At 35.1% G+C, this 239,236-nt stretch overlaps 3 protein-coding genes and 1 pseudogene across 11 annotated transcripts; 2 read left to right on the top strand and 2 right to left on the bottom strand.

The window, feature by feature from the left end:
• Window positions 1–36,506: 36,506 nt before the first annotated feature.
• LOC149796171 (uncharacterized) lies at window positions 36,507–81,733 on the bottom strand. Of its 7 annotated transcripts, none has more exons than XM_089966115.1 (11): window positions 81,455–81,731; window positions 74,294–74,510; window positions 71,626–71,776; window positions 69,971–70,041; window positions 66,615–66,754; window positions 55,371–55,447; window positions 52,945–53,041; window positions 48,231–48,351; window positions 45,204–45,271; window positions 43,090–43,219; window positions 36,507–37,854 (listed from the first exon to the last, which is right to left on the bottom strand). In XM_089966115.1, exons 3-11 carry the CDS (start codon window positions 71,684–71,686, stop codon window positions 37,768–37,770), a joined length of 852 nt encoding a protein of 283 aa, XP_089822241.1. In that variant the 5' UTR covers window positions 71,687–71,776; window positions 74,294–74,510; window positions 81,455–81,731; the 3' UTR covers window positions 36,507–37,767. The 7 variants fall into 7 exon arrangements, with proteins under 7 accessions (XP_089822241.1, XP_089822244.1, XP_089822242.1 ...); XM_089966118.1 differs by having other exon boundaries at window positions 70,004–70,041; window positions 81,455–81,730; XM_089966116.1 differs by lacking the exon at window positions 81,455–81,731 and adding an exon at window positions 76,712–78,342.
• Window positions 81,734–109,544: 27,811 nt separating this feature from the next.
• On the bottom strand, window positions 109,545–194,380 carry LOC149796170 (ankyrin repeat and BTB/POZ domain-containing protein 1-like). The gene is made up of 12 exons (XM_089966110.1): window positions 194,239–194,380; window positions 190,183–190,245; window positions 175,826–175,881; window positions 168,386–168,530; window positions 166,761–166,920; window positions 159,380–159,425; window positions 145,214–145,330; window positions 142,239–142,360; window positions 128,321–128,413; window positions 125,879–126,040; window positions 117,892–118,092; window positions 109,545–116,456 (listed from the first exon to the last, which is right to left on the bottom strand). Exons 1-12 carry the CDS (start codon window positions 194,292–194,294, stop codon window positions 116,250–116,252), a joined length of 1,428 nt encoding a protein of 475 aa, XP_089822236.1. The 5' UTR covers window positions 194,295–194,380; the 3' UTR covers window positions 109,545–116,249.
• A 3,781-nt stretch (window positions 194,381–198,161) lies between these two features.
• On the top strand, window positions 198,162–236,630 carry LOC149796168 (uncharacterized). 3 transcript variants are annotated; one of them, XM_089966109.1, is made up of 11 exons: window positions 198,162–198,294; window positions 207,444–207,675; window positions 209,779–209,922; window positions 212,304–212,419; window positions 216,380–216,520; window positions 217,159–217,291; window positions 219,496–219,676; window positions 221,839–221,924; window positions 225,674–225,771; window positions 232,136–232,231; window positions 234,489–236,630. In XM_089966109.1, the coding sequence occupies exons 1-11, from the start codon at window positions 198,235–198,237 to the stop codon at window positions 234,594–234,596; spliced, it is 1,395 nt and encodes a 464-aa protein (XP_089822235.1). In that variant the 5' UTR covers window positions 198,162–198,234; the 3' UTR covers window positions 234,597–236,630. The 3 variants fall into 3 exon arrangements, with proteins under 3 accessions (XP_089822235.1, XP_089822234.1, XP_089822233.1); XM_089966108.1 differs by lacking the exons at window positions 198,162–198,294; window positions 234,489–236,630 and adding exons at window positions 203,900–204,342; window positions 232,968–233,117; XM_089966107.1 differs by lacking the exon at window positions 198,162–198,294 and adding an exon at window positions 203,903–204,342.
• Window positions 198,288–200,594, top strand: LOC149796169 (uncharacterized; annotated as a pseudogene).
• Window positions 236,631–239,236: the final 2,606 nt, after the last annotated feature.

Genomic DNA, 239,236 nt, shown 5'->3' with positions numbered 1-239,236 from the left:
TGTCTAACAGTATCAACACATATATTGGGGTTTGATTTATCGGACTACATTGTCGTAGCCTCGATGAAAGAGGCGGGCGTACTTATGTAAGTACTTCTGATGCTCCGATTGAGGGGTCGAAATTTTCTCATACCATTGAGTTTGATTGTACCCCCTTCAGTAGTAGGCGATGGGGGTTCTTAGCACATTTCCATATGATTCCATCAAACTGCTCTTGTTCTCGCTTTTTAACCCTTCTATCTCGATTTTTTTAATGACCTTCTTGTGTTAATCCACATTGTTTTTAAAAAAATAGAACCAGATTACTAAAATAACACCATCAATAACGACATTATTTTTTTTACAGCATTACAATTTAATTTTATTGCTGAATTTCATACAGATTATAGCGCGATAAACCCGCTTTTCTCCTACTACTAAACAAACTGAAAACTTGTCTACACATGTGATTTATAATGACCTAATGCGAGTGTGTTTACACCATCAATACAAAATATTTTATAATCAAAATTAGTCAATCCTTGCTTATAAATTTTATCTGTTTTGATTTGATGACGATATGATCTTATTGTTGTCATCTCAGCAATATGATTTTTTTCTTCACCAAATAACACATGACGGAATAATTCAGGAGTAAAAAATTTCTTTTAACAACAGCTTTTTTAACACCTTTTGCTTTCATCATGCTTTTCTTAGTGTTTAAAGACAACACTGAAAACATCTTGTTACGTACTCCAACAAATTCGATAATCGGTTCAAAACAGAATTCGTCTTTCATCATGAAATCCAGTATTTTTTGCAACATCTGAAAAACAAAATTCCTCTTTGTTTTCATAAATATCCTGAAAGACATCATCATTAGCACAATCAGCTCCATCAATCTCATACGAAAGAGAATCAGTGTCCGTGAACAACAATTTTGTATTTGGCCCTAATTTGTTACAAATCTTTAGTGAAAATCATACATCAACCACTTTGAGATTTCTAATACAGATGCACCAACATATATAGGCTTGTCGAGAACTAAATTTGTCTTTATTTTTTTTTAACCATATCAAGATTTTTACTGATAGATATTTTTCCAGCGAACTTTACTGAGGCAACTAATTTATTATGTCGTTTTATATTATTAACTATTTCAATATCAACTCTGTTACGAATATTTTTCATTGTGTTTTCAAATAATGAATTGTTCATCAGCTTGAAAAAGTCTTTTTCAAAATCTGTTTTTGATACAGTCCGCATATCAGTATTAAATTTAATATAATCAGCCATCCAATGCGAATGTTTTAGTTTTAAGATTCGATGAATTTGTATGATAATCAAACCATTATCAAATGCTTATTTGAGCAAACTCTGTCATGACAAATATCATTTCTTTTACTCATCAAATTCGGTACTAATTTTTCTACTGAACACGGTTTTCCTCGGCGATGTGATAACTGTTCTTTTGATAATAAGGAATCAGGTATTATAATTTTTTTCAGCCATGAAAGGATAGTCATTATGTAAATCATGTAACGATTCAGGATATTCTGCGTCAACTTCAACAAAACAAGTAAAATCTGCGCTGGAAAGATCTACAGTTACATCTTTTGTAATTGTGAGAAAATTACTCACAGATTCCCATGCAATACAACCAGTTGGCATTCGTTCTGAAATTGCCCATTCATAGAGATTGTTTTAATCGAAATACAAAATATACTTAGTCGACTTAGTGGAATCGTAATCAGGTAGATATTTATTATTAGCCCAAGCATGTTTTTTTTTGTCACGACGCTAATTTCACCTCTTATTCCTTTCTCGATAAAACAGTACATGTCAGCATCAGTTATCAGTTCCAATTCTGCTTTAGTAAGCTTAAATAATGCATCACAAGCTAAACATGGGGATGAGAAATACCAGAAAGGATCTAATTTATATATGGTTATACTTGTTTTGCGAAAACTCTGAAATACATCATCGAGCAATAATACGTCCTCACTCAAATATAAATATAGATAATCACCAATAATCCTACAATTGAATATTTTCCAGACACTATTAGAGTGATTACATTCCTCATCGGTTATATTTTCAATCGACAGTGATGAGTAAAATTTATCATGGCTTGGTTGTGATGTTTAATTAAGACGCTCGAAGCTATCTAGATACTCATATGGGAAGATGCCTTTCTGTTTCATAAATTCTGCTTGCTCACCAGTATGTCCTGTCATCAATAACTGACGCGCTCTCTCAAATTATATCGAACACGGAAAGAAAGCCAAATAAAATCTGGACTGACGATGGCGCAGAGGTTTTTTAATACAAATTCTGAATATTTTCTGAAACAAAATAACATTAAAAAAATAAGTTAACGGAAACGAAGGAAAAAGTATTGTTGTTGAAAGATTTAACCGCACATTGTGAGAAGGTATTAAAAAATATTTGACAATAAAATATATCAGCAGATATATTAACCATCTTCCGTGAATTATATCTGATTAAACAGCACGAAACACAGGACAATACAAATGTCGCCGACAGACGCAATTAAAAATCCGCTGCTGACAAATGAAAATATGCACTGAAGACATAAGTTTAAGAACGGTGACAAGATTAGAATTTGACTAACAAAAAATATTTGAAAAAGGATTTACCAAAAACTGGACCGAAGAAGCATTTGTAAGTGATAAAGTTCTGGCGACAATTCTCGTTACTTACTTGCTGAAAGATCTCGCAGGAGAATCGGTAATTGGTTGATTTTGTGAACAGGAATTACCGAAAACAGATCAAGATGTTTTCGTTATCGAACGAGTTATTAGAGGACGTGTCAATAAAAGTCTTATCAAGTGGCGTGGATACGGCGACAAAATTAAATAGTTGGGTACCAACGTCAAGTATTGAACATTTCACAAAATAATGTTCTTATGAATTGCCTCGTATTTGAGTAAGACTGACTTACATTTTACAGGTTTGGCATTAATATATTAAAGATCTTGACAAATATAAAATCAAATTTTATACTTTTTTGGCCGACCCCAACGTTCTAGGCACGCATCCTTGGTGTTCATGAAACGTTTTATCAGTTGCCAGAATAACTGGTTCCTACAACTGTAAAATTGCATTTTGTAATTTATTTTTTTTGGCAATGTAATTATTAACATCATATCTGCCACTTATTGATATCAACGACAGTGTTTTTTGTATCGCTGTAATCGGCCATTATAAAATCTCCCACTGAAACATAATCGACGTCGTCGTCAGTTTGTTAGCAAAGTCGAATGAAAATGTTCTGTTGTATCTGATATAACAGAAGCAGGTTTTTTCTCAATAATATCACCATTGTCAAGTGAATAAATACTAGAAAGTCTTTCAGTCGGGTTTATATTATAATTTACTTTTGTCTAATAGTTTTAAATAACATGGAAGAGACAAGGTATCATGAAAAAGCAACAATTGTTAATTTCAACGAGCTTGAGATAGCATTACGAAAACGTTTTCTTGGAGACTCCAAACAAGATAATGTTTCAGTTTATTTAGTTTCGGTAAACAGCGGAACTTACAATGTTCTTCTTACCGCGGCAGAAATAAAAAAACAAAACAATTGCAAGATGAAATTGTTTACTTTTGATGTTTACGATAAAGCCACATTAATGTTGTGGTGCTACAATTGCATTTCACAAGAAGAATTAATAAAAATATTGAGGAAGATTGCTGTAAAAGAATAAGATTATGTCGAAGTTTGATTATGATGTTGCTAAATTTGTAACGCCATCAGCAACTGTTTCAACAGTTGCCGAATTGATTTTGAAATTTCGAGAAGCAGATTTGATTAAAGGAATTTTTTTTCTTCTAATGTTTCCAAATTTAATGAAAACACAGATTTAACTTAACTGAAGTTATTATAACCCGTATTTCTTCATCTGCTGTTTTCTCTTTTGATGTTACCAAGTCCAAATTTTCTAAACGATTGTCCGTTTTAATGCTATTGATGCGGTTGATCACTAAACCTTTCGGAATAGGACCGTTGAATGCTTCAAACAAGAAACGATGTGAAAGATAATAAATTTTATTTGTTTTTATACCGCGAACCACCGCACCGAAATATCCGGTATTTTGCAAAATATCAATAACGTTTCTTATTTTTCGATTTCTAAAAATTCCACTATCATTCGCATCGTACAAATCAAATATTGGATTTGGTTGAAATTCATTTTGTAAAGATAAATTTACAATATTATCGTCATTAACTGCACCGTTGACTCGGTAAATACTCATTCCATCTGGAACGTCACCGCAAAACAAAGTATAAACCAAATCATTCCGAAATATTTCAAAACGTTCATCGCCTTCCGATTTTACTCTAATCTTATAACCAGATGGTGTTAATTTACCAAACGGTAGTTTTGTTTTCAAATTTATTACTGATTTCAGCATATTATTGAACTTTGGGTGTACATGATAATGTTCCAGCTCATTTACGCTTGCAATCATCAATTTTTTGCCATTATTTTATTATGCATTTTATATCTCTAATTGTACATATTTTGACGTTGTATTTAAACATTGTTAAACATAATAAAATATAATGTTAAAGTCGAAGGGTACTGCTAAAAAGAGGTTGATAGGAGCCACACAAAAATTGCTACTGCCTTTTTTGGATTTGATAGCAGCTATCAATTTGATAAAACCAACATGATCTTCCCAACTTTACCGCAACAAATTTGTTTCATCTGCTGAAGCCAACAATAAAACGCGAACTTAATTTGCACAAAGGTTTCAAGATTTTAGTTAAATATCATGTAATATTTTCAAAGTTGCACGTTACTGAGGAAGCGACTGAGGAAGAAATTGCTGATCCTTTGATTGGTATAAAATCCAAGCGCATTTTAACCAGGACAAATCTTTCTTTGCTCGCCGACGAAATAAATCAGAAAATAAATAATACAAGAATATACCTCATCAGGATCAGGTTGGAAATTTGAAATGAGTTCTGAAATTCTCTTTCACATAATGCAAAATAACATATTACGCGGAAGTTTTTACGCTGACCAGCCACAAGAAAATCAAAAACAATAAATCTTGTTTTAACGTCAAAATTTCTGACAATATATGTTTCCAGTGGTCCATTCTTTCAGCGATGTTTCCTGCACAAAAAATGCCGATCGTGTTGAAGACTATGTTGATCATGTGCATAATTTAAATTTCACTGGTATTGACTTTCCCGTTGCACAAAATCAAATACCAAAATTTGAGAAGCAAAATTCTATTTCCGTAAACGTATTTGGTATTGACGAGCGCGATCAAATATATCCGGGGTATAGTTCCGAAAAAGCCTCACAGTCAACAATAAATTTATTGTTTTACAAAAACCATTATTGTTGGATCAAAAACTTTAAAGGCCTTGTTGGAAAGCAGTATATCGAACACAAATAACAAAATATATTTGTTATCGTTGTTTGCATGGTTGTTACAAAGACACCGAACTAACAAAACATCTGCAATACTGCTCGGAAGTTCAACAAATAACAATGCCTGGTGGAAAAAATACTACAATTTATAAATTACAAACACAAGATGAAAGTTCCATTTGTTATTTACGCCGATTTCGAATGCTTGCTAAGCACGTACTTGGTGTAGAAAACTATCCTGACAAATCAAGTACAAGAAAAACTCAAAATCATATTCCATGTGGAGTTGCATGTAAATTTGTTTATTGTACTGATACAAGTTTATCCAAACCAATAAAACCTCATATAGGCAAAGATCATGCTGTTTGGCTACTAAAACACTAATCATCGAAGCTAGCATTATTTTTAATCTGTTAAAAGCAACCAAACCAATGAGAAAGTTAACAGTGCAACAGGAAATTGAATTTGAACCAGCAGAGCGCTGCCATATTTGTGAATTGCCATTGTTGGAAGATCGTGTGCGAGATCATTGCCATTTGACAGGACAATATTGTGGACCAGCTCCTGACGAATGTAATTTAGATTTTCATGCTCCAAAATGTATACCGTTGTTCTTCACAGTTTCTGTGGGTATGATAGCCACATTGTCGTAGAAGATTTATGTGATCTAGAAGTTAAAGCGCGATTTAAACATTACAACACAATCAAATGTATTCCAAGTAATTTTGAAAAATATGTCTGTTACTTTAGGTAAGTTGAGGTTTAGTGACAGCCTGCAGTTTATGCTGGCGTCGCTTGATGAGCTTGTCCGCGGTTGTAGTGAGTTTAATAACTTTTTTGATTGTTTCGGCGATAAAGCAAGTTTATTATAAATTTTTAAAAAAAAGAATATTTCCGTACGAGTACCTGGATGATTGGGATAAGTTCGACGAAACACAATTACCTGGCAAAGACAAGTTTTATTCTGCGCTAAAAATGAAAATATATCAGATGACGTAAACGATTACGCGCAAGATATTTGGAATAAATTTTCGTCTCAAACTTTTGATGAGTATCATGCTATGTACATGAAAACAAATGTTTTATTACTTGCAGATATATTTAAAAGTTTTCTAAAAGTTAATCATAACAATCACGGATTAGATCCTTGTTGGTATTATTCTGCACCTGGGTTATCTTGGGATTCTCTGTTGAAGTTTAGTAAAGTTGGAGTTGTTGACCGACGTGAACATGTTTAATTTTGCTGCGCGAGGAATCCGTGGTGGTAATAGCGTTATTACACACAAATTATATGCTTCCGCAAACAACAAGTACATGTCGAATTAATATTTAAAAAATTGCCGTTAAGTTTTATAATTTACCTTGAGCAAATAATTTTTATGGTAATGCAATGTCTGAGCCAATGCCCTATGGAGGATTTCGATGGATCTCTCCGGAACAATTTTTAAAGAAAACAGAAAAAGATGACGTTAGTTATTTTGTTGAAGTTGTTCTTGATTATCCTATTGAGTTATATGATTTACACAACGACTATCCATTTTTTGAGTGGAATCAAAGATTATCGATTATAGTACGTTATCTGAAGAACAACAAGATATCGCCGGCGATAGAATAAACTCAATGGTAAGTAAGCTCGTTCCGAATTTTCTTGTCAAACGAAATTATGTTTTACATTATAAAAATGTAAAACAGGCAGTATATGCTGGACTTATTTTAGGAAAAGTTCATCGTGTATTAAAATTTAATCAATTGCCGTGGATGCGCGGTTATATTGACTCTAACACTACCAAACGAGCAGTCGCAACAACTGATTGAAGTTGATAAATAATTCAGTATTTGGTAAGACAATGGAAAATATTCAAAAGCGCGTTAACATTGAAATTGTTAATGATATTAACCGAAGAAATAAACTTGTTTTGGACGACAATTTTGTCAGTATGAAATTTTTTAATGAAAATCTTGTTGAAGTACAGCGAAGAAAAACAAATTGGAAGTTGAATAAAACGATTTACGTTGGAGCTTCAGTTTTGAATTTGTCCAAGTGGCTCATGTATGATTTTCACTATAATTTATAACGGTCAAATGGCCAGGAAACGGATTTTCCCAAAGTAAATTATTATTTACTGACACTGATTCGTTAGTTTATGAAATTTTGACAGAAGGTGTTTATCAAGGAATATTTAATAATCGGCAACTGTTTGATTTGTCAGACTATCCTCGCGATAGCGGATTTAAGGACAATTCAGGCAAAAAAGTTATTGATAAGTTTAATGGCGAATCGAACTTTTTTTCCGATAGCGGAGTTTATTGGGTTGCGTTCGAAAATGTATGCGGTTCGATTAGATAATACTAAAGTAACAAAAAAGCAAAAGGAATACCGAAAGGATTGGGGAAAAAAAATTAAATAAATTTTGTTGATTACAAATATGCACTCGGAAACGGAGTCTCTCGCGGTAATGTTAGTTTTGTTAAAACTATGGCGATTAGAACAAATCATCACAAATTTGAGACTGGCGGTATTGTTAAACGCGGATTGAGTAACCTGAATAGTGAATAGGGACGATTCAGCAACAATGGGAATTAGCATTACAGACCCCCCCCCCGGGACTGTTTAGCGACTATGTGAATTTAACATTAACCACCCTGGGACTGTTTAGCGACTATGTAAATTTAACATGGACGAAAAATCGTGGGACTGTTTAGCGACAAAGGAAATTAACATGGGAAATAGATTTTGGACTGTTGAGCGACAAGGGGAATTGAATATGGGAATATGGGACTGTATAGCGTCAAAGGAATTTAAACAAGGTGGGACTGTATAGCGTCAAGGGAAATTTAACATGGGATTTTAATTGTTTTTAAAATAAAAAAAAGGGGTAGGCAATTGAAAGTCAATCTCTTTTCGAGACCTATGAGTGGCCCTGAAAAGGGCCTTTGGGTTTCGTCTTCTTCTTTTAATTTCTTCTATTTCTCCACCAGCTTCTTATTTTCTGTCCTACACTCTTTCTCTTCTTTTCTTTCTTTTCTTCCTTCTTTTTCTCTTCTTTCTGCTTCTCCTCCTCTTCTTTCTTCCTCTTCTCATTTTCTTCTTCCTTTTCAATTTTCTCGTTCCATACTCTCATCCTTATCCTTTCCTCTTCATCCTCCTTCTCCTCCTTTATTTCTTTCATCAGAGCACTGATCATTTCCTTTACTTTTCTTAAATTGTTTATCTCCATCTTCACACGATGGGGACTATAAGAATAGTGATCCTCGTTTATGTTAACCAACATTTGCTCCATCATATTCAAATTGTCCAGGACGTCTTGCAATGTTTTCAGTTTATCAAGTTCGTTTGAAGCCATCATTTTTATTTTTTGTAGAATGGTTTGAACGACGAATACTGTGGGTACTTATAGTGAAAGCGCGGACGTGATGGAAAACATCCCCTAAAACAAAATTGATCTTACCTAGATCATAACCAAACAACGCGCGGACGTGAAGGAAAACATCCCTACTTTTTTCTCATTTCATATGTTCTATTATCCACATACGTGAACCAGCAATAAACAAACCCCAAATCTACTATTTACACACGCAAATCATTAAAACTAAATTCATAATCTACTATCCACACAAACGTACGTGAGCGCTTACAAAACCCCATAATCTACCATTCACACAAACCTACTTGATCACTTACAAACACTAATACATACACTCGCAATTAGAAAAAAGAGTCAGTGTTTATATTCACACTACTCTACAAACACACATTGGCAAATAGATTACTATATCGTTTCTAGAGATTGGGGTAGCCCTGAAAAGGGCTGTTTGTTTTTTTGAACTCCATGACACCTGGTTAATGATGGCACCTTCCAGGCCTGGCACCACACACACACATCTTCTTCCCCAGTCTCTTTTCACTCTTTTTGGGGGAAGAGCAGAGGCGGGATAAGTGGCTTCAGAATCCCAATTTTCTGTCTCTGGGATTCTGAAATTTCCTCTCTCCTCTTCTTTGTTTCTTCTCTCCTCCTCTTCTTTTGTTTCTTCTCTCCTCCTCTTTCATCCTTCCCTCTTCTACGATGGCCTCTGCAGCCAGCTCATTCACTATACGCCTGGCATATTCCAGGTGTACATGAAGCTAGTCTGGTGTTCATTCTGGTGGTTTTGATCAATCAACAAGGGTAGCTAGACTGCCGAACGATTTTTAATTTATACTGAAAGCGCGGATGTGACGGAAAACATCCCCCTAAAACAAAATTGATCTTACCTAGATCATAACCAAACAACGCGCGGACCTAAAAGAAACACTCACTCACTTTTTAATACTGCCCATCACTATCCTAAAAAATTTTATTAAACAAATAATATACTATTCACATACGCAAAGCAATCCAATCAAACCCCAAATCTACTCTCCCCACACCTCAAACAGCAAAAAACATGATCTTAATCTACTATCCACACAAACGTACGTGAGTACTTACAAACACACAATCATATACACAAACACATACACTCACACTATAAAAAAGAGTCAGTGTTTATATTCACACTACTCTACATACACACATTGGCAAATCGATTGTTATTTCTTTTCTAGAGTATTGGGTAGCCCTGAAAAGGGCTGTTTTTTTGTTTGCTATGGCAATCTTTTAGTTTCTAAGAATGCGACGTCCTCTGAGGATAGACTTTCTGACGATAGGTCTGCTTCTTCGGAAAGAGAAGAAGAACTCTTTGGTGTCGATACGACAATCGACAAAGCCTCTGTCAGGTTCAGGTTGCTGCTGCTGCTGCTGCTGCTGCTGCTGCTGTTGTTGTTGCTGTTGCTGTTGTCTCTGAAGTCTGTACTTCTCTGTCCATTCTTCTTTCTCCCTGTTCACTTCTTCTCTGAAGAGCTCTTCTATCAGGTCTTCAGTGACTTTTAACATTCTCACATTCTCTCTCTCTTCTGGCTTCGGTATCAGACTGTGTCTGACCCTATGCAAATTCACGTAGGCTTCGTTTAGCTTAGCTAGTTTGGAGCACATCTTCATAGGAGGATGAGTCGACAATGGATGGTTAGACTGGAAACTACCCCGGTTCTTAAAGTCAAAGCGCGGACGTGAAGGAAAACATCCCTCTACGGTTTTCGAGCCGGAACGATCAATGAGTGTCATGAGAGAGATAGAGAGAAGTCAAAGAGCATGAATCAACATTCTTATAGCCAAACAAAAGACAAAGGCATTTTTTTTCAAAACACAACATTTTTTTATTCAAAATCACTTAACACTAACAAACAACTCTAACATTTTTAACAATAATCCAACAATATAACATCAAACATTTTTTTCAAATCACAAACATTTTTTTTCAATTTACACATTATTTTGGACAGGGCTGACAACGTTGTGAATGAAATTGTGATTTCCACTGTTGGAAGTCATTAGGCCATTGATGGACACTACGTTTCCTAGCTTGAGACAAAAGATAAGCATAATGGCCACAAAACCATCGATCTACTTTCACATCGTTTCTAGAAGAAGAACGAGGATCAAAATGAGTCACTAAATGTTCTAAGGAATAACCCAGGCTGCGATGATGCAGAAAATACACACAATATTGTCCACACACCAAGGAATCTGTGCCTTGTTATTTCACATTATTGAATCGGGTGGTCTGAGCATTTCTTCTCATAAAGTCAATGATATCGTCTTCCAAAGGGGGCAATCCGTACGAATCGAAATATTCCACACATCCTTCTTGAGGAAAGTAAACGGCTACCCAGTGGGTTCCTGGGAGATGACTGTCGTCCGTGTTGATCACATAAGCTAGATGGTCTTGAGGTTTGCGATGAGGGAGTTCATCTTTAGCACAGACGACAGGATTCCAAGAAGCCGTATACGAACTGTGGTTCAAAAGGTAATAAAGTTCCCAGGTATCCATTTTTTTGTGGTTTTTTTCTTCTTCACAGGTAATAATAAGTCATCAATTCGATCCTGACTTTTTGCTTGAAAATGTCTGACAAATAACCGTTTCTTCGTTTCGTCTCCTCACTCTGATTCAGGAGAGCTTCGATACGATGGATCTCTTGAGTGGTTAATGGTGGAGAAGAATGTTCACGCAAGTCTTTATACCACTGGTGCAACACGTCTTTGTTCGAGATGAGACTCCAAGCTTCGTCCAGATACTCGTCCAATTTTTCTTCTTGACTCAACATCAGGCATTTATCGTGTTGAATTTAACTGGGATGATCGTTTTGACATCCATAGCAATCTTTCTTGATCAATTCCGTCATTTTTTCGACCAAGTGTTTGGCAAAACAGGAGACTAAATGGGCTTCTTGTTCTGGCCATCTTGACTTCATCATGATCACTTCTTCGTCTTTGTCTTGGGATTCTTCCACGGTCTCCTCACATTCCATGCCCAAAGTTTCTCCACTAGGTAAAGAGGGATAACAGTCTTCCATGGCTTCTAATAATCTAGAATGACTTCTCTCAAACTGTTGATTTCTATCGTATTGTAGAATTCTGCATACAGGATGACGTTCAACGTTGGATCAGCAGGGTCTCGGTTTGCAAACTGAATTTCCACACGAATCTGGTCGGATTTTATAGGGTGGAAATGTCCCTCGTCGCTGCCTTGGTCTGGAGTGAAATCAAAACCCCACAAAGCATAGCCTCCTGCATAATCCTCGTACGTAATGCCATGACTGGTGTTGGTTCCTAACTGTCCCGTGGCTTCGTACAGGACAAGTACGATCTCAAGTAATTGTTCTTGGTAAAGTTAGGCTCAAAGGGTCGGGTACACAAGGTCTTGCCGTCGCGACTGACTTCGATCTTGGACACGCCAAAGTGTCGAAACTCAAAAGGATTTTCGTTGTGAAGTCCATTGAAAGCTGAATTCCTGACGATGCCAACGATCAAACGTTTGGGTAACTGTCCTTGGAACAGATGATCTTCGATCATGGATCGCTCTCCAACAGGAATGGTGAACGTTTTCACTTCTACGCGTCGTATCGGATACTTGGCGGTCGTTCTGCTCAATGTCTGACTGACGTCGTTTCCCACTTTAGGTAACACTTCCACACGACGCACGTAAAGTCGGGCTTCTTGAATGAAAGTTTTGTAAACGGTATCACCAGCAACCATCAAATGGAAAGTGGCACTGCTACGATTCAGTCTCAGACGGATATCCACTCCGTTCAGCAAATACTTTTCTTGTAACCACATGTCCAAATGCAAACGATCCATCAGTTCTAAACTTCGCCCTTGCAGAATTTTATTTCTACGCGTGTTAAACCCCACATTGTGAGCTTCGTCATCTGTTGTGAGGACTGTGTCGTTAAACGTGCCTGCCGTGTCAGGTTTCCATACCACGCAAGCATCCAGATGAGTATTCTTGGCTTCTTTTCCGTACGTCAAGAGATTTTCCAGGTAGGCACGATAAGGGTAAGTATCCATGCTGCTGCTGACCAGTTTCTTATTCAAGTACAAGTCCACTTCACTGAACAAGGAATGCATGAAATTGTTGACAGGAGCTACTCTATCATTGGCTCCAGGATTGGTGTTGTCCGTTTTGATCACCTTGACTTTCAAGTACAGGTAACTGCTATTCAGATCGATGTAATCTTCGGGCTGACCTTTGATGTCAAACTCGATGGGAGCAGAATCCGTCAAAGAGGAGACCGGGTGAAATTCCACCCATTGGGATTCTTGCATGGTCATCATGGTGGGCGGCATGGCAAACAGATCCAGTTCCGACTTGGAACAAGCGCAAGACTCTCGGTGCATCATTTTTTTTTGTTCTTTCTCAATAATCTAAAACGTCTAAGTCTCGAACGGTTCTTCTTTTCTTTGTCTTTCTAGCTTTAGACGTGTGAAGTCTGGTGAAAGGGTGTTTTCTTCGTCGTCTCTTTCTGCCTTGTCCTTGCTGAATGCCTGACTCGGTAGCGTGCAGGGCATTTATAGGTGTTTCTCGTCGGCCCAAAAGGTCTTTATCCGTTTTCAGCAAGACATTTTTGCCTGCCGTCATGAAAGCTTCTTTGGGGTTTTGTTTGTCGATGATGACATTTTGGAGAAATTCTTTGCCTTGTGTCAGTGCCGCATCTTTCAAGGCATGCAATCCGCGTATCACCATCGGTTTCAACACCGGAGCCACCGAACGAAAAGCCGATTTTAACATATCTCCTAAACCGTGTCCTCGCTGTCGAGCAACCCCTCGGTACACTGGATACATGACTTACGAGTCGTGAGAGAACCGTTTTCGAAAATGGAGTTTCACCGTGACTTTTCCTTTGGTGAATGAAATATTTTGTCCCAGATCTCCTTTTATAGCAATGATGACCGTGTCCAAATACGACTTGCTGACAGGCAAATAATGAGGATGCACAAATTCGCGGTGAACGTGGTAAGTGTTTCCACCTTCCTCGTCAGCGCTCGTGGCAGAATCCACTTTGAAAGGAATGACACGCAGTAACGGCACAGAGGTGTGTCCCACCACGTTATACTCCACCACATCGGAGTACACAAACATCAAATTCAGTCCTTGGTTCAGTTCTACCGGGGCACGAAATAACTTGCTTAAAGACTCGTTGTCGTAAATGATTGGTAATTCGTTTTTCTTGAGCATGGTCATTCTCAGGTCCATGTCTCCGCCCAACATGTCAAACAATTCAGGACAAAATAAAATGGCCAGGATTTTACTCCCGTCAAATTTCATCATGAAGCGACGAGCTGCTTTGTGGTACTCCTTGGTGACACTTTTTTTGACACTTTCCAAAGCTTTCAGAAACACGACATTAAATCTGGAGGTAATGGTGCTGACCAAATGTTGACCACTAAGATAGTAGCCTGGGGAAATCAACAAGTGGTAGGACCACTTTTGAGTTTTGTCATCATAGGTTTTGTGATCATATTTGACATGGGTATTCAAGTACTTTTGCATTGACTCGTCATGAACTTCCACCGTAAAAAAATTTTGATTGGGAAGAACTTTGAGGACTTGGGTCGGGTGAATGATTTCCACTAAAGCCACTTCCCAATGGGCTTCGTGATCTAATGGGATGGCCTGAGGTAATTTGGCCGTGTAACAGCACAACGTGTTCTTGGGAAACACCTCCATGGAACTGTCACTGGGTAAGGTTAAGTACAATTGGTTTTGGTGACTCATAATTCCAGAGTTCTGTGACTGTCCGAGGGGTTACTGGACGTCAGAGGCGTGTCTCCGCCCAAAATAGGGTTGCTGTTGTTGTTGGAATGGTGACTGGCACTGACACTGGACACTAGGTTCCCGTGGTTCCCGTTCGAGGTGAATTTCAGGGAGGGATTAGGAAGCAGGTAACCGATGCAACTGCTCAATAAAATGGTTCACAATTGTTTGTCTCCTTGTTGCAAACTCAAATTGGCGATGGCTGCCCCGATGACACAATACACCACGAAGATTTGGCAGAAAAAGACGATTTGCGTTTTAGGCACACGTTCTCCGCACCACACCCACAAGGGTTGTTTTTGTAAATCTTGCAGAGAAGAACTAGGTGAAGGAGTGGCCGACGTAGCTGCGTCTGTGTGAAAGGGCATGATGGTCACTTCTTTTTATAGTCGATGACTTGCGAAGCGTCGATCCAAGAATCAAAACTGGGTGGATATCCTTTCCAACGTACTTTGACTTCTTTGACACGTCGTTTGCCCACTTTACGGGTTCTGCGTTCGAGAATGCTTTCGATGTCGTACACGTCGTCTTCTTTTTTGGTGACACGTTGTAACTCGGGCAAATAAAACGTTCCTTTGAGCACTTCTCCGTTCATGTCTTCCAATTTATAGACGGTAGGATGACGGCCTTGCACTCGTCCAGTGACACGAAACAATTCGGTCGTCCAGTTAGGTAAGTAACCTTTGTCGAAAGTGCGTTTGGTTTTGCCAATGCGCACCCAATCTCCTACGGTCAACTCTCCACTTTTCTTGGGGACAGCCCTCGTCGGGGACGTACCAAACAGGCGCTCAAACACCAGCACTTCGTTGTCGGGAGTCACTTCTTGCGGGGCACGTCCAATGCTTTGATGGTAAGATTGGTTGTACGCTTGTACCAGGTGCGGTAAGATGTCGATGTACTTCAGAGTGTGGTGATGCGTAAAATATTTCCACATGCGTTCTTTCAAAGTGCGTTGAAAACGTTCCACGATGCTGGCTTTGGTTTCGGGATTCTCGGTGGTAAAAAAATGAATGTCACGTTTCTTTAATTCTTTTTGGAAAGCTTGGTTCAGAAATTCGGTTCCTTTTGTCCGTTTGCCATCGAAGAGGGTGACGACCGCTTTGTTTCAACACTCGTTGCAGGGCTCGCACTAACTCGTTGCTGGATTTGGAAGTCAAGGGTACGACCCAGGCAAATTTGGAAAAGACGTCGATGACACAAAACAAATATTTGTAGCCACGATTGTAGCTGGCCAAATGAGAGACATCGGCTAAATCGGCTTGCCATTGATGATCGATGCCTTCCACTCGGGTGCGACTTCTGGAAAACTTGCGTCGAATGGGTTTATGTAAAGTGTAGGTAGCTTGTTCTTGTAACCATCGTTGCACTTGAGGTAAACGGAGACTTTTCAGTCGAGTTTTGGCAGCACGATACAATTTTTGAACTCCTGCGTAACCTGCAAGATGGGAGGGATCGTAGTAAATGCTGGCTAAGACTTTTTCCATTTTTGTGTTTGTTTGTGTGTTAATAAGTCACACACTCTTCGGTGATGCTACTTTGGGTGGGTCGAAAGGGTGGTTTAGAAACGGATTTCCGTGTCCGATGGGCTACGGGAGTAGAAGTCGAAGGTAGTGGTGGTGGAGGTGGCAATGGAATGGCTTTGGTCTTCTTTTCTTTTATCACTTTTGGTTTCCCTTATTTCTTTTTCACTTCTGTCGAAGGAGGAGTGGACATCTTCTTTTTAATCCAAGCTTTCATTTCTTCTCGTTGGGGTGTGGGGGACGGGGTCAACAAGGATGCTGCAATCTTACTTGAAATGGGAGCTGCTGACGGTGTTTGAAACACTTCTCGCATCTCTTCTTTCTCAGGTCTTCGTGGGGTAGCATCTCTGGTGACCCCTGGGGATGGTAGTAGTGGTGGTGGTGGTGGTGGTGGTAGTGATGATGGTGCTGAACTTTTCATCAAGGTCTTAAAATCTTTCAGAGTGGGTAGAGCTGTTTCGTCTAAAGCTTTCTGGTGAAAGAGTTGCAGTCGTTGCAAGAGTTGACCGTACTTTTGCGATTTTTCTGTTTCGGACAAATCTTGGCGATCCATCAAGGACTGCAATTCGTGTTGTAACTGGGACATCTCGCTCAAATTGGGATTGGGAGGTAAATGCGGGGTGCGTTGTTCTTGCCAACGATGGTATTCCATCCATCGTTTGTAAGGCACTAAAGCTAGTTTTCGTCCTTCCATGGGGTTGTCAGGGGTCTTGGGACTTCAGAGGGCCTTTTTATCTTGCTCCTACCAGTCCTCCCAACATGGTTCCCAAGACTCCTTTCAGTAAGGGGCCTAACAAGAGGGGTAAAATGCCTCCACGTTGGACCAACATCTTCTTCTTTTGACGAATGGGAATTTTCTTTTGAACCATTTGGCGAAGAACGTGACGATGTTTGCCTAAGCATTGTTTCTGGTGTTTGGACAAAGGGATCGTGCCTTTCAAGACGTTCAAACAGCATTCGCACACGGTATCGATGACCTCTTTGGAGGCTGATTGAATGAGTTTTTTTTCGTAGGGGTGGAGAAGCTTTGGACAGGACAGATAACAAGTCCCCATGTTTGACTAAACGAGGAGGCAGTCCTTTTCTTTTCTTTCCTTGGGGCTGTTTAGAAGAGGAATGTTTTTTGGAGGGTGACATCTTTGAGTCTTCAGCACCAAAAACACTGATACCCCGACTTGGTCACAGGCCTTTTTTATATTGGAACGCGTCGCCACTGATTGTCTTTACGTCGTATCAACTTCAGGTCAGGCATGACACGTCGTGCAGGGGTACGCAACGGACTAAATCGAGCCAGTTCTTGCTTGGACAAATCCAGTAAACTTTGTAACATGCCCGATCTTTCTTGGACTTTGATTTTGGGAGAAGGTACTTTGTGAGCAGCAGCCACTGCTACTAAATTGGAGGGTCCTGCCACTGGGGAAGTTCTTGGGGTCATCAACGGAGAAGTTCTTGGTGTGATCAACGTCTCCAAGTACTCCTCAGTTCTTGGTGTCATCAACGGAGAAGTGGATGAACGTGAGGCTGCCGGAGACGCAGTCACCGCCGTGGCAGGTCGTGGTTTGCGAGTGTAAGGTTGCGTCCTGGCCGAAGTGCCTCTCTTGCGACTAGTTTTCTTCTGTGGGCTTTTCTTTTTCTGGGGACTTTTTCTCTGTTTCTTTTTCTGGGGGCTTCTTTTCTTTTTCCGGGGTGGTGTCTGGTAAGAGGAGGGTCCCGCCACTGGAGAAGTTCTCCTTGGGGACCTGGTCTTTTTCTTCTTCTTGGAGCTTCGTTTGACTTTTTTCTTGGGGAGAAGTTTGGGGGCATTAGGATCCCATCTTAAGAGAGAGCGAATGATGACCCCTCCTAGAGTACCGCTCCCTCCACGTTTCAAAATGATTTGTTTTTTGGTTTGAGTGTCGATGCGGGGATCGGCCAGTTGGGTCAAAGCGACTTTGTTTCGATCAAAAAAGCGTTTGGTTTGATGAGGAATCTGAATGATTCCTTGGAGTAATTGACGTGCCGTCACCGTGAACCATCGTAAGACTTCTTTGAGACTAGCTTCTAAGACACGAGCTCGTATTTGTGGATTTTTTTCTCGACTGATGTCATACAAGGCACGAATCAATTTGACGGGAAGATGCGACTGAAGGGACGTCATGTTCAAAACGTGTGTGAGACAGACGAAAAGGGTCTGAGGTTTTTATAGATTTTTTTTGTGGAGTGAAATTAAGTCGAGGACGGAGACGTGTACTGGACAGGCCCTCCGTCTTGGCACCAGTGGTGAAACAAGTGGGTACGAAATCACAAATCATCGGGGGTCGTAGGTTTCAAATCGACGAGTAAATAGGCGTGTGGCGTTTGACTGGCATCGTCGTACGCCTGAGTCAGCCAAGGCGTTCCTAACTGTTTAGCTAAGACTTGCACTTGCGATTTATCTCGAGGGCTTTTAAACAAGACCACGTAATGCGCATTGAGACTGATGGTGCGATGGGCTTTACTTTGTTGAAACAAATTTTGGGTGATGTAAACGACACTGGCATTACGGTGATGCCCTTTTCTCCTGAACCACAGTTTAATTTCTTCTTCGTCTTCTCCTAACATGTCGTCGAAAATGACCAAATGGGTTTGACGGGAGTCAGAGACGATGCCGTCGTCTTCTTTAGGAATGCCTTCCACAAACACGATGGAATCGCCTTGACTTTCTCGCAAGAGGCTGTACGCCGATTGACACTCTTTGTAACACCACACGATCCGCTGAGGTGGTCAATCGATCAAATGATGTTTATGTTCGATCAAACGTTTGACGAATTCGGTTTTGCCTGAACCGCTAGGTCCAGCAATGAGCATGTTAAAGGGATGGCGAAGATACAAAGCCTCCCAACTGGCATGATCTAAGTGTTCGTCGATGACTTTGACAGTGGAGAAAGAGGGAGCTGAGACAGCAGATGTAGCCATAGTGTCAGGAATGTCACTTGTGACACGAAAACAAACAAGACCAGAGTTTATATACTTTTTTTCAGAACACGTTTATTGAATGTTTTAAACATGAATACGAAAGACAAAAATACATAAAAGCCAAAGGCTTAAGTACAACGATAAAAGGCACATGAAAATCATTAACGTGGAATAAAAACAAGTGTCTGTACAACATGTTTGGGTAAAGTTCTGACCAGTTCTATAGGGGGTAAGGTCACACAAGTGTCCTCCCGAAAGGGTCTTTCAGGCCTGTCCACGAGAGTCCTGTCCTGGGTGACGGGTTCTTCTGGTACTGTCACTAACACAGGATGAAAAGTAACTTTTTTCTTTGGACGCTGAAAGGAAGGATCACAACTCTCGAGCATACTGGGCCACTTCTTGGGTCCAAGCCTCAAAATCCCATTTTTTCCCAGGCACGGACATCTGTCCAATGGGGGTGTAAGTCACAAGCTACACACACATCGTCATACACGTCTTGGGTAGCTAAAAGTTGACGAATCTTTTTTTCCCGTAGAGGTCGAGAAGTATCCAGATGAAAACGTAAGGCTTTGAGCAAAAGGAGTCTCTCGTGAACATTTAAGGGCACCACTTTCCTGTTGAATGGGGTGGTAAATACTGTTCGTAAAGAGTCCACAAGGAATCGGCTGGTAAACGAAATCCCAGAAAACAAGTCACTAAGACACACACACCACTTGTCGACCCAAATTGAATGGATACAGTTCTTGTAATAATCGATGGTAATGATCCACGGTTTGAATATGGTCATTGAGTTCCTTCCACGGAATCTGTTCAATTACATGTGATAAAAGTCGTGGCACGGCAGCCTGTTTTTATAGTCTCTTTGTTTCGGAAACAATACACGTACTTTCTAGCCAGAGATCTTCGTTTTCCAGTGGGGAATTTAAATGTTGCATACTGTAACCGAAACGTCAGAGTTCGTTTAGAAGTTTCCTCTTCCGCTAAGTAGATTCCACGTAAAATATGTCGGTAATCCTTTACCTTGTCTTCTTCAATGCGTTGCACTAAGTGAATCTCGAAGTAACCAAAATAACCAACACGTGGATCATCGGAGACCTGGAAGTATTGAACAAGGTCTGACCACTGAAACAATTTCTGACGAATCAGTTCTCTTATACCATTCAGGTACCAGTGGTTAAACATCTGGTGACGTAACGGATGCAATTGTTCTTTACGTTTGACTTGTATTTTGACCAGCTCTCAGTAAATGCATTCTCTCAACTCCACAGGCAAAGCACGAATGTTCTCTTGTAAAGTATCCATGAATAGGTCAGTCCGTACAATTCACAATCTTCTCCTAGAGCAAAAGTAATCCACATAGTGAGTAATTTCTGACCGCTGCCATTCAGGGTAACGTCCAAGAATGTCACTGAACTCTTTTGATGTAAACGTTCTAGAGTAATACAATAGGTCGAATGCACACTTGACCCAAAGAAATCTAACACACTGGTTGACTTTTTTCACTTTCCTCTTGTGAATTTCTCGGCACAAACGTTCTACAGTGACCCATTGAGATTTCACTCTGGCAAACCCCTGCCAAACTTCCTTGTAAATCTTCTCTTGCAGTTCTTTAGGTAATGATTCAATATCGTTTTTGAAATGAAGTTTAAATACTGGTCTCGGTGATGTCCAACATTTGACTCCTAACCAAACTGGTTTCTTCTTCGTCAACGACATGATAAGTTACTTTAATGTCTCGGTCCCACTAAGGGTAAGTAATGACAATTCGGTGACCATCGAGCATGTTCTATGTAGGCCGAATCTTGCGGTTCCCAGTGGTGAAGTGACACACCGCAACTGAAGCACTTGACTTTATCTCCTTCGCCCAAGTAGAAAAATCCGGCTCTGGCTAATTCTTCGGGGGTCGGTCCTCCCAGATACTTAGGCCATTTTCCTTTGAACGATTGAAGACGATTTTCAAAGTCGCAGTATTCCGACAAAGGCACAGGAAACGAATATTCGTCTTTCACAGGTTCGTTTCGATGAGGGTTGGGTGACATGGACAGGAGTTTGCTCAGAGCTGGATGACATCCGTAGGGGGGTAGACGTGAAGGTGAACATCCCCCTTTAAAAAGAAACCCAGTAAAATGTCCAAGAGGACGAGCGGCATCGCTTTCGCATCCCTTAGGTTTGGCACGCACAGCATCACTTTCCATGATAGGAGTAGTGAGAACAAAGTTCGCATGATGCTTTACGGCATCGCTAAGGTCACAGCGTACAGCATCATTCCCATCGCAAGGCTCACAATCGCACTCGTCTGCAAACTCCGTTACGCAATTACAATGGTAACCACATGGACAATCGCAGTTTCCTTCCGGACATTTTCCGTCGCAATGCCTGGGTCTTATCCATCCAATATTAGTCACACTAGAGGAAGATACAACTTTTTTACAATCCCCAAACTGGAACGATGTCTCTTTCAAAGTATTCATCTTGTTCGCTTGGTCTTGGTAGTCACAATGAACTATCGATCTTGCCTAGAGTTCCTTTTTATATACAGACCAATACCGACGTGTCCATACGGTAAAGTGAAATGATTGGGAAGTCGCACTCGCTTCTGGTACACGATTTGATAGACTTTTTCCAAGGGTCGACTGACGATGTGGTGAGTGGGTAAACGTACAATCTTGTTCGGTTGATAGGTGGTCACTTCAAAGTGTTCATCCTCTCCGGATTGCAAGGCTTCTTTCAATACCCCAAAGTTGACCACACGACTGGTACGATAATTCAGAGTCAATCCTTTCACTTTGCACGTCGTGTGCACTTCTCCTTGTGGGTCCCGGTATTCGTAGCCGTAATTTTTGGGACCGCCACTGACGAAACTTAGAATCTTGTCGTCGGGATGCTCGTCTGTCCAGGCTCCTAGACGGTCTCCTTCGATGTCAGGGTGCTGTTGACTCGGGTGATGGATGTAAATGCAACTGTCCGTGTCAAAGTACAGGACGCGTTCACCTAACAGTTCTAAAGCTTCGTACAATTTTAAGCGAGCATGAGCTGTCACGTAAGCCGCAATGATGACATTTCCAAAGGGGTCGTCTTGTACAAAGTCCAGATCTTCTTTGTAATTGACCAAGATCAAATCCTCGTGAACGACGTCCACGTGTTTTATGAGTTGGGTTTAGTCGTTAATCATCTGAAAGTAGCGGGAAGGTTCGGTCAAATATTCCGTCTTGGGTAAAAACGGACGTTGTGCCATTTTTCCCCACAAGCAATTTAACATCACTTTGGCAAACGATCGCCTGCCTTCGTTTTTCTCGATGTGATCTAAAGTGATGCCTTCTTGTTCATAGTATTTCTCTTTGAATGTCTTTTCGTCTTCGGGAGTGTGACACCAGGAAGGATAACCGCTGGCTTCTTGCTTCAGTTTCAAAAAGGCATCAACGTAGTCGGCGAAAATGCCTTTCTGACTGGGGTCACCCTTGTGGTATTGTTCTGTCTTGGGAAAGTGACAAATTTCGTACACTTCTAACAGTTGGTATCCAATGTCCAGAGCTTTGAACAATTCTACGCTGATCCAGGTTCCCGTCAAAGCTCGTTCTTCCTGGGTGTGCTGACAAGGTTGGTCTTGGTTGCACGTTTCGGCACAAGTACGGCACAAAGGAAACATCAGTTTGTCTTGGCAATGGTGAGGTAAGACGGGATGGTACAAGTCCGTGGGAGGCAAAACTTTACACTTGATCAAGCCTTCGTATTGTCGAATGTTTTTCAGGTCGATGTGTTTCGTGAACAATTGTGGGTGCGCTGTAGGAAAGCGACAATATTTGCACACGTAGGGATACAGCGAACACACGTCCAAGTATTTGATTTCTTCTCCTTTCTCTTCGTCGGCTTGGTACAGCAAACAGGTGGCATTGGTCCTTCCTCCGTACAAACTATCCCTTGGGTTCAGGGGGTCCATGAACTGGTAACTTTCCACGAGGCGTTTAAATTCGGGATCGGTTTTCAAACGGTGATCGTATTCGTGTTCCCACATTTCCACCACTTGGTATCCTTGCTGTTCTAACTTTAGACGTCGCTGACAAGTGGCCTGGTACAAGTCTTCCATGGTTCGTTGTAAAAACTGATTTTTAGTGCCACGGTCAGGGTAACAGACGGGACATCCGTGAAATAAGCAACCGTTAAACTCGTACACGATCTTGGGGTTTTCTAAGTCTCAGCCATCGACCGAATGCGTTCCGATGGTCTTTTCGCCCCCTTCGTTGCGGGCATGCTGAATCCATTTGTCTTCCTTGTCGCACAAGTAATGTAACCAACAATATATCTTCAGCTGGTTCTTGATGTCCATTTATCCGTAAGAAAACTTCATTAACTCCAAGATTGTCAAATATCATATGTGAATGTTCTTGATTATTTGTCCGGTCATTATTTTGCAGCGCAATAAAAATATGTCGTGGTGAAGAAACACCCTTTTGTGATGCTATATGCCATGTAAATAAACCATTAACATTACTTTGAATAGCATCTGTGATTACTGTTAACCATGATAGCAATGATTTACCGCCTTGATCCATAAAAGAGAGTAATTTTTGTTCCTCAGTAATTGATGGTGTCATTACTGGCATCCACAATGAAAGTTTTGTTATATTTACTTTACCAGCATCAGCAACACCAGCACCTCGCCAGATTGCATCATTATCATCACCTTTTCTTACGAGTACAATTGTGTGTTTAGCTCCAAAGATTACCTTTCTAACATTTCTGCAAAATCCAAAGATGTGAGATAATGGAATTGCACACGAAAAATTTCTATTATCTCCCGACAACGCTGCTCGGCGTGTTGCAAACCCTAAGTTGTAAGTCGCATTAACACTTTTTATAATATCAAAAGCAGCACCTGGTCTGTCTGCGTGTTCAAAATCAACTGGTTGTGAATCAGATGCAGTATCTCGAGGTGTCCGTATTTTGGTATACTGAACATGATCAGCGTTGTTGGTAATATCCTTGGCAAACATCATTGTTGGACCGGCTGATCTTGTAAAGTCGTCAGAATATCTCGCTAGACCAATTATTGTTGTAACAACATCAACATCCTTCTGAATTGATTCAATATTTTTTCCATCAATCATGTATGTGGCGCTATCAAACAACGCCATAATCCCGTTGTTGACAAAACCAACACGCAAATTATCAGCATATGGCGTATTAGCTACAACATTCGTTACAAGTATACCTTCTACTTCAATAAACGCCTCAGCGGGCAAGAAATATCTACTTGTATCATGAACCTGTAATTCGATTCTTCCCCGCTGATTTGGTTGTCTTGCGTCATAAGAATAAAACTGATAATCACGTATAGATTCATACTTAAGGACAGGTGCCTCCATATCAAATGCTGGGTCTGATTCGCGCTTGAACATTTTTATTATAATTACCATTTTTCAAATGATGATCATCGTCGACGAAGACTGCTTCCTGCTATTAAATTTGCTGTTATATTTTTTTCTGCTTCTTCAGATATCGCCGCTAGTTTTTGATTTGCAGCCTGATTTATTATTTTACTTACGTCTGCGGGCATCACCTCAGTACTTGCCAGTTTCACCGGTGGTTGTTGTTTTCGTCGCAATAATCGTGCTAGTCTTTCTTTGATCGCCGAGAACGCCTTACCAGCAACATTGACAATTGCACTAGGAGCTTTATCACGAACAATATCGATAGCTTTCATCGATAATTGTTTTGCAACAGGTACTGCTTTTGGAGCTATCCTTGTAAATAATCCCTGAATAACATCACCAAGTCCATCTCCGTAAGTAGCTCTGTAGATTGATAATCGTGAGTTTACCGCTCTGACCTGCATGGGTTTACGATGATTATCATGTATGATCATCTTATTTTTATTTACCATTTATCTAACAACTAGTCATCAGCAAGTTCATCGATAAGTTCTCGGTAAACGCCGATATCCATGACACCACCTTGAAATAATCGCCGACAAATATCAGATGCTTCATTAATTATTTCTGGTGAATTATTTCCGGCACGTTTTCCTCCTATGAGAACCTCTAACCGTGACACATCATTAATGATATTATCAGGACAAATACAATTATTTCCCAGACCACTGCCAGTAGCTCCTTCGTCTGATTTCTTAGATGGTGTTGTTCTAAATAGCTTTTTAAATTTTGACAGCGATGAAGAAGATTGTTGTTGTTCTATTTGTTGCAGAGGTGGAGGAAGTTGATACTGTGAGAGTTGTTCTTGTTCTAGTTGTTTCAGTCTCTCTCTAAGTTTTTTTATTTCTTTATTAAGATTTTTATATTCTGGACCTCTAGCTTGTTTTTTGTTGTAATATACGCGATATATATATTTAATACAATTATCATCATTTACTTTTTCATGACGGGGTTTTAAAATATCAGATTTATTAAACATACTATTTAATATTTTTTCGGGTAATTCTTCTCTTTTAGTATTTCTAATTTCTTCAACAACTCCTTCTTTGAATTTTGCAATCAATTCTACGTTTTTTTCTACTAGTTCGGGTTCAGGTGCATGCTCTTTTTGCACGTCGGCGACTTCAGTACAAAGTTTTCCAATTTCTTCAAGTATTTCCTCACCAACAGGTGGAGGTTGAGCCGCAGCTATTTCCATGGCTATGCCAGGTGGAAGATCTCGTAAAATCTTCTTTGTTTGTTTAGTTCTTCTTGCTATTTTTTCGGTTTGTTCTGCTGTTTGTTTTGATTCCGGAAGAAGATCCTCTTTGATGACTGTTGTAACTTTCTCAGTAGCTGCAGTGATGGGCTTAAACAGTTTTTTAGTGTCCTCTTCGTACTCAACTCGTGCTTCTTGCCGCGCTTGTAGATTTTTTCTAAATGAATCTCGCACGGGAAGAAATTTTTTAATTGCTTCTAATCGTTCTCGTGCTATTCTTGCAGTATGAGATTCTGGATGTACCATTATTTTTAACATAACAATTTTTTAATTAATATAGCAGCAGAGAGGGCGCCTACCAACGTTGGTCGTCCAGTAATTAAACAAAAAAATAAATAAATACGTAGAGTACTTTATTTTTCAGCTACCTTTTAAAGCTGGGGTTTTATTGATGTGGTTGGTTTCAACAAAAAATAAAATCATCTCAAGGAAACGTTTATTTGTGAAAATCTGGACCTTTCTACGAGATTTTATTTTTGTTTGTTTTATTTGTTTGTCGGAATTATATGGTCTGTTCGCCCTCTCTGCTGCTAGGGAAGTCTGTAGCTTCCGTAAGCGGGGGATCATTTTGCAACTTACGGTTTACTGCAACTTCCTCGTGGCGGGAAATCATCAACTCTCTTTAGTGACTGATGGAGGGCATTTCCTGGTGAAGGGAAGTCGCTAAAACTAGTTTGCAAGTCATATCTTCTCGAAGCAAAGAAAGTGCAGTCTTCTCGCACAGGTAGAGCTGCATTCAGATCGACATTTAATTCATCAGACGCGAGTTCCCTCACTGATTATGCATTGGTCAACGGCTAAGTGTGCGTATGTAATTCCGGTACTTTCACCAACAATGAATAGAAGCCGCAGAATGAATAAATAATTGTTCTAATTATTCTAATGAGTATAATTGACAAAAAAATTAAATAAATACTAATATAATATAGTAATATAATATTAGTAGCAACAAGCAAGATAACCACTTAATTACTCTACCGGAGATAGCTTGACAGATATCTCCCTTGAACAATAACGAAAAGTTATCTCTTGTTTATGTTTCTTAGAGAAAGCAGATCTGGTAATATTTTATGCGACAGATAACACTCGTAGACAAACCTGTGACTGAAATAATGTTTATTTCCCTTAGTATTTATCATGAGCTAACCAATAATTAGTGACATTACCAACTGCTTTTTTCTTTAGTCAACAGTGCCCGATTACACCATCATGGGATGTTTCATAATTCTTAATGTTAGGATGTCTAACAAATTCTTTTGTTCCATTTATATATAATATTATTTGTTTAAATGATTATTTGTCTAAATAATTATTTGGAAAATCGAGCTAGATAATCTTCTGCATTTCTTATAACTTTGTCATTATTATCAGTATTAATTTTTTTAATCATATCTTTTCAGTTCTCTGTATTATTACCACCACAATGCACACACAACTGTGTTTTTCCTCAACCCCAAAACCACATTTCAAACATGGTTTTGGTCCTAAACTCCCTCTCTGTACACTTTGTAAATGATATCTGCAGAATTTGTTTACACAAGCTTTGTCACAAGGAGTTATAGTGCCTATCATAAGCCATTTGCATTTATTCTATTTGAATCATTATATATATATATATATATATATATATATATATATATATATATATATATATATATATATATATAGGAGTTATAGTGCCTATCATAAGCCATTTGCATTTATTCTGTTTGAATCATTATATATATATATATATATATATATATATATATATATATATATATATATATATATATATATATATATGTATATATGTGTGTGTGTGTGTGTGTGTGTGTGTGTTTTAATTATAATATGAACGAGATACTATCCACAATTAAAATTAAGCCTTCTAAAGATAAATTTAATCTTGAATATCCCCCGACTTACCAATGTGAGCTCTGGTTGATCCAACGAATAAAACTTTACTATTCATGACGCCAAGAAAGAATTTAACAAAAATGGTGCATCTCATGTGTGGTCGCCGTTCAAAATCATACACAACACCACTGATGGTGTCGATGCTACAATGAACGACCAATAAGCGGCAATGATTATTAATTATCTCAGCAATCGAAGATATTTTTTCAGAGTAAAGTTTATTGTATTAGCAGAAACAAACAATAATACTTCGATTATCAGTGACAAACATGACCCTGTCCTTCATGATGAAAATATTGCCGACTGCAATCGTCCTGGGCTTCGCCAATGTCGCAAATTGCGACTTTTTTTCCTTATTGGCGACAAAAATATCCCATCTGGCGATTTTTTTGGCGACAGACTTTTTGGTTATTTAATTTGTACATACAATCATAGATTTGGACTGGATAAATTAAAAGGGAGAACGAAAGGAAGCCACAAACTTGACTAAGCAATGCATTGGAATCAATCTGTTATACAAACAATCCTTTGTTCGTATTGACAACCCCATCTTTACAGTGCATTGTTACATCATAATCTGCTTATGCTGACATCTGGACTGAGTACTGTATGCTGTGATACAGTCAATCATGCTACCGAACTATACCTACAACTGACCGACTTCTGAAGACGCGAATAGAACAGATACAATTAACTGAATGTCTAAATCTTCTTCTGTTGTTTTTTTTTTTTTTTTTTTTTTTTACATATACCAGTACAGTAGTTTTGCTGAACCTTCATAGAAAACTGATAACCTTTGAAGTACCGACTACTGTGTATAAATACAAAGGAAATGGAAAAATCTCAATCACAATTATGTCTGTTGCCAGTGCAGCATTTTACTCATTGATCTTTTCCTTTTGCCATCAATCCGTGTTACGGCTGCTGACACTTAAACTCCGAAACGAGAAATAGCACACAAAAAAAACAACAACCAGTTTTGCATAATTAATAATAATTATTTATTTTTCAAAATACAAGAGTGAAAGAATCTCTAAATTGGGTGTGAATTTATGCTTATATATACGGTCCAATATTGCCAGGTGTTGACTCGTGTAAGTTTCATTCGTGGGAATGGAGATCCTATTTTGTTTGTCGAGAAAATTTATACAGCATTCAGCGATCATTCTTGGGATTTAGGAAGCAATTCACTGCAAGCTTTGTGAAGCTAGCCATAAGGGGGGGGGGGACTGCTGATAGACTACTGGTGTCACCTGTCAGTGCTGTGGACTGTGAACGTGGATTCAGTAAGATGAACCTCACAAAAACTGACATCAGAAATAAACTCTGCATCTCATCTCTCGAGAATTTCATGAGAATCAGCATGTACAGATGTGAAAAATTAGACTTTGAAACTGCATTCAACAAGTGGGCAGCCCTAAAATTGTGACGGATCTTCATGTAACACTTTGTAAGATTTTGTTAATGCTTGTTGTAATTAAAGAATTAACTAACCCATCTTTTGTAATTTTCATTGCCTGTTACATTAATAGACTGAATTAACACTTGGAAAAATGTACACTACTTGTTCTGGCGACACTTTTTGAAAATTGGCGACAAAATATTGAGGTTGGCGATTTTTTTGGCGACAGCTTTTTAAAAACTAGGACCATCCCTGGCCGTATTAAGAAAATATTCCAAACCAGGAATGTTGACTGGTATTGACAAACCATATTATGAAAGAACGTATCCTCTAACCGCAGTTATTTATGGAAATTATCTGATAAATGATAAACCCAGTGTTAATAATCTAACACCGATGAAATTTTCAAAACTAAACTGTGTAGCCAAACGAGTAACAGAACATTTCACAAACACGATATGTGAAAATTGTTTAACGGATAAAAGACAAAATAATAAACGAGTGGGGAGAAATAGTTAAAGATACCAGAGCATCTGTCAAAGACATCGCTGAGCTAGGAAAGAAATCAAAATTCCCGATAACAGTAAGAATGATAACCGGAGAGATTTTATATGAATCAAAATATAAATCAAAAGGAGCTTCGAGATATATTTGATTTTATTAACGAAATAAGTAAGAATGATCCTGTACCAGTATGGCTGTTTCAAAGTTTAGATAATGGAAATTATGATCAGTATGTACAGCCTAATGGAGATATTTATCATACAGAATCTCTGCATGAAGAAATGAAGAATCTTGCATTGAAATATACCCATGACGATGCTGAACAATTATTGAGTAATTGTTTTACCATTCTGTCAGTTGCTGTTCATTTTGCTAGAGAGAAAAATTCGTGGAAACCAACACGATTGGATTTTCTTGAAATACAACACAGTTTTGTCAAATACGGACAATGTGTATTATATAATACTAAATACGATTATAGGGATATTATTTCAGCTGATATGGTTGCATGTTATCCAGAAAGTTTTCTTGGTATGAGAGAGTGTTCTAAATATTTTGAGCAAACTGGACATACAATACACGAGATGACCAGAGTATCGATAAACAGACCATTACCAGATTTTGATTTGACTGGATTCGCTTCTATCGAGTCATTTAAGTTTGCTGAAAATCTTCATCCAATTTGTTATGACTGGTTTGGCAAAAATGTGGGTACCAACAGTACTATTCTGGTATATGCTTGATGTAAAAATACTATTATTGTCAACAGTAAGTGAAGCAATTATATCGTATCATACGCATAAAGAAGTTTGGTTACCACAACAAAAGAAATATTCTGATGACGAAAATCCTGATATAACTGATTTTGAGAATAAAATCGCCAAAGATCTTGGCAGAAAAATAATCGGTAAATTCACCCAAGGAGGATCATACGATTATAAATGACATTGTACAAGATTGATTATAGACAATGCTGAGTTAGATTTTATAATTCCTGATACAACGAAGAAGAAATACATTTATAAGTCCTGAAATAGCTTTCTTGCCAAATGGAACCAAATTAGGTACAATTGTGAGTAATACTGATGGTGAGTCACCGCAATTTACTCATTTAAGATCTTCAATGTTCGCGTACGTTTCGATAGATCTATTATCGATGATAAATATGGTTTCCAAGTTCGCTTGGCAGAAAAATAATCGGTAAATTCACTCAAGGAGGATCATATAATCATAAACAACAATGCACAAGACTGACTATAGATGATGCTGAACTCGATTTTCTAATTGCTGATACAACGAATAGAAACACATTTATAAGTTGAAGTAATGTTAATATATCAGACGGAACTAAATTAGGTACAACTGTCAGTTCTATTGATGGTGAGTCACCACAATATACTCATTTAAGATCTTCAATGGTCGCGTACATTTCGATAAATCTATTATTGATGATAGAGTTTCTGAGTTTGCTGTCAGGGTCCCTGCGGATTCATTTTAATCAATAAAAAATACAGGATTGCTAGAACTACTACATATCAGCACTTATGCATCATGGGGTGAATGGAGAATAAAACAAGAAAATATACTTAATTATTCAGAATCCGCCGACGTTGAAATTAAGGATATTTATTATAAAAAAGATCAAGTATCAAAACTGTCATCTGCACCATCTATATATGATCCTGTAGCTAGACATAAAACAGTTTATCTTAATAGGCCTGGAAGTTGTGAAATAGTTCTATTAACACCTACACACAGACTTGAAAGAGAAATGAAAGAAAGAAATATTAAATCCTGCACTTATCATAAATTATTTTGATGGAAGAGAGATAAATGGACTTTTTAACGAATTACAGAGAAATATATTCCAAGGATTATTGTTTGGGATGAAATATGCATATTTCATTAGAAACATTAAAAATATTTCTTGATGACAGAGCGCTTGATCCAGAATTAAGAGAGTCCAAGAAATTAATCAGACTACAACCGAGTAAAATTCAATGTGAAATAATGCGTGAAATAATTTCAGAAACTCCTATTAACAAATCTATTCCATTATTTTATAATAATCGGTTGATTAATTACTGGCTCCTAATACTAGTTTACCTTTCATTGCAGATCTTAAAAACGAATTAGCTAATGATTCTATAAAAGATTTATTTTTTATACACTTTAATGAGTGAATAAACTTCAGGTCTGCAATGTTTTTGTTGCAGATCTATACTTTCATGAGCTACATCACGAACATTACATGCTTGATCAATAGCATTTATTGGACCCTCTCCTGGTCTTGGTTGATCTCACCCATCAAGTCGAGGTCCAGGACCAAATTAATTATATCCAGGAAGATGTTTTTCTCCTTGGTATTTAGCCCATGGAGTTCCTGGTAAATTTCCTAATGAAGTAGCAAGATCACCACCAATTTTATTTTTAGAAATAAATATATATTTGTACCACATTTCGCACATTTAACTGTAAGTGCATGCTTTATATTTTTTGTTATTATTGTTCTTAATCCACTTGTGGGGGTGGATGCTCTACATCGAACACAATATAGATCCATATTGGTTATTATATTTGTATAACATGAATGTCATTGATTTCTCAGTGGGAAGAAAACAAGAGCCAGTCAAACATATTTCAGCATTACCAAATTCTTTCAGAATGATAATAATAGGTCCATCCAGACCGGGTAAAACACAATTACTGCTTAATTTCATAACGAGATGGCTCAAGTGGGACAAGTTGTATTTAGTAGCTCCATCAGTTGATGATCAGAGATGTTTTGAGGTACTTAAGATTTTAATGAAAATGCAAACTTGTTAAATGTGATGTGATGTGATGTGATTTTGGATTTTTAACATAGCTTTAAAAAATGTTCAGTCATATCGCTATGATGTCTGCAATGTGACAGTTTATAGTGATGTCTAGCACTGGAGCATCATGTCACAGACATGTAGCATCATGTCCCACCCGGTCACATTATCCTGACACCAGGCCGACCGGTCCTAACACTAACCTCTTAATGTTGAGCACCAAGCGAGGCAGCTGTTAGTACCATTTTTGTAAGTCTTTGGTATAACTCGGTCTGGGATCGAATCCATGACCTCCCGCATCCTAAACTTGTTAAATGAAGATGGTTATGACATTATTAATTTTATCACCGGATATTCATGAAGCTCCATTTGTAGATGACTGATGGATTTATTAATAATTTAGTATTATATGACGACGTAATGCTAGACAATCAAATCCAGCAAGAATATTTTCTCGAGGCAGACATAAAAATATTGATGTGATTTATGTTACTCAGCAATATACACGAATACCTAAAGTGATCAGAGATAACTGCAATATTTTAGTTGTGTTTAATGGAGTCGATACACATACTCTGTGAAATATTCATCAGACTTGGTGTAGTGGGGATATGGACATGATTAGGTTCAAAAACTTGTTTTCAAAAGCACAATCTGCTCCACACAAATTTATAACAATAAATTTACATGATCTTCAATCAAGATATCGTATAGGTCTTGATAAAATATTTGGTTGAGAGATTGATTTAATTACTCACACATTTATAGCAGCAGAGGAAGTGTGACTTCAATGAAACGTTTGGTGGGTAAACAAAACACACATACATATTTAGAAGAACACAAATGACAAAGCTAAAGTAACAAAATAAACTAACCCAATTAGAGAAACTCTCTGTAAGTTAGAGGATTCAGTTTGGCATTTTTACGCTTATATTTTTCTTTCTTTTTGTATGAGGTTTTTTTTATTTTTTAAAATGATGTTTCATTAAAAGGTCTGTTCACCTCCTCTGCTGCTGCTCTTGATGTAAATGCTACTCTCAGCAGAACTTCTTGACTTCAGTAGGGATTCACTCTGGATACATAAAAGGTCTTGTTTGAGTGCATCTTGAACCTTTTGAGAGTGGTGCTTATTGATACAGTTAAGCAATTCGGCTGTATTCCCACCATGGTCGCCCATACATAGAGCAAGGGGCATTGCCTCCTCCCCATTTCACCTGTAATCCTGTTTTGGCCTACATCCGTTAAGCTTAAAAGCTGACCCCTGCATGTTTGACCCCCTCTGAAAAAGTTAATTCTGCGGAAGCCCCTGATTCAGCAACACCAGTCTCTGGCCGCAGTCCCATGTTTGTCCTAACTGGTGAACAGGCCTATGGGTCCCCCATGCAAACACTGTAAGCAGGAACCTCAAAAAAACCGTAAAGACCCATTAAAAAAAAACTCTCTTTAATCTGTCTTTCTAAAGACAAAGCAGACAGAAGGAACAGGACACAGAGGCTAGAGACCTTATTCATTCCCACGAAGGTGGCAGGAGTATGTAAGAATTTACACACTCTGCAGCCAAGTCTTCATCTTCCCCATTAAATGCCAGGCTGGGACTTTTATTTGAGGCTTGGTCAGATCTAATGGATGATGCATAGCTCCTTTCCAGATTAAAATAGGTTACTAGCTCTGCTTCCGGGACCAGCTACTTCTATCAAGGAGCCCATATTGGTTTGGACAGACCAAAATCCTCACCGTAAAAGTGCAAACCCTTCAAAAAAAGGTGCAGTGGACAAGGTAAGTAAGATTCAAAAATTGAGATTTTGTTCATTGGTCTTTCTGGTTTCAAACAATATGGGAAGGTTTTGACTTGAGGAGGATCTTTATTTGTTAAGTTTCTTGAGGAGGAACCCTTCAAAATGGTGACATCTGCTTCAGTCAGGAACATATACCTTGTGAAGATTGTTTTTGCTTTGGTTTGTTGGTTTCAATGGTACTTTTTCACATTATTGGCTATATAATGCTGAGGAAATGGGACCTACATGTCTTTCCCAAGGACATGCCAAGGCAGCTGGCTTGGGCTAGTTTTTGTTCTTATTGGTTTAATGCCATTTTCTGCACATCAAAAGCCATACATGGCAGCAAGTATATTTGCTGGAGGAAGAACCTGGGAGATCCTACAGAAACACTGACCTACTGGAAGCTACTAGCAAGTTTTCTCACACAACTAAGTTGACTGAGTCATAGACTCAAACCCACACAAATATAGGTAAAGGCAAGTGACTTAGGCCTGGGTGGGTACTGAACCTATCTTTGCAGTGAGATTGGCCTGGATATGCCAAATGTGAGACGATGTTTACTCTGGGATTTTTAAGTTTAAATGAAGACAAAAAAAGCAATCAGCCATCTTCTGCCACATTTGGATGTCTGAAGCCTTACTTTGATTGGTTTAGGTATGTCATCTAGAACTCTAGTTATTGCACAAAAGCTAACTTGGACAGACAGATCCATTAGCAGATTAGCAGTTACATGACCCATGTTACAGTTTCCAAAACTTGATACACTCTGCAAAATTATATTCTAATTTCAACTATATTTCCAACAGAATCACATTCTCCTTACTGCACTTGAAATGAATGTTTATTCCATAGTGTCTTTTTGATAATTTCAATTAAAAGAATTCATATTTTCCCACATCATAATTTCAACAGAAACTCATGTGCAGTCCTTCAACTGCTCAAATCACATGTACATCATACTGAATTGACCCAGCTGACAAATCCAGTCCATCATAAGTTGTTGTTGTTGTTGTTGTAGGGTTTAACACCATTTTCCAGCCCAAGATAGGCTATACATGGTAGCCAGTATAAATGGTGAAGGAAAAACCCGGGAAATCGCCAGAAAAAACAATTGACCCACAAGAAGCTACTGGCAAGCTTTCTCACATATCCTCATTCGCCGATCCTGAACTCAAACCTACACAGACAGAGGTGAGATGGCAGTGATCTGTAACAGTGAGCACTTTAGATGACTTGGCCACTTGGGGCCCCCTCCATCATAAACAGAAGTGAGTTGGATCTACAGAAAACCCCAAAAATCCATCCATTCCAGACCAACTGGAAACATTTCAATGCAAATTATTTACAATACGACTCTAAATTTCAATTTTATATAGACCAAAAAGAGAATTATTTTTAGACTAATGAGCACATACCCATGTTCAAAGGTTGCTGCATGGTGCTATGTGCACATTAATATTGTCACCATTTACCGATTATTCTACGGTTGTATATTTATGTTGGGATACAGCATAAATTCTATTACTTTGTTTCTTGTAGTGTGTTCTTTTTATTATTAAGCTTTAGGTAGAAAAACAAAATGAGTGTATAATAAAAAGGTTACAACATTTGCATGGGGGAAAATATGAAATAATTTTTTCTGAGTAATACTGCACTCCCAATATTATGCAATATTGCTCAGAAAAACTTTTCACATTTTCACATACAAATGCAGCAACCTATAATTATATTTATAATTGCACCCTAAAATCCACCCTCCTCTCTGTAAAAACTAATGGAAGTCTATTTTTGTCCTTATCTATCAAACACTATTAACAGTAAAAACGAATGAAGTATACATTAATATAGAAAATGATGCATTAAACCCAAATGCAGACATTTCTCCATAAATTTGGTAATATTTGCATATTGTTTTCAAAATCTGTGTGCAAAAAGAGCACCCAGATCACTGTACAGAAGTCTTCTCATTCAAGTATACCCTATATTCTTAAATTCATGAATGGGCAAAGGGTCTAATCTTTTCCACAAAAAGAGAGAATCTGTATAATAGTCAAAGCATGGCAAATATAAAGGAAGCCAATATTTATATAGCGTAACTCATTCTGATCAGTGAGTACAAATACTGGATTATAACCTGGATGGATACTTATACGACTGAACTCATGAAATTAAACACATACTACCAGTAATATTCTGGTACCAAATATCCTGCAGTTTATTTCCAAACAGATCATTATTTTAGAGGAGATTCCCCCCCCCCCAACGCCCCAACAAATATATCCTTGTCTTACATAAAGTTAGGATTAAAGAAGAAAATCTAGAGAGTTCCTAAATTTTTGGCCTAGTCAGAAGTTATGAGCAGGTTACATGTAAGTACCTGAAGTGAGAAAATATATAAAGAGTTATGGAAAAGGCATTTTTTATTAAATAAGATGTAAAGAAAAGAACATGTCCAATTAAAGTATTTGTGTAACATAAGTTTTGATAATATTTTTCCATGCTTAAACAATGAATGCTAAAACAATATCACAATTTAAAAAGGCGATTATCTGATCCTAATTTACTACAGGTCTGTTCAATTTAAACATACATGGCACCCAGGGATGACAGTTTTGAAACAATATATCTCTAAGATTACTCAAAGAGTCTGTATGAAAACAATACAAAAGTTTGAAATTGCATCTACTGATGGCAACTCATGTTAAAAAAGCTTTCCCAGGGTCCCAAGTATTTTTATTAGAACTGCCAAGGGAAGAGAAAGAGGCCCACAGATCTGAACTGGGAAACGAAAATGGGACTTTACACTTTGGGAAGGGGCCCATAATGGTACCAAAAGCATTAATTCCATTATTCTCTCTTGACATATCCTGTTACGAGATATTCCTTGTTAACACCTACCAATATTGGGGTCTCTGCCATTTCATGGTAAGAGATATTCACACCAATATTTGGGTCTCTACCATTTCATGGTAAGAGATATACTTATGAGCAACTACCAATATTGGGAACTCTGTCATTACTTGACACATGCTTCCTATCTTCTGTTCTATTTTATCTTCTGTTTATAGTACTACTGCTTAGAAAGAAACAAATAAATGAGAATGATTCATGAAATTCATTAAAATTTAAATACAACAATAAAGTTTATTTCACATTTGTAATAACAAGAATTAGCTTCAAAATAACTGCACTACGCTGTAAGCCACTTCTGTTCTTCTGGATGAGGAATGTGAAAATATTATATTAATCAATGGTTTCTAACTCTGTGTAGCGTTAACAACATTATAGATTATAAAATGAAAATCAGTAGAATCATGTCTTTATCTCTCTGGTGAAAATTCCTCTACTTAAGCACCTGATCAGTTACATGCCTGATTATTTTTCTAATCTGATTGGGAGGTTTCATAACATTCTCTTTAAGCACTGTAAGAAGATTTAACTTAATCAATGCCTTGACACAATAAATTTTCTTTTCCAACTGGACCTATGATCTTTTTCCTGTTCTGTACTCCACCCAGAGGGCAGCTTTCATCCAATACCTGGCCTCAAACTCTGCTACAAGAGTGCAATATTATGTTCTGTACACAACAGTCCAGGACACACATGACAGGCCAGACTGAATTCAGCTGTAAAAATCAGTAGCCATGTTCCCAGGTGTAAAAATCAGTAGCCATGTTCCCAGCTGTATAAAAACTCTAGTGGCTTGCCTTCCTTGTACAATGTGTAATTAGAAGCAAATGCTTCAGCAACCTGCATAGAGACAAAAACTACCATGAATTACTAAATGAGTAAGAGAAAAAACTACATTGTTGTGTGTCATGTTCCAGATATGCTAACTCAATAGTTACAAAATAATCATGACGTGTTCATTTTGTGGAGAATATGCAGTGTTAAAATCCTAGCAAAATTTGATCAAGCAGTGTAAATTATTAGTTTTATGTGAATTATATTGCTATAAACATTTTGAAATCAATAAAAACAAATTACAATTATTTCTTGGCCATATCATCAACTAGAGCTATTAGTAGTGGGGCCATCAACTTGTGGTGATGCTCACTATATGCCATTTTGATTTACATTCTTTCATTTTAATGCCATTTATTATTAAGAAATAATATTCAATTTGTTTTTTATACTCCTTCCTGGTGTCATGTGCTGTGATTTGCATGCAGCTCCCATACATGTGTGAGTGTGCATCTCATCAGAGACAATTATGCATAAATAATAACTACTTGAAATCTTAGAAGTATAATTTGCCCAAGAACAGCCTTAATTTACAAGTATCCTATGTGAAAAATTACATTCAATTTATGCTAATTCTTTGTCATAACCTCAGGAACGCATCAATTATGTATATCAAGCATCACCTGTACAGCTATAGTGATGGGGCCATCAATTAGTATTATTAGTGAGGGGTTATCAAGTACAACTATTAGTGATGGGGTCATCATGTACAATTATTAGTTATGGATCATCATTTAGAGCTATTAGTGATGGGGTCATCGACTATGAGCTTAGAAATGCCTTTAACAAAAGAATGTGCAACCAGAGGCCATAAGCTTCTAATGCTAATGTGTGAAGTGTGAGAAATTAAACTCATTAACGGATTCAGTAGTCTAAAGGTATTGGTAAAACTGTCTGGAAACCAATAATTTTGGAGACTGCAATGCTGCAGAAACCAAAGTCTGGAGAACAACCAGAGGGATTATTTCCAGTAAATGACATCATTGAATACTTAAAATTCAAGGTCTATTCAATATAAAACCACATACAAAATGTGGTTTAAATCCAACAGACTTTCAAATTCACCTGCAGGGGTGGGGGTGGGTGCCCATTTTATGATCAAAGAAACACATTTTACTCCCAAAAATTGGTTTCTTTCATAAATGGGTTACCTGATCATAATAAATCAGGAGAACTGGCAAGAGATGGAGAGACTTGCATCCCCTTAGCCTGGAGAATGAACAACCTCTATCCCACTAATGTAAATGAATCAGCTTCAAATATCATTGAACTATTGGTTAGAGTTAGCATACTGTAATGCATTACCACATCTTGTGTGGGAATTTCTACCACACCAACCCATCCAATGCAGCATCAGACGTGCTGCCATATCACTTTGAAGCAGCTGAATTATTTGGAAAAGTAGTCTCTTCTGCTGCTGATATAGGTCATACCATGTCAAAATGAGCCCTTTTAGAGGCCTCCTATGCTGTTCATATAGGTCCTATAGGTCAAACTGAGCCATTTGGGATGAAAGGCCTCTTGTGCTGTTCATATAGGTCCTACCAGGTCAAACTGAGCCATTTGGGATGAAAGGCCTCTTCTGTTGCTGATATTGGTCCTACCAGGTCAAACTGAGCAATTTGAGATGTGAGGCCTCCTGTGCTGTTCATATAGGTCCTACAGGTCAAACTGAGCCCTTTGGGATGAAAGCCTCTTCTGCTGCTGATATTGGTACAACCAGGTCAAACTAAGTCCTTTGGGATGAAAGGACTCTTAGCTCAAGGCCAGAGGAAGTTGTCTCTGCCAATCTATCCCAGGACAATGAGCTTGAGCTGAGGTATTAGCCATTTACTCAGTTCAGAAGAGGTTGTTGTTGTTGTTATGGTTTTTAACATCATTTTTCAGCACACGATAGGTTATGTATGGCGGCCAGTATTAATGGTGGAGGAAGAAGCGGTAAAACCCCAGGAAAAACCACCGACCCACGAGAAGCTACTGGCAAGCTGTCTCACAAACCAACATTGGCTGAATCCTAGACTCGAACCCACACAGAGGTGAGATGGGAGTAATCCACAACAGAGAGTGCTTTAGACCACTCTGCCACTCGGGGCCCCATTTACAAATGGTTGTTGTTGTTGTTCTAGGGTTTAACGCCATTTTTCAGCACAAGATAGGCTATACATGGCAGCCAGTATAACTGGTGGAGGAAGAACCCTTGAAAACCCAGGGAAGAACCACCGACCCATGAGAAGCTATTCACAAAAGGTACTACTTCAAATCCACTCTAGTGTTCATTAGATACCCATAAGGCAAGGGCTGATGATGAATGAGGTTTTGCAACAGTGGCCAATTCCCTACGAAAGAGCCAATCCATCTTAGCATGTTATTAAGACAAATCAATGTCCCCTGATGGACAAGGATAATCAAGATTTTACTGGATTACAACTGGAGTTGTCTGATCACCAGATACATATACTTTTATATCAATATTTTAAGAAGAATGAATCTAGCTGTCAGGTAAACAGATGTGACATAAAGATCCTAAATAAACTGCTCCTATTTTTGAAGGTAAAATGTAGAAATGCAACAGTGATTCAGGGAAGGATGAGCTACAGATGAAGTGAGCAAAGCCCAGAATAATTAAATTTTTAAACTCCTGCTTGACAGAGTTTGATTTAGTGGCAAGAAGGAGCATTTTATTCTTTGCACATGCCACAAACACCATATCGACATTTAAGTACTTTGAAATGTCTGACATCCATTATGTAATACCACCAAATATTGGGATAAAGCACAAGTAGAGAGCTCAATTCCAAAATAAACTTAAATGTTGAAACATTATAACTGGTGTGGTCATTGCATATCTGACACTCTGACAGACCCATGTAGGTGCAGAAACATCATCTTCAGTGCCAAGAAAAACTTAAGACAAATATAAACAATGGTACCATCTAGTCTCTGATAAATGCACAGATGAACTCTAAAGACAATTGCAAGCCCCCCAAAAAAGTACTGACAGCAGCTAAAACAGCAACAAGTTAACACTGTATTCCACTGTCCAATCAATATTTTTAAAGACAGAAACTTTTTGTGTTTTATTGTAAATGTTGCAATTTTGTGAGCTTGTAATTGTATCTGTGGATTTCTGACAATGCTAGGTCTACATAAAATTTTATTTCGTGAAAATGTATTAAATGCTTCAAAGAAAACATTCAATTTCTTTTATTCAAGTTTAAATTTTCATTCATTTTCTATGAGCTTATACAAGTATATAATCATTCTATTTGATTACCCTAATCAGCAAGTGTAAATTAGACACACCTCCAGGTATTGTTTAAATCTGCCATTTTCTTCCAACAAACTGTTGTGATAATAAATTAGTTTTCATAAATATTTTTAAAAATTGCAACAATTCTTCAATATTTCAATCGATAATGGGGAAAATTAATCAAGGATGCTTTGTAATCCTAACAGTCGATATCCAGATTGTCTAAATGGGTGAGTTAGATTTATTCCTTTCCTGAAAGTTAGATGAAACATGGATAAAGGATTGTGTTTGCCACGTGATCAGCTGAACAAGGACACAACTGATGGCAACTACCCTGAGTTCTGTACACAAACGTTAATAGAAAATAATGTCCCATTAATAATATGAAGAAATAAAAATAAGAAATTAGAAATTGAAACTAAATAAGTTCAAATGAATGTATTGTAAAATTGGTCAAAAAACAAAGATCTTTGGAATTTATTGTGTGTAAGTTTTCTTGTCTAGGAAGCATTGCACCCCAGACAACATTATTACAAAGTTTAAAAATCTACTGTTTAATATTGGTTGTCCCAAAAGAAATGCTTCATCATCTTGATCTTTTAGACACTGGGTGACTCCTTATTTTCAGTCATTGGGCTGGGTCAGGAATCAAAACTAATTATTAATAAAGAAATACTAAAACAGTGATTTCAGATATTTATCTTCCGATATAATAAGCATATATTTTAAATGTTTGCTGCAATATACATCAATGATCAAATTCCATCTCACAAAAAGATTAATATGTACATCAGTATACTTCTAAATAGTAACTGCTTACGATTGTGTAAAATATTTTTAAATCATTTACTTCAAAGGCAGCATAAAAGAATGTCCATTAAAACTTAATAAGATAATACTGTATACTAAAGGCATTAATGTTTGCTGGAGTGAATTTCCTTTTACATCAATACGTTATTAACTGATTCGGCCCAGATCCCGTCTGTAGGCGTGATGAGGCTGTACCCTATTTCCGAGCTCTGCAGTATCAAGGTCATTTAAGATACACCAACGTGGGTGGTATTACAAAAAAGCAGACTGTTAAAGCTCTACAATGATACCAAATAATCGGGAAGTTCTAGTTGCACTACAAAATACAGAGGGAAAAACCTAGTTTTTTGGACCTGGATTTTTTTCACCCAAAATTCGCTCGTGGTCAGAATGCGATTTTGTGTCTGGATTTTAGACCTTTTGGCCTCAGCTCTAAGGCAGACCAGTCTGAACTGCACACAGACAGGTGATCCTTTGCAAAAACTAGGATAATGTGGGCATTTGGAATAAAGAGCAGTCTCCATACGAAAATGATGGGTCCATTAGGCAAAAAAAAAAATTCCAACTTTTACCCTTCTGTTCATGCGCAAGCAAAATAACCAATGGAAAATGATGTTTCTAATAAAACTAGGCATTAGTTTCATGAAATCCGATGTATTACGATGTATTCAGAAATAGCTCCCCAAATGTCTTTCCTATGCACATTTCAGGCGAAAACGACAAAAACCTCTGGGGCCGAATGAGCTAAGCAGCTTTAAAATTGATTTTCATAATTTACTGAAGTGTGACAATTGTCTACTGCGGTATAATTTATGCAACTTAGCAATTTCATATTTTGAAAAGTAATAAAAATCTTTTATAACAAACATATCACTGAAATCGAAACATACTTCTCTGCCAAATAATGAATGTTTGTTTGGAGGTTAACAAGACATTGTGTCATGTGATTCAATAGGCAGAGCAATATATCATCTTGGGTAAGGTCAATTATACAATGTAACTTAAGGTTAGCATGCAAGGTCCCCTTTGGGACCTCAAAGACATTTTCTGAGTCTCAAAATCCTCAGAAAATATTTTAAGAGGTTGGCAGGTATGTTTTATGGCCAAGTGAGCTATAAATCTTCTGTCTCATTAAACATGATAATCTCCCTTAAAAATATAATACATTTTATCGTACATACTGGTTGAGACATACTGGTTCCTGATATATGAGGTGTAATTATGACATTTGGCAGAGACCACAAAGGACTGTCCGCAGGCAAGGGTTCAGTATTGAACACATCCAGTATAGCACCACCAATCCAGTTTTTCCTAAAAGACAAATGTAATACAAATGTAATGTAATACAACTAAAAGAAATGTAATGGAGTGATACTCATTCTGAACATAGGATTTATCAGTGATCTCAGCCTCATACTGGAAATTTCTTATGTAGAGGAAGGGAAGCAATGAAGAAAATGATTCTGACAAAATTGGCAATTTCTGACATTTGTGAGACATCTTCTTCAAGCTGATACTTTATATACAATATTTTTACAGTTATGAGACACCATCTTCAGGGAAGATACATTATATATATATATATATATATATATATATATATATATATATACACTAACATACAGGTTAGAGAATTTTTAATTCTTACTCTATGGAGATTTGAACCCAGGTCCAAAGGTAAAAGACACCCATCGCCTTGCCTGCACACACCAGTCCATACGCCATCACAGCTAAGCACACATCGCCAAAACTGTGATGCAACTGAGTCGGTGTTATATGCACTAGTGTGTAGCAGACACACTTGCATGATGACCTAGTTAATTAGTTACTAATTACTTTATTACTTACTTACCAATCAATTACTAGGTCATTATTATTTGTATTAATTCTGCCTACTATTATTAAGCATTCTCCTATAGAATCCAGGGATATCACTCTTTCCATTCTGTCTGGTGTGTGTATAATCAGAAACCACTGTACATGAAGATATTTTGTGGATACTGTTGTCTGCAAACATATCTTGTCATTCAAACTTCATTTTATTATGAAACATTTCAGGACTGAAGTTCTAACAAATCTGGATAGATCATAACACTGAAAAAAAATAATACATATTATGTTTAAGTGAAAAAAAACAAAACATCTCCATAACTTAATCCTGGTCATTACTTAATCTTTAATTCGTGAAACTTGTAAGCTGCCAGTTCTAAAATAAAATGTTTACCAAGATTTTACAATGATGTAGTGATTTACCAATTGTTGTGTTCCCAAAGCAACAATGTACTAACCTGAATGAATTTAATATATGTATGTCTACCTTCATCAGTAAAGTATGCACCTTGCCTACTGTTTCTTTGTACCCCACCCTTACCAATTTCAAAAATCAAAAGCATCAAGATATGTTGTTGTTGTAGGGTTTAACGCCATTTTTCAGCACACGATAGGCTGTACATGGTGGCCAGTATTATTGGTGGAGGAAGAACCCGGGAAAACTCCGGAAAGAACCACCGACCCACGAGAAGCTACTGGCAAGCTTTCTCACATACCCACATTGACTGAATCTTAGACTCGAACCACCGCAGACAGAGGTGAGATGGCAGTGATCCATAACTGAGAGCGCTTTAGACCACTCTGCCACTCAGGGCCCCCCCATCAAGATATGAAATATGCACAAAATTTATCATTTTATTTATCAATTAATTATATTTAACCTGATCTCCCCTAACATTGTTAATCTTGTTTGTGTTTCAAACCAAACAAACACTGTAAAAGTAAACAACCAGACAGACTGCACACTGTCCTAGTTTCTAGAACAGTCAATTTTCAGGAAAAACTGTCTTCATCCAATATCTGCAACATCTAGTTTTAACATTTCTAAAAGGAGAGGAACAAAACAGAAAAGTGTAACTCTTAAGGGATTCACCCCCAAAGTTACAGAAATTTAAGGAATTATTCATCTGTTGTCTCAACAAAAACAGACTGCTCTCTCTCTCTCTCTCTCTCTCTCTCTCTCTCTCTCTCTCTCTATGTTATAAGTGAGGCCATTGTTATGATCTGTTATGACCAAAGAAGACTGAATCATCATAGTGCATTAAAATCCTACAATTTAATCTCACATTACAACTGGCCACAGTCAAACCAATTTTTACAAGAAATTAAGTGGTATAAATTATATACTAGTAATAATAAGACCATGTCCATACCCACATCATAACAGGGGCCAGCTGTATGATGAAGAGCTTAATATACAGGGAACACTTGATTTCCCAACACCTGTAATTTATATATGACATACCTGACAGCATTAACCAGACTAGCATCATCAATCACAGTCCCCCTTCCAATATTTATAAATATACTTCTCTGAAATAAAACAGATAAGACATTCATGAAAAAGTGAATAAAGCAATGTTGATGATGTGTATAAATATAAAAAATGAATAAAGCAATGCTGATGTGTATAGATATAAAAAGTGAATAAAGCAATGTTGATGATGTGTATAGATATAAAAAGTGAATAAAGCAATGTTGATGATGTGTATAGATATAAAAAGTGAATAAAGCAGTGTTGATGTGTATAGATATAAAAACAATTCCAAATGTATGAATCTTCTTAAGCAGCAAATCAATGAGACTAGAGTGAAATATGTATCACAGTTATTGTTTGTTCGCAAACCATACTGTTTGAATTAAACTGACCTTAGAATGTAGCTGGAACTCAAGTAAGAAATTTTTCAAAGTGGACCTGAATCAAAACATAAATCATCATAAGCTTTTGATAACAGGAGTCCCTTGATGAGACTGGTGCTCTACTGGCTGAAAAGATTTTCCAGTAATCCAAGATAAAACTATCTTTTCTTTTTAACTGATCAGTGTTCTAATATTTTTGAGTGATATGATTTTCAAAATGGCTGCCATGATGGCCATGTTGGATGTCAGATGGGCACCGTTTTATTTTAAGATCAACTTGACATCATAAGAAGTCTTTTTTTTTAAGAAGCCATATTCATATGACCATCCATTCAGGAGGAAAATTTATAAAAGTTTTCAAGTTGGCCACTGTGGCAGCCACATTGGACAAATAGTCAACATGCCATTCCAAAAGCTCTTCTGGTCTATTATGATTACAGCTAAAAAGAATGGGATGAGGTCATTTTGCTTACATGTACATTTGTTTGCCCATCTATTCATTCAGCCGTTAACATTATAGCATACATCCTGTAACATATTTGTACATACAGACTTGAAACATAGGGATATTTTTGGGATGGGTCTGTAAAATGTTCACAATGGTTTTCTAATTCTGGTATGGCCTCAAGGAGTGGAGCTTGGAGGTAAGGTTGCTTTTTGTTGTTTGTTTTTTAAAATCTCAAAAATACTTTCTTAGGTACGTAGCTTTAGAATTTAAAGTTGTTATGTATCATTATCAATGCCAGATATATAATATGAAACATATTTAATTACATCCTTGGGTCATGCTGCATGGGTAAAGGAACAGTGCCTCCGCATCCTCATTTGGTAACTCTTGAGATCACCATCCTTGTATAAATTATTATTTTGATGAGATGAAATCAGGCAAACATCCTATACAGACTCTTGATCATGCCTCTGGGATAGTGGATTTGCTTCTTGGTCATCACTTGGAAACTGCTGAGTTTCTCACCCCATGAACTATTTACAAGTTTGATTGACACCAGAAGATAAAATCAAATATACATTCAATTCAGACCATAAGTCATGCCCCTGGAGTAGTGTATTTGTTCTCTGATATTGCTTGAGAAACTCTTTAGAGCCCCATCCTAGAACCACATGTAAGTTTGAGGACATGAGATGAAATCAATCACACATCCAATATACACCATTAGTCATGCCACATGGGGGTAGTCAAATTGCCCCTAGGTCATCACTTGGAAATTGTTGAGATCCCCACACTATAACCATTTAGACTGTTGAAGGACATGAGAAAATGAAATAAAATATGCATTCATCACAGATCCCAAGTCATGTTTCTGGCATATGGGACTTGTCCATGTGTTGTAACTGTGAAGATTTCTTTTCTAGCCTATAAACATGAACACACTGAATATGAAGCGACCAAAGTAATATTGGTTATGTGTATAGATATATTCACTTTTTATATCTATACACATCATCAACATTGCTGGCCTTACTTAAAGTTGCATGGCTTGTAAGTTTGAAAATCAGCATGCCACTGACCTAATTCTAGTTATAAAATCTATTGAGACTTTCATGCCTAACTGAGACAAAATCAAATCAAGAAGAATAAACTAATTAAAAAATAACCTTATTCTTATGGCCACCATAGATAAAAAAATAACCTTATTCTTATGGATACCATAGATAAAAATAACCTTATTCTTATGGACACCATAGATAAAAAATAAACCTTATTTTTACGGCCACCATAGATAAAAAATAACCTTATTCTTATGGACACCACAGATAAAAAAATAACCTTATTCTTATGGACACCATAGATAAAAGTTAATCTTCTGTGTTCATCTAGCACAAATCAGCTTTCAATTTGGCACAAGTTTTTTTTATTGCATGGACTCTTGTGTTGAGCATTAGGTTAAACCAAACTCAAGAACAATTTATGTCAAGGAGAACATGTATATTTAACTGACAGCTTTTCACTTGATTAGCTGATGTGTAATATATTTACCAATATTGTCACTACTGACTGATTACGTAGATCTGTACTGTATTTATCCAGGACAAAACAGATCGTTTTTTTCTTTACTCAGGTATCTAACAAATTTCATTTCTTCATATTAAATGGTCCTTTACTTAAAAAGAAAAACATATTCTGCATGAACAAATATGTGCAATGCAAGTATCTTTTGAAAGGTAAAAAGAGGGTCCTAAAACTCTTGTAAGTACCATTTTATATAAAAACACATCCTCTCTAAAATGTCCACTTTGCAGATTTTTCCAACATATAGTCACCTGAGCATTCTGTATTATCCTAAAATCAAACCATTGTGTAATGGTCATTCTGTATTATCCTAAAATCAAACCATTGTGTAATGGTCATTCTGTATTATCCTAAAATCAAACCATTATGTAATGGTCATTCTGTATTATCCTAAAATCAAACCATTGTGTAATGGTCATTCTGTATTATCCTAAAATCAAACCATTGTGTAATGGTCAGAAGCTTCTTTAACTTAATTGATTCTGTAAGATTATACAGCTGACATTTAAACAATACTACAACTCTGAATTTAGTATTTTACAGTGGAAGATGGTAACAATTAGTGCTGATGGAATACAACAATGCAAACAGGTAAAAAGATACCTTCTCTTGGCACCTGGACAGTGTGTCCCCTGATAGAAGGTTCTGTGTATCCTTTGTACTGGGTAGAACATTACAAATGTAATCACATGACTGTAATAACTCAGGTAGTTCTTCTTCAGATCTGGAAGTGGCAATAGAGCAACGCAAATTTTGAATATCCATACCACAGTTTACAATTCCAGATTAATTTGTCTGCATGGGTAAAATGAATTTTTCAACATATGGATCACCATTCGAAAAGCATATTCATTTGTGAGAGATTTTACAATAGGAATACCATGCTTCCAGCATGTATAAAATAAATGCTGTTTGTTTTTACCCTACTGCTTCAGTGGTATCCTGTTGGTCTATTGATTCATCCACCCATATCCTCTGTCCATCCTGGGGTGTTGGTCTATTGATTCACCCACCCATATTCCTCTGTCCCTCCTGGGGTGTTGGTCTATTGATTCACCCACCCATATCCCTCTGTCCATTGCAGGCTGTTAATCCATCGATTCATCCACCACTTCTTCACTAGCCAAGGTTGTGATATGTTAACCTTATCTACACCTTGGCAGATTGAGCAGATATTTTTGTTCTTAGGGTCTTTAAATTTCATTGGATATTGATTCATCAACCCTTATCTCCCTGTCCATCATAGGTGTTGGTCTATCAATTCATCCATCCATATCCCCTTGTCCATCCTAGGCTAGCCCAATACCACTATGATTCTCCAATGCAGTCAAGATTTCCAGTAAAACAGTGTACATATATGCAGTCATGTTTAACAGCACTGCAGCACAAAAGTAAATACAGTCAAATCCAGTTTTCTCGATTATGTTGGGGGTGTGAAAAAGTTGTCAACATAATTAGGTTCTGAGATACCAGGGTCTAATCGACAAATGTACTGCAGAACAATGATTATGCATCTCTAGAACCAAAAATGAGGAGCATTGTTTCCAAAACCAAATGCCATTTCTAAAGCACAAGAAAAATAATAATTCAGTCATGCCAGGTTGCAGGAAAAAAAATTGATGGTCTTTTAAATGTGATTATGTAACAAATCACACATTTTTACAACACTTAAGTTATTGTTACAATGTCAGTGGTTTAAGTCTTTTTTATCTCCTGTGAATAGCCGCATCCCTTTGGTAGCCTCAGCAAGGCAACAGTTTTCTCACACTGACCAAAATCTATGCCAGTTTAAGTACATGTACACGTAGGACTGTGCTTCTTTTAAAAATATTTTCTTTTGATTGTGCAGACTTTAACTAGCAGCAAAATGTAACTGACCAAAAATGTGCGTGAAAATTGATTGCTTTTGTTGATCATCAGAGGTTCCTTTACACCGATAAAATCTGCCTTTGTACCAAAAAAAAAAAGACGAGGCTGTCAGTATTCAAGTAATGACAAACTCTAAAAAGTGTTTCAAGTCAACTGTCTCAATATCAAATTCTGTAAGAAACTGACTTACTCTATTCATACAGTTGTAGTCCCATATCCCTCCTGACTTTTATCAGTGACTGTTGGCAACGGCACAGCATCAGAAGGAGAGTCGACATATCACTTTGATAGATTACAAGACTTTGACATTCGATTCAAGATGAAACAATACAAATGAAAGCAGTCCTCTGTTTCATATATGTTACTCTTATCAATCACTTACTGTTTTCATTCCATTTACATTGAAGAATCTGTAATCATGGCACAGCAATGGACAACTTCAAAGTTCATGTTCTGGTGACTTCTGGAATTCTAGATCCACATATTTTACCAAAAAAAGAACTGCATTTCATCTTAGGGAGAATTATCAGTATTAATGATATGTTCCCAATGATGTTAAACACTTTCAGAAATCAGAAAGCTGTAATTTGATCGGTAAATGAAAAGAAAAACAGAACATGACCTCATATCAGTGCCTACCAGTTCCACTTATCAGAAGCTGTTACAGTGTGACCCCGCTATAGCGCGCTCCGTTATGAAACGAATTCAGACATAACACGGTCATGGCGTGGCTCCCAAAATTTCATATACATGTGTTTTTCTTGTGCACAAAAAAATTCTTTCTTAAAAAGTACAAAGAAAAAAAGTTTATCATTTTGGAGAAGAGATCATGTATGAATAATACAAGACAATCGTGGCTTGGCTCCTGAAATTTTATATGTATTTTTCCCATAAATGAAAAAGTATTTTTTTCTTCTTAAAAGTACGAGGAAAGAAATGCATACAAAGTTTATTCTGGGATTGCGTAGGTCTTCGCCAATGCTGCAAACTTGGATTGTTTTTCCTTATTGGCTGCAAAACATACCATGTGGCTTTTTTTATTTATTGGTGACATTGTTGGCTGTTTAAACTTGAATATACAACCATTGGTTTGGAGTGGAAAAATTCAGAGGGCCCATGAAAGGAAGCCACAAACTAGATATAAAATGCGCTGAAATTTATCTATTGTTACATAAACAAATTCTTCTTTGTCCATATTGACAAACCATCTAAACAGTGCATTGTTATATCATAATCCGCTTATCTTGACATCTAGTATGAGCACTGCATGTTGTGAGATATCTACCTTTTTGCTGCTGACATTTCTTGTAACAGAGATCAACCAGACGAGGCATTATCTCGTAATCTATCTTTCATCGGATTTACAGCCGCTCACTAGTAGTTAATATATTTACAAAGACTGACATTTGTATGTGGATGGTATGTAAAATTCCTCTTCTTTTCACTCAGAATTAAATCCTTCAGAACGCTCTCAGTTTCTGTAATAATCCCTGTCATCAGAACACCTGCGTCTCTATTGTCTGTTGAACCTTTGTTAATTTTCAGATGCATGCATGGAAGGCAGCATCACGCTGCTACCACAAATGTAAAAAATAATAATACATACTCCTTTTTTAAAATGTACCCAGATAAAACAGTTTGCTGAAATTTCAAAGGAAACACATTACCTTTGAAGCACCGACTGTTACGAAAACATACTCAGCAAATGGAAAAAATCTCAATCATGCAATACAATTATTTGATGTTGCCACCACAATAAGAAATGGCATTTGTCTGGTTCTCCAAAGCTGTCCTTCAGCGATGACTTCAATAGCGCATGCACACTTCATCAAAGAAAGCCAGCTACAATCTTTCAATAACAGCAAAGAACTTTTCTTCAAAGGAAGGCAGTACCAAACTTAAATAAAAGTGATGGAATCTGACATATTTTTGCCTTTTCCAACATGACTGGAACACGTTAACTGTGCTGTGAAAGTTTCCTTTTTGCAGGGAAAAAGTTTATGTTTACGAACGCTACCAATGGTGGCTTAAAATGCAAACTAACTTTTACCAACTTGGAACATACTGAAAAATAAATGTGCTTCATCATTCATTACTTGATTGTGCTATGTTTTTCCACTGAATTCAGACCAATATGACCTGTTACAAAATTAATGAATATTTTAAAGCTGTATGTGTGCATATTTTCGATGGAATCACTTGTATTGTGGATTCAATGTATATGATGAGGTTCGTGGGTGAGTACACGGTGTTGATGCTCTATTCACGCTATACATTAGACATTTATAGATAAACAGGATTCACATATATGTACCAATTCATGGTTCTTTAAATAAACTATTATATATGTCTTCTCCATTTTCACTACAGGTGTATTTCTCATTTAATATTCATCAATTTAAGATGGTAACTGTGCCGATGAAGCACGTATTTTACCACTCGCATTTATTACTTACACCCCCCACAATTTATTTTCAGTACATTTTCTTCAGCTAACTGACCTGGTTGCTTATAACACGGTTTGATCTATAATGTGGTCGGGTTCTATGGCTCCCAACTACTGTGTTATAGCGGGGTCACACTGTACTTATTTCAATCAGATTGAATTAACTTCAATTAGTTAAAGCTTATCAATAATCCCAATGAAACTTGACCAATTGCAAACTTATAATTACTTAGTTTTCATACTACCATTTGCCTGAATTCTCACTGACTGAACAGACACCTGAAAATTTTCATACCAAACTGACTAGCTTATAAGATGAGTCAAACTGCAATTGGCACAGACCCAGATCTGCCTTTACAACATGTGCTGGCAGATCTGATTCTGTGTAGTTTGTTAGGATTAATCAGTAGAATAAATAATACAGCCTTAATCTACAGGCACATTATTATACGGCTGGTCAGGATCTTAGTTTTTTGCAATTTGACTCGACTTGAGTACATATGATATGTATTAGGTACAAATTCATTTTGTTGAAATTTTTCATTTAATTGTCCAAGTTCAACAAAATGGAAAATGTTCAGCTGAGATTCAGTATTGCTTTTTCAGTGCATGCAGATTTTCATAATAAATATTTCACAAATGTCAAGTTGGCCAAGCATTAGCTAATAAGTCAATAATGTAGAAACTATCTGACAAATTAAATCTTGTAAATATGTTTGTATACATTTATACCAGTAGATGAGTTACTTATATTTCTTGCCATTGAAATGATTTTGCTGTATCTATCACTCTTACTAAAGTTATCTATTGAATGAGATCATTACCATCATTATGCTAAAATTGACAAACTAGGCAAATAAATCTTTGGTTGGTTGGTTGGTTGGTTGGTATATAAATGTACACAACCTGATTAGATTTTTGTGCCATTTAAATGAATCCTATATATTAAAAAGTCTACAATTTCTGGTATTTGTTTATCATGCAAAAAAAAGTTTTACATACTTATAAGTGTCAACAGCTGAACACATTTTTTCACCAATCGGTCTGGTTTTGGTAAGGCCCCAAACTGACATCCCAAATGTCTTACAAGTCCTGGCAACTAAAACAGAAACAAGAAGATACATTTCAAGAACCTTAAACATTTTATATGACTCATGATATTTCTACTTAAAAGTGGGTTTTACTTCCACATTCCATCCAACTAATGTACACTGCTAATTTTACTGTACAAACTAAAAAGGGGGCCCCAAGTGTTGTTGTTGTTGTTGTTGTTGTTGTAGGGTTTAATGCCATTTTTCAGCACATGATAGGCCATACATGGCGGCCAGTATTAATGGTGGAGGAAGAACCCAGGAAAACCCCAGAAAGAACAACCGACCCACAAGAAGCTACTGGCAAGCTTTCTTGCTTACCCACGTTGGCCAAACCTGAGACTCAAACCCACGCAGACAGAGGTGAGATGGCAGTGATCCATAACAGTGAGTGCTTTAGACCACTCTGCCACTCAGAAGATAGTGACAGAGACAAAGACAGGCCCTTTTACTGCCCTTCAGGTAGGGCTGGTTTCAGTGGCAGCAAAGAGTAATCCCATTACTTATTTGATCATATAACATATTTCATGGAAAAACATGTCCATACTGTTAGCATTCTACTCTTCCCTTATAAATTCCAGTTCACCAATTGCAATTTGAGAAGGAAAAAAACAGAAATGAAAACTTTTGAAATCATCATTTTCACTTTGCAACTTGTACCAAAGGCCCATTTTTATAAAAGAGTGTGTCTTAGAATTAGAAGTGAACTTAACATCCCCCTCATCTGCGTAAGAAATTTCTCACTGAAGCATGCATACTGTACTTAATATTTTTAATATACCTTTATAACTTTCGTACAATCAATTCATACAAATCCATTTAATAGCTACATTGTGTGCTAAAAATATTATTTGGACATTATTCATAATACATATCTAAATAAAATGTCAAAATGCATGGTAACTGCAGCATCTAAAAATGTATTATCATATACCTGGTATACTTGCTTGTAAGTCAAGTTCAACTGCAAACTGCACAGACCCAGATCTGCCATCACAGAATGTGCTGGTAGATCTGGGACTATGCAATGTGCATGGAGTAATCAATAAAACCAACATTTCCCTAATCTGCCAGTGCATCATGCAAAGCAGATTAGGGTCAATGCTGTTTACAGTTGAACTTGACTTATATGGGAGTAAATATGATATTGCAACTGGTATGAAAAATGGCCAATGAAACTTCTTTTAGTATGGACTTCAATAATTTCATGCAGTTCTTCCTTCAGTTTTCACTGACAGTATGCATTCAATTCATTCTTCAATTTACTGCCATAGCATACATACCAACCACCCAAGTGGTATAAGGGCAATTATTGCTACTATAAGTGTAAAATTTGGGTGTAAAAAGTGTAACCTATATAATACATGCCAGAATTACAGCATTAATTAAAGATACATTTATTCTGCTACTAACCTGGTTCTGAAGCTAGTCAAAATTCTTGTCACAAAGGACAAAATCCATATGGATTAGAACCAGAATACAAACACAAAATATATTTAAAATTAATTATATTCAGCACTCACTTTAATTAGTCTACTGCATGATCATGAACAGATATTCCACAGTAATCAAGGTCAGATGCTCAGAGTGCTGTATTACATTACTCTCATATTCTTCTTTTAAAGTTTGTAAAGCAGTGTTGATTTGTCACTTTTTCTGATCTCACTTGTTTTGAAGTTTGATGAGATCCATCTGCTCTAACATTTTCCATCGTATAACATAAACAACTCACACCATAAAGCCATTTTGCTTAACATGTGGCACCATTTTCTTTAAAAGCATAGACGGATCTGTTAACTCACTGGCTTATCAACATAATGAATCTGTTAGGCAAAGATCAAATTTGAAGATACCTGTCTGCTTTCTTGGAAATGGGTATTAGTTGCTATAAATAGCAAATAAGGAAAGCACTCTTCTGCTATTCTTATGCAGCAGTCATCTTTTTAGGAATCTACTCAAAATTATAGGAGTATACTTAAAGATGTGAAAACAAAAATCACAGAACTTTTTTAATTGCTTTATTTTTATTTTTGTTATAGCAAAAAAGCGTAATACATATACAGATGAGTGTAAAGTGGAATTTGGTGAGAAAAAGCATAATGATTATGCCAAAAGCTTAATGGCTGGCATGTATGCTGTAAAGGGAATGTGGAAGTAAAATAATATTAATAGTCAAATATATTTTTTGAATCCTTATCAAAGCAGGAACATTTATTTTTGAAACATGATCACTATTCAAAAATGTTAACAAGGTTTAAACTAATGGATCTTTGTGCATTGAAGAAAGAAATAATTCAAATCTGTTTGAAAAATTTACATATGGTGCAGTGTGCTTACTTTCCTTTCCAATCTCTCCAACACCCAGAATTCCTATCCTGAGTTGCGACAATGGTCTGCACATCTTGAACTCTGCACTAAAATGTGAAATTAAAACTTAAAGATCCACTGCTATCTTAAAACAATAACATAAAAATGTGTGTGTGTCTGTGTGTGTCCATAAGAAACAAATGCCCCTGCTAATGTGATGCAGCTGATGGGTAAGTCAAACAGAAGCCATAAGTGTGTAAAATTTTGCTGATAAAAGGAGAAATTCAAATATTAACTAGTTGTTATTGTTGTTGTAGGGTTTAACACCACTTTTCAGCACATGATAGGCCATACATGGCAGCCAGTATTAATAGTGGAGGAAGAACTCAGGAAAACCCCAGAAAGAACCATCGACCCATGAGAAGCTACTGGCAAGCTTTCTCACATACCCACATTAGCCGCATCCGAGACTCAAACCCACGCAGACAGAGGTGAGATGGCAGTGATCCGTAACAGAGATCACTTTAGACCACACAGCCAAATGGGGCCCCCAAATATCAACTAGATCTTCCCAATATGAAACCTGACACGAAAATCTGATTCAATTCTTGAAGTCTTTCCGAAGATGCTGGGTGGAAATTCATGGGCAAAGTTCCAAGTCAAGCAATAATGATAATTCTGTAAAATTTCACCAGAAACCAGTGAAAATCAAAGCCTTGTGCCAAATTTTGTTTCACTGCATATTCTTCGAAAGTTATTATTAAAGCAGAAATTCAAGTGCAAAGTTTTAGATAAAAAAAAGACCAAAAATCAATAATATTCTGCCAGAAAACAGTTCAAATCAACCTGACCTAGGCCATCTTAATTTAACCCCTATATCACATTTTGTTTCAATCTATTAAGTCTTTCAAAAATGTACTGAGTAAAAACTGAAGAGCAATGTTTAAATCAAACAGAATCTGTAACTCTCTACAACTTTTAGAAAACAATGAAAATCAAATCGGACCCCAGTCTTATTATAATTCAAAACCTCATAGCAAACCTGCTTTCAATTTCTTAAGTCCTTGAAAATAAACGAGCAGAAAATTCATTCTAATGCAACAGTCTCCTTTTTGAAAATGTTCTTGAATTTATATGGGATATTAAAGAGATGATAATAACAATGGGGAAACAACTTTTCAATGCTTTATTTTTATGTACAAATAAGCATTATCCATATGCAGACAAGCATAAGATAATTAAGTGAATAAAAAGTGTAATGATGAAATTTGTAATAGTTGGCATGCATGTGGAATGGTAAAATCAACAGAAAAGGATTTCCATTACAGCATATTCAGAAGAAACCTAAGGTTGCAGGCGAATTCAAGATGGTACTGTAAGGGAATTTACTGCCTGTGTTTGGATGGACAGAAGCAGATCTAGACCCATCCATAGATCCAGAGCCATAGAGAAAACATGCAGCACAGCTCCAGAAAAGTCAGGCAACTTGGAGCACCATCTAACATGATGGAGTACAACAATAACCCAAACAGAGTGGACATTGTACACCAGCTGAGGGCACAATATAGCATATACCAAACTGCAACAACAAAAAAATGGTAGTTGTACATTTTTGGTTTTTGTTTAATATCACCATCTAAATTGATAGATTTGTATTAATGAGATAACTGGAACAACAAGACAAATGGAGCAATAACTCTGGCAAAACTGCTTATCAGAGACTACCAGAAAAATGATACAGTAGTGCTAGTTACAGATAGAGGAGGGCACCATCTTAATAACTGTGAAATATTATGTGCATCAAGTGTAATGTTCCTATGAATGTTATTAATATGTGCATGAAGTGTAATGTTCCTATGAATGTTATTAATATGTGCATGAAGTGTAATGTTTATATGAATGTTATTAATATGTGCATGAAGTGTAATGTTTATATGAATGTTATTAATATGTGCATGAAGTGTAATGTTTATATGAATGTTATTAATATGTGCATGAAGTGTAATGTTCCTATGAATGTTATTAATATGTGCATGAAGTGTAATGTTTATATGAATGTTATTAATATGTGCATGAAGTGTAATGTTAAATGAATGTTATTAATATGTGCATGAAGTGTAATGTTTATATGTTACTAATATGTGCATGAAGTGTAATGTTTATATGAAAGTTATTAATAGGTGCATGAAGTGTAATGTTTATATGAATGTTACTAATATGTGCATGAAGTGTAATGTTTATATGAAAGTTATTAATATGTGCATGAAGTGTAATGTTTTTATGAATGTTATTAATATGTGCATGAAGTGTAATGTTCCTATGAATGTTATTAATATGTGCATGAAGTGTAATGTTTATATGAATGTTACTAATATGTGCATTAAGTGTAATGTTTATATGAATGTTACTAATATGTGCATGAAGTGTAATGTTTATATGAATGTTATTAATATGTGCATGAAGTGTAATGTTCCTATGAATGTTATTAATATGTGCATGAAGTGTAATGTTTATATGAAAGTTATTAATATGTGCATTAAGTGTAATGTTTATATGAATGTTACTAATATGTGCATGAAGTGTAATGTTCCTATGAATGTTATTAATATGTGCATGAAGTGTAATGTTTATATGAATGTTATTAATATGTGCATGAAGTGTAATGTTCCTATGAATGTTATTAATATGTGCATCAAGTGTAATGTTTATATGAAAGTTATTAATATGTGCATTAAGTGTAATGTTTATATGAATGTTACTAATATGTGCATGAAGTGTAATGTTCCTATGAATGTTATTAATATGTGCATCAAGTGTAATGTTTTTATGAATGTTATTAATATGTGCATGAAGTGTAATGTTCCTATGAATGTTATTAATATGTGCATGAAGCGTAATGTTCCTATGAATGTTATTAATATGTGCATCAAGTGTAATGTTTATATGAAAGTTATTAATATGTGCATGAAGTGTAATGTTCCTATGAATGTTACTAATATGTGCATGAAGTGTAATGTTTATATGAATGTTACTAATATGTGCATGAAGTGTAATGTTTATATGAATGTTATTAATATGTGCATGAAGTGTAATGTTTATATGAATGTTATTAATATGTGCATGAAGTGTAATGTTTATATGAATGTTATTAATATGTGCATGAAGTGTAATGTTCCTATGAATTTTATTAATATGTGCATGAAGTGTAATGTTCCTATGAATGTTATTAATATGTGCATGAAGTGTAATGTTCCTATGAATGTTATTAATATGTGCATCAAGTGTAATGTTCATATGAATGTTATTAATATGTGCATCAAGTGTAATGTTCTTATGAATGTTATTAATATGTGCATGAAGTGTAATGTTCCTATGAATGTTATTAATATGTGCATGAAGTGTAATGTTCCTATGAATGTTATTAATATGTGCATCAAGTGTAATGTTCCTATGAATGTTATTAATATGTGCATGAAGTGTAATGTTTATATGAATGTTACTAATATGTGCATGAAGTGTAATGTTCATATGAATGTAACTAACATGTGCATAAAGTGTAATGTTCATATATATGTTGATGGCTTTAAACAATATCATGTTGATCTCTTCAAAGAATCAGTAAAACAAATGCTGGTGTTTGGGAAAATTATAATGTTCACTTGGTCAGCACTTACTGTAATAAGACCAGAAACAAATAAAAGCATGTATTTACATGATTCCAAGCTGTTTAAAGTATTTTGTTAGTTTTTAAATGTTCAAGAGATAATTCTAAAGAAGAAAGGTAAGTAAAGTTTAAGCAAAATATACCTATCACAGATGCTTGTAATTTTCCCCTGAGGCTCAAGTTTACAAGATGACAAATGTAATTTCTGTGTACATAAAAATGTACCTGTATGAATTCAAAAAATTTCTGGGATAATTAATGACAAGAGAAGCATCTGTTACTCATTCTTCCTTTTACCGTAATGCACAATTGTTTAAAAATTCCCATATGGTGCATACAATTTCTACAATTATGTACATAATTGTATTTCAGGTATCAGTAAGTCAAGCACTGTCAGTGAATCTCTGGGACACAGGTAATGATAAGGCTTCAGCAACTGTGTTGACGGGACTACCTAACAGCTTGGCTCATGGGTTAATTACTTAATTCTAAAGTTCCTCCCTTTCAAACAATTGGAGATAAAGTTAGGTCAGAAGCACCTTGTACCAAGCTTGAATATGTCAAACATTATGCCATATTTCAATTGTTACAAGTCTATGCTCTTAAAATAAGTAACAGAAAAGAGTGAAGACAACAAGCTATGTAAAATTTAACAAATAATTTATTTCACTAGAATACAAAGTAAAAAATGGGAAAAAAAAGAACTTACGGTATTGCGAATTAAATCCAAAAATTAAAGACACAAGTCCTATTAATAAAAAGTCCTGAATAAAACTCAGTTTAAGTGCCAAAGAGATCCAAAATTGAAGGCGATGATGTGTCTGTTATGGTCAAACTGGACACAACACAATACAAATGAATGTGCTAGATGTTAAAGCACAAAATCTTCACAGTCACAAGATAATACAGTTCTCTGCTTGACCTCAGGTCACATTAGCATTTTCTAAAAACAAGCATTACCTAATGGAAAACAACCTTCCACAATGGTCTAATGAGCCTTGTTCACTTACAACACAATAACCTATAAAATTCATGTGGGAATCTCCAGAACCCTGACCCTGATCAACATATTTACCACTTCTTGTTTACCTGAATAACAATTTGGTTAATAACTCATACACATTGAGTATAATGAAGATATTTTTAGTTGTTTACATAAATGAAATACTCCTATTAAATTGTCTTTTTCCTTGATGTGTCAATATTATATTCCTGTAACAACAAACTCCACTTTAATAATCTCTGATTTTTGTTTAAATCTTGCCAATGAAAGTACGGGGGTTGTGATCACTAAACACAATAACCAAAAAAATAGCTGAACTAATGTAAACTTCAAAGTTTTGAAATACCAAAATCAAAGCCAAACATTCCATCTCAATTATGGAATAATTTCTTTGGTGCTTATTTAATTTCTTAGAAAATTAGCACACTTGATGATCAACACCATTTTTATCTTCTTGAATCAATACTGTTAAACCCCAACATCACTTGCATCAACAAATAGTTTAAATGATCGACTAAAATTTTGAGCTGCAGGAACTGGCACACTCATACGGCCTTTAACTGATCGAAATCCTCCTGACATTTTTCAGACCAATGAAATTTTGTTTTCTTGCTCAATAAATTTGTCAGGGGTTCAGCAATTATGGAAAAATTGGAACAAAATTTCTGATAGTATCCTGCCATACCCGAAAATTGCATCAGTTGCTTTTTACTAACAGCAACAGGGAATTCATAGATAGCCTTGATCTTAGCATCTAAAGTTTTAACTTGTCCAAGTCCCACAATACGTCCTAGAAATGTTACACAAGCATGGCAAAACTCACTTTTGGATAAATTAATTGTCAAACTTGCATCAGCGAGTCTGTCAAAGAATTTCCGAATTGTCACTAAATGTTCTGTCCAGGTGTTGTTGTAAATAATGACATCATTGATGTAAGCATCACAATTATCTAGACCAGATGTAATCATGTTCATTAAGCGTTGAAAAGTACTTGGTGAAACTTTCATCCCAAACAGCATCACTTTATATTGATAAAGTCCATCTGGAGTCACGATTGCTGAAATTTAAAGTTTGCTCATTCTGTCAGTGGAATTTGCAAAAATTCTTGCAGAAGGTCAAATTTGGTGACATACTTTGCATTTCCAATTTTATCAATGCAGTCATCAATTCTTGGTAATGGAAATGAATCTGTTTTAGTCACACTGTTCACCTTTCTATAATCAGTGCACATGCGGAAAGTATTATCTGGTTTCGGAACAAGTATACATGGTGAACTCAAGTCACTTTTACTTGGCATAATGAAATCATTCTCCAGCAAATACAGAATTTCTTTTTTCAATCATTCCTGTTTGAGAGGGTTCTTCCTGTACAGGTGATGTTTCACAAGTGTGGAACTTACAATCTCAATGTCATGGTAGATTTTGTTTGTTCTTGTAGAAGCATCTGGAAATAAGTGCTCATATTCAACAATAACTATTTAAGTTCATTCCTTTCTTGTTGCTGCAAATGTGAAAGTTTCTGGTCCAGATTATTCATAATTTCTGAATTCCGAAGATTTGTTACTCCAAAATTAATAGTCTGATTGCATTCATTCGCATAAATCCTCATGGAGTGGGACAGGTACAACTAAATTAATTGCATAATTATCCTAGCTATCTTTCTCAACATACTCCTTTAACATATTTACATACCAGGAGTACTATTATAATTGAACTCATTCATTTTCTTCCTAAGTTTTTAAGGGCCATAATACCTAATCTGAAGAAAATTTTGAAGAATGTGCAATAGAGACAGAACTCTATTAGCAGACTCAGAAGTTCTCTCCATTGAAGTTCTGTCGAACAATAATTTCACTCCTGACTTGAATTGCTAAATGCCAAATTCAAGCATAATTGGCTGTGAAATTCCAGACATGAAATTTGACCCTTGATCAGATTGGACAGATTTGGGAAGGCCAAATTAGTAAAACAAACTTTATCAAAATTTTTACTAATGTTTTAGTTTTAATATTCCTCAAAGGAATTACCTCTGGGAATCTTGCTGATGCACACATTATAGAAAGTACTGGTTACCTGACTTGGTCTTAGGTAAGGGACCAACACAATCTACCATTATTCTACTAACTGGTTCGTGAAATGCAGGAATAGGTTGCAGATGATCCTTAGGTATCTTCTGATTGGGTTTTCCTACCATTTGACAAGTATGACAAGATCTGCAGTATTTACAAACATCACTTTTAATTTCTGGCCAATAGAAGTAATTCAAGATAATGTGATAAGTCTTTATTAATCCCTAAATAACCAGGCAAAGGAGTTTCATGAGCCAGACTAAGAATTTTCTGTCTCAATGATTTTGGAACTACAATGTGATTGTTAACTGACCACTTGTCACCAGCAGACACCTTGAGATGTCTCCATTGTCTCATAAGATTGTCGTTTGTCACCCTGATTAGAATAAAGAGAATGAGTAGTTAAAAGAGGATCACTGTGATCAATACCCTTTGACTGATCCAAACAAGGAGTGAAAGTGACCTCATCAAAAGCCTGACAAATACATGTGTCGGCTAAGGAATACTTTCCTGATCAACATCATTCTCAAGAGCTTTCTTTGCCATAGCTTTAGTAACTGCACAAGCTGGGTATAAATCAGGGAATTCTTTTTCAATAGGATCAACTTTCTTATCCAAACAATGCTGTCAGTTACAACTGGATTGACCACAACCGTATCCAGCTAGGTCACTGCCCAGTAATAAATGAATGCCCTCATTGGGTAAAGAATATACTGTTCCACCTGTCACTGTAAAACAAATCAATCAGGTCAAGCAGAAATTAACTCAATTTTGGGCAAGGTCAAGTCCAGCAAACAATATTACATTACAAAAACATGAAATGCAATAAAAAAATTTTTTTAAACTAACAGACAAACAATTAAATTAAATATGCATAACAAAAAATGGAGTCATAAGTTTCTCCAAATTGAATAAAACCCACAACTATATGTTCTTTATGAAAACTTCTGTAATAGATGCTTCAGGTCTGACAAGATGGTCAATTGTGCTTCTCTGGTAGCCAAGACTATGCTGAACATAAGAGGTTGATTGTTGGATTTGAAATACCAGAGTAATCTGTCATTTATCATTCATTCTATGCTTTTGAAAATACAACTTATTAATGATATTGGCAATAGCTGGAAGGGTCAGTTTGGTCTTTTCCAGGTCTGACACCCGGTAACAGTGATTCTAGCCATGACTGCAAAAGTCATTAACTTCCTAAATATTGTTCAAAATATTTAAAAGTGGAGTTAGATCCGTGTCAAGTAAATGTTTAGAAGTGGATTTAGATCTGTGTCAAGTAAATGTTTAGAAGTAGATTTAGATCTGTGTCAAGTAAATGTTTTAGAAGTGGATTTAGAGCTGTGTCAAGTAAATGTTTCAGAAATTGATAGTGGATATTATATGTTCCTGTTTAAGTGTCAAGGGGCTTGATCAAGATAGTCTTGCAACTTTCTGAGAGTGTAAGGCTTACTGTAACCTTCAGCAAAGTCAAAATTAAAAGAAACCTTTCCAGTGTTTGAAACAGAAAAGTTTTCAGAATAACTGTCTTGTTTTGGTTTATGTATTTGAGATTTCTTGTAAGGTTGTGACAATGTCATCAGATTTTCCAATTACTTCTTCAATTTAATCTTTGTCCAAGCCATTAAGGTCTGAGAATATTACTTTTTAAATATTGGAAAATGGACAGTGGCACAGATTATCACCAACTTCCCATGAGAAGTAAATGAGATGGATTGCAGAGAGTCAAATCTCAAGATGAATAGAATTCTTTCATAGAATGTTGGCAGGTATATGACTTCTTAATAAAAAGGCAAAGATTGTGCTCTAAAACAAGGTCTCCTATCTTTTTCCCTCTTGCTGAAATCTTTACAGCCCAAAAGTGTATGGTGGCCATTAAAGTTGCCAAGCAAAACAACAGGTGCCAGTAACGGTTCAATAAGATTGACTGATTTGAGATCTCGGAAGGAGATATATTAAACAAAGTGAAACGCTTTTATGTAACAACATACAAATGGCTACATCCACAGAGTAGTACTGATATTACTTTTGCTGCAAGAAGTTGTATTCTTTGTGACAATGGGAACTAATTTTTTGTTGTTCTTTCTAATGGCACTTTTAATATTTTATTGGTTCTATCAGGCAGAAGAAATGGGAGCTAAGTGACTTTCTCAAAGACACACCAAGGCAGCCAAACCATGCTGGCCTAACATGCATCAAAGTCATGATCCTTGGATTACAGGTCCAAGGACTCTCTATAAGATGGGCACTCCTCCAGTAACCTTATCAGTACCTTCTTGAAAAGCTGCTGTATATGGTGAAGTTCTTAAAATTAACTCTATCATTTTCCTTTAAAACGTCTCCTGAAAGCATTCAGCTACTGGATCATGTTCTTTGGGAAGAAGACTAATTTCATCAATATTTGCCACTAAAACTCAGCTATTCCATCAATTTAAGGCATCAGCAATATTTATGAATGTGGTGGACAGGTTTATTTATGAATGCAGGAGATACTTATGAATGTGGTGGACAGGTTTATTTATGAATACAGGAGATGTTTATGAATGTGGCAGACAGACATATTTATGAGTTTTGTTAACAGACATATCTATGACTTTGGTGGGCAGATGTATTTATGAGAGTGCTGGAAGCATGGGATTTCTTGAATGCTTCTCTAGTATAATATCAGGGTATACTCCAGAATCCATACTCACAAGACTTCTAAACTTATTAAGCAGTTTGATAGGCTCAATGAGTTTAATTCTTTCTTTACAACTATGTTTCTTTGATCACAATGGCGACCTTTTAAAATCATGGAGGCCAGTAAAACTGAATTCCTTAAAAGAGCCCTTGAAGCTTGATGTGTCTAGTTTTTAATCAGACTGGGACCTTCCCAGGCCAAAGTATTGTGTTGCACCAGAACAGCAACCATCCACCACTTCTCTACCCAACAGGATCCTGTCCTCTAAGAACATGGAATGCAACCTATGCAAATGAGTTTTCCCCACTCAGCTGCCTCTTTCAACATGCAACAAAAACCACTCACTGGCGGGGGGGGGGAGAGGGAGGGGGGCACGCAGGGATGAAGGCAATCAATGGAACAAAACTGTTGCTTGTTCACCAAACCAGGCAATGTTGTTTGTATATCATTGAAGTAAGGGACTTTCTTGCTCGCATACTACTGCAAGACACTCACCTTCTCTAGATTGGATGACCTGTACGTTATGGAAGAGGAAGATGAAAAGGAAAGGGGGAGGAGTGGATAAACAAAATCTGGAGCCCTCCAAAACAAAACAACTGACTGCGGTAGCAAATTGAAGGAGAGGTATTCATCTTTGTCTTACAAGTCTACCAAAGAATTAACCGCACAAGTTTGGTTTGAAGTTGGGCAATGTCAGCTCTGAAACTGCTAATATGCAGCAAAATGGACAGATTGAGTCAATAGATTTCTGTAGGTCTCTACACACCATGGAATGTCCAGCCAGTATGCTGCATTACTTGCTTAAGTGGCAGACAACCCATCGTTAAAGGTTTGACTGGAAAAACAGCTACAGTGACTAGTTGGCAGCTGGTGCAGAGGCAATAAGCAAGATGGAAAGATATATGTATGGATCACCCATGTCTGAAGAATATCTCAATAGCTGCCTAAATCACGGAGAACACTCTCCCATTTTTATGAAACACTAATGAAGATTTGCAAAGGATGTAGGAATATAAATTCTCACAAGGCCCATAACAGCATTGGTGCTTCATTGTTCTTTACCAATGATCATTTAAGCTTGTTAGCAAACCTGTGAACCAAATGCCTTCTGGACACATTGCACATATACTGCAGACAGAAGATAATGAACACATCATGCAAGGGAGACATGTATCATGCATGTCCTCATTGACTTTAATCTGTCAAAGTTCAACTAAAAAGACTATAACAACAAAAATATCAGAAAACAACAACCCAAAAGTGTTCACATATTACAGTAACAATACTTGCCACTTCAACAATAAAGTGAAAACTGCAGGCAGAGTGCACGAATAAACAACCAACAATAAGCACCAATAATACTGTTGGAACACAAGGTCAGAATAAAATGAATTCACAACTGCATAACATTCACACAGATATTAATAAAAAGAAGAAAATACATATAGCAGATACATTAACAAACATAACGACTTTCTAGATGGATGGGTCTGGAATAACAAAGATATCCTTGGATTTCTAGATGCCAAGCAGTATACAATGTATATCAAAACTTGTGAGAGCTTGAACTGTTAAACATCCAGCTAATGCATACTCGCCTGGCAGCAGCAAGGGAAGATAGATAACGATCAGAATTCATTCCTTTGTCTGTCTAGTATATGGACAAGGCAGATGGAATTTGTCTTTCCAGTAGAACTGGATTTGAAAAAGTAATGGAGTTTAATTCTTAATGTTATTGTGACTCAGGAATGTATTAGAGCAATAATGAAAGGCTGTAGAAAAATAGATACTGGTTCCAATATGTAGAAGGAATGGGCATTCAATTACTTATTAAGGAATCCCTTAAATGATCATACTTAGCCCAGTTTCTTTTCTGCTGTTCCTGGAACACTTCCAATATGTGTCTCTCTCTGGCTATGATGTAGCCGAGTACATACTCTGCCATCAAGCGATTAAAAGCTCCACCAGTCCTTGTCAGCTGAAAGCTTGGAACAGCCTAAAAAGGAAATGTTTATTTTAGATCAGAAATAACTAAAGATAGCAAGCACGATCATTAAGATAAGTTTTATGCTTTACACACCCAGTAATCAAACACTGAATGAGCATAAGACAAATGGACAGACAGGCAGGATAAATCATAATACATCAACACTCCCTCATTGAGTTTTCCATGAATGAGTACTTCTTTTGTTTGCTTCCCTTGCTGTCATTGCTAAAATGTGTCAATTAGTAGAATAAACCACTGATTATGTTTGATAACACCCTTTAAATCTGATACGATGCGAAAGATGTAATTAACTTGACAATGTAGAACTGGACTACTTTTAAATGATCCAAACAATACACAACAATTCTGCATATCAAATATCAAAACAGTCAGCACTTAATTAGGTTATCACAGGAATGCTAGTTGACATAGCTGTGACCACTGATGGACACTGTACAAATTGGAATGTATCACAATTCTTAATGATTACACTGAAACCAAAGTATAAAAAAAAACAGAAATAAAACATGAAAATTTCACTTGATAAAACTTTTTTAATTAGTGTTTATATCTTAAAGTGCTGACACTAGCAGGCATTACTGACATTTTCATGTGTCAGACATTTTCATGTGTCAAAGTTACATCCAATAATGCTATTTACATGTATTGAGAATATTTACTTGTAAAAAAACAAAATTAACAAAAGATATGACTTACTATTAAAAGTTGCACAATTCATGACGAGTCAGATTTTTCTGCACTAACTGCTGTTTTTGACAATAAAATGAGTGACACATTAAAGTTTCATTTACCAGTTTTGAATACAATTTCCTTCACGTTTAGCAAATAGGGGCTTATATCTTTTGGCAATTTTTAGGGAAAAAAATGGAATCCACACTTGACCCTGCATTATAAGTGGGTTCCCAAGTTATCCAGGCACAAGCTATTAATGGAGAGGTGTTTACATGTTAAATACACAAAAATGGCTTTTGCGTTTCATTCTGCATTGGCAGAAAGAACAAGTTAGATAAGGCATAGGAATTTATCGAGGCCATCCAGTCGAGACATATTCATAAGATATATCAAACAAGTTCTTTTTCTTAACTCAGAACAAAACACAAATGTGGTTTTGTATTTATTACATTCCTGCTCTTGTATGCTTTCTAAATACTTTTAGCTTTACCGTCTGAATGCCATTCAAAACAATTTGGGATTTATAAAAGTTTGATTCAAAGCATCTAATCATATCTATGCACAGACATAAAAAAAAATCCTAAGTAGATCGCATCTGGTAGTGTGATATGGAACTGTATCAAATGCCAGATCAAGCATGTAATAAACTGAGGATATCAATGCTTGCACCAGATCAAGCATGTAATAAACTGAGGATATCAATGCTTGCACTTGTGCATTAATATTGTTAATCTTAACAGATCTGAACTGAACTTAAATTCTGAAAACTTCACCTAGTTGGTTTAATTTTGTAGTTTAATAATCTAAGACATAATTTTTTATGTTCATTTCTGAATAATTTAGATTTTTTTTATAAAATAAAACATTTTAACCCAGAGGGTTTTTTACCATACGGAATGTGATATTTAACCTGCTAAATGATACATATTAAGGAAAGTTTTTTTTACAATATTGTTCTGAATGTATTCTGCAAAATGAATCATTACTTCAATTGTTATTAAATTTCCTATAAGTGCTGGGTTTTTTTTGACCAAATTTTACATCATCCTACATCAAATTATCTTTTTACAACAGTACCAAACAGTACAAGTATTCTTACAGAATAATTCTAGTCTTGGCCGGGTTTAATGTGTGAGATATTGTGATGTCATCTGTACTTAAACATTTGAATTTCACACGCTGTGTGACCAAAGGTATTTTTCATATTTAAAACTAATTTTTATCAATTATTTATAGACGATTTATATACTCAGTTATTTATCATGAAGAATAATGGTTGTAAAGTCTTCTGTGTGCAATGTTCACTACATCACTCAAGAAGGACTTTGAAGTAGAACCCTCTGGACTGCACTCTTCCTTTGTTTTCCAGCAAAGGCTTGCACACTGTATGTCATAAATAATACATATAAATCAAGAGACATGATATGCTAGGCTGAAGAAATAATTAATGGTTCATGGTCAATGTTTCATGAACAAGAGTCAAGTAATCATTCTTTATATGCATGTATAACATGCTGTTCAAAGTTATGTAATTATTCCCATCTTTATAACATCGTGTACAAGTCAAGAAATCATTCCCTTATATGTATGCATCCAAAGTAATCATTCCCAAATGTTTATGTACCAGTATGACATGGTGTCTCAATTATTCATTCCCATATGTGTTTGTATAAAATGGTGTCCAAAGTAATCATTCCTAAATAGGTATTTAAAACATGGTGTCCAAAGTAATCAATCCCATATATAACATGGTGTCCAAAGTAATCATTCCCATGTGTATGTATAACATTGTATCCAAAGTAATCATTCCCATGTATATGTATAACATGGTGTCCAAAGTAATCATTCCCATGTGTATGTATAACATGGTGTCCAAAGTAATCATTCCCATGTGTATGTATAACATGGTGTCCAAAAGTAATCATTCTCATATGTGTATGTAAAACATGGTGTCCAAAGTAATCATTCCCATATGTGTATGTAAAACATGGTGTCCAAAGTAATCATTCCCATATGTGTATGTAAAACATGGTGTCCAATGTAATCATTCCCATATGTGTATGTAAAACATGGCATCCAAAGTAATCATTCCCATGTATATGTATAACATGGTGTCCAAAGTAATCATTCCCATGTGTATGTATAACATGGTGTCCAAAGTAATCATTCCCATGTGTATGTATACAATGGTGTCCAAAAGTAATCATTCCCATATGTGTATGTAAAACATGGTGTCCAAAGTAATCATTCCCATATGTATATGTAAAACATGGTGTCCAAAGTAATCATTCCCATATGTGTATGTAAAACATGGTGTCCAAAGTAATCATTCCCATATGTGTATGTAAAACATGGTATCCAAAGTAATCATTCCCATGTATATGTATAACATGGTGTCCAAAAGTTATCATTCCCATGTGTATATATAACATGGTGTCCAAATCTGAATACTGAACATAAACATTATAAACATTCAGACTTCAAAAATATGAATGCAACAGCATGTCAAGTATAGGATATAATGTATCTCACCTGTCCAACAAGATAATACAACTGTGCACTGACCTTGCTTGGATCTAGATGTTTCTGCATTGCATCTATCCCTGAAGAGAGAAAGAAGCTCAATGGGTTCAATAAAGTCTAACCTGGGCTATGCAGAGCTCTCAGTACAATTTTGGAAATCCAAGTCTATGACTCCAAGCATGCTGAAACTTGGGGTCCATAGCAGAAAACTGGAGATACCTCTGTGGGGGGCGGGGGGTGAAGAGAGAGAGAGAGAGAGAAAATAGGCTAATTGAAATGTTTTCATGTGTCTTTTAATAGGGTACTGGTAAATGTAAGGCAGAAACATAGGAATAAGAAAACAAAACAGCCAGCAAGTGATTTCTGTTGACTGCATGGTCAGAAAAAGCAGAAGTGAAGGTTTCTGGAAACAGTAGTCCCAAAAGAATTGTTTTTCCTATCTCTAAAGCAAACAAGCACATTGCAAATGAATTCATCACTCTCAACTTTATAATGCCAAATAAAAGTCTCTGACCACTTTTTAACCATTACTTTCATGAGTGTGCTAGTTGGTTAGGAACAATCTGATGTTTCATTTTCAACATGACTTTCTTTGCTGTTGGGATCAGTCATTAACCACTTTACACTATCATCATGCAGTAGACTTAATATCCTGGGACTACATTCATCTTTACTTAAAGGCAAATGACAGAAACATGGCTTAAAAAAATCAGTCAAAGTTTGTCAATCTAACACCCTCCAGTTACTACATCAAGTCATTCCCATGCCACTCCTGTGGCGGCAGACTTGCAGACATCACAAAGAACAAGAACACTATTATTCACAGTCTGAACTACACTAAAACTTTTAATTTTGAACACACATTATTTGAACTGGTCCAAACCTCACTCACAATGGAACAAAGGACAGTCCATTGATTTCTGCCTCTACCACCCTCCTCCTAGTCAAAAAAATAAGTTGACTGAACCTCTCATTTTGAAGCAGTTTCCTAAGCTCCTGGAGTATTGAAATTTGATAGGTGGCAACCTGATTATTCTCTGAAATTTCAATTTTTAATTCAACTGTCCAGAAAATCCGTACACATCAAAACTCCTTGATTCAATTCACATTTTCGTCAGTCAGTTAGCCAATCCACCAGTCTTCATTGGTGTCCCATGAACTTGCCTCAGATCACCTCTGCATCATATGCCATGTCACTGTACAAGTCCCTAACCCTCCATTTCTGTTTGCCATTAAGAGAAACCTCCATAGGATAAAAAGAACCTGACTAATGCATGACATCAAAGCAAATCTAAGATTGTTAGTTTTATAATTTCACTGCATCTTTGTTTCTGTAATTTTCTTGTTGTATATGTTTTAATATGTTTTAATGTGTTTTCTAATACTGTAAAGTGCTTAAAGCTTCTCAAGATTAAGTGCTATAGTAAGTTTTTCCTAGCAATAAGCAAACAAGTACACTGCAAATGAATTCATCACTCTCAACTTTATAATGCCAAATAAAAGTCTCTGACCACTTTTTAACCGTTACTTTCATGAGTGTGCCAGTTTGTTAGGAACAATCTGATGTTTCATTTTCAACATGACTTTCTTTACACTATCATCATACAGTAGACTTAATTATTATCATTATTACTATTATTGTCATCACTCCTTTTCAGCATCACTTTCTTTACTGCAGATATCAGTCCTTAACCACTTTACACTGTCACCTCTCTTTTTCAACATCGCTTTCTTTACTGGAAGGATCAGTCCTTAACCACTTTACATCATCACTACATGCTTCCTCTTTTGAAATCAATTTATCTGGATTGTTTGCTGCAAGGACATGTTCGTTGTATAATTGAGTTTTAATAAAAAATAAATTACATTTGCATAATCAATTTAAAGGAGCCAATATACTTCACTCCTCTGTGCTTTTGTTTTATACTGGATAACCAAACATTTTCAAACTAGCCAAAGCAATGCTTACAAATTTTTTAAATTTGTCTATCTGGATATTTTTAGCAGATGACTGCATAAGATAAAATACTCTGCTGGGTGATTATACATGGCGGTATGCGTCAGATAATTACTTTTCATGGCAATCTGATATAAACAATAATGAGTATCAAAGTGTTAACATTTATTTGCTTGCCTTGTACCAAACCCACTTCAAATTACCTGGTCATGGCTTTGCCTGCAAAAAGATGCTTATCCATAAATTCTGTAAAAAAGACAAGCGCATCCGTTGGATGATCTAGAATTGAAAACTCAAAGTCCAGGAAATGAAGGCCTGGATAGATGGAAGGAGATATGGACAAGAACAGTACTAAATGCCACTTTTACATTTTGTGATGAGGCATATATACTAGACTGTCTGGAATATATGCCAATTTAATCCGCTGGGCAAAATGTGTACCTCTGTGAAGCACCAACATCAGACAATTTATGTAAATGATTGCTGAGTATCACATTAGACAAGTTAGGAAAGTGGTGGCAAAGTACCACATTAGACAGGTTAAGAAAGTGATGGCAGGGTACCACATTAGAAATGTTATGTAAGTGATGGCCAAGTACCACATTAGACACGTTGTGTTAAGCGATGGCCAAGTACCACATTAGACACGTTGTGTTAAGCAATGGCCAAGTACCACATTAGACTCGTTGTGTTAAGCGATGACCAAGTACCACATCTGACTAGTCATGTAAATGATGGCAAAGTACCACATTAGACAGGTTAAGAAAGTGATGGCAAAGTACCACATTAGACACTTTATGCAAGTGATGGCAGGGTACCACATTAGAAACATTATGTAAGTGATGGCCAAGTACCACATTAGACACGGTGTATTAAGTGATGACCAAATACCACATCTGACTAGTCATGTAAGTGACATTAGAAAGTTATGCTAGTGATGGCAGGGTACCATGTTAGACAAGTTATGTAAGTGATAGCAGAGTACCACCGTGGACAAATTATGTAAGTGATGGCCAAGTACCACATTAGACAGTTATATAGGTGGTTGTCAAGATCCACATTAAACAAGTTATGTAAGTGCTACATTAAGCAGTTGTGTAAGTGATCACCAGTACTACATTAGACAGTTGTGTAAGTGATCACCAGTACTACATTAGACAGTTGTGTAAGTGATCACCAGTACTACATTAGACAGTTGTGTAAGTGATCACCAGTACTACATTAGACAGTTGTGTAAGTGATCACCAGTACATTAGACAGTTGTGTAAGTGATGGTCAAGAGGTACATTGGACAAGTTATGTAAGCAAATGCCAAGTACTACATTAAACAAGCTATGTAGGCGATGGCAGAGTACCATGTTAGACAAGTTATGTAAGTGATGCCCAAGTACCGCATCAGGCACTTATGTAAGTGATTGCCAAGATCCAAATCAGACAAGTTATGTAAATGATGGCATGTACCAGCATTAAATAAGTTGTGTAAATGATGGCATGTACCAGCATTAAACAAGTTATGTAAATGATGGCATGTACCAGCATTAAAGAAGTTGTGTAAATGATGGCATGTACCAGCATTAAATAAGTTGTGTAAATGATGGCAAGTACCAGCATTAAATAAGTTGTGTAAATGATGGCATGTACCAGCATTAAACAAGTTGTGTAAATGATGGCATGTACCAGCATTAAACAAGTTATGTAAATGATGGCATGTACCAGCATTAAATAAGTTATGTAAATGATGGCATGTACCAGCATTAAACAAGTTATGTAAATGATGGCATGTACCAGCATTAAACAAGTTATGTAAATGATGGCATGTACCAGCATTAAACAAGTTATGTAAATGATGGCATGTACCAGCATTAAACAAGTTGTGTAAATGATGGCATGTACCAGCATTAAACAAGTTGTGTACCAGCATTAAACAAGTTATGTAAATGACGGCATGTACCAGCATTAAACAAGTTGTGTAAATGATGGCATGTACCAGCATTAAACAAGTTATGTAAATGATGGCATGTACCAGCATTAAACAAGTTATGTAAATGATGGTATGTACCAGCATTAAAGAAGTTGTTGTAAATGATGGCATGTACCAGCATTAAATAAGTTATGTAAATAATGGCATGTACCTGCATTAAACAAGTTATGTAAATGATGGCATGTACCAGCATTAAACAAGTTATGTAAATGATGGCATGTAACAGAATTAAACAAGTTATGTAAATGATGGCATGTACCAGCATTAAACAAGATATGTAAATGATGTGAAGCATCAAAATGATGCATGTTTTAATTATCCAAGTTTATGCCTGTTCTGTGTCCTAAGTATCATATTTTCAAGAGTGATAATCAATATGATATAAGCACTGTACCTGCCCATGTACTTTGTGCCCAGATCAGCCTCTTGTTAGTGTACATAATGTCTGCAATAACTGGAACATCTGCCAGCAAAATCTTAGCATTCTCTTCCAACTTCCGCTTATTGACCGTTTCATATTCACCTGTGGAAAACAGTTATTCCTTTTGCTTCACTCCAACAGCATAAAATCTTTACAAAGGGAAATGATTTTTTGGATTCCTTTCTTTTGGCTGTAACATGAAAGACATTTTTAAAAGGTAGAACAGCTGAACCAAAGACAAGTATGACAAGCCTATACTTACATTTTTTTAAAATACATTCCTTTCGATTTAGACATGTGGACCAAGCAATCTGAATAAAGAACTATTATATGTTGAAAAGAAGAAAGAAAAAAAAACAATTAAAAAACTTACAAGTTCTTGGTATGTTATCTTTTACATACATACATATGTATATTTGTACTGGAAGGTTCATTTGCAATGATTAAATAGTTTAAGTCCTAGGGTCTTAAAAAACAAGAAAAATGCACAAAAAATCCCACAAGCACTCTATAATTCCAAATATTAATTTATTTCCCTAAAATATAAAGTCAAACAAAGCAAAAGAATTAAAAATAACTCACAGTATGATATGAATTCCTTGAATTTCCTAAATAGCAAGTGAGTTACTTGGTTTTTTAATGTAGCTTTAACAATTTATCAGTCATACTGCTACAATGTCTGCAGTGCAACAATTATAGTGATGTCTAACACTGGGGCATCATGCCACAGACATGTAGCATCATGTCCCACACAGTCACATTATCCTGACACCAGGCCAACCAGTTATAACACTAACCTCTAAATGCTGAGTGCCAAGCAAGGAAACTGCTAAGATCATCTTTATAAGTCTTTGGTATGACTCAAAATTGTGACCTCCCACATTTGAGGCAGACACTCTAACCACTTAAGACACTGAAGCAGTCAAATTTCCTATATATACAATCAAGTTCACAATAATCCAGAAACACTCCAAAAGTGTTCTGATAAGTTCTAATGTGCTTATGTGCTAGCACTACAGAAGAGTCACTGTTCTATTCAAGGTAAATCTGATAAAGTTGAATGTCACAAATGTCCTTGAATGTTTCACAGTAATCCAATGAAATTAATATGGTAACTATCCAAGTCCATGAATATTTCACAATAATCCAGCAAGATACTGTCTGTCTAGAATAAATGATTCAGTTCTTCAAATTTCAACGTTCTTGGTATAAATAAATCAATTCCTTTGATGACTCTCACAAGACTGATAACTGCAGAATGAGAATGATGCATATCTAATTCCTTTATATAATCACTATATATGCAGGAGATAAACAACTTGAAATCAATGGAATATAATTCCAGGTATTTTTAAATTATTCAATAATGTGAAGTACTTTACCAGCCAACACCTGACATTTTATTATAATTTAACCAATCACCAGCTAGGGCAGTCTGACCTTTCTACAGTACAAATGTACTCCCTTGATCATGTGATGCTGATCTGACCTGCATCCAACTCGTTCATGGCCTACTTATATAAATATATATATAACATTGATGTGAACTTGGCAATTCGACCTTGATTTATGAATGAAAATAGAACATACATGTACACGTCTTATAGTACTGTACAGGCCAGTCACAGAATGAAAGAATGAAAAAATGTTATTAACAAATGACTTAAATAAAAACTATAATATAAAAAAAATATGTGGTGGAAATCTGTAACAATATACTAAATCACATGTATTTTGTTTTTAATGAGCTATTACAGTATATATATATATATATATATATATATATATATATATATATATATATATATATACTATTTTATTGTGAAAACTGCTGCAAGTCAACAAAATATAATTGGGCATATGAAATGTGTTCCTAAATGTATTAAATCAACATCTTTTTAACATAGTGGCATGCTAAAGACTGAGTGTTTAAACAATATAATTTTTTTTTTAAATCGGGCTGCTTCCAGCAAAGGCTCAAGATTTAACAGGACAATATAATTTGATATCTGGTGCATCCAAGTAATATTTTACAAATCGAAATCTCTCATAAAACATTACTTTGTTCATAAAGCTTGTATTAAAAACTTTATATGTAGGCTTGTAATTAAATATAATCAAGGGGTCCCCGAGTGGCCTAGTGGTCTAAAGCACTCTCCATTACGGATCACTGCCATCTCACCTCTGTCTGCGTGGGTTTGAGTTTCGGATTCGGCCAATGTGGGTGTGTGAGATAGCTTGCCAGTTGCTTCTCGTGGGTCGGTGGTTCTTTCCGGGTTCTTCCCCCACCATTAATACTGGCCGCCATGTATAACCTATCGTGTGCTGAAAAATGGTGTTAAACCTACAACAACAACAACAAATATAATCAAATGTATAAAAAAAACTTACATGTAAATTCTCAAGCTTCAAGATGTAACCAGGAGCTGAAAAAGCCCCTTATTAAGGTCTACACAGTCTGCAAACTTCCTGTACTTCATGTGAGGCCAGATGAATGAATTGATCTAAATTGATTTGGAAACTGCATTTAATTTATGCTGATGAGGAACACACTGTTGTGCAATTGAAAGAAATCATTGTGAATAAAATGCGTTTTTGCAACATAAGTCTATTTTTGATACTTTATGTGAGATTGAGCATCACTGTTTAGGGTTACCACTCTTGATATGCTTTATGTAAGATTGGGACATCACTGATTATGGGTCCCACTCTTGATGTGCTTTATGTAAGATTGGGACATCACTGATTATGGGCACCACTCTTGATATGCTTTATGTAAGATTGGGACATCACTGATTATGGGTCCCACTCTTGGTATGCTTTATGTAAGATTGGGACATCACTGATTATGGGTCCCACTCTTGGTATGCTTTATGTAAGATTGGGACATCACTGATTATGGGTCCCACTCTTGGTGTGCTTTATGTAAGATTGGGACATCACTGATTATGGGTCCCACTCTTGGTGTGCTTTATGTAAGATTGGGACATCACTGATTATGGGTCCCACTCTTGATGTGCTTTATGTAAGATTGGGACATCACTGATTATGGGTCCCACTCTTGATGTGCTTTATGTAAGATTGGGACATCACTGATTATGGGTCCCACTCTTGGTATGCTTTATGTAAGATTGGGACATCACTGATTATGGGTCCCACTCTTGATATGCTTTATGTAAGATTGGGACATCACTGATTATGGGTCCCACTCTTGGTATGCTTTATGTAAGATTGGGACATCACTGATTATGGGTCCCACTCTTGGTATGCTTTATGTAAGATTGGGACATCACTAATTATGGGTCCCACTCTTGGTATGCTTTATGTAAGACTGGGACAGCACTGATTATGGGTCCTACTCTTGGTATGCTTTATGTAAGATTGGGACATCACTGATTACGGGTACCACCCTTGGTATGCTTTATGTAAGATTAGGACATCACTGATTATGGGCACCACTCTTGGTATGCTTTATGTGAGACTGGGACATCACTGATTACGGGTCCCACTCTTGGTATGCTTTATGTGAGATTGGGACATCACTGATTAGGGACACTGCTCTTGATACAAGTTATGTGAGATTGAAACACCCTTGATTAAAGGTACCACTCTTGATAGCTTTATGTGAGATAGGAACATCCCTGATTAAGGGTATTGTTCTTGATATGCTTAGTAAGCAGCATGATCTCTAAATTAGTTCACAGGTCCTTCTTGCTCTACAAGTTTATGTTGTATATTGAACAAATAATTAAGCAGCCTGAGGTTTTTTCTTTCATAAACATTGCATGTGCTTGGTGAGCGGATAAGTAAAAACAAAACTGTCTCAATTATTTCACCATCTTAAATTTTTCTTCTGTTTTATGACCAAACTTCTATGCAAAAATTATTTTTCTATAAACTTCACCAAGCTATGGTGAACTTTTGTAAGAAAAAATAAACTTCATGTATCTTTTCTGATTCAACACAAGTTTTAAAGTTCAGTACTGTGTGTGTGTGTGTTAATAAAATAAATGATGTTTTTGAACAATTCTACCAAACATGTAGTTTGGACCACATAAAACACAATCTTTTAAAGCCAAGGTATTTTATTCAGTGAGGAAGTCTCATGCAGTTTTTTGTATGTGAATTAATTATTTATAAGTGAATTAATAAAAGGTAAGCAGAGTCTGATTACTGCCAACTGAAAACTCACAAGATCCTTCCTCAACCCATTTCTGACTTCCGTGTAACAATGCATTTACACAATCATATAAGTGGGGATAAATTCATTTAGATAAATGTATCAGGAAAAAGACTGCTAAAAAGTTGTGTTATCACAGATAATAATAGTGACAAAATGGTTGGATAAATAAATAAATGGAATTATGGTAAGGTATAATAGATGTGGCTATCTACTGAGTTTAATGTCAGCAGGTAGAGAATTCAGTCTATGATGCTGCTGGGGAAGAAAGAATATTGATAGTACTTTGCACAAGTCTAATATGCAAAAGTCAAGATGAAACATTTCATGAAACTTACGAAATGATCAGGTAAGATATATGAACAGCTGCATACATCAGATGATGGTAATCACTTCAGCTCTGTTGTATGTTACAATTGTCATTAATTGTTAATGTCAAAATTTAAAGCATCATGCAGTGACATCATTTGCAAAAACATGGGGTGCTTTAGAAATCAGGATGTCAGGATGCAATTTAACGCCACTGGTGGTCTGCATAGGCCATCAATTAAAATATTGACATACTAACATGGTAAAGGTGATGTGCAAAAAAAGTTATATAGATACTAGCATTTTATTAAGTTTATATGTCCTTATACGGTAATTACATGAACTGTCACATGTTTAACATTGCTGTAAACAGCACCAAAGTATGTGGACAAAAAGATACTGATGGTTGAAGATAATAATTACTTATTTCACATACTAAATGCTAAGTGTTACAGGGTACATAAATAAACAATATGGGACAGCACTATTGTAGTATTCATACACCCTTCCATCTGTTTGTACCCCCCTCTGATTAAAAACAAAAGGCATAAATTATATAATAAATGAATGCTGGCTGATTCAGACCGTGGCTGATTCTACCCATATTACTAACTTATTCAGCCCAAATTACACACTGATTCTGACCATGTGAAATATCAAAAGAAAAAAAACAACAATGGAACATACATACCAGGTTTATTTTAAAAGTTATTAATGTTTTTGCATGCTTAATAAGAGAATGTAAAAGGCTGATATTCAGCTTATAAATTTTTATCATAGTTATTTGCAACTTTATAGCTGAAATCATAATAAAATAGATACAAGTTATCACATTTAGTTAATTATTTTTCAATAAAGAAAATATAAAGATAACTAACTCTTCCTAAATCAGGCCAGTAACACAACTATCAAACAGTAAAGCATATAAATTCACCAAATTATTTATTGATTTCTCATGCAAACTGTGCTTTCTTCATGTTGTACTTACAAACAAATATTAACAATTTATTGATGAGTAAAATGATAGTACAACATACTTAGCTGTTATCATTAAATTTGTATCTACTGTTATCATTGAACTGTTGTCTTTTTTCATAAAATCTTGAACCAGTAAACCAACTTATTTTATTTTAGCCTTTGAAACATTCGAAAATATGCAATTTAAAGCACATATTAAATCAATTAAATATTGATTTCTGATTGTATATGGCAGTTTTTACTGAAATGGACTGTTCTAGAAAACAGAAATGGACCAGTCTATCTGCTTGTTTAAATTGAAAGCTACCGTTCAGTTTGAAAGGCCAATAAGTTGATAGTGGTAAAGACCCCATGGCAACTTAGGTTAGAAATTACAAATTGATAAATAAAAAGACTGTTCTGTGCATTTTTTAAATCCCATGTTTTTCATGTTTAAAATCAGTAGGGGGTACAAACAAATGGGAATGTGTTTGAATACTATTGATAATTTCGACATACACGCTACAACTGATTTGATACCCAGTTCCAGTAGGGGGAAAAACATGGTTTACCCAGGTCTTATCCTTCATCTTGCATTGTAAGTGTTGAATTTAAACATCACAGAATTGCTCAAAATGAATCTTGGAAAATCTCTGGAATACATTCCAACATGTTAATATTGTTAGTTTTAAAACAAAAATTGCAAGCTTGAAGGATTTTCTTTTCTATCAAAGAGAAAGGTCTAAAAGGTTAAAAACTGAGTCAATCACCTACTCGAATGAGTCAGATAATGTTGTTTGATTGGCTGAATGTCATGGATGATGTTATGTCGAAATTATCAATAGTATAATTTTTTGCCATCAGTCTCTGAGTACCATAACCCAACATAGTCCTACAATGTAAGACATAGCACATATTGGTTTTCTTTTAGTCCTGACACCCAAAACATAAATATCAGCATCAAGGCCTTATATGTAGGACTAAACATAGTCCTACATGTAAGACCTCAACGCTGATATTTATGTTGAAGACATGAAGGTCTTATAGCCTAATTAATGGCGCTGTGTAGCATCTTTCAATGTCGACTAACATCGTTACAAAAGTCAAATTGTCAGGAATATTTCACACAAATGACAACTAAAATAACGACGCTTTTCTCCAAAGTCATAATGTTTTAGTCAGACTTTACTTACTCTCTTGTCTTTTCTCTAATAAACTCATATTCTCACAAAAGAAATGAACCTGTTTTGCAAGTTTTGTTAGCCTACATTTCTGTTGGCTGCAAAGTGATGAAAGCCGGGAATGCCGAAATCGGGTTAAACTGAAAGATTATTCTATAACAAAATGAATAAAAATATGCCTATTGGAACTGTAAGCAATGGTTCGTTTCGTTCAAGAAATTCAAATGTATGTCAACGGAACGTGAAAATGCGTTCATCTGCTAGTATCATATTTTCATTCCGCCACAGTAAGTATATTAATTACACATAAATTAGTGGAAGAGTGTTGATATGGGCTGCCAAGTGTGCGAGATGTTCCTGAAACTTTGATTACTCATTCCGATGTCAACGTCATCGGAACACGCTATACAAGTCCGTTATTTGGATAGTGAGACATAGCACTAAAACAAAAACAACATGTGCTATGTCTTGCATTCTGATTTCAAAATTCACGTGATTCCAATTCACCTTTACTATCTAGAGCAACATCGATGACTTCGACTTTTGGCAGCAGGATCCTCACAGCAGCTGCAATCCCTTTGACAGTACTGGCAACAAACACTTGTGTCATTCTCTCTGTTGTCAGTATAATGCATGCGTGTACTACTTTCGGCCTTCTTACATTGCTTTTTCACAGTGTTATTGGTAAGATATGAGACTTCGAATTTAATACAGTTCTAACAACTCTGCCTCCTCATTAGCGAGTACTGTGAAACACCCAATCAGATTGCTGGTAGTCTGGCTCCCTGACCTCCGTTAGCCTTCCTCATAACGAAGAGTAATGCTGAGGAGAGAGGTCAGGGAACAAGACTAGAATGCTGGGCACCATAGGTCTCACTGGACAGTTTATCTGGTGAATGTTCATCCGACAATGAACTATCGCAGAAAAATGAGAATAATTTACACTGAAGATACAAATTAAAACAAACTAATGATTTTTGTAGAAAGCATGCATATGAGATTTTGACTGCGGCAATGAGGTTAATCCCTTAAACAACTGGTGGTTTTTACACTGAACCACAGGAGTCTGACGTTTTATGAATAAAATACGGCGAAATCTCTGACAACGTGAAATCACCTTATCGATAATATGAATAAAGTCCTCTTGCGATTCTGAAGCAACAAAAGACGCGTGAGAAAAGTCGAATCGAGCAGAGGGTAGTGGTCTATGGAGGCACTACTTGTGTTCATTTATAGTACCGATAAGGTAATTTCATGTTGTCAGACATTTCGCCGTACTTTATTGATAAAAAGTCAGACTCCAGTGACTGAACCAACACTGCCACCAACCCCTTTTTAACATTTATTTTTGACAGCCAAAAACTATTTTGAATATTTTCCTTTGACAAGGCGGCTAACAGAATCAGTATGTGCTTATGCATGAGTAAAGTTTGAAAATATTTAAATAAGTGCAAAAAAGAACTAGAACGATCAACATATTGACAAATCAAACCTTTCTAAGTCTTAATTTTATATCAACTGTAAATATTTTCCAGTTTGTAAGCATATAACGTCTCTGCGCCACCTTTGTGCATTTAGTTTTTCTAGTACTCGCCATACGTACAGATAAAATACAGACTCACGAGGAACTTCTGCAGTTGTTTTAAACTAGCAGCAGAGAGGGTGAACAGACCACTTAAGGGAGTGGTCACCCTTGTGTTTGGACCCAAAAAAATAGTGACCCTTCATAGAGGTCAATACCACGTCTACGATTATTGTTTGTCCCAAACAGAATTGTAGACGCACCCCCCCCCCCCGCTGCTATCCATGTTGTAAAAGAAATTTTAAGTTTGATGAATATTTTTCTTTTCATCTGAATCATGGGAATCTTCATCTGTTTCATCTTCATCTGTTTCATCTTTATTTGTTCTATGTTTCAAGTAATATTCAAGTTCTGATGGTGGTTTTTCTATTTTTGGATTTATGTTCTTTCTGTGTTTATAATATATCATCAAACTTCTGTATCGATCTCCACCGCAATTTTTGCAAATCTGATATAATCCTCTAACGCCGTTGTTACATCCAACACAACTTCGTGGACCAGCATGAGGATTTTTCTTTATAAGATAATTATGTTTCTTGCAATATTCTCCACGGCATTTTTTATCACATTTGTTAGTGGTTCCTTGACGCAGCCACGCACAGTTGTTCATTATATGAACGATATCTTTTTAATTAAATTTACCCAAATATTTTATCAAGACCCACACGATATCTTGTTCTTGGATCATGTAAATTTATTGTTATAAATCCATGCGGAGTAGCTTGCGCTCGTGAGAAGAAATTTTTGAATTTAATTATATCCATGTCACCACCACACCAAGTTTGATGAATATTTCTAAGTGTGTGTGTGTGTCCACGCCATTAAACACAACTAAAATGTTGCAGTTGTCTCTGATCACCTTCGGAATTTGTGTATATCGTTGAGTAACATAGATCACGTCTGTATTTTTATGTCTACCTCGGGAAAATATTCTGACTGGATTTGATTGTTTATCTAGCATCACATCGTCGTATACAACTAAATTATTAATAAATCCGTCTATGGAATCTACGGATGGTGCTTCATCAATATCGGTTATAAACTCTATAACATCATTATCTTCATCCAGTAATCGCGCGTTTTCATTGAAATCTTTAAGTACATCATAACATCGTTGATCATCAGCGGATGGTGCTACTAAATACAATTTATCCCATTTCAACCATCTCATTATCAGATTAAGTAATAATTGCGTCTTACCCGATCCAGATGGTCCTATGATAATCATTCTGATGGAATTCGGTAGCGCAGGATGGTGTTTAACTGGCTCTCGTTTTCTTGTCGCTGAGAAATCAATTATATCCATATATATATATTATGTCATGAATTTATATTGCTTACGTTGTAAAGTTAAAACTCCAACTACTGATTTAGCTACGGTTACAACAAAAAATAAAAAAATAGCGTATGGTGGAAAATGTTCTGTATGCGGTAGAAAGAAATTTTCGTTTTTACCTAATAAGCGGGGTGGTGATATTGCTAATTTGATGTCAAAGTTTCCAGGTGTTCCATGGGCTAAATACAGCGGAGAAAAACATCTACCGGGATATAATTATTGCGGTCCTGGTACTAGACTTGATATCAGGCTCGATAATCAAGATCAACCAAAACCAGGCGAGGAACCAATAAACGCTATTGATCGAGCTTGTCATGCTCATGATGTAGCTTATAAAAGTCAAAATCTACAGGATAGACACATTGCAGATGTGAAATTAATTCATGCATTAAATTCTATAAAAAATAAAAATATTAGAGAATCATTAGCTAATTGGTTAGTAAGATCCTCGATGAAAGGTAAATTAGCGCTTGGGGCTGGTAATTAATAATGGAATCGATTTATTATTCACCAAGAGGATACTGGAGAGGCAAAGCAGCAATTGGTAAACTTGCTGATGCAGCAGCGGTTAAACATTCTACTGCTAAAACGTGGTTATCCAAACAAGCAATATGGCAAATTTATCTACCACCACCGAAACGAATTCAGTACGCGTATTTCGATGTCAGTGTTCCTAATGAAGTTCATCAAGCTGATATTCTGTTTTTACCGCATGATACTGTGCGTAGAAAAACATACAAATACGCGTTAACTGTAATTGATGTTGCAAGTAGATACAAAGAAGCAGAGCCGCTATCAGCGAAAACATTATCTGAAGTAGCCGATGCCTTTGAACGAATTTATCAACGAGGACTCGGACCACAAGGTGGTCTGCGATGGCCACAGCTACTACAGGTTGATCCTGGTAAGGAATTTCTTGGTCCAGTATCATCGTTGATGAAACAACATAATACCAAAATACGACGAGGTCATACTGCAATTCACCGTGATCAAGCAATTGTTGAGCGATTTAATCGAACACTTGCTGAGCGGTTATTTGGATATCAATACGCGAGGGAATTTATTCAGGATAAAAGATCTCGCGAGTGGGTTGCAAGATTACCAAGCGTGATAGCTGCATTAAATAATGAGATTACACGAACAACCAACATGAAACCCATTAATGCAATTACAAAAAAAAATATACCAACACAACGAAAAGATGTTGAAAAACAAAAAATATTGGGTGATGTTACAGTTAGATATTTATATGAGCCTGGTGAACTTGAAGGCGGTAAAGCGAGAGCGACTGATCCTATTTGGAGTGTTACCACACACAAAATATCCACCGTGACAAGATCCTCAGGTAGACCTGCAATTTACAGATTAGATTCGACTGCTCCTCAACGTGGATTTGTACGTGAACAACTACAAATAATTCCCGCGGATACACAACTACCACCAAAATCACTTCAGTGATTTCGATCACTTAACTAGCACCCAAGGCGCTGGCGCCTCTACGTCGATTACACTCCAGACAGGTCAGCATGGTATTCTCTCGTGTATGACCGCGACTATTATCTTTTCTATCTACGGTAAATTGTCTTGAATCATTACTCGAATACCGCCATAACATTATACAATTGCAACTTGTGCAATGATTATTCTGCTGCTGTTTTAACTCAATAATAAATTCAACATCAAGATCAAAGTCGCGTTTATTTTTTTTATCAGATTGTTTATATCCGATTAATTTTTTTCTTATTATATCATCATCGATGATGTTAAATTTATCAACGATTTCAGGAATTATAATTCTACGTAATTGAGATATCTTTCTGACCCTCGATACCGCTAAATAGACTAAATCTGACCACTCGATACGATCGTCCACAATCCAGACTCGTGTGTCAGAAATAGTTAATCCCTGAGACGAGTGGATCGTCATAGCGTTTCCCAATACCCATGGAGATTTGTCAGCGCGCAATGCATCTTCGACCACACTGATATCAACGGCGACAATATCATTTAATACGAGATTCTGTTTTTCAGTCTGCCCTGGAATATCAACATTAATATTTTGTTTTCGTGTATCTGATGGTCTATAACACAACGGTACGGGTAATTCTGAATATTTTTCTTTATGTAGTTGAAATAACTGCTGTTGTAAATCGTCTCTGATTATTTTCTGCTTGCTACGATCAAATCGTTGGGTCTCCATAAATTTAAAAAATCACCCACTGAGGTCTCTGAGATTACTCCGCGTAATATTTCACACTGAATTTTGTTTGATTGTAATCTGATTAATTTTTTAAACTCCTTCAAATTTGCATCGAGAGCTCTATGATCATCATCTATTTCTTTATAATAATCAACGAAATTTTTTAACCAATCATGTGGAGATGGTCCAACAAAAGGCGGCGGTTGACCATGATCGCCACACATTATTATAGCGGTATTTTTCGTCAACAACCAATCAAGAAACGTTTTTAATGTATCTAATGAGACCGTGCATATCTCATCCCAAATAATTATTTTAGGTATATATTTTTCTCCCATCCGTTCAGGAGTCCATGTATCCCCACGCCACCGAAAGAAACTATGATACGTACACGATTGTACTTGCCGCTGTTTCATCTCACGTGCAAGTATATGTGTGGGTGTCAGCACGATAATATCTGAATTTCTAAAAACATTAATCGCTCGAGTCGTTTTGCCGCATCCACCAGGTCCATTGAGATATACTGTCTTATATCTAGTTATTGGATCACTCAACGATGGTGCTTTCGACATTTCTGATATTTTATTACCCTTACTATAAAAATCTCTCATTGGAACATCTGCTGATTCTGCATAATTGTGTAATAGTTCTTTTTTTATTCTCCACGAACCCCATCGTTCATCATTACTTGTAAATTTCATAACAGGTTCTAAATATTTACTTGAAATATAAAACGAGTCTGTTGCGACTCTGACTTCGGTCTCAGGAAATCTATTAATCATCGATAATAAATTTATAGAAACATAAGCCAACATGGAAGATCTTAGATGAGTATACTGTGGGGAAACGTCATTTATGTAACTAAAGATCGTACCTAATTTTGTTCCGTCGGATAAATAAACACTTTCTCGATTTACAAATATATTTCTCGCTGTTGTGTCAGCGATTATAAAATCGTACTCGGCATCATCTAGAATTAATCGTGCGTGATGTCTTTTATAATCATATGCACCACCTTGAGTAAATTTACCTATAATTTTTCTACCGAGATCTTTTGCGGTTTTGAGTTTATTAGGAATATCATCCTTAAACTCGCTAATAACTTCAGAATCCGACATGGGCAACCAAACTTCGGTCTGTGCATGATATGATATAATCGCCTCACTGACCACCAACGATGTCAGTATCATACAATCTAGCATATATCGTAACAAAACTATAGGTGCCCAATGTTTTTCACAAAAATGTCTACCAAACCAAACATAACAAATCTTGTGAAGATTTTCGTTAAACTCGAATGATTCAATACAGGCGAATCCAGTCAGATCAAATTCAGGTAATGGTCCATTAATTGCCACTCGCGTCATCTCGTTTGTTGGGTGACCAAATCTTTCAAAGTATACAGAACAATCTCCGTATCCCAGAAAACTTCCTGGATAACATGCAACCATATCAACCGAAATAACATCATTGTAATTGTATTTGGTATTCCATAATCCGCCATGTCCGTATTCGACGCAACTTGCGCGTACGTACTCGAGTAAATCAAATCGTGTTGGTTTCCATGAATTTCATTCTCTAGCGAAATGAGCCGCAACAGATGGAACGGTAAAACAATTAGTTAGTAATTTTTCAGTATTTTCCGCGTGCTTGCACTCTAAAAACATCTCCGCGAGATTTTTCATCTCGTCATGGAGGGATTCTGTTCGATATATTTCACCGTTTGGTCTGACAAACTGATCAAATTCACCTTCCTCATTACTTTTAAATAACCATACCGATACAGGATCGTTTTTACTTATTTAGTTAATAAAATCAAATATACTCGTATCTGGTGGGTAAAATCTAACAGTTCGATCACGTGGAAATATTGTTACTGCGTTAGTCCATGCGTGCGCGTTATGATCGATACTATTTATTGGAGCTCCTTTCGATTTATATTTAGATTCGTACAGAATTTCTCCCGTTATTGTCGCTACGGTTATTGGAAATTTTAATAGTTTTCCTAACTCAGCAACATCTTTTATTGTAGCACCGGTATCCTTAACTGAATCAGCCCATGAGTTTATTTTTTCACGTCTTAAATCAGTTAATCCGTTTCCACGCATCGCGTTTGTAAAGTGTTTTATTACTCGTTCGGCTACACAATTTAACCTTGAAAATTTCATCGGCGCTAGTTTATCAACATTGGGTTTTTTATTTATCTCATAGATTCCATAAATAACCGCTGTTACAGGATACGCTCGCTCATAATACGGTTTGTCAATACCCGTCAGTAGACCCGGTCTGGAATTTTTACTTAATATGACAGTTTTATTATTGCCAAGGACAGGATCATATTTGTCACGGATAATCCAACTACCTGTTTCTGTTAATACAATAAATTTTACTCTGAAGAAATATTTTTGATTGCCCTCGTATTCAGCGATGTAGTTGATGATAGTTGCCGCTCGCTTGTCGTTCATTGTGGCGTCCTTGACAGCTTCCTTGACTCCGTCAAGGCGTATAGTCTTGAACGTTGACCATGTATGAGATGCACCATCCGTGTGAAATTCCTTCTTGGCGGCGTGAATTTTCGAGATCAAACTTTTATTTTTCGGATCAACCAAATCTCGCACTGGCAAGTCTGGAGATAATCTGTCGAGGTTGAATTTATATTTAACAGGCCTAGTTTGGGATAATCTCTCAAATTCGTTCATATAATTAAAACAAATATTTAAAATAAAAAATATTATATATACAATGTCTCAATGCAGATGGTTGATGATCGGCTCAATAAATCGATGCACCAAATCCTGCAGAAAGGAATTTTGTTGGATGCACTCACAAAACATACGACGAGGAAGTCTAGGACCAATACCATGTCTGCGGTGTGGTATTGGAGTGCGAGGAAAAACAGAATTATGTGAAAAGTGCGGTGGAAAACGGTTCAGAGAACTTAAAAGATATTATGACAAAAAAAATAATAGCGGTGAAAACGCTATAAAATCCGTGGAGGATTATATATCAAGATTTCAGACAAACAATGATTTAAACAAATAATATTATTATAATGGAGCAAAATAAATTTGTCCCACATCCTGTCATAACAAACTATGAATCAAATATTAATGGTATCATCAGAAATCGTAGGTTGAAGAGACCAGTTGGTAATGTTACTAATGCTGGTTATCTAATGTTTACTGTTAGGAAGAAACATTATTATTGTCATCGTTTCATCTACGAATGTTTCTTTGGAGTGATCAAAGATGGTCTTGTTATTGATCATATTGACGGGGATCCTCAAAATAACTCCATATCCAATTTACAAGCTGTCACGCAAAGCGAGAACTCTGCACGTGGTAATACTGGAAGATGTAAGACAGTTTCTAGAAGGGCGGTAAATTCTACAAACACAGAAACTGGTGAAGAAATAATATTTCGTTCGATGCATTCAGCTGCTAAATATTTTGATATTGACTCGCGTGTGGTAAAATACGTCGCAGAAAATATAACCAGATCTACTTTCTCGAAAAAATATAAACAGAAAATTACCTTTCAGTATTGTTAACGAGATAAACTATCAAAACCATTTATTATTTGAGGGGACCCAGTACTGTCTGATTGTATACTACTGAATTTTTGATTATATAAAAGGGAGATTACTTTGTAATATATAGTTTTCTTCGTAGATTTTTGATTTTTTATGATCGTAATTAGTCAGTTTAACTAATTACGTCGTAATTAATTACTCGTAGAAGTATTATTTATGGTTTTTAAATATTTCCCATCATACAACATTACGAGAAATCATGATAATGTTATTGATCCGCAGGGAAGCTGTAATACAGGTACAGAACAGAAACCGTTGTTATGGTATAAATCGATCTGCAGGTGTGTTCATACCGCTTAGGACCGCTGTTATTATTGATTCGCAGTCTGCTTAGGAAAAACGCTGTTTTATATTCAGAAACTGTTGTTATAATACAGAAACTGTTGTTATAAATACAGAAACTGTTATTATTCAGAAACCGCTGTTTTAGTGTAAATATTGGTTCCTTAGCTATATATTAACTTCCGAAACATATGTTCGTAACAAGGTTCGATAGCTCAATCAGTATGGTATTGGACTGTGACGCTCGCGGTCCAGGATCGAATCCCCATGGCTGACAATTTGTCGGTGGTGCGCATAATTGTGATTTTTATAATAATGGGGGAACCGTAAAACCCCCCGCTCAGCAAAATTCAACCATCATATTGACTGGTGGTTGATACATATTTTCGTATCACCCACTGGATTAATTATTGTGGGTGGGATTTTGCTGAGCGTATATGTTTGTACTGTCCTTAGTTAAGTTATATGTTATGTGTATATCCTCTAAACTTGGTAGATTGCGGTGGCAAGCTACGAGTTTAATGAGGATTGTGCCGTCCTCCTTCTTGGGCCTTCTAGACCGTTGTTTGGCGGGTTAGGGGCTCTCGTAGAGGGAATATTTGCCTAATGAACTTGGTAGATTGCGGTGGCAAGCTACGAGTTCTTGGTTGTGCTGTCCTTGAAACATCCCGACGAACTCGCTAAAGACTCGATAGGGGTTCTAGGGATAATTTTTTTTATTTTAAAGATTTATATATTATATAATGAACCATGAAAATATCAATGATGTAATTGTTGCTATTAAAAAATTGAAAAAAGATGGAATTAATGTATCTGATGAACTAAATCCTTAAAAAATAGTTTCTGATTTTGAGATTTTACAAGAACGTAAAAACCAGGGAACACACACACTATCATCTGAATACAAGCTCATGAAGCGGATTCAGGCGGCAATGTTTCAGTCGCTAGCTACCGTAGAAGATGATCATGTGAAGGAGTTCGTTCCTCTCTCTGCCGCCGTAGAAAGAATTAAATCGCTATTATCCCACGAGTACGAGGCAAAGAAAACGATTAGTACTCGTATAAGACAATTAAGAAAAATTATGTTAGATCGTGAAACGATCTAGAGTAACTTCGTTACTGATGAAACGATCCAGAGTAACTTCGTTACTGATGAAACGATCCAAAGTAACCCCGTTACTGGTGATAATGAAAATGAAAGTTTTGGTAACTGGGGTCCCTGTCAACGCTGACCACGTGTGGGCTAGAAAAATAAAATAAAAACATATTTCTGAATAAAAACATATTTCTGAATAATTTTTTTTGCAAGGTTGATTAATTTGTACCAAACACACAATCTGATTAATTTGTGCCAGTAATAATAATTTTTTTTTTTTTTTTTTTTTTTTTTTAAGTTGATCGAATTTGAGTCTGAAATCCTCGTGTTCTTGTTTAGTGTATAAAAAACACGTGCTGGTATTAAGATTTCACATACAGATTTATCACAAGTTCTTCTCCACGTATGTCACTTAAGCGATTAAGGTGGTCTGTGAGCTTAAAATTTATTCGTGTTAACATATTATTGTGACACCGTAGATACACAGGATTAGTTGGTTCTTGCACGATTAAACTTCCAGGGGAAACTTGTGGTGTGAACGTGTATAGGATGTATCCTTGTTGAGCCTGATTTGATCTTCCGAGATCTATTTGATAGCTGCCATCGATTACGTCACAAACCAGATTGACCGCGACCGTCGACGTTATATTAACGATTCCCGGAGATACGTGTCTTCCGCCACCATGTGGATCATTATCATATCTAAGAACAGTTGGAGGTGGAATTAATTTTCTCCATGCATCATGTATTTTAGGAAAATATTCATCAATGACATCACTGACAGATTTTCTTAACTCAACTACACTATACCCGGGAAATTTATAATTTGGTACATCGGCTTCTGTTAATTTATATCTTTCTAACCATTCATCTGCACCAAACAGTTTAAATGATTCTAAACTAACCATCGCTTGAATTATTCGGTTATTAAAATATTCCATATCTGATATAAGCTGATTTAATATTTCCACACGCGTGATGATTTTTTCACGTGATGACGCTGATATGTCAAAAATATGTTCGTTAAAATATTGATTTAGTTGATCTAGTTGTTTTTTACATTCTTGATTGATTTCCTGAAAATATCTGACAATCTCACTTCGAAAAACACCTGAAGTACTTATTTCCTCGGGATTATTTCTAAAAGTCCATGCCTCATCATGACTGTAAATTAAAAAACTGCTAAACATTGATTTATTTTTTATAATACGTAGTTTTTCCCGGTATGATGGATTAATTTCATGATATGATTGCCTATCCGTGACATAATCAGACTTTTTCGGTTCTGGTGGTATCGGTGTTATCGGTGGTGATATTTCAGGCCAGCCTAGCACGGATCTTATCGTGGAGTGATAAATATCAACGGCATAATCGGGAGAATGTATTTCAACCGTCGAGGACAGGGTCGGTTCATGAACATTAATTGATATTTTTGCTTCTTTTCCCGTTATTGATTTTATTCTACGTTGAAATTCCTCATTGATCTCTTCAATCTCGTAACTGCCAGTTGGTATTCCAACAACAACCCAGTCAGGTGTTCCATCGGGTTTATTTTTACTAGCAAATATAAGCGAATTATTTGTTGGTGTACCATTAAATGATTTTGATCTGATATTTGGCCAGCTGTAATATACCCGTAATTGCGCTAGTGCTATTTCTTTTACTGGAATTGCAGTAGGAAAATTAACACTAAATTCAGGATTAGACGATCTTACCGAGATCATCGTTATCTTTGGCGGAGTTGTATTGGTCACGATCTGCTGGAGTAATTCTGTCATTATTAATACTTGTATCTTTAATACCGATACCTTCGTCATATATTTTGGTCATCATTGAAAATTCGAAATCAGATATAATTCCATCACTGAGACTCGCTGATAACAATGAGGATAATTTCGAGTATGCTACCGTCGCTGTGTGTAATTTTATTTTGTAATCGGATAATTTTTCGTTCGTGCAAGTACATATTTTTTTTGCGATGATATTAAGCACACCTGCAATAGTTGTTGCTGCTGAAATACAAATAGTTACAGCTGCTGGTGCCATCATTGTCAACGCTGATAATATGACACCAGTTTCAGCAACAACAGCGGATACTGAATAAACAATCACGTCAACGATAACTAATCGTCGTCGATATTTTTTTACTTTTACTGTATATTGATCGACTTGATCTTTTAGCGCCGCCTGCCATTCACGCGCTTGATTGTACCTGTATTGTGCACCGTCCATATATATTTTTATGCAGTAACCAATTGAGGTGTTTCAGCTACAAATTCCAAACACCACCAGTAAGATGTTGCGGTTAATTTCTTATCAGCGGCTTCCAGAATAAATATTTCTTCGGTTCCGTTATTTAATATAACAGATACAACCCCGGAAAACCTGTCGGTGGAATGACGCCATGGAAACGTTGTAAATATTTCAAATTTTGCAGCACTGAACACGGACAACCTGTACACGCCAGTGACTGTTGCGGTATATTTGATAGTATTATTTTGTTTGGACCATGTTGCAAATCCCGATGATACCGTGCATACGATGTTTGTGATATGCCCGGGAGTTATTCCAGCTGGAATTTTAATCAGATTGGTTTTGTTGACAATCTCAGGAATTCCCGCTACGATGTCTTGCTGTGTTCGTTTGATCGTGTCTAGGTTAGTTTTGATATCAACGAGTTTTATATCAATGGCGTGCGGAGTGCCGAAGAATTTATCTATAGCTTCGTCGGTTTTTTGAAAATTTCTTCGAAATCTTGTAAACGCGCCCACGTGAACATCATACTCGGCTCGCAGCGTGGATAGTTTTCCATCCACGTTGTCGACGTATTTTTTTGTTGCTGCGTCTTCGTCAGATGTTGGATCTCTTAAAACTACTATTTTATTTCCGTTCATGCTGAGTTCACCCGTCATTGTGTCACCGGTGTTTTTCACACGATTAGCAACGCTTCTTGCAATTTCATTTCTAATTGTTGCAAACGATATACTTGAATCTCTGATTTTGCCGCTGTCAGTAAACACGGGAATATTATCCGTAACTGCACCGAGTACTCGCCGAACTATATCATTCCATTTGATATTGCTGGTTTTTCGTTTACCATATCGATCTTGAAAAATAACAACCTCATCTGGGTCAACTCCAGCCAGGTTCATGATATCAGCGAGGTCATCTTTAGTAACATACTTTGACAGATCAACATCGCCGGGTTTTTTCTTAACGCGTGAAGATCTTCTTCCGTAGATGTCAACCATTATAATAAGACCTGTTGTTTAAAACGCTTTACGCGCAACGAATCGGTTACTTGTGTAATCATGCACAACTTTATGTGGTGGTTTGGATGATTTTGATATAGCGTCGAGTACATTAATTACTTCACGGCCGCATATTGGCGGATCTGTCATTGTTTGTGTGGGTAGCGTTGAATACCAAACTTTGGAACCAGAGGTTCCTGCGTGAAGTGGTGCAACATACTTGATAAATTCAACGGGTGGAGCTAACCCGTACGAATCAAAATAAACGATTCCACGTGGATCAACCGCGTATGATACCCAATGAGTACCGGGTCCTGAATTCGAGTCTAGATTAATAATACCTGTTTCGAGTTTGTTTGGTTGTTTCGGTAATTGATCTCGTATAAAAACACCTCTAAAGGCTTTTATTTTTAATTTTTTAGCAGCATCAAGTAAATCAAAATTTGATGCTGGAACGTCTAATGAAGTGATCCTGGAAGCCTTAGACCTCTCCCCCAACGAGATCCTGGCAATCTTAAGCCGCGTCCCTTTTTTTTGTATCCATTTCCAGTTGCTTTCTTTAGTGCCATTCCAGCAGCTGTTCCAACAGCACCTAACGCGGCTGCTTTTGCTACGGCTGGAGCAGCTGCAGCTATTAATGCCGGAATGGCCGCGAGAAGTGAAAATATACCACCTATTTTAACCATGTCTCTGATGAGAGAAATGGAATTGAACTCCGGTTTTTGATTCTAGGGCTTTATTGAAATGTTTAATCTGATTACTTGTCAGCGATAATTTGTTTGGGCCACCACTAATCTGATCTCGTTTTAGTGATATTTTAGTTCCGCATTTGTTGGCGGTTTTTGATTGAAGCTTTTTTACCTGACCGGGAGTCAGAGTAACATTAACATGACTATACGACATTTTTATATAAATAATATTTTTCTGAATAATTAAAGATTTTCCACTGGTGCATCAACGACTCTCATTCGACCACTACCACCTTCAAGTAACATGGCTTTATCGCTAAGTATGACCGCGATTGCTCTGTAGAAAGCACCACCACCTGGTAACATGAGCTCGAAAGTGTATATCAACGACAGATTGCTTGGATAAATCAAGATGCTCCAGCGAAAAATAATAAATCGGATATAGACCTGTAAAATCTAGTTGTGATATTTGCAAGCCGGTATCTATATTTTGATCACGTCCCATAAATGACATCAAACGATGATATGCACGCGCTACATGATTTTGATTAAAATTTAACAATATATCCTCAGCCGGTTCTTGATGTCCATTTATCCGCAAGGAAACTTCATTAACTCCAAGGTTATCAAATATCATATGTGAACGTTCTTGATTATTTATCCGGTCAATATTTTGCAGCGCAATAAAAATATGTCGTGGTGCAGAAACACCCTGTTGTGATGCTATATGCCATGTAAATAAACCATTAATATTGCTTTGAGCAGCATCTGTGGTTACTGTTAACCATGATAGCAATGATTTACCGCCTTGATCCATAAAAGATAGTAATTTTTGTTCTTCAGTAATAGATGGTGTCATTACTGGCATCCACAATGAGATTTTTGATATATTTACTTTACCCTCAGCAACATTATTACCTCGCCAGATTGCATCATTATCATTAACCTTTCTTACGAGCACAGTTGTGTGTTTAGCTCCAAAGATTACCTTTCTAACATTCTGCAAAATCCAAAGATGTGAGATAATGGAATTGCACACGAAAAATTTCTATTATCTCCTGACAGCGCTGCTCGGCGTGTTGCAAATCCCAGGTTGTAAGTCGCACTAACACTTTTTATAATATCAAAAGCAGCACCCGGTCTGTCTTCGTGTTCAAAATCATCTGGTTGTGGATTAGATGCAGTATTTTGTGGTGTCTGTAACTTAATATATTGAACATGATCAGCGTTGTCAGTAATATCCTTGGCAAACATCATTGTTGGACCGGCTGATCTTGTAAAGTCGTCAGAATATCTCGCCAGACCAATTATTGTTGTAGCAACATCAACATCCTTCTGAATCGATTCAATATTTTTTCCATCAATCATGTATGTGGCGCTATCAAACAGTGCCATAATTCCGTTGTTGACAAAACCAACACGCAAATTAAGATCATATGGCGTATTAGCTACAACATTCGTTACAAGTCTACCTTCTACTTCAATAAACGCTTCAGCGGGCAAGAAATATCTACTTGTATCATGAACCTGTAATTCGATTCTCCCCCGCAGATTTGGTTGTATTGCGTCATAGGAATAAAATTGATAATCACGTACAGATTCATACTTAAGGACAGGTGCCTCCATATCAAATGCTGGGTCTGATTCGCGCTTGAACATTTTTATTATAATTACCATTTTTCCAAATGGTGATCATCGTCGACGAAGACCGCTTCCTGCTATTAAATTTGCTGTTATATTTTTTTCTGCTTCTTCAGATAATTCCGCTAGTTTTTGATTTGCAGCTTGATTTATTATTTTGCTGACATCTGCAGGCATCACCTCAGTACTTGCCAGTTTCACCGGTGGTTGTTGTTTTCGTCGCAATAATCGTGCTAGTCTTTCTTTGATCGCCGAGAACGCCTTACCAGCAACATTGACAATAGCACCAGGAGCTTTATCACGAACAATATCAATGGCCTTCATCGATAATTGTTTTTCAACAGGTGCTACTTTTGGAGCTATCCTTGTAAATAATCCCTGAATAACATCACCAAGTCCATCTCCATAAGTAGCTCTATAGATTGGTAATCGTGAGTTTACCGCTCTGACCTGTACAGGTTTGCGATGATTATTATGTATTATCATCTTATTTTTATTTACCATTTATCTAACAACTAGTCATCAACAAGTTCATCAATAAGTTCTCGGTAAACGCCGATATCCATGATGCCGCCGCGAAATAATCGCCGACAAATATCAGCTGCTTCATTAATTATTTCTGGTGAATTATTTCCGGCACGTTTTCCTCCTATGAGAACTTCTAACCGTGACACGTCATTGATAATATTATCAGGACAAACAAAATTGTTTTCTTCCGATGTAGTCAGAAAACCACTTCCAACAGCGCTCGGAGGATCATCATCATCCCTTTCTGCCAACATCTGTTCTCTTTTTTCTGTTGTTTTCTTAAATAGTCTTAAGGGTGATCTTTCTGCTGATTTTTTAAGTAGCTCTTCAGCCTTTTTAAGTTCCGACTTCAACATTTGCTGCGGCGAAGAAGATTGCTGTTGTTCTATTTGTTGCAGAGGTGGAGGAAGCTGATACTGGAGGAATTCTTCTTGTTCCAGTTGTTTCAGTCTCTCCATATAAAGTTTTACTTCTCTATCAAGACTTTTGAATTCTGGACCTCTAGCTTGTTTTTTGTTGTAATATATGCGATATATCCATTTAATGAAATTATCATTATCTGTTTTTTCATGAAGAGGTTTTAAAATATTAGATTTATCAGATATATTATTTACTATCATCTCAGGTAATTTTACTCTTTCAGTATTTCTAATAATATCAACAACTCCTTCGTTAAATCTTGCAATTAATTTTAAGTTTTCTCCTGCTGATTTGGATTCAGATGCAAGTTTTTTTCTCACATCGGCGACTTCAGTACGAAGTTTTCCAGTACCTTCAAGTATTTCCTCACCAACAGGTGGAGGCTGAGCCGCAGCTATTTCCCTGGCTATGCCAGGTGAAAGGTCTCGTAAAATCCTCTTTGCCTGTTTAGTTCTTCTTGCTATTTTTTCAGTCTGCGCTGCAGTTTGTTTTGATACCGGAAGAAGATCTTCTTTGATGACAGTTGTAACTTTCTCAGTAGCTGCAGTGACGGGCTTAAATAGTTTTTTAGTTTCTTCTTCGTACTCCACTTGTGCTTCTTGCTGCGCTTGCAGATTTTTTCTGAATGAGTCTCTGACAGGAAGAAATTTTTTAATTGCTTCTAATCGTTCTCGAGCTATTCTTGCAGTATGAGATTCCGAATGTACCATTTTATTATAACATAATTATTTAATTAATATCAGCAGAAGGAGTGTAAATTTAATTAAAAAGATATCGTTCATATAATGAACAACTGTGCGTGGCTGCGTCAAGGAACCACTAACAAATGTGATAAAAAATGCCGTGGAGAATATTGCAAGAAACATAATTATCTTATAAAGAAAAATCCTCATGCTGGTCCACGAAGTTGTGTTGGATGTAACAACGGCGTTAGAGGATTATATCAGATTTGCAAAAATTGCGGTGGAGATCGATACAGAAGTTTGATGATATATTATAAACACAGAAAGAACATAAATCCAAAAATAGAAAAACCACCATCAGAACTTGAATATTACTTGAAACATAGAACAAATAAAGATGAAACAGATGAAGATGAAACAGATGAAGATTCCCATGATTCAGATGAAAAGAAAAATATTCATCAAACTTAAAATTTCTTTTACAACATGGATAGCAGCGGGGGGGGGGAGGGGGCGTCTACAATTCTGTTTGGGACAAACAATAATCGTAGACGTGGTATTGACCTCTATGAAGGGTCACTATTTTTTTGGGTCCAAACACAAGGGTGACCACTCCCTTAAGTGGTCTGTTCACCCTCTCTGCTGCTAAACTACATCAAATACTTTACAAATAATGATAATATTCCATTGTTTTCACAAACTGATTTCTTGAATATTTAACATAATTCATCACAATGTTGGGTGTAAATAATATCTAAAGAAACGAACGAAGACATTTTATTGTCAGTTTAAACTGTCTGTGTTGTCTTTGCCTATCTTCGCGCGTTGTCCATGACCCAATCTGCATGTTATCAATGCCTTAACAAACTCAAATTCTGGTATTTATCGACTATTTTAATGTCGTTTTCCTTTCTCTCTAGGCGGCTGCATCAAAGAACGTGGACAAAATGAAGGAGGCTTTTCAGCGTGAGCTAATGTTCAAAGTGAAATGACAAATTCCAGAAGAGCCAACGTCTTATTTGCCAGACGTTGATCCAGTCGCGGCAGAGGTGATGGTCAATTACATTGACAACATAACTGGAATCCCCCTGACGACAAGCGGTGATGGAGACTGCCTCTTCAATGCAGTCTCTGTCCTGCTTTGTGGTAACAAAACCACGTTAGGGAAAAAACTAATGTGCCACACGTGTATGAAACTTGTTACTAACTGGGAACAATACATGTGTAGACAATTACAGCGCAACCTAATAGTGAGATGGCTCTGGTGGGACAAACTTTATTTAGTGGCACCATCCGTGGATGATCAACGATGCTATAATGTCCTTAAGTAACTCGATGAAAATGCAAAAGGTTTTCGAGGACAACAACGACGGTAACGGTGATGTAATTAAATTTATCATTGTCATCGATAATGTACCATCAGCCGATGATCTTGACGGTAGTATTAATCTAGCGGTATACGAGTATGTTATTCTCAACAACAACAGAAAATCTAGCCAGAATATTCTCACGAAATAGATGTAAAAAACACGGACGTCATATACGTCATGCATCAATACGTTCAGATCCCTAAAGTGGCCAGTGATAACTGCAGTCTTTTGGCTGTCTTTAATGGCATTGATACACATGCTCTGCGAAATATTTATCAGACTTGGTGTCCCGGTGACATGGACGTGGGATAGGTTTAAACAATTTTTTTGCTAATGCTCAGAAAAACCGGTATGAATTTGTTACAGTAAATTTACACGATCCAAGAACACGATATCGCATTGGTCTTGATAAAATCTTTGGTTGAGCAACCTGTCAGCGCTACCTTTTTTTCTTTTTACCCCAGTGAGAAGGTTCGGTTTAAACGTCATCCCCCCCCCACACACACACAATTTTTTGGGACATTTTTTGCAAGCACTTTCACAGTCCCATAGCGAATGGTCTGCACCCCACCCAAGGTCTCGAATATTTCGCATGTTCAGCCTCCCTCGCTTCAGCCTACCCTCTCCCGCCTTGTATGGACAACTTTGTTATGAACCTTTTTTTTGGACCGAACATTTTGGTCTGTTCAGCTCCCTGGCTCGTACTCAGACACGTCCATGGATGCTATTGCACTGGATTGTTGCTCCAGCTACCTTATTTCGACCAAATATTTTGGTCTGTTCAACCCCCACCCCACCGCTTCTACTGTGCCTTTAACAATAAAACTGCTTATTCGTTACGACAGAATACTAAAAACATCAAGGATGATGTCATTAACTCGGCCCATGACTGTCAATTATCAGATAATGACTTCACATGACGATGTGAATAGCAGAAATATTTGATAATTCCACCCTTGATCAATCAAGTTAGCCAGTTTATTATAGGCATTATAAATGGCTTACATTAACATTTAACAAACAATAATTAGGACGAATTAAAGTTATTTAAATTGTCGGCGATTGCATAAAATGAAACGAAACAAATTGCTGAATAAAATCAGCAGCGGAAAATACAACTTGATGTAAATAAAAAAATAATTATCAGGCCTATAAACATATAGACTGAAGATGTGTGTGATATAATAGAAAATCCAAATATACTTGTGTATATTTAAATACATTTTGGAGTATTTGGATAGTATTTTATGTATTTAGTAGCATTTAGAGATATTTTGGGAGGTCTTTGGAAGTAAAGGGGCAATATTGTGGTATATTTGGCAGTATTTGGGTAAATCGTGCCGCTAGATTCGGTGCAAGTGAAATATTATAAGACAACAATGGAACAGATGTACCTGGTTAATTTTAATAGTTATTAACGCTCTCGCAAACATAGCAAGAGAATGTAAAAGCCTGATATTCAGCTCTTAATTTTAGTTCTTCGTAAATGTCTAGCCGGAATCAAAACAAAATATAATAATTATTTATTTCAGACTGCAGGCCTGGCCCTAGGGCAAGGGTAACTGTTACTCGGTATGCACCTATTCTTGGAATCTCAACATATTTTGCTACCCGTTTTGTGTCCACGCACCTAATCATTATATTGTTTCGGACATTAAATGTACCCCACCCCCACCCACCCACACCCGATTCTTAGAAGCTCAGTTGTTAAACTTCCGTCATTTATACGGTTACATTTGTATCGAGGCTTTTAATGAATATGGTCAAATCACGTGGATGATACGAGTATTTATACTTGATAATTCAGTTTTGGTCTGTTTTTCTCTTTTGGTATTTATGTATTTAGCGGTGGATGACCCGCTTTAGCTACGTACCATGGGGCTGATAGAGATAGTAGTTTTTGTTGGTGTCATTTCTGCTGCGTTACTCTTGAGCTGTTTGTTGTGGTTGCATCTGGAAGCTTTGAATTCGGGTCTTCCCTTCATTGGCCGTATCCCTGTTCCTTACATGGACGGGCACATTTAGGGTCATGCGAGTCAAGGATTTAAACTGTTTTAATCCATTCATCCAATTGTTCGAGTCATACTTTTGAGGGTCCAACTTGAATAGTGTGCACTTTTGCAGCTATCTTTCGAAGTATTGGGTACTGAGGTTATTAATTTAGATTCTACTTTATTTAAATTTATCTTATTTATTTTGTTTTTTCATACCTTCCGTGTAACTTCGGCATACATGTCTGTTCTAATATTCACATTTTCCCTCCTCCTTTGGTATACTTTTTGGTGAGGTGAGGGTTTCTCTGATAGAGACTATACACCATCCTCCTTTAAGTTTTGGTGCCACTCTTAATTGAACATTTGGTTTGGGTTTACCACTTGTTATGTATATTTGCTTTAATTTATATTTGACTTAACGTATTTGTTTGTAAGTTTTAAAATGGTTTTATTTTTAATTTCATTTACATGTTAAAGTAATGTAAGTTTGTTTGCTAGGAATTTGATATTTTCCAGAAATTAGTTTGACCTGACTGTTTAGTCGTAAACACCGAACTTTTAATCTTTTGATGACCTAGTTCCTGACCTTGATTGAGAATCAAGTAAACTACTTTTTTTTTTAAAATCCATTCTTAATGTGTGAATAATATTAGTGAAATAGAGGATGACTGGGACTACGTGCCTTTAGACGTAAACACTTCTACGCTGTTCTCGAAAATTCTGGAGAGTTGACCCTAATCCGGGAATCTTTTTTGCGTCTCAAGTTACTGTATAACCTTTGTTGATAGAAATTAGTCATTCGGGCTTCTAAACACCGGGGCGTAAAGGTGTTCCTTTTATTGTGACAGTTTGGAGTTATATTTTAATTTTTATTCAAATTAATGGGATTCTCAAAGATTATTTCTTTTTCCTGGAAATATTTGAGTGCTCATACAGAATTGTTAGACACAGACAATTCTTTAAATTTTGTTCGGAAATTCAAACACTGGAATGTTGTTTGTGAATCAACAAAGAACTGCAGACACATCCGTAATATAAAGGCTACAGTATAAGTCATCGCCTTCCATTTTGGATTTTTCGTCGGGACTCGAACTCAAATTTCATTAGACATTTAATTACTAGAACTTCTAAAATTTAATTCGTGGATTATTCTTGGATTATTTTTGGATTTGATTCTTATTTTGTTATTTTTACAGTGTTTTTTTCCTCCAGGGAAATAACTTATTTGTTATATTTTTAAAGCTTGTTGTTCTCACTCCTTTTGTTACTGTTTATTAGATCTTAAACACGTAACACACAATACAAATGTTTCATGGAAATGGTGCCATTTAGATATACATAACTGTCTGACTCAAAATCGATCCTTTTCATTTGGATTTCTTGGTCATAGGTGTGAAGCCTATTGGTGGTAAATTATGGATGGTGTTTACTGATGGTTTCCTCCCCATTTACTCTCTTCCTTGAAATAGTTCTTCATAAGAAATCCAATCTCTGATGCATCCTTATTTTGGAAAGATAGGGTAGTAAATTTCTTTGCCCTAACATTCGAATTGGGCTTTAAGAGAACTGAGCCAATGTGTATGGGTGGAGTTGATATTACAGAGGGGATCCTATTTATCTTCCTTTTTTCCATTTTAACCTTGTTTATTTTAGATTCCCAAACTCCAACGTTCAGTAGGACCTGGTATATGTTATAAGATTTTCAGATTTAGCTGGTTATACTGTACTAAAAATGGTCGTTGGATTAATTATTTATTGCTGGGTCTAGAGTTGACCCTAACCTGTCAATTAATTGGATTGAAAGCGAGTGTGAGGATTCTGCCCTGCAAGTTAAACATTTTCAGTCACTTTCAGCACTGGGTTCTTTTTAACATATAAGGAACTAGATTATATGCAATGATTTAATTTAGTTTAATGCTATTATGATACCCAGCACCTGTTTCTATATTTGGCTGAAATTCATACAATGCACTAGACTCCAATTTAGAAGACAAAAAATCACAAAAACAAATCCAACTTTGGCGTCAAAACTTTGCGACAAAGCAGAAAAAAAGGAATGTACGGATAAGGAATTAAAAACTTTTGCTTACCTTTGTTAGGGGAATTGTTTTAGTATTATTAATTTGTTCCTAGGATAAAGATATATTTGCTAAAGTCACGCGAAACAGTACATAAATCTCAAAACTGTAGCATATCCGTTATTGATCAAGTAACCCTAAACTGCCTGTCCAGAATGATACAATCAATTCAGAGCAGAAATTGACCTGATCATTCACATACAGAAACCAGATCAGCGACGTCATTGTCATCTTTTAACACGAAAGACGAACAACCAACCCCCCCCCAACCCCCCCAACAAACTTAGTTCCAACGCTTTTCTAAAGATATATTTCTAGGTCATTTCCAGGATTAAATTAGTTCGTCTACCCATGGTGCTGCATCAATATCAATTATAAAATGAATAATGTCATCGTCATTTTAATTTAACAATTTTGCATTTTCATTAAAATCTTTAAGTACATCGTAACATCTATTATCATCAACTGACGGAGCTACTAAATACAACTTATCCCACTTTAACCATCTCATTATCAATTAAGTAATACTTGCGTTTTACCGGATCCAGATGGACCTACCATTATCATTCTGACAGAATTCGGTAATGCTGAAATGTTTTACTGGCTCTTGTTTTCGTGTCGCTGAGAAATCAATGACATCCATGTTGTAGAAATATAATAAATAATATGGGTCTATATTGTGTTCGATGTGGAGCATCCACCCCCACAAGTGGATTAACAACAATAATAACACAAAATAAAAAGCGTGCACTTACTGCTAAATGTGTAAAATGTGGTACAAATAAATATAACTTTATTTCTAATAATAAAATTGGTGGTGATATCGCTACTTTAGGAAAATTACCAGGAACTCCATGGCCAAATACACAGGAGAAAAACATCTTCCTGGATTAATTATTGTGGCCCTCCCGACTTGATATCCGACTTGATAAACAAGATCAACCAAGACCTGGGGAGTATCCTATAAATGATATTGATCGAGCATATCACGCTCATGATGTAGCTTATAAAAGTAAAGATCTGCAACAACGACATATTGCAGATGTGAAGTTCATTCATGCATTAAATTCTATAATAAAAAAAAAATCTAAGCATTAGCTAATTGGTTGGTAAGATCTGCAATGATAGGTAAATTATTATTCGGAGCCGGTAATTAATCAACCGATTATTATAAAATAATGAAATCGATTTATTATAGCCCAAGAGGATAATGGAGGGGTAGAGCAGCGATTAGTAAACTCACTGATGCAGCAAATGGTACACGTTCCAATGCTACAAAATGGTTAGCACGACAGGCAATATGGCAAATTTTATTTACCACCACCTAAATAATTAAATATGCACATTTTGATGCCAGCATTCCTAATGACGTTCATCAAGCAGATATTTTATTTTTACCACATGATACTATTAAAATTGGAAGACGTCAATAACGTACATATAAATACGCGTTAACTGTCGTTGACGTTGCAAGTATATATAAGGAAGCAGAACCATTATCAACAGCGACTGAAGTTTCTTCTGCTTTTGAATGAATTTATCAACGAGGACCCTTACGACTGGTGCACGTGACTGGTGAAACTTCCGTTTCCATATATGTAATTATGGAAGTTTCACCACCAACGATAGAAGTATGATAATCATTTTTGTCGATAAATATCACAAAAAATTATAAACCTCAATAAATCAAGAGGAAGATAATTTACTTTCATGATGTTGCAAGAATTCTTCAATTGTTGGAGGGTTTTCTTTTCCTCTTCTAGCGTAATAATCAACCAATGATCTGTATCTACTTCCTTCACAATCTGTGCAAAGTTGAAACTTTCCACGCACTCCTTTCTTACACTTTATGCATGGTTTTGGTCCTGTATAAAAAAATTCTTTCTTAATTGCACTGTATGTGGTCCACAAAAAGCGTTATAACAATTTTTACCAAATAATTCTGTTGATCCTTGTAAGAACCATCTGCATTTATTTGTAGCGAAAATTGGTGTTGGCATGTTATATATTTTCACTATTTTTTAATTGAAAATATATATTTAAATTTCAGTTAGAGGTTAGATATAATAATAATGAACCGAAATTAAAAAAAGATCCTATTACACAACAAAATGATCAAACATGCGATATTATTTGCGAAATCATCCCAGCTGATTGTCCGTTGAACGATGGTACAGTTGATTATATCTGTACCAAATCTTCAAATACAAAATCAGAAATTGATAATGATTTCTTTCTTGATAATCTCGGGCCGAGTAAAGAAGACGTGAATAAAGTTTTGAAAACACACCTGATGATGAATTACACGATGTTGCTAAGTTTGGTTGGTTTCATTTGCGTTAGTATTCTTCACGTTATGTTGATTCACTCAATAATGCTGTTTATTTCAACAGCAAACAAGAAGCAATGAATATCTTCACCGAATATGGACATTTACTGCAAGGAATAATAATTCAGCATTTTAAAAAATTCTACTTTTTTACTTCTGATTATTTTAATTCTATTTCTAATAATTTTGATGGCCAATCATCTGTTACTGAAATTATTCCAACGGATAGAAAAAGATATCATGTGTTTAACGTTGATACAAGATACAAATAGGAAAAGTTGATTTATTCTTACAAGGAAATAGAGATAAAACCGAGCGATGAGAAAAAAACGTATATGAAGTTTCTGAACATTTCTCACAATTATGTGATTGTCCCGCCAATAAACTATTTGTTTGAAACGAATAAAGGATATCACGTTTTATGTAAATCAACGCCTGTATCATTCGAAAGACACAAAGAAATGTCAAACAAAGCCGCTGATGAAAAAAATCCTGCATGGCAGATTGATAATGAGGCCGGGATTTACAGCATAAAGCTTTCAGGTACAAGATCATACAAATCCGGCGAAACAAGTCTATGTAAGGCCCTTATTTCACATAGCGATACATTTCTTGCTTCTGAATAATTTGTTTGTCCGACGCCGATTCAGGAAAGACATATAAAAATTAATACAAAATAAAACAGAATATAATCAAATTGTTAATTGTGATAAAATTCCACAAGATGACATTAATATAATTTCTTGTTCATTAACAGGTCAGCCTGATCAATTAATGAATATAATTTCGTCCAGCGAAAACAGACTTACTGTATCAAGACGGCCAGTGCATTATTGTAATATTTGTGAGCGTCGAATGGATATAATGGTTTTTATGATCGATAAATGTGATAACTGCCTTATTAATGTTTATTCAGATTGGTATGTTGTAATGTGCCCTAGAAGATCTGGTAAACGAGTAACAGTATCTCGTGACATTGATGAGGAAATTTCTAAACGGAGAGTCAAATAATGCAACGATATCACAAGTCGCTGATAATCTGCCAGAACATCAAAAGGATCCAGATTTCATAAAATATCCAGTGAGATCTAATTATCTCTTACGAGATTAGCCGTTAAATTTTCTAGAAAAAGTTGATAGTTATTTATTTACTGCAGCGCCTGCACGTGAAAATGGCCCAGGATGTCGAGTGATACATGAAGAAGATTATATCGATCTGGAATGGGGGCTGCATGGAAATCTGTACCAAAATAAAAATCTGCGCTGATCATCAGTTATAGAAAAACATTCACCGAAAAATAAAATCAGATTAGGATAGTGAGTCTTACTGGCGATATCACTAGCGATATAACATTCAAACAAGATGATAAACGAAAAGTTGTAGTTTAGTGGGAATCATCACACCTCGTAAGAGGAATCCCCGACGTGTTGATTGTTGATGAGTGGCATGGAATTCGGAGGCAACAAATTTCATCGGTAAAATTTAGTAATGAAAAGTGGAATAAATTTGCAGGATTAGTTGCAACGTGTAAAAGATTGATAGTCATTGATACCGATGCGGATAATGATGATTTGAGATTATTTCGTGATGAAATTAAAAGATCAACAATGAAATTTGTCATCAATAATTATAAACCCGATCATGATAAAAAAAATTCATTGTAGAAAATTCCCACATATGTATAAATACCTAAAGTCATCAGAGATAACTGTAATATTTTAGTTGTGTTTAATGGAGCTGATACACATACTCTACGAAATATTCATCAGACTTGGTGCAGTGGGGACATGGACATGATTAAGTTCAAAAACTTCTTTTCAAAAGCATAATCTACTCCACACGGATTTATAACAATAAATGTACACGACCCCAGAACAAAATATCGTGTAGGTCTTGATAAAAATATTTGGTTGATATAATAATGATTTAATTATAGCAGCAGAGAGGGTGTGACCTCAGTGAAACGTGGGTAAACGAAAACACGCATACAAATTTAGAAAAACACTAACAAAAAAAATAAAGTAACAAAATAAACCCAATTAGAGAAACTCTCGGTAAAGATAGAGGCTTTGGTTTAGCGTTAGTGACCTTATATTTTTAATTTTTTTCGATGAGGTATTATTTTTTCAGAAACGACGTTTCAGCAACAGGTCTGTTCACCCTCTCTGCTGCTGTTTTGTTTATAAGGGATTTGCCCATTGGCATGTTATAGTATGTTTGTGTGTATTTACGTATAGTACGTGTATTAGCACTCCTAGCCACTTGTGTGATTTCATCCTGTTCTTTTACATTCTACCGTTTTTGTTGGACAGCAGGTGTTGGACTTTGGCTACTATACACAGTGCTGTGGATAGTACATGCAGGGTGTTGGATGGTATAGTGTGGGGTGTTGAACAGTACATGAAATAAGTATTGATAATTACACATGGCATGCTTGATAGTAGATAATAGGGTGCTGGAGAGTAAATACATAATTGCTGAATAAGATATCACAAAGTGTTGGATAGAGGTTAACTAGGTTGTTCTCAGTGTGCCATCTCCATGTTCAATTCCACTTGTGCCCCAGAGTGCCATATTTTGCCTCAGACTGTCAACCCACATTCCCATCAAATGTACCTAAGATGATACACTGTTAAAAACAAACAGATTCAGCTTGCAAAAACTTATGAATCAAGATGACAGCTTAATGTTAAATTCTCATTTATGCTCTAATAATGTTTACCCTGCCTAACATGTTAGTCCCATTGGCTCTCAAGCGCATTTTTCAATGTTAAATATCCCTTATACCCACTATCATTTTCCAATGTTAAATTATCCTTATGCCCATTAATCCATATGATGTTAAATTCCCCTTGCCCCTATAATTTTTTAAAATCTGAGACCATTTGGCTCTCAAGTGCCACACTCTGCTACTGATATACACAGTTTTGTATGACCCAGTAGCCTAGAGTGAGCTGAACACACTGTCATCAAGGTCACTGATGTGTAAAATACAGGTCACATTGCTTTGCTTTTGATAGAACAATACACTTGTCAAGAGGCATCCATAGCCAATTTTGTAAAACACTGCAGCATACATTACACAGTACATAAGATCCTTATCTGAGCATAACTTTACCAAAGTCTGACAGAGAGACAGATAGAACAATGGAAATATGTATGGATAGGACTGATAGACATAACAGTACATGCTCCTTCCAAAAATGAGACAGGTAAAAAATGTAGATTGTTGCATCAAAAGAGATAACTTTATATCATCACTCTGTTGAATTTTCACAATTCTCTTGATGTGGAGAACAAAATGTAGTATGTACACCAACTGACTGTATAAGGCACTGGACATTTGATGCATTTTTTTAAAACTCATTAATTACTAATTCATGAGAATTCAATTCATTCTCTTTCTCTATATCTCTCAAAGCTTGCAATAATAAGGTTAAAAAATTATTTTAAAATTTGAAGGACCTACAGAAGTAATTTTAAAATGTTAATAAGCAAGTAGTGAAAGAACAAACATAACAGGAATTATTCTGTTTATCCAGACTTACGTTTATTTATAATTCAACATTAGAAGTTATAGAGTTAAAAGGCAACAGCATAGCATTAAGATGAGATACTGGCTATCAACACACAAACTGCAGAACAATCCTCCATGCAATCTGTTGCATCTAAACTCATAATAAACAACAGAAACATAGTTACACTCAAAAAATACTTCTTGTATAGTGCATAAAACAGAGCAATATTTGTTACATATTCAAACATATTAAGGTTCAAGAAAAAAAAATGCCCAAGTCATGAAAATTGGCCCAGCCTATTAACTTTACAATAATGTTTTGAAATATCACAACAACTTATATGTGCATGCACTACCCAATCCCAGGCATATTTCCTGTACTGCACACACTAAGTTGTCTGCATATATAACATGAAATGCAGAGAGTTTTGAACGTTATGAAATAATCGGGAAACTAGTCAAAAACTGTAATTGGCATTGATTAGCCAAGAAAGAAGTACAAATTGGTCACCTACATAACTAAGAGTGGCTATTATGGGATAGTGTCAGTCTTAAAGATGTTGAAGCATAAGGCAGATTAAATGTTTGATTTCATCAAAAACACATAATATAAAATGAAATATAATTCTGATTATGAGAAGAAATGGGACATGGGTATAAATTAGTGACTGTGGATATACATTTGCTTTCTCCAACATTGTGTATTAAGCACAAGCATGGCAGACAGGGATGATACTGTGTTTACTGTGTCAACCAGGTCAGTCTGGATGGAATGTGCTACTCAGCAGACATTACGTTCATAAATTAATAAGCACTAACATAACATAAATGATATTTAAAAATTACTCTGATCCTGGGGTTAAACACCTTATGTGGACAGTGTCATTGCTTATAACATCATCTAGGAAGCAGTCTGAACACTGTTCCATACACACATCACATTCGAATTAATGTAGAAATTGCCAATTTACAAACATAACAAGTTTACTCATTAGAAAATGAGTAACAAAACAGTATAATGATGGTAGTTAGCTCTTGATACTTCTTGGGCATTCTATATTCATGCATGCAGTATTTTTCCAACAATCCAAAGGCTGCTGAAACTAAGATCTCTAACTGGCTGGGGTTTAGTATTAAGCAAAAACCTGGCATAAATACACAAAAATGTCAAATCTCAGACAAAAGCTTTACTTGAAATTCTAGGAACAAATATATCTGAAGCTACAGTAAATTCACTACCATATATACTTGTTCATAAGTCATTATAAGCAAGTTCCAACTGCAAACAACACAGACCCTGATTTGCCATCATATGTGTCAGCAGATCAGGGTGTATGAAGTTTCATCTATTGATCACACCTAACAAACTACACAGACCCAGATTTGTCAATACATTATACTACAGCAGATCTATGCAGTTAGACATGACTTAAAAGTCCCTTAACAACCACAAAGTCATTTTTCTTACAAAACGTTGTTATATTTGATAAAATACATTGATTGATCAGTAGAATAAATGTTAAATTTGTCTGATAACTTACAGTACATGACAAAATTGCAATACGTTCTTGTCCCAACATTTATAGAGAACACAAAACTACTTTAAAAAAATAATTTGGGGTGTTTCAAGACTTATAGTGTCCCAAGATATACAGTGATTATGGTGTATGGTAAAAGATTTTTTGAAAAATCACAAAAATAGACACCTATCACAAAAAATGAGTTCACAGTATGCAAAACTGCAATAAATTGTAAGATTTGGCTACTTTTCTCCTTGTACATATTAATGATTTGTAAGAATTCAGTCTGGATGGCAAATCTAACCATAATGATTTAAAGAACTACCGCCCAGTTTTTAATCTCCCATTCATTTCAAAAATCTTAGAAAAGGTTGTTCTATCCCAGCTTGTATCTCATCTAAATTCAAACAGTCTTTTTAGCAATGTACAATCTGCATATCACCCTTGCCACAGTACTGAAACTACTCTTCTAAAAGTAGTGAATGACATTCTCTCTGCGTTGGATAGTGGAAAGATTACAGTTCTCACCCTCCTTGATTTTTCTGCAGCATTTGACACAATAGACCATGATATATTACTTCACCGTCTCCAGCATGTATTTGGCATTCATGATACAGCCTTACTGTGGTTCAAGTCCTACTTGGTCAACAGGACACAAATTGTATCTGCAAATGGAATACACTCCAGCCCAGTTGATCTATGTTGTGGTGTTCCATAGGGGTCTGTTCTTGGACCTGTTCTCTTCATTCTGTACACTCAGTCGCTCTCAAGTGTCATAGATCATCATCCAGTGTCTCACCAATTGTACTCTAATGACACCCAAATATACAAATCTAGCCACCCAACTGAAGTTGATGCTACCATCCAAGGTGTAGAGAGGTGCATTTCTGATGTGAAATCATGGATGACTTGTAACAAGCTGCAGATGAATGATGATAAAACTGAGGCCATTCTGATCACAACACAAAGACTTTCTCATTCACATCCTTTACCTCAAAACAATAAATATAAGCAACACCAACATTAAATTCACACAATCAGTACAAAACCTAGGTGTTACTCTGGACAGTACTCTCACATTGCACCAACATGTCATGAACATATGCAAGGCTGCATATCTTGAGCTGAGATGCATCAGCTCAATTCGCAAATATCTTTCAGTTGATGCCACTAAAACACTTGTGTGTTCATTAGTACTTTCAAGACTGGACTATTGTAACTCAATTCTGTCTGGTTCATCTCAATATCTACTCCAGAAACTTCAAAAAGTTCAGAACACAGCTGCTCGGATCATACTCAGAGTATCACGATCAGAGCACACCTCCCCGCTGCTCTGTACCCTACACTGGCTATCCATTCGATCCAGAATCAAACACAAAATTTGTTCTCTGTGCTATATTTCACTGTCGGACTCTAGTCCAACATACCTATCTGACCTCACCCATGTCTACACACCAGCAAGATACTTACGCTCCTCTTCTGACAATCGTATACTCATTATTCCCACTATGAAAACAAAGTCATATGGACAGTGTTCTTTTGTATATCAGAGCCCAGCAACGTGGAATGAATTGCCCACTTAACTTAGACACAAAGATCACATTCAAGAGGGCTCTCAAAACTCACTTATTTCGACTGCAAGAACAAACTTAAAGACCTAATAATGTTTCCTACCTGAAATATTCTCAGCATGTTTTTTATTTTTTTAATGTTTTTCTAATTTCATGTTTTTGTAATAATATTATTATGTTTTTTTATCTTATAGGTGTTGTCTAATGTTGTAAAGCGCTTAGAGCTTCCAAAGATTAGGCGCTATACAAAGTCCTCATTATTATTATTATTATACTGTTAATAAATCTTAAGCCTATTATTTAAATTTGTCTATTTTGTTAACTCAAAGAACCACTTACTCATAAACCCCATGAAAGGGTTTATAATTTTAAGAGGGTCAGGGTTGAAAATTCTCTAAAACTTAATTTGCCAAGCCAGTCAGTAAATAATGTTTTTTATCCACAATAAAGATCATACTCAACCAGCAATTATAAAAATATAAAAGATGAAAATTTGTTTTCTGTTATTGTATTCTGTGACTCATGTAACACCAATTTTAAATAATTACAAACTGAAACCTGCCTCCTCTCCCTCTGGTAAGCATTTATTTAGACTGATGGTAAAGTGCTTGAATGAGTTTGATTAAATCAAATGAAAAAGAAACTTTGAAATGAAAATATGGACCTTCAATGAAGAAAGTTGGCAATAGATTCAATGGAACATCTTTTTCGCTATAAATAAACTCAGGTCATGTAGTCCTGAATCAGCACTCACTTGATCATGTGAATGGATGGAAAATTGTTTTGACCACCAGAAATTCACTACCTATTTTGAGTTGTTCAAGTCAATTTTCAACCCCTGATGGCTTATAGTTAAATAGCAAGAAAATTAAAAACCTAATTACCTGAGCTGGTCAACTTATGTCTATGAAATCATTTAGAAAATCTCTTCCATCTGCTGCAGAAAAGAGATAATTTTTTAGACAAATCTTTCACAAAAATACAGGCCATTCTCAATCCAAAAATTAAAGCATATTTTCCAACATTTGATCCGAAAATTCCTAATTCATATATATTGCTTGTGAACTTATCAAAACTCAAAAGATCATGCAAAATAAATGGTGTATAGAAAATTAACATTTTCAAGATGAAACTTAGATAAACTCTCGCTTTTCACCTCGAGTCTTGGACCCAACTTTCAATGACTTATAAAAATCTATTGTTAGTCAGCTAATTGAATTTTCTAGAATTACATATGAACATCTGAACTCACTGCTTTGTATTTTAATCTGGAGTTTGGAACAGAACTAATTATTTCAGTGTATTTCTGCAAAGTAATCAGAGATACTTGTATACAAAAATACTTGTATACAAAGCAACACCAATTTATCAAGTTTTATTAATGAATCTTCACAAATGTTTGTGGACATCTGAACCTGGATCATAAATGGTCCAAATACAGCACTCCCTCACTATCTTCATTACATGATGGTTCCTATTATAATGCAAATGTGGTAATGGATCACATTTCATTACATGGCAGTAAAATTATATACATCATGAACTTCATTATAAGATGATCTCACTATAAGGTGGTATACTCTATAGCTCCCATGGATAACATAATAATGAGGGAGTACTTATCATGGACTTCATTACAAGGTCATCTCACTATAAGGCCAGATCCTGACAGCATTATAATGAGTAATGCATGTTATTTCTGCTGTCAGTTTAATCTATTTTACACACATGCTAATCTATATATACATGACATCCAGTGTATTTGATGGAGTAAGATTCCAGGAAAACTCTGAGAAGAACCACCAACCCACAGGAAGCTACTGACAAGTGTTCTTACATATCCACGTTGGATGAGCCCAGATTCAAACCTCAATGGACAGAGGTGAGATGTGTGTGTGCCTTAGAGGTACAGGTATGTGCCTTAGATCACTCAGCCACCCAGGGCTCTGCATGCTTAATGTAAGTTCATAAAATTTCTTTGCTGATATTTGAAAGAATATGGAGGATTTAATATTGTTGAAAGAAACAAAATTGTATGTGCTGTACTGTTTTCATTTGACTTTCATAGCTATAAGTGACACTTATCTGAGTGACAAGTCTGGCTGAGGTAATTTATAAATGTAAAAACTGCTGAAATAGCAAAAATGTAAAATATTATCTGCATTTGAACACATAAAAGAACAACTTGCAGATAAAAATGTTGAATTTCCAAAGAGTTTTGTGTGACTTCAATTGCAGGCTAAAATCAGAATGTGATACAAGGCCAGGGCCCACATATCACAATGAAAGCACTGATGTAAAATGTTTGACTCTGACATGAAGGCCAAATGATTAAGTCAACAAATTGCCAAATGAATTGTCTACAATTAGTTATCCAAAGTATGGAGAAAATCCATCAAGGAGTTTAGGAAATATAAGGAAATTAAAACAAAAATTTTAACCAAAACCTTAATGAAAAAAATTTTCTCTGACTGTGACCTTGATCTCAATGCATGAATGCCCATGTATTTGTTCAGGACCAACTAGACATCATAAAAAGCTTTCTGATGAAAACCTCATGTAAATATGTCTTTCCATTCAACAAACTGCTCCGGTGGCTTAGCGGTTACAGTGTCCACCTTGGATGAAGGAACTTGTGGGTTCGATCCCAGCTGAGTCATACCAAAGACTTACAAAAATGGTACTGACAGCTGCCTTGCTTGGCACTCAGCATTAAAAGGTTAGTGTTAGGACTGGTCGGCCTGGTGTCAGGATAATGTCAGTGGGTGGGACATCATGCTACATGTCTGCGGCATGATGTCCCAGTGCTAGACATCACTATAAACTGCCACACTGCAGACATCATAGCGATATGACTGAAATATTGTTAAAGCAACATTAAAAATCCAAATCACAGACACACACACTTTCCATTCAGGAGGAGTAGTGATAACAAGATTTACAAGAGGCTGCCATGTCAGCCATAAATGAATGCACACTGCCACAAATTTCATTCAGGATGAACTAGACTGCATTAGAAGTCTTTTAGAGAAAATCACATTTTGATATGACAAGGAGGAGTACCAATAACAGGATTTTCAAGATGGCCACACTGGATGTCTGAGAGGTACCATTTTCATTCAGGGTCAACATCTGAGGATGAAAGTGTAAGCATTAGCAGTAATCTTTTGAGTAGTTTGGAAGTAGCAATAACAAACTTATGCTTAAAATGTAAGACAGCTGGATGACGGATGGACAGATGGATTGACAACAGGCAACATGCTATCCCAAAAGCTCCTTTGGACTTTCTATTATCATTTGAGGTAAAAACATTATTAAATAAAAACTCTTCCTGTCTGTCTTGTCAATGGCCCTATGGTATAAGCTGCCTCCATCAAAATTTTTTAGGATGCTAGAATAAAATCTTCATACAAAATCTTACCACTGATGCCACTTTCCCAACACCAGTACCAAAATGGGTTTTAGGTAGGCAAGACAAAATTGTGCATCTGTTGATTTTGAAACATCTTGCTGCCCCATGTATTTGCTGCATAAAATTAAAAATCTACACAACTTTAATAAACTGAACAATAGTTCTGAACTTCTACATTTCAATCTTGAACACTTCAATAAGATTCGATCTTCAACCTTCCAAACCTAACTCCTCTAGTATCTTGTCTATTAATCGTAATTTTTCATTTGCCTCCTCCATTTCACTATAGGTCTGTACAAAGTTTGTCAGATGAAATCGAACACTATCTATGATATCAATGGTATCTGTTTCCTGTCTATCTTTTACTTCAGCTGCATCTTCTTTCACAATCTCATGAAATTCCTCCTGCACTATAACCTGTACAAAGTATAAAAAAAATCAAAAAAATTTACTGTCACTTTATTGTAATTCAAAATATGATGTTTGCATTTTCAAAGTATCTTTGAAAATATAGAGATGTCCAACTGATAGTTTACATTTTGTTCTTACATGGAAAATTAAAAAACAAACAATGAAGGCAAATGCATCATTTGAAATCAACTATCTTTTTTCTGTAACTCTCTACATACAAGTGTGTTTAAGCAAATTCGATAGAGAGATTTTAAAGAAGTCAAAAGCATGCAAAAGATGATGGCCAGTTCAGCTTTATCTTCATGAGCTTAGCTACATACATTTCTAGAAGCCTGTAGAACATTTTACTGGGCAAGTAAAATAAGTTTCCTTTAATACAGATTTTTCAATACTATATCATGTAAGAAAAGTGTCTTAATTGTACTTTACTGTAATGAAATTGTCATGTATATACTAAGAAATTTTCAAATTTTTCCAGCTTTTCAAAGACCTCTATTAATGGTCTTATGTTACGTGTTTAGGCTCTAATAAACAGTAAAAAAAGAAAGAGTGAAAACAACAAGTTTTGAAAAATTTAACAAATAATTTATTTCAATGGAAAATCACTGTAAAAATGAAAAAATAAGAACTTATAGTTTAAAGAAACAAAATCCAGAAATAATTAAAGAATAATCCACGAATTAAATTTTATAAGTCCTAGTAAGGAAATGTTTTAATGAATTCAAGTTCAAGTCCTGATGAAAAGTCCAAAATGGAAGGCAACAACGTATACTATTGCTAGTATAGTGATGTTATGTCTACAGTTCTTTGTTATTTAACAAACAATATTCCGGCGTTTGAATTTCCGAATAAAATTTCAAGAAATGACATTGTCCAAGAATTCTGTATGAGCACTCAAATATTTCCAGGAAAAAGAATTAATCTTTTAGAATCGAAATAACTTGAATAAAAATTAAAATGTAACTCCAAACTGGTCACAACAAAATGAACACCTTGACATCAAGTCTTTTTAAGCCCAAACTGACTAAATTATCTATAAACATTGGTATTAAACATGACTACTGCGCAATTCCGGTAAAACCAGAATTCAAAATAAAGGCTGTTTACATCTAAAGTCACATATTCCCAGTATAACCTTGAAAAAAATCAATCATTTTACTCTAAGAATAAGATAGAAATAGAAAGTTGTTTACTTGACTCACTGGTTTGTGAATCAAGGTCAGGAATTAGGTCAGCTTTAGGTGTTTACAACAAAAACATTCAGATCAAACTAATTTCTGGAAAATGTCAAATTCCAGTAAACAAAATTACATTATTTTAGCATGCAATGAAATAAAAAAAAATTAAAACTTACAAAGAGACAACTAAATTTAATCAAATATAAATTAAATCAAATATATATAACTTTGGAATCAACTTAAATCTATTAGAAATAATATACCTCCTCTAAATCATTAGCAATGAACTCAGCACACTGATCCTCTAAGCGTGGTAAATTGAACAGTCGAGCAGTTCTAAGGATTTGTACAACATTGCTGCAGTCTAGGAACTGGCTGATACAGTTAGCACAAAGTCGTTTTAACCCTGGCAGCAAATACATGTCTGCAGCACACAGGACATCATATACAACTTCTTTTGATAGCTGCAATGTACATGAATACACAATCAGGATTACCTTTATAAAACTTGATTACAGTATTTCATTTCCTAAGTACATGCAGGTAGTGTGCTTATAATCAAGACAAGACATATTAGTATATCCAGCATACACAAATGAATCATAATAAGCACAAATATATAAATATACAAAAATTATTTTATCTTTACATGTATCACATTGGTATCCTTTGTACATTAAACACTAACAACTGATTTTTTTTTAAATTTAAAAACTGCAGAAAAGAACATGCATACTTTCAGTGATAGATAGCTTTAAGATAGTGAAATCTTGCCAAGTAGACACACTTTTTTAAGTTTAACTATATATTTCATCTCTATAGAAGAGACACATGACAAAAAAGGGCATATGCCCATTGAAGACAATATTCATAAGACTATTCTCAATTTGTCTATATATTTCACATATATACAGTAGATACCAAATCCACAAAGGACACATGTCCACTAAGGATAATATTTACAAACTGATTTTAAGTGTTATATATTTTGCCTGTATAAAATCAACACCTGCCCAAAATAGGCTTGTGTCTATTAAGAACAATCTGTATAAACCATTTTAAGAATACACGTTTCACTTCAATAAAAAGGACACTTGTTCATAAAGGACAACATCTACAAATCCATTTTCTTCACCTGCCCAAAATGGGTTTGTATCATTTAAGGACAATCTGTAGAGACCGTTTTAAGGGTACATGCATGTTTCACCTCTATAAAAAGGACACCTGTTCACAAAAAACACCATTTACAAATCCATTTTCTTCAGTTTACATATATATTTCAACTCTATAAAATATAACCTGCCCTATATTTCAACTCCATAAAATTGAACCTGCCCATAAAAGACACTTGTCCATTAAGAACAATATTTACAAAGCAATATGTTTAAGTTCACCTCTATATAAAGGACACTTACCCATTAACATCAGTATTGACAAACCAATTGTCTTAAGTTTACCTATACAAACCATGCCTGCTCATTAAGGACACAATTTTACAGAAATATGAGTGTCTTTTATGGAGATGTTGTACTGTATACTTGCACACATCTAACATTTAGATACCTGAAATATTCACTATTCTATAATACATGTACTTCAAAAATGTTTCCCAATTACAGTAATATACCTTAGTAATCAAATCAAGTGTACACTGAGTATTGACATCAGTGTTGTATCACACAAATATACCCTAGTAATCAAATCAGGTGTTTACTGAAGTACTTATATCAGTGTCCTACCATAAAAATCTTGTGCCAACATTTTTATTCACAAATGCATGCTCAAGCTGTGAATGTGGTAACTCCATTATGATCACAGCCATGAAACAGAAAGTGAAAAAAAGAGTGTTGATAGATGTCTTTACAAAATAAAGTTGCAGCATTTTGAAGTTTTTGTTTGACTTCTTATGCATTCATATATATTCTGCCTACTTGTAGATGTTTTCAGACAGTCATATGTAAATACAGTGTGACCCCGCTATAATGTGAGTTCAGATATAACGTGGTCGTGGCATGACTCCCGAAATTGTATATATTCATTCGCACATGAAAAGGTATTTTTTGTTTAAAGGACGTGAAATAGTGTATAAAAAATGTATTACCATTTTGGGGAAGAGATTGCATATGAATTTGAATATAATACAATTGTGGCATGGTTCCTGAAATTTGAAATACATGTACGTGTATTTTTCTCATACCTGGAAAATATATTTTTTTAAAGTACAAGAAATAGTGTGTAAAATGTTTATTATCATTTTGGGGAAGAGTTCGTGTATGAATTTAAATATAATACAATTGTGGTGTGGCTTCTGAAATTTAACAATTTCACTAGGTTCTTGAAGTGTCATACCAAAATAAACATTATCAAAAATGTTACTTATTACCGATCCATGAGTAAAGGCAGTAAGTCATCTTTGTGATTGTCTTCAAGTAATTCTGTATAGAGTCATTGCTCAAACAATAGCCAACATGTGTTCTTCTCTAACTGCATACACAACCAAGCAGCACACAATGCGGTGGTTAATAAAAGATTCACACAATTTTATGAACATAAAAAAACAAAAGCCGCTAACATGTTTGTTGGGCTTTGCGATGTTATTAAATGCAATCAGTTGACCAGTAAATAATGGTATGAAATTGTATATGCGTTCAGCTTACATTTTTTTTTTATATAAAAGTGACTTGCGACCATTGTAGGCCTCCTGCACTTAGTTCTTGGGTTTTACAAGTGTATGGTGTTTGCTTATGAACTCGTTATTAATTTCCTATTTTTTATAAAAATATTTTACCGCTATGCCAAGTGTTTTCTGCACTTTGCACAATGATTAGTATAGTAGTTTTCACATGTTTCTTTCGATATTCACAAAATCTGAAGTAAAAGTTATATGCATGCTGAAAGCAAGTGTTGATTGTTAATTATTCTTGCTGTAGTTGTTCAAACAAATAGGCGTATAAGCGTTAATTATTGGAAATTTACAATGGATAAATGTACACAGAAACACATATGAGAAAATTTTTGCGGTATGAAATTTGTACAGACACTGTTCATAGACCCTGGAACGTAATGAGCCATACATGTGCTTCGTCTTTGTTGTTGTTATTGTTGTGGGGTTTAAAGCCATTTTTCAGCACACGACAGGCTATTCATGGCAGCCAGAATTCATGGTGGAGGAAGAACACGGGAAATGCCCGGAAAGAACCACCAACCCACGAGAAGCTACTGGCAAGCTTTCTCACATACCAACATTGGCCGACACGAAGACTTGACCCCACGCAGACAGAGGTGAGATGGCAGTGATCTGTAATGGAGAGCGCTTTAGACCACTCGGCCAATCGGGGTCCTGCTTCATCTTTCTTAACCTAATTCTGCTGTTAATTTTTCCCAATGATTTCAGACACATAATGATCTGTGACAAAATTATTAAATAGTTTAAATATGTATGCAATTTTTGCAATGGAATAACATGTATTATGGATTAACTGCAAGCCCCAAAGTGACGATATCAGATGGCAAGTAAACAGTGCCAATACTCTGTTCATGCTATATACAGTGTGACCCAGCTATAGCGCGCTCTGTCATAACACAAATTCTGACATAACACGGTCGTCGCGTGGCTCCCGAAATTTCAAATACATGTATTTTTCTTGTGCACAAAAAAATCTTTCTTAAAAAGGACAACAAAAATGTAAAAAGTTTGTTATCATTTTGGGGAAGAGATTGTGTATGAATAATACAAGATGGTCATGGATTGGCTCCTGAAATTTTATATGTATTTTTCTCGTACACAAAAAAGTATTTTTTTCTTCTTAAAAGTACGAGAGAAAAATACGCATAAAAAGTTTATTCTGGGATCGCGTAGGTCTTCACCAATGTCAAAAACTTAGATTGTTTTTCCTTATTGGCTGCAAAACATACTATGGGGCTCTTTTTTATTTATTGGCGACATTGTTGGCTGTTTCTTTTATATACAACCATTGGTTTGGAGTGCAGAAATTCAGAGGCCCCATGAAAGGAAGCCACAAACTGGATATAAACTGCACTGAAATTTATATACTGTTACATAAACAAATTCTTTGTCCATATTGACAAACCATCTAAACAGTGCACTGTTATATCATAATCCACTTATCTTGACATCTAGCATGAGTTCTGTATGTTGTGAAATATCCGCTTTTTTGTTGTTGACATTTCTGGTAACGGAGATCATCCAGATGAGGCATTGTCTCGGAATTTATCTTTCATCGGATTTTTGGCCGCTTGCTAGTAATTAATATATTTACAAAGACTGACATTTGTATGTGAATGGTAAGTAAATATTCCTCTTCTTTTCACTCAGAATTAAATCCTTCAGAATTCTCTCATTTTCTGTAATAATCCCTGTCATCAGAACACGTGTGTCTCTATTGTCCGTTGACCCTTTGTTAATTTTCTGATGCATGCATGGAAGGCTACATCACGCTGCTACCACAAATGTATTATAAAAAAAAATACATCTTACTTATTGGTTTATTCAATAGGCTTGGAGGGACAGTAACTAGAATAGTCCAAACGATGGCCAATTTCTTTTGAAAAATGTACGCAGATAAAATAGTTTGCTGAAATTTCAAAGGAAACAGATTACCTCTGAAGCACCGACTGTTATGAAAACGTACTCAGCAAATGGAAAAAATACCAGTCTCAATCATGTAATACAATTATTTGATGTTGCCGCCACAATAAGAAATGGGCATTTGTTTGGTTCTCCAAAGCTGTCCTTTAGTGGTGACTTAAATAGCACATGCATGCTTCATCAAAGAAAGCACCCTTCATCAAAGAAAGCCTACCACAATCTTTCAATAACAGCAAAGAACTTTCCTTCAAAGGAAGTCAGTACCTGACTCAAATAAAAGTGATGGAATCTGATGGATTTTTTCATTTTCCAACATGACTGGAACACGTTAACTGTGCTGTGAAAGTTTCCTTTTTGTATTGAAAAAGTTTATGCTTACAAATGCTACCAACAGCTGGTTAAAATGCAAACTAACTTTTACCGACTTGGAACGTACTGAAAAGTAAATGTGCTTCATCATTCATTACGTGATTGTGCTAAGTTTTTCCATTGAATTCAGACCAAAATTACTGGATATTTCAAAGCTGTGTGTGTGCATATTTTCAATGGAATCACTTGTATTGTGGATTCAATGTATATGATGAGGTTTGCAGGTGAGTACACAGTGTTGATACTCTATTCATGCTATACATTAGACATTTATATACAAAGACACAGTGACCCCATTCAAGAGTGCTCTTAAAACTCGCTTATTTCGACTGCAAGAACAAACTTAAAGACCTAATAATGTTTCCTACCTTAAATATTTTCAGCATGTTCTTTATGTTTTCTAATTTCAGGGTGTTTGTGTTTGTAATCGTATCATTATATATGTTTTGTATGTTATAGGTGTTGTCCAATGTTGTAAAGCGCTTAGAGCTTCTAAAGATTAGGCGCTATACAAAGTCCACATTATTACTATTATTATTATTATTATTATTATTTATATATCAAAAGGATTCATGTATATGTACCAATTCATGGTCCTCTAAATAAAGTAAACTATTATATGTGTCTTCTCTGTTTTCACTACAGGTGTATTTCTCATTTAATATGCATCAATTTAAGAAGGTAACTGTGCCGATGAAGCATGTATTTTACCGCCCGCATTTATTACCTACACCCCCCACAATTTTTTGGGGGGTACATTTTCTTCAGCTAACTGATCTGGTTGCTTATAACATGGTTCGGTCTATAACACCATCGGGTTCTATGGTTCCCAACTATCGTGTTATAGCGGGGTCTCACTGTATTAAACACTGAATTCAGACACAATGATCTGACACAAAATTGCTGAATATTTCATATCTGTGTGCAATTTTTCAATAGAATTACGTTCATTATGGATGAACTGCATGCCATGATGGCAAGATAGTAAACGTTGTTGATACCCTATTTATGATATACATTAGACATGAATACACATATATGAACCGCTCCTGTGGCCTTGTGGTTAGAGCGTCTGTTTCGGATGCTGGGGGTCGTGGGTTCAATTCCCGGCCGAGTCATATCAGAGACTTACAAAAATGGTACTAACAGCTGCCTTGCTTGGTGTTTAGCATTAAGAGGTTAGTGTTAGGACTGGTCGGCCTGGTGTCAGGATAATGTGACTGGGTGGGACATCATGCTACATGTCTGTGGCATGACACCTCAGTGCTAGACATCACTATAAACTGCCACACTGTAGACATCATAGCAATATGACTGAAAAATTGTTAAAGCTATGTTAAAAATCCAAATCACACCCACACACCCACATATATGTACCAATGAGTTGTTCTCTTAAATAATGAAAATACTGTCAAAACCCCTCATTAATGTGACCCCACTATTAACGCGATCCAATTTTTTTGACCCCAAATATCGCATTATAGTAGGGTTCCACTGTATATCTATTTGTGACATTATGGCAGATAAGATTATACACTCTATCAAAATACTACACAACCATTCTTTTGATATGACACTGTTTCGTCATACAGAAGGAAAAGAATCCCTATCAAATTCTGTTAAAAATTAATTGATACATTTCCACTCATGTTCAGGGAGAATGGTTATTTCATCCAGATCATCTGTACAATATACAAAATTATCATCCCAACAGGAACTGTCTGATTTGTCATGGATGATATTCAAAATTATTTCCTTCAATATCATTGACATTTTTGGAAAACTCATACCAATTCTTCCACATTCTCTATTTATACGACATATTTTCTGTTTAAACTCCTTCATGTCATTTTTCCACACCTATAATTTACCGATCAATTCACATGAAATTTAAGTTATGACATTATGCAAAATCAACAGCTTTGCTCATCACACTTCCATGTTTAAAAATTGTTAACTTGAACAATTCTCATTGGCAACTTTGAAAGGAGTGTTGTGACTCCTATGAGGAAAATGATATGTACTAGAGAGTGATTTTGAATTTAGAAGACAATTACCACCTTATTTTAATATTCAATTTTCAGCTTTATACAGCAGTGAAGAATACAGACCAAATATACTTACAATGAATATTATTGTGAAACCTTACAGAATGTGCTGAAACCAAGAACATGGTTAAAGACCTTATCTGGATTAAAAGCACTTGTGAAACTGAGAATGAACATCAAGGATCAAACTCATGTTTTTTGCCTTGCAGCGAAAAAAAATGGTCTGAAGTTGATTCTGTGTTGAACAATTGAACCATTCTTATATGTCCTTTGAACCATTTCCACTAACTTTGTAACATGGAGCAAAAATGCTGGATTTACTGAAGATGTATCATTCTATTCACTAAGGTGTAAAATGTGGTGTACATCTTAGCTAACCCATCATTTCTTAATGTTGAAAAATAGATACAACAAACATATTTAAATTTAGTGTTTAACTACTGCATTTAGATAGATATTTTTTTATCTTGTATCTCTCAATCTACAGCAATTCAAAGCAAGAGTAAACTGGAACTAAGCTGTTTTCATTCTGACTTTAAAATAGAACTTAAGCTGTGTCAATAAATTTTGTTTAAAAAACACAAAATGACTCTTATTTCTGTAACAAAGGAAGGCTTGGCTTACCATCAGAAAAAACATGGGATGGGTTTATCATTTAGCATGAGAATTATGACAAATATATGGGCAATTACAAATTAGGACAATATATGAATTATTACAAATTGGAGGAGTACCTATTTACCCAATTCAGCTAATTATTTTAGAACATGACGACATGTCAGTTTGGTTTAGTTTGGTGTTTTACAGCACATCAACCTAAGTTGGCTATTTAGTGCTAAGGCAATTCAAGCAAAGTACTTTGCCCACATATGCAACATGGCAGATATCATTGGCTGATACAGTCATAGCACCTGAATCTGTACCCTGTCAGTAAATATGTCTGGCTAATCACTAAACTACTATGGCTCCCGTCTCCATTGATTGCCTCTTACATGTTTGGATGGCTCATTGGGCTTTTTCTACACCTCTGAGTCCACAGGGGGATGCTATCAATGGAGTAACTAGAGGAATTACATGGGAGTAAAACCAATAGCCTTTAATTTTTAACTTATCCCAGAAGATCTCACATAATGATGTGGTCTCATATTCTGTTGCTCTTCAGGAAATCAAACTGTTGGATGTAACAGTGATTTTATTTGTAAGCATCCTGAAATATAACCTTACCTCACAGCTGTCTTGATAAATGTAGTACATGACCCTAGTGAAAATATCGGCACTTATATCATGTATAAAGACAACAGGAAGGTCGCCCTCAGAGGCTGTATATTCTCCAAAGTGATCAATCTGGAGGGCCTTGAAATAATCACTTCTGCCACAGAAAAATACCTGCAACAAATGAAATAGCCTTGCATTGACTCCTTCTTCTTAAGTACACTTATTCCCTAGGCTTTGAAAAATGTTCAAATTACCTTGTTCTAAGATTAGACAAATCAAAGGTCTGAGGTTACTGACATTTTAGACAGTTGAAGTGATACTAATTTACATAAGATTAGATAGAAAAACATAACTAAAGAGATATTACAATTCATGGTCCTTTCCATTTTGCTACCATACACGTAACTAAAGAGATATTACAATTCATGGTCCTTTCCATTTTGCTACCATGAACATAACTAAATAGATATTACAATTCATGGTCCTTTTCATTTTACTACCATGAACATAAAGAGATATTACAATTCATGGTCCTTTCCATTTTACTACCATAAACGTAACTAAAGAGATATTACAATTCATGGTCCTTTCCATTTTACTACCATAAACATAACTAAAGAGATATTACAATTCATGGTCCATAAACATAACTACAGAGATATTACAATTCATGGTCCTTTCCATTTTATTACCATAAACATAACTAAAGAGATATTACAATTCATGGTCCATAAACATAACTACAGAGATATTACAATTCATGGTCCTTTCCATTTTACTACCTTAAACATAACTAAAGAGATATTACAATTCATGGTCCTTTCCATTTTACTACCATAAACATAACTAAAGAGATATTACAATTCATGGTCCATAAACATAAATAAAGAGATATTACAATTCATGGTCCATAAACATAACTAAAGAGATATTACAATTCATGGTCCATAAACATAACTAAAGAGATATTACAATTTATGGTCCTTTCCATTTTATTACCATAAACATATCATGCTAAATGAGCTTTATCATGTTTTATACAGTTACTTTTCTTTATATTTCATAAAAGAATTTATATAAATTTTTGAAACACTATTTGAGGAATTATTGGTCTACTGTTGTGTCTTCCTTTTGTTATCTTTTTTCTACTATTTGTGTCAAATACTACAATCAGTGGAATATCCAAGGGAGATAACTATCAAGTAGGATCCTTTCCCTAAATCTGAGTTGCTTCCCTAACCCTGACAGTTTGAAAAAAAATTGACATGAATGGAAACTGGATCAATAATTTGTTGGTTTTTTTTGCAAGAGCATAAAGATTGTTACTGTTATTAGTAACAAAACACTCTTTCAGTACCAGAGAATGGACACTATGCCAAAGACATGGTTGTACTGAAACCCATCCATGCCAAAGACTGATTTTCTGCAGTTCCCATGGAAGAACATTACTCCATCCTTTCACCACCCCACTGGATGGCTTTTCAAGCACAGAGTCCTATTTTTCCAATCCAATAACATATACTACCATATATACTCGTGTATAAGCCCATTCACATATAAGCCGACCCCCAAACTGAACAGGTATAAACAATAAAACGTGCATGACCCGCATATAAGCTGACCTACAATTCCGTGACATCTCAAGATGCACAAGATAAGTTCTAAATGCATTTATTTAGGCAAAGTTATATTTAAAAAATTACATGTATACTAAAAACTGTAAAGTTTAGACATTGGCCTGTGGATAAGCCAACCCCCCCCCCCTCTTCCAGGCCTTTATTTTTTCCTAAATTATTCAGCTTATATGTGAGTATATACCGTACCTATTATGGATGACTTCCTAATTCAGTCAATGTAGTCCTTTTATTGTTGGAATTACACAGATTACTTCACAGTTTTATTCACAAATATGCATCTTTACAATGTCAGTCAAAAATTATTAAATAAGAAATATCTAAATTTAAAATGCTGCTCAAAAATATCTGAAAATGGATTCAATAAGGAAACTTGTTAAGTTTGAATGTTCTAAACCACAGCACTATGATCAAAGATTATGCAGGAAAACACCCGTCCACTACATCAGAAACACAACAACATTACTGTAAAATTTAATTATTTTTAATGTTATATATTTATAATAAAAACTAAATATAAAAGTTTATCAAACTATCAAACTAGAATGAAAGGACCCTGCTTCTGTAAAATTATTTTCACACAATCCTCAATGCTGAGTCATGGTTTTCATGTTTGAGATGCAAAACATCAAATTTTGTCATTTTTCTCGAGTTATAAGAACCAATGCTCTTTTTTCTTAAATAGCATGATAGTGAACTAGCACTTGCACATTGTCATGTCTGTTTAATGTTTTCTGTTGTTCAGGACCATGACACTAGAAATGGGGCAAAACTAAAACTGCTTGTATGCATCGTGTACATGAACATCTCAATTTACCTTGTGGCAGAGAAACCTGTGTCCTTCCACAGAAAAGCAAATATCTGCATAGATTGGTAAAAATTCTGGCTCAAAGGGCAATTCTCCTAAAGGCTGAAAGAAGGCAGAAAAGTATATGTATATGTATATGTATGTCAGCACAATCTTGACTATTGTTACGTGTTTAGGCTCTTTCAAACAGTAACAAGAAAAGAGTGAAGACAACAAGCTTTGTAAAATTTAACAAATATATTATTTCTCTAAAAAAAACAAGGAAAAATGAGAAAATGAACTTACGGTTTTATGAATCAAATCCAAAAATAATCCAAGAAATAAAAAATAGAAGTCCTAGTAATAAAAAATCCTAATGAAACTGAGTTGAATCCAGATGAAATCCAAAATGGAAGGTGATGACACATGCTGTAGTCGGTGTCATACTGATAAGTCAACAGTTCTTTGTTGAATCACAGCAAATAATATTCCAGTTTTTTTAATTCTGTGTTAATTTCAATAAATGTCTTTGTCCAAGAATTAATTTAGAGCACTAGTATTTCCAGGGAAAACAAACTTGAAATCCAAATAAACTGAAGAAAACAAAATAATTAGCTTCAAAACTGGTCACAACATAAAACACTTTAACTTCTCCAGTGTTAAGGCAAGAATAGCTATTATTTCTCAAAACATCAGTAATAAATCTAACTACAACGCAAAACAGATGCCCAGATGTGGGTCAGTCCTCTGGAAAAACCTGAGTTTGTAACAATTGCTACATGTTATTTGTCATGTACTCCAAGTATGGCCTTGATTTTACTTTATGAATCTTACTCTGAGAAGGAATTTTAAAAAAAATAAGTTGTTTACTACAACTCTCACTAATTTCTGAATCAAGGTCAGGAACTAGGTCAGCTAAGATACAATGTCTTTATAAAGTTTTTCATGTCAAACATAAAAAAAATCAGAACTGAACTCTATTCCAGTAAATAAAGTTACATTAAAATAGCATGTAAAGGAATAAAAAAGTTTAAAACTTACAAACAAACAATTAAATTAAATGAAATATAAAATAAATCAAATATATGTAACACTTCCCCATAATGAAAAAGAAAGATTTATATAATAAGCTTTCTTTTTCCATAGATTAATTATATAAGTTTTTTTAACACAAATAACATAAGAAGAACTCTTATGAATTATTCAAAGTGTACATGAAGTAATATTTCTATACATGGGAAAGTGCATCTGCTATTAAGTTATCTTTTCCCTTGATGTGCCTGATGTCAATATTATATTCCTGTAACAACAAACTCCACCTCAGCAGACACTGATTTTTATTTTTCATCTTGCCAATGAAAGTAAGGGGGTTGTGATCACTAAACACAATAATCAAAGGAGCTGAACTAATGTAAATTTCAAAATGTTGTAATGCCAATATCAAAGCCAAACATTCCTTCTCAATTGATTTCTTTGGTGCTTATTTAATTTTTTAGAAAAATAACACAATGGATGATCAACACCATTTTCGTCTTCTTGAATCAATACAACTCACAAGATCACTTGCATCAACTGACAGTTTAAATGATTGGCTGAAATTTGGAGCTGTAAGAACTGGTGTGCTTTTAAGTATGGCTTTTAACTTACCAAACGCCTCCTGACATTTTTCAATCCAATGAAACTTGGTTTTTTGCTCAATAAATTTGTCAGGGGTTCAGCAATTTTAGAAAAATTGGAACAAAATTCCCGATAGCATCCAGCCATACCTAAAAATCGCATCAGATGCTTTTTACTAACAGGCACAGGGAATTCAGAGATAGCCTTGACCTTAGCATCTATAGGTTTAACTTCTCCATGTCCCACGATATGTCCTAGAAATGATACACTAGCATGGCAGAACTCACTTTTGGATAAATTAATTGCCAAACTTGCATCAGTGAGTCTGTCAAAGAATTTCCGAATCGTTGCTAAATGTTCTTTCCAGGTGTCATTGTAGATGATGACATCATCGATGTAAACATCACAATTATCTAGACCAGAGGTTATCATATTCATTAAATGTTGAAAAGTACAACTTTATTTGGCGAACCTTTTATCCCAAACGGCATCACTTTATATTGATAAAGTCCTTCTGGAGTCACGAATGCTGAAATTTGCTCTTTCCGTCAGTGGAATTTGCCAAAATCCTTTCAGAAGGTCAAATCTGGTGACACACCTGGCATTTCCAATCTTATCAATGCAGTCATCAATTCTTGATAATGGAAATGAATTTGTTTTATTCACCTTGTTCACCATCCTATAAACAGTGCAGATATGGAAAGTTTTATCTGGTTTTGGAACAAGTATACATGGTTAACTCTAGTCACTTTTACTGGGCTCTATGAAATAATTCTCCAGCAAATATTGAATTTCTTTTTCAAGTATTCCTGTTTGAGAGGTTTCATCCTGTTTTGGTGTTGTTTCACAGGTGAGGAATTTACAATTTCAACGTCATGGAAAATTTTGTTTGTTCTTGTAGGAACATCTGGAAATAAGTGCTCATATTCAAATAACTGTTTAAGTTCATTCCTTTCTTTCTGTTGCAAATGTGAAAGTTTCTGGTCCAGATTATCCATAATTTATGAATTCCGAAGATTTGTCGCTCCAAAATCAGTAGAGTCCAATTGATTCTTTCACTTAAATCATCACTGACTGAGACAGGTACAACTAAATTGATTGCATGTTTAGCCTGGCTATCTCTTTCAATTATACTGGTACTCCCTTAAATTATTTACACCTCAGGAGTACTATTATTATAATTTAACTCATTCTGAAGAAAATTTTGAAGAGAGACAGAACTCTATTACTAGACTCAAAAGTTCTCTCCATTGTAGTTCTGTCAAACCATAATTTCACTTTTGACTTGAACTGCTGAATGCCAAATTCAAGCATAACTGGCTGGAAAATTTCAGACCTAAAATTTTACCCTTGATCAGACTGGACAGATTTGGGAAGGCCAATTTGAGTAAAAAAATTTATTAAAGCTTTTACTATTGTTTAAGATTTAATATTCCTCAAATGAATTGCCTCTGGAAGTCTTGTTGATGCACACATTATGGTCAACAAGTATTGGTTACCTGACTTGGTCTTAGGTAAGGGACCAACACAATCTACCATTATTCTGCTAAATGGTTCGTCAAATGCAGGAATAGGTTGCAGATGAGCCTTAGGTATCTTCTGATTGGGTTTTCCTACCATTTGACAAGTATGACAAGATCTGCAGTGTTTACAAACATCACTTTTAATTTTTGGCCAACAGAAATGAGTCAAGATCTTGTGATATATGAAATTTGTTTTTCTGCAGTTTCCTCACAATTATAAATCTTTCACAATGAATAAAGAGATAAAAATGTTTGATCTTCCCCACCCAAGATTTCGGTTCCTGTCATAAAATATGATTAAAGGAGCAAAGTATAATTGTAAACGACCTAATTAAACGATTAGCCTCATTAATATAAACAAATACACAGTGCATTTCATAACCAAAGAATTTCATTAAACAGTAAAAACTGAAGATCTTTTCTGACTGACTGTGCTAATTTATGCAATATTTATTATAAGATGTATCCATGTTTTAGTTTGGTGTTTTACTGTACTGATGTCCAAGGCCACACCATTGTAGCACCAGGCTTATTTGATGGTAGGATTCAGACCACATCCTTTCAGTTGCAGGTTTGGCAGCACAGTAACTAACAAGCCACTGTTATCCCTGCTTCTATTAGACACCTCTCACAACATGCTGGAGACTGCACTTGGCCTATTCTAAATTCACCATCCCATACAATATTGTTATAAATGTTTTCATAAAATCAAACTATTTACTTTTTGGGAGGGATTTATTGTGATTTACTGATATGTACCATTCACTTGTTGCATGTGTACATATAAAGCACAGTAAGCAGTTATTGTCACGTCAATTGTTTACACTGTTTGAATGCTGTGAATTACTTATACATGTAACAGCAAATTCTTGTACAAATGAGTATTTAAAGACTGTTCAGTATGATGTTTTGCCAAAGAATGTTCTGTATGACTGACAATTGATCTTGATTTTGGGTTATGTTTGATGTCATACATGTACTTTACAATGTTCACCATCTTTGTTTTGTAGTCAGTTTGTGGGGGCCCTGAGTGGCCGAGTGGTCTAAAGCGTTCACCGTTTTTACGTGAAATATGTTCTGCTTAACAATGAAAAAATACACTTGCCATCTCCTGCAAATCTGACACATCTGCATTGTGCATGTTCAAATTTTCCTGCTCCACCAACCTACCTCATTTGAAGCCCAGTGTTTAATGTTAATTAGCTTATACAAGGATTTTAGTGCTTGGTCATATATTTGTAATTAAAGTGGAATAATATAATTTGCATTCAATATTTGTCTTGAATCACGATGTTTTTATAGGCTACTGCATTTGTATGGGAAAATATAAACAAGTTTTTTTGGATGTAAATACTGCACGACCTTGGGAGTGCAGTATATTCATCTGACAAAATGAGTTCATATTTTCCCAAACAAATGCAGTAACCGTTTAATTATATGCTAATTTCTTTTAATAATGCTTAATTATATTAACAAAATACACAACAAGAAACAAAATAACTGAATGTATGCCATATTCCAAACTAAATACACTACTATACCTAGCTTGATACATATGTCCTTATCTTTTTAATAACCACTGGCACGAAGTTGACTTTATGACAAGTCTTAAATGTCTTTGTACTTTCCGAGAGAACTACCATGATGTTAGCAATCTACCAATAGCCTCTGCCACACAATTAATAACTGAAATCTACACTACAAATGTAGTCAAGTTTCATTACCATGTAAATAGTAATGAAATTATAGTACATACTATTGTGATTCACAGTATTCTAGAAATGTCACTGTTATAAAAGCAATACATTTTCTTTTTCTTATATTTTTGATAGTAGTGAAGTGTATAAATTTGCATAAGTACAATATCCAAGTGACAAAGTAAGCACCAAACCACAGACAAGTTGGAAACTTGCACCATATCTTTTTGGTGAGTGAGCTTTGGCTTCTGTGACACTCTTATTGTAAAGTTTGCATAATCTCATTCGAAGGTGGGCACAAATGAACAAACAGGGCAAAACTTTAATTACAAGAGTCACAATAGATTTTAGATTTTTATAGCTATCACTAAGTTCATTAACACTGTAAATATTTCTTGCTAAATAAGTATAAATATATTTTGAGATAATTTGGCAACTATTCATTTCCAATTGATGCAAACTTGGTCTTAACTTGAAAATTAGACATCATGTCTCCTTATACTATGTCTGATAACACAAGTTCTGGAATTTTTTTTTTACAATATCATCTTAGTATAACAAGGTCTAAAAACTTATTTTGGTAAATAACTTGTGGTGTGTGAAAACAAAAAGGGTCAGAAGACACATATGGTCATGAAGAATGAAGTTGTATCAAGGCATGTCATATCCTTAGTAAGTTCTACTTCAGTAAAAAAAAAAGCTGTACCCCTGAGGAAAAATTTGTGGTCAGTTCTTTTTATCTGACTTAATTCAATATACTGTATAATACACAGATGACAACATCTGGCATTAGCAAGGTTTGTTGGTTCCAAAGTATGTGATCATCATCATAGGTACAAATCATTAAATCCAGTTAAAGTCACACCAACACCATGTGTGTGTGTGTGTGTGTGTGTGTGTGTGTGTTTCAAATGAACTGGTAAATAACACAGATAAATATGGGCCTTAAGATTCCTATACACTCATTGTGACAGCAATTATGATGAATTAATTACAAAGGAAAAATAGCCCTACTTTAACACATGTTTATACTGAGACAAATAAGACTAGAAACATACAAACTAGTTTATGATATAGGCCCAGCTCATTTTTACATAACTCTATAAATACTCTTTCAGATTAAAACATTTTGAGACCCATGAGTCAAAATGTGTGTGTGTGTGTGTGTGTGTGACTTGGAGTTTTTGCACAGCTTTAACAAGTTTAGTCGTCCTCTCACTAAGATGTCTGCAGCGTGGCAGTTTATAGTTTATAAAACATCAGGCGATGAGCCCAAGTGTGTGGATCTAACACCCACTGGTTACTCCATCAAGTCGTTCCTACGTAACTTTCGCAGAGGTGGAATTGCTGTCATCACAAAAAATTCCATGATCAAATGTCTTAACCACAACACAACATTCAATTTTGACCACACATCGTTTGAACTAGTCCAAACCACACTCACACTGGAGCAAAGGTCAGTCCATTTTATCTGCCTATACCGCCCTCTTCCTAGCAGAAAAAACAAGCTGGCTGAATCTCTCTTTTTGGAGCAGTTTCTGAATCTCCTGGACTATGGAAATTCGATAGGTGGCAACCTGATTATTCTAGGAGACTTCAACTTTCACTTTGACTGTCCCGGAAACCCAAACACATCAAAACTCATAGATTCCATTAATATTTTCAACCTCAAACAGTCAGTTAACCAACACACCCATAAACATGGTCACATTTTAGACTGGATTCTTCATAGACCTGATGATAACATTCTATGGTCCTCTCTGGTATCCCATGACCTTGCATCAGATCACCTCTGCATTATATGCCATCTTGATGTATCAGTCCCTAACCCTCCACCTTTATCTGCTACTAACAGAAACTTCTGTATGATAAATATGAACCAAACTAATGAACGACATCCAAGCAAACCTAACAACTTGCTTACTTCCTACAGCAGAACAACTCGATAACTGCCTGCGTTCATTGCTCAACAAACATTCCCCAGCTACCAAGTGCAGAGTATCAATTCAAAAGTGTTCTCCATGGCATAGCAGTGTTAGGGACCAGCTTCACACTGCTAAAAGAGACTGCCATAAAGCTGAAAGGCTTTGGCTTTCCACCAGACTCACTATTTATAAGCAAATCAATGAAGCCGCTATAAAGAATGTCACAAATATAGTCCATGCAGCAAAATCAGCCCACTACAATACTAAGATCATGGAAAGTTCCAGCTGCAAAGAGCTCTTCGAGATCACTAATAAGCTAATGTCAGGGAACAAATCTTCCAACTACCTTCTCTCCAGTCGACCTTCCGGACATGTTTGCAAATTTCTTCCGTGACAAAGTACAAACCATTAGAGATAAGCTTGACACCATAATTTCAATTGACTCGTCATCACCATACAGTTGGGATACAGAACTTGAGCGGCAACCATTAGCAGCATTTGAACCTGTCTCTATGGATTTCGAATGTACAATCCTGATGAAGAGTGCACCAAAGTCATGTGAACTTGATCCAATTCTAACATTACTGCTGCGTGAGTGCTTAGATCCAGAATTGCCTTCACTAACTGATTAATACTGGCCGCCATGTATAGCCTATCGTATGCTGAAAAATGCTGTTAAACCCAACAACAACAACAACACTAACTGATGTTATTAATACGTCTCTCTTATCCAGGGAATTCCCGTCATTTTTCAAAACTGCCATTGTAAAGCCTCTGCTGAAGAAACCAACACTAGACCATAATGATTTAAAGAACTACCGCCCAGTTTCTAATCTCCCATTCATATAAAAAATCTTAGAAAAGGTTGTTTTTTCCCAGCTTGTATCTCATCTGAATTCAAACAGTCTTTTTAGCAATGTACAATCTGCATATTGCCCTTGCCACAGTACTGAAACTACTCTTCTAAAAGTAGTTAATGACATTCTCTCTGCGTTGGATAGTGGAAAGATTACAGTCCTCACCCTCCTTGATTTGTCTGCAGCATTTGACACAATAGACCATGATATATTACTTCACCATCTCCAGCATGTATTTGGCATTCATGATACAGCCTTACTGTGGTTCAAGTCCTACTTGGTCAACAGGACACAAATTGTATCTGCAAATGGAATACACTCCAGTTGATCTATGTTGTGGTGTTCCACAGGGGTCTGTTCTTGGACCTGTTCTCTTCATTCTATACACTCAGTCGCTCTCAAGTGTCATAGATCATCATCCAGTGTCTCACCAATTGTACTCTAATGACGCCCAAATATACAAATCTAGCCACTCAACTGAAGTTGATGCTACAATCCAAGGTGTAGAGAGGTGCATTTCTGATGTGAAATCATAGACAACATGTAACAAGCTGCAGACGAATGATGATAAAACTGAGGCCATTCTGATCACAACACAAAGACTTTCTCATTCACATCCTTTACCTCAGACAATAAATATCAGCAACACCAACATTAAATTCACACAATCAACAAAAACCTAGGTGTTACTCTGGACAATACTCTCACATTGCACCAACATGTCATGAACATATGCAAGGCTGCATATTTTGAGCTGAGACGCATCAGCTCAATTCACAAATATCTTTCAGTTGATGCCACTAAAACACTTGTGTGTTCATTAGTACTTTCAAGACTGGACTATTGTAACTCAGTTCTGTCTGGTTCATCTCAATATCTACTCCAGAAACTTCAAAGAGTTCAAAACACAGCTGCTCAGATCATACTTAGAGTACCACGATCAGAGCACACCTCCCCGCTGCTCTGTACCCTACACTGGCTATCCATTCAATCCAGAATCAAACACAAAATTTGTTCTCTGTGCTACGTTTCACTGTTGGACTCTAGTCCAACATACCTATCTGACCTCACCCATGTGTACACACCAGCAAGATACTTACGCTCCTCTTCTGACAATCGTATACTTAATATTCCCACTATGAAAATAAAGTCATATGGACAGTGTTCTTTTGCATACCAGGGCCCAGCAACATGGAATGAATTGCCCACTGAACTTAGACACAAAGACACAGTGATCCCATTCAAGAGTGCTCTCAAAACTCACTTATTTCGACCGCAAGAACAAACTTAAAGACCTAATAATGTTTCCTACCTTAAATATTCTCAGTATGTTTTTTTATGTTTTCTAATATTATGGTGTTTGTTTTTGTAATCATATTATATGTTTTTTATCTTATAAGTGTTGTCTAATGTTGTAAAGCGCTTAGAGCTTGTAAAAATTAGGCACTATACAAAGTCCTCATTATTATTATTATTATAGTGATGTCTAGTAAAGGGGCATCATGCTGCAGAGATGTAACATCACATCCAACCCAGTCACATTTATCCTGATACCAGGCCCACCAGTCATAACACTAACCTTTTAATGCTGAGTGCCAAGCAAGGCAGCTGCTAGTACAATTTCTGTAAGTCTTTGTTATGACTCTGCTGAGGTTTTAACCCACGACCTCCCACATCCATGGTGGACACTCTAACCACTTAGGCCAATACAGTGGTCCAGTCCAAACAATAATATAAATTTTTACTATAAAGTCGCTAAACTGTGAAATTCCATAACAGTACATGTTACAGATGTGTGCGTTTATAATCAATTAAAAATATTTATTAAAATATGTATTTGGAAAGACAATTTCAACAAATGCAATACTTGTCAAAATATTCATTATTATTTGGAAATGTGAATACAGCAATCCTAAAGTATCTATCTACATGATGGTGAACATAGTTTATACATGCCTTTAATGAGTATATTTAGTGAATAGAAATATATATCTATAATATTTTATTCAATCTACTGAGCCATTTTAAAGATATGGCCAATTTATATCAAACTGTTGCAAAAGAAATCTGAAGACTGCAAAATTTGCCATGATGGACATAGTTGCGATGTGACTCAATCACATTTGGTCTATTTGCATTTAAATTCATGCAACTTTTGTCAACAATTGACTGCTTTTCATTATGGCAAGATAACTGCAAATGATTTGTTACATAAATAAAAGGGGTCCCGAGTGGTCTAAAGCGCTCACCATTCCGGATAACTGCTATCTCACCTCTGTCTGCGTGGGTTCAAGGCTCAGACTCAGCTAACGTGGGTATGTGAGAAAGCTTTCTCACATACCCACATTGGCCAAACCTGAAACTTGAACCCATGAAGACAGAGGTGAGATGGCAGTGATCCGTAATGGTGAATGTTTAGACCACTCGGCCACTCAGGGCCCCTTGAAGAGCTTGGTAACATGTCAGCATTCTGTGCATCAATAAAGTCATCGATTGTGAAAAATAAATTCCAGAAATTACCCTTAAAAATGTGCTGAAACCACAACTTCAGTCAAAACCAAATTTTCTAAACATTTTACTTGTAATAAAATCTGTTTGTCACAAGCAGTTTGTTGTTCTTTCAAGGAATTTCACAAGTTTCATGTCTACTCTCTATCACATTTGTTTAAATTTTCAGTTTTCAAGAAAGGGTCATTTAAATTTTGGTATTTTTCACTAACATTTCAAAAAACTTGCTTGTCAGAATGCATTTTGCTAAATTTGGTTACATTCTTGTTAGGAGATTCTGAAAAGTGATTTGAAGGATTGTCCACTTTTAGTAACAAAAGCCATATTTCATATCAGATCATCATTCATAAAAGTTAAAGAGTGTTTATGCATAGATGCTTTCTGTCAAATTTTGTCAAATTCAGTCCAATGGTCTTCAAGTAGAAACCAGTAAACCATATGTCTACATTTTGTAACTGAGGCTATATCTGATGGTGAATTGTTATCATTTGTATAAGTTTGAAATGTCTTCATGCCAATACATTGTTTTTAAATTGGTGAAATTCTGTTTACCAAATCTGGAAAGTTATTTTAATATTTTTTTCATAACAGCAACCATATTTGAGGGCAAATTGGCATAATTTAAAAAAATCTAAATGGTCTTCATGCCTGGATGATTTCCATCAAATTGAGTCAAATTCCAATCAGTTTTGGAGAAGTAGTCATTTAATACTTTTTCTGCTTTTAGTATATGATAGTCATATGTGTTGAACAATCTGCATCATTTATATAAATTTAAAACGTCTTCACACCAGACTGCTTTCTATAACATTTGGTGAAATGTATCCTGCAGTGTTTGACATAAAGTTATTTAAAGGCTGTTATATCGGTACTAATGCCAGTCATATCTGACGGCAAATTGGTACATTCAAAAGTTTGAAAGCATGTCATGCCAAAACACTTTCTGTTAAATTTAGCCAAATTGTGTCCAGTGGGTTTTGAAAGAAGTCTTTTATAGTGGTTTTTCTAGTTTTAGCAGTGTCATCCAGTTTTGAAATTGGATTGGCATTATCTGTACGAACTTAAAAGTTATTTTTTGTTGTCACACTTTTTAACCAATTTGGTCAAATTCTGCTCAAGAGTTTTTGAGAAGTCATTTCAAGGTTTTTATATTTTTTAGTAATGGCAGCCATATTCAACAGTGGATCAGCATGCTGTTTACCAAGTTTGGTTGAAATAAGTCCAGCAGTTTTTGAGAAGTTAAAAATGTTGATTGATGATGGTTCAAAATAGCAAATGATGGTTGATACATGATGAACGACCATCACATTAAAAAAAAAAGAGTTTTATGCCCACTCCATGTTTAATAGTCATCTATGTAGACGCAAGTAGAGGCTTCTTGGTCTCAATCACCTTGATTTCAGGTCAAGGTATGTGGTCTTTAACAAAAGTCACTCAATTTTTTCTTATTTGGTTAACCTCAACTGTGACCTTTGACCATGAGATACCCAAATCTATACATTTCTTTATTGCTCTAAAGAATTTAACCATCCACAAAGATTGATCAAGAAACTTATTCTAGAACAAAAGCAACTGTGCAAAGCCCATTTTTCTTCCCATCACAATGACCATGACCGGTGACCCAAAAGTTAATAGGTCTCTTTCATACCGTAAGTGCAAACCATCCACAAACTTGGGTCTCGACCTAAAGTTACTAAGTAAAAGTTGTGTTTCTAGTGGCCTAGACCTTTGATAGGTAGGTAGGTGTGTGTGTGTGTGTGTGTGTGTGTGTGTGTGTGTAACAAGAAACACATAAATAACTATCAGAAAATAAAAAAGATATCATTTAAATATAGCACATGGACTCACTTTCTTTGATGAACAGCTACAACTACTCTTACATAACAAACAAAGTCAGATGGGGTCAACAAAAGTATACAGTGATAAAATTTAGCTGTGATCATTGTGACAGTGCTGTAGAACTGCTAGGCAGATATAGAAAGTAACCAAATTTTATGTATCTATATCAAAGGCAGTGTAAAAGTGCAAAAAAGGAGAAGAAACTAAGTCATGACCTTGACCTTAAGGGTAAAACCTTCTATATCATTAAACAGCAAAATGTAACTGCACCATAGTTAATCCCATAACCTCCCTTTTAAAATACAAAGCAGAAAGAAAAGCAATGATAAAATACATACCTTGAAGACAAGACCCCTGATGTGGAATGTAACACATCTTCATGTGACAATATACAAGATTGTATTCACTTATCTTACACAGCTCAAAATTTATAGACCACAATGAAGAATGCAAGTGAAACCTGAAAAACTTGCATGTAACCTTGATTTGGAAGATAGGATCCCCAATGTGGTACATAAATTTGCTGACTGGAATGTTAGGTGTGACAGCAAACTTAAAATATATTAATGCCCTGACACTGACCTAAAAATATAATCCCCTGTGTGTGACACATCTCCTAATGATGATAAAAAGGTATACTAAGTCCATCTGTTAATCTCAAACAGCTCCAACATTATAAACCAGAATGGAATGTTTGGTGTAAAACTTAAAATTTTGAGGTGTGACCTTGATCCTGACATACTTTATAGTGTTGATGTATAACTACACCAAGTTTCATCTGTTAATTTCAAATGGTTTGAAAGTTATAGAGTAGAATGTAAACTGTGAGGGAAAACTTAATTTAGAGCCATACCCTTTCCCTGAAAAAACAGACCTCTAATGTCATTCAGGACACACCTTCAAATGATAATAAAAATACATATTTGATCCTTTAATCTCAAATGACTTGAAAGTTAAAGATCAGAAAAAAAACGAGAAAAACTTAAAATATTTGAGCCATGCCCTTGAACTTAGAGATAGGACCCCTAATATTTAATGCAACACACCTTCTAATGATAATGAATGAATCAACAATGTTTTATTCCTTAATCACAAATGACTTGTGTGTGTGTGTGTGTGATTTGGATTTTTAATGTAACTTTAACAAGTTTTCAGTCATATCGCTACGATGTCTGCAGTGTGGCAGTTTATAGTGATGTCTAGCACTGGGGCATCATGCCGCAGACAAGTAGCATTATGTCCCACCCAGTCACATTATCCTGACACCAGGCCGACCAGTCCTAACATTAACCCCTTAATGCTGAGTCTTTGGTATGACTTGGCCGGGGATCAAACCCATGTCCTCTCGCATCTGAGGCAGACGCTCTAAACAGTAGTCCATCATAGCAGTCACAAATGACTTGAAAGTTATTGAGGTGAAAGGAAAAAGTGAGGCAAATATAAACAATGAGCCATGACTTTGAACTGATGACAGGACCCCCCAATGAGGTAATTAACACACCTTCCAAGATATTAGAGTATGCCAAGTTTCCTTAATTACAGACTGGAAAGGAAAGTGTGATGGAAAAATTTAAATTCTCAAACATGACCTTGACATTAAAGATACGCCCCCAATGAAGTAAGCAATATACCTTCTGATGATTTATCTGTCATCATGGCAAGCTTCATACCTTAATCTCAAATGATTTTATAGAAGCAAAAACAAACATGTGACAGATGGACAGAAATGTGTATACTGTGTCCCCTACTTTCAGAAAAAAGTCAGGAGGCAATTAACTAATGACAATTAACTTTAGGATTATTTTCTGAATAATGTTTCAAAACATTTAGGCTCCACCCATTTCAAAAAAATAATTAGTACCATTACAACTTTTAACAATTAGCCTACTTTTATAAATATGCATGTTGAAAAGGCAGCATCTATATGTAATTTATAGTCAAAAATATCATAAATGATAATGAAAATGTGTGGAAAAACATACCATTGCACACAACTCCCTAGGAAGTGCTAGGTCAGCTAGATATCTAAATGCTAGCTGAAGTTCATGCATATTAATGTCCTCTAATACCAGTTTTGTGACACTGACACCAGGCTTCGTTGATTCTGAAATACAGTTTGATAAAATTAAAACAGACTGAGACAGCAAAACATAAGAAAAAAAAACCAGACCAACAAAAAAGGAGAGAAACAGAAACTAACATAAGCTATTCACATGCACTAACATGGAATCAGTGACATTACATCCAGATGATTAAAATGTACAAGTATGGATTTGATTTCATAAGTTCCCTCTCAAAACTCTCATTTAAGACTTAGAGGAAGGAAGAGCTTTATTCTTCAAATAGTGGAATGTATCTCCTTGACATATTATTGAGACTAAGTCTGATTAGTACTTCAAATTTCAAAAAAATACTACTGGTAGGTTAGGTAAAAATATACTTAATTATTATGTAAAATATCTTCATTTAAATCTGTGTACATGTACTTGATAAAAAGATTTTTAAAAAACCTAGGAAGGTCAAGTAGACATGAGGTCATTCACTTGGCTGACATCTGCCAAGAAAGCCAAATGCATGAGCAGCTGGACAAGAAAGCTGGGTCAAAAGGATGCTCCCTGTATAAATACATTTTGGTTGAATGCATATGTGATGAAGACTTTTGTGTATCTTCATTCATATTTGATGGCACATCAGCATCAGTTGTCCAACACTCAAAGAACTTGATAACCGGATGCTTTATGTAAAAAATTGATCACCAGCTTTCAGATAAAGTTTAATCTATTTCTTTTTTTGTAATTGCTTCTATATTTGAAGGCAGACTGATATACTTGTAAAACATGAGGATCAAGTGAGCCTGATATTGCTTACAGTTGTAGCTAACATGTCAGCTTGTGAAATGCATATTGAAAATATAGAGCTAAAAGAAAAGCATCCAGCACATTATTTGTACATTGCTAATTAATGCTGGTATCATCTTTTCTAAATCAAATATATGTAACCACCTTCTTTACCAAGTCTGCCCTTATGTCCCTGGGCCCTACTCCTGGAGTTATAACTTTGGAAACCATTAGGAACCCCATATTTCTATTTTTTTTTGTAATGATGACCATATCTAATGGCAGATCAGTATCATTTGATAAACTAAAATGCACATTACATTGTGGAAAACTTGTAGGTTTTGCAAGGTGAATTCACTTCCACAAGTTAAAAAAAAAAAGAGAAACAAAAGGCCCTTGTGGTGCTGAAATCACTCATGAGGCTAACATCTGCTTAACTACCAAAGGTTCGGCTCTGTAGTTTCACACTTTGCATAAGGTTAGATTTTAAAGAAAAATAATTTCCCAAGCTTTCCTCATGGATTACCATGATTATTAAAAACAAACCTTGTATATTTCAGGTATTGTAAAATATAATTATCTTTACAGTAAATTGTAGGAAAAAAAGAGCTGCTAATAATTAATTCATTGCAAATTCAGAAGCTGGTATTATCTTTTCTGGCAAAATTTATTTGCTCTATTTTAATAACTTTTAAAGTTAGGGTACTTTAGACTTCAGTCTTATTTTTTATTAACATAGGAGCTGCCATTTTATCAGCTGACTGCTTTAGATGGTTTCTATAATGACCACCTGTAAAGAAATTTCAGCAGCAGTACATAGCATAAAGTTCTGACAACATTCTCACCAAGGTTCGTGTCGCCAGTCCAAACAACTTCACCTACATCAATCCCTATCACAGAAGTATAAAATAACTAAAGTGCTGCCAAAAGAAATCTCTTGGCCAAGAGTCTGGCTTAGCAGGAAACTTTATGTAGAAGCATCTTCCAATGATAATGACAGCATGTATAATGAAAACAAATGTTTTAAGGCTTCTCTGTTTTAGGCATTGTCATCCATATTTGATGGTACCTCAGCATCACTGATTTAGTATGGAAAGGTCTCAATGCCAGGATGTTTTGTCAAAGATGGTCACATTCTGTGCTGAGATATTTTGAGATAAATTTGTTTATAAGTTTTTCTGTTTTCAGGAGTGGTGGCCATATTTGATAACAGATCAAATTCATTTGTATAAATTTTAAAGTCTTTCATCTATGAGGCTTTCTGTCAAATTTGGTTAAGTTCTGTCAGCATTATTATTAGAAGACATTATTGAAGGTTTTTCTATTTTCATTAACAACTAACCTTGTATTAATGGTGGATTGGCATCATTGTTGTAAACTTAAATGCCCTTCATACCAGAATGTTTTATGTCAATAAATTTAGGCAAACTCTCTTCAGTAGATTTTGAGAAGCCATTGAAAGGATTTTCTATTTTAGCAATGGTGGTCATATTTGATGGCAAATCAGCATAATCTGCTTAAACTTGTAGGGATCATTCTGCCAGAATCCTTTCTGTCAAAACTGGTCATATTCTACTAAGCCATTTCTGAAAAACTGCTTAAAGTTTGTTGGGTTTTTCTTAACAATGGCAGCAATATTTGATTGTGAATTTGCATTAATGACAGGTGTGGAAGTTCATCAAACCAGGATTCTTTCTGTCAAATTTGGTGAATATCTATTTAGCAGTTTTTGTGAAAAAGCATATTAAAGGTTCCTATATTTTTTACTAATGGATGACGTATCTGATGCCAGACTGGCAACAATTGTACAAATTTTTAAGCCCTCTATATCAATATGCTTTCTGTCAAATTTGGTCAAATTATGCAGTAATACAGTGCAGCTTTTGTAAAGAAGTCATATATAGATTTATCCATTTTTGGTAATGGTGGGCACATTTGATGGCAGAATTGCACCAATTTGTACAAAACCTGAAATACTTATTACCAGGATGCTGTCTGAAAAGTTCAGCTGAAACTGGTTTACGATTTTTTTTTACAACTCTGAAAATCGCAATGGCTAACAGATACAAATGGAAAAAAGGCCATACCATATTGCTCAAGATTTTTGGGGTATATCTTACCAAAAGACTCTAGCTTCTTGAGTTTTTCTGTTACATCAGTGATCAGCTTGTCTAATTTACATTTTCTGGCAAGATATAAGCAGTCATCCACATAGTCTAAATGTACTTCTAGCTGACCTGGAACAGAAGATAAAAGATAAATGTGCTTCTAGCTGACCTAGAATGGAAGACATTTAAAAGGTAAATGTGTTTCTAGCTGAACTGGAATGGAAGACATTTAAAAGATAAATGTGCTTCTAGCTAATATAGAATGGAAGAGATTTAAAAGATAAATGTGCTTCTAGATGACCTAGAATGGAAGACATTTAAAAGATAAATGTGCTTCTAGCTGACTTGGAATGGAAGATATTTAAATGATAAATGTACTTCTAGCTAACTTAGAATGGAAGACATTTAAAAGGTAAATGTGTTTCTAGCTGAACTGGAATGGAAGACATTTAAAAGATAAATGTGCTTCTAGCTAATATAGAATGGAAGAGATTTAAAAGATAAATGTGCTTCTAGATGACCTAGAATGGAAGACATTTAAAAGATAAATGTGCTTCTAGCTGACTTGGAATGGAAGATATTTAAATGATAAATGTGCTTCTAGCTAACCTAGAATGGAAGACATTTAAAAGTTAAATGTGCTTTAGGTGGCGCTCTACAGTTTCCTATTTTGCATAGGGTTAGGTTTTTAAAGAAAAAGAACTTCCCTGGCTTTCCTCACTGGTTATACTGGCTATTTAAAAAAGACCATGTATATCATTCTAGGTCAGCTGGAAGCAAATTTATCTTTTAAATGTCTTCCATTCCAAGTAAGGGGCCACTCACCTGTTATTATGTACTTTTGAGAGATTGACGTATGTAAGGTGAAGTTGCAGCATTTAAAACATGCACAATGGAGAGAATGTTGGCATACCTCTATGCTACATTAATGTAATGTGGATGGTATTTCTTTGGATATTGTACTTTTGGAAATTGTACATAATTTAAACACACTGCTAACTAAAATGACTGCTCCCTTGTGCTAAAAATATCAGCCTGAATTAGTCTAAAGTACACTATCCATAGCAGCTATTAAAATAGGGAAAATACCAGCTTCTGAAAGTGCAATGAATTAATTACCAAATACATACTATGTAAAAAAAAAAATTGTCAGCTCTTTTTTTTAACAATTTACCTCAGAAGTTCAGGAAGTGAAAATGACCAAGTGGAGCTAGCACTTTTTTGAAAGGTTCACATCTGGAGTAAGGCCAAGCTGTATACTCTATAACCTATATTACACCCATCAATCATACACCAAAATAAAGGGAACTAAAGGTTCTTTGTATTATACCTAAGACTGGTGAGTGCCCCCTTTAAAAGATAACTGTGCTTCTAGCTGACTTGCAATGATAGACATTTAAAAGATAAATGTGCTTCTAGCTGACATGGAATGGAAGACATTTAAAAGATAAATGTGCTTCTAGCTGACCTAGAATGGAAGACATTTGGTGGCGCTCACCAGATAATATGTACTTTTGAGAGAGTGACATATGTAAGGTGAAGTAGTTCACATTTAAAACATGCACAGTGGAGAGAATGTTTGCATACCTCTATGTTACATTAATGTAATGTGGATGATATTTCTTTTGGATATTGTACTTTTGGAAATTTTACATGATTTAAGCACACTGCTAACTAAAATGACTGCTCCCTTGTGTTAAAAAATCAGTCTGAATTAGTCTAAAGTACACTATACATAGCAGCTATTAAAATAGGGAAAATGAATTTTGCCAGACTAGACAATACCAGCTTCTGAAAGTGCAATGATTGAATTACCAAATATATAAAATGTAAAAAAAGTTATCGGCTCTTTTTTATACAATTGACCTCTGAAGTTCAGGAAGTGAAAACGACCAAGTAAAGCTAGCACTTTTTTGAAAGGTGCACATTTGAAGTAAGGCCAAGCTGTATACTCTATAACCCATAGTACACCCATCAATCATACAACAAAATAAAGGGAATTAAAGGTTCTTTGCATTATACCTAAGATATACAAGGTCTTTTTTAAATAGCTAGTATAACCAGTGAGGAAAGCCAGGGACATTCTTTTTCTTTAAAATCCTAACCCTATGCAAAATGTGAAACTGTATAGCACCACCTTAAAGAAAATAAAAAAATGTTTGCAATTATTTTTTTTATTTTCAAATAATTATGTATGATGTTCTGAATAAAATGGTACATTCATATTGATGTTAAGCATGAAAATAAGCTAATTATGATCATTTTTCTCTTGCTTACATAATTTGCCATGAGGTATGTTTGTGTGAGTAGTGACCTTAATTATGGGGAAATTAGAAGACTTAGAATATAGGAATAGAGTCAACTTAAATTTAAAACTGTTGCAATAAGTGACAGAAATATATGGTGAAAATGTTTCTTTTCATTTATTTGCAATGAAATAAAAAAATAAATGAAGAGAAAGTGAATTCGCTTCTTCCATATTAAACAATAGGCAAATATTTTACACTTTGACCTTTGACCTTTATGAAGCTCATGAGTTACCTCCCTTTTCTAATTGTAAAATTCATTGTTAATATCTCAGAAATAATTCTGGCTAGTTTCATGTTCCTGTCATTCAGCATAACATTGGTTGCTATGTTTACAAAATGTAATGTGCATTCTTAAAATAGCTCACTTTTATCATGGGGGGGGGTAGGCTGGACTTGTTAGAGACTGACACTCATAAATACTGTTCTGTGTGGAAAAAGGCAGGAGAATTATTCATAAGGATTGTTTTGATGCTTGCGACTTAAATGTTTCAGCCATATAAACATAATTAAATCATAAAAAATAATACCTACATCTTCTTTATGGTGGCGCTCACCAGATAATATGTACTTTTGAGAGAGTGACATATGTAAGGTGAAGTAGTTCACATTTAAAACATGCACAGTGGAGAGAATGTTTGCATACCTCTATGTTACATTAATGTAATGTGATGATATTTCTTTTGGATATTGTACTTTTGGAAATTTTACATGATTTAAGCACACTGCTAACTAAAATGACTGCTCCCTTGTGTTAAAAAATCAGTCTGAATTAGTCTAAAGTACACTATACATAGCAGCTATTAAAATAGGGAAAATGAATTTTGCCAGACTAGACAATACCAGCTTCTGAAAGTGCAATGAATGAATTACCAAATATATAAAATGTAAAAAAAAAGTTATCGGCTCTTTTTTATACAATTGACCTCTGAAGTTCAGGAAGTGAAAATGTCCAAGTAGAGCTAGCACTTTTTTGAAAGGTGCACATTTGAAGTAAGGCCAAGCTGTATACTCTATAACCCATAGTACACCCATCAATCATACACCAAAATAAAGGGAATTAAAGGTTCTTTGCATTATACCTAAGATATACAAGGTCTTTTTTAAATAGCTAGTATAACCAGTGAGGAAAGCCGGGGACATTCTTTTTCTTTAAAATCCTAACCCTATGCAAAATGCGAAACTGTATAGCGCCACCTTTAAAAGATAAATGTGCTTCTAGCTGACCTAGAATGGAAGACATTTAAAAGATAAATGTGCTTCTAGCTTACATGGAATCGAAGACATTTAAAAGATAAATGTGCTTCTAGCTGACCTAGAATGGAAGACATTCAAAAGATAAATGTGCTTCTAGCTGATTTGGAATGGAAGACATTTAAAAGATAAATATGCTTCTAGCTGATCTAGAATGGAAGACATTTAAAAGACAAATGTGCTTCTAGCTGACCTAGAATGGAAGACATTTAAAAGACAAATGTGCTTCTAGCTGATCTAGAATGGAAGACATCTAAAAGATTAATGTGCTTCTAGCTGATCTAGAATGGAAGACATTTAAAGATAAATGTGCTTCTAGCTGATCTAGACTGGAAGACATTTAAAAGATAACTGTGCTTCTAGCTGACTTGCAATGATAGACATTTAAAAGATAAATGTGCTTCTAGCTGACATGGAATGGAAGACATTTAAAAGATAAATGTGCTTCTAGCTGACCTAGAATGGAAGACATTTAAAAGATAAATGTGCTTCTAGCTGACCTAGAATGGAAGACATTTAAAAGATAACTGTGCTTCTAGCTGACTTGCAATGGAAGACATTTAAAAGATAAATATGCTTCTAGCTGACTTGCAATGGAAGACATTTAAAAGACAAATGTGCTTCTAGCTGACCTAGAATGGAAGACAATTAAAAGACAAATGTGCTTCTAGCTGATCTAGAATGGAAGACATTTAAAAGATAAATGTGCTTCTAGCTAACCTAGAATGGAAGACATTTGGTGGCGCTCTACAGTTTTGTATTTTGCATAGGGTTAGGATTTTAAAGAAAAAGAATTTCCCTGGCTTTCCTCACTGGTTATACTGGCTATTTAAAAAAGACCTTGTATATCTTAGGTATAATTCAAAGAACCTTTAATTCCCTTTATTTTGGTGTATGATTGATGGGTGTACTATGGGGTATAGAGTATACAGCTTGGTCTTACTTCAGATGTGCACCTTTCAAAAAAGTGCTAGCTCTACTGGGTCATTTTCACTTCCTGAACTTCAGAGGTAAATTGTATAAAAAAGAGCCAATAATTTTTTTTACATTTTATATATTTGGTAATTCAATCATTGCACTTTCAGAAGCTGGTATTGTCTAGTCTGGCAAAATTCATTTTCCCTATTTTAATAGCTGCTATGTATAGTGTACTTTAAACTAATTCAGGCTGATCTTTTAACACAAGGGAGCAGTCATTTTAGTTAGCAGTGTGCTTAAATCATGTAAAATTTCCAAAAGTGCAATATCCAAAAGAAATATCATCCACATTACATTAATGTAGCATAAAGGTATGCCAACATTCTCTCCCTTGTGCATGTTTTAAATGTGAACTACTTCACCTTACATATGTCACTCTCTCAAAAGTACATATTAACTGGTGAGTGCCCCCTTTAAAAGATAAATGTGCTTCTAGCTGACATGGAATGGAAGACATTTAAAAGACAAATGTGCTTCTAGCTGACTTGCAATGGAAGACATTTAAAAGACAAATGTGCTTCTAGCTGACATGGAATGGAAGACATTTAAAAGATAAATGTGCTTCTAGATGACCTAGAATGGAAGACATTCAAAAGATAAATGTGCTTCTAGCTGATTTGGAATGGAAGACATTTAAAAGATAAATATGCTTCTAGCTGATCTAGAATGGAAGACATTTAAAAGACAAATGTGCTTCTAGCTGACCTAGAATGGAAGACATTTAAAAGACAAATGTGCTTCTAGCTGATCTAGAATGGAAGACATCTAAAAGATAAATGTGCTTCTAGCTTACATGGAATGGAAGACATTTAAAAGATAAATGTGCTTCTAGCTGACCTAGAATGGAAGACATTTAAAAGATAAATGTGCTTCTAGCTGACTTGCAATGGAAGACATTTAAAAGATAAATGTGCTTCTAGCTGACTTGGAATGGAAGACATTTAAAAGATAAATGCCTAGAATTTTTAACTAAAAATAATGCCAAGAGAATGCAATATTGACTGGGCAAAAACAGAAAAATAAATTTGTTGACGATGATGAGATTCAAATGTCAAAAATAGGATAAAAACAAGTCTGTCATGCTACACAGAAGCAATATATATATATATAGAGAGAGAGAGAGAGATAAACAATGTGCTTTTGCAACAGGATACTGCAAACTGGAAAATATTTATATTTCTTTTTTGGGACACATGGATTCTTATTGCATGTAATGGCAACCTACTTTTAAGCTGATGACTCAGCTGAGAAGACTTGCATCATGTCATAATAAATAGGTCACCTATTACATGCTTTAATTTGTACAAAATTTATTATAGAAAAAATGACATTCAATTTGCACCACTGTGCTTGTTTTTATGCCATCACTGGTGCCATGTGCTATGACTCATGTGCAGCTCACATATGTGCATGCACACACATTTCAATCCTCACTGAGAGAAAACTGTTAATTATGCCATAACCTCAGGAATACATCTATGGTGTAAATCAAGCATGAAATGTAACTGACAATTTAATGGAGTGATGTTTCTTCTTTGAATACATCTTCTCAGAATTCCTGTGGAATGTTTAATTTAGAAGGAAAAACTTATTTTTAAATTACGTGGAAAAGCTTTTGCCATTATTTCTATGATATGTTGAACTTAAACTGACTACTGGAGATGTACCCAATATAGTATTTCTGACATTCCTAAACTCAGCTTATTACACATAGTAGGCCAATCCAATCCAGGACTTAGGAGATTTAATTATTGACAGTAATGAAAAGTGTAGTATTAACCACATATAGATCAACTTTCAAGCTGGTAAATTAATAATGAAAGAAACTGTTACATAAGACAATATCAACTTACTAGTAACAAGAGAGGAAAGAGTGGAGTGGTGTCAGAAATTGTATCTCAACTGATTGCCAAAATGAAAACAGTGTTGATAAGAGAACTGGAGAAGGAAATAAAAGATAGTATGACAGATTGGCAAAACAGAATGTAGACACTAGTGTTTAAAAAGGAACAAATGAATGGAAAATTTTAAAATATAAAGATATAAAGAATATAAATTTGAGAGACAAACTCAAAACAACAGCACATGGGTTGGTTTGCTGGTTGTTTTTTTATGGCAAAGCAACACAGGTAGGTTATTTAGTGCTGAGGCAAGTGGAGTAGAATGCCTTGCCCAAGAAGCTACCATGGTAGCTAATCCAGGCTGGTCCCATGGCAGGATTTCTGTTTTAAATCTGGCATGCTAACCGCTGAGCCAACAAGACTACCCAGCAGTACACATGGAAATGAAAGACTGCATAAAAAGCAAATCCAAACAAACAATACTTAAGAAAAACAATGTGAAAATATCTAACATACCCAAGACAAAAAATGAAAATTTCAAAATTAAAATTCCTCGCTTAGTTAATAAAGCTATGGGTAATAAAATGGTTTAGGGAGACACACATGCTATCCATAGAATTCCTAGACTCAGAGGAGTACCAAAGCCAGTAATAATATAAGTTGGAAATTCTAAGGCCAAAACAACCTTTGTAAAGTAAAAAAGAAAACTGAAAGTAAAAACTTTTATTTAAAAGAATATAATCAATGTAAACATATGTCTCATCAACAGGCTCTCTAAGCACTCCAAAACAGAATCTGTCTGGTAAATTAATTGCAGAGACTATCCCATAACAAAAGCAAGGAGAAGCCTTAGATTTGACCTTTTTGATGACATTGATGCAGTGATTGATTTCAAATTATAAATCTCTTAATTTTGGTTAAAAGGTCTTGTATAGTATTTTTTTCCACTTATCAAAAACAAATGTTCACTTGACCATGATATGTGTAATTCCATATCTTTGTGATGGTTGTGCTGAGCTTTGCACATATCTCTCTTACACTTTGTGCAAATAATTTTTCATAACTATTATAAACATTATGGTATTTCTAAAGGAGCAAAATAAATATTTTAAATAGTTGCTGGTTTGAAATAGAATGCATCTTGGTATGTGTGTAGCAATAGTTTATTAGCCAACAATTAATTGTTTGTTTTCTTCTCATTTTTCTTTGCCTCCATTTCTCATTCACCCAGTTAAGCAAAATACTTGAGTTTTTTGTTCTGAAACTGTTACTTTTCTTGCACCTCCTTATTTATGGGGAAATGTACATGTAGATCATAAAATTGCATAGAAGTGCTTTAACAGCTACTCTTTGTTCAGGCCATGGTTTCCATTAATCCATACCTTGTCTTGGCAATTTAACCTGTAACTGGAAAATATCATTAGCACAAACAAGTATACCCAGTCATGGTGATTTAACCTGTAACTGGAAAATATGAGTAGTAACTCACCTGTAGCTGAGGTGGCGCTATACAGTTTCGCATTTTGCATAGGGTTAGGAATTTAAAGAAAAAGAATGTCCCCGGCTTTCCTCACTGGTTATACTGGCTATTTAAAAAAGACCTTGTATATCTTAGGTATAATGCAAAGAACCTTTAATTCCCTTTATTTTGGTGTATGATTGATGGGTGTACTATGGGTTATAGAGTATACAGCTTGGCCTTACTTCAAATGTGCACCTTTCAAAAAAGTGCTAACTCTACTTGGTCATTTTCACTTCCTGAACTTCAGAGGTCAATTGTATAAAAAAGAGCCGATAACTTTTTTTACATTTTATATATTTGGTAATTCATTCATTGCACTTTCAGAAGCTGGTATTGTCTAGTCTGGCAAAATTCATTTTCCCTATTTTAATAGCTGCTATGTATAGTGTACTTTAGACTAATTCAGACTGATTTTTTAACACAAGGGAGCAGTCATTTTAGTTAGCAGTGTGCTTAAATCATGTAAAATTTCCAAAAGTACAATATCCAAAAGAAATATCATCCACATTACATTAATGTAGCATAGAGGTATGCAAACGTTCTCTCCACTGTGCATGTTTTAAATGCGAACTACTTCACCTTACATACGTCACTCTCTCAAAAGTACATATTATCTGGTGAGCGCCACCTGAGTAATATGAACAGTATTACACAGTATTTGACTGCCTTACTCAGCTGCACTTATGTTTGATATTTATATAGGCAAGGCTGCTCAAGTGCCAGGAGCACCTTACACCTACAAGGATTAACTAATTATTACAGTAAGTTATTCATGCATTGGATGCTGCTGGTTAAGTGTAGCTGAGAAATGTTTAACATATAATGTACAGTAACAATAGTTAACATCAAAGGTTATATGCTGTCTCTAGCAGACAGCAATGGCAGTGTTAGTGATTGTAATGATAATTAATAAATATTGTTATTGTTGTTATGAAGATAAAAGAATAATAAAAACAGGCACCAACTACACTCTGCTTGAAACTGGTCAATATAAAATTGAAAATGTTATTTTCTTTCTTCTTTTTTTCTCTCACTAGTAGATAAGCAGACCTCTATTACAGCCTTTTAATGCACAAAAAATATCCTTAAATAATCTCACAGTCTTTAATATCTGTATGTGTACATGTATGCATTAGTATTAGCACAAATAATCTACCAACCTTTAATATGTGATTGATTTAAGGTGCACTCAAATAATTCTGACATCTCACACAACTGTGGTGAAATTATAGTTAAAATATTAATTTATGAATAGTCACATTAAAATTTTATCAGCAAATGTATGGGGTCCAGTTTTAAAAGAAGATATCTTCCATGGGTTTAAATAAGACGATGCATCCATTATACGTTTATGAGAAACACACATAGAACTAATCTGATTGAGAAATACTGCAAGGCAGAATGGAGTTTTTGGTGTGTTTTAGTCATAAATCTAGTAGTAGTCCAGGTGTTGCCATTCTCTTTAAAAATAATTTTGAATTTTCTTTCCAAAGAATTAAATATGATGGTGATGGCAGATACATTGTATTAGATTGTATAGTGATTCATGGAAACAGAATAATCTTGTTGAATTTACGTGGTCATAACGATAATAATTCAGACTTCTTTAATAACCTAAGATATTTGCTAGTTTTTGTTAATTGATCTATTATCATTTATGCTGACCAGAATGTAATTCAGGACACGGAACTCAATACATACAATATTATTAATTATAGAAATCTCAAGGCCCAAACAGCAGTTCAGGATATCAAGAATAAACTAGATTTACTAGATCCATAGAGAATAGTTAACCCTAATGCTAGATTATTTACCTGAAGACAGCAAAGTACTATAAACAAGGCAGATTAGATTATTTCCTGATTTTTGAGGACATGTTTTCATAAATCACAGATTCGTCTATTGTTCCGGGGTAAAAAGAAAACACTCTGCTGTAAATTTATCATTATTTACACCTCCCAGAGGCCATGGTTATCAGAAATTTGATGCAAATCTTCTGTTACAAAAGAAATACACTAATACAGTTAAAAGATGTATTGTAAATACTGCTTAAGACTATCATAATGAGGGTGATACTAATGACTCACTACAGGTAAAGATGTATTTAATGATCAGCACTTTTTGAACTAGAACTGATGCAAATTAATATTCACTGGCAAAGGCAAAACAAGAAACACAATACACCAAAGTAATTTTAAGATCAAAAGTAATATAGTATAAATTTGGTGAAAGGAATTCAGTATATATTCTGAACCTGAAAACTGAAACTACACAAACAAAATAGTGAAGGAATTAATCAGTGATGATGGAAGAGGTTTACAGATCAAAATGAAATACTAAATCAATAAAAAGTTTTTTAATCAAAAACTTTATAAAAGCAAAACTAATAGTAACCTACAAATGAAAACTTCTTCATGAAAGAAAAGCTTACAGGTGCTGAGATAAACTCAGCTGACCTTTCCTGGGTGTGTTTTAGCATCAAAAAGCATTAGACAATTGAATTTTGTTCTTTTCAAAAGATTTGGGTGGATTATGCTGGATATGAAAACAAAACTGTCCAAATTTCAGTCCAAGGGAATTATCACATTCATTCCAAATGAAGATAAACAATGAAGATTAATAAATAACTGGAGACAAATGACATTGCTTAATGAGGGCTATAAAATAGAATCAGCTTCAATAGCAAATAAGCTTAAGAAGGTATTTCCTTCTATTATAATGATAATCAGAGAGATTTTATGAAAGGAAGATTTACTGGTGAAAACACTAGAATTTTATATGATTGTATGAACTACCTCTACACAACAGATCAGTCTAGTGTTCTCTTAAACTAATTTTGAAAAAGCATTTGACTGCAAAAGGGAATTGTTCTTAAATCTTTTAACTTTGGTGATTCTGTTGGTCAGTGGTTCACAGTATTTTGCAACAAGTCCAAAGGCAGTGTCATTAACAATAGTCACCTGTCTCAGTTCTTTCATTTAGAGAAAGAGTGCTATCAAGGAGATTCATCAGCCCCATACCTATTTATTGCAGGAAAAGAACTTCTCTCCACTGAGTTAATGAATAAAAGAAATATTACTGGTATCTTTTATAATGAAAGAGAACTTAAACCGGGTCAATACTCCATGGTCTTTTAGGTCTACCATTAAAACACTGAAGGCATTTGCATTGTAATGTATTAAAATAAAAAATTATTTGGATAGGTAGGATTACATTTTCAGAAGAAGAAAAAATGCTCAGACACTGAAATCATCTGGTCTACTTCTTCCTTTTAAGTTTTAGGAATGAAGTTATCTCTAAACCTGAGCAATATGGAAGAGTTAACTATGTAAAGTAATTAAAAGAATTTCTAAAAAATGCTGGGTCATTGGACAAGGAGAAATCTGTACCGAATCTGAAAAATAACTTTGACCAAATCACTGATTCTGTCAAAATTTGATTAAATCTATTCTCAGTATTGTCTTAACCTCCATCATATAAAGAAAATGAATATTTTTTAAACTTTACTTGGAGCAGTAAAACTGATGGGGTTAAAAGAAATGTAATTATTACCACAGCTACAAATAGTAGGGGACCCTGGGTGGCTGAGTTGTATAATATGCTTGCCTCTGCCAATCATTGCCAGTTCACATGGGTTTGAGTATTGGGCTCAGCCAATGTGGGTATGTGAGAAAGCTTGCCAGTAGCTTCCATGGGTCATTGGTTTTTACTGAGGTTTTCCCAGGTTCTTCTTCCACCAGTTACATAGGCTGTCAAGTATAGCTTACCATGTGCTAAAAAATGCCATTAAACCCCCCAAAAATAATAACAACAACAACATGTTATATGTGGCAGTCATCTTGGTGACAGTAATGTGCTGAAAATGGCATTAAATTCATATCAATAACAAGAGTAAATGATGCCCTAGGCATAGTTCATGTTATTATTTTATTCAATACTTTAAGCTCGCTTAAATTAAACTCCTTACTGCAAATGAAGAAGGACTTAGCAAAATATGCTTACAAAACAACTTCTAGGAAAATTTTGAGGCATCCCAATTAAAATTGGGGCAGACAAAATTAACAGATTAGTAAATATATTAGTACTAAATTTTCGTAGAATGTTTTCCTTGCCTTAGCAAGATGGAAAAGGGCACCCTCATCAGTGTAAAAATATGTGTCTCAGGATATCCCAAATTTTGCTCATATTACTAACTTTCAAATTCCTATACAAAATGGTGGTCAAATAGAACAACATGTTGGAAATCTTTCTGATAATCAATGATCATTTTTAAATTTGAAGCATTAAAACAAAGGACTCGAACTAATAATTTCATTCAATATTTTTCGATTATTTCAAAATTCACTGATCAGTAGAACAGACAAATTTATTTATACATGTAATAACAATGGAAAAACTCTTATGAATGTAAATTCATACAACAAGAGGCAGGATCAAGTCAATTAAGGTGCCAAATAAATGATCAAACCTGGACAAAATCTCAAATTTTAGCATAAAAGTGCACCAAAGATACAAACTTATTGCCTTTCAGTTTGAATTCATGCAGAGAATTATTGTAACAAATCAAGTTTTGAAAAAAATTAAATTTCACTGATGACAATACCTGTACTTTTTTTAAACAGGAATTTGAAAATATTAATCACAGTGACTATATTTGATGACTGTCCAACTAATGAAGAGTTTGGGAAATCCTTCATTTTATGAATTAATATTGATATACCAAATATTGTGATTTCAAAAAGAGACATTTCCTTTGTAAATTACAAATTTGGTGATCTAATTAATTTTTTTCATTTCGATTGCAAAATATCTCAATTATAAGTCTTACTGTGCTTTTTTTTTTACACGTTTTAAAGGTATAGTATTAAAATATAAAAAACAAAAAGTATTTTAGCGAAGTTGTATAATGTACACATTTCAGAAAAAAGGCTCATTCGAACTTCAACAGCCTGCAGAATACTACAGACAAACACTGTATGCTACTGATTCCTGTATTTTTATGTACTATTTTCCTGTCTGTGTAACATCCTGTTTTTGCTGATAAGTGTCAACACACAAGCATGTTTTTCTTTGTGAATAACACAGAATGTGTAAACTAGGAGTCCGAACTTTCCAATAACTCATAAAAAAAGATTTCAGGCATCACTGAATGGAATGTGTAAAATTCTGATATTTGAAAAGTCAATAAAAATATATGCATATCATTAATATGCATTTAATATTCTACGTCTGCAATAGAACCCTTCCTACATTTGATTCAACCACTGACATCATCAGATAAAAATTTACTTTATAAGATCAGCCTTTCTTTTAAAATTAGGAAATTGTTTAAAGCAAAACTAATCAGCTAACTTGACTGAACTGCTCTTTAAACTTTATAATTACCAATTAAATATTCCATTGCACTAACTTTACTACAAAATTAGCATACTTTTTCAGAACTATAACAACAACAATGAAAACAAGAAAAATGATGACCACCAATACAACAAGAACTACTATAACCAGTAGAAGTACTGCTGATTCTGCGTATTCTAGTACTAAAGAAAACAAAATAATGCACTGTGTAATAAATAAACAAATATTTAACTTGAGACTTCAAAGATGCAAAATGTTTCCTCTTAACACATGGCTAAACAAAATAATCACATTTAATTGCTATACACATCAGTACCTGCCTCATTAAATACATTTTCTTTTACAGACAACACTTAAGGACACACGGTACTAATGGTATGGAAAAATGGGAACCAGCCTGGAAATGGGTGAACCTAAGATAGAGTATATATGGGTTTGGCTGACCAGGATTGGTTAATAATGTAAGTTATGTTTTAGGAAAAAGAGTCTTTTGAGAGCTTATCCTAGTTGTAAGTGAACAAAAATAGAGAGACATTGTTTTACTGATGGAATTTCAGTCCTTTAACAGTCTTGAGTTTGGAACACTCATTACTAAAATTAGCACCTGACCCTTTGGTGCGGGATTGAAAGCACATGTTTCAAATACATGCAGGTCCAGAAAATGCCGCGGCTCATATCCTTTCCTCTACACAGAAGCTGACATCCAGGTTTCATCTATACTGATAAATATAGGTTTGATCATGAGCAATCAAAAATTTTAAGTTATTGAATTTTTAATATCATGGTGTTTACATAGGTTTACTATGGGAACTGAATTAGTACCTTGAGTCTTTAAGAGATTCCAGAATAAAAGGCTTTATGACAGTGTAATTATTTGAGAAGAAAATATGTTTTAAAAAAAGGATCAACAGAATTTTACCTGTGTATAGGTATTGAAGTATTGCTCTGAAAGCCCATGGTAAAATCTGAAATGAAAATTACATATACTCGAATGAATTTACATAGAGCTAGGTTTAGATCTTTATGAATAAAAACTTAAAGTTCTGATCTTATATTGAAAACTTTCATTACATTTTGCATTCCATCTTCACAACAACAATGTCAGAAAGTTGTTTGAATTTTCAGGTACTAAATGTAGGTCACCTACATTTTGTATGGTCATGTGCTGCATTTCAAAATTCATCCACATATGAAGTTTGACCACTGCACAAACAGACTCCCAGAAACTGATTTTAAAATAATATGTCTGTAATGAAATATTAAAATGGCACAGTGACTTATAATAGTATGGTAGTACACCTCAGGATATAAAAACAAGAAGTCCAAGAAGCTAACCTTGATAAAGTGCATATTCATTCCGGTCAATAACATCAACACTGTGTGCTAATTCTGCATAGGTGAGGTCACAAGATTATAAACCAATGACTATTATTCTTAATGAACTGATAAAGTGTGCTGGTAGTAAATTTGTTTCCAACAGATATGTTAACAACACAAAATTTTGCAATGATGTAATCTCTTTTGAGAAAAAGCATTCCCTCTTTTAAAGCAAATGCAAGAAAACCAGAAATTACATAAATTTAAGAAGTTTAAGAATTTGCCACGTGGTCAAAGTTTTGCTACTTAAGGTTTTCAGGACAAATTTTAAAGGATGACATAAATATTCTTCAAAATTGCAACAATCACTGATAAAAGTAAATAAAGGAAGCCTTTACTACGTTAGGATGCACAAAATGTCTGCTTTTAAAACAAGAGGTTTTCTTAAACTGGGATTTAATAACTGTAGTCTGTTTTTCTGTAAAATTTTTATACTATCTTAATGCAAATGTTCTGGTACTTCACTGATTCTCCAGCTGTATATGCAAGTCTTTAATCTATGGTCCTATGAAAATAAAATCTTTTCTGGCAGTTCACTAACTACATGCCCAAGTGGGCTGGAGAGCTGGCTGTCATCTGCCTAAAAGTCAAAAACACAAGAGCAGATAGTCAAGAAAAGAAGGATGCTTTCTTAAAAATTGTCTTCAAATGCTTTAATAAAATTACTGTTTTGAGATTCCTCTGTATTTTTGTATTTTCATCCATATTGGTGGCATATCAGCATCATTTATCAAATAATGAATGACGTTTATGCAAGGGTACTTTCTGTCCAGGTTGGCTTAATTCTGTTGTGCTGCTTTTTGAGATAAAGTTGTTTAAATGTTTTTCTACTTTTAATGGTAATATTTAATAGATGACTGTCATATCTGTGAGAATTTGAAAGCCCTTCCTAACACAGGGGTTTCTATAAAACTTTGTTGAGTGGTGTTTAACAATGAGCTAGTTCAAGATTTTTCTATTTTTAGCAGCAGTGGCCATATTTAATAGTTGGTTAGCATTATTTTAACAGACTTAAGAGCTTTCATGGCAGGATGATTTCTGTCAAATGTAATCTTCTCAATCCTGCAAGTGTTTTGCCACATTTGGTTCGTTGTAAAGATTTTTCTATTTTTATTAACAGCTGATGACATTAACTGCATAAATTTGAAAGAACACCAGGATGGCTTGTGTCAGATTCTATATTTAGCAATGGTGGCCATTTTTTAAAATTTGGTCAGATTCTATTAAGCAATATTTAGTAAAGCCATGTGGAGGATCAGCATTGTTTATATAAGTACATGATGCTAGAATGCTGGTGAATTTAGTTCAATTTTGTCTGAGAAAAGATTTTTCTGTTTTATGTAATGGTTGGCACATTGGATTATGGATCATCATTGTTTGTATAAATCTTAAAATCTTTTATGCCAGGACATGTCTGACTGCAACCACTTAGAGGTCATGTTCTGGTGACCTTTGTTATTACCATAATCACTAATTTTGTCAGCCTATCAAATGAAGTCTTATATCTTCAGGTTTTGGGGACTGAGCAGTGTGGCTGACAGCATCAATGTGTGCCAAATGAATTGATTCACATTTAGATTTTTGAAAGCTGCAATTCCATGGGCTAATTCAAAGGTCACCAGAACATGATCCCTAAGCAGTTGCTGTCAGATCTTCATGTAGGGCTGTGGAGACCTGATTTTAATTAGACTGATCTTTATCAAGAACAGTAGTTCCCAATCCCCCAAGTCATGACCCAAATTAGGATCTGGAGGACACTCAGAAGGGTTGCCAGAATCTTGTTTGAGTGTGGCAAAACTGATCAAAATGTGGAAAGGGGGTCAAGAGGCTCAGAAAATATATTTTTTAGGGTTGCAGCCAAATAAAGTTGGGAACCATTGATCTAAAACATGATATGATAAATATTTCTTGCTGCTTCATGTTCACTGATCTAACTAATGGTAGGTATGGTGGTTTTACATGTTCACTGATCTAACTAATGGTAGGTATGGTGGTTTCACATGTTCACTGATCTAACTAATGGTAAGTATGGTGGTTTTACATGTTCATTGATCTAACTAATGGTAAGTATGGTGGTTTTACATGTTCACTGATCTAACTAATGGTAAGTATGGTGGTTTCACATATTCACTGATCTAACTAATGGTAGGTATGGTGGTTTTACATGTTCACTGATCTAACTAATGGTAAGTATGGTGGTTTCACATGTTCACTGATCTAACTAATGGTAGGTATGGTAGTTTTACATGTTCACTGATCTAACTAATGGTAGGTATGGTGGTTTTACATGTTCACTGATCTAACTAATGGTAAGTATGGTGGTTTCACATGTTCACTGATCTAACTAATGGTAGGTATGGTGGTTTTACATGTTCACTGATCTAACTAATGGTAAGTATGGTGGTTTTACATGTTCGCTGATCTAACTAATGGTAGGTATGGTGGTTTTACATGTTCACTGATCTAACTAATGGTAAGTATGGTGGTTTCACATGTTCACTGATCTAACTAATGGTAGGTATGGTGGTTTTATATGTTCACTGATCTAACTAATGGTAAGTATGGTGGTTTCACATGTTCACTGGTCTAACTAATGGTAGGTATGATGGTTTCATGTATTTTTCATGGAGTATCAATTTTCATTTACTTCATGGTTGCTTAGAACAACAAAATTAAAGATCCTATGAAAAATTAACCTTAAATTTAAACACCCAATAAAAATTTAACCACAAATTTAAAGACCCAATTAAAATTAACCATGTGATGCATAAATTAATACCCATATTCTCAATGATATATATTTCTAGTGATCAACAAAGTTCATTTAGTTGAACTAATCACTCAGGCCATGACAAGGTCACTGTTTGTGAACTGTAATGATTGTCACTAAGCTTTTTTAAGTCTAGCCTGTAACTCTTTAGTAGTAATAACAGTCCTGATTAATGATTCATGCTTTACCATCATATGTACAGGCTGCTGATTGTACCACTGTTGAAAATTTTTCAAAATTCAGCACATAATCTTGCAAATGTCCAGTACTCTTTTTCTTCTATGGTGGCACAGTATATAGTTTATTTCTTTGAATCACTTTTGATACCAAATTTTCTGTCGTATCTCATGCAATATCTCCCTTGTAAGTGAGAAGGAAAAATGTCTTCTCCTATGTGGAAAGTTTTAAAGGTGCAATTTAAAGCAGGTCTTGACTTTACAGATGTAGAATTACTACTTGATACTGTTTGCCCATTCAAGACAGTCTCATAATGACATCTACATGATCAAGCTTCAGACCTTCATCATAAACAATTAATATTTAATGTCAAAATCAGCAGATATCTATAGAAGCAAACTTGCAGCTGTAAAGATCTCCACTTTAGCAGTCTCAGTTATATCGTATGTGAGACTGCACGTTAACAACCTCCATTCCTCTACTGTTTCAAACTCCATTCACAAAACCCTTGAAGAGTTTTTATATTTTATTTTAAGCATATGCTCTACCACCATGTCTGACATGGCTATGGTAAATGTCAGTAACTCCATATGTCTAACATTGCTGAGGTAATTGTCAGCAACTCTATATGTCTCGCATAATTATGGTAAATGTCAGTAATTCAATATGTCTTATATAACTATGGTAATTGTAGGAAACTCCATATGTCTAACATGGCTTTGGCTATTGTCAGTAACTCCACAAGTCCAACAATGCTATGGTTATTGTTAGAAACTTCAAATGTCTAACATTACTGGTAATTGTTGGCAACTCCATATGCCTAACATGGCTTTGGTAGTTGTCAGTAACTTCATATGTCCAACATTGCTATGGTAATTACTAGTAACTCCATATGTCTAACATGGCTATGGTAACTGTCAGTATGTCTAGCCTAATTGTCAGGGACTGATGTAGCATAATATATAAATCTCAAGAAGAAAAATAAACTGCCATCTGTAGCAATGTATTTTGCTTCATTTGGTATTTCCACAGTTTCTACTTCCTGTAAAATCCCTCCAATATTTTCCATTTGATTATTGTCCACAATTTCATAATGATTGTGTTTAATTTTCATTCTGATTAGCAAAAAACTTAAAATTTACAGTCATGTGTGATGTGTGATTTGCAGATCACATTCCTTTATTCTGTGTTCTACACTAATAGTATGCATTTTACTTTTTTACTGTTGCATACTGAGTTTTACCAGCAATACATCAGAATATATGTGCTGCAGTCACAATCATGGCTCTTTGCTTTGATGTCAGTCTGGTTGTTCAAGAAGTTTGTTCTTTCTATACATTCATATGCACTGAATTCTGTCTTGAATTGATCTGTACAAATGTTTGTCTTAGATTCATTGGCATCAGTTTCTGCCACTAAATCAATTACATAAGTTTTTTTCTTCAGATTCCTTTGCACAAGTATTTAAAACAGATTCTTTTGTACAAGTACTTGACACAGATTCATTTGCACAAGTACTTTACACAGATTCATTTGCACAAGTACTTGACACAGATTCATTTGCACAAGTACTTTACATAGATTCATTTGCACAAGTACTTGAAACAGATTCATTTGCACAAGTACTTTACACATATTCATTTGCACAAGTATCTGAAACAGATTCATTTAAACCGATTTCTGCTTCAGATTCACTGCACAGTTTCTTGCCACAGATTCAATTACAGAAGCTTTTCAGTGCAGCTGCTTGTTATTTAAGGACACAGAGTAATCTTGTCCAATTCATTTGGATTTCCTTTCTCTTTAATTAATGTACAGGATCTACCCTAATCCCTGTGAATCATTTCCCTAGACCTTCAGCAGCACTGCACTTCCACAACTACCTTCTTCCAGTTCCTCTTCCTTAGCATCTTACATCATGTATAAACCTACATCACAACCAAGATGGCCCAAATATTTTCGAAAGTGCCAATTTAAATCATTTGGCCTGAACACACCTACAAATATTAAAATAATTTTTCATTATGTCTACCACATTTTCCCCAATATGTTTTCTGGATTATCTCAATTTACTGATTTACCCGTAGGAAACGGAATTATTTCATGCATTGGATTCTGATGTAATGGATGGGAGCTGCATGTTGTTTTCCTATGCATAGGTCTTATTTTTGGTTGGTTCTTTAGCTACCTTTATAAGCATAGGCCTTATCTTTGGAAAGTTCTTTAACTGCCCTCATGTGCAAAGGCCTTATTTTTGGATAATTTTTTAGGTGTCCTCATATGCACAGGCCTTTTCTTTGGATAGTTCTTTAAGTGCCCTTATGTGCATAGGCCTTATTTTTTGATAGTTCTTTAGGTGCCCTCATATGCAAAGGCCTTATTTTCAGATAGTTCTTTAAATGTCCTCATGTACATAGGCCTTATTTTTGGATAGTTCTTTAGGTGCTCTCGAATGCATAGGCCTTATCTTTAGATAGTTCTCTAGGTGCCCTCATATGTATAGGCCTGATCTTTGGATAGTTCCTTAAGTGCCCTTGTGTGCATATGTCTTATATTTGGATAGTTCTTTAAGTGCTCTCATATGCACAGGCCTTATCTTTGGATAGTTCCTTAAGTGCCCTCATGTGAGAATGCTATCTATTAAATTTGGTCAAATTCTGTTCAGCATTTTTAAGAAGACGCTAATTAAAGATTTTTGTTACTTTCAATAACGATAAACATATCTGATGGCAGACTGGCATCATTTCTAAAAATTTCAAAGGCTTTCAAGGGGTAATACTCTCTTAAAATTTTGACAAATTTCATCCATCTTTTAGAAGAAATTGTTTAAAGGTTTTCCTATTTCTGTAATTCAAATTGTGTTTTGTCAATTTTACCAAGTCATTTAAAAGTTTTATTTTTTTAGTAATGACAGTCATATTTGTTGGCAGATCAGCATCTTCTGTACAAAACTGAAAGGCCTTATAAAAGGGTGCTCTCTATCAAATTGGTAAAATTATACTTCAAATAAGTACTTAAAAAGTTTTTCTAATTTTGTAACAGCAGCCATATTTGAAGAAACACTGACACATATTCTAACATTTGAAGGGCTTTTTATGCCAGAAACCTTCCTATTAAATATGGTCAAATTTTGTCTGGCAATTTTTTACAAACAATTTTTCAAATATATTCCTACTTCTAGTAATGGCAGTCATATTTAATGGGAGATTGGCATACATTTATATAAATCTGAAAGTCCTTCAAGTCAGCGTGCTCTCTGCCAAATTAAGAAACTGGTCCAGTGGATTTTAAGAAGTTTAAAAACATTTGTTGATGGCTGACAGACAGGGCATGATGAACAAAACATGCTGGACCCTGGAGCAAAAAAAAGCAAAAAAAAAACCAACAACAAAAACACCTTAATGTTCTTACAGCTTAGATGCCCCTGTTAATATGGAAGAAATTCAAACTTTCATCAAAAAGGTGAAATTCAACTTGACTTAGGTCTTCTTTATATTAAATTTGCTATTAAATTTTAATTTTAATTAGTGAATTCTTTGAAAAGTTATCAAGTAGAAAAAATAGTCATGATGCAAGATTAAAAGTGTTAAGTCACAGACTGACCAAAAATTGTGAAAACTGAATTGGATCCAGTTGTCTTCACATTAACCTTATGTTAGACTTTGTTTCAATGTACAAAATCCTTAAAAATGTTAGTGAGCTGAAATGAAACTTGTAACATATGGGACATACGAGGCACACATTATGGAAGGACATATGGGATGTACATTATGGAAGGACATATGAGACATAAATGGCATACATTATGGAAGGGCATATGAAACATACATGGCATATATTATGGAAGGACATATGGGACATATAAGACATATAAATTATGGAAGGACATATGAGACATATATGGCATACATTATGGAAGGGCATGGGTAATTCTACATGACTTGCACAGAACACACTAGGGGCTTAAAAATCTTACTGATGGATTTTTCACTGTTATCTCCATCCCGCCCTTCCAGTGGGTGTGGAAAAGTTTAGCAAAGTAGGAGCATCTAGCACTTAGTATACATCTATGTGCTGGAAATTTTTCCCCTCCAATGCTGAAAATGACATCCTCATACATTCCACCCTCTAGCAACCTAGAGAAAAGATAGCAAAATTGTTTACACTCACCACTGAAATTTTACTGTAACTGAATAGCAAATGACAGGGTACAAAATGTTCCTACATATAATCCAGCTGATTCAAGTGGCTTGAGGTGGGTGTGGAGCCATTTCAAATTAAGGAATTGCAGTCTTGTATTGAGGTTGTGAGGAGGTTAATGGTAGTTTTACTGTTACATACTGAATTTTAACAGCAATACAGAGTAAAGTCATTACATACTGAATTTTAACAGCAATACAGAGTAAAGTCATTACATACTGAATTTTAACAGCAATATGGAGTAAAGTCATTACATACTGAATTTTAACAGCAATATGGAGTAAAGTCATTACATACTGAATTTTAACAGCAATATGGAGTAAAGTCATTACATACTGAATTTTAACAGCAATATGGAGTAAAGTCATTACATACTGAATTTTAACAGCAATATGGAGTAAAGTCATTACATACTGAATTTTAACAGCAATATGGAGTAAAGTCATTACATACTGACTTTTACCAGCAATACATTATAGTAAAGTATTACAGAGTTTTACTAGCAGTACATCAGAGGAAAGTCACAATTTATATCCTTCTCTCTTAAAATACAGAACTGTTTTTCCCATATTAACTCATTTTCAAAAATGTTTGGAGAGAAATAGCACCATTAAAAGTACATCATACTCCCAACTCATGTTTAATAGTCCTCTATCTTGGCAATAGTAAAGTATGGTTGACTCAAAACATTACTGACCAGTCATTATAATTACCTTAACCAAAAGTCATGAAATGCAGTCTAGAACTAAACTTACTTACTGAAGAGAAACCATTATTTTCTTTTTAGACTTACCATGGCACTGACATCTGACCTCTATTCAAAAAGTGTATTGTATCATGTATTTCTATTCACTTAAGTTTGAGGATCTGTAGGTAAGAGGTTTAATGGGACAACCTCTGAAACCATTAAGCCATAAGGCTGAATCCAAACCAATGTAACGTGTTTCTTCCCCACACAAGATTCATGGTTCTCATAGATCTGTTGTCAACACTGGTAGTAGCCAAATTTACAGCTTGAAAAAGAATTTGAATTCTCTGGATACATAATCAAGATACAGTAAAACCTGTCATGAATGACCAAAACCATGAGATACCACCTGTCATAGAGATCAGATTTTGAATGCACATATGTATTGATTATTAAGTGTTATGACCTATCATGAGAGACCACCTGTCTTGAGATACCATGATATTTTGGCAGAATGGGTAGTCTTTCAAGACAGTTCTACTATACAATGAAAATATGAGGCGAAGTGGACATGAAGAGTATTTACTTCATGACTTCCTGTATCTTTTTCTTGTTAATATAAATGTTGTCTGCAAATGAGATATATGCTGTGACTAATGGTGGGTATCAAATTATTTCATCGCTCATGTATTTAAAAAACAAAGTGTTCAAACCTGCGAAGGAATTCTTCATAATAGTCTCTGCGAAGAACCCTTGATGTAACTGCATGATAAGAACGAAGTATATTGCGAATCCTGTCATCAAGAGCCCCATACAAACACCTTTCTCCATCAAACGTGTTGGCCTCACACCTGGCTCCTGCAAATATAGAAACACAGTTGCTATAAAGACCTGGTATGATGAAGATATCACTACTTAACATTTAATGGGACTGACACTCTACTGGGGGAAAATAAAAGTTTCCAAGAATTCATGATAAGACCAATCTTCCTTTTAACTATTGAGTGTTGAAGCCATGTCTAATTTTCTTCAACAATAACAAGATTTTCAAATTAGCTACTGTGGTACACATACTGGAATCTGCTTTTCGTTTAGGTTGAAGTAGACATCATTAGACGTGTTTGGATAAAAACTTCAGGTCATAATGCTCATCCATTCAAGGGAGCAGTGACAACAATATTTTTAAGACAGTCATTGTGGCAACCATATTGGCTGTACGACTTGCAGCATTTACATTTAGGACTTGGTGAAAATCCCATGTCATAATGATCATCTGTTCAAGAGAGTAGTGAAAACAACATTTTTAAGACAGTATTCATAGCACTTACATTGGCTGTATGATTAGCACCATTTTCATTTAGGACCAACTAGGTATAATGAGAAGTCTATTAGTGAAAAGCCCATGTTGATAAAGCCATGCATTTAAAAAAGAAATAAAGATAATATTTTTAAGACATGACTTTCTTTTTAGGAATAGTACAATAAAAATATTTTCAAGATGGCTACTGTGAAGGCCATATTGGATGTCAGATCAGTACCATTTTCATTTAAGACCAAGTGGACATCAATAGAAGTCTTCCAGTAAAAACCTCATCTCAGCATGACATTCTATTCAAGCAGAGATGTGATAACAAGATTTTTAAGATGGCTGTAATGGTGGCCATATTGGATGTCAGATTGGCACCATTTTATTTAGGACAAAGAAGACATGGTAAAAAGTCTCTGAGTGAAAACCCCGTACTGATATGACCATCCATTTAGGAGTATCAATTGCAAGATTTTCAACATGGCTACCATAGCAGACCTGCTTAACATCAAATTGGCACCATTTTCACTTAGACCCAACAAGACATCATAAGATTTTTAGTAAAATACTTATGTTGATATGACCATCCATTCAAGAGAACAAGATTTCCAAGATGGCCACTGTGACATCTGCACTGAATGTCAATGCAGCACCATTTGTATTTAGGACTAACTAAACCATGGGACGAATGTGTAGAGTTTTATAGTAATCCTCCAAATAGCTTACAAAGAGTAGCAACGACAAACTTGTGCTAACGGACAGACAAAAGATGAGCAATGGACAATAGCCAACAGACCATCACATAAGCTCTTCTGGTCTATGACCAATAGAACTAAAAAAAATCATCATTGGCATCATCATCATCATCATCTTTTAACATAAATGGAACATAGTGTAATTACTGTAAAGAAGAGGACCCTACCATTTTCCAAATACCATATTTTCATATTATTTTTATAGCTGATGAAAATTAAAATTTCAAGTTGGTACTTAAACTAAGAAATGTTTTATATGTACTCGTTCACTAGTGATATTATAGTCAACCATCTAGTTATAAAACCAATTAGATAACCCTAATTATCACATGGAATACTTAAGGTGTTGTCAATAGGCAGCAATGAAAACAACTGATATGAGCCCCAATATGTGATCAAGCTGTTCTCTAAAAAAAAAGCAATCTGTGTGCTTATTATATAGCCAGCAACAAAGGAAAAACAACCTTTCTTTTGAGACAGTAGGTGGAATAATTAACACAATGATAACTGTAAAATTAATGGTCACCAATGTTACATTGAGCCCACAAGTTATTTGAGGCTTCTTTTATGCTGCCAGAAAGTGCATAAAGGGAGACAAAGTAATTATACACATCAATGTTTATTCCCATTAAAGTAGATTAACTAGTGATGCCTGTTATTGTCTTTGTTTTCCCTTCTCCATTAACCTAAACTGGGCTTACATTTATTTGTGAGAAAGCAGCATACATCTCTGACACATTAGTTTCACAAGCTCTTACTGTCTCAGTTGTACTAATCGCAATATTTCCAATTAATAAGACCGCTCTGGTGGCCTGGCAGTTAGAGTGTCCGCCTTGGATGCAGGAGGTCATGGGTTCGATCCCTGGCCGAGTCATACCAAAGACTTACAAAAATGGTACTAACAGCTGCCTCACTTGGCACTCAGCATTAAAAGGTTAGTGTTAGGACTGGTCTACCTGGTGTCAGGATAATGTGACTGGGTGGGACATGATGCTACATGTCTGTGACATGATGCTCCAGTGCTAGACATCACTATAAACTGTCACACTGCAGACATAGCGATATGACTGAAAAATTGTTAAAAGTTATGTTAAAAATCCAAATCACACACACACACACACACTCCACTTAATAACCTGATTTTGCATTTGCAAGGTTCAGTTTTAACAATAATCTACCGGTAAGCACAAATGATGATATTCCATAATTAAATTCATGAATGTGTCTAAGTGATTGTTGCCATTATATGCTTATGACAATTAACACCATAAATGGAGTTTTTGTGTTAAGGTCACTGGAAACATTTATGATGACAAATATGGATCATCTTTCAGATTTTCTGAGGTATAATAATATGAATGTGTGTATATTATTTTGGTTTCTGTTGTCAATCTTTGCTTATTAAACAATATTGACAAGTTTATTGCGATACTTATCAACAGCAGCAGATGTACATGATGACCATACTGTCCTAATTTTACCAACAAAAACAAATATAGATATGAAACTAGAATTCTTTGTTGATACAAGAAAACTGAAACATGATCAAGTGTTCTTTTTTGGAAGCAGTTATTACAATAAAGATAATAATTTTCTAGATACAATATTTGGGAAAACTAATGATTTTCATTAGTACACAAATAATCCTGACAGAGAAAAAGTAATTATATTTTAGTGTTGGGATATTTAGTTCAGTGACAGTATCTGATTATTGCCCTTTCTGAGATTGCAAAAACTCTTGCAGGCTCCTGAAAATCTTAGCATGTGCTATCACATTAGCAGTGAAACCTGTCTATAGAGGACGCTCATAAAAATGTCATCCTTTATTGGCAGCTGTCCTTTACATAGTAGTTTAATATATATATATGAATGGAACAAAAAGGCTTCATAATCATTTTTCTTTAACTTAGTTGACTTCTACAAAATCAATGCTTACTGCCAAGATCAAAATAATAATCCATATCACATCACTTTTGACTTAGGTGTATCATAGAGCTGTGAACTCTCGGGGAGATGGATGCAAATGACTTGGCTGTGACTTCTATCTCTTATTAAGTAATGAAAAGATAAATGCATGAACCATTTTCAAAATTGCAATAACAGTCTGTGAAAGAAAATAATAAGATGAAAATAAGTATAAAAGACCATGGGAAATCTTTAGCAATTTAGGACCTTCTATAAACTGGCTACTCAATCTTTTGGTTGCAGAAAACTCTTGCAATGTCAACAACTGTATCATTCTGAAAAGATTTGCCCAACAGCACAACCTTTTCTTTGCATATTTGATAGGTGGAGTCTGTGATCTTCAAACTGTCCAAATTTTATGAATTTATAAATACTTAATCCATTTTTATTGTATCAGGCTACTCTTTTCCCATATTCACCTATATAATGACTCTTAATTGTGGGATAGATATTTAACAAATAACAGTGCAAGAAAAAGCACATCAACCTATAAATTTACAAGTGAATTGGATTGCTTTCACCCTTAGTTATGTAAAAAAAAAAATTTAAAGTTAAATCCCCCAACATTTTACAGTCATTGTTCCTAAGAATAGGTGTCCTTTGTATGAAGGTATCTACTAGGGCTGATTTCACTTAATTTTTTTACCATCACTTTACCATTAGAAATGGAAATCACATAGTACCAACCACTCTGGTGGCCTAGTGGTTAGAGTGTCTGCCTAGGATGGGGGAGGTCATGGGTTCAATACCCGACTAAGTCATACCAAGGACTTACAAAAATGGTACCAACAGCTGTCTCGATTGGTGCTCAGCATTAAGAATTAGTGTTAAGACTGGTCGGCCTGGTGTCAGGATAATGTGACTGTGTGGGACATCATGCTACATGTCTTCAGCATGATGCCCCAGTGCTAGACATCACTCTGAACTGCCATACTGCAGACATTGTAGCGATATGACTGATTTTTTTAAAATTTACATTAAAAAATCCAAATCACACACACTCACACAAAGTACAGTATATACTCACTAATACGTCAATAGGTTTATTTTACTGAATATTCAATTCATGTGAAGTAGGGGCCATCTTAAAAGCGGGACATACAAATAAATTTGATAAATTTAGGTGTCACATTGGAAACTCTAGATGTTTGTAGTACACAAAAATACTGCCACTATTCCCATTGAGAAATGCAAATCTTTGCTTTCCTACATGTCAACCCTTTGATCAAGCTGCAAGTCTGATATGTACTCAGTGCCAAGTAACAGAGGTGGTTATTTGAACTGTCTGTGGTCTTGTCACACAGCTGACACGTTCAGTAGCAGTTTTTAATAGATTTGCAGATTGTATGATCAAAGTGTTAATTACAAAGCCTGAGATCAGTCTCTACATAAGTACCCATATACAACAGAGAATGCCAAGGAGTCAAACCATATTTATGATGACTAGACAATGATTTACAATGGCTAGATGATGAAGGAAGATTTCAGAACTTTATCAGACAATGAGGATGAATTCTTGGACTTTGTACCAGATGATATTAGATAGGGACATTTATAGGATACTGTGAATCACAAAAATGTAGACTTAACTTTCATTGTTTATTGGTAAGATGTGTGGAATTAACAAATTACTGGGTATTATGAATCAAATCATTCTGAAATAATTTTATACCAGTATTGACAGAGATCTCGGAAACGCTTAATTACATGCATTTGGACACAATTTTTTTATCTAGGACATAGAAAATCACCCATGCAGAAGTACTCCACACACACTTTTTGTTGCAAACAGGAAAGTTTCGCGGCACAGTAAATCTGTTTTCATCACTAAAAAAAATGAATAATTTTATTTAAGTTTGTTGCTGACTTCCTTTGATCAAAGGTCGTTGGCTTGCTTTGATGAAGGTGCATGTGTTATTGAAGGTGCCGCTAAAGGCTCTCTATGAAGGACCAAACATATATCCATTTGTTATTGCTGCAGCAACATCAAATAATTGTAGAACACTGAAACAGTTTTTTTTTATTTGCTTAGAATATATCGGTGCTTCAAAGGTAATCAGTTTTCTCTGAAGTTGTAGGAAAACTATTTTGTTTCTGTTACATTTTTTTTTTAAATTGCTGTCCGCTGGTTGACTGTAGTCATTTCCTGTTCTCGCATTCAGATGTGGTCAAATGTAGCTAGTCAGTTGCATGGCTATTTTGGTTATATTACAGCATACAGTACCAAGGCAAGACACCAGCGTAAGCAGATTATGATATAACAATGCACTGTTGGGGTGGTTTGTCAATATGAAACAAGGATTTGTTTATGAAACAATAGATTCCAGTGCATTTTTATATCCAAGTTCATGGGGACCTGTCATGGTGCTGTGGAATTTCTTCACTCAAAAGCCAAGACTGTATATACAGTTTTTATCAGCCAAAAATGTTGCCACCAAAAATATCTCCAGATGGTATATTTTGTCACTAATAAGGAAAACATTGCATTTTGTGACATTGGCGAAGTCCAGCACGATCCCTGTTATTGTGTTTGTTTCTGATTGTAGCCATATAAATACTGCATGCAACCTCAAAATCAAAGCATGTCAAGACTTGGACAAAATGCCGTGTGCAAATCTGGATAAGTATTTTGGGGTTAAACAGAAAACTGATGAAGATTTTAATGAGATTCAGAACTCTGCTAAAGTTGCTAGAACTGATAGTTCAGATTGGACAGTAGCCAAGTGTAAGAAAGTGTGTGATGCCTGGCTTAGTGTTTGGAATAAAAACTTTCCTTGGATTTAAAAAATTCATTCTGACTGACAAACAAGAGCTAAATGCCAGTGGTGTAAAGAATGTGGAAAATTAAACTCAATGGCAACTACTGGTTCTTCTAATCTGCAAATTATACATTTTCTAGGTGGTCAAAAAATCATTGAACTGCACACTAACAGAAGCCTGTACAACTCTACTTCAAGGGTACACAGATTTCCAGACTTTGCAGTCCTAGTTGTGATTGTATTGGTGTCACCAGTGACATCCATGGCATGCAAGAGAGGCTTCAGTGTGCAGAACAAAATCAAGACTAAGGGAAAGTCCAGAATAAAACATGAGACCTTAACACAAATGAGGTGAGTCAAAGAAGAGGGACCTAGTGTGGAGGATTACAATTCAAAGCCAAGCATCAGAAAATTTTGTGAAATGTGACAGAGACAAAAAGGAACTATATTGTAGTTAAAGAATATGATATTTGTACATGATATCAATTTTAATACATAGTTTTTTTATAGAATAATAAATAAAACTGACAAAGTTTTGTGTCTGTTTATTCCTGGCATTTTAATGGACAATTAGCCACTTCAACATGCTTCTGGGAGGGGACTGCAACTTTTGCTGGTGGGACTCCTATTTTTACCAAGTTAGGAGTCCTGGACTCCTAGTTTTAAAATCCTAGTGAGACCTTTGATTGCTTTCATGGATTTATATTAAATCAATTTAAAATGTCAAGCATTATGGATCATAATGGATTTAATTAAAACAAATTATCTGTTGTTAAAATGATCTGTTAAATATTCCACTGAATAACATTTTTGTATTTTACACTCATTTTGTCATTTGTCTATCTTTCTATGTATCTATCTATCCAGTTTGACTTGTTTATTTTTTTCAAAGTGCAACTCTGACTCACTGACAAGTCACTCCTTCAGATGGATCTGACTTGCAAAACACACCTGACTTAAAGGAGGGTCAAAGGAAACTGGCATTTTGTAGCCATCAAACAGGAGGGGGTTAACTTGTGACTTACATATGGTAATACCAGCTCCATTTTTCCAAATGACTGGAAGTTTAAATGAAAAATCTTCTGTAAGATCATTTGAATCAATTCTTTATTTTGTTATTCATCTGAACAAAAGTGGTGCAAAACAAAAGAAGTTCAGATTAACTAGTAATTTACCACACTCCTCTCTTTCTGACTACTAGACTCTATTACCTCTCAAAATTTAGTTTATTTTATCCCATCCCTTCTTGATGTACTTTATTGAACAGCACGATAACTGTAAATTCTTTTGGTGCTTTTGGATTCCTAGGGTATATTGATATTTTCATTGATAAACACACAAAAAATGTACACTCGAAGTTTTCATTACCTTTCTCAAGTAGATAGGTAACAATGTTTTCATGTCCACAAAGGCAGGCATAATATCTGAAACAGAGAGAATTATATGCTACAGTTACATGCACCTCAGTTACACAACGATAAAAAATACAACTTTTTCATAAGCTCTTGATTGGCAGTTGTCAACCTAGATACAATACAGGGGTTAAAATGTAAGGTGTCTTCCACAGTCTATATACAGCTATTTAGGTTGAATACACAATACACCCTCACTATAAAGCCCTTCATTATAACACGGTTCCTGTTATAAGATATGTATAGTCATGATCCTGTTGTGCTAGTATGCAGTAGAATTATATGTATAATGTATTCATTTATAAGGTGACCTCACAATAAGGCAGCGTCAGGGCCTTCCATTAGATTTCAATTTGAAGTGGTGGGGGATTTGGGGACCTTCCCCAATGGGGATACTGTTTTTTTTTTTAAGTAGCTTAGTGTAAAGTAAAAGTATCCAGCTAAATCATCCAGCTCCTGGCTGATAAGGAAAGCCCTACAGTATATTCCATGACTCCCATGGACAGTGTTACAATAAGGAAGTTACTGTATCATGAACTTCACTGCTAGGTGGTCTCACCATAAGGCAGTTTATTCCATGTCTCCCATGGAGTACATTATAATGAAGGAGTACTGGAGCATTTACTTCATTATGCATTTGCTTCATTATCAGATGATCTCATTATTGGGCCTTATAGCCCATGACTCACATGGACCATGTTACAAGGATAATAATAATCAAAATTCAGACTCCTTTGAATAAAATGACAATCCATTAAAAATTAAAATCTCTGTATCACTGTGATTTTGTACCTTCTCATTATTTCAGAGGCCCCATAATATATAACAGCAATTCATAACTCATGACTTTGTACCTTCTCAATATGTCAGAGGCCCCTTAAACACCTGTGCAACTATAAGGATAATCACATCAGATTAATAATGGTTAGCATCTTTATTTTAAGATTTTATGCAAAAATGAAGATAAGACAGTCAGCACAGGACGTTGTAGGTTACACGTGTACAGCTCTCCTTCATTATTGCATCCTTCATTAAAACGTGATCCCTGATATGCTTCTCCCTCAATAACATACACAAAACAGGGTCTGAAACCAATGACCACTACAAAAGCAAGAGTGCAAGTTATCAAGGTACAAATTAAGAACCAATTTTTCTTCCAGTAAAATAAGTTTCTTCAGTAATATTTACTTGACCATAACACCTTAGGAGAACTACTCGTATCTTGCTAAAACCTTTTAACCAAATGGCTAAAAGTTATCTGCCCACCTAGGTGGCAGTTAGGATGATCTCCACTAGACATAATGATTGGTGCCAAATCCATGAATACTTCAGTTATTACTGGAGCAGAAGGCATGCTCTCTATATGACTGTATCTGCAAGGAGGTCGGAAGGGTGTATGAGTATTATGATCAGTTAAGTATTAGAGAAGAAACATACATGTATTTTACTACATAAAAAATCTTCTTCAAATATGTTACCCAATCATAATACCCATAATACCTTAGGAAAATAGATAAGAAGTGGAGGGAAATACATTCCCTTACTCAAGTGAGCCCATCTCCAGTCACCTTTGGTATGTAAGACAGTTTCAGGATAGCCAAACTCCATATCTTCGGAGCAGCTTTGAAATGGAAACATGTTCCCGCCAGCAAATCCAGTTGAAGTCATGAAGACTAGCTTATGAAGTTGTCAAATGATTCAAGTAGGTAACATGATGCATCATGGCTATAGGTCCCACCAGGTTGAAATGTAGCTTTTTGGGGGTATAACTAATTTTAATCATGCAATACTTACCTGTCACTATTTCTTATCTAATCTATTTTCATCCTGAAAATGTACTGTCTGTTTGATGTGAATACATCCTCCCACAGAGTGAAGAAAAGTTAGTATGACCTTTGACCTTTTGCACCACTCTATCGCATGGTCATGTGCAGAAGGTAGATGTACCTTTGTGTCATCATTTTCACACACAAAACAATTATGCAAGACATCAGAGTGTGGTGGAAGGAGGGTATTTGGCAATATTGACAGGTAAGTGTTGCATAATTAAAATTAGCTTTATCCACCCCACCCCACCCAAAAATACATTTTAATACAGCAATTACTTATTCTGTCACAATTAGTTGAATTTGTCAGTGAGGTGGGTAGGCTGGTGTCAAACTGATCCAAGACAGAGAAATGAAATGCACTCATTATAGAGAGATAGGTCTGGCTATAGAAGGTTCACATAGGTGTCAACCTTTGAGATGAAAACATGTATACCAGACCAATAAAAACTTTACAAAGACCAAAAAATCCTTACACAAAAAAATGTATTCATTTATTATATAAGATCAACAGTTTTAAAACAACAAATGCTATACACAATAATTCTTCATTCATTCATATTCATTCTTTTTTTACTTATAACACTATCATCTTCCTGCTTTGGCTAAGCAAAGAAGCTTTTGATGGATGCTCCCTTCTTCATTTCAAAATTTCTTTCATGCAGTTTTGTCCTGAAGTGTTCCTCCAGATCACAGATGCTCAACACCACCACTTTAATGTCTTTACTACATATTTTACAAAAGCATGTGAAGATCCTAACTTGGATACATCTACAATGCCAGAGAAGACTTTAATCCAATCGGCCTGAAACTTTCCACTACCTCGGTCAGTGTCTTCAACCTTTCATTTCTTTGAGTTAGGCTCGGCCATTTGATGGATGGAATATATCAACTTGATGAAAGAAATTTTAAAAAATAATTAAAATTTGACATGTGATAGAGGAAGATCTCCCGATTACAAATATGTTACGAATTTATATTTTCCCCCATAAACCCCAAGATTATACACCAGGAGCTATCCAAAAATTGAAATCTAGAAATAAAAAATTGACAAAGTAGCAGTCTGGAAGTTTATACCTCGTAAGCTGTTGATCGTTTCTATTAATATTGCATATCTGGTGTTTGAAAAGTTATGAATTTGCTACATGGTGTGCCGATTTTGGTCACAAACTTGATATAAATTGGCAGTTACATATTTTTGAGTCACTCAGTATCTGTACTATGTCCATCATTATGGCAATGCATCTTCCTCTTTGCATTACCTATCTGACAAACTTAACTTAAAACAATAACAGCACGATAAAATGCCCATGCTAAAATCAGTAGAGTATTTATTTTTAATTAGTATATTGTTAATAATTTTAATAAATCGACTTTATCTCCACACAGAAAAGTCAGACAAATTATGGTTACACCAAACATTATTGCCACACTATGTAAAGTATGAAACTGATGCAAACTTTATGCATTTGATAGTAATAAGTATAAATAATAAAATAATAATGTATAAAACAAGAAAACATACTTACTAAACAGGTAGTTAGTCAATATTAGAAATCCGAGTGAGCGTCTAATCTCCAAGCGATAAGCGACAAGATCTTCACACACTGGAGTTGAACCATGAATGAAACTCATTTCATTATCAAAGGAAAAGCACAGTTTTGAGTATGACTTGATTGGTTGTTTCAAGCCACCATAGCCTCCATGAATTCTCATGCTAAAAAAAACTATGCCAAGAGTCCTGGATGCACATAAGATGATAAAAAATTAATTTAAATTTTAAAAAATTTACGAAAAAACGTACAAAATGGTTGTACGGCCGTACACTGACGAAAAAGAAAAAACGTAAAAATTACGGGTAAACCGTACAAGTTGACACCTATGGGTTCATGTCTCTGGGAGTAGCACGCTGTTCTGTAACAATGGGACCCAGAGAAAAAATGCCTGCACTTGGTTGTACTAATCAACTGAAGAAGAAGTAGAAAAAGTTAGCATGGGAGTGCCAAAAGGCTGCTTTCATGACATCCTCCAGGGAGGAATAATTAAATTAGGCCCATGATATAGCAACAACTCAAACCTCATGGGCTTTAAGCTTCATAAAGGCAAGGCCTCAACTGGTGAGGGAGGCAGGCTCTTTTGATTGTCATTACAATCCACCAGGAGATAGTGGCAGCCGAATGTCTATGGAGCCCTTAATAGGAAGAAAGAAATGTTTCTTATGCTTTCTGTTTGCTTTGGAGGCATTAAGACAGAAGCAAAGAGCATGTATGGGACACAAGAATCTATCTTGATCATCCCCTGCACAGATTTTACTGGGACTGGGAATCTCGATGGGTAAAGGGGCTACCAAAGGTAACTGATTTTTGTGAGAAAACCTAGCTGGCAGAGAAGGAAAAAGGAGTCATAATTCCCATTAAACCAGACACAACCAGAGTCAATGGAAAAGGCATGAATCTTGCTTCATCATCTCACAGACAGAAACAGCGTTTTGAGTGCGAGATCCAGAAAGGAAGTTTCACTCAATGGATCATAAATAGCTTTGGTTAATGACTACAGAACACAAAAAAAAGATTGTATCTGGGCATAAGAGAGTGGGAGACAGGTCTCTGAAGCTCAAAATACTTTATAATATCAGCAAAATGTAGACCTGAACCAATGTCTGTGCCCTGAGAGAATTTAAGAGTGTTGGAGATGGCAGCTTAATAGCCTTTCATAGTGGATACTGAATATATTTTGGTCTCAAAGAGGAACAAAAGGAAATCAGCAATGAAAGTTACTGAAGGATAGATAAGATCAAAATGTTTCCTATTGTACCAGTCACAGAAGATGAGTCTCACCCTTCATGAACCATGCATGGATCTGCATGTGTCCTATATGCAAGCACTTTGGTTGAGGCTCACCCTTCATGAACCATGCATGGATCAGGCATATGTCCTATATGCAAGCAACACAATACCATCTTATGCCTGCAATTTGTTCTATATAAGGGATATTACACTCCAATGAGAGGTTTTGATGTATGTGTGTGTGTGTGTGATTTGGATTTTTAATGTAGCTTTAACAATTTTGCAGCCATATCGCTACAATGTCTGCAGTGTGGCAGTTTATAGTGATGTCTAGCACTGGGGCATCATGCTGCAGACAAGTAGCATCATGTCCCACCCAGTCACATAATCCTAAGTCTTTGGTGTGACTTGGCAAGGGATTGAACCCATGACCTCCTGCTTCCAAGGTGGCTGCTCTAACCACTAGGGGTTTTGATGTAGTTCAAAGATTCATGTATGGCTGTAATTTCTATAATAAAGATGGTGGTGTTTATCCAATAACCAGCATGAGATGGCGCTCTGGGCTGTTGTAATGGCAGCTGATATTAAAAGTTCAATAACTTAAAGTTTCTGAGTACTCATGATCAAGCTTATACTTATCATTATAGACACCTCCTTAATGACAGCTTCTGTGTAAAGAAAACCATATGAGCTGTGGCATCTTATGGATCTACATGCGTCTGATGATGTGATTTCAATACAGCACCAAAGATTCAGGTGCTGATTTCAGTATTCAGTCTTTCAAACTTAAGTCTGTAAAGGGATTAAAATTCTATCAGTAAAACAATGTATCTGTCTGGGGCTTTTTCAGTTACAACTAGGAAAAGCTCTCTAAAGATTAATTTTCTTAAAATCTTACTTTCAATATATAAACCTATATATGCTCAATGTTATCTTCACCTATTAATAGACTGGTTCACATTAGTACTGTACCAGGTGTCGTTAAGGCACACCCAAACAGCTGCATCAATATCAACTCTGTTCAGCATCTTTACATTATTTTCACAAGTGGAATTTTACATTATTATTGAAATCCTGGGCAGATTCCCACTTGGATTACTCCATAATGTGACTGCCATCTGCAACAGAATGAAAGTGATGCAAATATTGATTTGTTCTGAATAAATAGCAGTCTTGCAGCGCTTTCCTCAACCTATGTTAGAACTAGATTAAAAATGAACACAGGCTGATTTATTTCAGAAACCAGTTACTGTAGCTCATTTCTTTTTAAAATTCAATGACTATGGGCAGCCGTCGCCGCCAAAATTACATTAATCAAATGATCTAGTATGAAATCAAATGATTTAACCTAGCAAATGAAATGATCAATCCAGATTCCAAATGATGTGGTGTCATATGAAATGATTTAACGAACAAAACCGAATGATGCATTTAGATTTCAAATGACTTGGTATTAAATGAAATGATGTAGAGTGAAATGAAATGATTTAACCCATCAAACGGAATGATGAATTCAGATTCCAAATGATGTTGTGTGATATGAAATGATGTAGCATGAAATGAAATGATTGAACCCCAAAAATGAAATAATGAATTCAGATTTCAAATGATGTGGCGTTAAATGAAATGATCTGGCATTAAATAAAATGATTTAAAGAACAAAACGGAATGATTATATCTGCTTCCAAATGATGTGCTATTAAATAAAATGATGTAGTCTAAAATGAAATGATTTAACTCAACAAATGAAATCATGATTTTAAATTCCAAATGATCTGGTATTAAATAAAATGATTTAAAGAACAAAACGGATTGATGAAATCTGCTTCCAAATGACATATTATTAAATGAAATTACGTAGTATGAAATGAAATGATTTAACTCAACAAATAAAATGATGAATTCAGATTCCAAATGATGTGATATTAAATTAAATGATTTAAAGAACAAAACGGATTGATGAAATCTGCTTCCAAATGACATAGTATTAAACGAAATTATGTAGTCTAGAATTAAATGATTTAACCCAAAATATGAAATGATGTATTCAGATTCCAAATGATCTGGCATTAGTTGAAATGGTCTGAAGAACAGAATGGAATGATCAGCTCATATTCCAAATGATGTGGTATTAAATGAAATGTATGGAATGTAAACGGTCTGATCAAAGTGTACATCAACTAGCGTAAATCCAAACAAACACGGGGGGGGGGGGGGGCGCCATTAGCCAGACTTACAATCGACAGGCATATTTACAGAATTCGTCTGAGATTTTAGCAGACGACATTTAACAGCTAAGATTAGTGTTTCTTCTCATTTGATGTAAACAAGAACTATGTTTTCCAATCAGGATAAATTGAATATCCACATTAATGAATATCTGTGTATTTTATTTTAGAATCTGCCTTGTACTGCACGAATTTTCAATGCTTCATCTTAGCTAGAATTATCATCATCTTATTTGATCAATAGTAATTACAGTCAAACCCGGTTATCTTGATTACGTCGGGGGTGTAAAAAAATCGTCGACATAACCGGGTCCCGAGATATCCGGGTTCATAAAAACTGGTAATTTTAAAAATGTCCTTGAGCATTACTCCTGTCTCTTGCTGGTGTTTACTGGAATCCCCTCCCACTGCATGTTACAATAAAATAAACAAAACGCTTAATTGATAATAAAATGAAATGAACTAACCTGGTGTTGTTATCATTTATTCCTTTTTTATCATCATAAGTAATTTATTAAAGAAAAAATATATCTATGAACTCCATATATCACATGTAGCGTATGCATCCATTACTGTAGTGTGCATCACTTATGTCAGATAACACACGACGCATTTTTATAATTGATGTGAATATTGAAAAACAAATCATGTTTGGTTGTACTCAGAGGTTTGAATATGTTATCAGATTGAAAAATGGATCAAAGAAAATCACAAACGAGAGAGTGAGAGAGAAACATCCACCGATTGCTTTCAGGCACCCGCCATTCACGCATAACGCGGTGTTAGGTGCAAAATAACCAAGATTGTATTATATCCAGGTTAATATATGACAGTATCTCGCAGATAAAGATCAATAAATGTTTTTGAAAATACATGTACATGTACATGTACATTGACTGTGAGTGCAAATGAGGAAAAGCGATCCTATAAACCAACTCTGCTAGACGCCATCATGTATGCCCGTGCAGCTTGGAACAGTGTATCGCCGAAAACCATTCAAAACTGCTGGTTCCATTGTATTTTTCCGGAAATTTCTGATGAAGAATTTCACCAGCAGTGTTTAATTGCACAAGAAATTAAAGAGCCTCAATCAGAAATAGGTCTTGAAGCGATGGCTGATGAGATTGCGGACTCCATAGGCATTGCTCGGGATGAATTTTCTAATTATGTTCACGTGGATGATGATGCCAATGCCTATGGTGAACTTACTGATGAGGAAATAATCCAATCGGTGACAACGAAGCAGATACAATCATGCAAGCAAGATGATGATGATGATGATGATGATCAGCCTATCACTATCTCAAGCTACAGTGAAATGGCTGAAAGCATTAAAAAAATGAAATTGTTTGTGGCAAGTGTCGACGGTGCCGAGCATATGTATGAAAACGTAAGTGCTTTTGAATCGTTCGTTACAGATCAGCACCGGAGTAAACAAAAGCAGACTGATATTACTTCATATTTCCTACAAATCGATCGCTTTTGCTGACTATTTCTTGTACAATTTCTGTGAGATTGACGTTAAAAAGTTGCATTTCGTCGAATTAAGCGGGTCCACGTTACTTCGGACCGAAACTTATGCCCGACATAACCGGGTTATCGACTTAACAGAGGTCGAGATAAGCGGGTAAAAAATAGCATAACAAAGAAGAATTTTTTCGGGACCGGACCAAAACGCTCGACATAAGCGGGTTGTCGAGATAACCGAGGTCGAGATAAGTGGGTTTGACTGTACCATGTTTAACGAACTAATGTAGCATACGCACTAAACCAACAATTTGTTGCCCGCCACTTTTTATATGAAAGCTTTTTCATTCACACACACACACACACACACACACACACATGGGGGGGGGGAACTGACCATAACCGGTTATAGACATTATTTAGATTGTATCCATTTCAAATGCCTGTGACGAAAGGAATGCTCTGATGGTTCTTCTTTAAAATCTATAGGTAGACAGTTCCAAATGATTGGACCCAAACTAATTTTATGCAATTCCATTTCGGGCTTGGAAAGAAGAAAGTTATAATTTTGCATAGAGCGATGTATCGATAGACCAGAAACTGTATTGACATTATTTGTCCTTTTACTAAACATATCTTTTATATAGTTTGGCGTCGAATCATTAGAAACTAAGTCTTCATACTTTGAACAAATTTCTTTTAGTAAAATTTCCACCTATGATGTTGTCACTCATATTTATACGTAACATTAATTTCATGTCATACGCTATCATTATTCTCATCGCGTTCTAAGTCATACTTGCTGTACATACCTTACACATTGATTGGAATGCATCTATCGCTCTTCTTTTCATAATATATTTTCTCAGTGCGCGCCTGCACATGTGATACTGCTGACATATATACATATTTTATGGAATAAAATCTATGAGAAAAGTTATAGATCCCTACTGGTGTTATTCTTCAATAACAAAACATTACAATCACCATCAGTATTTAGCACCACTTAGACCAATAACTGGATGGCGTCTCCAGTCATGTCAGAAAAATGCGGAGAAGTGCTTGAGGGTGTGTACAGCACCACAATAAAATAAATATCAAGAGAATAAATTAAAGACACCAGCAACACAAATATCATGTTCAGCAATAATAATAATAATAATAAGAAGAAGAAGAAGAAGAAGAAGAAGAAGAAAAATTTACTTGACATAATAAATCTGTTGACTGTGCACAAAGTTAGCTTTTCTTAAACTTTACGGTTTCGCTTGTTTCTGTTACTTAGTTTAACACCATATAGTTGTAACACTTCATATAGACCCAAACTTAAAGTAGCAAGAGATGCTAATTGTTGATACACGTTCCATGTTGATTTGCGTGATCTTTTTGAAGATGTGGACAGTTTGTCTTTCTAAGGGCTCATCACATACCACTTTACCAATATAGAAGTCCTTGTAGTGTTGAAACATATATCGAAAGAAAGATAGCAATGGAATCAATTTCTTTTCTTCTTTCTGAATTATCCCAGTGTCATGTCTCTATGATTCTTGTACAATATTTTGTTTTCACAATTTTTCAAGGAACTTTACAAAACCATATATTACCATGAAGGTTCCATCTTCATTTTTATTAAAAATGTAGACGCACCAGAAATAATATGCAGATGGAAACTGGAATGGAATTATGAAACTACCTGACATTAATAATTCATTCAAGCTAGATATTCTTATAAAATACAAAGTTATTATTTTGGTACTAGGTTATATATATATATATATATATATATATATATATATATATATATATATATTGGAAGATAAAAGACTAAAAGTTTGGCTTATGAAAAAGATAAAATGTGGGCAGAAATAGAAACTACAAAAGAATAACTATTTAATTATTATGCAAATTGATAAAACTTGTTGCACGAATGTTGCATGCACAAGGTTCGTGTAAATTTTAATCATAAACGTTTATAAACTTCCATGTTAATATCATTTCAAAAACTTTAATTTAATTTAATTTTTATTTTTATTTTAAATTATTTATTTTAATTTAATATTTTAATATTTTAATGGCCATAGTTTCTTCAGTGTTACTTCTAATGTACATATAGCTATATATTATTACTGTTTACTGGTAATACATTTAAAATATAGCCAAAAAACAATGTCATGCCTAAAGTACATCCTCCTTTATAGTGACCAATATATAAGAAATAAAGCAACATATACACTGAGTTTCTTGATATGTGGAAGCCTGTAAAACTGACAGGATTATACAATTTTGGAGACAACGCTGCTATTGGTTGATCTTAAAATTAGTCAGGTCTGAAAAGTTATAAACTACCATGACAATAAATAAATAAATAAATAAATAAATAAATAAATAAATAAATAAATCTATTTATTCCTCTTCCTATTAGTATTATAAGAAGAAGAAGAAAAGCAAGAACAAGAAGAAAATGAATTATCTAAACTGATATAATGGTATGGTGATGACAACAATGATGATAGTGATGCTAATGGTAATGATGATGCTGGAGGTTGCTTATTTTTTGCTTGAACATTATTTTTAACCCGATTGTATGTATTTGTGATCATCTAAAAAAAAACTCTTCTGCTAAAACACTTTTGAGAACCAATGAAAATTGGACTTAAATATTTCATGATGAGGTACAGTGCTTTTGTGGAATTGGTTTTATATGTGTGTAAATGACACAATTACACAAACGTATAAATTATTTTTTCTCACTTCCACAGATTATCACATCATCAGCTAAGTGTGATTTACCCTAGCTACCTTATGTTTTCTCATCTCGGAATACACAAGGATGATAATGTCCTACTTTAGTTCTAAGTTTGAATCTCTTCTGACTAAAATGGACTATTTTAGTAATAAACTAATATCGCTTATTCATTTTATCTGATATTAAGTGGCATGACAAGGAGATCAAACCTTTGGGGGAGTGGTGCTCCACTGAGCTATTGGGCTTGACTTATATTTGGAAGCATACGATTAAGAAACCTTGATTTTAGGAATATGATGTCAGGAGAAGGAAGTATATAATATAAACTTGCATGCACTAGTGTTGTAAAGGAGGGTGGGGGTACGGACGGAGTGTTTGCTCCGGGCGCTAGTGGCACTGGGGCACCAAAACCATGGATGGGTGCCAGAGGTGTTGTGGCGCAAAAAAACCCTAAGGCTATCATCGTCGTCCCGACGCCATTTACCTTTAGTATGCCACTGCTTGCATGCAAAGTTAGAATGTATTTATACTTTAAAACAAACATTGCTCTTGTGGCAATGACAATTTATTACTTTTGACATGACATATAATTATTATTATTATTATTGTTATTATTATTATTGTTATTATTATCATTGATATTTTGTTCTTGTTGGCACTGCCAATGACATCAAAGTAGAAAAGTGTTAAAATATGCTTCGCTTCTGTAAAACAAGAGTTCGAAACTCGCGGCGGCATCCCAATTCTTTAGTAAATACCTTTTTTTGCATTTTTATGTTCAAAATTTCTTTCAAATTCGCTCATCCCAATTTTACTTTTTTAATTTTTATCTTGAAAATGTATTGCCTTTTTATATTGATACCCACATTTATCTTTCTTTGTGTCAAGCTGTCTAACAAGAGGTCACAATATTTTAAACACCTTTTTTGTATTTTTAAATTCAAACTTTTTTAAAAAAGTTTGCTCATCCTATCATTTTTATTTTTGTTTGTTTACTTTTTGAGAATTTTTTTTATGTTGAAACAGGCAAGTGAGCTAGGTACAAATAAATACCAAAATAGCCACTACTTAAATCGATGAATATCAGGTAAAATCTAGCATGGGTCCAGCAGTCAGCAGAAAGCAGAAAGTACAAGCTTTGACCGTTCTATGGCAGAGAGAGAGAGAGAGAGAGAGAGAGAGAGAACACGTCTTTACCCTAAGGGCTATGTGGTATCACTTACAAATCGCTGATGCTGTTGTTTTTTTAAAATAAAATTCTGATAGAATCCATGGCCTTTCCTTGTTATTTTCATACATCATTTGCTAAATTTGGGGTTTATTCAAACATGATCTGTGCTTCTTCTTTGCCATAAAACACTCCAAAGGAGGTAACTGTTTATTGTTCACGTATTATTCTTTCAAAATATATGACTAAGTCCCTCCACCCCCAAATTTTCAATACGTTTGGAAAGGAGAGTGGGGTGTTTGAAGTACGTTAAGAGTCGTGAATAAGGGATTCTAAGAAAAATTATATTCGATATCAAAGAGGAAATATAAAAGAAGAAAGAAAAAAACCCACTAATATGTCGCTGCAAACTGGATTCAATGGTGGAAAAAGAAGAATTGATAACATACAGACCTTGGACGAATAATGCGTATGCAAGTAGGGCCGGTAATGTAAAATATACCAAAAGTGACGGGAAACACATTTTTGGCTTAGTGTGTAAGGTCATTAAACATAGTAATTAATATTGATCAAATAAAATCAAGATTTAATCTCTTTAGTTGATAGATCTCGCTTTGTTGAAACCTAAGAAACTCGCGCAGTACAGGGCAGAACTTGAAGAAAAAAATACATGCACATTCATTAATGTGGATAAAATCACTTTATGCTGATTGGAAAATATGGTTTTTGTTTATAAAATATGAAAAGAAACACCTTTGCTTTGCTGTCCAACTGTTGTCTGCAAAAATCTCAGCCGAATGCTGTAAATACGCCCGTCGATTATGTTTCGGCGCGCTGACATCATACGCCATAGATAACAGCGCCCCCCGGTGTTTGTTTGGATTTACGCTAGTTGATTTACACTTTGATCAGACCGTTTACATTCCATACATTTCATTTAATACCACATCATTTGGAATATGAGCTGATCATTCCATTCTGTTCTTCAGACCATTTCAACTAATGCCAGATCGTGTGAAATCTGAATACATCATTTCATTTTTTGGGTTAAATCATTTAATTCTAGACTACATAATTTCATTTAATACTACGTCATTTGGAAGCTGATTTCATGAATCTGTTTTGTCCTTTAAATCATTTTATTTAATACCAGATCATTTGGAATTTAAAATCATGATTTCATTTGTTGAGTTAAATCATTTCATTTTAGACTACCTCATTTTATTTAATAGCACGTCATTTGGAAGCAGATATAATCATTCCGTTTTGTTCTTTAAATCATTTTATTTAATACCAGATCATTGCATTTAACGCCACATCATTTGAAATCTGAATTCATTATTTCATTTTTGGGGTTCAATCATTTCATTTAATGCTACATCATTTCATATCACACAACATCATTTGGAATCTGAATTCATCATTCCGTTTGATGGGTTAAATCATTTCATTTCACTCTACATCATTTCATTTAATACCAAGTCATTTGAAATCTAAAGGCATCATTCGGTTTTGTTCGTTAAATCATTTCATATGACACCACATCATTTGGAATCTGGATTGATCATTTCATTTGCAAGGTTAAATCATTTGATTTCATACTAGATCATTTGATTAATGTAATTTTGGCAGCGACGGCTGCCCATAAATGACTTATAAACCTGTCAAACGCTAACATATAAATTCATTTTCTTTTTCCCATTAATGTAAGTATTTGATAAGTTTAAAAACTTGTCTCCATTTTTCCACCAGTTTGTGTGAAGCCACATTAGCAAAATGTGACATTCTGAACCAAACGTGGACTGCCATCAAAGAACCTTAAACTAATAATAATTGAAAATGGGAAATATCCTCAAGCCATCACAACCCTCTTTTAACAAAGTTTTGAAATCAGACTCAGCTGATTCGGTAACTATTTTAAAGAGCTGCATGGGTTACAAAATGTAAATTAAAATTAAAATCATGTTTATGCAATCATGTGGCTCAGATTTTCTGACCATATTATACAGGGTTAGGGAAAGCATGATATTACCAAAAGATGCATAGAAGACTTGTAAATGACAGCCATAATTATTCTGACATATCTACAACTTACAAAGGTGTACTATCCCATGCATCTCTGACATTAAGCTCCACTTCCTTTTGTTCAACCAGATACCTGTAATAGAAAAAAAGCACATTTAACAGTAAATTAAGGTTTACAATATTTAATACAGTGAAATGTTGATTGGCAAACACATAAAATAAACCTTTAGCAAATGTACATAGTGCATTGTTATTTTTTTTTTTACATCTTTCACTCTGTTTAATGAGTGTTTCATATTTGCAAGGGCTGCTGAAGTATAATGTTTATTTTCAACCAAAGTATCAAAACTTTTAAGTTTCATTTTTGAGCTGAAATGCACAAATGTAGACTTGGTGCTACTAAACACAATGATGATTACACTGCATAAAGTCAGTCTCAATCCTGATGGACAAATGTCTTTAAAAAAGAACATTGTACAACTCATCCATTTTCATGGAGACCTGGCCCATATTCTTTAAACTTTTTGAGCAAACAGATTAAACTCATAATCCCCAAAACTTTGATGCAGCTTTAATTAAAATAAAGCTAAAATTATGGAACTTTCAGATTTTTCTCAACTTGGGTTATCCTACTCAACTGCAGAAAGCTTGTTCAGGCTCAAAACAATCCCCTTACCCTGAAAGTCCATGCTGACCCAGTATCATTCCATGCAAGGTCCATACCAGGACAGCAAAGAATGAAATAACCCTATTTGTGTACATCCTGACACTACTGAAAACTTCAAGCACTGCCGCACAGATTGAAGGATTGCATAACATTTTCAGGCAAATCCAATGAAAGCTGCACAAGTTGCTCTTATAAAGGTTGTGCTGATGTCAACTGGGACTTATAGCTAGTTGTGTGACTGAGTCTCCTAGGTCCAGAGTTTGTTGTTGTAGAGTCAAGTCTCATGGATAAAACTTAAGAAGGTTGACTGTGCATGCCAATCAGTGGCCTTGACAATATCTTTGACGGAGATATCAAGGTCAAGGTTAAGAACCACTGAACTAAGGCATAGTTAAACCAGGTCTGTTGCTATGTACCTGAAGGAACATTTATGTACTGTCTGGATTTTAATTTTGTACTTGCAATTGATTGATATTACTCTTATCTCTTAATTCTTTTCATTTAGAACCAACTAGACCATGAGATGAATGTGTGTTTCAAGGCAATCCTACAGGTAGTTTCAGAGGAGTAGTAATAACTACTCTTTTACTAACAGAAAGCTATTGGGTGATGGATAGTCAATAGACAATGGATCATCCCATAAGCTCTTCTGGTCTATGATCAGCATTGCTAAATCCTCATACTATGCATCATGAAGTGAGTCAAAAAGAGCCATAATTTTGATAACAAATCAAATAGAGTACAAATATTTGTAAATATGTGCATCTTCTGATGACAACCATGATGTGTACAAAGCTTCACAGCAAGTCATAACAAATGCAAGACAAAACTGCTGGAATAGCTGCATTAATGAAATTATGTCGTATCCTTGATTCAATTACAAGAAGAAAAAAGCAATAACTAACAAAATTTGCACAAGCAAAGTGATTTGTCAATATGCATATTTTCAAGTGATGACTATAATATTTAGCAAGTTTCATGGCAATCCATCAAAAACTGTGAGACTTGTTGCACTAATTGTGTTATCATTGTGTTATCATGGTATTTAGCTATAGGACAAAAGGGCAATAACTGTAACAAATATTGCAGGAGCTAAGTGATCTGTCAATATGTACATCTTCAAGTGATGGCTATAATATTTACAAAATCTCATGACAATCCATGAAAAATTGTGGGGACTTGTTGCACTAAAGTACCAACCTGTTCATTTTTGGGGGAAAGGTCTGAGATTTTCTTTTAGGGCATTTTCTTTTACCTCAAGATAATTTATCCTAATACGACTGTCATACACACTAAATTTATGCTACAAGCTGAAAAGGCCAACAACTCAAACAAAATTGTAGAGGCATAGTGATCTCTGGATATGTACATGTCTAGGTGATGACCATACTATTTACTGAGTTTATCATATTCCATCAAAACCTGAGGAACTGCTACAAAACATATACTAATACATATATACTGGTACTTAAACAAGTTGTTCCAAGTGACTTGCTGATATGATCATCTTCAGATGATGACCATAATATTTATCAAAATTTCATGGTAATCCATCAAAATCTAGGGGAATAATTGTATTCATGAGTGCCCAAGGGAGAATAGACAGATACATGCATTAACATATACCACAACCTCTAGATCTGAGGTCACTTATATAAAAGAAATGTACTATACATAATAAATTTAAATCTGGCTGGAATTGTTAAACACTTGGATAATGGATTCATATAAAACTGAGAATTTATACAATTATGACACATATGTGGAACATATGATTAAACATAACATTTTTAGTGGCAAAGTTTGTCTGGTTTCATCAGTGGTAGGGAGACTATTGAGAGTTCTTGATTGAAAGATGGAAAAAATACTCAGCAAGAATTGTGCGTACAATTTATGCAGATTTTATGAAGGCTTTCAATAAAGTTTCTCAAAAACATTAACTTAGTAAAACTTAAGTCATATTGTATTAAGGACCAAACCTGTACCTGGATCCAAAACTTGATTAGTGACAAAAAATGAGTTTATATTAATGATAATTACTCAACAAGGAGAAATGTTATTAATGGTATCCACAAAGATCAGTACTGGGTCCAATACTTTTTGTAATCTTTATTAATGATTTGCCTAATTTGTGTTGCTTCTGAGGCATTGTTATTTGCTGGCAAAACAAACATTTAGAGACATTCAATCTCAAGATGATGTGGATATAATCCTACATGAACTGGACAATCTGTTTGATTAGAATGCATAGCAGCTCCTACTTTTCCATTCTGAGAAATGCAAATGTCTTAAGTTATGCAACAAACAAAAAGGTATGTGACAACCCTCATTATTTATCAGCAAGTACAACAGTTGTTTGATATTTAGAAGTAGTAGAGATGGAAGACAGTGGTATGAACATTGACAAGCATTTAGCACTGACACATCTAAAGGATAAAACTTATGAAGAGCAACTATGGATTATGAAATTACCAACTCTAAAATACAGCAGGATGCATAGAGATATGATAGAGACTTTAAAGACTTTGCCTCAAATTTATGATCAGAAAGCATCAGTCAAGCTGATAATGTTAACCCAAATACAACTACTTGTGGACACAAACTAAAAGTTCAGAAGGAACATTGCCATGTTGGCATATCAAAACATTATTTCACCAACCGAGTAGCAGATATATGGAACATTTACCAGAAAATGTTGGTAGCACCAATCAAGTGAAAACATTTGAAACATTAGACTAATGCTGGAAAGACCATCCAATGAAAGAAGAATTTAGTGATGAGTATACTATCCCTTTCTGGTTTATAGAATAGTCTATTTCATTAAGACCTATGTCATCTGCATCCAATTTTTGCAATGTCTAGTTATAATATTTCTAAAACAAATTGAACATAGAAATAGGAGGAACTCTTGTATGAATCTGTTGAAAATGATGTAAATCCAAATTTTACGAAATCATTGAGATTTTCAAAGACAGTAAACTACATCAACTCTGTTTTTTGATTGAAAACGAGACCGGCCAACAGAACGCGTTGATAAAGAAGATATTCCCTTTTGAGTGGAAACGCCTACACGCTGAAAGTGTTCTGGACCCTCTGAAGACAATCAGTTTAGAACTAATAAAATCAATGAATTAAAGTTTATATTACATCCTTGATGCTTTCTGTTTTTTTAAATCGGTAGAGGGTACAAGCAAACGGGATGGTGTGAGAATACCAGAATTCCACAATAAGATGCCCACTCCATTATATTTATCAGGGTGGCGTCTTACATTATAGTAATAACAATGAACCAGTTAGACACATTAAGAGAAGAAAGTAGACCTGCAATGCAAGACGTCTACCCTGATATTTCTGAAGCTTGGGTCGACCCTAACAAAAATATCAGCCCTGACGTCTTTAGGACTATTAAGGAAGCAAAGTTCAACCTTTTAGTTCCAGTGAAGTTTCCTTGAAACTTACTTTACTTTTGCCAAGTCACCAGATCTACAACTAAGAAATAGCTGTTTCAAGTCCATGTTTCTTGCAAATTTATACAATTTAATATAAACAGTAATTCATGCAATAATGGTAAACAAAATGACTTCAAACACTCTTGTTTACGTTTTCGGGGCCGCTTATATCAGCAATACTCCCGATCGCCTAAGCATTTGAGAAATACACATATATTGAAATCCTTAACTATTTACACAAATATAAGATGTCTAAATTACACCGTTTTTTTTAAAAAATAAATTATATAAAATATTCATTTGTTGATATTATCTCTTTCATGCGATATATAACATGCTCACGTAACTGGTCAGTGTGGATCATTACTGCATGGTAGGTAGATTTCGAGTTAAAGACACAAGAGATTTTATTTAATGTCTGTGGTCTGAGTAAAATACATAAAGCACTAGCTCTGTACTTTTTTGGGGGGGGGGGCACCAGACAGATACCCCCACCCCCAACTTAGCCAAAGCTTATAAAAGGTTTATGTGCGTCTGTTACCCCCAAAGGTGTGTTGTTTGTGTTGTATTTAAAACGTTTTTATAAAAGCTTCTGGTTTAGAAATTTGGAATGGGGTATTTCTAAGTTTCCCTAGTGGTTTATAGGGTTGATCATCCGAGAATGATTTCTATTATCCTCTAGGAATCTCTTCCCTAGTAAATTTGTCGACCTTGCTAGGGTCACCTACGTCCCATGTTTGCAAAATGTTTTGAGTGCTATTTTTGTTTCCATGTTGGGACAGCAAAGTATGCCAAATCTAACCCAGTTGTCTTATCTTCTCCCGTGTTTATGTTTACACCGGGAGTGTTCATTTAATTTTGAAATTTTGCGAGGAGTGTTCTTTACATGTATAAATTTGAAACCTTATTAGTTTATATGTGTGTATTAAATTTATCACTCTCTCATATAAAATTAAGATTCAACCGTGCTCGAGGTGGGGTTTATACTTTCTTTATTTTTTTGTATGTCTCCCATCTCGAACAGGTCTATCTTGTATTTGAAAATTTATGCCAAATAGCCAGAATAAATCAATATGAAAATTGTCTTCCCTTTCGGGGTGGTTTGTACAGTATAGATCTGTACTATTGTTAGTAATGAAAAATGAAAGGTAGGAAAGGGTAATATTTAAAACTGTAATATTGTATAAAAGTCCAAGCCATAAGGGTTCCTTTTCCAGACTCTTTTATGGGCCTGTTCACTTCGCGTAGCGCCATGTGACATAGCCCCATAACGTCCTTATCTGTACTTTCCCTTATGGTGGAATTTATCACTTTTTGTCTATTATTATAACTTGACCGCATGCTTTCATTGTTGTAACTATAAAGTTTGTTATTTTGTAAAGTGTGTTTTTGTTAAAGTATACCATCTCGATATAGTGTATTTTGTTGTTTGTATGTATCGTTTTTTGTATTTCTGTTATTACTTTTTCTCTATTATCTATTGTTTGTGTGCATTGCAGCAGTGTATGTTTTTTATTAAAGGGGCCTTTTTTACACAGCGGACATTTGGGCAGTACTCTGACCATATGCCGTCTCGCTGCCGCCTCTCCCGTCAACCACGCATCATGCATGTATTTGAAGCAGAGGCCTTGAAATTTTAGGGAGCCTAGTTTCGACCAGTGCCCCCATGCTCTTTTCCAATTAACATACATATGTTCTCTTTCTATTTTACATGGTATTTTTCCTGTTATTTCTTCTCTTATCCAAGTATAAGTAAGTTTCTCGTCAATTTCCCATAGCTCTTTTCTATCTCTATATTTAAATAATAGATCTTTAATACTTTTAAATTTCCTAGGGCTTTCGAGCAATTTTGTAAGATAATTGTTTTTATAAATTTCAATCCTATTCCTTAATATAAAACCAAACCAGTAAATATATATTCCCTCCCATGGTAATTTGGGGTCTGCATTTATTCTTTTAAACCTATTTAAGATGATTGTTATTTTTAAAACAGCTTTTGTAGTTGTTGGAATATTTGTAATAAGTTGTAATTTTGCAAAGATCGATATATTAATGAAGAGGGAAAATATAACATTACCAATCGCTGGAGGGGCATGTGTTAATTGTTATGTTTATTTAATTTTCATTGTTTGTTATTTATTTTTATAATTTTTTAAAAACAATTTTATTATATGCTATTGTACTATAACATTGTATGTTGGACATAACCTTGTCCATAATCAAGTTGAGTTTCTACTTGACCTGAATTATTGTTTTCATTTTATTATGTTAACAACTAATTCATAGCTAAAATATTCTCTAATGGATGGGTTTATTATCAGGGACATTATTAACAGAAGTAAATATGTTTATTTGGGTCTGGGTCTAGGTTTTTGGGGTTCCCTACAATTTACCTGGTGTACCTGACATTGTCCAGGATATATATATATATATATATATATATATATATATATATATATATATATATATATATATATATATATGTTTTAGTCACATGGTGTTAATTATAGATAACATTTTTGGGTAAACATTAAGAACTTTTTAGAAGGTTCTTTTTTTCTTAGGTAATTTTTATATATATAGAAAATGTTAATTGTGACCTGAGATCACTTAGAAGACCATATAATCTTGTTACTGGAAAAAAATATTCATTCGTGTTTAGAGATCTGGCGGAATCAATTTGTATTATTGTTGTGTTCAGTAATCATTTGGGCTGGAATTTGATTTTATCTGAAAATACAGAGTGCTCGTTATTTTTAAAAAATATTCTTGGACAGAAACATTTACTCGGATTTATGTGAATTCAGACCTGGAATTATCTTACTGTGTTTAAACAAAACTAAAAAAAAAAAAAGACGTTTGGCACATCAGCATTATACATGTCATCAAAGAGACATCAACACTTCAGCGTTGTACTTAGTTTGGATTTCGATTAAAGTTTATTCAGAACTTTAAATTTTTAAGACTTATGTCTGTAATTCAAGGATTATTTTCCGATTTAATTCGCAATACCCTAAGTTCTTTTTTTCAATTTTCATTTTGTATACTAGGGAAATAAATTGTTTAACTTTATAATTCTTGTTGCATTTCAGTCTTTCATGTTACTTATTTAAAGAACATAAACTCATAACATAATAATGTCGGTTAGATAAACCTGAATTCTGAGTTGGTAAGCTAAGGGTTTTGAGGTGCATTTCTTAAGCGAAGTCTTGTGTTTTAGTAAGGGCTTAGTAAGTAGGACAGGCATTCAACATTTTTGCGTTGGGACTGTAGTTTATAGTCTCTGAGAGGCACGTAACCAGGGGTGTAAGGCCGGTTCTGCTTTTTCATTGTTGTTGAGTTTAATTATAGTGGCATGTGCACAATTGTGCATGTGCCACTTTTTTTTCTGACTGCACCGCAGCCTGTTAGTTGTTCCTGGGAAAGGGCATGATGCCACCTCCCCCAGGCTTTTATGGGTTCAAGGAACCCTGATAGTTTGGCCTCAATCTGTGGGTCCATAAAGGTCCCTTACAGTTGAATGGTTGGCTGTCATTAGTGGGAGGGAGAGCTCGGGAATGGTCCTGGTTGCTTTTCACATCGCTGGTTTCTTGTTGCATTTGCCTGGGTTTTTTAATGGGTTTTTTTGTTTGTTTTTTTTTTAATTGTTTTTTATATAGAGGTTGTTAGTACAAATCATGCATGAAGAGAGATTTTCAAGGTTATTATGGTATTACTAGTCGAGGTGTTTAGTGTGTGCTTCCTATGTTATGTTATTTATAAATTTTTAGATATTGCCTCGTTAAGTTATTTATTTAATAATGTTTTAGAGACTGAATGTTATTTATACTTTATTTAGCGGTTCTGCTAAAGGGAAAAAAGAGAAGCGAACTTTAAAGCAGAAGGAAATAGCTTCCACGACTGGAATAAGAGTAAATTACTGGAATAACAGTGGACGACTAAGTAAACGGCTGGACCCAGATAGAGAAGCCACTCAAGGCAGCAACGAAGCAAGAAGCCAGAGGGAATGAATCGACACAACCGAAAACTGTGTTGCATCTGGAGAGTAACCCGCAGCCAGTTACAGGTTACGCAGACATGCCGGACAATTAAAGTTCGAAACGCTCACCCGATTTCATGATGATCTGCCGTATCACTGTAAACGGAGCTGCTAATTGCATTTATAGAATTTGTGTTCATTTATTTTTCTGGTTGAGGTGTATCATACAATTGGCCTTGTACAGTTAAAAAAAAAATTAATTAAATTGTTATGTTCTGTATATGGGGGCGCTATCTTCACTAGCCACGGTTCCGATATGATAACCCTATCTACACATTTGCGGATTGAACAAATCTAAAAGTGCTTTGTCCTAGCGACATCTATTGGAACTCATGAGTTGCTTCCCTTAGTAGGTAATGCCAACTAACCAATAGCGTGATGCACTGTACATCGGTTGAATACTGTGGAGGCAACTGACCTGAAAAGGATATTTTGCAAGTTTAACATCAAAAGTATGACTGCATACCAGAGGGAAGCCATTACATGTCTATTTGAGTGAAAGGTATTTGTGCAAACACGGAAGGGCATTGGAAAATTGCTTGTTTATCAGTCCATTCAAGCCATGTGCTCCCCATTTCTCGAATTGAACAAATTAATTTTGATTGGATGAGGTGGCTCGCCGCTGAATCCAATGAAATTCACAAACCCGAATTACAGCAATACCTGCTCAATACGCCAGGGCCTAGATGGGGCTATCATATCTAAACCTTGGCTAGCGACAATGACGGGGGTTCTTGTTGTTTTATTCTATATCTCTGCTCAGATCTCAAATTTATTCCAGCCGTTAATTTGATAGTTTAATATTCGCTCGATACGGACTGTAATACCGTGGTCGATCATCTTCTATACATCAATAACCACCATTTGAAGGTAATAAGCCACCTACTAACTATCTCTAGAGTTCTGTCTTTCCTTAAGAAATATACATTTTATTACATTTTGAAGATCTTTCTTCTAGTGCCTCGGCGCATAAAGACTTTGTGCAGGGGAGTGTTTTGGGTCCCATACGCTTCCTGGTGTTCATCAATGATCTACCTGCAAGCGTCAAATCCAACACAAGACTTTTTGCAGATGACTGTATAGTCTACCGGGAAATAAATGTCTCCAAGGACTGTGAGATCCTTCAAGAAGACCTGAACCAACTGGCCCTCTGGGAAAGAACTTGGGGTATGTTGTTCCATCCAGAAAAATGCAGCATCCTAAGAGTTTACAGGAAAAAATCACCAATCTTGTCCGAATATACTCTTAAGGGGCACAAGTTAGCCAATGAGCAGGCAACAAAATATCTCGGGGTGGAATTGTCTAGAGACCTCTCTTGGAAAAGGCACATAGACAAGATAGTGAAAAAAGGGAACAGTAACCTTGGTTTCCTGCGCCGCAACCTCCAAATCAACAATGAAGAAGTAAAAAGTGCGGCATATTTCACTCTGGTTCGACCAGGTCTTGAGTATTGCTCAACTGTGTGGAACCCACATAGTAAAGATCTAACAAATAAGATAAAGATGGTTCAGAGGAGAGCGGCTAGGTTTACCACAAATAAATATTGTAACACTAGCAGTGTCAATGCAATGCTCAACCATCTCCAGTGGGAATCACTCGAATCCAGGTGAACCAAGGCCCAGCTAACCATGATGTACAAGATTGCGAACAACCTAGTGGACATACCAGCAGACAAATACCTGACCCTGGCATATAGCCAAACTAGGGCAAACCACAGGAAAAAGTTCCAATTAAAGTCAGCATCATCAAATTGTTTCAAGTTCAGCTTCTTCCCATGTACAATAGGGACTTGGAACAAATTACCATCAATAATTGCAGAAGCTCCTGACTTGGTATCTCACAAGCAGGAGCTTTCCAAAATCACATTCTAATAAACTAGTCAGCTACAAGTAAGACCTAGTGATTCTCAGGGCTATGCCAGTTGAGGTTCCATATCTCATTGCCATTACGGTAGCCGGATTGGTCTGAGTATGAAGGGACGAAAACGTACACTGACACACTTTTACTTATTTCTGCCTTTCCTATCATTACTCTTCTGACTGTCCTATCACTTCCATCTTTACTTTATCTTTGACCACGTACCACCCGTTGATTAATAGTCAAGTGTGACTGTGTCAACGTATTTATAGATAGATAGATAGAATGTATGTAATTTTTGTCTGCAGACATACTGTTCTCTTTTTATTCTTTAATATCAATGGCAAAATATAATGTTTTATGGGTTGTTTAAACTTTTACCAGAATTTATGTGTATTTGAAATGGTAATACTGATTATTATTGAAAACAATCTCGTTACCAAATGTAACTTTCAAAATAATTGTCAGAAATAAAATTCTTTGAAAGTTACAACACACTTTACTTCTGTATTTAAAGTCAAGCATGTATCTACAAAAGGAGTTTGGTATTAACTGAAAATGTTGGATTCTTACTAATTTTAAGCATATTTTGGCTAGCTTTTGGTCATTCTATATTTATTTGTTTGCATCGTACTTTGAATGACAGTTTTACGACTCTGTGGTCTTAAACTAAGTAACAGAAAGAAGAAAACCAACAAGTTTTGTAAAAATAACAAATAATTTTATTCTCAAATATATAAAATGAAAATTTAAGAAAAAATACAATATTGTGAATTAAATTCCAAATTATAGTAGAAGTTCTAACACGGGACTGACATTAAAATAGAAATGAATGCTTCTGATTATCAGAACCTTAAAATATAAAACAAGGTGACCAGGATGTTGGCTATTTACCCATCTAATTCGTAAACAAGTTAACCTCAATAAAATACAAAATTGGTACAAAAGGCCATGTCTTGAACTTAAATTCAAGTAAACATCATGCTAAAAATTACGTAGACAATATAATTATCCAAAGAAAAACCAATATCCTGAGCTCAAAACCAAGTAAACAGATTTTTTAAAAAAGAGGAAATAGTCAGTTAGGCCCAAACAGACACCCTCAATTATGGACAAGGTCAAGCAAAATATAAAATAAATATGCATAACAACAATTGGTACGGCTTTAATACATTTTATAAATCTTGAATGTATAACTTCACGTGTAATATATATATATATATATATATATATATATATATATATATATATATATATATATATATATATATATATGTGTGTGTGTGTGTGTGTGTGATGGTATATGTACTAGTGCATTTTGCCTTTCCTAACAGTTTCAAGCCTGATAACCTCTCGCACCCCAGCGATGCAACCATCTTGTATTGCAGCGAGTGTCACCTCCCTAAGGGAGGCCAGAATGCTCTCTTTCGATATGAGAGTTGTCCCGTCAATAAATTGGGATGTCAAGAAGGAGAACTACTATAACAAGTAGTGGTGAAGAACATTTATCATAAATGGTAGTTAAAGAATTTTTATCACAATAATTGGTTGAAAAGAAAGTTATCGTAAGAACTGGATTAACTATTTTTATGATAATAAAAAATAAAACTCAAGGCAGATATGTGTGTCCTATGGTGCCAGACGAGGAGGATGTAATCACTAAGGGAGAAGAGTAGCAGAAAATAAATGGCCCTTTTCAGAGCAAGCCATATATCCTGAAATGAGAGATACTAATCTTATTTGCAAAAAAAAAATTGTTTTATGAGTTTGTGTATGAATGTGTTTGTATATGTTATTGTTGTTGACAACTAAAATGTATACCCCCGTCTAAACCTACTCACATCTGTGTGTATGTGTGTTTGTGTAAGGGTATAGTAGTGTGTCTACAAACACTTAAAAGTTATGATGGTATGTTTGTGTGTCTATTTCACCCCCTTCTTTTATATCCTATCCTTTTTGTTGGATGGCAGAGGTGTGTGTTTGGATATTAATCAAATGCTGGATTGTATATGTGTTGTGTTGGGATAGCAAAAAAAAAGGGGGCTGCTGGATTGTTGTTGTTGTTGTTGGGTTTAACGCATTTTTCAGCACACGATAGGCTATACATTGCGGCCAGTATTAATGGTGGAGGAAGAACTTGGAAAGAACCACCGACACACGAGAAGCCACTGGCAAGCTTTCTCACATACCCACATTGGCCGAATCCGAGACTCGAACCCACGCAGACAGAGGTGAGATGGCAGTGATCCGTAACAGAGAATGCTTTAAACCACTCTGGGCCCCCGTGCTGGATTGTAGGGTGGGATGTGTTTGGATAGAATATAGAATATGCAATGGGTTGGATTATATAGGTGTCTGTTGGATTGTAGGTATAAATTTTTAACATTATCATGTGCCCATATAACTTTTGACCTCATAAGCTCTTTTGTCCTCAAGTCGCATCTCCATGTAAGTCCAAGTAGGCTACTTTAACATAGGATTTCCCATTAACCCCATACAAGCATATTCATGCATACCCATGTTCTAATGTTAATTCTCGTACGTCCCTCATTACACACACGCACACCCTCTACTCCTAACCAACTGATAAACTGAAGGAAATGGTACGCCCACTGATAGCCAATATTTTATTTTTCATCCTGACTGTCCTTGTCACAAGGTGCAATTAATTTTTATTCTCCATAAAGCAAGTTTAGCACCCATATTGGTTCATTTTCTTCTGACACAGCGATGTATACACGTAGTCTGGTTCAGCACCTAGGTATCGCTGATAATTTTTTAAAAAAATGTTATATAAAAAATGATAGATTAAAAAGAAAATATGGAAGGAAAGTGGGATGATGGTTAAAAGATGGGCTAATGCAAAGAGGTGAAAGAGCAACATTCAATCATCTGAGTAGATGCCCTCCTTATGCAATCAGAAATATTATCCATAATAATATCAAACTTTAAGAAATTATCACCGCACTGTAAATATTTTTTTTAAAGCCTTGAATACAACAAAACGAATGCCTCTTTTGCCTAATTTTATTTCCTTTTTTCTTCCCTTCATCTGTCTGCACTTAAAATCCTCATGCTGCCGTTTTCAATTTGCTTGAGTTTATACTCGGCGTAGTCTACTTCCCTGAATATTATACTCCTAGACCAGCAAAAAAGGTGGAGAACAACTTGCTGGTCTAATTATACTCCCTGGGTTGCACTTCACTTACGAAGTCAGGAGTGTGGGTCATGTGATAGTGTAAAACGGTCTATAAACGGGATAAACAAGATCAGTCAAATATACCGAAGACAACTGGGTCATCCTTCGAAATTTTATACACATTAGAAGCATGTGTTGCTGTATGAATATTGGGAGAATTTAAACTGGAACTAAACATCAATGTGCTAATTATTGTTTTACCCCAGAAATCGACTCCGTTATATAAATTTACAGTATGTGGTAAATTTGATTTCTTTTAATTCACATTAGGGTGCATTCATTAATTGAATAAAAGCTACCTTAATTATAATTAACTGTTGACATCTTTTTTTCATGAATGTGCGAGTTGGGGTCAAAATGTCTTGGGAATTTTCTTGGGGTCGAAATGTCTCGCTCCCGAAGCAGGGAAGCAGACTAGCGACGATACTAGACCAGCAAGTTGTTCTCCACCTTTTTATTTTTTGTTTGACTGGCCGCCAGTCAAAAAAAAAAAAAAAAAAAAAGGTGGAGTCTGGAGAACAACTTGCTGGTCTACGACGATACGAGCTCCTGTGTCTTTAACCTTTCCAGTAAATTCCCAGACAGATCTGATGGAAATGGCCGAACAATGTGCCGATTGCAGTCTAGTCTGCACTTTCGGAACAATATCGTCTATTTAACATTCAAGTCAAATAATATTTCACTTTTATGTTTGTTGGTTGCATCCATAACATGGAAATTGCCGAAGACATCCCGATTGCTCAACCGCAATCAAGTCACATGATTTAAAGATGTCGGATGTTCAGCATGGGAACACATCCTCCAGTTTTAGAACAATTTTCAGCAAATACACTTATCATCTTGGAGTTATTGGTTGTATTTTAGTTATAGGGTCATTTAGTTGTATAACATGGCTAAAGAGAAACAGAAGAAAGCGAGAAGTCGTCCTTTTTACTCGTTATCCCGTTCTTGGAGTGACAAAAACAAGATTGATACCTGAACTTGGCTCAGTTGGTGCATCAGTTGCACAAACATATATGGTTGGTATTTCAGTAACATCGACATAGTAATTACTGCTACAGCTACTTCTGTATCAGTAAGAGGAATTGTGAAGGGCAGTGTTGAAGTAAGGTTCATTTTTAATGGATGTGTAATTTTTTTTACTATAAATCGGCGCAGTCATCAAATTAAGCTTTTTATAAGCTAGAAATTTCAAAAGAAAAAACATTCCAGACACCCTCCCTAACCGAGAATTAAATGGTCGAGTTGAGTAATTAAAAAACAAAGTGAAGCATGGCATATTGTTTATTATGTTGTCAAATAATAAGAACGTTCTGGTATTATTTCAGTCCATTACAGAGTTATGACCCCCGCCCCCCCCCCCCCCAATCGTACCTATGATGAGCGACATCATAGTATGTAAATTGTAATCCTGCTTCCCAGGGTCTGAGTGGAATGACTTTGTTAAATTAGTTGTAAAAGAGCTTATTGAGATGAACAGTACATGGCTCAATGATGGAGAAATTTATTTGCACAATTCTTTTGACAATTATTAGAAACATTGTAATGTAGTTTTATATACATGTGCAGTACAGCCTGAGAGAGACGTCTATAACCAAGACATTTGTAATTCTCTGCCTGATCTTTTTGTTATAAAAAGATCTCAGTATCATCATGTTGCAGTGCTTGAGGGCACTGTGGTGGCAGCTGTGTTGTGTACCACAAGAACACTTGTCTTCTTCATATTGCATTGGAAAATTAAGTTGGATCTTATTATTCTGTGATATCTCTTGGACATATCACTAATATTTAAAAATCATATTATCATATATGTTTTCTTTGAACTATTGTGAGAAAAGGATTTAATTATGTAAGTATTGAGCCCAAGAGGCAGGTGGACATTGATATTCAAATGGGGGGTAATGTCTTTGTTGCTCTAATATATTATTAAATTCTTGAACGAATAAACTATTGATTTGATGCAGTTCTTTTTACCTGCATTACTGGAAATAAATAAATAAATTAATAAAATAAAACAAAATGATTTTGTTTCACTTGAGCCTACACCACAGTAAGTGATTTCAGTTAATATACAGGAGCAAACAGATTTAGGCAGTAAGGTAGTTAATAGTTGTAGGTACCAAGGTGCTCTATTTCATACACTGCAAAATGCTATGAAATTGTACCTACATATAGTCACTTTAAATTTGTGGATATCAATATACATGTTGATCATAGGTTAAAATGGCTTACAGCTCTATGCATGAAAACAGGCTTATTTCATCTACTGTAGATAAGATGAATAAGAAAGTTATTCATTATGCATGTATGTTAAAGAGGGAGTGTTGAATTGTATGGTCCCTTTTTCACTTCAAATTTTCATTGTCTAGCAGAATCACAGTAGCCACAAAATTCATTGTTTAGCTGACCTAAACTAGCTAAAAAATGTATTTTCTAGCAGCCAACAGTAGCGACATAAAAATGCATTGATTGGCTGACCCACAACAGTCACACAAATTCTAAAGAGTACATACATTACAAAATACAAGTCTTTTATTTATGTCAGTAAAATACAGCACTCCCTGAAGGACTTTCAAATTTCGGTATGGTCATGGATTCCATTTTCTTGTGTGGTAGTAAAATTAGATGTATCCATACCTGCCAAGTTTCTAGATGGTGTAGGGCTTTGTTTTCAGTCAAAAAGTGTGTTTTGATGGTGGTGGTGGCAGGTTAGTGCACATCAATCAAATAAGCCATGTTGTACTATTGAGAATAAGTTACCTACAATATGATCCTTGAAAAATAACTGGAAATTCAAATTTTAATGAAAGAAAATAAAATATATTTTCTTTGAAGCATTTAAAAGACATATCATTAGTGTTTCTGCATCTGCCCCAGTACAGGGTGCTGTTACTATGTTGATGACTGTCATAAACTCCTGAATGTCAATATGGTGTTTACATAGTATAAAATGCTATACTTCACTATGTCAATCTCTATCAACCAGGAGTTCTGAAATTCAATTTTTCCAGCTTCACTGGTGGTATATCCCTCTCTGAATTACATCTATAATTTGCCTTTACAATGAATCGCACTTCCACACTACTATTATGTTTACCATTCCAGCTACTGAAATAACCAAGTTTTGCATTTTATGTATTGTGTAAAATCACTGATCATGAGCAAGTCAAGCATTTCTAAAACAAGATTGTCTCAGGATTTTTATTGAAGACAACAAAATATAAAAACTTGTTTCTTCAAAATGCATCTCTGATTTGCCTAACTTCAAATGAATTGGAGTGTGCCACTTTGTGCACTTAACTGTGCAAATTATTTTATTAGCCCCCCCCCCCACAGTGTTCAAAGGACTAGCAAGCATATGTAGATTCACCTTGCTATAGTCATTTGTGGAATGTTAGTTGTTTATCTCAGAACTGCACCAGCTGATGATTATTTTCCATGAGCATGATGTGTGATTCTATATGATTCAGGACTGTTCACTTTTTAAAGGTGGGGCCTTGAGTTGCCCTGTGGTCTAAAGCGCTCTTCGTTACCGATCACTGCCATCTCACCTCTGTCTGCAGCGGTTCGAGTCTCGGATTCAGCCAATGTGGGTATGTGAGAAAGCTTGCCAGTTGCTTCTCATGGGTTGGTGGTTCTCTCTGGGGTTTTCCCGGGTTCTTCCTCTCCCATTAATACTGGCCGCCATGTATAGCCTATCTTGTGCTGAAATTTGGCGTTAAACCCCACAACATCAACTATTTAAAGGTCTCTTTATTTTAAAAAGATTTATTGAAAATTGTATTTAATAAACATGCTCAGGTGTGTGGGATATTGTGCATTTCTTGTGACATTGTGATACTGCAGGTATGTGTATTGTACAGTTCTGATCATTATCTCATAAACTGATGCACCACTTCAGATGTGATTGATGTGATTTTATTTAGAAGTTTGTTTCACATTATTGATTCCTATACATTAATTAAGGTTATAAAAAAATTTCATTAATTTAAAAATAACTGTTAATTGTTGGAAAATTAATTTCTGAGTTTACATTGCTTACTTGTCTACCAGTATCTAATGCATAAAAAGCTTTTTGCGTTTTCATTCTTTTTTCCTTTAATATTTTTTTCTTTGTTAGACAGAGCACATATTGTCAACTCTGAAAGATCTATCATTATCATTCCGTAATCTTGACATCTCAGTACAATATAATGGAGGAACCCGAGATGACATTCTGTATTGGCTTGAAAGGAGAACAAAGGGAATGAACATTAATTTTAAACCCCAGAAGGGGGAGGGACTTGGAGCCAAACTGAAGAATGCTGTTAAAGAAAGTTTTTCCAAGGGCCATGATTATGTAATTGTGATAGGTATGGATTCATTTTCCAATGTACAGTCTCATCTTATGTAGCTGACATTTTAAAAAATATCTAACAGTTCAGTTTATATAAACCAGTGCTGTCCAACCTTTTCAACACCATGGGGCACTGAAAAATATTTTCTTGAAGCCAAGGGCCACAGCAGAAAACTGAAAAGCAATGACTGTATAGCTGCTCGAGCTCTGGCGGGCCATTTAAAATTGGCACATGGGCCGTGGGTTGGACAGCACTGATATAAACACTTCCAATAGTGTTTTGCTGGTTATTCATACTTTTATCTATCTGTTCAGTAGTCTTGTTAAAATGACAGTCTAACTAGAAACTGGGTTAAATTTGCTGTATATGTCTCCACCCACCATGGACCCTAATTGGGCAGATCTGATTTGATTTGATGCAAACAGCAGATAAGGTCCATGGTTTTGTTTGAAATTGTGAGTAGTATCGTAGACCTTGATCTGTGCATTGTGTGATGGCACATCTGGTTGTATGCTGATGGTTGGGTACATGCTTTATGATTACATTAAAAGAATCAGATTGTTCATTGGTACTAATACTGTATATACTCACATGTAACTTGGGTCCAACTGCAAACAGCATAATGCACCAGCAGATCTCGGTCTATGCAGTTTGTTAGGATTAGTCAGTAGAATAGAGACCCTGATATGTCAGTGCATTATCAACAGCAGATCAGCATCTTTGCTGATTGCACTTGGACTGATGAGTTAGTGTATGTGATAATTCCATTTATATTCTAGAAAATATGTAATATTAGCACACAAAACATGTCACTGTGTCTTTATATTTGAATTATATCTTAGAAACTTTTTGTTGTGTATTGGAGAGCTGTGATCACTTATTTGGTGGTTCATCAGACTCGTGTGTGTGTGTGTGTGATTTGGATTTTTGCTCTAGCAATTTTCAGTCATATTGCTACAATGTCTGCAGTGTGGCAGTTTATAGTGATGTCTAGCACTGGGGCATAATGCTGCAGACATGTAGTATCATGTCCCACCCAGCCACATTATCCTGACAGCAGTCCTAACACTAGCCTCTTAATGCTGAGTGCCTAGTGAGGCAGCTGATAAGTCTTTGCTATGGCTCTGCTGGGGTTGAACCCATCAAACTTGTAATACCAAGGTCACAAATGTTACCAAAAATATGGTGAAGAATATCTGGTTACTATAATAAATTACAAAATTCCTAACCTTAAACCACAGGATAATGTTTTACAGAAGTTATATTCAGCCTTATCTGGACAAGTTTGTTTAAAGTGGAAGGACTTCAGAATCAAGCCATCAGAATTATCCTTGACAACAGAGTTGATAATGTCCATGAATGTTTGAAGGATTTGAAGAACATGACTATCTGTGAAAGAATATGTTTAAGAAAGGCTACATTTATGTACAGTATAAAGTTTCTAATGGTTCCGCACCTAACTATATAAATGATATTTTCATTAAAAGGACACATAATATCAATACAGTTCCTAGTCTATCAATGTTATGCTCTTGTGATCTGATAACTTTCTTCTTCCTAAACCCAAAACTGAATTGTGTAAAAAATAGTTTGGCTTTCATCACAGATGTTTGAAATGGATGCAATCCAGATAATGTCTATTATTAACTGGTTATGGCCAACCATGTGGCATATTTGTATATGTATATATTATATAAAATGTCTTTGGGTGTTCACATGTGTGTGTGTATGGGTAAATTAAGTTTTCAGACATGTATGTTGGTGTACACAATGCTGTGTGTGCTGAATCCATACTTAGTTACTGTTATGTACACCAATCCATTATATCTTTTGTGTATGACGTTTGTTTTCCAGCTGTATTTTATGTTTGCCTGTACATATGTAGATAATGGAATGCACCAATGGAGATAAGTTTTTGTATTGTATCACCTTTATGTAATAAATACTTTATTATTTTTATTATTATGATTATGATTAATTTAATCATGAAATAAACTTATAGTTTTTATGAAATAGTTCATTCTGGAGTGATTATTTTAATAATTGTATCACTCAAAATTTTGGTGACACTTTATTTTGTCCAGTATTCTTCAGTTGTACATCCATTGCCTTATACAGGTGGTGATATCCCAGGAATAAGCAAGGAAATTCTCCAGGAGGCAGTTACTCATTTAAACAACAATGCTGACATGGTGCTGGGAAAAGCTGCAGATGGTGGTTACTATTTGGTTGGATTCAGCAAGTCAGCTACATGTTATATAGGTATTGCTAAACTCAAAGTGACTTTGCATTTAGTTATTTCTCTTTTCTCACATATTTTAGATGTAGCCTAAGCTTCCCATTAAAAAGTATGGTTGAAAAGTGTTAAAATTATTTTGTAATTGTTTTTGTCTCAAATGTTTATAATTTTTTTGTTACTCAGAAATTCTTAGTTTACATCTGAAAGTTATTACTCCTGTTTCCATTTTTGTAAAACAAAAAAGCATAATACATTTATGTTGGAAATTTATCAGAGAACATTATTGAAATATCACATAAATGTCATTTATACTAAACTATCTTCAAAAATGAGTATGATCTATATATATATATATATATATATATATATATATATATATATATATATATATATATATATGTATGTATTTGATCACTAAATCAGTGAAAAAATCTATTCATTAATGAAAAATGTAAATGTCATGATGTATGTTATACCATATATGGTATAGAATTATGGAACATAACTTAAACATTACTGAGTTTCTTTGCTTTTTAAGGAAATCAAATTTTAAAACTGAAGACAGTTAGATAGGGAGGACACATTTAAGTGAATTTGTAAGTCCAAATTAGAAATAGAAGCTTTCCTTCCAAATAATAGGTAAATATCTTATAATTATGAAGGGGACAAGCAGGAAATAAAAAGAGCACCTGCCTCATACATGTTGGACTGTTTAGTTTGTGGTGTGATTAAAAGGAGAATCTGGGGCTGTACTTTCAGTACCATTTGACCTATAGTTTATTGTCCCTGTCATTTTGCAGAAAATGGAATTAAATGGGCTTGTATATTCTATAGCCCATCCATTTTTTGACTGGCTCTTCGGTTGTCCCAATTTCATTTCCACACAGTAACTCCAGTAATTTTTAATTTCAACTGAATTTATTATGCAGCTTGATATTGATGAGACCTTTTCTGAGTTTTATGTTGTTGTTGTTGTTGTTGTGGGGTTTAACGCCATTTTTCAGCACGATAGGCTATACATGGCGGCCAGTATTAATGGTGGAGGAAGAACCCGGAAAACCTCGGAAAGAACCACCGACCCACGAGAAGCTACTGGCAAGCTTTCTCACATGCCCACATTGGCTGAATCTTAGACTCGAACCGCCGCAGACAGAGGTGAGATGGCAGTGATCCGTAACGAAGAGCGCTTTAGACCACTCGGCCACTCGGGGCCCCCTGAGTTTTATTATCTGCTCTCTACATCATTATGTAATAGTCAGTGTTGCAGCATGTAACATCATTTTCAAGTTGAGTTGTGGTCCCTGATATTGAACTTGCCCATTTCCATTATGAACAATATAATTCCTACAGAATTTCAACCAAAATTGGCCAGCAACTTTGTATTGATGGCACCTTGCCTGAGTTCAGTTTTTCAGCATTGATTTGCAGGATCATTTAACAGAGTAATTGTCCCTGATTGTTGGACCATTAACCCACTTGTTTTATCTAATAAAAATTTTCTTAATTTTTATTGGATTAAAAGAGGATTTATTTTCTATGCATCTCTATATTTATATAACTTAAGCAAAATTATTTGATTATCAGCATTCTCTGGCATCATTTAGTTAGGTTATGGCCACTGAATGATACTTGTGTTTCAACAAAATAACACCCGTAATCATATTTTTATGTGCAGTTTTTATTTTCACAAGACCACACTTAGGTCTGTTAGTATTGTACATCATCAGTAATATTTTTTACAAATGTACCATAACTAATTAACTATACTGCCATCATTACCTAGCCCTTCTACAAGACTATACATCTCTGTTTTGAAAGAAAAGCAGAGATATTGTTGTGCATTGGGAAACTGTGGTAACTCTGTTGGTAGAGCATTTAACTCATAAATCCATTATTCCTTTCCCCTAAAACACTATACTTCCCTGCTTCCAATTAAATGCAGGGGACATCAGTTTCTAGAATTTGTTTATTGCCACCAAATATGTAGTATGTGTGCATATTATAGTGAACACCAAAAGCAGAGCAAATTGACCTTCTTGTTTTATTTTAATGACATACATAACTTAAAGACTGTGTTTTCAATCAACAGTATCTGACCTGATGCTTCATATTTGACAAACTATTTTTGGGTGAATAAAACAGTTCCTAACAAGATGCAATTTAGACTAATATAATGGCCATGAAAATTGAACTCGGGATGCATTTGTATTTAATTACATGTTGTGAATAAACTGAGTTACATGGAGTTTCCTATCATGTTGGCATCATATCATGTAAAACAGTTTATAATTTTGTATATGACCTGTTTATTTATTGTTTAAAAAGGGCAATTGTTCTTGCAATTTTTTATTTTGTGTATTTTTCAGACAACTATATTTTTTATACCAGTTTTACTCCATTCCAGATGACATATTCTCAGATATTTCCTGGGGCACATCAGAAGTGTTTAGACAGCAGGTATTTCAAGCTCAGCAACTTGGAGCCAAACTAGGTATTCTGACAACAGTCTTGCAAGATGTGGTAAGAACCTGGAGCTTTCATTGTTGCTTGGATTATAGTGAAAAATCACTGATTTTGTTTTAATTCTACTGGTTAATATGCCTGTCACATTGGTCATCATGAAAATCTTGTTATCTCTTCACTTCTTGGTCATCACAGTATAAGAGTTTTACTAAAATACATTTTATGATGTCAGTTAAAACTGTGATGATCTGATGCCTTGTATGGCCACCACAACACCCATCTTGAAAATATTTTTGTCACTGGTGCTACTCATGATTTGATGGTCATATCAATGGGAAATTTGTTCTGAAAGACCTGTTATGGTTTCTAGTTGGTATTAAATGAAAATGGTGCAGTCTGATTTCCAGTATGGCCACCAAAGTATCCATCTTGAAAATCTTGTCATCACTACTCTTCCAGAACAAAAAGAAATATTTCACCAGAAGATTTCTTGTGATGACTAGTTTATCCTAAATTCAAAAGGTGTTGCATATATATCCAATATGGCCACTAAAGTGGCCATCTTGAAAATCTTGATATCGCTACTTTTTCTGAACACAATGTAGGGATTTTTTACTGAACATCTTTATGTGATGTCTGGTTGGTCCTGGATGAAAATAATGCTGCGTAGACATCCAGAATGGCTGCCACAGAGACACTTTGAAGAACTTATTATTTCTCCTGAATGAATGGTCATATAAGCATGGGGTTTTCACTGAATGAATGGTCAAATAAGCATTGGGTTTTCACTGAAAGACTTCATAACATGTCCTGCTGGTTGTAAATGAAAATGGTGCTGCTGTGACACCTCATACATCTGCCACAGTGGCCATCTTGAAACTATTGTTATTGCTACTTCTCGTGGATGGTTGGTGATAGCAGTATGATGGCGCTCTACAGTTTCGCATTTTGCATAGGGTTAGAATTTTAAAGCAAAAGAATTTCCCTGGCTTTCCTCACTGGTTATACTGGCTATTTAAAAAAGACCTTGTATATCTTAGGTATAATTCAAAGAACCTTTAATTCCCTTTATTTTGGTGTATGACTGATGGGTGTAATATGGGTTATAGAGTATACAGCTTGGCCTTACTCCAAATGTGCACCTTTCAAAAAAGAAAGTGTACTTTAGACTAATTCAGGCTGGTTTTTTTAGCACAAGGGAGCAGTCATTTTAGTTAGCAGTGTGCTTAGATCATGTACAATTTCCAAAAGTACAATATCCAAAGAAATATCATCCACATTACATTAATGTAGCATAGAGGTATGCCAACATTCTTTCCATTGTGCATATTTTAAATGCAGACATCACCACCTTACATATGTCACTCTCTCAAAAGTACATACTAACTGGTGAGTGCCCCCATTGTGTTTTCACCAAAAGACTTATGAAGTCTAGATGGTCCTAATGGAAGTGGTGCCAATTTGATATCCATTATGGCCACCATGGCAGCTATCCTGCAAATCTTGTTATTGTTACTTATAAAAAATGGAAAGTCATATCAGCCTGTGGTTTTTACTGGAAAACTTCTTATGATATCTTGTTGGCCAAGAAGGAAAATGATGCAAATTTGAAAATCTTGCTTTTGCTGAAGATTGTTTGAGCATTTACAAGGAAGTAATGGTATATATTGAATTTATGGAAATCCTTTTAGGATAATAGACTGTCATTTCCTTTGAGGGACTTTTATTCTTCAGTTATTGACTTCTAGAGTTGATCAGTTTTAATGGCACAAGTCCGATTTATGTGCAATAGAGAATGTAATAGTGCTAATTTCACTTTAAAAATTACGCATTTAGTTGAATAATTTCTTATACAAGCTATAGCAAGCAAACTCAGCATCATTTATAATGAGTACAGTTTAAGATTCTGTTTATCTTGTGATAGAAGTCACATTTCTATTCAGTAAACCATGAAGTCTAGTAAAATTACTAAAGAGAAAATTAGATACCTCAGACATTATGCAATGGTTTTAAAGTCAATGTTCTATGCTGATATTAAACATGTGATATTGAAAAATATGAGATGGGTAGATGAAATTCAATATCATTATGTCAGTTGTGTTTTTTTTAGCATTTGATGGGTGGAAGTTACTTAATCTGGGTTGCTGCTGACCATCAGTGTAAAATACTTTCAGCATTATATTGCTGAAATAAGTGACTCAAATTCTAAAGAACACAGCCCTTGACAAATGCGCTTTAGCATTAACTCACTTGAAAAATACATGGTTTAAAAGTAGAAAAATTGGGGATGGGAAGAATTATTCATAATGCAAGTGAAAAGGCTGTAAACTCAAACTGAATGAGATAAGATCTTGAAATCATATTTCTTTTCAGGTATTCCAAATAATTAAATGTAGCCAACAAAGTCGTTAATGAATTTTCCTTTTGCTCATATTATCACATGAGGTACTTAATACAGAAGTGACATCATATCGGATTCACTACTGTCTCAATTTGACTCTCTATTTTCAGTTTCTGACCTTTGAGATGTATACAGGGGGTCATACTGACCCTCTGAAAATTATTTTGCCAGAAACTCTGATTTATGTTTAGGATTTAATTGCACATCAGCACAATCCTGATTTCCACTCCTGCATTTTGCATTTTTCTACATTGTTGAAAATTTAAAGAAAAGGTATGTCCCTGATTTTTGCTATTGGTAATCTTTAATTTTACAGAAAGACTTATCCATCCTAGGGTAGGTGAAAAGAAGAACTAACTTTGTTTATTTTGATGTCTGAGTGATGGGATTCATTGGTGTATGAGATGACACAGCTAAGCCTTATTTTTGATGTGCATCTCATAGAAATCTAATAGCTTTGCATGGCTATTTTCACTTCCTGAACTTCAGAAATAATTAAACGAAAATGAGTCATTCTTGTTTTCTCCAGGTTCCTGATATTTTAACATTTAATAAATGCACTTTCAGCGATGCAGTACCCACATTGAAAACTCCTTTCTGTATTTCAAGGACAGGCAAAGTTAGTGTACTTTGTACTGTTTCAAGTAAATGTCTCAAGCACTCAGAACCATTCATTTTTGTCAGCTGTTTGCTTGAGACAGGACATAGCTTTCTTGACCATGATCAGAATTATCGTCAGTCCATTTTAATGAAAAATGTGTAAATATATGTTAACTCTGTCTACATTTTAATAGCTGTAGTGAAAAAGTTCCACATTTAATAGTGCTTGAAAAGATTCTGGAGTGAAATCATTGTATTCAGCAGAAACTGTTTAGCAAAAATAAACAAAAATGATGCCAAAATGCCTACAGAGTCATCCTATCCAAAGTTATATCCTACAAAGTTATCCAGTCCAAAATATGTATCCTACCAAGTGTGTGTGATTTGGATTTTTAATGTAGCTTTAACAATTTTTCAGTCATATCGCTACAATGTCTGCATTGTGGCAGTGTATAGTAACGTCTAGCACTGGGGCATCATGCTGCAGACATTCAATCCAAAGTATATATCCTACCAAGTCATCCAATCCAAAGTATATATCCTACCAAGTTATTCAGTCCAAAGTATATATCCTACCAAGTCATCCAATCCAAAGTATATATCCTACAAAGTCATCCAGTCCAAAGTATATATCTTTTAAAGTCATCCAGTCCAAAGTATATATCCTATAAAGTTATCTGTTCCAAAGTATATATCCTACAAAGTCTTCCAATCCAAAGTATATATCCTACAAAATCATCCAGTCCAAAGTAAATATGCACAATGAGACAAAAAAATTATGTTAAAAGTGTTGCATAATATTCCCCCCACCCACCCCAGATAATAATTGTCCAATGCTTTTTTACTTTGAACATCATCACATGGTGTATCCCACATTGCCACCATTCATGGCCTCATGCAACATGCTAGAAGCTCATGTGCATTGTCTAAAGCCCAAAGACTGTTGGGATGGTAAGAGTGAAGCTTTAAAACAATTCAGCATGGAAAGTTTTCCATTTGTCTTCCATTTCTTTTAGGATAACCCAGAGGATCTATGTGTATTTGAAAGGTATACTGGTGTATCCATCCAAAATCTAAAGCATCCTCGTTGGAGCATTGTCATACCAACAGTGAATGAAGGGGAGAGTATTGAGAGAACCTTACTGACTCTTGTACAGGTAAAGGCAGCTTTGTATTATACACTGTGTATTGTGCTGTGACAATATCGACTGTTTTTAGTTCTACTGTTAGCCTATTAAAATTTACTTTATAGGGCAATGATACTGAGGAGGTATACAATGTCTTGGCCATTTTCAGGAGAGAAGAAAACAAGATGCGACAGTGCTCAAGTCATTACCTTTTTGGTAAGGGAATATGAGACTTTTCCCCATTCAGTTTGAAATTATTGAGCATGAAACCAAGACTCTAAGGTTTCAAACTCCAAATTATAGTTCTTTTCAGATGAATTCCAAAATGGTAATAGATGTTACATCTGATAATGTATTTCTGCAAACATCTTACCACATGGACAAAAACAGACATTTTTGCATGGACTTGCAAAGAGAGGAACTAAAGGGTGATAATCCTGAAATTTCTATGATTATAACTTTATTGTAAGTAAAACTGAGCTGTCAGTATTGCACTGGACTGCTGTCATTTGTTAGTCCTACATTGTAAAATGTCGAACCTAATATGGATGTTGGGGAGATCAACAAATGCGTCCTCCATCATGCATTTGTTTGAAATTTGTGCTACAAAAGAAATATAAGGAATAGTATGACTGATAAATTTTTCAACACCTGACTGACATTTGCAGAGATGCAGTAGTACAGATAAGTTGGCAGAAATCATCATCAGTGATGGAGGCAGTACTGACAATACAGTGGAGAAAATAAAGGGATTTATTGCTACTTCACCTGTACCTGTCAAATTAATTCACAGCAATCCAGGTAAGTAAAATTAATCTTCATTAACAGTACTTGTCCATTTAAACCAGTTTAATCGATGCCATTATTAAAACAATTTCATGAGCAGTATGCTTTATTAAATTTCAACTACATAGATGTCTTTCTTGGAAAGGTATATATGTACCTGGCAGCATTTTACAGCACATCAGCACAATACTGGATATATGGAGCCATGTAAAGGTAATGTTTGAAAAATGTAAAAGTGGATTGTGCAAAAAATTAGGAAGATAAACCCGTTCAAATAAATGTAAAGATGTTAAAATCTTGTAAAATGTATACAAATCCTTAAAACATATTCTAAGAAGATAAAAGTTTTGTGCTGCACAAATGATATTTTTTACCAAATGATATACATATAAAGCTGTTGTGAGATCTAATTATACATCAATTTTTGGTAATTGGAATAACTTCTTTCCAACATTCTTTATACATTATTTGTTGAGAATCAAATGATTGTTGAGTAGCCCTTACTATAATGATGTAGTCTTTTCATGTATGCCATACTCACCCAATTTCTCACCCCTAGATCTCTCACCACCCTCATGTTACTGGCAAAAAATATGAATAAATCAATTAATTTGCTCGATTCCCCCTTTACTTTGCCACCCATGCTATTTGTGGTCTGTCAAGCCTATTCAGTATACAAAATGATATAGAAATATTTATCACAGATCTTGAACATCTGCCATGTTTGTCAGTTGGAAAGATTCAATTAGTGATATCAGTTATTGACCGCATACAGTAAAGGTGATCATTATTAATAGAACTGTTGTTTCTGCTTATCTAGAGAAGTGAGTAGTGCATGGTACAGTGCTACTGCCAGTCACATAACTAGAGAAACTAGTAGTGCATGGCACAGTGCTTACTGCCAGTCACTTATCTAAAGAAACCAGTTGTGCAGTTCTTACATAATGCCAGTCATTCTCGTGATTGACTACCCTTAAGACCGTAATAGTCCATGTAACTTAATGCTTGCTACAAAGATTGCTCGAGTGCAATTAGATTAATATAATGTAAGCTGGAGTAAAATCATTATCTTATAATTTTCTCTAGATATGTGAGGAGCTTAATTTTATTAAACTTCATTTTATCTATGTATCATTTTCTTAATGATCCACTGGTTTAATTTTATGTCTGTCTAATGAACCTCGGTTATCTGCCACCCACAATCGCCAGTTTGAAACTGGTAAGGTAATTGAGGGAGCACTGTACATGTTGGGTCAGCTGTGGTCTTCTTGATTTCAAAGAATTCATAATAGTTAGGGTTTATTATAATTACCATTATTATGTCTTTCTTTAGAAGCAAGCAGTCATTTGTTTAAGGTTAAGTTTAATTAACATGAATTTATTAAAATTTATTAATATTTTTATTTATATTTGACTGTTTAAATGTTTGCCCATGGTGATTCTAAAGTAGAGGAAACTAGACAAACTTGATAAGAATCACTAGCCTTAAAACACCCTGCATATCAAATTGTCCACATTGTAAATAAGGGGGTAAACCAATACTTGAGAGAACCTACAGTAGTATGTAGTGGAAAAATGTCAATGGACGATACAAATGTACAGTTTATGGCACCTTCAGGCCTTCAGTTTAAGTTGTGTTCTGTATCATAGTACCGTCATGGACAATTGAAGCAACTTGGTATGCAGCATATGTTAAATGGGCAACTTCATACTATTTTGCATAGGCAAAATTTAGATTGCATTGTCTAGCTAATCATGATCATATGGACAGCGTTCTTTTGCATACCAGGGCCTAGCAACATGGAATGAATTGCCCACTGAACTTAGACACAAAGACACAGTGATCACATTCAAGAGGGCTCTCAAAACTCACTTATTTCGACTGCAAGAACAAGCTTAAAGACCTAATAATGTTTCCTACCTGAAATATTCTCAGCATGTTTTTTATTTTTTAATGTTTTTCTAATTTCATGTTGTTTGTTTTTGTAATAATATTATTATGTTTCTTATCTTATAGGTGTTGTCTAATGTTGTAAAGCGCTTAGAGCTTCTAAAGATTAGGCGCTATACAAAGTCCTCATTAGTATTATTATTATTATTATCATGATGTATAAAGAGCAACTATACAACAAGAATTTAAAAGAATTACAGTTATAAAATAATTATTTCTTCAACACCAACAATAACTGGGTTTTTTTTTTTTTTTCGTTTTCATTGAGGCAGGGGGATACAGTTGCGGGCAGGAGCAGAGCAAGCGGTTGGGGAGTATTTGTTATTTCTCCATGGAGACACCATAGTGCCAAAAAATTTTGACAAGCTTGCAGAACAGTGTCTCTTAAAGCCAGGGAATGTTGCAGGGGCTTTCCTGTTTGACCTAGATCTATTCCATCAGGACAAATGGTATCTTTCTAGTTTTAGATAAATGATTGCACAAATACATTATCTTTATGATGTAAGTAGTTTTAAGTCATGTGGCCATCAGCTTAATGCTTATGGACTACCTTTGTAATGGACTACATGAGCTGCATTCAGCATTAAGTGATAAATGAGGTTTTAAGGTCTGCTAAATTATAGAACACTGATCTTCACCAGTGATGTTTTTATTTTGCCTGATGGTCTCTATGACCCATTTAGCATATCAGTTATGGAATTTAATATATATATTCTTGCAGAGGTTAATCCATCTATTCATATGCAAACTCTGACAGGCCAAACCACAAATTTAAGTACCCATGATAATTTCTATTTTTGTGTACAAACCATGAAATTTGACATGCATGAAAATAAATGATACCACAATATGTGAGATAAATGCTTGTTTTGCAATTAATTTTTACATAAGTAAATTTCACTTAGGTAAGAGAATTTCAGATATGAAATAAAGTCTTTTAGAACATGTTCTTTTCATATATGTGCAAAACTGTTTTCCATTTGTGAAATTATGGATTTATATCATTGACATGTACACTGATTTTCAACAGGAATCACTGAAAGTGTCAATTATGGGCTGGTGTCAACTCAACCAAGAAGTTGAAAAATATTTTAGATTCTGTAAATAAGTTACTAATTTGGATATAACTCTGGAACTCATAGATTTCCATATCTTTAGTTCTTTTGATGACTTTCCAAGCATTAATGACATACAAAGCAATCCTTGTATCATTTCTGGTTTCATGTTTCAGCTTAGATTGGAGATCATCACATTTTGAGGACACTGTTCCTAGAATTCTAACATTTTGCTATTGAAAATAATCATGGCTGTATTCTTCAGTCCTTTTAATGTTTTGCTGAACTTAATATCCTTAAATATCAGTCCAATATACACTGATGGAGGATCTGGTAAAAGTAATCTGATTAAACATATATGTTAGAAGTCAAGGAAGGAGATTGAATAAAAAGAATAGGGAGATCTGGATCAAAAATTGGGAGGTTTTCACTGCATTTTGTAAGCTTCATTTTCACTAAATATTGATGATATTTTGGATCCAGTAATGTGAAATTCTCAAAGAAAGCGCCATTTCTTCCTGTGACATGTCTTATATTCCCTCAGGACATGCCCCCTTTTCATATTCTGATCATCTGTGGTCAGACTGCACAAAAGCAAGTCATTAACAGTCATTAACAGTTAATCCGTATCAATGCAATTATCCTGTAAAAATGACATACTTCAAAAGAAAGCATGTTCTACAGTGTGTGTATGTAAGCACCAGCAATTGAGTGGCAAAAAAATGATGCCCTATTTTGTCGTAACTAACAGTGTTTACATTGTGTGTGAATTCAAATTAACAGTTCAAATCTGCAGTCTCAAGCTACCATACTATAAAATTTTTCCCACGTTTGATACCTTGCCTTATTTCCTTATTGTCAACTTCTGAGGCATTTAACATTGTTTACAAAGTAACATATTTATTCTGAATTAGCTTTTTGGGGGCACAAATGCAGTGTGGTATATATTTTTTTCCTCTTTTAATTTAATGATGGTAATTACTGTTGACTTATATGGTACAGTAATGCCAGGTGTTTACTTTTGTAAGTTTCTTTGATGGGATTGGAGATGTTATTTTGCTTGTAGAGAAAATTACACATCATTCATAGTCATCATTGAAACTAATTGCTGACAGTTTTGTTCTTGTTTTATTTTTTTGTCATAGCGGTACAAAAAACATCATAAATTTATGTGAATAATGTTTAAACTTAACATTTTATTTACTGAAGAAAAAATTTGTTGTAGTATGATACAAATTATTTTGTTGCATCAGTATTCATAGGTGATAAAATAGAGAATGGTTTCTGTGGATTGCTTACATATGTCTAGGATTTTTTTTAGGAGAAATGAAAATTGACATAATGTAATAATTGGGAGTTCTCTGAAATTATCAGGAGATATCATGAGATCGGGAGATAGTTATGGAATGACCCCTAAATCGGGAGTTTTTCTCCCTGTGTGTGTTGACAGGTATGGATTAAAATTCTTTTTACCCATGAATATATATTCTTTGTCAGTATTGTATCAAAGAAAAGCTGTTGTTTTAATTAGGCTATATTTTTCAATACTTTTCTAGTTCTGAGATGGGCCAAGATTCCAGTTGTTTTAAATTCATGATGAAATGGATAGTGTCAATCACAAGATGGCGAGGACAAACACGTGGTACTTTGCTTTTTTATTCAAAGAAATAACGTTGAGTTTCATTGTGATCTGAGATGTAATTAATATATAAAGGTAATAGAAACAGAGGTGATGTCAGGGTGCAAAAGTGTGCAATTCACACAAAATTGTTTACAGATTTGCACACCTGGAAAGCAGTGATGCATGAGAACTCTTCCAAATTAGTAAAAAGTTATGCATGTAAAAATGTTATTGTCAAGCATCACTGGATGGAAAATTACTGGTTACTTTCAACTCCAAGTCAGTAGTGGCAGGAATGTGAAAAGTGAAAGGCAGAAAGAAGAAAGTGAAGGATGTAGTGGAGTTTTTCATGAAATGGAGGATGATAGTTCTGAAACAATGTTTCTTGGTAGCCTTGAAGTGAATGAAGTCAATGCAACAGCAGAGATCTTGTTTGGTTTTTTATCCCAATTTCTGCAAGATAGAGGCATTTCTGTGGAGGAGACTGCCTTTTGGAGTGCCGTGTAGCATCAGTCATGACAGGGTCTAAAAGTGGTATAGCAATGAGTAACAGATGAACCCTCAATGTATTGCTATTCATTATATGGTGCAGACTCAACCCTCAATATATTGCTATTCATTATATGGCACAGATTCAACCCTCAATGTATTGCTATTCATTCTATGGCACAGACTCAACCCTCAATATATTGCTATTCATTATATGGCACAGATTCAACACATGTTCAACCGAAGCTGCTGAAAAAGCCACTTACCTAAAAGCAATATTTCAAGAGGTGATCAAGACTTGTTTCATTATTTTGATAAATTGTCTTCAAAGAAAATGGAATCAAAGAACATGCAATATGTTCTTAGTTCACCACAGTATTCAGTGAAAGAAGTTTTTTTTAAATAGAGTGGATTACCTTTTAAGGAAAGAAATGTTTGAAATAGGGTGGATAGGTTTTTAAGAAAAGAAGTTTTTGAAATAGGTTGTGAGGTCTTTTAAAAAACTTGCCACATCTCACCAGCTCCCAAGTTTGTTTTGGTACAATATATCTTGAGCTTGATTCCATCACTTTCTGCCTAAATATGGCTTTCCAAGGACACAACTTGATATTTCAGCTATTCAAACAGGACTAGGATTTATTTAAACTGTTGACCAGTTAAGTCTGGAGCATATGTTCATCAGTAAGAATTGTAGAACAAACTAAACATTGAGAAGGCCAAGGATGGAAATGTGACCATTAAATTGCAGGGTATATAACTTGGTACAAAGGAAAAAGGAAGTAATTACATGTATGTGAAAGCAATTAGAAACAATATCATTGAAGGACTGTAGCATGAAATAAGACAGATATTTCCTCAGGAAAATAAATCAGTTGTAGCAAGTTTCCAAGCACTTGAACTTGGAGGGTTCTCATTTCTGTTTGAAGATAAACTAGCAGGCTATGGTATTGATAGACTTGAAACCCTAATGCAGGATTATGGAACATAGTAGTCAGGGATATTAGTCAGCAAAGCAGTGATTCAAGAAATAAAAACTTGGCAGAGTTCATGCTAGTGAAATTTTTTAGTTTGGAGCAGCGATATCCAAGAGACATTACCCATTAGCTGTAGAACATTCTACATAATAACAATAAAGAAGAGTTTCCCCAGAAGTTGAAGCTGGCTAAGCTAGCTATGCAAGTGACAGTTCAGACAGCAGATTTTGAAAAGGGATTCTCAGCATAGAACATTATTCATACACTGATAAGGACTAAATTAAGCTCAGAAATAATCAACATATTAATGCTTATACAACTAAAGATAGCATATGAGGATTTATATTTCGTTTCAGTAGAACCTTAACAGTGGAGCAGGAAAAGAGACAAATATTTAAGTGTAAGGTGAATAATATACTGTGGATGTTTCCTTCCTTTTCCTGCCTCATCCCTTATTTAATACTCCTCCACTTATATTTTGGTGACAATTGGGGAAATCCCACCCCTTTTACATAAAATAATGGCTGCATCTCTGTATAAATCAGTGGAAATTAAAAAATGTATAGACAGGACAGGGAAATAGATGAATATGGATATTTACATTTTAGGAAACTCAAAATATCCAAACCATGTCAGTTTGTCTATTACTATTTTTACAAAAATACTGGTAACATGTTATACACAATATTTGTTGTCCATATAAACATTGCAAAACATATTATGTTGCTTCTCATTTATATCATTTCCTATAGATGTTGTATCCATTTAATACTTTTGAAAGTTTGATACTGTAGGAATAAACAAGAAGAATTCCTTTAAATGTTGAACCATTTTTAGGTTTATCCCATAAAGTTAAAGTTGCTTGCTTATGACAGTTTTTTGAGGCTTGAAGAGACTGAAATCCCTCCATGCTTCTGGGATAGTGTCCGTTATTTATTACCAAAAGTTGTTTGTGTTAGTAATAATAATAACAAACTATGGTCTTTCTAAAATTAGCAACAATTAAATTTCAGGTCAAGTTTTTTGTGTCAAGGGAGGCAACTCAAGTTTAGTTAAATGATTACAACTGATTATAAAAAGTAAGTGAATAGCAGTTTATTGGGAGCTTTGTTCTTCCCTCTTATGTTATGTAAATCAGTATCATTTGACCCTCAAAGCCATAAGTACTCTCACACTTTGTTCCTGTGTCTGTTTGCTGCCAGGCTAATAAACTAAACTAAAATAAAATAAAATAACCATACTAAAAGTAAATACAAGAATGTCAAGAGCCAAAATTATTTTGTATAAAAATCTTTCCATAGTAAATTACTGTTTACATGGGTTGCCATTTTAAATTGTTTGTCCAGAAACTTTCCTCTTAATCTGTTAATATGACCAGTGGAGAAATATTAGTATTCTGTTTAAATAAAACTAGCCTATAAAATAAAACTTGTTAAGTTTAACATTGAATTGAATAATTCTTCAGATTCTGTCAGAAAAATAAAAAAAGGAAAAGTTATATAATGCTTCACTTCCTCATTATAATGCTGTCCATGGGAGCCAGAGTAGATCACCTTATAGTAAAACCACCTTGAAATGAAGTGCATTATACATACAATTTTAGCAATGCACAACCCATTACCATAGTAACCTTTTGAAAAGAACTGCTATAATAACAGTAGTTGTTTGATAAAAGGAAAAAAGTTGATCAGATTTTACATTAAATGATTATTTTCAGTACAGCCTATTTATGAATTACTGTCTCAGGTCTGATGCATTTTTTTTCATTACAAACAGTTGTGTATTGAATCAAAAGTCGATCAAAGTGAAGTTTAAACCAATGCATTGCTAAATAGTTGAAATTTTTATTTGTGGAATAAAATAAAAATAGCTATTAAAATGCTTAAATTTACCATGTGATTAAACTAAAATTCAAATGATATTTCTGGGAAATTATCCATTAACAAAAATAATTGTAAATCAAATCAGACTAATTAAACACAAAGAATTTAGTGTCATAAAGCGTAAATGTGCAGTTGACTGGTGTTGGAATCATTTACTCAGTCCATTAATTTCTGGTAACTATATACTTTATTTGTAAGTGTTGGGATTCAACAACCAGGCTGCTGTGTAAGACAGCTGTCATTTTTAAACAAGTATGTATTGTTACTAGCAGGTGTCTGTTGAAATCAGATATCAGTTAGGACTGATTTTACTGTAATATAGGCATTTAAGACTCCAGAGTATGTCATTAGCTGTGTACATAAACATGTGAGACAATGATGCAGAACAGAACTGATACACTATATTCTTTTCTATATTTGACAGAGTTACCCTTTGGTGACCAGGGTTTGTTCATGAGAAGGAAGACATATGATCAAGTTGGAGGTTTCCAACCACTTTACTTAATGGAAGATTATATTCTGGTAAGGTGAGAACAATACTATCATTAGAGACATATCCAGCACTTTGTAAACTGGGTTTAAAAGAAATTGTTTGTTTTGTAAATGTTATTGTTTTTATATTTTTTTTATACTCCCTCTAAATCTGTACTTGATCAAAGTCTGGAATCCTAATAGACTAAGCACAGAGATTTTTTAATGCATTTCTTCATGATTCTATACCTGGCAAGGCTCATTAAACCAGTTAAAGCAAGTACTGTTGCCATACACCAACATTTTTTGAGTTACACTCTTTGTTGTGATGACGCGTGGTATCATATGATATAATAAATCTATTATTACCTTCTGAAATGGAAAATTAATTTAGTATTGTCTGGTTGGATGCAATTTCTGAGCTTAAAGTCACTTTGCAGCTGCCAAACAACACTACAGGAGAATGGTTGTCAGTAGAGGGGGCAAAAATAGAGCATCTGTTCGGACTTATTTACATGGTATATCTCCATATATAATTTTAACAAATATTTTGTTCTCTTATGATACATGAATCAAAGGCTGTGTAACAGTCACATTCGTTCAAGGGTATTAGCTTATTAAGGTATAACAGTGACATTCTATCAGGTATTAGGTTTTAAAGGTGTGTCAGTTGTAGGGAACTGGCATGTTGGCTGTATCGTTGCCTTTGTTTAATCAGTCTAAATATAAAGTAAATAGTCTAAAATGTTTCTTCATTTACTATTCTCTACATTTTTCTTGTCATTTTTTGTTTTGAAAAGTTCTTCGAAGGGAGGTCACTCCAAACCAGACACATACTTGAGAGGAAACAAACTCAATATGGTTGAATCATGGACCAAACAGTATGGTTGAATCAAGACCAATTGAGTTATCTCCCTTTAGATGTAACCTTCCTAATGAAACACATACCTAGTAGTTAACATTCCACCCGAAAATTTAAGTTATTAATAAAATTTTACCCATGTCTCATGAGGGTAAGTTTAGAAAAGAATTATATCTTTTAGCTTGTAATTATGAATAAATCAGACAACTGTAGATATTATGTTGCAGATGAATTGATGGCAATTTATGTGATACAAGTACATATGCGAACTTTATATTACAAAGTACAATTAAAAAAACATTACCAAATATTTGCAAACCAAAACACAGTAAATAACTATAATCATGTGAATAATACAAGTTTGGCTACATCAAAACAATATTTTTAATATGAATGAGTGCCTTTGTACATTAATTAAAGATGATGTTCAATATAAATACAAATATCTGACTTCTGCATAAATGCAATATACATTGCATTCCTTGGTAGAACATGACATAACCAGTGAACACATATAACTGGGAAAAAACACATTCTAAATATTCAGAGACTTGTAATTGCATGAAATAATCCAGTAATCATGTGAAAGTCTTAATATCCATAATATAATTTAGCTATGTTATGATATGATATAGCTATGTTATGATATGATATAGCTATGTTATGATATGATATAGCTATGTTATGCTTATGTATTAACACAAAATCACTTAACACTGTGCCATAAATTACTGTCACACATTATTCAATAGAATATTGGAGACTTAATGATCACTGATGAGTCACTGTTTATTGAGTCACTGATGAACAAATCTAGATCTAAGTTTTACAAGAAATCTAGAACAAAGTTACATCATTATGATAGTGAAAATATCATTAAACAAAAGTAAAGTCCCAGAAATTAAACAAAAGTAAACTCCCAGAAATTAAACAAAAGTAAACTCCCAGGAACTTTTGCAGTACAACTTTACATGTGTAGAATGTGGTGAACAAAAATCTCATGTTTTGAAAACTAATCACATATACTATAACATTTTTAAATATTATTGCATACATGTTTGTGATACAATGTATCATTTGAATGTTGTGTGTAAACATATGGCTCAGAAGGCTGCAAAAAGGAATATATGTGTGTATTAACACAAGATGCCAAAATTGAACGTGTTGGAGATTCTGATAGTGATAAATAAAGATAAAAATAACTTATATACCCTTGGTTACAAATGTAAAAATCAAAAGTAATGCAGTAATGCAAAATAAAAAATAAAATCTTGAATTTAAAGTCTATGAATAACCATCTCCCTCTCCACTGATGGGAAATATTTCATGCTCAGGATTCCAGGAATTGGCAGCAGGTAACCTTGACCTTTGACATGATGATCAAGACCATGAACTGTCATCAGGCGCTGCTGATCATCTATCATCAGGTGACCTCGAGCCATTCCTCTTGCCATCTGGAGATTTAGAATCAAAAGCTACTTCTTCTGTAATAAAATGATGGCTTACCATTCCATATTCTTCAAGAAACAAGTGTTGAATAACCAAAACAGTTTGACATAGCAGGCAAGGAATAAACCATTGCCCTTGCAGGTTCATGTGGAAAGCAACAACCAGTTAGATAGATTGGTAGTTGATGTCTGCAGCATCTTTATGCATATAACCTAAAAGTTTCTTAACAGTTCTTTCACCTGCAGGTTGCTGAATCAAAAAAGTTTGTGGTTCAGCTATATGGGCATGGCAGCTTGGTGTACTTGCCAATGGTAGCAGTCATGATGGTAGAGAGATCATCTTACTATCGTTGTTCTCTTCAACAGGATTTAAAAATGGATTTGTTGAATTTGAACCATTTTCAGCCCATGTGGTATCAAACTCAAAATACATTAGTCAATTTTCTTCCATATATGAGCAAGTGGTTTAGCTATAAATACTTGATTTTACTATGAAAAGGTCCAAAAACAGTCATCCATTGAAGGTAACTTTTGGATTATCTGCCTTGGTGAATTGGCTTGCTGCCAAGTTCATTGCTGATGTTTAATAAGTCTAGATATCAAACAAAAATAATATAAATGTTCTTTTTTTCCAGATTCTTGTTGTCATTATTATTTGCTATAAAATTGTCTGAAGGACGTTCACTCCAAACCAGATGAATTAGAAGGGAACCAACTCAGTATGTTTGATTCATGATCAAGAATTTGAGTTATCACCCTTTAATGCTTGCTTTACGAGACCCTGAAACATGACGTTAAAACGTAATGACGTATTCTGTCATTGTATCAGCTTATTAAGAAGTATTAGATTATAATTAAATTTATCTTTTATTATACCATTTCCAGCAAGCTGATTGGCCAGGCTTGTTTGAATTTTGGGGGTGCTCATACCTTTATGAACTCCCCAAAATATAATTTTGCTCACTGGCACTACTTTTTCTCACATTCACACTGAAATTGAATCTGTATAAAATATGTGCATGCATCATTGACATAATTTTGGTTTATGTCAACAATGATCTTGTACATAAAGTACTGCCGAGAATGAAAAAAAGGCAACCTAAAGAACCAGAGAACAAATTTGACTTTATAAAACTCTGAAAATACAAAGCTGAAAGTTGGATCAATAAAAGATGCAGATAATCCACAAAAAGTCATGATCCCAGACATACCAAATGTTTGTACAAGTTACATTCAAATGTACTTTGTAAGTGTTTCATGTAAGACAAAGATGAGTTTATGATTCAGGTAGAACTGATTAGCTCTTTTAACATTTTGATTAGATAGAAAGACTTGTAATGGCTGTCAGGATTTGGCCTATAGTAGTATTTTCATGTTTTTAAATAGAATCCAAGAGAACATTCAATGTACAAAATATTTGTTGTAAAGGGGTTAACTCAGGACCTCAATAGTCTTTCAAACTACTGAACAGGTAAATGTATTCTCAGTAAATGACACAGATCAAAACTCACAAAAATGCAAACAAAAATCATAGGACATTTATAAAATTAGGGATTATTGCAGATTTCCAAATCTGTTTAAAAGCCAATGAAAAAACAAAGTGATTCTTTGCAATAACTCTTGATAAAAGTACAAAATCTCATTTTATCTGCCCCCTCCAATGGTCCTTATCCCTTTATTGGACAGAATGGGAAAAAATGGTGTTATTTTTGAGGTAGATGAACCCAGCGTGTGGTGCAAAGGAATGGTTGTCATGCCAAAACCAAAATGGCCAGGAAAGAATGGATGAAACAAAAGTGAATGAGTCAGTTAAAGAATAAAAATCACCCACTAACATCCATGAAAAGTTTTGCAAAACTTGATGCAAACTCCATCTTTAGGCAGATAAAACTGTCAGAGAAGATTTGTTTCCTTACAACTTTCATGACTCCTTCAGTAGGTTTTTATTTTGATTGCCTTAAATTCAGAATCAGTTCCACACCCTAATTTTTTCAGAAAATAATACTGGAAACTCGAGAGCAGTATGACAGATTGCTTTATCACATGCATGATCTTCTTGTATGAACAACTTGGTAAACGGCCAGTAAGAGTTACACAGTCAATTGAAAATGCTTTCTTCATTTTGAATGTTTAAAAGTGAATGTTCAAGATCATCTATTAGATTTCCTAAGCATCTTGTTGAAAAAATGGTTGCAGAACTGGTCCAGAAAAATATTGTATCCATACATGAAATGGAAACTCCAACCTATGGTGTATAAAAGAATTTCTTGGTAAGGTAACTCAGCTTGGCAAATTTTGGTCAAATTTAGTGAAAAATTAAAACTGTTACATGCTTTTGAAAAATAACTACCTTTGGACATGGGGTCCAGATCTAGAACAAGCATTTGCAGATTTCGTGCAATTTGGTGCATCATTATCAACTAAAGAAATAGTTCCATCTGCAGATGTTCCTTTGGACTAGTTGCTATACTAAGGCAAGAACAAAGCAGCACTCCAAAACTGGCAGTACACCTGTCTGTCCATGATACTTAAAGAATGCCCAGATATTATGGTTCAGGCACATTACCTAGTGGTTAGATTGTCCGCCTCATATGTAGGAGGTCGTGGGTTCGATCCCCAATTGAGTCATATCAACAACTTACAAAAATGGTACTAACAGCTGCCTCGCTTGGCGCTCAGCATTAAGAGGTTAGTGTTAGGACTGCTTGGCCTGGTGTCATGATAATGTGACTGGGTGGGACATCATGCTACATGTCTGTGACATGATGCTTCAGTGCTAGACATCACTATAAGCTGCCACATTGCAGACATCATAGCGATATGACTGAAAAATTGTTAGAGCTATGTTAAAAATCCAAATCACACACACACACACACACACTAAAATAGGCAGACTGTCCATTCATTGCTCTTCTGACATTTGCATCACCATTGCTGAATGGCCATGATAAATTATTGACTGGAAGAAAATTACAATATCCTTGCCAATGGCATCAAAATACTTGCAGCCAAAATGCCCATATTTTAAGAAACTGAAAAAATCAGAAAACTTACACACACAAACTTAAAAGAGAAATTATGATCATTGACATGATGCCTGAAAAAAGCTTCAAGTTAACAATAAGGCATGGATCAAAAGGTATTTTTAATTGAGACTTCTGCACCTTGTTCTTACAGAGTGGTAGAGATAGATACCATTTAACAGGAAACATTTCTTTCTCATGACTACACCAGTATCAGACCCTATCAGAGTGAATGCTTAAAACCCAGATTCTTTGTTTGATGAAAGAAAGCCAGCACCAGTCTGCACAATCAGTATTTCACACATTATATAATACTGTCAAAACTACCTGAAAGACTGAAATGTAAAAATGCAGCTTGTTTTAGAATTGTGGACACTTAGTGGTATTAGCAGCTGCATCACTTGGCACTCAACATTAGGAAGTTAGTATTAGGACTGGTGTCAGGATAATGTGACTGGGTAGGACATCATGCTACATCTGTGTGGCATGATACCCCTGTGCAAGACATCACTATAAACTGTCACACTGCAGACATCAAAGTGATTTTACTGAAAAATTGTTAAAGTAAATTAAAAATCCAAATCAGGCTGTTATCCCCTAAATAGAAATGATTGGAGTCAGATTGAAGAGATTATACTGTATCACTAATCCTGATAATCAGAATAGTACTAGTCAACATTTCAGCTTAATTTCAGGTGTGCACAAAAATATTAAAAACACGACCCAGTTCTGAAGTCATCTTTTCTCAGTAAATTTCAGAAAAAAACTAGATATTACAAAATAGATATATTTTTAAAACAAACCTACAAGATATTAAAATTATTAAACATTAGAAACACTTGACTGTAAGATTCAGTCTTTATTTAAGCAAATATAGATTTTACATATTTTTGTAAAATGAAAATTTTATACATCCCTACTGAGATTTTCCTTAATCAAAATTAGTTAAATCTTCAGGTAAGCACCTTCTTAAATTTTCTCATTTGTTCATTAGGTTTTAGGTCTTTATTGTAAATTTCTAGGATTATGCAAAAGTTTCAGTGATACTTCATGTTGTTACCTGTTTTTATTTACTTACACAGGTGAAAGAGCTACAAATGGTAGGGCATGTAGTTATAGCTGATGGAGATCCAGTTATCACGTCATCCAGGAGATGGAGGACAAGAGGTCTAATCAAAGTAGGTTACAGTTTTAATTTAAACTTTGTTTGTTTTGCATCAGTTGTCTTTAGTAAGTCATGTAGGTGTTCAGCACTGATTATTTCAGTAATGTGTGTAATTTTTTAGAATTTTATTCTACATACCTTTAATTGGCAGTCATTCACTTTATTTTGATCATCATACATCCATATTCCTTTTGGAAGGTCCTTATTTACATGACCTGAGAAGCACATACAGTGAAATCAATGTTAAAGTACTTCTACATTTCTGGATGAGATCACCCTAAGCGTGTTTTCCTGTACAATCTGGATTGAATGTCATGTACTGTGCTGTGTTGCTACAATGAAAGCTATGCATGTTGATAAACAAGTTCAGAATAACTATCCATTGGAATGATTAGACTTGATGTGCTATTTTCTTGATCCAGTTTTTACATGGCCACCATTGTAAAAGTCCATAATGATTGATAATTAATTTTCATCTGGAAGTTGTTTGATAACAGTTAAGGTGCAGATCATTCTATAATCAGGATTGTATAGACTTTGGTTAAGCAAAATTAGTATTATATTTTAAAACAACATTTCATATTTATTTAAGATGAGTAAATGAGCAGACATGACCTGTATGATTTTCATTATAGCATGTTCATATGGTCCAGAGAATGTACTCTCATAGGCTGATACTGACACGAGATATTCAGTGATGTTTAAGATGACTGGAATACCTGGATTTGGTTTGGTTTGGTTCTTTACAGGACAGCAAATAGGTTATTTAGTACCAAGGCAACTAGAGTAAAGGGCCTTACCAATGGACACACCATGGTAGTTGACCCAGGCTGGTCCCTTGGTAGGACTTGAACCTGCACCCTTTCAGTGAGTCTGGCATGTTAACCACTGACCTGCCATGGCACTGGAATACCTGGAGGCATGTATTCTTAACAGCTCAGATATTGTTATCATGTATTCGCATAGTTAAAATAAACTGAAAAACCTGGAGGCAACCATCCACCATGGATGAAAGAGCAGTATGCTTCTTTTCTGATAGCTACTCTTCAGTTTTAGAAACCAGCTAATATCTATTCTGACAATAAAAAGTATGACGTGCGCAGGAAAATCATTAGCCTGATTTAATCCTTAAACATAATCCAAGTGATTACAACTCATCAATAACCAAACTATTTTCTACCAAAATTGTCTGGAAAAAAAGAAGAAAATTGTTGAAGACTTTTTAAGCAGCATTTTGCAGTAGTTTTGTATGTATTATGAATCAGAGTTTCAGTCGACAGACAAATAGTCATCAAAATCAGTGATAATTAATGGCCTTTCTAAAAGGGAATCAATTATGTTGTTGTTGTAGGGTTTAATGCCATTTTTCAGCTCAAGAAAGGCTGTACATGGTGGCCAGTATAAATGGTGGAGGAAGAACCCGGGAAAACCCCAGAAAGAACCACCGACCTGTGAGAAGCTACTGGCAAACTTTTTCACATACCCACATTGGCCGAGCCTGAGACTTGAGCCCACACAGACAGAGGTGAGATGTCAGTGATCTGTAATGGTGAGCGCTTTAGACCACTCGGCCACTCGGGGCCCCATAAACAATTAGGTATGATTGAATATGGGGTCAATAAATGAGTGCATTACCCTTGTATGTATCATACCAATAGATTCAAGCTGGGATACCACAGGTGTAGAGTAAATATGTCACTTCAGTCTAATTTTATGGCTAAGCATTGAATAGGGACAATTAAAATGATTGCACAAAATTACACTGTTTTATCAGGTATTTACATATTATTAAATTGCATATTTCAGCGTTATGGAAAATACTCTTTAATGTTTTTTCCCTTGGGTTGTGTGTAAAATAGAGATGAAAAAAGTAGCTTGTCTTATATATGGTAAGAAAATACTTTCAGAGTAGTGATGTTTTGGTAAAAAAACATGGGAGAAAATTCTTTGAGGTTACTGAACTCATTTACAATATTATAAAATTTTTGCATATATATGTTGTTTAACCTTGCCATGCATTTGGGACACATGGGGACACATGGGGATTATGCTGAGCTGTATTTCCATATAATATTTCTTTACTATTCTTTGAAACAAGTCATGAGATGTACATTTTTGTGCATCCCTTTGAATTAAAAGTTTTAAAGAGAATTATAGAATACACCCTTTGTACTTATTTAGTACAACAAAATTGTAGCTAAAAGCATATATAGTTTTTGATATAGCTTGTTATTTAAAACCATAAAACAGATTCTTCTGCTCTGTTGCAGACAACAGGTTTGAACCAGCTAATCATCATGGCCTACACACTTGGGGTTCATCCAAACACTCTTGCAAGGTGGTACTATGGAAACAGACTGAAGAATACAAGATCATAATCCAGCATATGTCTGAATCCTCTTCCAAAAAATTTCAAAAATAAAAACTTGATGACATCGTGATTTTTCATTGGATTGTGGGACACCATGATGAATTTAGGGTCATTCCCCATTCATTTGTTCGAAAGAAGAGATTTTACAAAATTTCTCAGCTTGAATTATTTGGATAATAAAATTTTTGTATTTGTGTTTCTAAATCATTTTTCCATTCTTTTTTTAACAAAGAAAAAGTAACTCCTTCATCGGTGGGAAATCATTAAGAGTTTTACAGTGGGATTTTTTCTATCCGTCTATGCATCCATCAAAGAAAGACAGCTAAAACTCTCCCTTATTATAAATGTCATTCAGTATAATTTGATTCCAGATATATAATGCAGTACAGTGATCAAAATGAAACCATTGTATAATGTACCTGAATTGGTCTAAATTCAAATACCAAATGACTAAATATATTTAATTTAAATGCACAAATACCAAGTGACAAAATGTATTTAATTCAAATGCACAAATACCAAGTGACAAAATGTATTTAATTCAAATGCACAAATACCAAGTGACAAAATGTATGTAATTTATATGAACTTAAATTATTACTGAATCTCTGGCTGGCATTTTATCTTAACACACATGCATGCCATAATCAAATTTTCGATCATTCTCGCTATACCATTGTTATGTGTGTTAATTTTTATGATTATTGATTCTACAGGGTCATTCTTAAACACATAGCTTCAAGAAAGTGGATTGTACTTTTAATTGGAGTAAACCTGTTCTTGTGGTCTTTTGACCTAGGAAGGTGTAGAAGAAATCTTGTTGACAAATTTTATGGGATTTGAGATTGGGTCATGGGTTTCCCCTTAGAAAAACCAGGTGACATACTTTCTGATTGGTTAGCTGTTAAAGGACCTGGACGTGTTGAAATGATAGAGTGATCTCGAAATGAGTATTCTAACCTCATTCTGGTTCTGAAATTGCATCTTAGTTTTCTGTATAAGGGATGTTTACCCAAAAATTAGTTGTCCCTGTCTTAAATGTCAGTCTTAGTGGAGTCATTTAGTTGAGTTCAGTTAATATTTGAGAGGATTTATTTATTTCAGTTAGTCACTGGAATTGCAAAGTATCATAAGCTTTAAGACTAAGGGGTTATTATGTACTTTTGAGAGAAAGACGTATGTATGGTCAAGTTGTTTGCATTTAAAAATGGTGGCAAACCTCTATGCTACATTAATGTAATGTGAATGATATTTCTTTGGAAATTGTACTTGATCTAAGCATACTACTAACTAAAATGACTGCTCCGTTGTGCTAAAAAATCAGCCTGAATTAGTCTAAAGTACAATATACATAGCAGCTATTAAAATAGGGAAAATTAATTTTTCCAGACTAGACAAAAGCAGCTTCTGAATGTGCAATGAATGAATTACCAAATATATAAAATGTAAAAAAAAGGTATCAGCTCTTTTTTTTATACAATTTACCTCTGAAATTCAGGAAGTGAAAATTACCAAGTGGAGCTAGCACTTTTTTGAAAGGTGCACATCTGGAGTAAGGCCAAGCTGTATACTCTATAACCCATATTACACCCATCAGTCATACACCAAAATAAAGGGAATTAAAGGTTCTTTGAACTATACCTAAGATATACTAGGTCTTTTTTAAATAGCCAGTATAACCAGTGAGGAAAGCTGGGGAAATTTTTTTTCTTTAAAATTCTAATCCTATGCGAAACTGTAGAGTGCCACCTAAGTAACTATCTTGGAGTTACTGTGAATTCATTTAAAGACATTTTGGATTATATCATTGTGATGGATCAGACTGTTAGCTGATCAAACTATTTCAAGCTATTGCATGTAAGCTAAATAGACTGGACTTCATTCAGAACACAGCTAGATCTCATTTGGAATATTCAGTACTTTTGGAATTGTGACAGAACTTATAGGACTATTTAGGATTTTGTTCACCATACTGTAAGTTATTTTTTATTTTTCACTTTTGTATTCTAGGGAAATAAATTATTTGCTGAATTTTACAAAACTTGATGGTGTTCACTCTTTTCTATTACTTAGTTTAAGACCAGAATCATAACACAGTGGTTCAGTATATGGCAGTTATGGACCCCAGCTACCACATTTTTACTAACTGTTTAACTGGCAGTTTGTTTATCCCCCATCCTGGCACACATTCTTGCTATACCGCATTTCAGTATTTAACATGTTCATCAGTCATGGGCCCCAACTGCCACAGTATAATGGGGAAAGGCTTTGGTTATTCTTGGATTAATCCACCCTTGTAGCCATTCATGCATCTTTTCATTCATCCATCCATCCATCCATCCATCTATCCAACTAGCTACCTTTCATTGATTTGTTCATGTACCCACCCATCTTTTTACCAAGATCAGGGGCTATCTATCTAATCATCTAGCTGGCTGGCTAATTATCAGTGTATCCAATCATCCATCCCTTCTTACATATGTACTGTGGTCTTGTAGGCCATAGGCACTTCTTTAATAAAACAACTGACACTGACATCCTCTTTGTGTATACGCTTTTCAGTAACATGCTGTTTTTTCAGGCTGTGTTGGATAATACAGCCTTGGCATCAAATGTGGATAAAGATATACATGCTGTTTTTCAGGCTGTGTTGGATAATACAGCCTTGGCAACAAGTGTGGATAAAGATATACATGCTGTTTTTTCAGGCTGTGTTGGATAATACAGCCTTGGCATCAAGTGTGGATAAAGATATACATGCTGGGAAACTACTTGCCAATGTTACTACCAAACATAATCTCCTATTTCTGGTAGCAGCTAATGTTTTTAGATGTAGTCAAAATAATGTTCCTGGACTCATAAACAGCACAAATGTTCTCAAGCAAAGGGACAAAAACTTCTCACATAGTGACTTAAGGTATCCACAAACTTGTGCGATTTTGATGAGCAAATATTTTGTTAATGTACTTTCCTATGAATGTTTTTAAAAAAATTTTCAGTGAAGACTGAAAGGTAAGAAATCGTTTGAAATCTTGAACAAAAAAGATTGGATTCTTAAACAGCTAAATTGAATGACGTTATTTTTCAATGAAAGGCAATGAAACCAAAAATTCAAAGTTACATGACCACACACTGTCATGAATGACATCTGCAGAATGAGACCAGCGACCACAATTTTTGACAAATTGTGTGTTTGATACTTATGAACGACAACATAACAAAAACATATAAACACCTCTAACATTGATTTAATCCTTTGTAAACATGAATGTAAACAAAACAAAAGCACATGACACTAATTGTAATCTATAATTCTTGCAATGAATGTGATCTTTGTTTTCATTTATAATAGTAGAAAGTGACAGTCCTTTTCTGGATACAAGTGTCGTCATTATAGAATGTTGATAGTGATGATAATGATGACATCAGGTGTATCTGCACATTAGGCTTAAAGTCACAAAGGTCATGATGGTATACTGTATGCGTTTGTGCATTTGAAGAGTCTTTCTTGACATTAAAACAACATTGGACCAGACAATACCAATCTTGAGCAGTTATGGTAGGCAGTCAACAGTCTGATTCAACCCACTGGCAGGAAACACTTTTAACTTCTAGGTGGACTCAGAGATAAACTAACATTGCCACATTCCAATGGAGACATTAGGGACATTTTCCATTCTGAGGAAAATTCAGACTGACTCTACAGGAAACCTACATCCAGTAAGTCCACAGTCTCCTAAGTGTTAAGACCTATAGTAATGAGGATTGCCACTGAAAATCCTAACAGGTATCCAGGTACTCACCCCTTGATAATAACCTGGGTAATAAAACAAGCCATAGGGTACACATTTATCATATACAGGTTTTTTGACATTGCTTGTAAAGGAAGCATTCACTTTCAAGTTGAAATCCTTTTGATTGACCTGCCAATACATGTACTTATTCAGTGCCAAGCAGCGGTCTGCTTCTTCCAGTAAATAACTGACCATAATCCCTTGGAGTTGGCTGATATTTATGATGACTAGACCATGATGATTTACTGGACGATGATGGAGGATTTCAGAACTTTATCAGACAATGAGGATGAATTCTTTGATTTTGGACCAGATGACATTAGGTAGTGATTGTGAATTTTTTTAAAATAAATGTGGACTTAACTTCAGGTCTGTACACATTTAATACAATTTCCCTTTGACTGGGTAACTGGGTAAGTGATCATTAGGATTAATGGGTACCTGGTACAAGTTTTCTAAAACAATTTACAGGTTTAATTGCTACCACCATAATCCAGCAATGAGCTCCCTAAGAAATGTTAAAAATGCTTATAATACATACAAGAAGAGTATGAATGGCAACAAGTTACTGTGGAATTGATGAGGTGATGTGCATATTTTAATATTAAAGTAAATTTGTTCAAGAAGTTTTTTTTTTTACATTTGCATGAAAATCCCTAGTCTCCTGAGGTCAAAACTCTTGACCAAATTTTGGATTTGTCTTTTCTGTCACGTGTATGCACTATGGCCCAACAGTGAGACAGATCTAGTCTGAGGGACTCTAGCTGGCCATTGTGGATTAATTGCTCATAAAAAAGAGGAGGGCTTGACTACCTAATAACCTTAAATAGGCTGAACAATCTCTCTACTGCAC

This window comes from Sinohyriopsis cumingii, chromosome 7, assembly GCF_028554795.1.
Source record: "Sinohyriopsis cumingii isolate HCF-2022 chromosome 7, ASM2855479v2, whole genome shotgun sequence".
In the NCBI taxonomy this organism is placed as follows: Eukaryota; Metazoa; Mollusca; class Bivalvia; order Unionida; family Unionidae; genus Sinohyriopsis; species Sinohyriopsis cumingii.
This window is presented reverse-complemented; position numbering and strand designations above follow the sequence as displayed.

Excerpts from the sequence above, each read along its gene's own strand:
- LOC149796171 (XM_089966111.1), bottom strand. The coding sequence starts at position 81,557 with ATGACACAAGTGTTTGTTGCCAGTACTGTCAAAGGGATTGCAGCTGCT. Across the intron at positions 74,423-81,454 it reads TGTTGCTCTAGATAGTAAAG|GTGAATATGAAACGGTCAAT; the intron begins GTGAATTGGAAT and ends TGTTTTCCACAG. Across the intron at positions 55,448-66,614 it reads CAGAAAAGAAACTGGGCTAA|TGCAGAGTTCAAGATGTGCA; the intron begins GTATGATCATTT and ends TTCACATTTTAG.
- LOC149796170 (XM_089966110.1), bottom strand. The coding sequence starts at position 194,294 with ATGGACTTGAAACAGCTATTTCTTAGTTGTAGATCTGGTGACTTGGCA. Across the intron at positions 190,246-194,238 it reads GGTGACTTGGCAAAAGTAAA|GTATCTGGTTGAACAAAAGG; the intron begins GTAAGTTTCAAG and ends TTTCTATTACAG. Across the intron at positions 116,457-117,891 it reads TTGCTAATGATTTAGAGGAG|GTTATAGTGCAGGAGGAATT; the intron begins GTATATTATTTC and ends TACTTTGTACAG.
- LOC149796168 (XM_089966107.1), top strand. The coding sequence starts at position 204,094 with ATGTCGGATGTTCAGCATGGGAACACATCCTCCAGTTTTAGAACAATT. Across the intron at positions 207,676-209,778 it reads TGATTATGTAATTGTGATAG|GTGGTGATATCCCAGGAATA; the intron begins GTATGGATTCAT and ends TGCCTTATACAG. Across the intron at positions 221,925-225,673 it reads ATGGCGAGGACAAACACGTG|AGTTACCCTTTGGTGACCAG; the intron begins GTACTTTGCTTT and ends TATATTTGACAG.